General features: G+C 45.3%; 3 protein-coding genes and 1 long non-coding RNA gene across 5 annotated transcripts; 1 reads left to right on the forward strand and 3 right to left on the reverse strand.

Moving 5' to 3' along the window:
- EP300 (E1A binding protein p300) lies at nt 1,605-84,955 on the reverse strand. The gene is given in 32 exon segments (XM_001929213.5): nt 1,605-4,897; nt 5,035-5,316; nt 7,371-7,532; nt 9,093-9,257; nt 9,980-10,145; nt 10,912-11,025; nt 11,735-11,881; nt 12,008-12,158; nt 14,003-14,070; nt 16,773-16,850; nt 17,295-17,351; nt 19,253-19,333; nt 21,378-21,466; nt 22,077-22,316; nt 23,791-23,909; nt 26,086-26,230; nt 26,617-26,796; nt 28,060-28,497; nt 29,262-29,399; nt 31,546-31,655; nt 32,106-32,183; nt 35,339-35,513; nt 36,277-36,394; nt 37,639-37,776; nt 38,569-38,662; nt 44,790-44,843; nt 44,846-45,034; nt 46,189-46,302; nt 47,467-47,734; nt 50,424-50,600; nt 60,788-61,425; nt 83,582-84,955. Coding segments are annotated over 32 exon segments (7,263 nt in total). The 5' UTR covers nt 83,676-84,955; the 3' UTR covers nt 1,605-2,701.
- LOC110260836 lies at nt 87,279-147,058 on the reverse strand. Its single transcript, XM_021093101.1, has 4 exons — nt 146,983-147,058; nt 144,756-145,793; nt 92,623-92,744; nt 87,279-88,069 (listed from the first exon to the last, which is right to left on the reverse strand). The coding sequence occupies exons 1-3, from the start codon at nt 147,056-147,058 to the stop codon at nt 92,629-92,631; spliced, it is 1,230 nt and encodes a 409-aa protein (XP_020948760.1). The 3' UTR covers nt 87,279-88,069; nt 92,623-92,628.
- LOC110260637 lies at nt 148,683-155,652 on the forward strand. The gene is made up of 3 exons (XR_002343888.1): nt 148,683-149,006; nt 153,369-153,529; nt 155,309-155,652. It is a non-coding gene; the product is annotated as an uncharacterized LOC110260637 (long non-coding RNA).
- Nucleotides 190,932-205,828, reverse strand: RBX1 (ring-box 1). Of its 2 annotated transcripts, XM_021091463.1 has the most exons (6): nt 204,660-205,304; nt 204,175-204,218; nt 203,669-203,747; nt 198,383-198,453; nt 195,471-195,556; nt 191,687-191,910 (listed from the first exon to the last, which is right to left on the reverse strand). In XM_021091463.1, exons 1-6 carry the CDS (start codon nt 204,727-204,729, stop codon nt 191,898-191,900), a joined length of 363 nt encoding a protein of 120 aa, XP_020947122.1. In that variant the 5' UTR covers nt 204,730-205,304; the 3' UTR covers nt 191,687-191,897. The 2 variants fall into 2 exon arrangements, with proteins under 2 accessions (XP_020947123.1, XP_020947122.1); XM_021091464.1 differs by lacking the exons at nt 204,175-204,218; nt 204,660-205,304 and adding an exon at nt 205,669-205,828 and having other exon boundaries at nt 190,932-191,910.

The raw sequence follows: 220,569 nt of genomic DNA on the forward strand, positions 1-220,569 counted from the left end.
AGGAATTCCCCCATTTAATTATTTCTGCCCTCATTTTTCTCCTGGCAATATTGTAGTGAAAATACTAACACTATCTGATACTAACGCTATTAGCCAAAGAGGTTAGCGCTATGAAAGCCGGGAATTTACTGGAGATATATTAGCGTTCTGAATACTTCCCTTTAGGGGGCACAGGATTAATCCTAGGCCCCTGGTAGTGGGGGGGCACCCTGGAGGCTTTTCTGTAACAAGGACTCAGCATTCTCTCTCTGGTCTCAGGCGAGTGGCCCTGAAGCTGTTTTCCCAGTAGGATCTGATTCTTTACTCTTCTGGGCAGAGTCCCTCCTCACCCCTCTCCGCCTTTTCCTATCCATCTCCCCTCCAAGATCCAGTGGAAAAGCTATCTTTCCAGAAACTTTTCCCAACAGCCAGAAGCCTTCCCACCTGCTCCCTCTGTTCCCTGTGTGTACCCTGTAACACATCATTCTGTCTTCTCTTTCAGATCTCTGGCACACGACGCAGGCGCTGCGCGTTCATCTGCTGGACCCCCGACCTGAGGCAGGTGGATACTTGGTAGCATCTTCTGGAACAGGCCTTGGTTAATGCTGAATGTGTAAGTCTAGCTCATTAAGTTGGGGTCCTGGTTATTTTCGTTGAGACGATGTCAAGCAGTAGAAAGAACAGCGGTTTGAATCAAGGTACCTAGAGGGAGATCTTCCTTCCTTAGCCCCTAGGGGACTGTCTGGCCAGCGTAAAGCTCCACTGCAGTAAACAAGGAAAACCTGCCAAATGCCAGACAGCTTGCTAGCAGTGGCCCCCTAATTTTTCAAGCTCGTTTGCCAACGTGGTATTCAGCTGGAGGGTGGCCTGGCAGCCTCTCCATCCTGGCATGGTACCGGACTTCATGCTGTCACCTCTCAGCCTGCTGGGCCCTATTTCCACATCTTCATTCCCCCAAAGACGTCTTGGCCAGCTGTCAGCAAAAGCAAAGTGTAACAGAGACCAGGGACCTGCTGTCGCCCTGACTTCAAGTGCTGCTCTTTCAAGGAGTTACCTGTGACTTAGGCAGATAGGACACCTCTTGGGTGTTTTTTGTTTTTGTTTGTTTTTGCTTTTTAGGGCCGTACCCATGGCACAGGTTAAGTTGCCAAGCTGGGGGTAGAAATGCAGCTACAGCTGCCAGCCCACACCACAGCCATGCTGGATCCTTAACCCACTGAGTGAGGCCAGGCAGGGATCAAACCCACATACGTCCTCATCGGTAGTCGGGTTCGTTACCCGCTGAGCTGTGACAGGAGCTCTCTCAGCTGCTTCCGTATCCCTTCAAGACCGTGTCGTCCATAGGGGACCATGGAAGAAGGACCTATGCATAAACTTGTCAGAGGCCAATTAATATAAATTCATGTTGATAAAATAGACATTTAGCTGGTATTTGTGTTTTCCCCTAACTTTGGACAATTTTACCAAAATCTATTTTTAAAAATTTTTTCAAAAAAATCACTTGATTTAACAGGGAGGGCTATAAGCTAGTGCTCTCAGCCTTCCCCAGGAATCCCATGCATCAGGCATTTAAACTGATGCATATTCTAAGACGAAGATGTGATGGCAAGAAGTGCAAAGTCAGGTGTCTGTCTCACACAGTTTATTTAACAATAGGTAATAAGAAATCAAATTTAACAGTCTATACAGTGATCCAAAGTTCATATTTATAAGTAATCAACTTTAATTGCATGATTTACAAGTTGAGGGTTTTTGCTTTCTAGTTTCAAGTTTTACAGAAAGTGTGTGTGTGTGGGGGGGCAGGATAAGGAGGAAGAAAGCAAGCAAAGAAGAATCCCCAGGGACATTTTGCATGTTAAAATCATCCCACTGGAATCGTTTCTTACCCTCTTTTTAATTTTTCCTTTGTTAGATGTAAAAATAACGAAAAAAATTCTTTCAAGAAACAGAACCACAATATATAATACATCAATTTGGCAGCTGCCCCTGTATATTTTGAAAAAAGTCATTTTTCTCTCTACATGTACAAATTACTTTAATACTTGAAGTTTTTACGCTCAGACTTATGGAATAGAAAATTTTCTGGAGCACAAAAGTTGACTTGAGGGGAGAAAGGGGGAGGTTTTTTTTTTTTTTTTCTTTTCCATTTTTAAAAGAATGAACATCTTTGCACCCAGAGAAAAAAATTGGTATTTTAATATATATTTATATATATTTATATATATATAGAATGTAATTTTAAAGTAACATTAACCCCTTTTGTCCTCTGGTTTTAGAAATGTTCTTTTTTAACTCTTCCATAAAGTGAGGAAAATAGGGAAAAATGTCAACCATCTGCACCAGTAAATAATAACTATTAATATTACATATTTTCATTAATTTAAAAAAATAATAAAACCTATTGGAGGTGCAAGGCAGGAGCATGTGGTTGGCTTCACAGACCTCAGCCTCCTCCCAGTGCACACTTGAACCACACACACAAGGGAAAAAAACCAGGCTGGTGGTAACCAGCCATAACAAAAATATATTCTTTGTATTCTATCATCCCTCAGGTTCACCTTGCATGTTTGCTTTAAACCACAAACAGCTACTGCACAGTTCTTGTGTTTTCCAAGGAAAATTGTCTTTTAGGCTAAGAAAGATTCAAAAAAATTGTTTTCAGTACAAAAAGTCTTGTTAAGAGAAAATAATTTTTTTGCTCCCAAAATACTACAAGGTGTCTCTAGTGTATGTCTAGTGTACTCTGTGAGAGGTTTGAATTCAAGTCCGAGTTCTCGGTGCTGAGTCCCAGGTCCGTGGCGCTTGCACCATGGAGGTTTGCCATGCCCGGATTGCTAGCGAGCTGAGAAAGCATTGTATTCTGGTCTGGGCTGGCAAAATGCCCTTGTTCCATGGGGTTGCCCGGGGCGGCTACCAGTCCAGGATGTGGAGAACTGGTCTGTGGGGAGACATGGTGTGGCGAAGGCTGAGGCTGCATCCTTGGGGAAGGGCTGGAGTGGGGGGGCTGGGACTGCGGCCGTGGAGAGGGGACAGGCTGGGGAGAACGCACTTGATTGGAGAGAGAAGGGAGCTGCTGGCCTTGCAGGTGTGGGGACTGAGCCTGGCTCGGGAGCATGTGCTGTTGGGGGCTCATGGGGTTGGGCTGAGCAGGCGACCCCATCTGTTGCTGAAGGAGTCGCTGCTGATAGGCCTGCAGACTGGCTCCTGCCTCTGCTCCCAGGGCCTGGGGGAGCTGGCCCACCTGTCCCATGTTCCCCTGCTGTATCTGCTGCATGTGATGCTGCATCCGCTGCTGCGGCTGAGGCTGCGGCTGCGGGGCATAGCCAACCCCTTGGGGTTGCTGGAACTGGTTATGGTTGGCCATTCCGGGGCCAATTCCTGGCCCTGCTCCCTGCTGCTGCTGCTGCATCATCTGCTGTCGTCTCAGTATGTCGCGGAACTGTGAAGGCATGGTGCTGTGGTTCACGTTCATCTGCTGAGCCTGGGGGCTCACCCCTCCCATGGGCGGCTGGAGCTGCTGCTGTGGCTGCTGCGGGGGCAGGCCAGCCCTCTGGACGCCTGCTTGCAGGGGGTTCATGTTCTGCATGGCGGGGCCGGAGTGGACTCCCTGCTGACCGGGCATGGTAGGTGGCTGCAGCCCCGGCTGGCCCTGGGGCATGCCAGGCTGCCCAGGGAGGGGCTGCGGGTTGGAGTTGGCATACTTGGCAGCCCGCTGCTTGATGAACGCAGCCAACAGCTGGGGGTTGGCATGGAGGATACTGAGCACCTGCTGCTGCTGCAGGGGAGAGCTGGGAGACCTGAGAGTCCGCAGAAGGTTTTGTAAGGCTTGTTGAGATACAGTGCCTGGTTTGAGAGGGCTCACACCTACCTGGCCCAGTCCTGGCTGGGGAGCCATGTTCAAGGGCTGACCGTGCTGTGACACTGACATCATGGCCGGCCTCGGCATCCCAGACTGGAGTTGCTGGGGTTGAGGCAACCCTCCTTGGGCCCAGGGTGGTTGTTGCTGCATCCCTGCAGGCCCCATCCCTGGCTCCAAATGCCCGCTGGGACCTCTGGCCATGGGGGGCGGGTTCATACCCATGGGGGCCATTGGAGGCATCTGGGGCATCTGGTGCTGGATCGGCCGTTGAAAAATCTGCACGTGGGCCATCTGGCGCTGTGTCTCCGCTGCCCTCTGAATCTGCATTGCCATCTCCACCGCTGCAGGTGGGGGTCCTGGAAGGGGTGGCTGAGCAGTCTGCGGAGGGGTTGGAGGCGTCACCTGGCCTGCTGCCTTGCCCTGGGACACAGGGCCAGGGGCTTGAGTCCTGGGCAAATAGGGCGGCATGCTGTTGGGCGGGGTGGGCTGGGGCTGAGAGGGGGGCTGGGGCTGGGGCGTCTGGGGGGTGGCTGGCTGTTGGCCCGTTGGTGTGGTTGGAGTGGCAGGAGTTGGGGAGGGCAGGCCCTGCTGCTGCCCCACCACGCCCGTCCGCTGCATGCTGGCCATCCTCCTGCGAAGCATCTGGGCCTGCTGGAGCCGGTGCTGCAGCTGCTGCTGCCGGAGCTTTTGCTTGATGTTGAGGCAGAAGGGCACAGGGCACTTGTTCTCCTGGCAGTGCTTGGCATGGTAGCAGCAGAGGGCGATGAGCTGCTTGCAGATGGGGCACCCTCCGTTGGTTTTCCGCTTGCAGCCCTTGGTGTGCTGCACGACCCGCTTCATCTTCTGGCAGGAGGGCAGTGAGCAGTTGGCGTTGCGGCACTGGCAGGCGTGGACCAGAGACTGGATGCAGCGCTGGATGCTCAGGCGGCGGGAGTCTCCTGGGCTCTGGGTGGCCGCGGCCTGCTGGTTGTTGCTCTCATCATCTAACCCAAGACCCAGTTTCTCCATTTTGTGGTCGTGGTTTTTAGTGTTATAGCAGGTGATACACAAATCATAATCCTGGGGGGGAAACACAGGTGCAAGTCAACCTCCCAGGACTTAGGTCCTTCGGAAGCATCTGCATATCCTGCTAGGGTTAAAAAGCCCCTTTGCCGAGGGAGCCTCAAGCGCCCGCCCCTCCCGCTGCCGGGGCCTACCTCGCACACAGTGCAGTGCCAGCGTGTCTCCACGTGGTGCTTGCACTCGTTGCAGGTGTAGACAAAGCGGTCCTGGCTCTGGGTGTGCAGCTCCACCAGCATGCACATGGTGGACCACTGGGCTCTTCGGAGGGAGGAGAACTCCAGGTGTTTGTCCCTTGCGAGGGTGAGAAAGGCATCCCGCCCATCCATCAGGTCGCAGGGGATGAGGGGGTCGGGATCCACGATGGGCGGCAGGGAGTTGGCGGCAGGGCCAGCGATGAGACGGATCACAAAGAAGACCTGCAAAACAGACAAGTCTCAACTGGACCCTGGAACTAACTGGAGCACCTTGGGTGCTGGGAGCCGAGAAGCCTGACCGGATGTGCGACCGCACCACCCGGTCACCGGACCCAGGCCTCCCATTTCACATACCTCTGTTCTCTACGACTACAATGGGCCTAAAAATCTTCATCTTCTCTTTTCTACCTCATTCGGTAAGTCCTTCAAAATAAGACTGGTCGGGTGCAGCACAGGTACAGTGGACATTTTGCCCCTAAACGGTCTATTTTCAGAGGCAATCCAAGGTTTAACCTGACTCTAATCATAAGGAAACAGACAGGACAAATCCAGATTGAAGGACAGTCTACAAAGCGACGGGCCTGGAGTCAACAAATGCACAGGCCATGAAAGAAAGACCAGGAACTGAGACATGGCAACTCAGCCCAACACGTGGCCCTCGCAGGAGCCTGAGGAGCAGACGGGAGACAGTGGCCCTGGGTCCTGCAGAGGCTGTCCCTTCTGAGGAGGTACTTGCTGGGGTAAAGAAAATGTAGTGGAATGTTGACAACAGTGTGAACCTAAGTGAAGGGTGTGGGGGCATCTTCTATGTAACTTTCCTAAAAGTGTGGAGGATAACGCTGACTGGGATGGAAAATTAAAACAAATCAAAACCTCCTTCATCCTTGCTAGAGAAGCAGCAAAAGTTTTGTTCACTGAAGTTTGAAAACACCCAACAACCTTAACCACTGGTGTAAAGGCTGCAAGAGGAAGCTGGTGTCATACATCTAATATTAAATGTAAAATGGAACCTTCAAGAGATCAAGAACTTGTGAGCAACTGCTGTACGGCCCATTAAATTCTAGCAGTTTTGGGGAGCCTGAAAAATCGGCAAACTGGCAGTAACACTTGTAGTCACTCCTGGGCAGCACTGTTTACACAAAACAAGAGTCTAGCATGTGTTTCTAGAAAAAGAGCATAGGACAAGAACACAATGAGGAGACACACATAGCAAAACGGACGCCAAAAGTTAAGAGCATCCAGGGGCGACTGTGATGTGTGCTTGACCTTGTAATACCGGTTTGACACTGGCTCAAAGGCAGCACTCATAAAGCAAGAAAGAGCATTCGAAGATGGGCTCACACAGGAAAGGACTGAATCTAATGACCCATTCACAACAGGGGCAGAAAGACCACCTGGTGACTCCCGAGGAAATCCGCACGATGGCCAACCCTCCCTAACAGCCAGCAGGACGGACCCACTGAACATCACCCTGAGCCAAGACAACCTTAGATTCTAACTCCTGAGGGGTGACACCAATAGCTACTGTCTTTAGAAGATGTAGCCACAAATTATGCCATACCTGCTAGAATATACCCTATTAGAACATGATGTCTGAGCAGAGTCAAAAATATGTCAAAGTGGAAAAAAAAAAAAAAGACATCAATCACCCCTCAATACTCCTTATCAATGATTAGGTTGAGGGGAAAACAAAAAACCCGCAACACAACCCGTTGTGTGCTCAAACTACCTGTAACAATAAATCAGCAATCTAGACATACAATAATTAAAAATTCTAACTTTGCCAAGAAGGGGTTATAAGAGCATGTATGAAAGTTTAACCGTTCTTCAACTCCCTTTCAGGAAGGCAAGCAAGCAACATTTTAAATCATTTGTTTTGCCAAAGTCCTATTATGACAAACTAGAATGGCCAAATGGAGTTCTAAGGAGCTTGGTCTAAAATAAAACAAAGACATCCAACGAGCCAATCTCATTGAACAACCGACAGAAACACGTATAAGATTACAAACATGCTTATACTCTTCCCAATACCATGGAACTTTGAGCTACACACAAAGCCTTCTCACCGTCTCCTCTTCTGACCGTCTACGCCAGCAGCCTCTTTGTTCCTTCTTCCCCATCAAGTGATTTTTTTTTTCCTTCTGAATTTCAGATGGTTTGGTGCTCAAGTCATAAATACCAATCATGGCATGCAGTTTATTCATTTATTTTTCTAAAGAAATCCTGTCCTCTTTTTTTTTTTCCCCCCCTTCCCATTCTTGGTGGCTGTATCTTACCTCTTTGTGCTTCTCCATGGTGGCATAGAGTTTTTGCGAGAGATCATTAGACACATTGGGCATGCCTGGCTTCTTCTTATTGCCCCTACTCAGGCTGCTCTTGTTTTTGCTGGTTTTCTTATTATTCTTCTTTTTAGCATTTTTGCTGTCTCCCTTTGTCACCTGCAGGTTGACACAAGGGGACAAAACAATGTTCACTATTTGTTAACAGTGCGAGATTTGAGCAATACTAATGGCAAGGACTCCATTTTTGAAACTAGAGATTATAACCTTTCATCTTCCATTAGCTGCTCTCTTCACTCATCCTCTTTTTTAAAGCTGTTGTTTACAGTAAGCGAAGGTTTACTAACGTTTTCACCCTGCTTTTCTCCCAGTGAAGAATCTGCACTAATGTCTCCTTACTAAGGCAATGGCAGCCTTGTTGACCAGAAGAACCTGCAGAGCGGGAGACCCTCCGATGGATCCATGCGCTCCCAGATTTGAGGACAGGGAGCAGCAGTGAGTGGCAATGTGGGGTAGTGAAGAGATTGGAGTAGGGAGCCAAAAACCTTGGCTAAATTTCCTTCCACTCACATTCTAATTTAACGGGCCTATCATAAAAAAAAAAAAAAAAAAAATCCTTGAAAAACTTTCAATTAATGAGTTTAAATCTCAGGCTGTAAAGGGTGTTAGACTGTGTAGGGGTGTGACTTTAGTGGTTCAGACCCAGCAAGGGTGATCTAGATAAGTCACAGGAAAGTGACTGACAAGGAAAAGGTCCTTGGTGATCCTCCTACAGTGCAGGTTCTGTTTGGGGGACTGGCAGACTCTGGGGCTAAGACTGGTTTTTACATCTATAAAGCGTTAGGAAGAAAAAAAAAAAAAAAAAAAAGGCTGGAGATACATATGGCCTGCTAGGCCCAAGATATTCATAATCTAGACCTTTACAGAAAAAGTTTACCAACCCCATATTCTCTTTTTTTTTTTTGTCTTTTTGGCATTTTTTGGGCCGCTCCCACGGCATACGGAGATTCCCAGGCTAGGGGTTGAATCGGAGCTGTAGCCACCAGCCTACGCCAGAGCCACAGCAACGAGGGATCCGAGCTGCGTCTGCAATCTACACCACAGCTCACGGCAACGCCAGATCGTTAACCCACTGAGCAAGGGCAGGGATCGAACCCACAACCTCATGGTTCCTAGTCGGATTCGTTAACCACTGCGCCACGACGGGAACTCCCCAACCCCATATTCTAGATGGGTAATTTTCTATTAGTTTTTCAGGTTTTCCTGCTTTTGGTTTCCATTACTAGAAATTCAAGATTTCATTTAAAAACGGGACCTGGTGATAAAAGGTTTAAAACTATTGAACTAGATGGAGTTTCTGTTGTGACACAGCAGAAACAAATCCGACTATGAACCATGAGGTTTCAGGTTTGATTCCTGGCCTCGCTCACCGGGTTAAGGATCCGGTGCTGCCATGAGCTGTGGTGTACGTGGCAGATGCGGCTTGGATCCTGTGTTGCTGTGGCGTAGGCCAGCAGCCGCAGCTCTGATTGTACCCCTAACCTGGGAACCTCCCTATGCTGCGGGTGTGGCCTTAGAAAGACAAAACCCCCCAAAAAACTACTGTAACCACACTAATACTTCTCGCTCAACTGAACAGAGCTGAGAGCTTTAAGCCCACTTCTGGGCTGTAGGCGAGAGCTGAGGCAGAGGGTGGAAAGGAGAGTGCAAAGTCCTCACGTCTGTGCTTTCACTGCTGGTGTTCTCCTCGCGCTTTCTCTCTTCCTCCTCCTGTTCCAGTTCCTTAATGCTCTCTTCCAGAACATTGGGCCAGAAATCACCCTCAAAGTAAGGCAATTCCTTCGCACTTGTTAATCGATCTTCAGTAGCTTGTTTAAAAATATCCTGTGAAAATATCCATAAGAATTTGGTTTTTTTTAAAAAAAGCATTTACTATACAGAAACAGTCACAGCTGATGGACACAAGAAAACATGAAGAATTAGCTCTGTCTTCTGGAAGATGGCAGAGATTTTATAGCACAGCGCAATGCCCGGGGAGATGCTTAGTGTCACAGACAGCACGAGGTCTGGTATTTCTGGTTTCTTCTTTCCTCTACCTATGAGGACAGGGAGAGGATCTGCCCTTACATAACCAAGTGGCAAATGATCCTGCCAGAACAATGGCAGAGGCCGCATCACTGACAGCAAGGCCTTTAACCACTCTTCAGAGAGAATGTAGGGCAATGGGGGGGGGGGAGACACCTGCCTTGCACACCTCATTGAATGTGCTCAGAACAAACCAAATTACAGACACTGGAAATCACATGGCTACAGGATGATCTGCTATGCTGTTAGGGAAACATCTGAGTTCATGTTTTCCTTCTCAGGAGTAAGTACAGATAAATTCAGTGGTTCTAAGTTATCACAAGATACCCTATCATCATGAATGGTGATTAAATATTTTGCCAGTTACACTTCATCTTAGTAGTAATTTAAGAAAATAACCCCCTCCATTATCAAATTAGCTTAATTTCACAACATAAAGGAAGGAGAATAAACACAAGATTTTTAAGATGGTAAAAACGGCAGAACGCAGAGCAGCAGCAGTCCATCACCGCACTCCTGACCTTGTAGTCGTGGACAATTCGCTCGGACACGGCCTTGTCGAGCATCTTTTTGTACCACTCCTGCAGTCGCTTAGGCTTGGGTATCTTCTGGTCGGGGGGATGGCAATGGAATATATAGTCATCTCCCTCACTTGGGGGACATGCCCAAATATGCCCTGTTGTATATCTAATAATACAAAGAGGAGAAACATACAAAAGAAAAGGTTACCCCGACCAGAAAGAACGCTACACTTTAAATCAAAAGTGGAGTCCGTTCGGAAACCAATGATTTCCCCAAGATCACACAAAGTGTGCAATCCACATCATATAAAAAGTCTTGTGCCAGAACTAGGCAAAATCTATGATCATAAAACCGTAAATTTGTATTTAAAGACCAAAGAAAAGGTATAATGCAACACAACACTGTCGATCAAATACACTTCAATGAAACTTTAAAAAATGGGGGGGGGGGGGGATAACGCAAAGGAAAATGAATCCATGTCAACAAGAGAGCTAAGTGAAACGCAAACTGCAAGGTGAGATGCTGAATATTCTCAGGCACCCTGAAGGTAAGGAGCCAGTCTGACAAATTTTTCTATCTCCAGACCTTAGTTTGATTTTGATACTCAAGTGTAAAAGCATCAAGTACAGTTTAAGATTCTGGCCTTAAATGAGTATCAATGTTCAAATCAAACCGTTTAACTGAACAAAACACATTAACCTGGGATGGGTACAACTAGGGTTAAGATAGCCATTTCTTTCCCATTGGCAAAATTAACATCAAAGGATCTCTAAGTTGAGATTATAGTTCCACTAGATGAAAGCCAAAGTGCAAAAAGTCACACATTTCCATGTTTTAACCTTTCTCTCACCATACCACCACAGTGGTGACTAGTTTAAAACTAATTAAACAGATTGTTTTTAAAAACAGCACTTGTTTTTTTTATGCTTACCCTAGTTTCTTGACGTACTCCAAATATCCAATTAGAATTTCATGATACACTGCAGTCCTCAAGCATTTAGGACGGAAGAAATGAACGCTGTCGAGGTATGATATGTACACTCTCCTGTACCGAAGGGGAGAAAGAAACCAAGTCACAGGAGTTCTCCTCGCTTTTGCCATTTGTAATGCTCATCACACAATATTACAGTTCTTTAGGACAATGACTAGATTGGGAGCCCTTTAGGGACGTTTAGTGGGCCCGTGGCTCTATTATATCTCAGTACCTGGCAGGGCCTGAGACACCGTATCGCCCGTCAGTACTGACTGAGCTAGATATATTCTGGCAGCACTCATTTTGGAAATGGAAAACTCTAAACCATACTTTATCCCCTTTGTATGACATTCTTTCATATACACCTCAGCAAGGCAGCTGACACAACCTGGATTTTTAAGTACAGTTTCTGAAAAGTAGTCATTTTTTTCCCATTCTGAACTTTAGGCTGCTATTCATATTCCTTTCCTTATTGCCACGGCCACAGTATTTTGTTTTTGGCTTTGCTCGTGATGTGGGGATATTCCTGGGCCAAGGATCAAAACTAAGCTACAGCAGTCACAACGTTGGATCCTTAATCCACTGGGCCATGAGGGAACTCTCTGAGCAGCGTTTCCTGTTTTGCTTTTTGTTTTGGTTTCACTTTAGCACTGTGCATTTGAAACCTTGGATTTCCAAAACAGGCACATCAAACAATTTCTCATCCATCATGCTTGTTCATCTTACGGTAACTTCAATCTCGCAGGCAAACAAGAAGTAGCCGTAGCATAGCAAACCCTACCTCTGGTTGGGTGGAGGGCAGTCAGAGCCGTACTCCTGAACGTGCATGCCGAAGAAGCACAGGTCAACCCCATCGATCTCTTCGAAGGCAAAGAGGGCTTTGGTTCGATACGGAAAAGATTCTGCCATCTCTCCACTGTCTACAAACCTGTACAATTCATGTTGGAGGGAAAAACCACAACATCCCACTCAGATTAGAATCAACAGTAACCACGTTCGAGCATTCGAGCAACAGTGGAGCCGCATGAGAAGAAAAGGGGGAATCCTTTGATACCTTGCTTTCATTCCTGGTTTGACTTCCACAGTTTTGTCAGAAGCATGAACTACTCGAACAGTGACCTCTCCCGACTCAGGGTGATTTTGTCGCCTCAGAAAATCATTCACACGATTCTCCAGAAAGGTGCCAAGCCTGGTAGATGGCAACCCTAGGAATGCAAACGTTGAAAGTTCAGCAGTAACCAAGGTGCAAATTTATTACTGTCAGTCTTAAGGTTCAAACCAAGTCTCATTTCTGGTTCTCAATACTAATAGGATACCTTGCTGGATTTTGTTAAGTTAGCAATGTAGCCAATACCTAGAAAGATAAAATTTAATGTAGAAAACTTCACAAGTCTGTGTATCATCTTTGCAGAGGGCCATGCTAATCTTCTCGTATCATTCTAATTTCAGTTCAGCTCAAACAAAACAAGCAGGGTAGTGAATACTTCTTTTTTTTTTTTTGTCATTTCTTGGACCGCTCCCTTGGCATATGGAGGTGCCCAGGCTAGGGGTCTAATTGGAGCTGTAGCCACCGGCCTACGCCAGAGCCACAGCGTGGGATCTGACCTACACCACAGCTCACGGCAACGCCGGATTGTTAACCCACTGAGCAAGGCCAGGGGTGGAACCCGCAACTTCATGGTTCCTAGTCGGATTGGTTAACCACTGAGCCACAACGGGAACTCCGGGGTAGTGAATGCTTTTTAAATGTTATTTCTCACGTTTTACTTTGAAAATATTTTCTTTTTTTTTTTTTTTTTTTTTGTCTTTTTGTCTTTTTTTGTTGTTGTTGTTGCTATTTCTTGGGCCGCTCCCGCGGCATATGGAGGTTCCCAGGCTAGGGGTCAATCGGAGCTGTAGCCACCGGCCTACGCCAGAGCCACAGCAACTCGGGATCCGAGCCGCGTCTGCAACCTACACCACAGCTCACGGCAACGCCGGATCGTTAACCCACTGAGCAAGGGCAGGGACCGAACCCGCAACCTCATGGTTCCTAGTCGGATTCGTTAACCACTGCGCCACGACGGGAACTCCTGAAAATATTTTCTATTTCAAAAGAGACAAAAGTAAGTCTCCATATGCAATCTGTCCTGATTTCAATATTTAAAAAATAACAACTGTTGAGTGCTGTGCTTCACCTTGCACAGGAACAAAAGCAACCAGGAGAGGAGCAAAAAAAACCATGCAAAGGCATCTGTGAGACGAAAGCTGACTGCCACCCCACCCAACCAAAAAGACCATATAGGTTTTATTTGATTAATTAATTTATTTTGGTCTTTTTAGGGCCGAACCCGTGGCATACGGAGGTTCCCAGGCTAGGGGTTGAATCGGAGCTGTAGCTGCTGGCCACAGCCATAGCAATGCAGGATCCGAGCCGCATCTGGAACCTACACCACAGCTCACAGCAATGCCAGATCCTTAACCCACTGAGTGAGGCCAGGGATCGAACCTGTGTCCTCATGGATACTAGTTAGGTTCATTAACCACTGAGCCATGACGGGAACTCCACTTACCTTCCTTTATATAAATCATCAGGTCTCATGAATTTCACACCAGAAAGTACATCACATAGACCATGGAAAAATTTTTTGATTTTTAATTTGGTTTAATATTTTAAATAATGTTGAAACAAAATAATTCATTTTGGATGTTTATTTTGTTTTTTGGGTTTTTTTTGTCTTTTTGCTATTTCTTTGGGCCACTCCCGTGGCATATGGAGGTTCCCAGGCTAGGGGTCTAATTGGAGCTGTAGCCTCCGGCCTACGCCAGAGCCACAGCAACTCGGGATCCGAGCCGCGTCTGCAACCTACACCACAGCTCACGGCAACGCCGGATCATTAACCCACTGACAAGGGCAGGGACCGAACCCGCAACCTCATGGTTCCTAGTCGGATTCGTTAACCACTGCGCCACGACGGGAACTCCTGGATGTTTATTTTTAACTATGCTTCAGTAAAGTTTTGCCAAAACGTACCTAAGTAAATTTAAGTAAAGTAAGAATAAAACTTACTTTTAGCAGAAAACTTATTTTCTTTTCTAGTCCGTGCAGTTTTCTTCAAACAGCCATCACAGACAAATCTAAAACATAAACCAAGACTTTGCTTGAACAACTCAGAGAAACATTTAATGTCATACATACCATAAAAATCTCTCTTATGTGTATATACAGTTGAAATTTAAAAGACAATCTGGGAGAAATATTTCTAAATACATTATAGAGATTTAATATAACATACAAAGATTTTTCAGAAAATATTAAGAGAGAAAAAGGACAAAAAAAAAAAAATCTAACTGAAAAATAGGCCAAATACATGAGAAAACGTGAAGGGCATAAAAACTGGTTTACATGTGCAAAGATGTTGAAGAATTACAGATTAAAGCAGGAATTTAGTTTTATGGCCTGTCACACTGGCAAACCCTCTATGTGCTACTGGTGGCAATGTAATCAAGTACATTCTGCAAACAGCACTAATCGACTTTATTTCTTGGCTGCAGCACACACCTCACTTGCTGTGGGATCTTGGTTCCCAGACCAGGGATTGAACACAGGCTGTCATGGTGAAAGTGCCAAACCCTAACCACTAGACCACCAGGGAACTCTTAGCACTAACAGATTTTAAACATTACATTCTCTTTCTGCGATTACATAAGGATGTGTGCCTAAGTAGAATTCTTAGAAAAATGGACATTACAGAAGTCAGCAGCTGGCTGATCCTCACTTGCAAGGATCATTGCTCCAAGTCTTTTAATTATTCCTACCAACTCTGTAATTAAGGGGAGCACGATAAAGGCCTATCTAAAGCCATATATACATCAACCACTGCAAATTAGCTTAGTGTTGTTTCCCGGAAATTTGTTAGTTAGCCCCCTCTCCTGTGACCTTCAAACCAACATCAACAGTCAGTCCAAGAAGAGAGCAAAGCAGAGAGCAGAGGTTTTGTCCTAATAAGAATCCCGTAATGCACAGACACCTCCCCCTTCCCCCGGAACAGAGCTGGGACCAGCCCTACTCCTGGAGAGTGACAGACAGCCCACAGCAGTGAACAGGTAAGTGTCACAATGGACCTGTGGGCTATGGAAGCCACTGATGGTGTGCAGCCTGGGTAAATATGCAGATAGTACTCTGAAACAGAAAATAAGGCCCCAGAATACCTAGTTCATTCAAGTCTGCATCTAATTTTTTTTTTCATGCAACTCTGCTTTCACTGGACAGTAGTATACCATTCCGAACAATGTTCTCTCAGAGTCAGAGACAGAGGTGTCCCCACGGCGCCATCCATTGCCTGTATCTTCTAAATTTCTATTGCAATATAAGTAACATTCAGAATCTGCCAAATTTAACACCTCCTTGCTAGCTCCCAGGTGCTACCAATTTCCTATTACTACCTCGATTAATAAGTCTTTACTTACTAAGTATTTACCTCTGCCCCCACCCTCCTTTGGCTGCCCCACAGCATATGGAGTTCCCCGGCCAGGGATCAGATCTGAGCCACAGTTGTGACTTGCCCCAGCTGCGACAACGCTGGACTGCTTAACCCACTGGGTCAGGCTGGAGATCTAACCTGCATCCCGGCACTACAGAGATGCGACTGATTTCCCTGTGCCACAGAGGTAACTCCCATAGGACCACCAAAGGATTAAAAAACGAACCAGGAGTTCCCGTCATGGCACAGCAGAAATGAATCCAACTAGGAACCATGAGGTTTCAGGTTCGATCCCTGGCCTCGATCAGTGGGTTAAGGACCTGGCGTTGCCGTGAGCTGGGTTTAGGTCGCAGACGTGGCTCAGAACCGGTCTTGCTGTGGCTCTGATGTATAGGCTGGCAGCAAGAACTCTGATCAGATCCCTAGCCTGGGAACCTCCATATGCCGAGGGTGTGGCCCTAAAAAGACAAAAAAAGGAGTTCCCGTCGTGGTGCAGTGGTTAACGAATCCGACTAGGAACCATGAGGTTGCGGGTTCGATCCCTGGCCTTGCTCAGTGGGTGTTGTCATGAGCTGTGGTGTAGGTCACAGATGTGGCTCGGATCCTGCGTTGCTGTGGCTGTGGTGTAGGCTGGCAGCTACAGCTCTGATTCGACCCCTAGCCTGGGAACCTCCATACGCCGCAGGTGTGGCCCTGGAAAGACAAAACAAAACAAAATCCAAAACCCACCCCCCCAAAAAAACAAAAAAAAAAAAACAAAAAAAGACAAAAAAACAGAAAAAAGGCAAATAAAAAAAAAGAACCAGCAGGAGTTCTTGTTGTGGCACAGCGGAAACAAACCCAACTAGTATTCATGAGGATGCGGGTTTGATCTCTGGCCTCACTCAGTGGGTTAAGGATCCAGCCTTGCCATGAACCACAGATGCGGCTTGGATCTGGCATTGCCACTGGCTGTGGTGTAGCCTGGCAGCTGTGGCTCCAATTCAACCCCTTGCCTGAGAACTTCTATATGCCCTGGGTACAACCCTAAAAAGAAATAATAAAAATTAAAAAAGAACCAGCAAAATGTATATGGGTTGAAATAATGCAAATAAGAGAAAGATCTCTGTTTTTGGATTCTAGGTTAAATTTTTTTGTTTGCTGTGCCTGTGACTGCAGTAACACCAGAGCCTTAATCCCCTGCACCCCAAGGGAATGCTGATTTAATGTTTTAATACTGGATTTTAATTTTCTTTTTGCAATTCAAAGAAGAATTTTTAGAGATAGTAACTTTGAAGATAAAATCACTGCCAAAAGACAAAAACTTGCTAAAATCCATGACAAAGAAAATGTCTAGGGAAAATACTGATGTCTCACCCAGATGGCCAGATGATCTCATGATGAAGGACACAGATCTGATGCATCTTTCTTCCACACTCTGTACATTCAACAAACCTAGAAATGAAAGGTCAAAGTGCCAAGATTAAATCCAAATCTTTAACCAGATCAAAACATCCAATATTTCTCAATTTGTGACAATTCAAAAAATAGCCAAGATCATTTGGAAAGAACTGAAGTAACAGGTTTTTTTTTTTTAAGAGCTAAACCCGCAGCACATGGAAGTTCCCAGTCTAGGGGTCGAATCAGAGCTACAGCTGCCAGCCTATACCACAGCCACAGCAATGTGGGTTGAGCCGCATCTTCGACCTGCACCATAGCTCACGGCAATGACAGATCCTTAACCCACCCACCGAGCAAGGCCAGGGGTTGGTGAACCGGCATCTACATGAATACCAGTCGGATTTGTTTCCACTGTGCTACAGTGGGAACTCGCTGAAGCAATAGTTTTAAAAAGAAAGAAAATCAAAGTGTACTGACTACTCAAGGAGAATGACTTACAGTTCAGGATCCAGAGTGTCATTTTTTCTCTTTGAAAATTGTTCCTTGTTTATTGTACTAAGGAAAGAAGAGGGAGACAATGAGAAAAAGTGACATAAAAGATGATCAATCAGACTACTGTTCTAACCAAAGGGACAAAAACCCCACCCTGTAAGTGGATTATTTAAATCTTCCAAAAATATACCAAGGAAACAATAAAAAGGAACAGTCTTGGCTCCCACAAAATGTGCATTTATATAAAGGAATGCCCATGTTTTTGGAAAGGACTTTGTAGTAAATCTATTACCATTTACAGGAAAAGGAGAACCCAGTAAGGACTAAAAATATGAATTTGTTCTTCTCCTTTTAAAATCTTGCCTACTCCTTTCAGTGTTAGGTATCTATACCTTTTACTAGTTTAATGTTCCTAGACTGTGTATGAGACACAATATGTGTAGAGAGGTGTATATAGAGGGAGCTAAATCATTATTTAAAAAAAATTTTTTTTCCAGCACAGCTTAGTCAAACAACTTTTTGTATTAATAGAAAATTTCAGTATCAGGAGTACATATTTCAGGTTACTTATAGTTCGCCAAAAAACATTTCCACATGGTCTCCCATCCTGAAATCTAGCACAGATATAGCTTTATACTACCATAAATCTACCATACTGCTCAGACCCCCCCAGATACAGAAACCAACCATCTTACCCTCTACCTAGAACAGACTTCAGGTGGCTGAATTGTGGCTTCGGTGATTCCTCCTCACAAAAATGAGGACATTTCCACACTTAAACTATTTTCTACTAGTTACAGGCTAGAGATTCAAGGGTCAATGGTCTAAGATCTTGTTACTACTCCAAGTGTCCTGAAGACCAGCAGCACCGGAGGAGTGGGAACTTGTTAGTACTGCATGCTTTCAGGCCTACTGCTGGTCTGCAGAACTGGAAGAGGGATCTCTACACTCTTCAAAGCCAGGGATGTGCTTCCTAAGGTAAAGAGCATGTGGTGAGCCCTCGACAGCACCAATGCTCAGGCTGCCTCCCTTTCTTGCATCAGGGAAACCTGGCTAGAGGAGACTTCCCTGGTTTAGCCGAGGGTCAGAAAACCTCCCTAAAATTCAAGGGGACCCAGTACCTACTCCTCAGACCAGTACCAGACCCCACTATATTAATGTCAATGGTGACTGAAGGAAAAGTACAACTTCAAAACCCAATTTGGAAACATTCAATTTTTCTCAGAAGTTCTGTGTTTACTAGTAACATAGTAATTCCACACTTTTTTGGGAAATGTTCTGAATTGCTTCTGCTTATTACAGGTTAAATTGAAAAAGCAGCTGATATTAAAAAGGACACCAACTAGTTCTTTCTCCCTAAAAACAGTCCAAATTTGAGTGTCTAACTAAATCTTAGAGATGAGAAGACCTACGAAGCAGTTTAGGCCATGTCTGAAGATTTTCCCTGGCATTTACCAAACCACGAGCGCTTCCGAGACTGCAGAAGTCCAACCGTAAGAAGGCACTCTCACAGACTCCGAAACCTCTCATGCTGTTGAAGGATGTGCATGATTATGGTGACTTTCACACTGTTACCTTTACGAGAAGGTGTAACTCGTTCATTTCCCTCCAACTCCTAACGCTAGAATGAAGTTCCCTTATATGCGTTAGAAGTTGACTGTTTCCTCATAAAAGAAACATATCTTAAAATGATAAAACCTAACATGACATCCGGTACCGCTGTATCCCCGGACGGTGGAATGTCCTCCCTCGGCACTGACCAATACGGCAGCCACTAGCCACGCGATGTCAACCGAGCAACCGAAACTAGGAATTTAAGTTGTATTTACTTTAAATAACTACCTGTGGCAAATGGCTACCCTACTGGATAGCATAACCCAAGGCCACTTAGAAGCCTGAACATAATCACCTGATAACAAACTGAGAAATAGGACGGTACTTTCCAAAATAATGTAGTTACTTACGTTTGAGGCTGGGAAGGGTCATCCCCCAAAGAAACGCTCTCCCCTTGGATTTCATTGAAACACTTCTCACAGAAATGATACCTGTCGGCAAGAAGGCCATACTGGGGTGAACTGTTCCGTTCACACAACACAGCCCAAGCCAAGCAACGAAGCCACCAATCACAGCAGGCCAAGGAGGGGGACGGGAGCAGAGAGCAGGTCATCAACGGCGACAAGGACATTCAATGATGCAGATTTATGGACCCCACAGTTTGGGTTTTGTTTTTGGTTTTGTTTTTTGCAATCAAAGCCAAGTGCAGACAACGACAAGCATGAGGGAGAAAAAAAAAAACACAAAACAAACGAAGAAATGAGGGATTGCAGGACAACAAAAAACATAAAAGCAAGACAAGACAACACAAAGCAGAAAGCCAAGGCAAAGCACAGATTAGCATTAAATATCTCAATGGGATCACAAGTAGCAAATGATTACAGCAAATAAAACAAACAAGTCTCACACAGACCTACACCCTTTCATTTTAGTAATTAATGCTTCCTGATGCAAATGGTCAAAAGGAGAATAAATATATACTGGGGAGAGAAGAATTGCAATTCTATGTAACAAAGAAAAAAAAAAAAATCTCCCCACTTCCAAAGAAAAACTCACTATGGAATGGATACAGTACAAGGAAATAATCATCTAAAAACAACTGTGGTCTGAAATAAAACCATAAAATTTCTTTTAGATCCCATGGAAGCTACGTAAGTACAATAAAAAGTCTGCACAGCTAAATCCTGATTTTAGCCACCAATGACATAGTTTACAAGGGAAAAGAAAGTCAGTGGTGTGTGAAGGTAAATGATTACACAGTCCTTGATACGAAGCCTGTAAGCACACAGATCACTGTTAAAAATCCAGAAATGGTATATAAACGCCAAGATTACTGCGCGAGAAGTCTTATGCCCACTGTCACTTGCTTTTTTTGAATACATGGTGCTTATGACAATTTGTGACCCACTTTTCCTAGGTTTTAATGAGTGGAAAAAAAAAAAGGTAGATTCTAATGACTACAAAGCATTAGGAGAATGCACCTAACTTTTTGTAAATAAAACAAAAAGTTTAAGTTACTTTTTCAAAGCTAGAAATACAACTGTAGCACACAAGTTCAGCAAAAAACCTAAGATAAAACACCTTGCTATTACTGTCACAGAGCCTCAAGTAAATGCCGCATGTCAGCTATACTACTGGCTGATTACACAAAATAAAAGATAAATCATGATTAAGAGAGATTACTGAATATAATTGGTGTGATTATAGCCTTATTTGAGCAGGAGAAAATAAAGAAGTGTCTAATTTATTAGAAGGCTATTGTCACATGTAAGTCTTCTTAAGGAACAGTCTGGTACAGAGCTATTTTTGGAGGTACTCCTTTTTATTTGCTTAATATAGCAAAGCCAATACCTGGGAATCCTCTATTTTTAATTTTTCTCCTTTTGGTCATGTCTGTGGCATGTGGAAGTTCCCAGGCCAGGGACTGAACCCACGGCACAGCAGGGACCCAAGCCACAGCAGTGACAAACAGGATCCTTAGCCCACTGAGCCATAAGGGAACTCCAATCCTGTTTTTATGTACTCCAAGAAAAACTCAGGGATAGGCTGCACACAAAAAGGAAACATTTCCTAAAAGATACAGCTGGCAAACAAACTTTTGGTTAAAAGTTTTCTGGTAGTTTTTGTCAGCAATCAATAGCTGACAGCAATTTCATGGACAAGCAGAAAGACTAGTTTGAAAATTATCTGTTTTGCCCAAGGCTGTGGTGAGCTACAAACGGACAATGGAAAGAAATGTGAGGCCTGGGACTGAATCCTATGTATGACACCAACTCATAGAGTTGCTTAACTTCTTAATGCCTTCGGTTCCTGCCTTTTAAAAATAAGGGCCCCAACAACAAACACAAAGCTACTTTCTCCTAGGAAACTGTATGATTCTGCAAACAAAGGCAGAACGCAAAGACCAGAACTTGTGCTTTACAATTGTTTTCGAGCGAGTTACACACGCACCATGACTGTATGTGTGCTGGTCCATCCGCATGCACTCCCTAGACACGCGGACACTGTGACCGTGGTTCACACAGTGGAGCTTACCTGTTTTGGTAACTGTAATAAGTGGCATCACGGGGGATTGTGCATAACTGTTTGCCATAGCAACAGAGTGTCTGTGGAGAGAATTCCAACTGCAAAAGAAACCATTGGTTAAATATGGTTCGAAGGGTGAGCTAAAAAACATTTACACTGGCAAATTAAAAAAAAAAAAAAAAAAAAAAAAATTTTTTATGGCCACATCTGCAGCATATGGAAGTCCCCAGGCTGGGGGGAGAATAGAGCTGCCCCATCTGTGACCTACGCCGCAACTTGCACTAACTCAAGAGCCACTGAGCAAGGCAAGGGATTGAACCTGCACATCCTCATGGACACCATGTTGGGGTCTTAACCTGCTGCACCACAACAGGAACGCCAGAAACAAACTTTTCTGAGGTCTTAATTCTCATGTTGGCTCTCATCATGGGCAATGTCAGTTTCCAACACAGTTCACGGAACTAAACTACTCTACTTTACTACTGTATTATCTCACCACTGCGGTAAGCTTAATGGTCACATCCTTCCACCATTACCAAAGAACTCAGGAGGACAAGAGGATCTCCTTGTGAACTGGCAGGCACAGAAAAATTAGCTCATGCTGGGCACTGTGCACCACAGGCAACTATGACCAAGTTCCTAACATCTGATGATTCAGGATTTTATTTGGTCTAGTTTTTGGTGCAATTCTGTGCAAGAATTTCTTACCTTTCTACCACAACAGTATCCAAGACTCTGCATGACTGGGTCAATTTCTTGTTCAAAGACCTCTGATAGCTTGGAGCAGTATTTGTACACCCGTGACGTTTTCCGATTATATAACCAAGCATTGTTAAACATGAGCCAAATGTCGTCCACATACTGCCAGGGTTCCTGATACTGTCCAGTGTCTAACTTCCTCTTGATGGTAGAAAGATCCATGGGGCTCTTCACAATGTCAAAGTAATCCTAGAAAGGAAAGGGACACCAACATTGCCCAAAGCCTCACTCAGTATACTCAAGGTCTACAGCGTATCTTGCTGTAATCACTGGTTTTTTAGAAAACGTGAAGTATTCGATGTATGTGTATTTCCGAAGAAATGACTGATGCCCATCACTTGTTTAAATCATTAGTCTACAGAGAAACGAAGCATCCAGGGGCAGAGAAAATAAAAACTACTACAGACTAGCAAGCTGACATCTACAAAAGCAATTCCAGAGACTTTACCTTGGTATGCGTGTGATAAATTCAAAGAGTGAGAGGTCAAAGACCCTTAACATTTTACTACTAGAAGGGACCTAAAGATAAAACTAAGCCCAGAGAAGGTCAGTGACCCATCTAAGGCCATAGAAAAATATAGGGGAAAAAAAGGCTCTAATGGATTTTTGCTCCTCAAAGCACTCCAATTCCTTATCCAATACCACTTAAAATCCTCAAATGAAACCTGTCAGCAGCCTGGTGTGTAAAGGTAACTTTATAAAAAGCAGATAAAGCTAACTCGGGTCCATCTTTTCATGAACTGTTACTCAAGTGATAAAAATAAATAAGCTATATATGATCCAGCAATCCGCTATGAGCTATATATCCAAGAGAAATAAAGATGCACACACACATTCACACACAAATGTGTATGCAAATATTCATAGGCTCCGTATTCTCTTTTAATTTTATTTATTTATTTATTTGCCTTTTTGCCTTTTCTAGGGCCCCTCCCGCGGCATATGGAGTTCCCAGGCTAGGGGCTTGATCGGAGCTGTAGCCACCAGCCTACGTCACAGCGCAGTATCCGAGCCGCGTCTGCGACCTACACCACAGCTCACAGCAATGCCGGATCCTTAACCCACTGAGCAAGGCCAGGGATCAAACCCGCAACCTCATGGTTCCTAGCAGATTCGTTAACCACTGAGCCACGATGGGAACTCCCTAGGCTCCCTATTCTCAACAGCCAAAATGTATATAAACAACCCAAATGTCTATCAACTATAATGAATGAGTAAAGAAAATGCCTGTCTATCACACAATGGAGTATTGCTGGGCCCTAAAAAGGAATCAAGCCCTGACTTGAGTTACAATATGGACAAATCTTGAAAACTTATGCCAGGTGACAGATGCCAGTCACAAAGAACCATATACTGCAAGATTCCATATTTGATGAAATGTCTGGAACAGATATATCCAGAAACAGAAAGTAGACCAGCAGGTGGTTAGGAGTAAGGGGGGCTGCAGGAGGAAAGGGGACTGACTGCTTGTGGAGATGGGATTTCTTTTTTGGGTGATGAAAATGATCCAAAACTGTGGAGACAGTTGTACGAGTCTGTTAATACACAAAACCCACTGAATTGTACACTTTATAAATAGGTGACTTGTATGACACGTGAATTTCATCCAAATAAAGCTGTCAGCAAATTTTAATAGAAACGAGAAGTACTACCACATACTTACAGGGATTCCTAGAAGTTGAGGATCCACAGGCTGACGAAAGGGAAGGGACTCTGGATCCTGACGGTAAAGTGCCTCCAATGTCGGCATCAGTGCCTGTCGTAACTCGTCAGGTTTGAAAACTTAAGAAGAGTGTATTTGAAATTAGTTATTAATTAATAAACAGCGGAAGAAAAAAAGTTCAAGCTGAAGCTATAAAATCTATCTCAAGACTCAGAAAACACAAAATTCCCCCAATCGTCCCCATGAAATAATCCCCCCTGTTTCTAACTCCTGGTTGTCTTTGGATAGAGCCTTTAAAACACCTTGTCTAGTCACCTTTAAATACCCTTCATGACTCAGCTAATTTCTTAGCCAGAAACCCAGTTAAGACAGTCTTCACCAAGTAGAAACAGAATCCTAAGCCTTCCAAAAATTTGTGAAAAGACTTGTCAGAATATTCCCAAACATACTGACAATAGGTGAGGTATCAATACCGTCGAGCAGTAACAGATAAAAGCCTTCCTTCATAGTGATAGCATATAACAAGCCAGAAATTAGACTTATCACCAAAGGAATCGGAACCACTGAAGGGCAAGAGTCCTTTGCTAAAATGCTTGAGGTTTTAGAGCTTTAGAACAAGACTTATTTACTTTTGGGGGGGGGGGGCGCGGCAGCTGTGCCATGCAGCAGCTTGATGTGGGATCTCATTGAGCAGGGAGTGAACCTGGACCACAGCGGTCAAAGCACCAAGTCCCAACCACTAGACCACTGGGGAATTCCCTTATATTTTCTTACTATGTTAGTGGCAAATATTGGGTTTAAGTCTAAAGAAAGAGAACTGTTATTTCAAGAATGATGAACTAAGGCCATCAAATGATGTTCAAATTTATTCTCAGTAATAGTATTTCCCAAAAGTTAGGAAAGATTTGCTGGTGTGCCCCAAATGGTACTAAACTACTATTTAAGAGGCTGGCCATTAGGGTCTAGTTCGAGCTTTAAAATCCCTCTGAGGAGAGGCCTTGTTATTTCTTCTGTTTACAAATTAACTTTATCTTCAAGAGAGTACATTTGTCAGTACCTTGTGTATTTTTCACCACGTGGTTGGGGCTGCCATGAAAAAAATCAGACAAATAGATGGGAGGAGCTTTTTTGTTCCTAATTTTTTTTTTTTTTTGTCTTTTGTCTTTTTTTAGGGCCGCACCTGAGGCACATGGAGGTTTCCCAGGCTGGGGGTCTAATTAGAGCTGTAGCTGCCTGACTACGCCAGAGCCACAGCAACTTGGGATCTGAACTGCGTCTGCAACCTACACCACTGCTCACGGCAATGCCGGATCCTTAACCCACTGAGCGAGCCCAGGGATCGAACCCACAACTTCAAGGTTCCTAGTCAGATTTGTTTCTCCTGCACGATGATGGGAACTCCGCTGTTTCTCATACTTTACTGTGCTCAAAAAAACCAGAATTTGAGTAAATTTGTGAGATAAGCTGTTTTATAAACAGATTCCTAATAGTAAGACTGGGTTTGTTGCAGCCTACATTAAAATAGAACCTCAATACATAACTTTATTTTTAAATGAAAATAATTTAATCTGGCCATTTTAAAGCATACTGTATTCATGGAGCACTTTTACATATCATTTTTAGGAGCCAGTAGATTCCCCCTTGAGATAAGTCCTACTTGTACCCAAGAGGGGTTAGTAGAGCCACAGCAAATTCTAGTCCGAAACTAGTTAGTAAACTCATTTCTGTGGGAATTAACATTCTCTGCTAAGCACTGCTGCTTGCTCGGCCTGATTCATTAATATTCTGTAGTGTGGTTTGGAGCAGAGACTCTGAATTAGTCTGCCTGGGCTGAGTAAGCTGGGGCAAGTTACTTGACTTTGCTAAACCTCAGTTCTCCCACCTGTAAAAAATGAGGATCAGTAACCTCAGACATGCTGTGAAATTCTTGGATGAGACGGAGCAGGTGTGTGGCACAGTGCCAAGTGTATAGGATACATAAAATATTACGAATGGTATCACCTCCTGCATTTTAGTCGAGGATATTATTTAATAATTTGTCTCCTCTGACAAAGGTAATTTTGAGAAGTTAGCCGCCCAGTGACTATAGGAAGCGTTCGAATATACCTAAAAGAAAGCCAGTTTCTTCTACAACATTAGTGATAATGAAGCAGCCAGGCCAAGGGCTCCAAGTTTAATGAACTCACATTAAAGTTCAACTTCACGGCCCATGAAGCCCAAACTCATTCTACTAAGGTTTTAGGTTCTACTTGGTTTTCTGTCCGCCTCCACAAATACAGAGCCTAGGAGACTTACTCTTCTTCTTTGACTGTCCTGGGGCTGGAGACGACTGGGTAGCTGAAGTACTTGGCTGGTCTTCTTCCTCTTTTGTTTCAGCTTTTAATTCAGTGCCTCTCTCTTCTGTTTCTGTAGGTTCCACTTTGCAGTCTTCTGCTTTAGTCTAAGAGGCAGAGTAGGAATTTTTAGTATTTCAAAGACCTACAACTGAGAAGCAATAACATCATTTTATTTGCTCCTGTGGTCATATCTGAAGACCCTTTCTTGGTGTTTCCACGTCGCCAGCATGCAGGTTCGATCCCAGCCTGGTACAGTGGGCTAAAGGATCTGGTGTTGCTGCAGCTGTGGCTTGGATCTGATCCCTGGCTGGGGAACTTCATATACCATGGGGCAGTAGAAGAAGAAAAACCAACCAACCCAAAACCCTTTCTCTTAAGGAAATCAACAAAATGAGATCTAATTACCAGAATACTCTGCTGTTAACGTGTCTAACTAGGTTCCTAGACTGAGGTCCTAGGCAAAAAACAGTAGTGATTGCCCAACTCTCACCTCTGGAATATCCTCTGGCTGAGTATCTGCTGGTTCTGGTGGATCCACTTCCATTTTAGCCTCCATTTTCACTTCCTGTGAAGGCTGCTTCTCAGGAATGTTCTGAGAATTCACTTCTGTGCTACTAGTAGAAGGAGGGTTTGACACCTGCCCTTCGATGCTTACAGCTGGCTGGGAAAGCTGGGTAGAAAGAGGGAAAAACAAAAAGCTTGTCTATTTTAGAATCAGAATTTAGGCTGTACAACAAGATGGCACAATTAACCACCTACTTCTAGGCTAGTGTCAGGTTCTCCATTTATGGTGCTTGCACTTACTCTACCTGTTTCGCCCCCTGGAAGTAAATTATGTTTAAGAACAGGAGGATGAGGACTTGCAAATGCCTGTTGGCTGGTTGAGGATAAAAGAGCCAGCAACTGTTTCTTCAGTAACTCATTCTGTGGCACTTACGGAACCCACTCGGTAATGGGGTTCAGAAATGACTGCCTCGAGGAGCTCAAATTTATAGAGAAATGGAAAGCAAATAAGGATGACTGGCAATCTTTTTCAACTTCTCATTAGAAAAAGTTTCAAATGTACAGAAAAGTAAAGAGAATATCATGAACTTCCACAATGAGCAGCTGTTTTGAATCATCTCATTCTAGTGGGATAACTAGCCATCTTTTTCCCCAAGTCGTCTAATAACTTACCTCATAGTGAGAAGTTAGTACTTTCAGACTGTCCTACACAGAATGGTTTCCTTTCTGCATCCTGCCTTTCCTTACCTATCAGAGGCTAGATGAAAGTCACTGATGAACAGTTTTACGAAGCTGCTGGGACACATGGGGCTTCTCATTTCGCCAACATGAGAGAGAACTGAAATATTAGCCTCAGTGATCAAGGAGCAAGTTCTGTATCATGACACACAGAGTATGAGAAGCAAGCATGGGACTGCTGGGTGTGCATCTGGAGCTCTACTACACAGACAAGCCCTTCGCAAGGAAACTCCAGGCTAGTCCAGGCCCATACTTTTCTCATCTTACATCATGATTTTCTGACTTTGGCTAGGACCACAGACAACCATAAATCGATGATTTTTTTCATTCGCTCTTAAATATAGTAGTTCAGACTGTATGAAAAGATTCTTTGATTATGTGTAAAATTCACATGGTGTATGAAACACACCGCTGACTCTTTCCCTGTCACCTCCCTTTACGTGCTCTCAGGCCTTAGACTATAACGCGACCATGGTCAACATCAGACCTAAACAAGGCCTGTGCACTCCTTCTATGTTAGGTATTACCACAGGAAGAAAAAAAGAAAGGAAACAAAGTCTGAAACTACAAAGAGATTCTAGGCTAACTGAGGAGACAACATGGGAAAAAACAACAGAGAATAAAAACAGCACAGAAGCAATGGAACACTACAGCAGAGCTGAAATGACTGCTTAACCCCGTCTCTGCTTACTGGAGTTGCCGGCTGCGGAGGAAGCAGTGGCGCTGTTGGGGTGGGAACAGAGGCAGCTGTACTTTGCTGTGACAGAGGCTGCTGTTGCGGCTGGTCAGCTGTAGGAGCAGCAGGGAGTGAAGGCTGCACTTGGGGAGGAAGTTGCGTTGGTGGTGGTGTAGGCGTCTGTCTTGGAGGTGGATGTAGAGCCTGGGACTGTGGCCCTGGTGGCATGGCTGGAGGTGTAGGAACAGGGGCTGGAATTGCTGTTGCTGGTGGCTGCTGAGCCCCTATGCTTGGGGGAGTGTGGTGAGGGGTGGGGGTACGACTAGGTACAGGAGAAGGTGAATTCTGATGCAAAACTGGTTGAGGGAGAGGCGGACAGTGAATGTGGCTCCCTTGAGACCCAGGAGGCATTATAGGAGAGTTCACAGGGCAGGAAGAACTGGACATTTGTGCCTGTTAAAATAAAAAAACAGAACAAGGTGCAATTTAGAACAGAAGATATATTTACATAGGTAGGCTATATACATTTAAAAACACCAACTGATCAAACAGAAACCAGCAATGAAAGCCTCTAACTCAAAATATGCTGAAAACTCCATTTTTGCAGGCATATCTTTGGAAAATCCAACCAATATAGTAATTAAGAAGGCTTTAAGGAGTTCCCTTCTTGTGCAGTGGGTTAAGGATCTGGGGTTGTCACCACAATGGCTCAGGTCACTGTTGTGGCTCAGGTTCAATCCCTGGCCTTAGAACTTTCGAATGCTGAGGGAGTGGGGAAAAAAAAAAAAGAGAGAGGACCTTAAAAATTTCAGCAGAATGGCCTCAGCTGCTGCAGGGGCATGGGACAAGTGAGCGCACAGTGTTTTCTGGCTGTCCCATGCGCTCTTCAGCCAGAGTTCTTCTTTCTGCATTGTAGTTCTCAGTAAGATATCAGCATAAAAAACATTCACTATTTTTACTAATGGTTAAAAGTATTCTATTTAAAATTTAACCCTTTTCTTATCAATACGTTATTAATAGCACTGTTAAGTCACAGAGTAAACCCCTTCATGTTCAGAATACCAAATGTCCATAACTGTTCTTATTAAAAACTTAATCATCTATTTTCACTCATTATTTGCTGCCAACCTTCCCTGTAAAAAAAATCCAGATCAAGAGAAGTTTCAAAAATCACACAAGAAGAGAGAAAAGAAAAAAAATCCACTTGTGACACTTACTTGAGACACTGGTGCTTGACCGCCAGATGGCGCCAAAGGCATATTTGTTACATTCATTCCCTGTGCTGGGAACTGAGCCTGAGGAAGAAACTGGCTCTGGCTGGAAGGCTGCTGCATGCGAGGTCCATAGCCCATAGGCTGTACACACATAAAAAAACAAAAACAAAAACACAGAGCATCAAATTGCTTCTTTTCAGTTATTCTACAATAGCTGGAATCACCAGTTGCTCTGGCCCTGCTATCAGGAGGGTGGAATAGGAAAGAAGAAAGTGTACTCCAATCTGGCATGAGAGCAGCTGACTTTCATGCCATAATGGAAGAACAGCTTCACAGCTTACCTAAGCCCACTCTAAAGAAATTACTCAAATGCACCCAGAACAAGGTGCAGAGGTTTCTATTTCTTTGCACACTCTGTTTTTAAAGTGAAGACAACCAGTCACAATTTTACGAGGCGTTTGCTTAGAGGGGGTAGTGTAAAAGCACAAAATAAAAACCCACAGTGAGTAATGATGGAGCACAACATGACAAAACTTCATAATCTAAGAAAGGTATTTGTCTTACAGATTAAAAGGAAGACTAAAACCTCTCATTAAACACGGCTGAATGGTGCTAGACAACTCCAAAAAGGCTCAACGACAGAAAGCACTGGCTAACTCTAAGAGGTGAGGCCAATGTGGGAAGGCGGAGGACAGGTTTCAGATAAGAACCAGTGAGATGCTCACAGTCCTTCTTCCGCAGTCTCGAGAACCAGGCAACTGCCCCACCATCACCCTGCTGACAGTTTCCTAGCTGGGTAGGTTCTATGTTTGGGGAAGACAAGCATCATGGAAGAGAGATGACTTGTCCAAGTACGTAGACTACTCAACACTGAGACTCCAAGCAATGGTGACTGGGTGCTCTTATAAGCTTTCTAGGACTGTGACTATCAATAGCATTTGGAAGCAAATCTTTTTTTTTTTTTTGTCTTTTGTTGTTGTTGTTGCTATTTCTTGGGCCGCTCCCGCGGCATATGGAGGTTCCCAGGCCAGGGGTTGAATCGGAGCTGTAGCCACCGGCCTACGCCAGAGCCACAGCAACTCGGGATCCGAGCCGTGTCTGCAACCTACACCACAGCTCACGGCAACACCAGATCGTTAACCCACTGAGCAAGGGCAGGGATCGAACCCGCAACCTCATGGTTCCTAGTCGGATTCGTTAACCACTGCGCCACGACAGGAACTCCTGGAAGCAAATCTTTATATAAGCAGCTTTCATGACATCATATATGTTTTGAAATGATCACTTATAGAGCACTCAAATTTACAGCTAACTATAGTTTAATCATAATGAATCCTTTAAATGTATATTCAGGAGATGGCCTTTTTCCTTTTTTTTTAAGGCCGCACCTATGGCATGAGGAGGTTCCCAGGCTAGGAATCTAATCAGAGCTGTCGCCACCAGCCTATGCCAGATCCACAGTAACACCAGATCTGAGCCGCGCCTGCGACCTACACCACAGCTCACAGCAACGCCGGATCCTTAACCCACTGAGCGAGGCCAAGGATCGAACCTGCAACCTCATGATTCCTAGTCAGATTCGCCTCCATTGCATCACGACGGGAACTCCATGGATATGGCTTTTTTCTAAATTTTCTTTTTTCTTTTTTTATAGCTGCACTTGTGGCATATGGAAGTTCCTGGGCTAAAGTTTGAACTGAAGCTGCAGGTGAAGCCCATGCCACTACTGCAACACAGAAATGCAGGATCCTTAACCCACTAAGCGAGATCAGTGTTTGAACCCGAATCCTCACAGAGACAACGTCAGGTCCTCAACTGCTGAGCCACAACAGGAATGCTGAACTTTCAAGTTAAATTCTTTTAGCATCTCAGAGATTATTCCTGTAGGATAGATTTCTAAAAACAATGTACAGGCAAAAAAGGTAGGTGGAAATGAATGACTTTAGTATTTACTGCCTAACTGTGTTTTAATTATTTAATCCTGTCTATGTTAAGGGCCAAATGCAACAGAACTACAGAAAAAAATCAAGGTTAAGGATTAATTACATATAGTTAGCTGTTTAAGCAAGTGTGAGAATTTGTTTACAAAGTATAAACAAAGAAAAGAGATTTTTAAAATATCAAGGAGGAGTTCTATTGTGGTACAGTGGCTGTCATCACTGCAGCAGCCTGGATTGCTGCTGAGGTGTAGGTTTGATCCCTGGCCCAGGAACTTTCACAGGCCATGGGCACAGAAAAAAAAAAATTCAGGTAAAGGCCAAAAAGGTTACCCAGAGGTCAAACTTACCGGGTTGAGAGTTCCAGGTTGAGCTAACTGTCCATGGTGCTGAAGAGGAGAGGTTTGCCGAGGTCCAATAGGGGGCTGGGGCATACTCATCTGGCCAAACTGATTCAAACCTGTAAGTGAATCAATTCACTGAACTGATGAGATCTGAACACCTTCATGTAACTGGAGAATAAAAGAGTTCTATGTCATTTTATCAGGACAAAAAAAAAAAAAGGAACCTGCTTCCAACTGTGGAAGAATGTTTCATCCATAGCAGCCACAGAAAGGAACTGTTAATTAAGGGATGGTCTCTGAACCAAATTTTAAAATCTGGAATAAACTCTATCTCGGCCAGTTGTTTTTAAATGGATGCCTGATCATTTAATGTCTTTTGCCCCTTGACCTGCCAGCCAACCTGCGCTTTAACCCTTCCTTCCTCCTTGGGCTCCTGCTCTAAAAGGTTTTCTGGTTTCACCTGCTGCTGGCCCGAGGCAGGAAACAAGGTGGCGGGTGTAATCTTCTAATACACTAGGAACTAAAAAAGGCCGTGCTTAAGCATGTGGATTTCTTTCCTAACTTACCGGGCTGTGGAGTTATCCGAGGCATCATCTGGTTTGGCACACTGCCACGGATCACAGAGGGATCAGGCAAGGGACCGTCTAGGTGGAATACAGAAATGGTTACAAATGCATCTTTCAGGTAGCTAGTCCCTTTAAAAAGACAAAACAAAACAAAACAAAACAAACAAAAAAAAACCAACCAAAAAACCCTACGAAAGTGTAGTAATAACTTAGAGAATTCAGTTGGAATATCAAAAGAATGAAGCTAGACAGGAACCTGATGAAAATGCTAGTTTTGGAATGGAAAATGGCTCCAAATGGTTTTAAAAGATTATAGACGCGCGCGCGCGCACACACGCACACACACACTCTCACTCACTCACTCACACACACTTTTTCCATTTTTGGCCTTCCTGAAGGATATGGAGTTCCTGAGCCAGAGATCAGTTCCGAGCTGCAGGCAGATGCAACCTACGCCACAGCTGTACCAACACAGGATCCTTTAGTCGCGCTGTGTTGGGCCAGGGTTGAACCTGCATCCGGGCACTGCAGAGGTGCCAATCCCATTGTGCCACAGCAGGAACTCTTAGAACATATCTTTCTGAACCAGGTTGCTTTTACCACTGACAAGAAAATGATGTAAGACCTTATATTTGAAAAGACTAATATAGTATGTAATATGCTGTTGGTGATTCTTTCATTGATATAGAGAATATCTCTGCAGTCAAGAGTCACAGAGTTCATCCGACGGCCAAATTTGATTGTGTATAGCAATAATGCGTTTTTATGCATACAAGCCCACTGTGAACTCTGACTTTAAAATACACATATTATACTGTGCTATGTATCATATGCCTCTTAAATACAAAAACAGAAATAATTCAGAATGATTAAATATACACATGTAAATTGTTTTCTTAGATTATCTGCACATTCTCTAACAGTGGTTCCCAACCTTTTTCACACCATGAGGCACAAAAACAATGTTTCTTTTGTATCCCAGGATGCTTGTAGTGTAGTGACCCAGCTCTACCTTGCACCCCCACCCAAAGGGCTATGCACAGGCCCCAGTCCCAAGTGTGGCAGACTGTGCTCTAAAGAGAAGCCCACCACTTCAGACAACTCTCACAATTTCCTGTTACCAGTGATCCTTTACTAAAAAGTTTGCTGTACTAAACAGCAACAAATGAGTAGGACTCCTATTCTATATGTATATTAAGGAACTTAACATCTTTTTTTTTTGTCTTTTTGCCATTTCTTGGGCCGCTTCCGAGGCATATGGAAGTTCCCACCCAGGCTAGGGGTCGAATCAGAGCTGCAGCTGCCAGCCTACGCCAGAGCCATAGCAACGAGGGATCCGAGTCGCGTCTGCGACCGACACCACAGCTCACAGCAACACCGGATCTTAACCCACTGAGCAAGGGCAGGGATCGAACCCACAACCTCATGGTTCCTAGTTGGATTCATTAACCACTGCGCCACGACGGGAACTCCAGGAACTTAGCATCTTTAACATGAAAATATTTTCCTGGGTTTGCCATTAATCGTGCTTATGAATTTTTTTTCTTCTTCAAAGCTTCCAGGTACTGTTCAGTTTAGAGACTTTTCATTTCATATTTTCTTCAATATTCTGTGTAGTACTTTTGATTTTTTGTTTAAAGTTTAAATATCACTGCTTCTTTTTTTTTTTTGGTCATTTCTTAGGCCGCTCCCGTGGCATATGGAGTTTCCCAGGCTAGGGGTCCAATGGGAGCTGTAGCCACCAGCCTACACCAGAGCCACAGCAACGCGGGATCCGAGCCGCGTCTGCGACTGACACCATAGCTCACGGCAACGCTGGATCGTTAACCCACTGAGCAAGGGCAGGGATTGAACCCACTACCTCACGGTTCCTAGTTGGATTCGTTAACCACTGCTCCACGACGGGAACTCCTAAACATCATTGCTTCTGCCTGCACCAGTACCACTCTGTTTTTCTTTTAACCTAAGACTACAATTTAATAACTGAGATTTTTTTTGGGGGGGAGCTATACCCATGACATGTGCAAGTTCCCAGGCCAGGGATCGAATCTGCTGCGCACATGGGAATGTCCTGAGAGACCTTTAACTTGGCTCAAATTTCTAACGAATTCAAGTACATCCTATCACACTCAAATATCTCGAATTTGTCCACTTGTCTCTACACCTTAGTTACAGCCTTAGTTTCAAGTCATCAGCACTTTAAGTGTCCTCAACTCTAGTCATGACTTTCTTTCTGAACAACTGTTCTCTTACCTACTCAAAAAATACCTGCGTTTTCCCTTGCCCGTGGGGCCTCCATGTATGCTATTCCCTCTGCCAGAAATGCTACTGCTGTTCTCAATTCCTTTCACATCATGGACCAATAAGAAAATACATCTAGCACGCTATGGTTAACAAATGAGGCTGCTAAAGGCTAGTGGCAGTCAACAGTTCTCCACTTTATTACTTTAAGGCCTGGAGGGGGCGAATTTCTCAGCCCACTTATAATCCACTAAAAGCCTAAGAGTTGGTACCAGCTGGCTTAGTTGGTACTAACGCCTGGTAACCAGCTTTCCCTGACTCAAGAAATACAGGTTTTCTCTATCACAGCCTTTCACATATCACTTAAACAGCCTGTATTCCTCCTCACTATTGTGCACTTAACAGCATGTTTCGATGCCTGGAACTAGTAATGAGTCAAAAATGAATGAGAAAAATGTATAATCACCTTGGCTATCAAGTTAATTCATTAGGTCAAGAAGGCTGCTATAACCAGAACACTGAAACTAAACTGTCAAGATAAATTTTAAATGATGCTTCTAAAAAAATAAATAGCTCTTAGCCTTTGAACATACTGTGTTAAGAAGGTGTGACAATGCTAGTAACACCACATGGATTGCTTTGGCTGTATCAGAGCCAGTGAGGCCTGTGAACCTGCTCATCTACATCTACTGGGTGCCTCCTATCTGCAAGTCAGAGAAAAACCTGTGGGCTATCACTTCCTAGGTGCCATTATCAGAAATATCCTTTGGCACTAAAAATGAAGCCATATCGTCAAACACACATTAAGAAGCAAGTCCAGAAATCTTCAATATACTATTCATATACTGTAGAGAATTATTTTCTTTGGAAAGGCAAAAGAGTCATTGGAAGACTCTAGAATAGTTACATCAGCTAATGCAAATTAGAGAATTTGGTAAGGAACCATTTTATTACAATTTCTCCCCAAAATACCTATAATAAAAAACACTTACTAGAAGTCATCCCTGGTTGTGGCTGTCCCATATTAGGCCCTGGGTTCATGGAAACTGGCACCATGCTTGCAGCACTTGGTAGCATGTTCTGTTTTTGCAGTCTAGTCCTTCGCTTTTCTTCTAGTTCCTTCTGGATCTTATAGATCTTCTCAGCTAGCAGGTGGTAGTATTCCGCCTTTTTGTATTTTAGAAATAGAGATGAGGGGAAAGATGAACTACCATCAGGTAACAGAAAATATGAACTGAGAACAGGTATTAGTTTCATTTAAAGAGGCAGGCTGATACAGCAGAGATTATCATAACCTTGCAAATAACTATACTTCCACAAAGGATAAAATTTTCTTAAAAATTAAAAAAAAAAAAAAAGAGGTAGGCAGAAACAAAAACAGAGAACAATCAAGCTAATCTACTTTCTTAGATCATTCCAAATTTGAGCTCATGGTTGGAATGATCACGTGAAAAGATGCTTTATAAAGAACTGACAGAGCAAAACATGACCTCTCAAAGTCGGTTTACAATTTACAGCATGTGGAAAGAATACACTACATTTTGAAGAAGTGCCAATTCAGAGAAGAAAGTTCAGCTGATACGGAAATACTACTTGAGATGAAAATACTAATAAGCAGCTGATTCACCATATTCTAGTGAAAATAGCACAGAGCTGGTAACAGCTAAACCACTTTTGAGTTGACAGAAGGACAACCCAGATAAAGTGCCACACGAGTGCACTGCATTATTAAGAGGAAAAAATGTAGGATTCTTGACACACACTTTAAGAAAACTGCTTTGTTGTCGTGACTACACAGTGAGAATAAGACAGGATGGCTAAAGGGTGTCCCCTAAAGCACTGTATCCAATGTACAGACAACAAAGAGGAATACACTAAACAACCAAAAAAGGCCCATTTTTGACTTTATCTAGAAAAAACAGATGCTTACTCGATTGTTTGCAGATTCATACATGTCTCCTTCCACTTTCCGGGCATATGCAACAAGGTTTTCCATTCGTCTGTCTTTTAAAGCAGCAGGATCCGGAGTAGGAAATATGGCTTGAACACTAGAAAGAGAAAATCCTACCGCTATTATATCATGTCAGCTTTTTGTTCTCATCATAGAAATATCAGTATTTGGGAGTTCCCACTGTGGCTCAGCAGTAATGAACCCAACCAGGATCCATAAGGATGTAGGTTCAATCCCTGGACTCTTTCAGAGGGTTAAATATCTGCCATTGCCATGAGCTGCAGCATAGGATGCAGATGTGGCTCAGATCTGGCACTGCTGTGGCTGTGGCATGGACTGGCAGCTGTGGCACCAATTCAATCCCTTGCCTGGGAACTTCCATATGCCACGGGAACAGCCCTTAAAAAAAAGAAAGAAAAGAAATACACAGTATTTCATTTATTTTTTTAATGGCCACACTTGCAGAGACTGAATCCAAGCCACAGATGCAACCTATGCCGCAGGTGTGGCAACACTGGATCCTTTAACCCACTGCACTGGGTTAGAGATCAAACCTAGACCTCCAAAGCACCGAGCCAGTGCATTTGGATTCTTAACCACGGCAGGAACACCAATATAGAGTATTTTAAAGTCTTCCTAATCATTATTTTCTCTCTCTCCCTCCCCCTTTTTGGCCGCACTTGCAGCATGTGGAAGTTCCTGGGCCAGGAATTTAACCCACACCACAGCAGCAACCCAAGCCACAGCAGTGATGCAATATCCTTAAGCTGCCGAGCCACCAGGGAATTCCTAGTATTTTCTCATTTATATACCACAAAGACATTAGGTACAATTTAATTAATTAATTAATCAATCAGGGCGGCACCTGTAGCATATGGAGGTTCCCTGGGCTAGGGGCTGAATTGGAGCTGTAGCCACCGGCCTACACCACAGCCACAGCAACATCAGATCCAAGCCACATCTGCGACCTACACCATAGCTCACAGCAACGCCGGATCCTTAACCCACTGAGTGAGGCCAGGGATCGAACCCGCAACCTCATGGTTCCTGGTCGGATTCGTTTCCACTGCAACACGACAGGAACTCCAAAGTGCAGACTTTTTAACTAATATATTGATTACTGTCACTAGGCAGAATTGTTCACACACTGTTAAGGCTGAAAGACTCCTAACATTTCATGGTGAAGAAGAGAACAGGAAGCAAGAAAGCCACAAGAGAAGTGCTGGCAGAAAAGGCCAGGTTATAAAAATATCAATAGTATTTCTGTGTCTAAGTGCCTGGCAGACTGACTTGAAGCATGCTGACCTGGTAACTCTTTAAAAGACATGCCTACAATCTTACAGTTTGTGAACAAGATGATTTCGAAGATCCTGAGTAATATCTTCATGCCATTGTTTCCGAATTCCAGTACTAGATGGTTGAGCTGCTGTTGGCATAGGACCCAGGGAGGCCACGCTGGCATTTTCACTCATCATTGGGCTTTAAAAAGGAGTCATGAAATAGTTTTAGTGAAGAAGGTAGGAGAAAGAAGGGGATCTCATTTAAGTAGGGCTGACAGTAATGACTACAGCAGGGCCAAAACACTGTGACACGTCTATTTGTATAAGGAGGTCTAGGCGAAACGGTGTGTATGTGTTTATACTTGTGTGAGGGACAACAGTTAAACCCACAATATTTCAGTGTGTGGAAGGGTAGACAATTGTCTTTGTTTAAAAAGACTAAATCTTCTATTTTAAGACTAAGCTGTCACTTTGACAGAGCTTATCCTAGGGAATCCACTGGGCAATGGATTGTCTCTAGGATAGGGCAAACTCTTTCTTCCTCCTCCTTTTCGGCTGTACTCACAGCATATACATTCTGGGTCAGGGATCGAATCTGAGGCCGTAGCTGCAGCCAATGCCACAGCCATGGCAATACCAGATCCTTACCTACTACACCAGGCCGGGATCAAACCTGCACCTCAGCAGTGACCCAAGCCACTGCAGAGACAATGCCGGAGACTTAACCCACTGTGCCACAGTGCAAACTCCGAAACCTGTAATTTAATTAGCTGACTTTGCAATTTCTTCCTATGTTTGGGAAGGTGTCAGTTATCCCAAATAACTGATACAATTTCTAAACAGGTTCTAGAGAATGTTAAGAATAAACTCAAACATACTATTTGTCTTTATTCATCAAGGTATCTCCAAATTAAGGAAATTTAAAAACTCAGACAAGGAATGTCTAACAAGTGCTTGAAACCTGACAAAGGGCAACAAAGACAAAACTTACTTTTGAGAATTTATGGCTGAATGCAACATCGAGTCAGAAAGAAGATTCGATGTTTGAACTCCCACACCTCCATTTACTCCCATAGGACTAGCACCTAGGTCAAAACAAAAAATAAGATAAAGTACTTCAAAAATCAGTAACAACAACAAAAACAACAACAAGGAAGAGAAAGGAAGAAGGAAAAGCTACTTAAGTACTAGAAAACATCACAAGAAATTTTTATCCTTCCAAAGTAAGACTCAAAACAGAATTCTTGGAGTTCCCCGTGGTGGTGCAGCAGAAACGAATCTGACTGGGAACCATGAGGTTGCGGGTTCGATCCCTGGCCTTGCTCACTGGGTTAAGGATCCGGCATTGCCATTAGCTCTGGTGTAGGTCACAGATGTACCTCGGATCTGGCATTGCTTTGGTTCTAGCGTAGGCCAGTAGCTGTAGCTCTGATTAAACCCCTAGCCTGGGAACCTCCATATGCTGCTGGTGCAGCCCTAAAAGTACAAAAGACAAACAAACAAAAAACGAAAAAAAACCGACACAGAATTCTTAAGAACATTAAAAAATTTGAGTAACAAGTAAAATAATCACCATAAACAAAGAAAGAAATGACAAATGGGGGGGTGCTAGCAATATACACAATGAGTAACTACTTGCAATATAATTATAGGAGCACTTATGTATGGGCTAATACACAAAGTACCTTACAATCAACCAGTTAAAAAAAGAACAGGCAACTTACATAAAAATACAATAGCTTTAAAAATGCAAATATGCTCTGTTGCATTTAAAATAAAACTTCAACATATTTCTCCAGTATAAAATGGTGAAAACGTTTTTCAAAGTTTGAGAATACCAAATGTTTAGGAAGGTTTGGGGAAAGAAGCATTTTCAATGGACATACTCATTCTACATATTTTGTCTTACTATTTTTTTAAACAAACACAAATTACACACAGACAATAACAGTAATGATGTTAAAAGGAGTAAAAAATAAAACCAAAACTGCAAGGAATTAAGTTATACATGCATATGCTTTCATAAGCACAATCTATATAAGGACATAAGGAACCTAAGTATGAAGATCCCTAGGGAGGGGAATGAAACACAATGTTTGAGTTAAAATTAAACGTCTTTTTTTTTTTTAAACTGCCACCATGTGCAGCATATGGAAGTTCCTGGGCCAGGGGTGGAATCAGCTGCAGCTGCGATCTACACCAAAGCTTGCAGCAACTCTGGATCCTTAACCCACTGATTGAGGTCAGGGATCCTATCTGCATCCTCCTAGATACTATGTTGGGTTCTTAACCTGCTGGGCCACAAGAGGAACTCCAAAATTAGACATTTTTATTGAATACACCTTCAAACTGGCTTGAATAATTCTATATGCCAATAATACTTTTTCAGATAATAACAATTTTAATAAACACTCTATTTGTTTAAAAACAAAAAAACGCAACAGCCAAACTCATACCAAATTTTCATGTGGTTAAAAATTCTGATAGACAATTCTATTAATATACTCAAGATATTTTAGTTAAAATCAAGAAAAAAAACTTTCCACTAAAATGCAAATAATTGACTAGATTTCTAAATAATGTGTAATAAAAACCCTGTTGCCTTCTTTCCTATGCTTCTAAGTGCTCAGGCAAAACTTTGCTTCTGTCAGCACCAGGGTGGCTCTGAAATATAACTGCTGGTGGTCTGTTTACTCCATGTGTATACTCATTTGTAGAAAAATTATGTATCCTTAACACAAATTTATTGGTGGCAACAGGATGGAGGGAGGAGAAAAAGTAATTACACTGCATATTAATTTGCTTATCTTACTGCCTTCTGATGGCACATGAAAACACAGCCAAACATCCTCTCCAAAGTATTAAGTCCATTTAATACCTGGCATCAATTGTAAGTAATGGCTCAATCCTAACGTGAAAAGGAATGCCCTTACCCAGGTTAGTATTTAAGACCCCAAGAGTCAGCATTCATTTCAGAATACAACCTTATGGTCAGACACTACTGGCAGAGACAATTAAGTCAGAAAGAAAAAAAAAAAAAAAAAAAAAGAACAAAAAAGAATTCATAGCACATAAAAACCAGTGAGAATATCACACACGCAACCCCATGTATATATTTTAAGCTCTAGGAGGAATCCTTAAGCCCTAGGAGATGACCTATTTTCCCTAAGCTCTAACGAAATCTTTAGAGAATAAGTGAATTTAACAGTAACTAGAAAATTAAGAATGTGGTCAAATACGGTCTCAGAGGGCTTTAGTCAGCTCTGGTTTGGGCTTCCTGTTCCCTCCCTGCTACAGAATCTCTAAAGCCTGATATACACAGTAGAAATCCTATTCTTTTGTTTATTTACTCACTTACGTGTACATCCAGACCTGAGATGTTTCAAAGGAGGGATCATGTCCCTTTAGTATGTTTGTTTTTAGCACACAGCACACTGAAGTGAATGCTGTCTATTATTTATTCGAATGCCCTTGTCAATCACAGGTACCTAAAATTTATTACTCTGAGAATGTCCCAGCATTATAGCCAGTTCTGCCACAGTGAGACACATCTCTAGTCCCAAGTTGTTTCTGTGAATATTTTCCCCATGAGTTAGTAAAAATGTGTGTTTAGGTGCTTCATCCTACTCAGTATCACACACCTCAGGTAAAGGTTGTATGACATAGATTCTTAAACCATAAACATGAACATACTTCTAAAAAAAATCTGACAGCCCGTGGAAACAAACTAGGGACCATGTCTAACAAGTCAGATATAAAACCTCCAGAAGAGGGTACAAAACAAAACCCAGACGTTCTTGACAGTAATAGTTCCACAATTTCCATAAAATAGTTGAAAGTTAGGTAATCAATGATTTGAAGGTCAGCAATAAAACAAGAGAATAAGGATACTATGAAGGCTAGCTAAAAGCAAATGAAGAGTCCCAAGAAATTTTTATGCCAATGGGAGTTGCCATCATGGCGCAGGGGAAACGAATCCGATTAGAAAACATGAGGTTGCAGGTTTGATCCCTGGGCTTGCTCAGTGGGTTAAGGATCTGGCGTTGCTGTGAGCTGTGGTGTAGGTCAAAGACACAGCTTGGATCCCGAGTTGCTGTGGCTCTGGTGTAGGCTGGCAGCTGTAGCTCCAATTGGGACCCCTAGCCTGGGAATATCCATATGTCAGATGTGGTCCTAAAAAGACAAAAGACAAAAAAGAAAAGAAAGAAATTTTTATGCCAAAATTATTAAAACTTGACGGAATACACACCACCATCCACGACATATTCGTCCCCTAAATGTTTAACCAAGGCCTAGTGATAAGGAAACCATCAGACAGATACAAACTATGAGACAATCCACAGGGCTCATCAAGTCAAGTGATGAATAAAGAAAAGTGAGATGACTTCTAGATTGAGAGAGACAAAAAGACAACAAAATGAATACGAAATACTTCACAGATTTGGGGTGACAATTACAGAAATTAAAATACAGATTGTATATTTACTGAGCCAATGTTAAATTTTGCAGGTGTGGTAACAATACAGTGGTTATGGAAAAGACTGTCCTTTGTTACTAGGAAACACATGCTGAAACAGTTAGTAGTCAGGTGTGAGGATATCTCCAGTCCACACAGAAACAAAGCTAATGTGGCAAAAATGTTGAAAATTAGTAAATCTTGAAAAACAGTATATGCTATTATCTTTAGTGAACTACAACAACTTTTAGGTAGGTTTGAAAACTCCGAATTGAAATTTAAGAGAAAAAATGTAATCATACAGGGGGAAAATGTCACCAAAATACTATCTTTAAATCTGCAACAACTACGAAAGAAGAACCTGGAATTTTTTTTTTTTTTTTTTTTTTTTTTTGCTTTTTAGGGCCGCACCTGCGACATACAGAGGTTCCCAGGTTAGGGGTCTAATCGGAGCTACAGCTGCTGGCCTATACCACAGCCACAGCAATGCAGGATCCGAGCCTCATCTGTGATCTACACCACAGCTCAAGGCAACACCAGATCCCCGGCCCAGTGAGCAAGGCCAGGGATCAAACCCGCGACCTCATGCTTCCCAGTCAGATTCATTTCTGCTGCCCCACAACGGGAACTCTGAACCTGGAATATTTTAAATCACTTGTCAGGGAGAATACACTGATGCTTTTATGTAAGTTGCTTTTGTTTACAAATAGGATAAAAATATTACATTATTAAGGGGACACAATATAATCTTGTTTGTGAATTTGGCCTACCAGATCTAGTCCGAACCTGAAATATCCTAAAATAAGGATCATCAGTGGAAGGAAACCAAAGTGAAAAGAGCTTGGCTTAATATTTAAAAATCATAAAAGATGTCAAGAGTAAGAATACAGTCATAACACTTATTTGAAAATTTAACAACTTTGAATTTACTTGTTTTTTTCTGATAATAAGAGTACTAGGCTAGGGCCAAGCTGCAACTCCAGAGTCACATTTCTGATAATTACTCAAATTACTATATTCCTGGAGTTCCTGCTGTGGCTCAGTGGTTAATGAATCTGACTAGCATCCATGAGGACGCAGGTTAAATCCCTGGCCTTGCTCAGTGACTTACGGATCTGGCATTGCCATGAGCTGTGGTGTAGGTTTCAAGTGCATTTCGGATCCTGCGTTGCTGTGGCATAGGCCGGCAGCTACAACTCTGATTCCCCTATCCTGGGAATCTCCATATGTTGCAGGTGCAGCCCTAAAAAGCAAAAACAAAAAACCCACTATATTCCTAGTTAAATCCATTATAGAACAGTAATGGTGACAGAATCCTTAAAGGATCACTCCTGAAAAAACAACAACAACAAAAAACTCATATTCTAAAAACCCCGGTCCAAACATCATCCAAAAGTATAGTTTTTTTTGGCCATACCTGCGGCCCTGACCAGGGATTGAAATTGAGCTACAGCTGCAACCTATGCCACAGCAATAACAACATGGGATCCTTAACCCACTGAGCCCAGCTAAGGATCTAACCCACACCTCATCAGCAACCTAAGCTGCTACAGTAGGACTCTTAACCCACTGGCCACAGCAGAACTCCTCTAGTCCACTTCTTAAAACTTCTTTCTCAAGAATTATTTAACAAGTTGGCATTGCTTGTTACAGTTAAAAATAACAAAAATCCTACATTTTCACAAGAGTAGTGAGCCCAGGGAGTTCCCGTCATGGCTCAGTGGTTAGTGAATCCAACTAGGAACCATGAGGTTGCGGGTTCGGTCCCTGCCCTTGCTCAGCGGGTTAACAATCCAGCGTTGCCGTGAGCTATGGTGTAGGTTGCAGACGCGGCTTGGATCCCGCATTGCTGTGGCTCTGGCGTAGGCTGGTGGCTGTAGCTCCGATTCGACCCCTAGCCTGGGAAGCTCCATGTGCCGCAGGAGCGGCCCAAGAAATAGCAAAAAAAAAAAAAAAAAAAAAAAAAGAGTATTGAGCCCAATTTTGTGTTCTCATTTAGAATCAAACAGTAATGTGCAGGAACTAAAGTCTGCACTTATTAACAGAAGGATGGAAAGGTTTCATAGGAAAAAACATGGTGGATTATGGCAAATCAGACTGTTTTCTAGTTACAAAAGAACTTCATTTTAGAATATGAGGCAATCAACTATACTGATATAAAACTAAAAAAAGGCAAAGTATTAAAAGTCATGAGCTTACTTGTGCTGGGTTTTTAAACTATTTGTACAAAATTGCTTAGATGTTCAACTGCCTGACAGTAAAGATAATCATACAACAAATCTCCTTTATTTTACCATACAGTTAGAAAATAAAAACCACCCCAAATGAGGATATTAGAACACTGCTCACACTTCCGCTTCCCTCTCAGTTATATCATAGGAAGAGAGGTTAGTCAAACAAATGTATTTGATAAACTGAAAGTCACCCACATTGTGTAAAGAAATATTCTGTTGTAACACATGGGATCCCATTTCTAGAAATCTAAAATCATAAATGTATAATAGGATTAAGAAGCAAATAAACCAGTAGCAGTTGCTTCTGGTATATGGATTATAAGGGGATTTTTTACACTATAATCTTTAAAAGTTACTTCAAAAAAATTACTCAGTAACAAGAAAAGTAAAGGGGAGACAAGGGAGAGAGAGAGACAGACACAAAGAGAGATTAAAATAAACTGAGAAGTTGGTCTTGCATACTACATGGCATTTACACACACAACTGCTATCACATCTGTCACTAGCAGGACCCAAACTTACTCATGTTGCTCATGGGCCGCATCCCCTGGGGAGACTGCCCAGACTGCTGGTTTGCTGGCTCTTTGCTTGCACCTGGGGTGGTGTGGGCATCTGGTTTACTTGGTAGGGTAGTCCAAGGGCTGCATAGGCTCTTTCTATGGAGCTGGGGTCAATCTGACTAACAGTGCTTAGGCTGGGAGTAGACTGCTGACCCACTCCTAGAGAGCTAGTATTTCCAAGTCCAACTGGTGCGCCAGTCAGAATTGCTAGAGAAAACAAAAGAAACAGTATTACAACATTAAAGATAGTGAGAAAGAAAACAATACTGTGTCTTAAACATGAATTATTGTTACGGGGTTATGAAATATATGCATCTTATTTCCCGTTACTTCCTTGAAAAAATTTCTAGACGAAGAACTGACTGGTCAAGAGGAGATCACTGGCATGAAGGGCTTCTGATCCAAAATACAAAAAGCCTTCCCATATCGATGTTCCCATCAATACTGTATGAATGCCTCACAGCCACACAAATGCCAACATGAGGTAACGTCACTTTTCTTTTTTGTCTTTTTGACTTTTCTAGGGCCACACCCACGGCATATGGAGGTTCCCAGGCCAGGGGTCAAATCAGAGGTGTAGCCTCCAGCCAGAGCCACAGCAATGCGGGATCGAGTCTGCAACCTATACCATGGCTCACGGCAACGCCGGATCCTTAACCCACTGAGTGAGGCCAGGGATCGAACCTGCAACCTCATGGTTCCTAGTCGGATTCATTAACCACTGAGCCACGACGGGAACTCTGAGGTAATGTCACTTCTGTCAATGTGACAGGAAAGAAATGGTAGTTAACTTCACTTCTTAATTAATGGGGATTTTGGGGTTATTTCCACCCTCTAGTGAATTGTCTATTTTCGAGTCTAAATTCTCTACTGGGCTATTTATGATTTCTTCATTATTTATGGAATTTAATGCCTTTTTTTTTAACATGTTATACACACAATTCCAAATTTGTCTTTCCGTCCTAAATGCTAAGTGCTTTTTGTTTCTAAAGGTGTGGTGGCTGCATCTTCTACTTTTGATTTGTCTTTTCTCTAAGAAAAGCTCATCACCCCAGGCTTCTACAATAATAAACTATTTTTATCTTTACATAATTTCAAATTATCTAAATATTTAGATCGCTAGTATAAAGGAGTTAAGTAGCCTGCCCAGCGATCTTTCTGGGTCTTACTTTAGGTAGTAAGTGGTTTAAGTCTAATCTGATTAATATGAAGTTACTGGTAAGTGGAAATAATCTAGGAGACAGCATTACGCAGTCGCAGGAAGTCACACAACCAAGAGGCACTCTATATCTCACCAAATTGCTTTGGTGACAGTCTAAGAATATTTTTGACATAGAAACTTTAAAGATTTAATTGCTTACACTGCTGATTTCTCTTATCTCCAGCATTTTTAAGGGGCAGGCACACAGGACAATCATGCCTTGTACAATTCTTCCAGTGTGAAATGATTTGTCGAGAAGATGCACAGTGTGCCACTAAAAAGAAGAAAAATGATGCTTTACATTATTATTAGCAAAATTATTTATTTACTTACTTATCTGTCTTTTTAGGGACGCACCCATGGCATATGGAGGTTCCCAGGCTAGGGTTCTTATCAGAGCTGTAGCCTCTGGCCTTTGCCACAGCCACAGCAATGCCACATCAAGCCACATCTGTGACCTACACCACAGCTCACCCCAACATTGGATCCTTAACCCACTGAGTGAGGCCAGGGATTGAATGCGTGTCCTCATGGATACTAGTCAGATTGGTTTCTGCTGAGCCACTACGGGAACTCCCTATTAGCTAACTTATTGATCACACAAGTACTACAAATGTTATTAAACCTCCTGCCTCTTCATAGGGTGTTATTAATATTCAGAGAGGTTATTAACATTCATGGAATATTTATTGATATTTTATAGTTGAGAAAATAGGCAAAAACTAGTTAAGTAATTTGCACAAAGTCACAGAGCATACAAAGAGAGATTCAAACTCAAGCAGTCTGGCTTCAGGAGCCCCTATTTTTCACCACAAAGCTCAGTAATCGACTTGTATTATAAAAATCTATAAAAACAGATTTTTTTTGGGGGGGGGTCTTTTTAGGGCTTCACCCGTGGCACAAGGAAGTTCCCAGGCTAGGGGTTGAAGTGGAGCTGTAACTCCCGGCCTACACCACAGCCACAGCCACACCAAATCTGAGCTGTGTCTGACCTACACCACAGCTCATGGCAACCACTGAGCAAGGCCAGGGATCAAACCCGTGTCCCCATGGGTACTAGTTGGGTTTGTTACTGCTGAGCCACGATGGGAACTCCAAAAACAGATTTCTAATGACTCCAAAAATATGCAAATTATATTAAGTTGTGTAATACTATGTTAGCACTGCCCACATGACAGTTAGCAAACCCTTAATAATATTTAAAGTAGGGCAAATAAAAGTCAGAAGAATCATCACAAAAGGAAAGTCTCTAAAACCGCCTCTCCTACTACCTCTCTAGATACTCCTTCATAGACTGATAACTGAATTGTATCATAACTTAATATAGTGTAAGGCATTATCAGTAAGGAGTCTCAAAATAGAGTAAAGAGAATATGTGATCACTCAACTATATATAAGTATTAAGTGCTGAGCACAAAAACCCTCTGAGCCCACTCACCTTGGCAGGACTTGCCTGACTGGCAGTGTGTCATGTGGTTAAGGACGTTCTTCATTGTACGACAGTGGGGAAGGTTGCACTGCCTCACTTCCCCATTAGCCTGCTCCCGGCGCTGGCACTTGTGAGCATGCAAGAGGAGAACAAGCTGCTGCTGGATAAGCTTGCGCTTCTCTGGATCAGCCGTGTGCGCTCCAGAACCCATCCCTTGGGCTACTGGAGTCACCAGACCTGGCTGCTGGACCTGTGGGGGTGGGGCCTGCTGCTGGCCCTGAGGGATAAAATAATAAAGATACATTTGTTAGGTCTCATAGGGTGCTACCTCCTTAATAAATATGGACTTGCAGATTTTTCAATGAACATCTTTAAGAACTACTATACTGCAGACCCCATTTTTTCTTTTATTAAAAAAAAATTTTTTTTGTCTCTTGTCTTTATAGGGCTACTCCAGTGGCATATGGAGGTTCCTAGGCTAGGGGTCCAATCGGAGCTGTAGCCACCAGCCTATACCAGAGCCACAGCAACACCGGATCCGAGCCGCATCTGCGACCTCCATCACAGCTCACAGCAACGCCGGATCCCCAACCCACTGAGCAAGGCCAGGGATAGAACTTGAAACCTCATGGTTCCTAGTTAGATTCATTAACCACTGTGCCACGACTCGAACTCCATTTCCTTCTTTCTTTTAGGGCCACACCCACGGCATATGGAGGTTCCCGGACTAGGGGGTGAATCAGAGCTACAGCTGCTGGTCTACATCACAGCCACAGCAACGTGGGATCTGAGCTGCGTCTGTGATCTACACCATAGCTCACAGCAATGCTGGACATTCCCTAACCCACTGAGCAAGGCCAGGGATCAAATCCGCGTTCTCCTGAACCCTAGTCAGATTAATTTCTGCTGAGTCATGATGGGAACTCCACAGCAGACCCCATTTTTTGGTATAGGGTTCTAAGACATCTAAGATAAATGATGGCTTCTATGATCAAGAAGTTCAATTTAGGGAGTTCCCGTCGTGGCGCAGTGGTTAATGAATCCGACTAGAAACCATGAGGTTGCGGGTTCGGTCCCTGCCCTTGCTCAGTGGGTCAAGGTTCCGGCGTTGCCATGAGCTGTGGTGTAGGTTGCAGACGCAGCTCGGATCCCGCGTTGCTGTGGCTCTGGCATAGGCCGGTGGCTACAGCTCCAATTCAACCCCTAGCCTGGGAACCTCCATATGCCGCGGGAGCGGCCCAAGAAATAGCAACAAGAAATAGCAACAACAACAACAACAACAACAACAAAAAGACAAAAAAAAAAAAAAAAAAAAAAAAAGTTCAATTTAGTAAGAAAAAAAATCACTACATTACTAAGCAAAGCATGAATAACATACAGAGAGCAAAAGAAAGAGGAGGACATGGCAAACTCCAGTGCAAAGGAGAAAAGGATCTGTAGTGAAGAGAATGTCAAAATTAGGTTTTTAATAGTGAAGTGTTTCTTGAGAGACCTGGCAGGGGTCTTTCAAGTGGGTGAAAAATGAGTTTTTATAAAGTCTGGAAGAAATGTGTTTTCTCCAATAAAAAAGTAAACATTTCCGGTGACAGAGATGCTGTGTTTTATTCATCTTTCTATATCCAGTACTTAAGTGGAGTATCTGAAATATAGGCACCAATGAATATGGGACGGAATAAATATGTGAAATGGAGGAGCTCTCTCATGGTGCAGCAGGTTAAGGATTGGCTGTTGTCACCACTGTGGTACAGATTCAATTCCTGGTCCAGGAACTTCTGCATGGGTGTAGCCAAAAAAGAAAAAGCTAAAAAAAAAAAAAAAAAAAAAAAAAAAATCTGGCAAGAAAATAAAATTCCTTATAGGACAATTTTTCTAAAGATGAACATGGACTACCTGACATATTTACAACTAGAAACAGCTTTACTTTAGAAAAACAGCAACATTAGAAGCTTTGGAGATTTTCCCATAACAAAAATCATTGTTAAAAACAACATATATAGGAGTTCCCGTCATGGCGCAGTGGTTAATGAATCTGACCATGAGGTTGCAGGTTCGATCCCTGGCCTTGCTCAGTGGGTTGGAGATCCGGCATTGCCGTGAGCTGTGGTGGAGGTCGCAGACGCGGCTCGGATCCCGTGTTGCTGTGGCTCTGGTATAGGCTGGTGGCTACAGCTCCGACTGGACCCCTAGCCTGGGAACCTCCATATGCTGCGGGAGCGGCCCAAGAAATGGCAAAAAGACAAACAAACAAAACCATATATATAACTTTGAGAAGGAAATTACTTTTGTGTAATAGAAGATACAAATTAGTAAACATGGTCGTCAGGGTTAGAATCCTTTGCCAGAGTCCTTCCTAAGAGGAAGAAGGTTCTACTTTCTTGTCCTACAGGAAGAATTGCTCACAAAGAGAAGCTACATATAGCAGGACCCCAGAACTTTCACTGCAGCAGCCCCACTTGCTTCTACTTGGACCAGCACCCTTACCTGTCAGTATCTCAAGTGAAAAACCACCACCTGAGGTTGTCAAACCTCAAGTGAAATGGAAGGAAGGCACCGGCTTCCTGATCACAAGAGCCATCCATTACACCCTAATGTATACAGCAGAGACATAAAAGTGTAACATAATGCTTTTCTTTTTTTAATGGCCACACTTCATGGTGTATGAAGTTCCCGGGGTAAGGGACTAAATCCAGCCACAGCTGTGACTTAGGCTGCAGCTGCAGCAATGCTGGATCCTTTTTTTAACTCACTGTGCAGGGCTGGGGACTGAACCCTCACCTCTGCAGCAACCTGAGCTGCTATAGTCAGATTCTTAACCCTATGCACTACAGTGGGTTAAGGATCTAGATTCAATCCCTGCCCTGGGAACTTCTATCTGTCGTGGATGTAGCCATTGAAAAAGAAAATAAAGTAAATAAAAAAACTTTTCAAGTGTCAAAAGACAAATTTGTAGATTGATTACTACCCACCATGTTGGGCATTCCTCCACCAGGAACTGCCTTTTTATCCATTGCAAATGGAGATAAGCTATTTGGTAGTACAGACTTTGTCGGTATCTGGAGACCAAGGCCACTGGCTCCCATCTGCTGTCCAGAATTCTGAGTGTATGGTGAACCGTAAGGATTAGGGTTGTTCATCATTCCCATCTAAGAACAAGAAAAAGGAGAGAAATTAAATCTTATTCCCCCACTAAAAGAATATTACTATAGCTTTTCCTTTTCCTAATTTACAAAGACAAATTCTTTCTATAGATAAACAGACTGTAACCTAGGGGACTCAGGTACAATTTAGAGCTGTTTTCTATAAATATGAGATAAATGCTTTAGAAAAATGTGTGTCTTCATTTAGCTATATCTAAGTAGGGTTTGTCTTTCATCTCCACTTTTTTTTTTCTTTTTGCTTTTTCGGGCATATGGAGGTTCCCCGGCTAGGGGTCTAATCAGAGCTACATCTGCTGGCCTCTGCCACAGCCCCACAGCCATGCAGGATCTGAGCCTCATCTGTGACCTACACCACAGCTCACAGCAATGCCAGATCCTTAACCCAGTGAGCGAGGCCAGGGACTGAACCCACAACCTCATGGTTCCTAGTTGGATTTGTTTCTGCTGCACCACAACAGAACTCCTTTCATCTCCACTAAATAACTTTCATTTAATGCACAAACTATAACTCAATAAACCATCTAATTCCTAAATATATTCCAGAGCTTCATATATCGAAGCACTTGAATGCTTATTCCAGCATTTTGCTTATATAAAAGGTAGAAAACTGGTAGTCCTTTTTTATTTAGGGACATGATAGAATAGTGATTTTAAAACTTTTCTAATCTCAATCCTTTACATACGGCATGCAAATTCAGGATATGCATCAGTCCCTGCTGTCTTACACCTAGCTGCTTTATTAGTTAAACTAGCTTCATGGCCCTTAAAGTAATCTGAATATATGTGCAATCCCTATGTGCTTTTTTGTCTTTTCAGGGCATATGAAGTTCCCAGGCTAGGGTTGAATAGAGCTGTAGCTGCTGGCCTACACCACAGCCACACCAACACCAGACCCAAGCTGCGCCTGTGACCTACACCACAGTTCATGGCAATGCCAAATCCACTGAGCGGGGTCAGGGATCAAACCTGCGTCCTTACAGATACTAGTTGGGTTTGTTACCGCTGAGGCACAATAGGAACTCGCTATGTGCTTTATTTATTTTAATGATTTTTATTTTTTCCATTACAGTTGGGTTTACAGTGTTCTGTCAATTTCTACTGTACAGCAAAGTGACCCAGTCACATACATGTGCACATTATCCTCCATCATGCTCCGTCATAAGTGACTAGATATGATGCGCTGTGCTTCTCCTCTCCAAATGCAATATTAACCCCAGACTCCCAGTCCATCCCACTCCCTCCATGTACTTTAAAAATAAATTTTGTTCCTGTGTTTATGTAAGTCCATCTGGAACCATTATACTGTGTAATGATCAACCTAAAGAACAGAGTATTGATTATTCAAAAGCCAAGTATTTGACTGGTAACAATGATGCAACTTACAATTCCTGTTCCACATAAGACCCCACTGTAAGGCAATCATCACCTACTAGAAACATACAGCAAGCACTCAAAATAGAACCCAAGGATACTAAAGCCACTGCCCAATGAAAAGCAGTCATACTAGATTTCTATATCCTTCTCAGATCCGATTCTATCAAACGGTCCTTCGAATTCTACCTCTAACTACCCAATCCTCATCATTCCCATGGATCCATGCCCACTGTCGCAGTCTTAATTCAAGCCCCAGCATCACAGCTTCTGAAGACTGTATCTAACAGGTTTTCTTGCTTTTTTCTATTCATAAGGGGGAAAACCATGGCATATGAGACCCTTCACTGTCTCCATGAGAACTGACTACTTATTTCTTCATGGCCTCCTTATCTCCCACACCCATTAACTTGGAAACCTGAGACCGTCACGCTTCTTGAGTCTCCAGCACTTGTTTAAGCTTTTCCCTTTGCCTATAACCGGGCAATGACACATACTTTCCTATTTGACTTCTGAATGTTAACCTGTAAAGGAAATCAGTAAGAAGTTCTAAAAGAGGTAGGGATAATGACAGGGAATTGAGACAGAGGGAAGAGCAAAGTTTGGGTAAAAGCATAGAAAAATGGCACAGCCTGAATGGGAAGCATTTTGAGTAAAACATTTACTGTCTCTAATAATTGGAATTTCCTATGTGAATCTGGCAAGTAAGATTGTAGGGACAATTAAATAAAAAAACAGGCTTAAAGGCAAAGTTCAGGTTTCCGTGAGATTCAAATGTGGCTGGGAGTGCTATGGCTACATATGCCTTTTTTTTTTTTTTTTTTTTTTTTTTTTTGTCTTTTGCCATTTTGGCCGCTCCTGCGGCATATGGAGTTCCGGCTAGAGTCGAATCGAGCTGTAGCTGCAGCCTACGCCAGAGCACAGCAACGCAGGATCCGAGCCGCTCTGTGACCTACACCACAGCTCACGCAACGCCGAACCTTGACCACTGAGCAAGGCAGGATCGAACCCGCACCTCATGGTCCTAGTCGATTCGTAACCACTGCGCCACGACGGGAACTCCAATATGCTTTTAAGTAATAATATTTATACTAATATAGTTCCAATAACATGCTTGCTTATATCTGAGGGAGCTGTATTTCACTTGCCTTTCTTATTAGAATGAAAATTCAGATTGATATAAAACAAAAGCTATTCTATCATAGAACCCACATAACAGACCATAAAAGACCAAAAGATAATAAATTATGCTTTTCAGAGTCCATAATTTATATAAATAAAATGCTGGGATTTGTAAGATGCCTTGATGTCTCTTGCTAATAAGCATAATGTGTTTATCAAACATATCCTAGTAGACTCTGGTCCTTTTTATTTTTTGTCTTTTTAGGGCTGCACCCAGGACATGTGGAAGTTCCCAGACCAGGGGTCGAATAGGAGCTGTAGCTGCTGGCCTACGCCATGGCCACAGCAACGCCAGATCCGAGCTGAGTCTGTGACCTACACCACAGCTCACAGCAATGCCAGATCCTTAACCCACTGAGCAAGGGCAGGGATTGAACCTGCGTCCTCATCGATAATAGTCAGATTCATTTCTGCTGAGCCACGACGGGAACTCCAGACTGTGGTTCTTCAAAGGTCTGTTCACACAGACACTGCCTCGTCTGCCTACACCAGTTGAGTTTCGATTCCTGACACTGCTTGTTCCCTCAATCACTACGCATTACCTAGAAACTCCAAGTTCACTCTGTAGCAGACTATGGTCTCAAATACACAGACAGCACTAACTGCTGGTCAGCGGGCAGTAATCCATTCCTGACACTTCTGGTCACTCTGACAAAGACTCTCAGGCTTTTTGCTTCCCCATTTTCCTCAGAGTTCTGCTGCCAGGGTTAGAAAATAAAACACAGCCAATCCTCCCAAACCCTACCCTTTTTATCTAGCCACCCTCCACAATCGCACCAAAGAGACTAGGAAGGGAATACAGTGATCTTAATTTCTGCTATACTGTAGTTAGTTATTTGATCATGTTCTCTTCTCTGTAGCTACTGTGATCCAGATGACCAACTACCCACCACCTAGCTGGACCACAGCGATACAGATCTCCACCGAAACTGAAAAGGCAAAGGATCAGGAAGCCACAAACACTTCTAGGCAACTAAACCAAAGGACCTGCAGGGGACTGTTTATCTTTCTTTAAAAAGAAATCTGACTCTAAGTGTTCAATACATTAAAAGCAGAAACCTGGGGAACACAGGAACACATTAAAACACATGATGGTGACAATCACTGCCAAATAGAACGTAGTGCTCAAAACACAACAAATATTGCAGGTTACGGACATTTAACACTGGGGCAAAAAAATCCCTTAAATGTGACCTGCAGGCAGTAACAGTAACACACACCGATACTAAATGTGAAAATGTTACTCTAAGAGCCGCCAAATAATAAATCTGGAGTTCCCTGATAGCTCAGCAGGTTAAGATCTGATGTCCTCACTGCTGTGGTGTGGGTTTAATCCCTGCCCTGGGAATGGCTTCATGCTGTGGGCACAGCCATTAAATAAATAAATAAATAAATAAATAAATAAATAAATAAATAAATAAATAAATAAATAAATAAATTAGAGCTCCTGTTGTGGCTCAGTGGTAATGAACCTGACTAGTTTTCATGACGGCATGGGTTTGATCCATGGCCTCGCTTAGTGGGTTAAGGATCTGGTGTTGCTGAGTTGTGTAGGTTGCAGATGAGGCTCAGACCCCACACTGCTGTGGTGCAGGCTGGCATTTATAGCACCGATTTGGCCCCTAGCCTGGGAACTTTCATATGCCTCGGGTGAAGCCCTAAAAAGACAAAAACAAGCTACATTTTTTTTTTTTTAGGGCCACACCAGCAGCATATGGAGGTTCCAAGGATAGAGGGTGAATCAGAGCTGTAGCCACTGTCCCACGCCACAGCCACAGCCACCCAGGATCCGAGCCGTGTCTGAAACCCACATCACAGCTCATGGCAATGGTGGATCCTTAACCCACTGAGAGAGGCCAGGGGATCAAACCTGTGTCCCCATGGATGCTAGTCAGATTCATTAACTGCTGAGCCACGATGGAAACTCCACAAACTACATCTTGACAAGTCCTCCTACCTACTGGATTTGATAAACACATCTATACCCAAGTCAGGCACTATGTTAACCAAGGCAGGGAGGGAGGTATACACTGATAAACAAGGAAGACTGGGGCTCTCTCAGAACCTACACCCAAGCCTAAACATTCCTCAGACTCTTCTCCATTACTTTTATACCACTGCCTTAGCTTAGTGGACCTCACTACCCCACAGGGACTATTTTTCAAACTGATGTAGTGCACACACAAAATACATAAAATGTGGACATGGGAGTTCCCGTTGTGGCGCATTGGAAACAAATCTGACTAGGAAACATGAGATTGTGGGTTCAGTCCCTGACCTTGCTGAGTGGGTTAAGGATCCGGCGTTTCGGTGAGCTGTGGTGTAGGTGGAAGACACAGCTTGGATCTGCTGTTGCTGGGGCTGTGGTGTAGGCTGGCAGCTGTGGCTCTGATTCGACCCCTAGCCTGGGAATCTCCATATGCCATGGGTGCGGCCCCAAAAAGACCAAAAAAAAAAGTGGATATCAATCTATCTGGGTACCAGGTAACACACACTTCTTCACAGCACTTGAGATAACCAGAGCCAAAAGAAGGTTGAAGTTGTATTTCTTTTCCTTAGACCCAGGGCTACAGAGTAAGAACTGAAAGTAATACATTAAGAGGCTCCAAAGCTGTTGTCTGTGAAAGGTCCAGGGATCACTAAGGCAGAATGAGAAAAAACAGGCATGGTTCCTGCTCTTCTAGGTCTCAGTCTAGCAATGATCGTGCATATATAAGACTATAAACAAGCCAGGAGGTAAAATGCTGACACAGCAAACACAGAAACCTAGTATTTGTTTTTAGCTGTATGGGTTTTATCAATGTAAGAATCATAATAACAGAATGACACTGTACTATAGTGATGAACACACACTTTAATTCAGAAGGACAACGTCCTCTGTAGTATCTCCCCCTTGGTTTCCTGACTTGTACAGTATGAATAAAACTACCAATCGTAGGGCTCATGGCCCCATCACACAGCAGACACCTATTGATATTCAGACACTCATAGCATTTGGAGCCTAACACTACATAGGTACAATTATACTGTGTGATACTGTTATTTTAATAACATTCTGTAACTAGTTTCCTAATCATATACAATAAGCTCTTTCATAGAACAGATTTGTTTTTATTTTCTAAGGGGGAAAAAAACCCCAAATTCCAGAATATTAATAAACACTTGAATTAACAAGTTACAAAAAGCTGTGAAATGTGGACATAGAAGTCCCCAAAATGCTGAAATTTAAAATAAATAGTTTGGGGAGTTCCCTTCATGGCTCAGCGGGTTAACGATCCTGACTAGGATCCATGAGGATGCAGGTTCGATCCCCGGCCTCGCTCAGTGGGTTAAGGATCCCGTGTTGCTATGGCTCTGGTGTAGACTGGCGGCTACAGCTCTGATTAGACCCCTAGCCTGGGAACCTCTGTATGCTGCGGGAGTGGCCCTAGAAAAGGCAAAAAGATAAAAATAAAATAAAATAAATAAATAAAAGTTTGTATATATACCATTATATACGGTATGTGTATACATATGTGCGTGTGTATATATATCTGAATCAATTGCTATACGCCTGAAACATTATAAATCAATAATATTTCAATAAATTAAAATAAATTTTAAAAAAGCCCCAAGCTTCTGAGTTCCCTGGTTGCCTAGCAGTTAAGAATTTGGCACTGTCACTGCCGTGGCTCAGGTTCAATCCCTGTCCTGGGAACTTCCAAATGCTGTGGGTGTGGCCAAAAAAAAAAAAAAAAAAAAAAAAGTCCCACTTTCAAAGACAGTAAACCTTTCATCAAATTTATATAATATTAATCCACTGAAGTCTCTACTATTAGCATCCACATCCTCCAGTCAACTGCTATTCATGGGGTATACTGATTTGACCTTCCTATTACAGCTGACAGCTATGCTTCTAAGACACTCCAGCTTAACTACATGATGTGAGTTTGATTTTTTTCCTCTTCCCATAAAAATACTGCCGGAACGTCACAAAATGGAAACTCTAAAACTATGTGCTTGCTACTACTACGCTGCTGTAATAGCTTACTTATATTAACTCATTTAGTTCTCCAAAAATCCTACGAGGCAGGTGACACCTACTCGTATTATTTGCATCCTACAAATGGGAAAACTGAGGTATAGCAAGTAACTGGTGTGGTGTAACATAAGTACTATGTGAATGACTGAGTCCATTTTTAATGCAGGAAGCACAGCTCCAGAGTCCACACCATTAACTGTGATGCTTATTCATACATCAAGGGTAACTATTTTATTATTTATTTATTTGTTTATTTTTTGTCTTTTTGCCCCTCTGAGCAAGGGCAGGGACCGAACCCGCAACCTCACGGTTCCTAGTTGGATTCGTTAACCACTGTGCCACGAAGGGAACTCCAAGGGTAACTATTTTAGAAAGGGTTTTCAAAAATTTTTGTCACCTGCATTTTTTTTTTTTTTTTTTTTTGGTCTTTTTGCTATTTCTTGGGCCGCTCACGTGGCATATGGAGGTTCCCAGGCTAGGAGTCGAATAGGAGCTGTAGCTGACCTACACCACAGCTCACGGCAATGCCGGATCCTTAACCCACTGAGCAAGGGCAGGGACCGAACCCACAACCTCATGGTTCCTAGTCGGATTTGTTAACCACTGAGCCACGGTGGGAACTCCCATGTCACCTGCATTTTTGAGGAGGCAGATATAATGTCTTGTAAAGTTACTGGGGAGTGATATGATTTAACTGAAAAGCTTCACAATTATACAGCTAAAGAGGAAGATTATGGTATAGCCCAGATTTCAACTCCAATAGTACGGATCAGAATCAGTACACTCTTCTGCCTTTTACTTGTAACATCCTGAACTCATCAGTCAGAAAAACTTTAAGACAAAACTTCTTTTTTTTTTTTTTGTTTTTGGCTTCACCCATAGCATATGGAAGTTCCCAGGCTAGGGATGATTCTGAGCTGCCAGAGAGAAAACACTGGAGCATTAACCCACTGCACCACAGTGGGAACTCTAAGACGAAACATTTTGTCTTTGATTATTTTATGCTGACTCTACAGTTACAGATTAAAGTAAAAAGGGGTATGATCCAAGTTTCTTCCCTTAAGTCACCATTAGCGAGACTTTTTGAAGATTAGTCTCAACCTACCTGCGTGTTTCGAACCAGTCATTCATAATAAGAACTATATACAAAAGCCACTGCCATTTGCCAACAGGGTTCAAGTCATCAAGTCTCAGTTTTCCTTGCTTAATTCTTCATTCTTAAACATCACCAGAACTCTTTTTAAGAGTTTTTGAAAAAAAGTAATGAATATATAATCAAATCTCGGAAGCAGTTTTAGGATGTGCTACTGTGAAAGGGCAACTGCTAGCCAACAACTAGAACACCTGACTTGAATTTATTTATTTTTCTTTTTTGGCTGCCCAGTGGCATATGGAGTTCCCAGGCCAGGGATCAGATTCAAGCCACAGTTTTGACCTATGTCGCAGCTGCAGCAATGCCAGATCCTTTAACCCACGGTGCCAGGCCAGGGATTGAACCTGTGTCCTGATGCTGCTGATCCCGCTGCGCCACAGCAGAAGCTCCAATTTATTTTAATCTTTAACAGGAAAATACAGAAAATGCTTTTTTTCCTCTCAAAGAGAAAATTAGTTGTTTTACTTATGTAAGTTCTCACTTGCATAAAAATTATCTCATCCTAAACTTCCATAATACAAAAAAACTAATTTACTAGACATTTACCACACTTATGTGTCAGGCACTGATGTTACATGGTTTGTATCAACTTCTATTTTATAGGTGGGATTCATTTAAAATAAGAAAATATTTTAACAATAAAGTTAATGATAAAGTTAAATAAGTTAATAATAACTTTAATAATAAAGTTTTTATATTTGTATTTGAATGCCCCCTCCCATGAAAATATAAGCTCCACAGGACAGATTTTTTTGTCCGATTAATTTACTGCTATATATCCAATCCCATAACAATGTTGGTGCAAGAAATTTGTTTTTTAGATTATAAATAGGACAGTGTCCACTCTACCTAGGCGAATGCCAATGAGCCTTTCCTTACTTTTCTTACTTTTTCTTCATAGCACTTGCCAGGAATACTATAAATTTACATCTTATGTGTACACTAGAAAGTAAGTTCCACAAAGTGAGTTTATTTACTACCTTCAGCATCAGAGCTAAGACTCCGTAAAGATCTGCTCAATCAGTAAAGGTTTAATTTTTGGCATCCCTGCCCACGCCCCACCCCATATAAACATTGGGGGGCAGGCAGGGACTCTTCATAAGCATATTTCTATAATCTCTAAGAGGTAACTAATAAATATTTTACCTTTTTGTTTCTAGTTTTCATCCCAAATATTCTAAGTAAACCACATCAATACAACAACAGAAAACTGCCAGAGGGGGAGAACCTAGAGAGTAGGTAGGGATGCCAAACAAAATCCTTTCCTAATATGACTTCATTGTACAGCAAAATAAAAATATTTAAAGGTTTTCATATAAATACATGGGACCTCAGTCCTCCAACTCCCAATTCATCCATGTCTTAATTTCATCCTTGAACTATCACCATCATTATTCTCAGGAACACAGAAAATTCTAATGCCTGCTCAAATGATTCCTCTTACACAGCAGGCTTACTCCTGACTCCTTGTGAAAAGCTTAGCCATCTCTAATATCACCTTCCAAGCAAAGCCATCTCTTTCATTCAAAAAATATTTACTAACTACATGCCAAGCACTGGCAACTACAGTGTGATGCCATTTTAAGAAAGAGGCTTTTGGAGTTCCTGTCGTGGCTCAGCGGAAACAAATCTGACTAGGAACCATGAGGTTGTGGGTTCGATCCGTGGTCTCACTCAGTGGGTTAAGGATCTGGCATTGCCATGGCTCTAGCCTGGGAACCTCCATATGCCGTGGGTGCAGCTCTAAAAAGCAAAAAAAAAAAAAAAAAAAAGAAAGGCTCTGTGTGTAGGAAAACATGGAGAAATAAGCACCAAATATGTTTATAACATCATAATTATACATAGAGTGCACACATTTAAAAGGTTTTTAAATACGTATTTAGCATTCTCTACTTAATAAGGCTAAGAAAGTAGGCTTTTTAAAAACCCAGAGCCTTTCAAGAAATAGCTACAATCAGGTTAACTGGAACACCAGGGAGGTTGGGTAAGGTTTTCACAGTAAACTAATGAATCTTTATTTACATCAACTAATAAGAAAAAAAATTTTTTTCTTAAAGAGTCCAAGGACACTGTAAGCAATAGGAACAAACTAAGTCTATCTGAAAAGAGTAATAATGCTTTTTTTAAGGAAGACTATGAAGACGTACATGAGATGAAAATATTCTAACACAGGTGCCACAGGGAAAAGGAAGAGCTGGTAACATTACAATACCTTCGCAGGTATAAAATAAATGTATTACTTAAATTTAATATGAGAAAGAGCTTTATAAAATTTGTGACAACACAGTAGATCTGTGGCATATAACATGGGAAATGCTATACTATGTAAAAAGATTAAACATGCAGAGTAAAGAATAAATGAAAAACTGCCCTCAAGCCCTCCTCCTCCATCACCAGGACACTTAAAACATACTGATGGTGCACACAAACCCAAACTGCACTTACCTTAAGAGGCTGAGGGCCTCTCAATCCTGTCTGTCCTCCCATCTGGGGAGAGCCTTGCTGCAGTGGCTCAGTCATTAAGTTGCCAGCATTTGCCAGGCCTGGGTTTGGGTACTGCATATTAGGTCGCCCCCGGCCTGCTCCAATTGAACCGTTCATGACTTGATTAGGCATCATCCCCTGTCCATTGCCTGCAGCCAACATTCCAGGATTCATGCCAGCATTCATCCCTGTGTTCATTCCCATGGCAGGCTGATTTACTGGACTGTTCATCATACCTGTTGCAGATGGCGTAGGACCCTGATTTGGTCCACTAGTGCCCATCCCCATGTTGGGAGAAGTCAAGCCTGCCTGTGCCATTGGGCTTTTGACCATACTATTTATCAAACCTAATCCAGGACTGTTCTGTTGGGCCTGGCTGGCCATGCTTTGGCCTGGGCCACCAACCCCCATATTGAGGTTAGGGGAACTACCAGACCGTAGCAATTCTGACAGTTGTTTATGTTTAGAGGCTGCATCTTGTACTATGCCAAGACTTGTCTGAAGCTGACTAATATCACCACCATTGGTTAGTCCCAATTCTGTAGAGTTGATTAATTCATCTGGTAAGTCATGCTCCAAGTCAAATAGAGAGCCAAAATCTAGAAACAAAAAGGAAAGATAAAGGTGAAAGCATGTCAGAGTCAAAATTACAAATTTCTCTATATTTCGTTCTTGACAGGCATTAAATATCATTCTTGAACCTTACTCCATGGAATACTATTTGTATTACAGTTTTTTATGTTATACTGAAAAAAGGTTTTGCTACATTTATATATTTTATATATATATATATGTTATATTTTACACACACACACACACACACACACACAAAAATTAAAGAATATTTGGTCAGGCCAAGTTTAAACACTTCTAAACTGCACCTAAAGTAAGACCAAAGAAAAGGAATACATCTTAATACAACACTTACACAAGTTGTCAGAAGTTTGTATTGATAGCCATGAAAAAGCCATACAATTGTATATTATTCCAGAATTCTTTAGAAGAGGTTGAAATAACTTATCAATACACAAACTAAATTCAGGATGAAACAAAAGATTTTAAAATATAATAATAAAAGAAAGACACCTGATTAAAAAAAGACCTGCCATTTACAGACCATTCAGTTTCAGTTCCATGAAGACAGGGTCTACCTGCCACTCTTTATCAAATTCCTATCACAGTGCCTGCCACAAAGCTGAATGAAATTGCTTTCATCCAACCTCAGACTACAGATTAGTTTTCCTTAATCAAAATCTAGCCGAATAGCATATAAAACCATGCCTCTAGTACCTTCAACAACACACGAGCCAAAACCACTACCAAACCACCTCTGCCCCAACCCTGTCAAAAAGAAAATGCAAATTATAAATTAACCTAGAGTTTCTCATCTTTGGCACTATTAAACATGCTAAGCTGGATGGATAATTCTTTGTTTCGGGGAAAGGGAGATTATTCTGCGCATTCTAAGATACTCAGCCCTCCTAACGCCAGTAGTAGCCCTAAACCCATTTGTGACAATTAAAAATGTCTCCTAGTATCACCAAATGTCCCCTGGAAACACAAAACTGTCCATGGCTGATCTACTGACAGTAGTAACTTATTATATAGATCGAGGTAAACTTTAAGTTTTAATTCTCCAGGTAGTTTTCACACTAAAAGGGCACTTTTGGGTATTTAATAATTAAATTATACTTGAATCTGCAATGATAATCCTATTTAAAAAACCATCCAATGAAGACAAAATACCGCTTTATTAATGATCTTCTTGGTCCAACCACCCTTGGTTCATAAGCACAACTCTTCCTCTATGTTCCCTCCCATTCTTTGGCATCCTATCATGGCACAGAAACAGTACCTGTGTCTTTCTCTCTCCCCTCCTCTCCTGCCATCTTCTCCCCAGCACCACCCCTCACCCTACCCATGCACCCTGGTCTGTAGCTCTGGGAAGGACATGTCTTACACACCAACTCCTTGCCTGATGCCCAACAGAGTTAAGCAACTGGTCACGTTTTAGTTGAACTGAACTGTAGCCCATGATCTCAGGACATGATTTACAATTCAGACTTACAGAATTACTCTTTCCTTTTGAAAAATCGTATGTGTTCCTACATCATAAAAATCTCTTGTGAATAGTTTCGGAATATAAACAAGGTTTCAAATAAAATTTACCTGACATCACTTCTCAAAAGACAACCGCTTAATATAATGACACATTTCCTTCTTCATTCCCCTCTATTTACATAATTCACAAAACAGGAATCATATATGCTTTTAAATGATTTTGCATTCTACTTTCCCCCTGGAGTATATAAGGAAACATTCCACCATCAGCATATTTTTACTGTTAAACATTTAGGGAAAAAACAAAAATAATCTCTACCTATATTTAGAGATTTGAAAAGTACACATGTATGTAAGTGATTAATTAAAAGAGAAATCACAAGAAAAGGAGTAATAATAAAAATACATTTCAAAACTGAAACGTTTATGTTAGAAAATAAAGTTTGAGATTAATGAATTAAATATCCAATTTATTATGTTAGAAAAAGAATAGTAGAAATGAGCAAAGATAAAAGCATAAAATTACAACAAAAGAGAAAAAAACGGAGCTACAACCAAGAGGATATTAACAAAACCAGACGTTGGTTCTTTGAAGAGAGTAATAAAAGATAAACTTCTGGGAAAGCTAGGGAAAAAAGACAGTAAAAAGACAAAGTGAGGGCAGGCAGCTGCGGCTAAGAAAGAAAGACCCGTGGCAGCAGGCGGGAGTCGGGGACAGTGTCATCGGTTCGGGTCCCCCTACTTGGGAGATTTTCTCAAACTCCATATACAGAAAGCCACCTATCTTATTCTGGACTGAATGAAACCATTATGAAGAACACCCCCTAAACTCCCATAATCGATGGTGATTCCTATGGGGAAGGCCCATACTGTCGACATCTTCCAGGCCTTGGTTCTGGACCTTGAGAAGGAGGCTGAACTAGTGACAGCAATGCTTTTTAGGGTAAATGTATGCAGGTACTGCGGGAAGGGGAGGATCAACCGAGAAGGCATGGCACTGATTTAAAGTTCACATTTCAGTTTTTGCTGCTCATATAGAGTCCAATTTAGGAGTTACTCATTTATAGGCTGCAAAGCTTTTCCAGTCTAAAAATGTCTGAAAACCGAGCATGGATTAACTCCTGATACAAACAGTAAAGTGCAAATTCAGCTGGTGGAAATAAAAAAAAAAAAAAAAAGAAAAGAAAAGAAAGTGAGGAGTTCCCACTGTGGCAGAGTGGATTAAGAACCAGCTTGGGTCATAATGGTGGTGCAGGTTCAATCCCTGGACGCAGCTGTGGCTTGGATTCAATCTTTGGCCTGGGAACTTCCATATGCCATGGGTTCAGCCCTAAAGTGACAAAACAAACAAAAAAACAACCCTCCAGCAGAGGAGTTCCCTTGCGGGCAGTGGGTTAAGGATCTGGGACTGTCACTGCAGGGGCTTGGGTTGCTGCTGTGGCATGGGTTCAATCCCTGGCCTGGGAACTTCCACACGTGGCAGATAAGGCCAAAACAAACAAACAAAAAAACAATACCCCACAAAAAAAATCCAGCTGAAAAAGACTGCATACAGGGGTAGGGGTGTCAAAATTATAGTTCCACTGGCATGGCCAAAAACACACAAAAAAACCTGACAGAACTTCCTTAAATTGATTTTTTTTAAAAAAGTCTTTTCCAAAACATAAAAACTGATAGCAAATATGGATGATGGATCAACATTAAGAGAAGCATCCTGGAGTTCCTGGCATTGTGCAGCTGGGAAATGAATCTGACTAGGAAACATAAGGTTGCAGGTTTGATCCCTGGCCTCGCTCAGTGAATTTAGGAGCTGGCGTTGCCATGAACTGTGTAGGTTGCAGATGCGGCTCGGATCTGGTGTTGCTGTGGCTGTGGTGTAGGTCGGCAGCTACAGCTCCAATTGGACCCCTAGCCTGGGAACCTCCATATGCCACAGGTGTGGCCCTAAAAAGACAAAAGACAAAAAAAAAAAAAGGAGCATCCTGAGCATTAGAACAATAAAAGATATCCATAACAACCACTTCTATTCAATGCTGTACCAGAGTCTCTAGCCAAAGCAATGATACAAGAAACATTTGAGTCAAGACTGAAAAGGAAGAAACACAACTTACTGTATGCAAATGATATGACTGTCAACACAGAAAATCCAAGGCAAAAAACTGGAAATAGTGATAGGTTAGCAAGGTGACTGAATATACCACAAATATAAAGAAATTAAACAGCATTTCTGTACATCAGTAAAAAATGAGTAGAAATAATTTTTAAAATACGGGAAAATATCTGTCAATGTTATTCGAAAATATGGTAAAGTGAAACTAAAGACAACCTAAATAGAATAATATCACAGGAGTTCCCGTCGTGGCGCAGTGGTTAACGAATCCGACTAGGAACCATGAGGTTGCGGGTTCGGTCCCTGCCCTTGCTCAGTGGGTTAACGATCTGGCGTTGCCGTGAGCTGTGGTGTAGGTTGCAGACGCGGCTCGGATCCCGCGTTGCTGTGGTTCTGGCGTAGGCCGGTGGCTACAGCTCTGATTGGACCCCTAGCCTGGGAACCTCCATATGCCGAGGGAGCGGCCCAAGAAATAGCAACAACAACAACAACAACAAAACAACAACAAAAAAGACAAAAAAAAAAAAAAAAAAAATAATAATATCACAAATACCTAGGTACAAATCCTCAATATTATATAAAAACATTGACTCTTTCCCAATATTGATCTATAGATTCAATGCAATGCCAATCAAAATTCTAAGTTTTTTAAAGAACCAGATAATTCAAAAGTATACACAGGACCTCGTTTCCACCTCTGTGTAAATGGAAAGTATCCACTTCATAGGTTATCTGTGAGAATTCAATGAGTTAATTATTTAGAACAGTGCTTGGCATATATTAAGCACAATGAACATGTTACCTGCTAATTCTTATTTAGTGGAATCATTACTTTGTTAGGAGATAAGACTTGCTTATAATAATGAGAGCAAATTTTTATCAGGTACTTTCAATGTGTAAGGCACTGTGGCTCCTCAATTAATTGTATTATTCTTGTTAATTCTCATTCTCAGAAGTAGATAATAACCACATGTAGAGAGTTCACTGAGGAGAAATCAACTTAAGTAACACAGAGGTCTTATTCTAGGCCCCAGTCTTGAGGACTTTAACTTAACCTGTCCTATAGCCAAATCTGCTACACTGGCTTGTTGTGTTAGGTTTAAGTAAAGCATGTAACATCACATTACAAAGTTAGGCTCCAGACTGAAGCAGACAACACTGACACTAGCAGACCTTGAAAATAAAGGTTAGGGAGTGCTCAGTGGAAACAAATCTGAGTAGTATCCATGAGGATGCCGGTTCAATCCCTGGCCTTGTTCAGTGGTTAAGGATCCAGCGTTGCCGTGAGCTGCGGTGTAGCCACAGACGTGGCTCAGATCCCGCACTGCTGTGGTGTAGGCTGGCAGCTACAGCTTAGATTTGAGCCCTAGCCTGAGAACTTCCATATGCCGAAGGTGCGGGCTGAAAGAAAGAAAAGAAAGAAAAAATAAAAGGGTAGAGGGTTGTTGTTCTAATGGCAATCCTGTATTTTCAACTGTCATAATTGCAGTGAACACTACAAAAGACCCACTCAGGTTTCAATGCAAAGATTGATTCAAATACTATTTCCTGGAGCTCCTGTCGTGGCACAGCAGAAACAAATCCAACTAGGAACCATGAGCTTGCGGATTTGATCCCTGGCCTCGCTCAGTGCGTTAACGATCTGGTGTTGTCGTGAGCTGTGGTGTAGGTCACAGACGCGGCTCAGATCTGGTGTTGCTATGGCTGTGGTGTAGGCCGGCGGCTGTAGCTCCAATTAGACCCCTAGCCTGGGAACCTCCATATGCCTTGGGTGCGGCACTAAAAAGCAAAAAACAAAACAGACAAAAAACAAAAACAAATACTATTTCTAAGATGGCTCACTTTACTACCACCTCAACTATGTACTTTGTAATTTCTATCTTTTGTTACAGCTAAATATTTGTGTGCATCTTTTACTTCATCGAATTATAAGTATCTGAAGGATAAAGGTCTAATTTAACAGATATTTATTTCTATTTCCCATAGCACCTAGCACATACTTAAGGAATGAATTTGATGATAAACATTTCCAACATTCTGCAATTGCATACTATAACTATATCTGATTGGGTATTTATAACTTTATAAAAGTTTTATTTTATTTATATTTTATTTTTTGTCTTTTGTCTTTTCAGGGCTGCACCCGAGGCATATGGAGGTTCCCAGGATAGGGGTCCAATCGGAGCTGCAGCTGCCGGCCTACGCCACAGCCACAGCCATGCGAGATCCGAGCTGCGTCTTCGACATACACCACAGCTCACAGCAAAACCAGATCCTTAACCCACTGAGCGAGGCCAGGGATCAAACCCGCAACCTCTTGGTTCCTAGTCAGATTCGTTTCTGCTGTGCCACGATGGGAATTCCTATATAAAAGTTTTCTTTAAAATGTGTTATTTTCAATTATTATATTAATTAAAGTTGGAAGACTATGTAAAAAAAGTCATACATACTTTGATCCATGATTAAACATATACATTATTTCAGCTGGTATCACTGTCTTTATTACTCCTAAGCCATTCTGACTGTAGCTCAAAGTTCTGAACTTTTATGATTCCTGAATGCTATCAGCCACCACTGGTATCCAACATGGCACTGCTCAAGGAGTACAAATAGGATCTAAATGCAAATCCTACACGACCTCATTTACCAATTACTTTCCTATGAGCTCATGTTGCTTCTTCTATCAAAAGGCAGTAAAATTTGAAGTTCTGGAAATTCCCATTGTGGTGCAAAAGAAAGGAATCCTACTAGTACCCATTCATGAGGATGCAGGTTTGATCCCTGGCCTCATTCAGTAGGTTAAGGATCCAGTGTTGCTGTGAGCCGTGGTGTTGTTACAGATGCAGCTCAGATCCTGAGTTGCTGGCAGCTGTGATTTGATCCCTGGCCTGGGAACTTCTATATGCTGTGGGTTTGACTCAAAGAGTTCCCTGGGGACTCAGTGGGTTCAATACCTGGCTGGGAATTTTTTTTGCATGTTGCAGGTGAGGGGGAAAAAAAAAAGGCAGTAAAACTTACTCTACCTCCTTCATGGAGTTAAGAACCAATGAGATGGTCCTTAATTTTTTATTTTTTATTCTTTTTGCTTTTTAGGGCTGTACCCATGGCATATGGAGTTTCCCGGGCTAGGGGTCCAACTGGAGCTACAGCTGTCAGCCTACACCACAGCCACAGCAATAGCAAGGCCAGAACCAAGCCATGCCTGAGACCTACACCACAGCTCACGGCAATACCAGATCTCTAACACACTGAGCAAGGCCAGGGATCGAACCCACAACCTCATGTTTCAGATTCGTTTCTACTACACCACAACAGGAACGCCATTTCTTAATATTTTAAAAGATAGTTCTAAATCATATAAATGTGTGTGTCTATATATATATGTGTAAACTTATTAATCCTCTTTAAAAGTTACATTCCAGGTGGGACAGAGCAAAGGATCCTTCGGGATCTTCTAGTAGTGTTTACTTAGAAACACAGACAAAAAAAGCAGAACCATATTGGGTGCAAAGGAATTGGGAGAATGAAGATTCATTTTCCTCAGGCCTCTTAAAACACTGCCCCTCCCAAGGATGGCCCAAGTTTAGAAATTACCGATTCTCTCACTTTATAGATGCAGAAACTTGTGCATAACTGGGTTCCCTAAGATCGTACTACTGCCTATTGAATACAGACTGTTAAGTTTCCTAAATCCCAGGTGAATGTTCTATGTAAGCAATAAGCAAAGAGCTTCATTTTTAGCAGTTGTTTTAATTATTGAAATTATGAGAACTAAACCTTTCTACATACTTTTAAACTGAGAAAACAATTTTTTTTTTTTTTTTTTTTGGTCTTTTTAGCTATTTCTTGGGCTGCTCCCGCGGCATATGGAGGCTCCCAGGCTAGGGGTCGAATAGGAGCTGCAGCCATCAGCCTACGCCAGAGCCACAGCAACACGGGATCTGAGCCGCATCTGCAACCTACACCACAGCTCACGGCAACGCCGGATCCTTAACCCACTGAGCAAGGCCAGGGACCGAACCCGCAACCTCATGGTTCCTAGTCGGATTCGTTAACCACTGAGCCTCAACAGGAACTCCCTGAGAAAACAATTTTTAAACAAAATTTAAACATTTCCAGATTAAGAAAAATTACTCAAATTGTAAATAGTCAATTCTATACTAGTAAAGAGTACTAAAGCTCAAAATACGTGGATTTTATTTTAACCATCAAATTTCCAATGATGGAGTTCCTGTTACGGCTCAGCGGTAACAAACCCGCACGAGGGTGCAGTCTGATCATGGCCCCACTCAGTGGGTTAGGAATCCAGCAATGCCCCAAGCTGTGGTGTAGGTCGCAGACGAGGTTCAGAACCCAAGTTGCTGTGGCTGTGGCACAGGTTGGCAGCTCCAGCTCCAATTCAACCCCCTAGCCTGGGAACTTTGATAAGCTGCCATGTACAGCTCTTAAAAAAAAAAAAAAAAAAAAAAAAAAAAAAATCCCATCAGGTCCTTCTGCAAGGGACTTTTTAGAAATAACCTGGCTGCAAACTCATGAGCAGAATATTGGAAAAAGGCTACCAAAAATAAGAACTTATACCTTTAACCAGTTTGTCATCAATACCAAATAAAACTCAATGGTCTGGAGTCCCTGGCATGGCTCAGTGGTAACAAACCCAACTAGTGTCCAAGAAGATGTGGGTTTGATCCCTGGCCTCGCTCAGTCGGTTAAAGATCTGGTGTTGCCATGAGCTGTGGTGTAGATCGCAGACATAGCTCGAATCCCACGTTGCTGTGGCTGTGGTGTGGGCTGGCAGCTGCAGCTCCTGATTCAACTCCTAGACTGGGAACCTCCATATGCAGCGGGTGCAGCCCTAAAAAGCAAAAACAAAACCAAAACAAAATAAAAAAACCCCACTGATGGGCTAAAACTAGTGGAAAAGCAGTATGTATGAAGATGCAAGGGAAAAGTAATTGGAAATTTAAATGTCATAATTTATTAGAGTAGGTTTTTGTTTTTTTGGCCACACCCATGGCATACAGAAGTTTCTGGGTCAGGGATGATTCCTCCGAGCTACAACTGCAACTTTTACCACAGCTGTGGCAAGTCTGTACCCTTAATCCACAGCACCTCAGTGGGGACTCCTGACAGCGGGTTTTAGTACTGACCAGCTTCAATCGATGCCTAAGATCCTCAGGCTCTTCCTTTTCCTTCAATGAAAGGGAAAAAATTAAAGTTGAAATAAATCATCTCGGGCTTGCTCTTCATAGAGAATTCAGATCAGTGAATAAAATTTATATGGTCAACAAATATAAGAGGCAACCTAGAGGGTTCTATGACATACTAGCTTGGGATTTTTACTATAGAGAGAAAACTGATCTACTGAAGAATACTAAGCAGAAACTTATATAAACAAATCTGCATTTATTAGAGCCCACTGAGGCAAATAAGATGAAGAATCAATTGGACAGACAAGTCTAGAATCAGGGAGAGTGGTAAGGAGGCTGCCGCTAAAGAGCCAGAGGCACCAGAGAGGCCAATCAAAAGATCTGACTATATGTAGGGGATTAGGAAGAGAAAGAGAAGAATGACGCCTAAATTTCAGGCTTGCATAACCTAAGAGTATAGTTATCCAGATGGGCAATCAGCAGAACACCTGGCAACATGAGAGAGAAATGAGGAGCTTAAGTCGCCATTGGACATTAAGGGGACAACCAGACATGCCAGTATTTAAGGGACAATGATCTTAACCAGCAAAGAATGCTAAAACTCAACACTGCCCAGCACATCCACCAAGAATACTGTCCTGGAACACCAGGTTCCAAGAAAGAAAGGTCAGTGGGGTTCCATGCTCTAGAGAGAATTCAATGAATACAGATAATAGACGGTATTTAGTAATCTAGGTAGTTCAGCCAAGTTGTAAAAAGCAAAGCTAGACTACAGTGGATTGAGAAGTAGGGGGTAAGAAAGTAAATGACAGCAAGTACTTTTTCTAGATATTAAGGTGAGATCTTACATATCTAATTTGCTGCTAAACCCCACCCTTTCTTTGATTAGAAATTTACATATCTGAAATTTACCCCATTATCTTTAAATTACCCAATGACAAATACTGCAGTACAGTTACCACAAACAGCTTTCAATGAATGAACTCACACTAACTTCAGAAAGACATTTCCAGTGTACTTTCTAAAATATCAACCAATCAACATCATCAACAGACTACTTTTACCAGTTTACTGACAAGTTTCCAGATGCTCAAATGCAAAATGACTGAGCAAAATGTTTCTTCATCTGAGTGTATATTCGATCCAAAGACACAAAATGTGACTGACAGGGCAGATTTAAATCTGATTTGAAAAGTTTAGCATAATACACTTACCCAATAGACCATGTTTTAGAAATGCGACAATCTAAGCAAAAACAAATTTGGCTTAAACATGGGAAACTAGTGTTGAGTCAAAACATCCTTTCATTATTATTACATACTGATTCTGTAGGTCCCCCTTGATGTGTTCTACATTGCTGTGGTCCTTACAACAGATTCAGACATATAACCTCTTGTAAAATATTCTGCTCACTTAGGTTTCCAAAAATCAAAAGATAAATTCCATGATACGTGAGAAATTAGACACCTTTTTTTTTTTTTTTTGGTCTTTTTGCCATTTCTTGGGCCGCTCCGGCGGCATATGGAGGTTCCCAGGCTAGGGGTCTAATCGGAGCTGTAACTGCCAGCCTACGCCAGAGCCACAGCAACGTGGGATCCGAGCCATGTCTGCGACCTATACCACAGCTCTTGCCAACACCGGATCCTTAACCCACTGAGCAAGGCCAGGGATTGAACCCGCAACCTCATGGTTCCTAGTCGGATTCATTAACCACTGAGCCACAGTGGGAACTCCGAGAAATTAGACAAATATTTCCCACAAGAAACACATAAATGAAGTATAACCTTCAAATGAGGATTACTGGAGTTCCCAGCTGTTGCTCAGCAGTAATGAACCCAACTAGTATCTCTGAGGACACGGGTTTGATCCCTGCATCAGTCAGTGGGTTAAGGATCTGGTCATGCCATGAGCCACGGTATAGGCTGCAGAAGTGGCTCAGATCCTGAGCTGCTACAGCATAGGCCAGCACTACAGCTCTGATTCCACCCCTAGCCAGGGAACTTCCAAATGCAACAAGTGCGGCCCTTAAAAAAAAAAAAAAAAAAAAAAAAAAAAAGGCAAAATTAGGATTATTAACAATATAATCCCAAACACTGCATTGTCTCTGAGATTTTTTTTTGGAGTTCCTGCTGTGGTGCAGTGGATTAAGGATCCACTGTGTCCATAGTGTTGCTGCAGCTATGGCTCAGATTCGAGCCCTTGCCTGGGAACTTCCAGATGTCAGGGGCGTGTCAAAAAAAAAAAAAAAAAAAAAAGATTTTTTTTTTTGAAGTTATAAACTAGGGTGCAAAACTGCAACAATTTTGGCTCAAAATATAATTCTATGACATAACAATACCTCTTCCAGTTACAAATTTTTCCATTTAGAAGGCTCAAACATTATTATTTTGTCTTTTTGCCATTTCTAGGGCCGCACCCAAGGCATATGGAAGTTCCCAGGCTAGGGGTCGAATCAGAGCTGTAGCTGCCGGGCTACACCAGAGCCACAGCAACACCAGATCCGAGCCTTGTTTGTGACCTACACCACAGCTCACGGCAATGCCGGATCCTTAACCCACCGAGTGAGGCCAGGGATCAAACCTGTGTCCTCATGGATGCTGATCAGATTTGTTTCCGCTGCGCCAGGACGGGAACTCCTCAAACACTGTTTCTGAATAAAACAGGCTTAATTTTGTATTTCAGGTTAACTGAAGTCAAATAAAAACTCAGTTCTCAAACTGTATACATTAAGCAAAATACCTGGGCGTTCCCATAGTTGCTCATTGGTAATGAACCCGACTAGTATCCGTGAGGACACAGGTTCGATCCCTGGACCGGCTCAGTGGGTTAAGGATCTGGCATTGCTGTGAGCTATGGTGTAGGTCACAGATGTGGCTCGGATTTGGCGTGGCTGTGGCTGTGGCAGAGGCCAGCAGCTGCAGCTCCAATTTGACCCATAGCCTAGGAAAGTACATATGCCACACGGAAAAAAAAAAAAAAAAGCTGGAGAATTATTCTAAAGCTAGTCATTTCTCAAATATCCACTTAGAAAACAGAATCCACCCATCAATTCTGCTTTGTTAGTTTTTCCCCGTGGTATTAAAATGCTTTTTAAAAAATGAACATTCTAATCTTAAAACCTTTCTTTCATCCCAATGGTGAGGCCAGAGGATGAGCATGAGCTGGACAAGAAAAGAGTAAAGAGAAGGAGAACAGGATGTGAACAACTCAAGCTTAAGCCACAGCAACTGAGGGAATTCAAACTAGAAGGAACCAGGAGATTGATGAGGTGGGCAGGGATCTGGGATTTAAAGACAATGACTGGAGATGAAAGTCAAATCTATAGAACTTTCATAATTCTGAAAACAGTTTGACTAGACGTGAAACTGTGAATTTCACAAAGATCTCTCCTCCTTACTGATTTGGGGCATTTCTATTCTTACATTAACTCAGCTGTTTTGGGTGCTTAAAAAGCATTTAAAACTTTTTTTTTGTTTTTTTATTTTTTTAGGGCTGCACCTGTGGCATAAGGAGGTTCCCAAGCTAGGGGGGGAACTGGAGCTGTAGCTACTGGCCCATGCCACAGCCACAGCAATGCCAGATCCGAGCCATGTCTGTAACCTACACCAGAGCTCATGGCAACTCCAGATCCTTAACCCACTGAGCCAGGCCAGGGATCGAACCTGTGTCCTCATGGATCCTAGTCACATTTGTTTCTGCTATGCCACGAAGTGAACTCCTAAAACATTTTAAAACACCTGTAGCCTTTAACATGAGGTGATTTTGCAAACTTCATGAATTTATTAGGTTAAAATAACTATCCTTTTATTCAGTGTTTTACTTATTTATTTAGTCCTTTTAGGGCCACACTCACAGCATATGGAGGTTCCCAGGCTAGGAGGTGAATTGAAGCTGTAGCTGCCGGCCTACACTACAGCCAGCAAGAAACCTGCATCCTCATGGATGCTAGTTAGATTCATTTCTGCTGAGCCACGATGGGAACTCCACTCAGTACTTTATTTAAGAGAAACTATTTTAATACTCTGTAAACAAAGGTAAAGTAAGCTAATCATAAATAACACATTCATCAAGTAAAAGATGCATAAACACTACTTAATTTGAAGCAACACTAAGAAAATGTAATGAAATATCCATACTGGAAAGATAGGTAAGACTTCTAATACTTTCCAAAATAATTGGTAACAACCTTCGAGTTACACACAAATTTTACTGAAGATGATAATCACATAGTTATGCGTGTTGACAGCTACTGCCTTTTGAAATCCAAAAGGGCAAAAGTGGAAGTTAATTTTCAAAATATGCACTCTTAGGGGGTTCCCGTTGTGGCGCGGTGGAAATGAATCCGACTAGGAACCGTGAGGTTGCAGGTTCAATCCCTGGCCTCGCTCAGTGGGTTAAGGATCTGGCGTTTACGTGAGCTATGGTGTAGGTTGAAAACTTGGCTCGGATCTGGCATGGCTGTGGCTGTGGCGTAGGCTGTCAGCTACAGCTCTGATTAGACCCCTAGCCTGGGAACCTCCATATACAGCGAGTGCGGCCCTAAATAGCAAAAGAAAAAAAAAAAAAAAAAAAAGGCACTCTTAATATTGCCTTGCAACCATAATAATCAAAAAGTGTACCTATATTTTAGGAAGTGATTGAAGTCTTATTCTTAACCCCAACACATTTAAGTTAGGTCTCAAAAGTTTAAACAGAGATGGAGTGCCATGACTGGGCAAGAATGTGACCAGGGGCCCACTTTTAGAAGTTTTACACTATCTGTCTAGCTCTTCATCAATTTATTAATACAGTGATACTTCTTGATGTGAAATTAACTAAAAGATGACATGCTAAGTTAACTACCACTGATCATTTCTTGATTTTGAGTATAGTTAACATCTTGTGAAAAGCTTTGCAGTGAGGGCTGGATTTGTTTGCTTAAGAAGATAGATGATAAAGCTATCATACCATCTCTTAAAAAGCCTCTTAGAAATTGTATAACCAATAAATAAAAAGGGGAGGACGTCTGGGTCTTTTTTTTTTTTTTTTGAGTTATCTGATATATTTTCTACATGAATGTGTATATGTAAACAAAACTTGGATCTTAAAAAAAATAAACAATTCACTTTGGTAATTACAATTTACCAAAAACTTCAAAGACAAATGATAGGTACATTTCAAGAGATAAACAACAAACCTTCGGTCTTCCTGCCATTAGGTTCCCTTCCTGCTCCTCATTCTGTGCAGTGTCGCTAGAATCATTCTTTCCCTGATGACATCACTTTTTTTTTTTTTTTTTTGGCTTTTTTGCTTTTTAGGGTCACACTCACGGCAAATGGAAGATCCCAGGCCAGGGTATGAAATTGGAGCTACAGCTGCCAGTCTGAACACCACAGCCACAGCAACATGGGATCGGAGCCGGGTCTGCAACCTACACCACAGCTCACCGTGATCAATGACCCACTGAGCAAGGCCAGGGATCAAACCCACATCCTCATGGATACTAGTGGGATTCGTCTCCACTGAACCACAGCAGGAACTCCTGATCACGTCACTCTTCTAAAATTTTTACCCTGGTATTGAGATGAATGTCAAATTTCTTAACATACTTCTGTCTTTTCATAAAAGGACTTTAACTCCACCATATGGTCTATGTTTCAGTCACATAAAAACCACTTGTATTTGTTCTACTTGAAATACCTTTCCAACTTTCTCTCTTCCAAGAAAAAGGAGGTCATACTCTCCCATCCTCATTCAAATACATTTTCTCTATGAAGTTTTTTTTGCCCCTGATACTCCAAAAACCCACCCCATCAGAAATAATCCATATCCTCTAGCTTTATCTAGAATATTCGAAAAACCTTTCTGAGAAACTCACAGGAAAACTGTGTGGACATGTATACCAACTACACCAGATCCTAAAGGCTTTGAGAAAAGGCCCTGCACCTTGATTCATCTTTACATTCCAAATACCTAAAACTTGGTTGGCAGTCAATGTTTGTTGGCTAAAATGAAACAGTGACTACTCAATTCAGGAGAGTCATGTGACTTTAAAATGTCCAAAATTTAACTCATTACAACCCCTCACCCCATCCATATCCATACATGAATACTTGTCTTCCCATGTTTGCTGTCTTATAAATAATAACATCCTCGCCAATCCTGCTGCCCAAACGTGAAACCTGGGAATTACCCTTGACTCCTCTAATCATCTAATCATTCACCAAGTTCTGTGGAATACTCACACCCTCTCATATCTTTTCGCTTCTTTCCATCTACTAATCCAGGCTACCCTCATCACAGGCGGTATTCTGAAAAAACCACCTCACTTGTCACCCTGCCTATTTTCCCCTATTCCTTTTAAAACCATTCCTCACTTTAGCCAATCTTCTATGGTACAATTCTGTCCATTTAAAAGAGCTAAAATGGGGAGTGCCCGTCATGGCACAGTGGAAACGAATCCAATTAGGAACCATGAGGTTTTGGGTTCGATCCCTGGCCTTGCTCAGTGGATTAAGGATCCAGCGTTGCCGTGAGTCGTGGTGTAGGTCCCAGACATGGCTCAGATCTGGTGTTGCTGTGGCTATGGTGTAGGCAGGAGGCTACAGCTCCAATTCAACCCCTAGCCTGGCAACCTCCATATGCCGCAGGTGCGCCCCCCCTAAAAAAGAGCTAAAATGTTCTGCTGTATAGCACAATTATATCTAATCACTTGGGATGGAACATGAAGAAGGATAATGTGAAATGTATATAAATGCAAAACCGGGTCACTCTGCTGTACAACAGAAATTGACAGAACACTGTAAATCAACTATAATAAAAAAATTTAAAATAGCTAAAATGGAGGGAGTTCCCACTGTAGCACAGCAGAAATGCATCCGACTAGCATCCATGAAGATTTGGGTTCGATCCCTGGCCTAGCTCAATGGGTTAAGGACCTGGCACTGCCATGAGCTGTGGTGTAGGCCGGCAGCTGTAGCTTGGATTCAATCCTAAGCAAAAAAAAAAAAAAAAAAAGAGCTAAAATGGAAAGTCTAAACTACACCAAGCAGTAACTCCACTAAGTTATGTATGAATGGCCGGCCCATTGCTCACCTCTATGGTCTAGTTTTTGCTGTTTCCCACAGCCAGATGAAATTTACAGATTCCCTGAGAAACCATACTCTTGTTTTCAACCTGTGTTTACCCTTAGAAACCCTATCCTTCAAATCCCAAGATCAGAAAGCAGTTCCTCAAAGACCGCCATCAGGGTAACAGTAACAACAGGTCAAGTCCCCCCATTTCTCCTACTGTACCCTGTACTACCCCCAAATATAAAACTGGTGACATCAGACTTGAATGTTGTTCTCCCCTTATCATAAACTCAAGGAAGGAAGGGTCCATGTTTGTTTGGATTCCCTGTTTTGAAGATAAATGCCCCGCATACAGAAAATGCTGGTCCAACACAACTGGTAGCTTGTCAACTATTTTAAACTAGTATTTTTCAGATTGTAAGAAGCCATAATGGGTCATGAAATCAATATGGTAGGTCACAAGTGACACTTAAAAATGAAATGCAATAAAAAATAAGAGTCTATTACAAGTAGTAAGGCAAGTAGGGTAAGTATTGTTTGCTCACTTGCTGAGATAGGGTCTCTGGTTCTCCATATAAAATGCAGTTCTTATTTGGGAGCGGTCAAAAAATTTTGAAAAGCAATGCACTGCTCCTTCTACTTTTCCTCCTCCTTTAAATAAGTCTTTTAAGACCCAGATAAAAAAATAATGCTCAACAACACGATAATTTAGAAAAAAAGCCATTCTTACCTTGAGCATTTCCAATAAGAACTATTTGCTGATTTCTCATTATGCCTTAAATATCCATTTATTTTCATTTCAATTACTAACACATACAAGACTCACCATGTGACAGTACACAGCCTTTCATTCTTATTTATAACCTCTGCTGCCATATACTTACAGTCTCAAAAAACTTAAATCTTTGAGTAGATGAATGTATAGGCTAATTGCAACATAAGCCTTAGGTATAAAGACTACTCTTTGAACTTTATGCACTTGGCTTTCTTTTTACCCACTCTACCTGGACATCCATTAAAAAAATCCATTATGGAGTTCCCGTCGTGGTGCAGTGGTTAACGAATCCGACTAGGAATGATGAGGTTGCGGGTTCGATCCCTGCCCTTGCTCAGTGGGTTAACGATCCGGCGTTGCCGTGAGCTGTGGTTGTAAGGTCGCAGACGCGGCTCGGATCCTGCGATGCTGTGGCTCTGGCGTAGGCTGGCAGCTATAGCTCCGATTCGACCCTAGCCTGGGAACCTCCATATGCCGCAAAAGCGGCCCACGAAATAGCAAAAAGACCAAAAAAAAAAAAAAAAAAAAAAAATCCATTACCGCTTTTTGAGGGTATATTTAGCAGTAAGGTTAAAAACAGTTACACTTAATGAGCACATACAAAGCTGCCTAGAAGCACTATGCTAAGCATTTAACAAAGAGAATTCTCACTTAATTCTCCCAACAATCCTATAAGGTGGGTACTACAGGTGAGGAAGCTGAGACAGAGAGGTTAAGTAACAGGCCCAAGGTTCACAATTAATAAAGGCAGGTGTGGGATCTGAACCCTACTAGTCTGACTCCAAAACCCATTCTCTCAACCACTCATTTTTTGGGGTAGGTTAAATTTTACACTCAGGCTTAACTAAATTACTCCTAATTGCCATTTGGGCCATTTATTAAAAAAAGACCTACATCTAAAAAACAAATAATATCCTAATTGTTTGGAAGAGACCTAGGGCCTTAATATTTACTCTTAAACATTTTTTGAGCACTGAGTAATAAAAATCTTTCCCATTAAAATTTTAGAAGGACGGGAGTTCCCGTCGTGGCGCAGTGGTTAACGAATCCGACTAGGAACCATGAGGTTGCGGGTTCGGTCCCTGCCCTTGCTCAGTGGGTTAACGATCCGGCGTTGCCGTGAGCTGTGGTGTAGGTTGCAGACGCGGCTCGGATCCTGCGTTGCTGTGGCTCTGGCGTAGGCTGATGGCTACAGCTCCGATTCAACCCCTAGCCTGGGAACCTCCATATGCCGCGGGAGCGGCCCAAGAAATAGCAAAAAGACCAAAAAAAAAAAAAATTTTAGAAGGAAACTACCATCCATCTCAGGAAAAAAATCATCTGCAAAAGCCAATGTTTTAAATATTTTCACACTTGGCATAATTAAGTTTCAAACTGCCCATTAATTTCTCTAATGCTTGCCACACTAAAAAAAATTCAACTTCAGAAATTCTCAAGGCAGGAAACGCTAAAATCTCAAAAACACACAGAACAAGTTGTCTTATTTTCCCATTGATTGTTGGGTGTATGAATTGGCAGAATAACTCCTGAATTGTTTTTGTAAATATACCAGGAAGAAGCATTTTATACTCCCACTTGTATCTGCAACATTCTTCCTACTCTTTTTTCCTTTCCTATCTACAACTTAATGTCCTCACAAACACCCCTATGTATTAATTTTCAACTTCTTGTTTTACCCCCCCCCTTATAAAACAGACTCAGAAGAAGGTAGAAAAAGCAAAGTGAAACAGAGAAGGTAATGCTAAAAGGCAACCCAGGGCAGAAACCCTTTCCTCCCCACCATCAGTCATTCCCTGGACATGCCAACACATTTCTTACCTCTGCAACAGTATGTGAACTCCAGCTGGAAAAGGGCACCCTTATTGTAACACATACAAGATTTACAACTTAACAAAAGTCACCTTATCTCACTATCAACCACAGATAGCTTTCTTGAAGCCCTGTAAATGAACTTACAAAGCCTTGAGAATAAGCAATTACTGTAGTTCAAGGCACTTAGTAAAATGTTTGGCAATTTAATTTAAAACTGAGGTCAGGAATACCTCACTGGACCAAAGAGCCATAACTCAAAAAACTTCAGAAGTACGACTCTCCTGTAAACACCCACGACCAAAAAATAAAACTAAAACATAATATCACAGGTTTAAAAGCTGAGAAAAAAATGACCTCCACCAAAAATATTCTGGTCAGATGATAAACCATTAAGACACAATGGTGTCTCGAGAAAGTAAAGCTGACATTAAAAAAAAAAAATCCTTGGCACTTCTCTACTGTGTACACTAACCTAGTGGTCAGAATGTAGATACATCTGCCCAGGGTCTTCAAAATGAAAACAGGCATAAAATCCAAGCCAATGCGGACACATGAGTATACAACACAGTAGGGCCACAAAACTGTACCAAGACCAGATCTTTCACTCTTTTTAATACGCCAGATCCTAGTGCTGTCACCTCTCCTTCCAAAGGCTGTTCTTTCAGTGCATATAGAATTAAGTATTTACAAAGCAGTGACAGAACATGCCCAATGAGCAGCAAAGGCAACATATCATCCTCACCATTCCCAACACTCAGGCTATCATCAGAAATAGGGTCAAGAAGTATTTCCAGAATTTACCTATTAACTATTTCGGTCAATAACTTTACCAAAAAACTTACAAATGGCCTTTATGATTCTGGGAGTGGGATGAGGGAGTGGAGGAGATAGGAAGAAAGTCATTTGATTTCTCAAACAGTTTTGACCTAACAACACCAAGTTAAATAAAGTTTTTAATGGATCAAGTGCAAACACTGAAACCAGAACGTTAAGATACAAAAGCTCTAAGTCTCCCCATTTCAACATGTAAAACTTAAACTTAATTCCAATTATCACCAACCTGGAAACTTTTTAGAAGACTCTGAGAATTAAATACATCATTTTTATTCTGCATCAGTGGATAACCTTAGAAATTCCAAATTTGAGATGTAATTTGTTTTGTAACGCTTTAGCATGTCAACCCAAGTGGATTCCAATTTTCTTTCCTATAAAACTGGCACATGCAAACATTCTTGGCAGGTACACTTACACTACTAAAAAAACCTGCAAGCCTCAATCATTTAAAAAAAGTTTCTGGAGATCATTCCGAACAATTCTAGATAAAATGCATCATCAAGTACCAAGGAATGATTTACAATGACATTTATAAAAAAAAAAAAAAAATCTAGGTGGCAACTCAAAAGTAAAAATGTAGAAGTTAAAAAGTTTGAAACGTAAGGTTTAAAAGTATTTCTGTTAACAGTTGCCTATAAACTTACACTGACTACAAAGTGCTGGATGCAAAAACCAATCAAAATGTAATGGTGCCCAACATGAAGTTAAGTTCACAAGGGGACAGTATGTTCTTAATACCCATTCTCCTCTTTCCCCCTTCAAAAAATCCAGACTGGTTAGGATTAAAAACTGCAGGATACCAGATAATTCCTGGAGTAGACAGAATTTTAAAGGGACAGGAGGAACAAAACCAAAGTTCACTACAAAACTTAGAGAAAAGTAATCAAGACTAAGATAAACCCTTAGACTGAGTTAACCAAGACTGAGTTAATCTCAGTGTTGAGGTTCTTTTTTTTTTAATTATAAAAACCCACTTGATACATTTAGGACTCTTATAATTATTCAAAGATATTTCAAGTAGCAAAACAGTTTCTGTGTATTAGTCAGGTGAGACACCACCAAACTGAATTAGCTAAAGTTACCAAGTACACATATCAAATATGGAGAATGCAGTAGTGCACCTGAACAGTCCCAACCGAGCACAGCTTCCCTCTCAGGACTTGTACTACTTCAAGACAAAGCTGCTCAAATCAGGAGTCATCAAATAATGTATCTAACAAGAATTCTCTACAATACCCCAAGTCACCAGCTAACTCAAATGTAAAATCCAATACCACATTACCAAAAAAAAAAAAAAAAAAAAAGGCAACAACTACCACAGTACACAAAAACTAAAACCCACCAAAAACCTACAGGTGAAAAACACGTCTAAACATGATCTAAATATCCTTCTGCATTTAGTTAAGTGCATTTTACTAAGTGCAAAGTAATACCATACTCAATATGTGTAAGAATTCCGAGAAAAAACAGGTTAAAAAAAAGTTTCTCAAGACTACAGACACTGCAAGGAATGAAGACAGATCAAAGTTCATGTATTGCCAATGCTAGAAGCCTAATGTGGACGGACTCTGCAAAAGTCCCACTGCAGGTTACCTCAGGCTCATGATACAACTTTCTCCTAAAACCAAAGAATCCAGAGTATTTGCCATATCCTCACATTTTCACCCAAGCATAGTTCTAAGAAATGAAGCCTACTTAGAACTATGCTTTTACAAGTTCTCTACAAACTCGAAGGGTACATTTAACTCCATTATGCACCCTCCATAGCAGATGGAGGGATGACGTTGAGCCTGCTCTCAGGGAGTTAAAGAGATGCTCCGTAGTAAGGGGAACAGCGTGTAGACTGTCAGATGGTCAGCCATTCTTAGTCTTCATTATCCTGGCACCTCCAACAACTATGAGAGCAAAAGCGAAGGCCTGTGGCCATCAGGATAGCACCAAACTAATCGCAAGGGAATAGATGGAAGTCTTCCTTGACCAAAGGGCCAGTCCACAACCAAGTAAAAAATTTGAAGAGCTCTTTTAAACTGTTATCTGAATCTCCATATATGTTTAAAGTGTAAAAAGAATACACATACAGGAAACGTACTTAATGTACATTTTGAACTTTTGTGTGATCAATTCATGTTTGCAGTTCATGATTGGTGCTCTTTCACTGCTAATCTTGATTGCCAAGTACATAACTCCATAAAATCAGTTATGCCCCTCAATCTTCCCCAAAGAGAAAGTAACTACAAACTGCAAAGAAAATGCCTCTACTCTCTTCCAACCCAAAACCCCAGAATTTCAGACATTTCGATCTTACACCAAAGAAATAAGAGAAATAAAATGAACTGCGCTCCATATTGATTTTTAAAGCAAATAAGGAGTGGAAGCAAAAAAAGCTAGCAATGGCAGGCAAAGTAATTCACGCTAAATTTCAGGTTTGACGTTTAACTTCACGTCAAACTTAAAATCCTGGATCGCATACACACAAATAATTAAAACCAAGACTTTTTACACACCCATTCTCAACAGAAAATCTTATGCAAAGAGAAATTCTTGAAGAGTAGAAAGGAAACAGGACAAGTGAGATTAAGAAGAAAAGATTGACAATTTCTCATATACCAACAACAACAAAAGAAATTAAAAGTCAAACTGCATAAAAAACCCTTACATGTAAACGCACTGGCAATTCCAAAATTAAACTGTATGGGAGCAACAATAAAGGCCATTTCTACAGCACCACTCAGGAGCTCTAATTCCAGAACACACATCGATATGACATAGTGTTGCAATGAATGTTTTAGGAAGCAAAGAAAATGGTTGGGCTACTGGACGCCTTCGACCAGCTCATTCAAACACCTTTAAAATTAATCAAGAGGCAAAGAAGTAGGAAGAGAGGAAGAAAACATGGACGAATAAAGGTGCAGCGAGCAGAAAAGATCAAGGAGGAGGTGGGAGGCCTGGGCTCCCAAGACTAACCTGTGCCATCGCTGGCGGACGCCGAGAGGGCCGGAGATGAGAGTTTAGGCCGCTTGGCTGAAGGCGGCCCCGGTTCCACCACATTCTCGGCCATTTTTAATTCTTTCGGAGATACAGGCGAGGAAAACGAGAATCCTCGGGAAATCTCTTCTTCAGCCCGGGGTCCCCGCCCGGATCCCTGGGGTGGGCTTGGGGGACTCCGCCGGCCCCCGAAGGGGGTGGGGGAAGTTCCTTTTTCTCTTCGCCGGATCGCGGTGGCTGAAGAGGGATGCGGACTCGATAGAAAAGGTAGGGGCGAGCGCGAGGGGCCGGGCCTGGGCCCAGGCCCGGAGGAGGGCACAGGCACACAAATGCGCCGAGCGCGTCCGCTGCGGCGAATTCCCGAGAACTCGCGACTCTAGAGGCGCAGTCCCCGGCCCGCCACGGCCGGCCCCTGCCCAGCCGAGGTCTCTCGGAGCTCCGCCGCCGCCATCAGCTTCTTCCTCCTCGGCGCTGTCCTCCTCCTTCTCATCGCCACAAGGAGGCGGGGGCGAAAAGGGGGGAGAGGAGGAGGCGACGAGAGACACTCACCTCCTCCCGGTGCCCCCTCCCGGACCTGAGCCCCCACCCTCCGAACCCTCCTCCTGCCGCCGCGCTCCGCGCCGCCGCCGCACCGGCCCCTAATGGCCGCAGAGAGCTCGCCCGAACCGAGAGCCAGGCTGGCGCCGCCGCCTCACATCGCGCGGCGGGCGGCGGAGGCGCGGCGAGGACGCCGGGCCCGGAGCTCGCCGACCCAGAGGGCCAAGGGGGCCGGGCCGAGCCGCGCCGCCCGCGCCGACACCAAGCCCACCGAGGAGGCCCCGCTCTGGCGGGCGGCGCAGGCGGCTTCCCCTCGCGCCGCGCTCTCCTCTTTCGCTCTTCCCTCCCGCGGAAAATAAATAAATACGGCCGCCGCTACGGCCCCCACCCCCGGCGACCAGGTGCCGGGAGCGCCCGCCCCCGGGGCTCCGCTCGGGGCCGCCCTCGGCGGCGGGCGAAGGCGCCGCGGGGCGCGGGGTTATGTAATGGTCCCCCCTAGGCGTCGACGCCGGCCCGGCTCCCGGGCCGCGGTGGGGGTGTGTGCGGGCGGGAGGGGCTGGGGGTCGCCTCAGCCCGTGCGCCCCGGGCCCCCTGCCACTGTCTCGGCCCCTGCCGCCTCTCTCCGGCCCGGCTCCCCTCCGTACTCTCGCTCTCGCAGTTCGCACTCAGCCCGGCGTCCCGCTTGCCCACTCTCGCCCGCTCCCTCTCGCCCTCTCTCCCCCCCAGCCTAGCACACAAACAAGATGGCGGCTGTTGTTTCTTCCCTCTGCCGAATCCTCCTTACAGGCTAGCGGTAGCAGCGGCGGCCGGAAATGAGCCAAAGGGGGGGGTGAAAAAAAGGGGAGGGGTTGGGCCTCCGGAGGGAGGTGGCAGGGGGCGGGGCCTCGGGCCTAGCGGCTCACACAATGGGGGAAGAGGATCCGGGGGCGGGGCCGGCTCCAATCACGGGATCCGCCCAAGGCCCCAACGCGGTTGGCGCTTCCGCAAACTCCCCCGGCGTCACCCGGTGGCTCCCTTTAAAGGGGAGGTTTGAGGGGGGGGGGGTCAGGGGCAGACTTGGGATCTATTTTCAGTCGGTGGACACTTACCAGGGAAGGTGCCTGGGCTGGGTCTCTGCGTAGGAGCCCGGTGGGAACCGGGGGTGACGGAGCCCAGCAGTTACGCCGGGAAGGCGCCAAGTCACCGCACAGGTGGCGGAATAGGAGCGCCGTGGGGATGGCCCTGCGCCCCGGGCCCTTAGCTGACTGGTCTTCCGAACCCCGTTGAATTTAGCAGGCAGAGGATACCCTGCCGCTCGATATTCCGGGCCAGAGACAGTGCGTTCTTCTCCATCTCTTAACCAAATGGAAAAGCTCATATCCAAAAACCACGCCGATTACGAGTTGTTGTTTCCTTTTCCCCCTAACTTTCCAGTTTTTTTTGCCAGTGAACATACATTATTTTGATAATCAGGAAACAAAAATCACAGCAGCGAGAAGATGTTTTAAGACCAGATCCAAATTATTTCTTGCTCACCACGTGGACACACGCCCCTACCAGGTAGCACTCTAACCAAAGGAGCCTTGAATTATTTTCTGAACACGTCCTGGACCTGAAGACATTTTAGGGTGTTTCTTTTAACCCACTCTCAAAAACCAGCTTGAAACAACAACAAACACGTTTAGGCAGTGCCTTAAAGATAATGTATGGGGAAAGAAGCAGAAACATACTGTGCTTAAGGTAATGTAAGGAGGGAAAAAAGCAGAAAAAGAAGTAATGATGGAGGAAAATGCTTGAATATAAATAAAATGTATGTGTGACAACTGTTGTGCAAAGGAGGGCCTCACCAGCATTCTTTCGCATTCCTACACGTTACAGGATTCCTCCGTGTTTGGCCTTGGGTAAATTGGTACTCGAAGTGGCAAGGTCTCCCTAAAGAAACTTCTATCAGTAGTATCAATGGAGATAGTTAAAAACTTTTAAAGCGTATTTCAAGTCTCATGCTCCTTAGTTGATGTTTGCCTATTGTCGAGTTTACTTTGTTTTTTGTTGTTGTTTATTGCCTCCCCCTCTCCCCAGAATTGAACTACTTGTTTATTGAATTTTAAATGAATAGGAGAATAACTTTTAAGAGCCTAGGAGTGAAAATCTTAACGAAGCAACTCAGGTTCCCACCAAGGATGAATGCTGTTGTGTGATTTCAGGCCTCATTCACCTCAACTGCAGTAGAAAAGCAGGCAGATTGAAAAGGACAGTTCGACTTACCTTAAAGTTGTTTGGATTCACCAGGTAGGGCTAAGGTCGGAATGGGTCAGAATGATTCAATTATTTTTAGCTGTTTTACCCACACTCTCAGTAAAGAGAACAGAGGAAAGAAATGTGGACAATACCTGCAAATTTCGCCTGTATATTCCTCAGGGGAGGTTGCTCATCTGACTTTTTGAAGAGTTTCTGACTTTTGGGCAAAGATTTGCCTAGTTTTGCAGAGACTAAACAGTGTTCAAACACCTAGCCAAATATACTGCGGGACTAGGTATAGGAAAGGCTCAAAGAAGATCTGAGGGACATCTCGTGAGAAAATTCTGCTAAGAAAGAGGAGTCAGGGGACCATGGACCTGCCCCAAAGGAAAGGCTCTACTGTACACAGGGGATTCTGATGTATGGCACTTCTTCCTGGGATTGATTCCTCTGGGTTTTACCCTGAGTCCAACCCTGAAGTCAGCCATGTTGGAAGTGGCTGGAGAAATGTTATCGCACAAAATGCAATCAAGGTGAAACTGCAGGTATGTTCAAAACCAGAGAATTGAATCTTCAGCTTGGCTTATAGCTAGCCTAATCAAATCTTTTTTATTTTATTTTATTTTTTTTTAGCTATGGGGATATTTTATTAGATGCCATTATCTAATCAAATAAATTTAATTGATTGTGGAATGCTACTTGTAGATGAAGAGTGGGTTCATGAAGAAAGAATTGTCTGCCAGTAGCCGTGTGGTGGGGGCAGGGAAGGGAGGCACATGAGACAGTAGAGGCATATGAGAAGTAAGAGCTGGGACACTGGGTTTAAATTCTGGCTCTGTCACCTAGCAGCTCTGTGACTTGGGCCAGTTCCTCATAGGTAAAATGGATTTCTTTCTTTTTTCTTTTCTTTTCTTTCTTTTTCTTTTTTTTTTTTTTTTTTTTTGCTTATGCCTACAGCATGCAGATGTTCTTGGGCTGGGGATTGAACCTGTGCCACAGCAGTGACTCCTTAACCACTAGGCCACCAGGGAACTCCTGGATTTCTTGATTAGACTTTCTTTATTGTTGTGAAAAGTAAACATCATAATTTATGAACAATGCTTATTACAGTGCCTAGCATATGGAAAGTACTCAACATGCTTTAGTTGTTTGTAGTTATCCTTTTCAAAAGGGATGGAGAATGAAAATGCAATGTAAGGTGATTAGCAGTGCCCAGAGCCTGGCCATTGCTCCTTGGCTACCACACTGGCTTCTCCACAGTCAGAAGAAAATGCCTCACAGGGTCATCTAACTCCTTTGAGATGTTCTCTGTTTATCTTGCCACGTACTGATCACTAATCTAGCTTCCCAGGTACCCTGAAGGCCAAAAGGAGACCCCTAGAGAGTAGGCACAAAAATAGGAGGAGAAAGGTGTTACCCGAGGGTGAATCCATCAGCTGCATGTAGACGAGATGCTACCCACATGACCCGCAGGCGCAGTAGTCTTGGTTCACTCCAACCCCCGCTCCCCAGGATCTATACCTTTTGTTTTGTGTTTCTTCCACCTCTGCGTAATCCTGCTGTCTCTTTGTCCAGCTGGATATCTGGACACCATCTACAAGTCCACATAGTCCTCCCGATGCCTTCTTCCTTGCCCTCAACCATCAAGTCCTGTGGATTCTACTTCCTGAATTGTCTTCCAAAGCAAGATGCTGAACCATGTGCAGGAGCCGCCTAGGCACAAAAATTAAATTAATAAGGGCCTTTATAGGTGTGCCCTCCACAAATTTTTCCAAAGCCTTTGTCATCAAGGGAAAAAAGTTCACGAAATTGGTTTGTGCCTGCAAATGAGAATGTGGACGGGGTTGTAAGAGCGGCTGCACAGCCATCACAAGGAATCCCTGATTTATATATTATATATCCTTGTGAAATGTTGTCCATGTCTGCAAGAACACATTTTTTTCATATCACACATTCAATGAGGTCTGTTCTTAAAAAGAATTTTAATAGCCAGTATTGGCAAAGGTGTGGAGCTTTGATGCTTTGATGGGTGCTTTGATCCACTGTTAGTGGGACAGAGCATGGCACAGACATTAAGGTTCATAACAAATGTTTATAGGCTTAGAGAAACCCAGTATGTCTAAGATGTATTCTCTAAGTACACAGAGATAAGACTGTCCCTGCAGCATTGTGACAGTCCCTCCCCCACCCCAAAAAGGGGAAACAAACCAACAGCCCATCTCTACATGAATGGTTGAAAAAAACAAAAACAAAACAAAAACAGCCAACTGCGGATATGATTCACTTATATAAAGTACCTGGAGTCGTCAAATTCACAGACAAAGTAGAATGAGTTTGTTTTAGTTTGGTAAGACGAAACACCTCTGGGGGTGGATGCTGGTGCTGCTGCACAGCAGTGTGAATGTACTTTATGCCACTATGCACGTGAGCATAATTATGATGGTTAACTTGTATGTTATGTGTATTTTACCACCACTAACTTCAAAGTTTTAAAATGGTGAAAATGAAAATTATATATATATAAACCACCATTTAAAAAAAGCACGAAACAGTGTTAGATAATGGAGTATTAGCAGTCATTAAAAACGAGCAGGTAGAGGAGTTCCTGTTGTGGCTCAGCAGAACTGAATTTGACTAGTATCCATGAGGATGCAGGTTCGATCCCTGGACTTGCTCGGTGGGTTAAGGATCCGGCGTTGGGGTGAGCTGTGGTGTAGGTTGCAGATGCAGCTCAGATCTGGCAGTGCTGTGGCTGTGGTGCAGGCCAGTGGCTACGGCTCCGGTTTGACCCCTAGCCTGCAAGGCTCTATATGCCGTAAGTATGGCCCTAAAAAGCAAAAAAAAAAAAAAAAAAAAAAGCAAAAAAACCTAGCTGGTGGATATGTATTACCACAGAACGATGTCCATATATTCCTAAGGGGAAAAAGAAAATCATAGGACAGCACTGTAATTAATAATAATAATGACTTCGAAACAGAGTGAATATGCACCAAACTCTTACAGGGGTTGGGGTGAAAGCAGTGCTACCGGGCGCTTTTATTCTCAATTATAAATTTTCGTGGTATGTGAAATCAGAACCAAAAAGCATTTTTTCAAAAACTTTCAATAGTTCCTCTTTGCTGTTAGGGTAAAGTTTCATGTTCAAGAAATGGCCCTTGCCGACCTATCTCATTTCTCTCAACTTCCCTCCTTGCAGCCAAGTGGAATTATTTCTATTCTGTTTGTGCTATATGCTCTCTCTGTCCCAGGACACTCACACATACATTCTTTCTGTCTAAAACACTCACCACCCCCTTCCCGTCCACTCATCTAATTCCCAATCATCCTTCAGATCTCAGCTCACACATTCCCCCCTCCACCCTTTTTTTAACCAAAACAATTTTCCTTTGTGGTTCAACATCAATTGCTCATAAGTTGTCTTCCAGGCATGGGTCTAGGCTTTTGGAATACCAAGAAATAGATGGAAACCTCTGCGTACATCCTAGCTGGGGGAGAAACAGTAGCTACGAGACACGATAAATTAAGAAACTTTTATGCTATGTTAGAAGGTGACAAGTGCTGTCACACATCCCTTTTTCTGTCAAGTCCTCCCCACTCCCTGAGTCCAGGTTTCCAACTCCCGCCATGCCCTTCCAGGGCGACCATCCTACACTTTAAAAAATTTTTATTTTATTTATTTTGCCTTTTAGGGCCACAGGTGCAGTATATGGAAGTTCCCAGGTGAGGGGGTCGGATCAGGGCTGCAGCTGCCCCGGCCTACAGTATAGCTATGGCAACGCTGGATCCGAGCTGCATCTGTGACCCACACCACAGCTCACGGCAACGCTGGATCCTCGACCCCTAAGCGAGGCCAGGGATTGAACTTGCATCCTCGTGGATACTAGTCGGATTACTTACCGCGGGAACTCAACATCTTACACTTCTGAATGGCCCCACCTTTCACCTTGTCATCGTCCTTGTGCGCCTTCCCTGTGGCAGCAGGGAGGGCCACCGTGTTATCCATCTCCCTCTCCCCAGGTCCTAACTCAGGACCTGATGCAGAATGAGAACTCAACTCCAATTTCTTGAGCAAATTAACAGATACCATTGATTTGAGAATCTGGTCAGGGTAGGTGGGTCTCCCCGCCTGTCCTCATCGGTTTTACTGCAGCAACAAGGACTTTTGGGCCCTGAAAAGGACATGGCCTATTTTATCTGTCTATCACAGGGCCAGCCATTCTTCCCCTCTCTCTCTCTCTCTTTTTTTTTTTTTTTTTTTTTTTCCCGGCTGCACCTGCAGGATAGAGGGATCTGAGCCTCAGTTGAGACCTACTCTGCAGTTTGTGGCTACACCAGGTCCCTAATCCACTGAGCAAGGCCGGAGATCGAAGCTGAATCCTCACAGATGCTATGTCGGGTTCTTAACCTGCTGAGCCACGACAGGAACTCCTCTCTTGGAATCATAAGTACCTTGACCTGAACTGTTTCTTAATTATAGCAGAAAGAGAATGATGTCTGTATTCGTTAATGATCTGGGAAACCGGGGGCTCTAAAGCAAGTAAAATGTCCTTCATGAGACCCGAAACTGAGGCAAAGGAAAGGCTTGAACTCAGGTCTTTCAACATCACATACAGGCCTCTTACCACTGAAGCCTTCGGGCAGGAAGCAGCTTCCGTGTATCTCTAGCACCTGTTACAGAAACTGCCACAGAATTCATAGCCAAGGAGTAATTGCTGATTGACTGAATGAACGGATGAATGAACGATCAAGGGAGAAGAAACTTCTATACATAAACACACTCATAATACCTTTTCTATAAAATAAGAACACAGGAGTTCCCACTGTGGCACAATGGGGTTAAGAATCTGACCGCAGCAGCTTGGCTCACCCCAGGGGACTGGGGATTTAACCCCAGCCTGGTGTAGTGGGTGAAAGGATCCGGTGTTGCCATGGCTGTAGTATAGGTCGCAGCTTCAGCTCAGATTCAGTCCCTGGCCTGGGAATTTCCATATGCCGCAGGTGCAATCATAAAAAAGAAGAACACAGAGTGCCAAAGCCACAGAAGCAGCCACAGAACTTGAACTCGTAACTGTCCACAGTATTAGGCACGGTGTCCCACCATCAGGACTGAAGTGGACTAGCAGAGGTTAAGGTAACCCAAGAACATGCACTCTTTATATCCTGAACCATCCTTAATGCGCCTCTTCTTGGTACCCAGCACGTCGCTGGATACTGTGGATTCCAACACGGAAAAGATAGCGATCCTGTCTCCCAGGCACCCCATCTGGTTTGAAAGAAACTCAGAGAGGTAAATAGTTCCTGGACAGAGTGACAGAGGTGCACTCAAGGCAAACAAGAATGGATAATTCATGAGCAAAACCACTTGTCACTTTGGTGCCTGGATGCTGCTCACCAAGGCTGAGCATATGCTAATAAGAACGGCCAGGCAGGAGAGGATGCCGGAAAACTGGGCCCGGCCAGGCCACAAAGGACTGTGTGTGCCAGGCTGGGAAGTTGGGGCTGAGACCTAAGTCCTGCTTTTTTGTTTGGGTTTTGTGGTCCTTTGATCTACAAATTGGCACATCTGTAGAGTAATTCAGTGGAATATTAAAATAGCTTAGTAGTATAGCAAATAAAAATCTGATTGACTGCAAAATAAGAAAAACCGTGGCCTCAAATTTGGTACTTTATATTCTAAAAGGGTGCTCTAAAGGGTGGCAAAAGAGACAGATATGCAAATGAGATGTTTTCAATGTCTTGTACCCCTAAGCTGACGGTAACCATCGCCACAACGTGTGGGCCTATCAGACTGTGACTCTACCTAAAGGATCTCAAAATAGCTCTGCTCTGCTCTCTGCGGCAGGCACGCTTCTGCTCTATTCGGCGGTAGCTCATTCTTTACTATTGTTGCTATGTGACAAACTATTGGCTCTCAGTGTTAATCCAAGCCTGCTGGAGAGGGAGGGCAGGCAGAAGGCTCTGGGAAAAGCACGTTTCCTAGAATCGAGTGTAACCAACGTGTCCTGAGCATTTCCGAGGTAACCCCTCTGTACCTGGCCCTAAAGATACAGATGTCCACTTGTGTTTAGGGACCACTCGTTTATTGACTAGCTTCTATATGGGAGGCATCATGCTGGGCTCCAGATATACAAAGACCAATAAAATTCACATCGTTTCTGACCTCAGTTGCTCACTACCTAGTGGGAGAGATAGGCTCATACATAGGAAATTACAATCTCATATCCAAGATGCAATGAAAGGAGCTTGGGTGTTCTGTGGACACTCACGGTGCTTCAGGAGATTTCGGCTTTGGACATGGTGATGTGTTGTGAGACACCCACGTGGAGCTCTCCCTTGGACACACAGGTCTGTGGGAAATCAAAGTCAGTCCTTGCCCTGGAGGGTCTTGCTATGGAGTGAAAGAAACAAATGATCAGTGACAATGCCCTGTAATGAAGGCTACACAGAGGTTCACTCAAAGATGACGGTATGGGAGTTCCCGTTGTGGCCCAGCAGAAACAAATCTGACTAGGAACCATGAGGTTGAGAGTTCGATCCCTGGCCTGGCTCATTGGGTTAAAGATCCAGTGTTGCTGTGAGCTGTGGTGTAGGTTGCAGATGTGGTTCAGATCTGATGTTGCTGTAGTTGTGGTGTAGGCTGGCAGCTATAGCTCCGATGTGGATCCCTAGCTTGGGAACCTCCATATGCCACAGGTGCGGCCCTAAAAAAGAAGCAAAAAAAAAAAAAAAAAAAAAAAAGATGACGGTATGACTACTTTGGCCTGGAAGTTGTGGTGTCCCTGGAGGAGACAGCCTAGGAGCTGAGTCTTGAATGATTCAGAGTGGTTATCATTGTTAAAAATAAATACATAAATAAAGGAGAAGCCTACGTGAAATAACTGAGCACCTCTTCTTTGGCTCTGTAAGTCCAGGCACAGGTAAGGGGAGAGTGCCCAGAGCTGGCACAGCAAACATAAGCCTCTGAACCTGGACACTGGTCACTGGTAGAGTGGCTTCCTAGGGAGCTGAATGTATGCTTGGTGATGTAAGATGTTTTGGGTGGTTGAGGGCATTCGAGACAAGGCAGCAAACCCAGAGTTCTCCACTCTGCCAACCCAATAGACGTCTCCTTCCATAGGACTTCAGGTGCATGGCCATGAGACTCAGGTGGAATATCTGCCTGGTCGCCCTACCAGCAGTCTCATTGCAGGTTTAGTCTCAGCACTACTCCTTTGACTCATCTTGGCATAAATCAAAGTCAGAGCAATTTCAAGTCAAGCCCAAATCAGTCTTCTCACCCATCCTTGAACCTTAATTAAATTTGCTTTGACTCAGCTCAGCTTACTGGGCAAGGGAAACAGAGGCTACAAGGGCCTGAGGAAGTCACTGTTGCTGTAGCTAAAAGTGCCTAGAACAGGAGTTCCCTGGTGGCTCAGCAGGTTAAAGATCCAGTGTTGCCACTGCTGTGGCTCAGATCGCTGCTGTGGCACGTGTTCGATCCCCGACCTGGGAATTTCCACATTTCCACACAACTAAAGTTAAAAGGGGGAGTTCCCATGGTGGCTCAGTGGGAATGAATCCGACTAGTATAGAACAAATAGGAGATTCGTGAAGTCATTTATTAATTCATCAAAAATGATCTGTGGAGTTCCCGTTGTGGCTCAGTGGAAATAAACTAGACTAGTATTGATGAGGACCCAGGTTTGATCCCTGGCCCTGCTCTGTGGTTTAAGGATCCAGCATTGCTACAAGCTCTGGTGTAGGGTGCAGATGTGGCTCCGGATCCTGTGTTGCTGTGGCTATGGTGTAGGCCGGCATCTATAGCTCTGATTTGACCCCCTAGCCTTGGAACTTCCATATGCTGTGGGCAAGGCCCTAAAAAGGCAAAAAAAAAAAAAAAAATCTGAATTGGTACTTCATGTGACAACAAAGGGTTAAAGTTTAATCCACAGGGCTTTTGCAAATAAAGAAAAAAAAATAGAAAAAAATTTGGGAAAACCCCTCCGCAAACAATAAACATTGTGGCTGACAAACCCTAAGGTGACTTCCAGTAATTCTGACCTCCTGAGATCCATGCCTCTATGTAATCACTGCCCCCAAGTGTGGGCAGAATCTGTGACTCCCTTCTAACCCATAGGATACGGCCAAGGTAATGGGATCTTGCTGTGTTATGTGCCACTGCACCAAGACTTAGCAAATTGCACCAAGAGCAGCCACCTTGAAGCAGCCCACGTGGCAAGGAACCACAGGAGGCCACCAGCCAAGAGAAAGCTGGGGCCCCCAGTCATACAGCTACAAGGAAAGGAATTCTGCCAACCATCTGAATCAGCCTGGAATCAGATTCTTCCCCATTCGAGCCTCCACATGAAAATGCAGCCCAGTCAACACTTTGTACAGCCCTGGAAAACCCTGAGCCCAGGACCCAGCTAAGACATGTCTGGACTCCTGACCCACATAAACTATGACATAATAAATGTATGCATTGTTTTCAGCCACTAAATTTGTGGTAACTTGTTAGGTAGCAGTAGAGAACTAAAACAATAGGTCAGGAAAGGAAACACAAAAAGGACTTTTAAAAAAAGTAAATGTGGAGTTCCTGTCATGCCGCAGAGGAAACGAAGCCAACTAGGAACCATGAGGACGCGTGTTCGATACCTGGCCTCGCTCAGTGGGTTAAGGATACGGCATTGCCGAGAGCTGTGGTGTAGTTTGCAGATGTGGCTTGGATCCTGTGTTGCTGTGGCTGTGGTATAGGCCGGCAGCTGCAGTTCTGATTTGACCCCTAGCCTGGAAACCTCCATGTGCCACAAATGTGGCCCTAAAAAGCCAGAAAAAAAAAAAAAAGTAAATGTATTTTAGGTAGGTTATATATAATAATATTTTAATTATATATATGTGGGGTTTGTTTGTTTGTTTTGTTTTGCTTTGTAGGGCATATGGAAGTTCCCAGGCCAGGAGTTGAATCAGAGCTGTAGCCACCGGCCTACAGCACAGCCACAGCAACGCCAGATCCTTAACCCTCTGAGTGAGGCCAGGCATTGAACCTGCATCCTCTTGGATGCTAGTCAGATTTGTTTCTGCTGAGCCACAACGGGAACTCCCCAGTGACAATCTTTGTTACCAGTTTCTTGCGTGTGCCTCCAGAGCTAATCACTGCATATATGAGGAAACAAATTTATATTCCTTTATATATTTAAAACTTTCTCTCTCTCTCTCTCTTTTTTTTTTTGCCTTTTGTCTTTTTAGGGCCGCACCCATGGCACATGGAGGTTCCCAGGCTAGGGGTCCAAATTGGAGCTACAGCTGCCAGTCTACGCCAGAGCCACAGCAATGCCAGATCCAAGCTGTGTCTTCGACCTACACACAGCTCACAACAACGCTGGATCCTTAACCTACTGAGCGGGGCCAGGGATCGAACCCGCAACCTCATGCTTCCTAGTTGGATTCGCTTCCAGTGTGCCATGATGGGAACTCCAAAAACTTTTTTTCTCTTAAGTGGTATTTCCATACGCTCTTCTGAACCATTTTTATTTTTATTTCTGTATTATGAAGTACAAAATACAAAACCCATATGCTGATTTTAAAGACAAAGGCAACCCTTGGGGATGGTTCCAGATCATGAAATAAAATCAGGGCAGTACCTCCGCAGCCCTTCCTCTGGCTGAGTGGCTTCTCCTATTACATACTCCTTGCTTCTTTGAAGATGTAACCACTACACTGGCTTCAGCCATTATCATTCCCTTGCCTTTTAAATGCAGGTTTCCCCCCACGTATGCATCCTCAGACACTGTACAGTAGTTTAGTTTCGCCTGATTTTGACCTTTATATAAAGGGAATTGTGGAGTTCCCGTCGTGGTGCAGTGGTTAACGAATTTGACTAGGAACCATGAGGTTGTGGGTTCGATCCCTCGATCCCTGGCCTTGCTCAGTGGGTCGAGGATCTGGTGTTGCTGTGAGCTGTGGCATGGGCCGATGGCTATGGCTCCGATTAGACCCCTAGCCTGGGAACCTCCATATGCAGCGAGAGTGGCCCTAGAAAAGGCAAAAATACAAAAAAAAAAAAAAAAAAAAAAAGGAATTGTGCTCTTCATTTGTGACTTAGCTTGACATCTTTATGCAATCTAGCCATGTTGACACATGCCGTAGTGATGTGTTCATTCTACTTCTGTATAGTTTTCCACTGTATTAATAAACTACAATTTATTTTTCCAATCTACTATGGAGGGATACTTAAGATTTTACATTTTTGTTTTATTAGGCACAGTTCTGCTCTGAAATTTATTCACATACCTCTTGGTACACAGGGGCAAGGCTTTTGCAAGAAGTAGAGACACCAGGAATAGAATTTCTAAGATACATGGCATGTATCTTCAATTTTTCTGAGTTTACCAGTTTACACTCCTACCAGCAGTTTATGAGTGTTCCTATTGCTCCATGTCATGGAGGACATTTGGTGTTGCCAGATTTCTCAATTTTAGCTACTCTGGTGGGTATGTGGTGCAGTCTTGGTGTGATATTAATTTGTATTTCCTTAATGTCCATTTGGATTTTTTCTGTCTTTTTTTTCTTTTTCATTAAAGTGTAGTTGATGGGGAGTTTCCATGGTGGCTTAGTGGTAACGAACCTGACTAGTATCCATGGCCTCACTCAGTTGGTTAAGGATCCCGTGTTGCCATGGGCTGTGGTATAGGTTGCAGATGTGGCTTGGATCCTGTGTTGCTGTGGCTGTGGTGTAGGCTGGCAGCTGTAACTCTGATTCAACGCCTAGCCTGGGAACTTCCATATGTTGCAGGTGCGGCCCTAAAAAAAATGCAAAAAAAAAAAGTATAGTTGATATACAGTGTTGTGCCAATTTCTGCTATACAGCAAAGTGACTCAGTCATATGTGTGTATATATATATACACACACGCACACACATATATACATACCTTCTTTTTTAAAATATTATTTTCCATCATGGTCTATCCCAAAAGATTGGATATAGTTCCCTGTGCTGTACAGTAGAACCTTACTGTTTCTCCATTCTAAATATAATAGTGTGCATCTAGTAACCCCAAACTCCCAGTCCATCCCACTCCCTCCCCCACCCCTGGCAACCACAAGTCTGTTCTCCATGCCTGTGAGACTGTTTCTGTTTTGTAAATTGGTTCATCTGTGCCATATTTTAGTTTCCATATATAAGTGATATCATATGGTGTTTGTCCTCTTTCTGTCTTACTTCATATTATGATAATTTGTATTTGCATCCATGTTGCTGCGAATGACATTTCGTTCTTTTTTATGGCTGAGTAGTGTTCCATTGTATATATGTACCACATCTTCTTAATCCATTCATCTGCCAATGGGCACTTTGGATTTCCTCTTTTATGAAGTGAAAGAAGTTCACTTCATAACTTGAAGTTATTGTTCAAGTTATTGTTCAATTTTCTGTTGGTTTGTTCGTCTTTGTCTGATGGACGATTGATAATCTCCTACTTTGCCATTTGTCATTTGCAAATGGATCTTAAGTATGCAAGATGCTCCCGCTCAGTTATAAAAAGAGATGACAAAACTATGCTGGCATTCTTTTTGCTATTATCAGATTGGCCAAAGATCAAGGGTATTGGCAGGCATGTGAGGAAGGTAGAGAGGACATCAAAGATGGGCCTGCAAATTAGTGAACTTTGATGAGATCAGTTTGGCATGTCTAACACACTATGAACTGCATGTATGGTTGCATTCAGCCACTTCATTTCTAGGAATTTATCCCCAAGACGGTCCCCAACTTACGATGATTCAACTTTAGGATGGTGCAAAAACAATTCTCTTTCAGTAGAAACCATGCTTCAAATTCTGAAATTGGATCTTTTTTTCTTTCTTTGCACAGACCTACCTGTGGTATATGGAGTTCCTGGGGTAGGGGTTGAATTGGAGCTGCAGCTGCAGGCCTACACCTCAGCCCCGGCAATGCTGGATCCGAGCTGCCTCTGTGACCTATGCCACAGCTTGTGGCAGCACCGGATCCTTAACCCACTGGGCGAGACCAGAGATTGAACCTCCTCCTTACGGAGACTGTGTTGGGTTCTTAACCCCCTGAGCCACAGTGGGAATGCCCGAGACTTATTTTTTTACTCTACGCCCCTTTGCCCCGTTTGGATTTCTACCAGGTACGTGTATCACCTATTAAAAGTACGTTAAGTAATTTTAGAATGAGCTCTGATTATGGGCCAGTCCTGTGCTAATCCTAGAGATATGGTGGTGAACAAAACAGAGACTTTGCCTTATGGAGCTCCTGGTCTAGTGACAGGTGGCAGTCACTGAAACCATCATTGTGGTGATATGTGACTCGTGCTGTAGGAGAGGACACGGAGGCCCTTTGGAGGAAGGTGACCCAGAGCAGGCACATCTAACGGAGACTTGCAGGCAGCCTACTGTTGACATGGGGAGCAGAAAGAAGAGAGACAGCCTGTGGAGGTGGCTTACAGAGACCACAGGCCCCAGCAGAGGAAACAGCATTTGCGGAGGGGGAGCAGAGCTTGGTCCATTTGAGGAACTGAAAGAAGTTCAGCTCAGCCGGAAGTTGACATGAGCTGAGCTGGTTGTCAGAAAAAGCCAGAGTAGAAGTATGGAGAAAGGATTGAAAAGGGACAAGAGTGGAGTTGGAAGGCTGGTTAGGAAGCTTCTGCCATCATCACGTGAGAGAGGTCAGGGAGCTGGATCAAGAAGTTGGCAGTGGGGATAGAAAGTATGGGACAAATTCCAGAGCTCTTGACAATATAGACTCTATAGACTTAGTGGTTGGATGATGGTGAAGGAGAGAGAGGATCATTCTAATAATAAAAGCTAATATTTGGTAAGGATTTGCCATGTGGCGGTCACCGCCCAGCACACGGCATGACTCTACCATTCCGTGGTCAGTGATCTGGGAGGTAGGTCTTGCCACCATGAGAGTCTACAGATTTAAAGGAGGTTAAAGAACTTGGTTGAAGCCACACAGGGACTATGTAGCAGAACCCGCACTGGAAGCCATTTATCTGGCTGCCAAGTTCATGCTCTTAACCCATCTCTTAAGGGTGACTCTCAGATGTCAAGTTTGGGCAAATGAGAGGTTAATGATGCCATTTACTGAGAGAAAACACAAGAGAGGAAGAAGGTTAGCGAAAGAAAACCTCAGAACCATCTGATTCTGCCAATTTAAGGTGCCTTCTTTCTTTATTTATTTATTGCTTTTTAGGGCCACACCCTGCAACATATGGAGGTTCCCAGGTTGGGGGTCAAAGCAGAGCTACAGCTGCCGGCTTTTGCCACAGCCACAGCAACACAGGATCTGAGCTGTGTCTGTGACCTACACCACAGCTCACGGTAATGACGGATCCTTAACTCACTGAGCAAGGCCAGGGATCAAACCCGCATCCTCATGGATACTAGTTGGGTTCGTTTCCGCTGTGCCACAACTGGAACTCCCAAACCATAGCCAGTTTTATACATAAAACTGGAGAAAGATCTTGGCTGGAAATTTGGGTATCCTCAGGGTACATATAGTGCCTGAGTCAAAGGAGTTGATGAAACTAGACTGAGACGGACTAAGTAAGAGCAAAGAGGAGCCAGGACAGTTTTTTCCAGCAGGGAGGTCACATGATCAAAGCTTGTTTATAAGAAGATAGCTCTGGCAGCAATGTGGAAGCTTGGCTGATTTGGAGAAACAGGTAGCACAAAATCCAACACATGTATTTATGTTATCATTTAGTCACCATCCAAGCATCACCAAACACTTTGTGCCGGGGATTACCAAGTCCAGGGAACGCTGAGACAAACCAGACCCTGTCCTTGGCCTTGTGGAACTTCAGGGCCAGGAAGTCTCTTTAGAGAGACTTGTGTTATGAGAGGGGCAGGTGGGCATGGGCTGCCGGGGAGCTCAGGAGAAGGGAAAGGAGATCTAAATCCACCTTGGACAGGAGGTTCTGTCATAGAAGACATGGCTGGAGGTAAATCTTGGTGATCAAGTAAGTGACACCCAGACAAGAAATAGGCAGAACTGGAGTTCCTGTAATGGCTCAGTGGTTAACGAATCCGACTAGGAACCATGAGGTTGCGGGTTCGATCCCTGGCCTTGCTCAGTGGGTTAAGGATCTGGCATTGCTGTGAACTGTGGTGTAGGTCGCAGACATGGCTCGGATCTGATGTGGCTGTGGTTGTGGTGTAGGCTGGTGGCTACAGCTCCGATTCCACCCCTAGCCTGGAAACCTTCACTTGCTGCGGGCACAGCCCTAGAAAAGACAGAAAGACAAAAAAAAAACCAAAAACAAACAAAAGCAAAAGAGAAAGAAAGAAATAGGCAGAACATGGCAGGCAGAGCCAGCAGTGTGGGTGGAGGTACTGTTAACTAAAAATGCTGCATTCCGTACCTTTGTGGGATTCAGTGAGATTGGGGCAATGTGTGCGTGTGTGGGGAAGGGAAAGAGACAAGGTTGGAGTTCTAGACAAGCTCCGAAAAAGCCGGGGTGCACTTAAAGAAGGAGATTGAATTTTACCCTGAAAATAGTGGTGAGACTTTGGAGGTAAGCAGGGAGGTCATGTGAACAGATTTTCCCTTTAGAAAGATCCCTGTGGGAGTTCCCTTCGTGGCTTAGTGGTTAACAAACGTGACTAGGCTCCATGAGGATGCAGCTTTGATCCCTGGCCTCACTCAGTGGCTTGAGGAGCCGTGTGGCCGTGAGCTGTGGTGTAGGTCGAAGACGCAGCTCGGATCCCCAATTGCTGTGGCTGTGACATAGGCTGGCAGCTGTAGCTCCGGTTCCATCCCTAGCCTGGGAACCTCCATATGCTGCAGATGCGGCCCTAAAAAGAAAAAAAAAAAAAGAAAAAAGAAATAAAAAGATCCCTGTGGATGCAGCGTGGACAATGGGCAGGAGGAGGCCAGACGACCAACAAGGAGGCCAGCTGGGAGGATGCTGCGGTGGGAGTGGGGAGTGGTGGCAGTGGTCCAGGTAGAAAGAATAAGGACTTGGACTCAGGTGTGTGCACTCCTTTAGCTTCCTCTACACTATGCTGTGTAACAAACAACTTTAAAATTTCCAGGCACACGGCAACATGCATTTATTTTTTTGCTCATATAACATGAAGGTTGCAGGTTGACTACCCCTCTGCCTGATGCAGCTGCACGAATGTTTTCCTTCTGGAAGCCAAGTTGAAAGAAGAGCCACCTTCTGAGACATGCTGTTCTCCTAGTGGAAGGTTAGAGCAAGAGTCCCTCAGCCAAGCCACACAACTGAATTTATTTTGTTTATTTATTTATTTATTTATTTATTTATTTGCTTTTTGTGTTTGCACTTGTGGCATGTGGAAGTTCCCAGGTGAGGGGCTGAATCGGAGCTACAGCTGCTGGCCACAGCCCCAGCCACAGCAACGAGGGATCCGAGCCACATCTGCAACCTACACCACAGCTCAGGACAACACCAGATCCTTAACCCACTGAGCGAGGCCAGGGATCAAACCCTCAACCTCATGGATACTAGTTGGGCTTGTTATGGCTGAAGCCCCATGGGAACCTCCCACAACTGCATTTAAAGCTGCTCAGTTGTGACGAAGGTCACACACACTCACATCCCACTGGCCAAAGCATATCAAGTAGCAAAATCCAAGTTTAACAGACCAGGGAAACATGTCAAGGGTTGGAGGGAGTTAATGCTTGTGAACATGTAAGATAGGCAATAGCGACATGTCACTGAGGACAGAAAGGAAAAATTGATTCGAATCCTGGTATTTGGTGGGATTTGACTGGATATGTAGGATGTGCCAAGGATTACCTCAGGTGGTTAAGTTAAAGGTGGTACGACTCAATAAGAAAAGGGATACAGGAAGAGGAAGCTTATCCTAGAAGATGCTCAGCATCCGAGGTCCCGTTGTGGTGCATTGGAAACGAATCCGACTAGGAACCATGAGGTTGCAGGTTTGATCCCTGGCCTCACTCAGTGGGTTAAGGATCCGGTGTTGCCGTGAGCTGTGGTGTAGGTCGCAGACGCGGCTCGGATCCCACACTGCTGTGGCTCTGGCGTAGGCCGGCGGCTACAGCTCCGATTAGACCCCTAGCCTGGGAACCTCCATATGCCGCAGGTGCGGCCCCTGAAAAGACAAGAGATGAAAACAATGCTCAGGACCAAATCTGCTTCTTGTGACAATGATACTCTGGTTTTGCTTTATTAAGGGACCATCCTTCCCCCACTATCAACCATTATGTTTTGGGTGAAACTTTTACCCATATACCAGGGTGGAGCATGTGACCTAGTCTTAAGCCAATAAGAACATTCTGTGTTCTTAGCACAATGATCTATCTGTTCAAGACAGGACTCACGACATAAATCTGGCTAATCAGAGCCAGGGAGGCTCCACCGTAGGTCTTTAATTGCCGATATGAATGAGAAAGGGCAGGGATATGGTGGCACACGGGGAACAGAACAAGGAATCTTGGAACAGCGTCAGCACAGAGGAAGCAGAGCAGGGAGGAGATAAGACAGTGGTTCCTGGTGACATCACCTGGGCTTTGCCTGAGACATATGTGGAGCAATCCCAGGGAAATGTTAATTCTAAGCATCAGAAACCCAGAGGAAAAAGCTAGAGAACGCATGGTTCATGAATGTAAGAAGAGTCTGAGCAAGAGATAATGAAGAATTGAAATAAATCACTGGCTTTGGAAATGGATAGAAACACTGAGTGAGAAACATGGTGGAAGACTTAGTTGGCTCATGGCACGTGGGGGTAAATGGACAGAGGCGAAGATGATGAAGTGCTAATCCACAGACGGGAATATATGCAGAAATGGTGAAAGCATTGAGAGCAAGAGTAGAGGAAGCGGGGCACCCTCAAGGGTCAAAGAATAGGTTCTATTTTGGACTTTTTTTTTTTTTTTTGGTCTTTTTAGGGCCGCACCTGCGGCATATGGAAGTTCCCAGGCTAGGGGTCAAAAACAGATGTAGCCGCTGGCCTAAACCACAGCCAAGCAACACCAGATCCATGATGCATCTGCCACCTACACCTCAGCTCATGGCAATGCCGAATCCTTTAATCCACTGAGCGAGGCCAGGGATCGAACCCGTGTCCTCATGGATACTAGTTGGGTTCGTGACTGCTGAACCACAATGAGAACTTCTATTTTGGACATGTTCAGTGTGAGGTGCCTGCTGTGGACAGAAAGGCTGATATGGGACATGATATATAACAGGTCAAGAATGGACACGTAGGGAGTTCCCATCGTGGCTCAGTGGTTAATGAATCCGACTAGGAACCATGAGGTTGCAAAAGCAGGAAAAAAAAAAAAAAAAAAAAGAAAGGAAAGAAAAGAAAAAAGAAAAAGAGCTGGAGAACTGGTTGTTGGTGTGGAAAAAAAAACACATGTGGTGGTACAAAACAGTTTATAGTGGCCATTCCCAAACCAAGGAGAGAGGTCTCAGCAGGAACCAGACCTGCTGACACCTTGATCTTGGACTTCTAGACTCTAGAAGTGAGAAAGTATGTTTCTGTTGTGTAAGCCATCAAGCCTGGGGTACTTTGTTGTGCAACCCTAGTGAAATGGGGTTTTTTTTTGCTTTTCAGGGCTGAACCCGAGGCATATGGATGTTCCCAGGTTAGGGGTCGAATCGGCGCTACAGCTGCCAGCCAACACCACAGCCACAGCAATGCAGGATTCAAATCTTGACTGCAACCTACACTGCAGCTCACGGCAACGCCGGATCCTTAACCCACTGAGCAAGGACAGGAATTGAACCTGCATCCTCATGGATGCTAGTCAGATTCGTTTATGCTGAGCCATGATGGGAACTCCAAGATGAATGCTTTAATGATTTACTGTTACACTAAAAATGACCCATGGAGTTCCTGCTGTGATTCACTGGAAATGAATCTGACTTGTATCCATGAGGACGTGGTTCTTTCTCAGAGGCTACAAGGAATATATCAGCTGAGGCTGCAGTCATGGAAAGACTCTACTGGGGGCGTGGGGGGCATTTGTATCTAAGCTCACTTATCTGGCTATCAACGGACCTCAAAAGACCCACTTCCAAATTCACTCGAATGAGATTCTGCACAGGACAGCCTCCATGGCAACTGGATTTCCCCACAGTGAGCCATCCAAGAGAAAGAGAAAGAAAGCACCCCAGACAGAACCACCATCTTTTCATGAACTAATCTTGAAAGTACTATTCCACCACTTCTCCTGTATTATCTTCCCTAGAAGTGAATAAATAAGTCCAGCTCACGCTCAGGGAGAAGGGGTTACACAAAGACATGAATCCTGAGAGGCACGGATAACTGGGAGCCATGCCAGTGGCTGCCCACCACAGGGGGAGTATGCTCACCTCTTTACCTGCTGGCTGGAAGGCAGAGATGGTGGCTGGAACTCGAGCAACCACCTTGTACCATGAGGTGCTCTTGGAAGTGGAAAGTGTAAATGGCACAACAAAAGGATGGAAGGAGCCAGGGTCCCTGTCATTGTGGAGAACCATTCCTCCGTGGGCTTTATGTCTCTCAATTTTTATTTAGAGAAAGAAAAACACTTTTCTTGTTTAAGCCATTGTTATTTTGGATTTTCCAATTTCTGTCAGCCAAATCTAATCCTAAGTGATCCAAATTCCCTTTGGTGTAGCCCTGGAAACTATTCCAATTAGTAAAGGGGCTGATTTCTTGTTATTTTTTATTCAGTTTTTTGCCTTTATTTTATTTATTTTTTTTAGGGTCCAACCCACGGCATATGGAGGTTCCCAGGCTAGAGGTCTAATCAGAGGTTTGGCTGCTGGCCACAGCCACAGCCACAGCCATACGGGATCCAAGCTGTGTCTGCGACCTACACCACAGCTCACAGCAACGCCAGATCCTTAACCCACCGAGCAAGGTCAGGGATCAAACCCACGACCCCATGGTTCCTAGTCAGATTCGTTTCCACTTCGCCACAACGGGAACTCCTCTTTTAATGCTTTAGATGTTATCATTACAAGGATTTGCTCTTGACTTACGTTCACTGAAATCACTTTCAGTCTATTTCCCTCTCCTTCAAGTTCCGCCCCAAACTGTTCTGTGTTCCCTTCCCTCACCCTTGACACAGCCTCTGTCCTGTTCCAGCTATTTTCCCATTAAGAGGCAGATACTCAAATATATCTGTAGAACGTGGAGAAGAAATTGGCATAGAGGAAGAAATAAAAAATCCAGAAGGGACTCAGGAAAGCCTGGCGGAACAATGCCCTAGAGCAGGGGTCAGCAAACCACAGCTGCTGTTTTTGTAAATAAAATTTTATTGGAACAGAGCCCCTCCCCATTCATTTACCTATTGTCTATGGCTGCTTTCTTGCTACAAGGGAAGAAAAGCCAGCAAGGCCTAAAATATTTGCTATCTTGCCCTTTACAGAAAGTTTGCTGACTCCTGCCTTAGAGGTGGGGGTGGGGGGTGGGAGCACAGAAGGAGTCAAAGATGCTGGTGAAGCTGGAGAGATAATAAAAAGTTCAAGAGAGTGACGGTGCACCCTAGCCCAGTAGGAAAGGCAGCATGATTAAGGCAGGGCTGAGGAATTCCCACTGTGGCACAGTGGGTTAAGACTCTGCCTGTAGGGAGTTCTCGTCATGGTACAGTGGAAACGAATCCAACTAGGAACCATGAAGTTGAGGGTTTGATTCCTGGCCTCACTCAGAGGGTTAAGGATCCGGCCTGGGAACCTCCATATGCTGTGGGTTTGGCCCTAAAAAGCGAGGGAAAAGAAAAAAAAAAAAAAAAAAAAGATCTAAAAATTAAAAAAAAAAAAAAAAAGAATCTAACTGCAGTGGCTCGGGTTGCTGCGAGTTGAGGGTTAGATCCCTGGCCTGGTGCAGTGGGTTAAACATCTGGTGTTGCCACAGCTGTGGCCTAGGTCACATAGGATTTCCACAGACTTACTGAAAGATCAGTAACATGTGTCTATTTAATACTATTTCGAGTATTAAAATAATAGGAGTTTAGTGTGATTAGTATCCATGAGGCTGTGGGTTCAATCCCTGGCCTCACTCAGTGGGTTAAGGAGTCAGCACTGCCGTGGGCTGTGGTATAGGTTGCAAACATGGTTTGGATCCTGTGTTGCTGTGGCTGTGGTGGAGGCCAGCAGCTGCAGCTCTGATTTGACCCCTAGCCTGGGAACTTCCATATGCTGCAGGTGCAGCCCTAAAAATAATAATAATAATAATCAATCACTAGCTACTGAGAGTACCTGTAAGAATTAGAATCAGAAAACCTGAAAACACATGAGTTTATTTTTTTCTCTGGTAAAAGTCCAGATGGTAGGTGGTCCGGGGCTGGTGTCAGGGAATCAGCCAGAATCAGAGACCCAACCTCCTTCTGCCCCATTGCTCTGCCCTGTGCATCTTCCCCAGTTATCTCTGTTCTGAGTTCTAGCAGTGATAACATTTCTGTTCCAGGTGGGAGGGAGAGGAAGTGGGAGAAGGTGGCTCCTGCAAGGACCCGCCCAGAAGCTGCAGCTGCCTTTACATTTCCCATTGGCCAGAACTTAGTTACACAGCCGCACCTGCCCGCAAGGCAGCCTTGGAAATACAGATTTCATGCTAAGTGACCACACACACACTGGAATTTTATAGATGGAGTAAAGAACATACACTACGAAACAATTTTCTCTGCCACATTCCTCCCATATATCTATGTACGCTAAAGACCGCCACGCATCTCGGGGTGTGTGGGATAGTCACGGTTTATAAGGTTATCCCACGAAACGATTAAAAGAATTGCTTTTCACCCAAAAGTGAAAAAAAGAGGTCCCAATGTGGGGCAGAGGAAACAAATCCGACTAGTATTCGTGAGGATGCAGGTTCGATCCCTGGCCTTGCTCAGTGAGTTGGGGATCCGGCATTGCTGTGACCTGTGGGGTAGGCCGCAGCCGTGGTGCAGATTCCGCTGTTGTGTTGCTCTGGCTGTGATGTAGGCTGGGCAGTTGTAGCTCGGACGCAACACCTATCCTGGGAATTTCCATATGCTGAGTGTGCAGTCTTTAAAAAAAAAAAAAAAAAAAAAGTTTGATGGGTCCTCAAGTTAAACATAAAATTACCAGATGATCCAGCAATTCTATTTCTAGGAATATACCCCCAAGAATTGAAAGGAGGGACCCAAACAGATATTTGCACACCAATATTCATGGTAGCATTATCCATAATAACCAAAAGGTGGAAATAACCAAGTGTCTATCAACAGACTGATGGAGAAACAAAATGTAGAATATACATGCAATGAGATATTATTCAACCATTAAAGGAATGAAATACTGATACTTTTTACGACATGGATAAACCCTGAAAACATTACACTAAGTGAAAGAAGCCAGACAAATAACAAATACTGTATGGTTCCATTTATATGCGTTACCTAGAATGGGTAAATTCATAAAGACAAAGTGGTTACAAGGGCTTGGGGGGTGGAAGAAATAAGAGGTACTATTTAATAGGTATAAGAGTTTCTCTTCGGGATGATGAAAACGCTCTAGAAACGAACAGGGTGATGGTAGCACAACCATGTGATTGTATTTGATGCCCCTAAACACTTAAAAGCTGTTAAAAACATATGTCAAAGCTTTTCAATTTGTACGCTTTAAGTATGGAGTTGGGGGGGGCAAGGATTGAACCCGTGCCATGGCTGTAACCAGAGTGGTAGCAGTAACTACACCAAATCTTTAACCCCCTGAGCCACAAGGCAACTTCTGTGCAGGTTTTTATTTTATTTTATTGCTTTTTTTTTTTTTTAAGGGCTGCATGTACGGCATATGGAAGCTCTGAGGCTAGGGGTCAAATCGGAGCTGCAGCTGTCAGCCTACACCACAGCCATAGCAACGCAGGATCCCAGCCGCTTCTGTGACCTACATCACATCTCAGGGCAGCGTCAGACCCTTAACCCACTGAGCAAGGCCAAGGATTGAACCGGAGTCCTCGTGGATCCTAGTCGGGTTTGTTAACCACTAAGCCATGACGGGAACTCCCTGTGCAGGTTTTTATATGTCAGTTACCCCTTTAGAACACTATTAAACATGCATACATAATTGCATTAACACAGGAATAAACAATATTAAAAATAAATGTTTTTTTAAATGTCTTACTTTGGATGCTAAATTAAATGGTCACTCTCTATATATTCTTATCTCCATTTATAAATCGTGCTCATCTGTTCCCTAATAGAGAGATCCCTAGGAGTTCTCCCGCGGTGCAGTGTGTTAAGGACCTGGCATTGCCACTGCAGCATCTTGGGTCACTGCTGTGGTGTGGGTTCGATCCCCCTGGCCCAAGAACTTCCACATGCCAAGGGTGCAGCCAAAAAACCACAAAAAGAAACAACGCCTCAAATCCCACTGTGTCCAGTTCAAAGTCCATAACCAAATCCTTTAACTATCCACAGGGTCCAGATATAGGTGCAATCTATAAAGTAAAAGACAAACTATCTTTAAATAGGTGCTAGTAGAGTAGGAACAAGAGAATCACAATAAAAAGGACTGTTCTGGAGTTCCCATCATAGCGCAGCAGAAACGAATCCAAATAGGAACCATGATGTTTCGGGTTCCATCCCTGGCCTTGCTCAGTGGGTTAAGGATCTGGTGTTGCCGTGAGCTATGGTGTAGGTTGCAGACGAGGCTCGGATCTGGTACGGTTGGGGCATAGACTGGCAGCTATAGCTTCAATTGGACCCCTAACCTGGGAACCTCCATATGCCATGAGTGTGGCCCTAAAAAGCAAAAAATAAAATAAAATAAAATAAAGTGTTGGTCCACTGTCCCCAGTAACGTCCTCTGACCCGGAGCAGTGAAGATCCCCTTCTCTTCAGCAGATCAGTTCCTAAGTGCACCTGTCTGACAACCCCCAGCTCTGCCGTCAGGGAGAGTCTTCCTTTTCCGTTACCCCCTATGGACCCAGGAGAGGTGGGTGTGGGGGAGATGGGCCACTGGGACCCACGCAGTTTGCAGGGCCTGCTTCCTCCTGGTGTATTTTTGGCGCCTGGAAATGGCTTCGGGGTTGTGTAGTCACACATTATTTTTCAGGCCAAGTTGGTGGTTTCTTTGGCAATACAGTAGTCCCCTCTAGCCCATAGTTTCAGTTTCGCTTTCACTTTACCCTGTTTCTATTACCCAAGGTCACACACAGTCCGAAAATATTAAAATAGAAAATTCCAGAAATAAACAATTGATAAGTTTGAACTTGCACACCGTTCTGCATCTGCAAGGAAATCTTGCCCGGTCTCCCTTGTCCCTCCAGGGACATGAATCATCTGTCTGTCCAGTGTCTCCTCACTGGACATACTTCCTGCCCCTCAGACATTTAGTAGCCTTGGGTGATCAGATCGACACTGGCCATATCTTAGGGCTCGTGTTCAGGTAACTCTTTTTTTCTTCTTTAAAAAGGCCGCGCCTGCAGCATAGGTAAGTTCCCTGGCCAGGGATCAACCTCACACCCCAGCAGCGACGCCAGCAGCTGCAGTGATGATGCTGCCAGAGCCTTAACCCACTGTGGGACAAGAGAACTCCCAGGTAACTCTTTTTTTTTTTACTTAACAATGGCCCCAAAGCGCAAGAGCAGTGATGCTGGAAAATGACAGTATATATAGGTTTCATTACTTGTCAGACGATGGGGGGAGGACTGTTTAATTCTTTCGAACTCGTAGCAGCCCTTCCAGATGATGTGCTTCACGTGCAAATGACCTCAGCCAGAGATGTCACCTAGAAGTAACTTCAGCCTGGACACTTGGTCGTCTGCAAAGGTGCCTCTGTGCTGCACCTAAGGACAGCCACCTTCAGTCTCTCTCTCTCTAAAACAGGGTGGGAAGGCAAATACCTTAATCCCTTTTCTGCCTTCAGGCTCATGGCCTCTGGGGGAAAGTTAGTCTTATCGCTCAAGATGGCTCCGAAGCCACTCCTAATTGCTTAGGTCTGAAATACCGAAGCAGATGGCTTCTTTCAGTCCCCACAGTCCTTGTGTTAGGGAACTCTTGGGCAATTTGGTTGCAGGCCGCCAGCGAGGACATTCCTTTCTATTTCTGCTGAAGACGAGCGCTCCAGTCTGTGCCTGGCTCTCTGAAGACTCCTGAAAGCAGCCAACAGCACCCAACACACTCGACGGCGAAATGTTCCCTGCTGGTTCTCCAGCATGCCTGCCCTGTGTGGAGCTTGCCCTTCGAGGGCAGCTGGCACGTGTGACCCATTCGTGTGCTGTGAAGACCAGTGGATCGCAGCTTTTTTTTTTTCTTTTTAGGCCCGCAACCGAGGCATTTGCAAGTTCTTAGGCTGGGGGTCAAATCGGAGCTGTAGCTGCCAGCCTACACCACTGCCACAGCAAGGCCAGATCTTAGCCGCATCTGTGAGCTGTGGCAATGCCAGATCCTTCACCCACTGAGCGAGGCCAGGGATTGAAACCTCATCCTCATGGATCCTATTAGGGTTCTTAGCCTGCTGAGCCACAACAGGCATTTTATCTCTCTCTCTCTTTTTTTTTTTTTTAATGAGGTAGACTAGAATCGAAAATATTTGATGCATAAAAAAAAAAAAAAAAAAAGAAAAGAAAAGAAAAAAAGAAAATATCCAATGCAGCCCAGGGCAGGAATAGAAGTTTTACTCCACGAAATTCCTTGCTCAGCTGCTTCCAGCTCCCTAGATCACCCTCCATTGCTAATGCGTGGCCTTCAGCCTCAGGCACCAAGTCAGTATCTGCAAGCCAGGCAGACGCTGGGGAGAGATGAAGAAGCAAGCGAAGAATATACCAAGAGCCTTTTTTTCTGTCCCCAGAAACTGCCATGTAAATACTTCTACTTATGTACCATCAGCAAGTGTTTAGACACATGGCCACATCTAGTGCAAGGAGGGTGAGAGATTTTAATTTTATTTTGGGTGACTGTGTGCCCACTTAGTTATATTGCAATAGCAAAAATGGAGGGAGGATGCTAATTATAAGCCAACTAATAGCTACACATAGGATACCTGCGTGTAAAGTCAAGACATCATGAGTGGTAAGCAATTTTTTCTTTTCTTTTTAAAATATGTTATTTATTTATTGCTTTTTTAGGGCTGCACCCGAAGCATGTGGAAGTTCCCGGGCTAGGGGTTGAATCAGAGCTACAGCCACAGCAACTCAGGATTCAAGCCATATCTGCGACCTACAATACAGCTCATGACGATGCCGGATCCCTGACCCACTGAGCGAGACCAGGGATCGAACCCAAATCCTCATGGATACTAGTTGGATTCATTTCCGCTGCGCCACAACGTGGACTCCTCTATTTCTTTTTTAACCAATGATTTCTTTGAAAACTCTCAGGCTGTTCCCACATGGGAAGAAGACACTGCGTTCTTGGTCTGCCTTTAACCCGTTTCCACTTCTTCAATCACCAGATATAGTCCTTAAACTTGAAAGTGGAGTCAAGCTTCCTAGGTTCAAATCCAGACTACCCCACTTATGAGCCATGTGACTGTTGCTGGCAAGTTATTTTAATTTAGTTTCTTTGGCTGTACAATGATGGATACCAATAGTGCTATAGCAGAGTATTTGTATGAGGATGAAATATGAATTTGCATGTAAGGATGTAGAGGGCTAGGCACATAATAAACTCTTAATAAATGACAGTTCTAACTGACTCTTCAGTAGCTCCTGAAGGCTTAACTTCTCAGCACGAGCATCTTTTAGAATGTGCCTGCGGTGCCTCTAGTCAGTCCCATCCCCCACTTTATGATTCCTTATTTATTTATTTATCCTTTTATGGCCGCACCTGTGGCCTACGGAAGTTCCCAGATCTGAGTTGCATCTGCAATCTACGCCGCAGCTTGTGGCAACGCTGGATCCTTAACCTACTGAAGAAGGCCAGAGACCCTTCATCCTCAGAGAGACAATTTGGGTCCTTAACCCACGGAGCCACAACAGGAATGCCGTCCTTTATTTTTTAGCAACGTTGTTTCCAATTAAAAGGGAGGAGTTCCCTGGTGGCCTCGTGGGTTAAGGATCTGGTGTTGCTGTGAGCTGTGTGGGTTGCAGACATGGCTCAGATTGTGTGTTGCTGTGGCTATGGTGTCGGCTGGCGGCTACAACTCTGATTCGACCCCTAGCCTGGGAACCTCCATATGCCATATGTGTGGCTCTAAAAAAAAAAAAGAGCATATTTAAAAATTATGGAATAGCCCAACTCTGGAATCCCATAAAACCATTTAAAAGTCCCAGACTGACTTCCTCTGACACCACTCTCCTGTGGGGTCTGGAACATTCCATTCTGTACCTACTGCAGGACTTCTACGTGAGCCCTCCCTCGGCTTGGCAGGTTCTGGCCCTGACAGACTTCCCCAGGATCCGGCTTTCCCTAACCCACCTCTCGATCTGAAGGAATCCCTCAGCCCGTCCCTAGCACATCACCCTGTTTCATTCCTCAAAAGAGCACTTTCCACTAACAAATTAATTTATTGTCCGCCTCTCCCAACTGGAACATAAATGCCAGGACAGCAGTGCTCTACCTACTCTTGTTAATCCTGATGAGGGAGTTCCTGTCGTGGTGCAGCGGAAACGAATCCGACTAGGAACCATGAGGTTGTGGGTTCGATCCCTGGCCTCGCTCAGTGGGTTAAGGATCTGGCGTTGCTGTGGCTGCAGATTGCAGACATGGTTTGGATCCTGAGTTGCTTTGGCTGTGGTGTAGGCCGGCAGCTGTAGCACCGATTAGACCCCTAGCCTGGGAGCCTCCACATGCCTCAAGTACAGCCCTAAAAAGCAAAAAAAAAAAAAAAAATCCTGATGAAAACCGAGCCTGTTGTGTAGTGAGGATTCACTATATATTCACTGAATAAATAATAGTAGCTATACTTACTGTTTTCTATTTTCTGGACATTGTCCTACATCCAATATGTATTTTAATATATATACATATATTATCCTCACAACAATTTTATGAGGTCTTTATAATTATTATCATATCATTTTACAGAGGAAGCATTTGACTAAGGCCAAGTAGCTAATAAACAGCAGAGGTGAATTTCAACCCAGGGTGTGTGAATTCCCCGTCCTGTGGCCTTAACCCCTATGCAACACTGCCTCTTAAATCTCAAAGATCACAATGTATAGAATGTAGTTAAAGTAGGACTCAGGGAGAAATTTATTACTGTAAATACCTATTATTATTATCACTATTATTTTTTGTCTTTTTAGGGCCCCACCTGCAGCATATGGATGTTCCCAGGCTAGGGGTTGAATCTGAGCTGTAGCTTCCGGCCTATGCCACAGCCACAGCAATGCCAGATCATTTAACCCACTGAGCAAGGCCAGGGATTTGAACCTGCCTTCTCAAGGATACTAGTTGGTTTTGTTACCACTGAACCATAACGGGAATTCCTTAAATGCCTATTTTTAAAAAGAAGAACATTCTCAAATCAATCACCCAAACTTCCACCTTAAGAAACTAGGGGGGAAAAAAAAAAAAGAGCAACAAAAACCCCAAGCAAGGAGAAGGAAGGAAATAATAAAGACTAGAGCAGAAACAAATGAACTAAAGAGTAGAAAAACAATAGCAAACATCAACAAAACCCAAAGTTGGTTCTTTGCAAAGATCAACACAAGTGATAAACTTTCAGTCAGTCTGACCAAAGAAAAAGGAGAGAAGATTCAAAGGACTAAAATCAGAAATAAAAAAGAGGACATAACTATTAAACCTACGCACCTAAGAAAGATTTTAAGGGGACACCACATGAGGAGATGCTGGTCAAAGGGGACAAGAGTTACAAGATGAATAAGCCCTAAGGATCTAATGTACAGAACGGTAACTAGAATTAATAATACTGTGCTGTGTGCTTGAAATTTGCTAAGAGAGTAGAACTTAAGTATCTTGAACACACACACACAAAGGTAACTACCTGTGATGGATGTCTTCATTAATCTGATTGTGTCATTATTTCACAAAGTATACATATGTAAAATCATTGCATTGTACACTTTTTTTTTTTTTTGCGTCATTTCTTGGGCCACTCCTGCAGCATATGGAGGTTCCCAGGCTAGGGGTCTAATCGGAGCTGTAGCTGCCAGCCTACACCACAGCCACAGCAACTCAGGATCCGAGCCGTGTCTGCAACCGACACCACAGCTCACGGCAATGCCGGATCCTTAACCCACTGGGCAAGGCCAGCGATGGAACCTGCAACCTCATGGTTCCTAGACGAATACATTAACCACTGCGGCACGACAGGAATTCCACTTTTTTTTTTTTTTTTTTTTCAATGGGAGTTGCAACATTTATTTCAGGTTCTCTCTTGTTTGTTTGTTTGTATTTTTTTTTCTTTTTTGCCACACAGGCAGTATGTGGGAATTCCTGGACCAGGGATTGAACCTACGCTGCACAGCAACAACCAGAGCCACAGCAGTGAGAACGCAGGAGCTTCAACCCACTAGGCCATCAGAGAACTCCCTGTTTTGTACACTTTTAAGGTATACAATTTCATTTCTCAATTATACCTCCATAAAGCCGAAGAAAATAGAAAAGGAGAATACTATGAAAACTGTATGCCAGCAAATTAGATAATTTGATAAAATGGGCAAATTCTAGAAAAGTGCAGATACCAAAACTGACTCAAGAAGAAAATTGAACATAAGAATAGGCTTGTTACAAGTAAAGACATCAAATCCATAATCAAAAACTTCCCACAAAGAAAAGTCCAGTCTCAAATAGCTTCACTGGTGAATTCTACTAAACATCCAAAGAAGTGATACCACTTATGGTAGGCTGAATAATGGCTCCCCAAAGCTATCCATGTCTGTCCCAATCCAAAGAACCCATGAATGTTAATTTATATGAAAAAATGAGATTTTGGAGTTCCTGTTGTGGTACAGCCGAAATGAATCCGACTAGTATCCGTGAGGATTCAGGTTCGATCCCTGGCTTTGCTCAGTGGGTCGGGGATCTGGCATTGCTGTGAGCTGTGGCATAGGTCTCAGATGTGGCTCAGATCCTGTGTTGCTGTGGCCGTGGTGTAGGCTGGCAGCTGTAGCTCGGATTTGACCCCTAGCCTGGAACCTTCCATATGCCAAGGGCGAGGCCCTAAAAAAAAAAAGAGAGAGAGAGATTTTGCAGATACGATTAAAGTTAAGAATCTTGAGGAGTTCTCCTGTGGTACAGTGAGTTAAGAACCCAGCATTGTCCCTGCAGTGGCTGGGGTCACTGCTGGGGTGTGGGTTCAGTCCCTGGCCTGGGCCTGGGAACTTCCACATGCTTTGGACAGGGCCAAAAAAATTAAAAAAAAAAAAAAAAGAATTTTGAGATGGGTAGACTATCTGAGCAGGTGTGATGTAGTCATAAAGGTCCTTACAAGAGGGCTAATGGAAGAGTCAGGGTCAGAAAACCACGTGAAAGAGGGAAGCAGAGCCTGAAAGAGAAGCTTCTACTCGGCTGACTTTGACGGTGGAGGAAAGAGGAGCCACGAGCAGCTCTAGAAGCTGGAAGAGGCAAGGAGCAAACAGATTCTCTCCTGGAGCCTCCAGAAGGAATCTACCCTGTTACATCTTGATTTTTGCACTTTAAGCTGATTTTTGGATGCTCATGCTCCAGAACTGTAAAAAAATAAATTTGTTTGTTTGGCCATGTCACAGCATGTGGAAGTCCTCCTGGGCCAGGGATGGAACCCGAGCCAAAGCAGCAACCCCAGCTATTGCAGTGACAACACCAGATCCTTAACCTGCTCGGCCACAAGGGAAATTGTAAATTAGTAATTTTAAGCCACTAACTTTGTGGTAATTTGTTACAGCAGCAAAAGGAAAGGAATACACCAACCTTCCATAAACCCTTCTAAAAACAGAAGAAGCGGGAACACTTCCCAACCATTGCATGAGACCAGAATTGCTGATACCAAAACCAAAGACATCGCAAGAAAAGAAAACCACAGACTTGGAGTTCCCGTCGTGGCTCAGTGGTTAACAAATCTGACTAGGAACCATGAGGTTGCGGGTTCGATCCCTGGCCTTGCTCAGTGGGTTAAGGATCCTGCGTTGATGTGAACTGTGGTATAGATTGCAGATTAGGCTCGGATCCCACGTTGCTGTAGCTCTGGCATAGGCCGGCGGCTACAGCTCTGATTCGACCCCTAGCCTGGGAACCTCCATATGCCGCAGGAATGGCCCAAGAAATGGCAAAAACCAAAAAAAAAAAAAAAAAAAACCACAGACCAAGATCCCTCATGAATTTAGATCAAAAAAGTTCTGAATAAAATATCAGCAAACTGAATCCAAAAATATATTAAAGACTATACACCATGATCAAGTGGGATTTTTCCAGGAATACAAGGTTGGTTTAACATCTTGTTCGAGTTCACACATGCAGCTTGAGGCTGCTATCCTTGCCAGCTTGAAAGGCTGGCCCTGGCTGGCATCTGGGAATGTGGATTTCAGGACTGGTAAGAGTAGCTCACCGTGCTTATACTGTTTGCAGAAATGATGTGGTTGACAGAGTTCCCATTGTGGCTCAGTGGGCTACGATCCTGACTAGTATCCAGGAGGATATGGGTTTGATCCCTGGCCTTGCTCAGTGGTTAGGGATCTGGTGTTGTTACAAGTTGTGGTGTAGGTTGCAGACTTGGTTCATATCCTGTGTTGCTGTAGCTGTGGTGTAGGCTGGCAGCTGCAGCTCCAATTCGACCCCTAGCCTGGGAACTTTCATAGGCCGCAAATGCGGCCCTAAAAAGCAAAAAAAAAAAAAAAAAAAAAAAAAAAAGCAAAAAAAAAAAAAAGAAAGAAAGACAGAAAAAGAAAAAAGAAATAATGTGGTTTAGGCTAAATACCTACTTTACCTCTAGCAGTCGGGAATTCTGGTACACCCTAGGTAAAGGATGCTTACATGACCAGCCTCTCTTAAAAACACTGCGCACTGAATTTCAGATGCGCTTTCACGGCTGTCAACACTTCATGTGTTGTCAGGATTTGTTGTCGGAGGACCTGGGCGTGTCCTATGTTGACTCCAGTGGGAGATCTCTGCATGCCTGTGCTGCTTTCCTCTGGACTTTGCCCATGTGCTGTTTCCTTTTGCTGATTTTTCCCTGTCCTTTCTCTATAACCGAACTTAGCTATAAGTATGACTACCTACTGAATCCTGCCAGTTCTCCCTGTGAATCACTGAGCCTGAAGGTGGTCTTGGGGATATGAAAATCAATTAATGTATTATATTACATTAACAGAATAAAGGACAAACACCATATGATCATCTCAATAAATGCAGAAAAAAACATGACAAAATCCAAAAACGTTTCATGATAAATATACTCAACAAACTAAGAATAGAAGGGGACTTCCACAACCTAATAAAGGGAATCTATGAAAAACCCATAATTAACATCAGATTTAATGGTGAAAGACTGAATGATCTCCTCCTAAGATTAAGACAAGGGGAGGAGTTCCCGTCATGGTGCAGCGGAAACGAATCTGACTAGGAACCATGAGGTTGCGGGTTCGATCCCTGACCTTACTCAGTGGGTTAAGGATCCGGGGTTGCCGTGAGCTGTGGTGTAGGTTCCAGAAGCAGCTCCGATCTGGCGTTGCTGTGGCTTTGGCGTAGGCCGGCAGCAACAGCTCCGATTGGATGCCTAGCCTGGGAACTTCCTTGTGCCACGGGTGTGGCCTTAAAAAGACAAAAAGACAAAAAAAAAAGAAGAAAAAAAAAAGAATAAGACAAGGATATCCACTATCATTACCTCTATCTGTCTTTGGGAGGTGCTAGCTAGGGTAATCAGGCAAAAAAGAAAAAAAAAAAAGAAATAAAAGAAATGAAAGTTATCCAGACTAGAATGGAAAAAGCAAAATGATCTCTGTTTACAAATGACATAATCTTATACACAAAAAATCCTAGGGAACCCACTAAAAATATATTAGAACTAACAAATGAGTTCAACGAGGTTGCAAGATACAAGATCGATATATGAAAATCAACTGTATTTCTTTTCTTTTCTTTTTTTTTTTTTTTTTGTCTTTTTGCTATTTCTTGGGCTGCTCCTGCGGCATATGGAAGTTTCCAGGCTAGGGGTTGAATCGGAGCTGTAGCCACCGGCCTACGCCAGAGTCACAGCAACGCAGGATCCGAGCCGCATCTGCAACCTACACTGCAGCTCACGGCAACGCCGGATCATTAACCCACTGAGCAAGGGCAGGGACCGAACCCGCAACCTCATGGTTCCTAGTCGGATTCGTTAACTACTGAGTCATGAGGGGAACTCCTCAATTGTATTTCTACATGTTAGCAATGAACATTCCAAAAATGAAATGAAGAAAACTAAGTTACAGTAGCAACAGAAAGAATAAAATACTTAGCTGTATGTAGCTTTAACAAAAGATGTGTAAGATTTGTACAATGGAAAGAGCAGAACAATGTTGAAATAATTACATCAGATGTAAAAAAAAATGTAAGGACATCATATGTTCATGGATCAGAACACCTAATATTGGAGTTCCCGTCGTGGCTCAGTGGTTAACAAATCTGACTAGGAACCATGAGGTTGTGGGTTCGATCCCTGGCCTTGATCAGTGGGTTAAGGATCCTGTGTTGCCGTGAGCTGTGGTGTAGGTTACAGACGCGGCTCGGATCCTGCGTTGCTGTGGCTCTGGCATAGGCTGGTGGCTACAGCTCCGATTCGACCCCTAGCCTGGGAACCTCCATATGCCGTGTGAGTGGCCCAAGAAATGGCAAAAGGACAAAAAAAAAAAAAAAAAAAAAAAAAGACCTAGTATTTTAAGATTGATTGATTCACAGATCCAATACAATCTCCCCCCAAATCCCAGCTGCCTTTTTAAAAAGAAACTGGTACAGCACAGGGAACTCTACCCAGTATTCTATGATAATTCATGTGGGAAAATAATCTGAGAAAGAAGGGATATGTGATATGTATGACTGGGTCACTTTGTTGTACAGCAGAAATTATCACAACCTTGTACATCAACTATACTTCAATAAAACTTAACAAAAAAGAGGAGTTCCCATCATGGCGCAGCAGAAACAAATCCGACCAGGAATGGTGAGGTTGTGGGTTCAATCCTTGGCCTTGCTTAATGGGCTAAAAATCTGGCATTGCCATGAGCTGTGGTGTAGGCCAGCAGCTGTAGCTCCGATTCAACCCCTGGCCTGGGAACCTCCATACGCCACAGTGCAGCCCTAAAAAGACAAAGAACAAAAACAAAAACCCAACTTAACAAAAAAGAAATACCAAAATTAAAACTGGCAAACTGAGCTTAATATTTAAATTAAAATGTAAGGGCCCCGGAAACAGTTGGAAGACTCAAACTTTCTGATTTTAAATCTTGAGGAGACACTGGCATAAGCAAAGGCATATAGATCACTGGGAAAGAATAAACAGTTCAGAAATAAACTGTACATTTATGGTTAATTGATTTTCAGCAGGGGTGTCAAGACAATTTATGAGGGAAAAGATAATCTTTTTAAGAAATCCTGCTGGGATAACTGACATGCATAAGCAAAATAATGAAGTTGGACCTCTATCCCATACACAAAAACTCAAAATGGATCACAGACCATTTGATCTTACTAAATTTACAGTTAGTAAGAGTTAAAGCTATGAAGACTCTCAGAAGAAAGCACTGGACTAACTTCCATAACCTTCAATTAGGAAATAGTTTCTTAGATATAACACCTAAAGCACAAATAACCAAAGGAAAATAAATAAATTGGCCCTCATCAAAAATAAAAAATTCTGGAGTTCCTGTCGAGGCTCGGTGGTTAACGAACCTGACTGGCATCCGTGAGGACTCAGGTTTGATCCTTGGCCTCGCTCAGTGGGTTAAGGATCCGGCGTTGCCATGAGCTGTAGTGTAGGTCACAGATCTACAGCTTGGATCCTGAGTTGCTGTGACTGTGGCTGGCAGCTGTAGCTCTGATTGGACCCCTAGCCTGGGATCCTCCATATGCTGCAGGTGCTGCCCTAAAAAGCAAAAAAAAAAAAAAAAAAAAAAAAGCAAAAAAAAGAAAGAAAGTGAAAAGATATCCCAAAAGATGGAAGATAATGTTTGCAAATCATGCAGCCACAACATATAAAGAATATTTACAACCCAAATAAAAGGACAAATAACAACAACAACCAAATAAATAAATAAAGGACAGATAACTTTAAAATGAGCAAAGATTTGAACAGATAATAGAAGATATACAGGAAATTCCCACTGTGGCACAGTGGGTTAAGGAGCCAGTGTTGTCCCTGTGGTGGTAGGGGTTTGCTCCTGCGCCGGCCACAGTGAGTAAAGATTCGGCATTGCTGCAGCTGCGATGTAGGTCATAGCTGCAGTTCCGATTTGATTGCCTGGCCCTGGAATTTCCATATGCCACGGGTGCGGTCAAAAAAAAAAAAAAAAAAAAAAAAGATGTACAAATCAAGAATAAACACATGAAAACATTTTTAACATCATTAGCCACCAGGGAAATGCAAATCGAACCCCCAATTAGATATTACTTCACATCCACATAAGGATAGACAATAACAAGTGTTTGTGACGATATGAAGAAGCAGGAATCCTCAGACACTGATGGTAGGGATTTAAAATAGTGTAGCTCTGTGGAAACAGTTTAGGGATTCCTCAAAAAATCAAACATAGGAGTTCCTATCGTGGCTCAGTGGCAACGAATATGACTAGCATCCATGAGGACACAGGTGTGATCCCTGGCCTCGCTCAGTGGGTTAAGGATCTGGCATTGTTGCAAGCTCCCAGACGCTGCTCAGATCCTGTGTTGCCATGGCTGTGGCATAGGCTTTGTTGCAGCTCTGATTCGATCCCTAGCTTGGGACTCCCATATGCTGCAGGTGCGGCTGTAAAAAGAAAAAAAAAAAAAAAATCCAGAATAGGTAAATTTATAGAGACAGAAATCTAATCAGTGGTTTCCAGAGCCTGTGGAAGCTGGGGGGAAATGGGAAGTCACTGCTCATGGGTATGGGGTTTCCTTTTTGGGTAATGAAGATATTCTAAAATTGACTGTAGTGGTGATGGTTGCACAACTCTGTGGATATACTGAAAGCCATAGAATTTGTACACTCTGAGTGCACGAACTGTATGGAATGTGAGCTACATCTCAATGCAGTTGTTAAAAATTGTCAAGGAGGCACTCCAGTGTGCCCCCTGATAGGAGAGGCTGGAGCAGGAGCATTAAACTGGAAGTTACTGGGCCACAGAAATAAACTGGAAGTTACCGGGCTGGGAGGGCTCTTACTGGAACGGTGAGTAGAGGGGTAAGAGGATTCATGATCAAGTCCTGGGACCTCTCCCCACTGGAAAGAGGAAAGGAGGGAGGTTCAGGAAAGGAGGCTAAATAGGAGCAGACAATGGGGTGCGAGAAACACACCTAGCAGAGGCCAAGAGAGGAGAGAGTTTCAAGCAGGAGGAGGGATCGAGTGTGTCAAAGGCAGCAGAGTGAGCAGGAAGCTGCGAGCAGGAAGCAGGGCCAACCCCAGACTGTCTAGCACCTTTGGCAAAAAGTCGACCATGGGCCGGGCTGCAGCCTCCCTGATGTAGCAGGGGGTGTGCTCCAGGGAAAGAGTAGGAAAAAGAGGGCAGAGTTCAGCACACCAAGGGCAATCTCAACTCGGCTGCTAAGTGACCCTAGGAAAGATCCACGCCAGCTCCCTCCGCTCGGGAATGGGGCTGGTGCTACTGTGCCCTCTGCAAGCTGCCTGACACATAGTGGGCAGTTTAGTGGTTAAACGGCTCTGGCTCCAGAGACAGGCAGCTGGCTGTGAGATCTTCGTTAGTTTCCCTAACTTCTTGGAACCTCAGTTTTCAGGAGGTTCAGGGACACATTAGTGAAATCAACCTCACTGGCTCGTTCCAAGCGTTAGATGAGGAAATGGAAGTGAAGCACTTGGCAGGGGCCTGGACGCGGCAGGGCTTCAGGAAGAGCTGGATGTTCCCTCCACTCTCAGCCCGTGCTTGGATGCCTGCCCTCCGGGGACAATCAGGGGCAGGGGCGAGCAGCTCCCACTAGCTAGTGTCCCCGCAGGGCTGACCCAGGCAGGGCTCCTCAGCGACCGCTCAGCTCAGCCTGAGAGCCCGGCGCTGGGCTTTCGGGCTTTCGCTGGGGTGGGGTGAGCGCCTGTACGCTGGCGGGGTGGGGGGCCCTGGCCTCTCCTTCCCTGGTATTGGCTCCGGGACGGGCAACATGATCACCGCCTTGACCCCGAGAGGGAACAACTGCACCGAGGCTATCCCATGACTCGAGGCCCTCACATAAGGCCCCTTAACCTTGAGCAGCTGCCGCATCCACGCCAGCAGCTGGGCCCCGCCGGCCATAAATCACTGCCGACGCGCGGCCGCCGAGGGCGGCTGCTGCTGCCGCCGCTGGCGGTGGGGGAGGGGGAGCAGGCAGGGGCCCCGGAGCCCTCCCCCGCCCCACACCCCCGAACCCCACTCGTTCCTTTCAAGCCAAGGGTGGCCGGCTTTTTGCAGGGCGAACTTTCCTTACATCAGCAGACGTCTTTCGACACAACAGGCACTACCCAACAGAAGCAACGAGGGCGTCCAGGGGAAGCTGGCTACACGGATAAGCCAAGTGGGACGTGAAACTCCCTCGAGCACACGCTGTGGGGCCAGCAGGGACCTGCAAGCCCGCGTCTCCAACCCCAGGCCGGGCACGCATCTTGCCCCTGCGCGGCGCGAACACCCGGGCGCACAGGAAGCCGGCTAATCCCACGGCCTCTGCTAATACGCAAAACACATGCTCCCCGGCAGCCCGCGGCCACCCGGCAAAGGCAGGGGGAGCACAGCCGGGATGGGGTGGGAGTGGGGGTGGGAGTGGGGGTGGGGGCGGGGGGAGCCCGGACACACGCCCCAGGGTACGTTAGTGCAGGACACCAGAAGACAGCCTGGATTTTTCCATTATCTGATGAGAGTGCATTCCAGGCAGTTCTTCCACGTGTTTACTTTGCTCCTGTGTGATTTGTCTAGAAATGTCTGTAATGGCATTTTCCCTTTAACATCGCAATAGGCAGCGGAACGGAGAACAGTAGTCGGGTTCTTTGCCACTGGATTCCTCACAGCAAAGAACTGGCCGGTGGTAGAAACAAAGGTGGGGGGCAACTGCCTTTTGGCAATGGTCACCCTGTGTTTACATCTTGAAAAGAATGGAAGGAAAAGGACCCTTAAAGTTTGTGTGCTTTCCTGTGTGTCTTACTTCAATAAAATGTTGGCTTTAACAAATGTGTGTGAATGCTATCTTCTTATTTGTAAACCATAAGGTGTTTACAAAGGTACTCACAGAGCGAAAGGAATTTTAGGGGTTCCCTAAACCAATTCCACTGCTGTACGGATGAGAAAGGGAGACTCAGAATAAAACCAGCCACCGAGATCCACTGAGTCAGAGGCTGAACCAGACCTGAGACCCCCAAAGCCCCCTCCCCCATTCTATCCCACCCAACCAGGTGACCAGGGAGTGCAAGCTCACTGACTTTTTTTTTTTTTTTTTTTGTCTTTTTAGGGCCGCACCCAAGGCATATGAAGGTTCCCAGCCTAGGGGGTCTAATCAGAGCTACAGCTGCCGGCCTACGCCAGAGCCACAGCAATGCCAGATCCGAGCCGCATCTGCAACCTACACCACAGCTCATGACAATGCCAGATCCTTAACCCACTGAGCGAGGCCAGGGATCGAACCTGCAACTTCATGGTTCCTAGTCAGATTCGTTTCTGCTGTGCCACGATGGGAACTCCTGACTTTTAAAAGAATAGCAATAACATTTGCACACTTAAAAAATTAATACGGTGTTATTTAGTTAGTTTTTGAATTGGTTATATGTCCAACCAAGAGCTACACAATTGGTATGCAATGCAAAGCCTTATTCCCATTCTCAGCGACTCTGTCCCACCCTGGCCCTCGTACCACTGCAAACACTTCTGTGTATCTTTCTGGAGATGGACTGTGCGTGATTAACACATTCCTTTTTTCTTTTTTGGCCACACCTGTAGCATGTGGAAGTGCCCAGGTGAGGGATCAGAACCCATGCCACAGCAGTAACCAGAGCCCCAGCGGTGACAAAGCCAGATCCTTGACCCACTGTGCCACAAGGGAAATCCAACACGTTCCTTTTTTTTTTTTTCTGCTTTTTTTTTTTTTTTTTTTTTTTTGCTTTTTAAAGGGCCGCATTTGCGGCATAGGGGTTGAATTGGAGCTGCAGCTGCTGACCTATGCCACAACCACAACAACTCGGGATCCGTAATCCACCGAATAGGGCTAGGAATCGAACCCACATCTTCATGGATACTAGTGGAATTCGTTTCCGCTGAGCCACAAAGGAACTCCGCAACGCGTTCCTTTCTTTTTTTTTTTTTTTTTTTTTTTTTTTTTGTCTTTTGTTGTTGTTGTTGTTGCTATTTCTTGGGCCGCTCCCGCGGCATATGGAGGTTCCCAGGCTAGGGGTTGAATCGGAGCTGTAGCCACCGGCCTACGCCAGAGCCACAGCAATGCGGGATCAGAGCCGAGTCTGCAACCTACACCACAGCTCACGGCAACGCCGGATCCTTAACCCACTGAGCAAGGGCAGGGACCGAACCCGCAACCTCATGGTTCCTAGTCGGATTCGTTAACCACTGCGCCCCGACGGGAACTCCTGCGTTCCTTTCTTATTCACACTTCACACTAAGCGAACACGGTGGACACACGGCTCCACACCTCACTCCCGTCACTTCACAACGCTCACTGAGCCCTGTTCATTTTAATACTCTTAATACTCCCAGCCTCTTACTCCTTACCCCTTTAAAAAGCTATAGAGCGCTTCTTTGTATGGACTATTCAAACAAATACCCTATTTGTGGACATTTAGATGGGTTCTAATCATTTGGTACTAGATCAATGTGGCAATATAGACTTTTTCATGCTATTTAGCATAAGTGTAAGTAGACTGTAGGATAAATTCCTAGAAGAGCGGTATTAGTGGATCAAGGGTGCATCCGTTTAAAATTTTAGTAAATACAGCCAAATTGCCAGCCTCAAACTGTGCCATCTTACAGTCTCACAAGCGAGGTCCGAGAGCACCTGTTTCCCTATACTCTTGCGACACAGTCTTTCAAACTCTTTGGACTGTACCGATCTGATAGACTCAAAAGAGTATGTCAGGCTAATTATGATGTATGTTTCCCTTGTTATGAGGGAGAAAACATTTTTTTCATTTGTTTGACTCATTTGCTTTTTCACTATGAGAACCATCTGTCCCATATTCTCTATTCATTTTTCTATCCCATTTTTAATCGGGCTGTGGGTTTTGCACTATCAAATTTTTATTTGGAGAATATAATTTATAGAGTGAAAAATCACACCCCTTCAGCACAAAAATCACAGTTATTTTTGGTGTGCTTTCATGGTCTCTTCAAGGGACATACACATTTTTACATTGTTCCAACTAATAATAATATCTACCATTTATTAAATACTTCCTGGGTGCTAGGCATTGTGCTAAACAATAGCAAGGATACAAGAAATTTCTAGGTTTTTTTTTTTTTTTTTTGCTATTTCTTGGGCCGCTCCCGCGGCATATGGAGGTTCCCAGGCCAGGGGTTGAATCGGAGCTGTAGCCACCGGCCTACGCCAGAGCCACAGCAACGCGGGATCCGAGCCGCGTCTGCAACCTACACTACAGCTCACAGCAACGCCGGATCGTTAACCCACTGAGCAAGGGCAGGGACCGAACCCGCAACCTCATGGTTCCTAGTCGGATTCATTAACCACTGCGCCACGACGGGAACTCCCTAGGTTTTCTCTTTTTTTTTTTTTTTTTTTTTTTTAGGACTAAACCCATGGCATATGGAAATCCCCAGGCTAGGGGTCTAATCGGAGCTGCAGCTGGAAGCCTATGTCAAAGCCACAGCAACACTGGATCCTTAACCCACTGCCACTACGCCAGAGCCACAGCAACACTGGATCCTTAACCTCTGCCACTATGCCATAGCCACAGCAATGCGGGATCCGAGTTGTGTCTGTGACCGACACCACAGCTCACGGCAACGCCGGATCCTTAACCCACTGAGCAAGGGCGGGACTCGAACCCACAACCTCATGGTTCCTAGTCGGATTCATTAACCACTGTACCACGATGGGAACTCCAGAAATAATTTTTTTTTAATTGGAGTTCCCTTGTGGTGCAGCAGGTTAAGGATCTGGCATTGTCCCTGCAGTGGCTCGGGTTGCTGCTGTGGCATGGGTTTGATCCTTGGCCTGGGAACTTCCACATGCCAAGGGTGCAGTCAAAAAAAAAAATTTTTTTTTAAATATACCTAATAAAGAGGGAAAAAAGACTATAAGGAAATACACAAAAAAGTTTAAAAAGTTTACAGGTGAGTTCCCAAATTTTCCTCTGTCAGATAATATTACAATGAAAACCAAGAAATAAAAAAAAAATAATTTTAAGGAAAGAAATCATAACAGTTATTGGATAATAATCTGATTTAGGGGCCAGAACATTTAGGGAAGAATTTCTGGTGTCCTCAACCCAAAATACACAGTGGGAGCTCAACTGATTACTTTCGCCCATGCACAGCCAAGTGAGAATTCAGTTTAGGTAGGACTTTTTTGGGGGGGGTTGTCCCTGAGGCAGGGTGGAAGTTCCCGGGCCAGGGATTGAACCTGTGCCATAGCAGCAACCCAAGCCGTTGCAGTGACAATGCCAGGTTCTTAACCCACTGTGCCACCAGGGAACTCCTAGGTAGGATCCATTTACCTTGGAATAAAACAGAGCAGAACTGATGTCAGATGTGAGCAGGGCCAGATCTGAAAGGGGTTTCCAGAACTGGAGGTTAAGGTTCCTCCAGGGCTGTAGGAGGAGATGAGGAGCTCCCCGAGGGAGACAGAGAGGAGTGGAATTCTGAGGAAGACTTGGGGCAGGGGGAGGGTGAACACAACCAAAAGAGTGAATACTGCTCTGGTTACGTGGCACAGCAAGCCCACAAGGGCATGTGACTTGATTTTAGTCGACGAAGGCCCCACCTCCTGCCTACACACCTGGGTGGGTTCAGCCAAGCCAGACGAAAGACTGTTGGTCCCCAAGACCCCAGCGTGAGGTCTCTGCCCCTCTGAGCAGGGGTCCAGGCTGTCACGTGGGTTTACTTATTTGCTGTACCGGTGCAGGGTTGCTCAGCACCCCCTGGCTCTTGCATCAGACGACATCATCCTGTCTCGCTCCCAGAGATTCCCTCCACGAACACCCAGGACTTGGCTGTTTCAGCCTGCAAACAGGTGGTAGGGTGCAGCTTTCCCTGCATTGCCGCTCTGAGGTTTTATCACTAACAAAACTGGTTACCATGGCAACTATGCAGCAGTTTAGTCTCCTGATACTCATCCACCTAGGCTGGCTTAAGGGGCAGGCGTTTGGGGGCTGTATTTGGAGTTCTGTAAACTCTATCATTAAGTCCCCTTTACCTTGAAAAAAAAACTATATATATATATATGGGAGTTCCCATCATGGCACAGCAGAAACGAATCTGCCTAGGAACCATGAGGTTGTGGGTTCAATCCCTGGCCTCGCTCAGTGGGTTAAGGATCCAGCGTTGCTGTGAGTGGTGGTGTAGGTGGCAGAGGCGGCTTGGATCTGATGTTGCTGTGGCTGTGGTGTAGGCTGGCAGCTGTAGCTCTGATTAGACCCCTAGCTTGGGAACCTCCATATGCTGTGGGCACAGCCCTAAAAAGCAAGCAAACAAACTAACATACAAAAAAACACATAGAATTGGCCACCCAGTAGCTGCCCAGGTTCACACTCTCCCGTTTGAGACCCAGTTCTTTCTCTCTTGTCTTCCTCCTTGCCACCAGACAAATGCAGAGATCACCAGAGGGAAAGGCTGGCATAGGAGGAGGAGGCTGAGGTGGGTCCAGAGAGGTTCAGTGATGAGCCAAGTGGTGGTCCTTCACTCCTCTTTGCTCTTCACAGCTTGCTGTCCAAAGCCCTCCCTTATTGATGCCACCCACCCAAGGTCACCTAGCTAGGGTGGCAGAGCTACACACAAGTTCTAGCATTCTGTGTTCTCATCTCTGGCTCTTTTTCCTGTACCAGGATGGGGAAGGCATGATATCACAGAGGCAGTGGGCCCCCAGGGAGAATGGGAATAGCAGAGGACAACTGGACTTCTCAGCTTATACCACCCTGGGTGCCAGGCCATGCCAGCCAGCGGGCTTCCTTCAACCCTAGTGAGAAGCAACTCACAGAATCCAGTACCTACCACAGTGTGTTGAAATAATCCATGATTTGCCAGCCTCCTTGCAGTGAAAGCCTGTTTTTGTTTTTGTTGCACCCCTCTTTCCACTGGGAGACTGGCCCTACCTTGTCCCATGGAGGGACGGTCACTCACAGGGCCTTGGTCACCTGACGGCAGACTGGGACCAGTAGTCAAGAGTTGGACAAGAATAGTGCCCAATTTCCTGTCCAAAGTGAGTGGTCAAAGGGGCAGGTAGCCCAGTGTGGGCCAATCAGTTCTTTCCAGTCCGTCTTGCTTAGGGACCCTGGGAGGAACAGGTTCTCCTTTGAGGCTGTGACGTTTAAGGGTGGAGACTGGGGTGGCCAGCAGCTGCCCTTCCCACCAGTCGGAGAGGGTCTGGCTATGGCCAGAAAGAATGAGACAAACATGCCCAGAGAAAGAGAGGCAAGCAGAGTCAGGAAAAGGAGAGCCTCGCCCTCTCTGTGCCACCTAGCCGTGCTCACAACAGTACCTCCCCGGGGCTTCACAGTCACCTGCTCAGTAAACTGTCAGCCAGTTTCTACACCAGTGCAAGAGGAAGGCCAGGCATATTTCCTCCCGATAGTCTGCAGAGATGCCAATGACTGGAATTATCAGAGTTACTGATGATTCTTTACACAAGTGAAATGCAGATAAGCAGTAAGGAGAACGACGCTTATGAGCCTGGTCCTAAAGCCCGGTGACATGGCTTTGTCACGAGCAGTGCAATTTGGTTACATTATGTGACTTCCCCTAAGCTTCATTCTTCTTCTTCTTTTTTTTTTGTCTTTTTGCCATTTCTTGGGCTGCTGCCATGGCATATGGAGGTTCCCAGGCTAGGGGTCGAATCGGAGCTATAGCCGCCGGTCTACACCACAGCCACAGCAACGTGGGATCCGAGCCGTGTCTGTGACTTACACCACAGCTCTTGGCAACTCCGGATCGTTAACCCACTGAGCAAGGCCAGGGATCAAACCCGCAACCTCATGGTTCCTAGTCGGATTCGTTAACCACTGAGCCACGACAGGAACTCCCTAAGCTTCATTCTTCTTATCTATCAAATGGGGATGATAAAGTTCCTCGGTGGCTCAGCAGGTTAAAGACCTGGCATTGTCACTGCTTCCGCTTGGATTGCTGCTGTGGCAAGGGTTCAAGCCCTGGCCGGGGAACCTCCACATGCGGTAGGCACTGCCGAAAAAAAACAAACAAAAAAATCTTTGAATAAAATGGGGATGACAAAGACACACACATCATAAGTACTCACTATATGTGGTGGTTGTTATTACATGATTGTTATTGTTTTGGCAGGCTGTAATAGTACCTGACATGTAGTGAAGTTTGATGTTACCTTACTCTTTTATTATTCTTGTTATTGTTGATATTTTCATTTAAATATTGATTATACTTTTTTTTTTTTTTGGTCTTTTTATGGCTGCACCCATGGCATATTGGAAATTTCCAGGCTAGGGGTTGAATCGGAGCTACATCTGCCGGCCTACACCACAGCTACAGCAATACGGGATCCAAGCCATGTCTGTGACCTACACCACAGCTCATGGCAGTGCCAGATCCTTAACCCACTGAGCAAAGCCAGGGATTGAACACGTGTCCTCAAGTTTCCTAGTCAGGTTTGTTACCACTGAGCCATGATGGGAACTCCTGTATTTTTATTATGGTAATTGTTGGCTACTATTATTTGCTATAATGAACATTTTTATTTTTATATTTTATTTTTTTTTGCTTTTTAGGGCCGCATGTGCAGCACATGGAAGTTCCCAGGCTAGGGGTCGAATGGGAGCTGCAGCTGCCAGCCTCCACCACAGCCACAGCAATGCAGGATCCACGCCGTGTCTGTGACCTACACCACAGCTCACGGCAGTGCCGGATCCTTAACCCACTGAGCAAGGCCAGGGATCAAACCAGGGTCCTCATGGATACTAGTCGGGTTATTTCACCACTGAGCCACGACGGGGACTTCTGCAGTGAACACTTTTTAAAGGCTCGCCCTGTGCCAGGCAGTGTGCTAATTCCCCTACGTGGATGGTCTCACAGCAAGTGTGTGAGGATGAGAAGGAACGTTTACAAGTCCCTCCTCACGTGGCTGCCCCAACGGGAAGGGAGGGCCCTTCATCCTAATGCCCATAAAGAAGACTTCTAAGCCTTTCTTTCTCCCCTTTCCTTGCTCCTTAGGGGAAGAGGAGCTAACCCCACAGGCAAAGCTTGATGATCATTTTCAAGCTGGGTGGCGTCACTTTAAAATGATTGGCAGGAGGTCCCGTCGTGGCGCAGAGGGTAACGAATCTGACTAGGAACCATGAGGTTGCGGGTTTGGTCCCTGCCCTTGCTCAGTGGGTAAAGGAGCCGGTGTTGCCGTGAGCTGTGGTGTAGGTTGCAGATTAGGCTCGGATCCTGCGTTGCTGTGGCTCTGGTGCAGGCTGGCGGCTATAGCTCCAATTAGACCCCTAGCCAGGGAACCTCCATATGCCGCGGGAGCGGCCCAAAGAAATAGCAAAAAGCAAAAAAAAAAAAAAAAAAAAAAAAAAAAAAAAGATTGGCAGGTACCATTCTGTTCTGTGTGTGCTGAGCTGTGTGGGACAGGTGGCTGGTCTCAAGGGCCTGCAGCTTTTCTACCTCCACCTGGTAGAATGTCGAGTCAGGCTGCACCAAGGACCCAGCTGTCTATTTCTGGGGGAGAGAGCAGGCAGGTGGGACATAGGCCCATGGCCGAAGTTCTCAGCGCAGGTAACCCAAAGCCCTGGATCGTAGTTACAGGTTGCCCAGTCCACAGAGTACTTTTATCTGAATTAATCTATGTAGGAGTTTCTGCTGTGGCATAACGGCCTCCGCAGTGTCTCTGGAGCGCTAGGAACCAGGTTTGACCCTGGCCTGGCACAGTGGGGAAAGGATCGGGCGTTGCAGCAGCTTTGGCGTAAGTTGCAACTACAGATCTGATCCCTGGCCAGGGAACTCCACGTGCCACAGGGAAGCCGGGGGGTGGGGGGCGTGGAGGGGGGAAGGATGCAACTAGAGATTTTCATACTAAGTGAAATAAGTCAGAAGGAGAAAAAAAATACCGTGTATGATTTATATGTGGAATCTAAAATGTGGCCCAAATGAGCCTATCTACAAAACAGAAACAGACACACAGACACAAAGAACAGACCTCTTGTTGCCAAGGAGGTGGGAGGAGGAAGTGGGATGGACGGGGAGCTTGGGGTTAGTAGATGCAAACTATTACATTTAGAATGGATGGGCAATGAGGTCCTGCCGTACAGCACAGGGAACTATATCCAGTCTCCTGGGATAGACCGTGATGGGAAATAAAATGAGAAAAAGAATGAGTGTGTGTATATATACACACACACACATATACACACACATACATATATGTGTGTGTGTGTGTATATATGTATGACTGTGTCACTTTGCTGTATCGCAGAAATTGGCACAACATTGTTAATCAACTATACTTCAATTTAAAAAAACTTTAAAAAAAGGAAAAAGAAGGTAAGCTATGCAGGTTCTGATCTATGGGCCTGGCAAATACAGAAAAGAGAGACTGAGAAAAACTAAGTACTGAAATAACATAGGCTCCATCCACCACTCACCTCTAAATCTCTGGCCCACAGCAGCGAAAGAGCCTAGTTTGCCGTTTCTCCAATCTACTCAATTCTAACATCAGGCCCCGCAGTGTGTGGCCCTCCTGCTTTACTAAAAGTGATTCTGATGCCCAAGGACGGGAATTTTTCATAGGACATTAGCCTTGAGATGCAGGCTAGCCACCTGCTCTGTGCTTACCTGCGATCTGCTTCCTAGAGCAGGAGGGAAACTTGTGTTGAACTTACTGTGGATCAGGACAGTCTCCCATAGGCCACCTTCCTAAGGATTGTGAAGAGCAATTTTGCGGGGTTTGTTTTGTTTCGTTTTGTTTGTTTTGTTTTTTTTTAGGGCCACACTTCCCAGGCTAGGGGTCAAATCCGAGATACAGCTACCGGCCTACACCACAGCCACAGCAACTCGGGCTCTGAGCTGCATTTGCAACCTACATTGCAGCTCACGGAAACTCCAGATCCTTTAAGCCACTGATCGAGGCCGGGGATTGAACCCGTATCCTCAAGGATACCAGTTGGATTCTTTTCTGCTGCGCCACAACGGGAACGCCCGGGAAGAGGAGCTTTAACCCTGAGCAACAATCACCTCAATGGCTGGCTTTTGTGTCTGCTCTCCTTTCCTTCTGAGCTAGTTCTGTGTCAGAGCCCTGCAGAGAAGAGGCGAGAAGCACCCGACCCCCTAAGCAGGAAGCTACTTATGCTCAGAGAGGGTGAGGCATCCTGCCCACGGCTGCACAGCAAAATGGCACAGCCTGGATTCAAACCCAGGTCTGCCTGGAAGCACAGCCCATGCTTCTAACCACTTGACTGCTTCTGTGGCTAGTTTAGTAGTTGACTCAAAGCTTTTGTTTTCCTTCACAGCAGTGACAACACTAGATCCTAACATTAAGCCACAGGGACCTCCCAGTTGACTCAATCTTGCTCTACAGAAACAGCAAAGTTCAGACCAAGGAAGCTGGAAGGAACAGGTAACCATCTAGCAGAGCCTCTTCCCCACTATGGCTCCCCTTTTTTCCAGCATCTTTCGTGGATGGTCAGCTCACCTCTGTTCAGATATCTCTAGGGATGCTGAGCTTCTCACTTCCCTCCAGGCCACCCATCTCATTGTTAGAAATGCTTTCTTCTGGGAGTTCCCATCGTGGCTCAGTGGTTAACGAATCTGACTAGGAACCATGAGGTTGCAGGTTCGATCCCTGGCCTCACTCAGTGGGTTAAGGATCCGGCATTGCCGTGAGCTGTGGTGTAGGTTGCAGACGCGGCTTGGATCCAGCGTTGCTGTGGCTGTGGTGTAGGCTGGCAGCTACAGCTCGGATTTGACCCCTAGCCTGGGAACCTCCATATGCCATGGGAGCGGCCCAAGAAATGGCAAAAAAAAAAAAAAAAAAAAAAGCTTTCTTCTAATTTCTCTGACTGTAAGGTCCCTGCTCTGCCCCTGGGCCCTACCTAACCTGGGAGGCCCGTGTCCCCTGGAGGTGTCACTTCTTGTTCTTGTGAGCACCTCCTGTTCTTTTTTGTGCCAAACACAGAGGTTATTGCCCTCAGGATGCTCACAGAACAGAGGGGGAGCCAGTTGAGGACACAGAAACCAACAAATCAGAGTTAAGAGAGACCCAGCCAGGGCAGAGACTCCTCCAGGGATGCCTTCCCAGCAGAAAACAGCTCCCGCACGCAGCTGGGGTTGAATTAACAGAAGAGCCTGCCAGGCCCATGCGATGATGGGGAAGGGTGTCCTGGGAACGCGCGCTCCAGGCTGACGCGTGGAGGGAAGAGTCAGGTTGGGCTGGAGGAGACGGAGCCTGAAAAGCCCTGACTTGGCAAAACCCAGATTTACTTTCGACATTGAAACCCCGGAAGATTTCACATTAAAACCTGGACTTGGGGGCCTCTCCTGGAAAGTCGGAAGATCTGGGGCCCACAGTTCCCAGAAGCGTCTCTCTGCGCTGAGGAGCAGCGGCTCCCTCCAGACATGAGCCACACTCTCCTCCGATAAGTGGCTCCCACTTAGACTTTCCTGCCTGGTTCTCGCAGGCGTCTGTGTAGACTCTTGTGTTGAACCCAGCCCACTCGGTTTCCTTATTACTCTTATTTAGAAAGCTTTTAATTCAGTGATTCTCAACATGAAAGATGCGGGCAAGACATCCTCTAATACACTGGAAAGACTCTAACTCCCCCCTCCTGTCCTTCCTCTCCCCACGCACAAGGAGGATCACCGTCGGAAGCCCAGCCTCACCCCTGCCACGCTGGCAGTGCTCAAGTGTGGAAATTCCACCCACGGAGTTTCCCTGATCCTGCAGGAAGATGTGTAGACTCTTCTCACACAACAGCAGTCACCCCCTCCTCTCTCATCATCACTAGAGTTGGTCACCTAGCAACACAGCATCCATCAGGGTAGCAACTGCACACCAATTCATTCATCCCTTCGGCAGACATTGACTGAGCTGCTCCCACGCCTGGGATAGGCAGGGACTCAAAAAAGATCTGTTGCGTAAATGAATAAAGATATAAGGATGAATGAGGCCGGAAAGGAGGTCATACTCTGGAGGAAAAGAGATTAAAAGAAAAAAAAAAATAAAAAAGCGGTGTGGTGTAATACAGGCCATGATAGATGTGTACATGCATGTGTGAATTCCAAAGAGGAAGCTACAGTCCCATATGGGGAAGTCAGAGAAAGAAGAGGGAATAGTTCAGTTAGGTCCTGAGAGAGAAGCAGGCGTCTCAAGGACGGAGGAACAGGGGTGGGGGGATGCGCTGGGGGTGTGGGATGGAAATCCTATAAAATTGGATTGTGATGATCATTGTTCAACTATAAATGTAATAAATTCATTGAGTAATAAAAAAAGAAAAAAAAAAAAAGGCGGAACAGGAGAAATCATGCTCCTGGGCAAAAGAGCATCACAGGCAAAGGCCTGGGGTCTGGACCCGCATGGCAGGTCTGAGGCCACAGGGAAGGTCAGTATCAGTAGAGCAGAGGGTGTAGCAAGAGTCCTAAAATCTACATCCACAAAGGTTCGAGGCAATCCCCACGTTCGGACAACAACTTCAGAGTTCTTTTGAGACAGAACTCAGCCCCACATCCCTGCACAGCTCACTTGAGGCATAGGGCCTGGGCTGCCCTGGGCAGGAGAATGTTTGTAAAATAAAGCTGAAGACCACATACAGACAGGAAAGGAAAATGGGAACCACCCACATGCCAGGCACAGCCAAACGCTGCCTTGGTGGTTTCCAATTTTTTTTTTTTTTTTTAGGGCTGCACCGCAATATATGAAAGTTCTCAGGCTAGGGGTTGAATCGGAGCTATAGCTGCCAGCCTATGCCACAGGCACAGCAATGCCAGACCTGAGCCGCGTCTGTGACCTACACCATAGCTCGTGGCAATGCCAGAGCCTCAACCCACTGAGCGGGAGGCCAGGGATCGAACCTACATCCTCATGGGTACTAGTCATTCGTTTCCGCTGAGCCAAGACAGGAACTCCTGAGGGAGCTTTTGTGAGGGCACGCATCGCCTCTCTCCTTGCCTTGAAGCACGCATCCATCAAAGCACCCCAAGGCTTCCTGGTACAAAAGCACCCAGGCTCTCTGCCTAAAGGACTTTCTCTGGCCACAGGAACACGCTCAGCCTGGAGGTGGGCCGTGTGTGAGCGCCAGGAAGTGAACACCGCCGGGGAGCAGCCTCACTGACGGGAGGTGGAAGTCAGTGGACAGTTACCAAGCTTCCCTGATCCCCAGGCCTGCTCTGAGAGGGGGGTCTGCCACGGTGTCCTAGGTACCCGAGGTGGGCACCGCTCGTTAATGTACCCTGTGCATCAACCACACCCTGTACTCGCTTCCTTACCTTTCCTGTACTTTGGCTTCCTTACTTCCCCACTGCTCGACCTGTGGCTGCCTGGGGTCATTTTCCAAATAAGCTGCTTGCTCTCAAATTCCTGCCTGAGGATCTGTATTGGACGGAATTGAAAACAAGATGTTACTAGAAGTGCTTCCAGGAAAGAGGCTCTCAGAATGGGATTTTCAACGTTTTTCTTTGCCTATTTTTAGGGCCACACCCTCGGCATATGGAAGTTCCCGGGCTAGGGGTGGAATCTGAGCTGCAGCGGCCGGCCTACACCACAGCTACGGCAACAACAGATCCGCGCCGCGTCTGCAACCTGCACCACAGCTCGTGGCAGTACCGGATCCTTAACCCGCTGAGCAAGGCCAGGGATAGAACCTGCATCCTCATGGATGCCAGTCAGATTGGTTAACTGCTGAGCCAAGACGAGAACTCCTCTCAGAATGGGATTTTGGAAGTGGATCACTTGGCAACAAGGAGCGGGATGGAGACGACCACAAACACGCTGGCCCTGGCACAATGACTACGCCTCCCACCTTTGGCAGGTGGGGAGTGGAAGAGTGGTACTGGCATGTGCAACATTGCTATCCCTTGAAAATGCAAGGGTAATGGATTAGTGCAAGGGTTGTGGGGCTGGCTGGCTGCTTTAATTGCCACAAAAACCCAGAAGGAAGAAAACAATAGACACAAATCAGTCAACTGGCAATGCAGAGCATAATGTGAAAGCCAGCAAGTCTCCATGGCAGCATCTAAAGAGACCCTCTTCTCCTGTAAGCAGAGGACAGACAGTGCTGAAAATCAGGCTCAAGATTTTATTTAGGGGAGTTCCCATCGTGGCTCAGAGGAAATGAATCTGACTAGCATCCACGGGGACAAAGGTTTGATCCCCGGCTTTGCTCAGTGGGTTGAGGATCCAGCATTGCTGTGAGCTGCGGTGTGGGTCGCAGATGAGACTCAGGTCCGGCGCTGCTGTGGCTGTGGCACAGGCCAGTGGCAACAATGCCGATTGGACCCATAGCCTGGGAACCTCCATTCGCTGTGGGTGCAGGCCTAAAAAAAGCAAAAAATAAAAGATTTTCTTTAGGAGTTACAAAGGAGGCTGAGCGTGCAGCCCCAGCAAGTCTCCTCTGCTGGGGCCTGGAGAGGCGAGGAGCTGGGCTGTGGGGCCTGGGGGTGACATTTGTGTAGATGATGCCGAGAACCTTGAACACCCAAATTCACCTTAACCATCCGCTTCCCTTCACTGGGGAAACAGCTTCCCATTACCTGGAGACCACACATAGCCCTCATCAGAGGCAGGTGTCTTAATGACACCCGTCCTCCTTGAGAGCTGCCCTTTTCTGCCCTCCAGGATTCTAGAACAAAAACTAGGGGCAAGTCTCCCTAAAAGTGTTTTAGAACTTTTGGCTAGTATGTTCCAACAGGAACAAGGAGAACATTCCTAGGAATGGATTCTGGCTGCTGATGGACCAAGGAGGGTGGTCCTTGGAAGCATAAGGCTGGAATGGGAAGAGTTTACTGATGTGAGGGGACTCCTCTCATAAGTCAGGATTTAATATTCCAGCAAGGACTTTGGGAGCCAGTTCTGACACCCTCTGGAATAGCTCCTTACTGCTGGGAAACAATGATATCCTACAGAAAATTAGATGGAGGAGTTCCCATTGCGGCTCAGGGGTTAGTGAACCCAACTAGTATCCGTGAGGGCGCCAGTTCACTCTCTGGCCTCGCTCTGTGGGTTAAGGATCTGACGTTGCTGTGAGAGCTGTGGTGTGGGTTGCAGAAGCAGCTTGGATCTGGCATGGATGTGGCTGTGGCTGTGGCGTAGGCTGGCAGCTGTAGCTCCAATTGGACCCCTAGCCTGGGAACGTCCGTGAGCCGCAGGCACAGTCCTAAAAAGACAAAAACATAAAAAAAGTTTAAAATGAAAAAAAAAAATTAGATGGAAGTGCTGGCCTTGCTTTGGCAGTGTGTGGAAAGAGTCATAAAGCTGAGAGATAAGCATATTAGGATGAATTTATTATGGAAAACCAGCAAACCTGACCTTCATCTCTAGGAGACACTGTCTTCACTAGAGCAGTACAGAATATACTGATGAGGGGTCAGCATGGTTGAGAAACTCAATGGTAGTCGTCCTCCGTGGACCAGGGTTTCCATAAAAGATGCGGCTGTGTACCTTGGCTCCCTAGTGCTAATTTGCATGTTGGCATTCTGAAAAAGCAGAGGCTAAGCGGTAGCACGTAATCAACAGGGGCAAGGTAGACACGCTTTGTAATGGGGAACAAAATGGCAATGGCAGTCAGGTGGCCTTTAATGCCAAGATCTCATGGTGATTGACAGCTTTTGCAGATAACTGATGTCAGGCATTAAATTGGAAAAGTCTAAATCTCTCCCCTATGTAGCAGACATGAGCTGGTTCTTAGGCCAAGAACCCATCAAATGAAGGGAGGCCAAGTCCCCTCAAGAGAGGACCTTGCAATGCCACGACGAAGAGGACATACTTCTGTGGCTTCTCCAAAAGGACTTTTAGTCATTTACCAGAGTAACTGTATATCACAGAACAGCAGAACGGTAAGATCTTTGGAGGGCTCTCGGATATAGGTCTTAGCTGCCATTGAGACAAGGAGACCCAAATACCATGATGGCCCCCTTGCTAGAATGAAGGTACACGGAAGCTGGTGATAACTGGACTCCTGGTCTTCTGGTCATTTCCTACATCTTTGAGTGAATAATCAGAATGGATCTACTTATCAGCCAGCAGGACCCCACACGTTTATTTCTTGATTTAGAGAGTAAGAACTTTTATGTTTGGAAAAGTCACGGAGAAGTCCCTGAAACTATTGGGTTCTTTCCTCGATAGTAAATCAGAGCACTCTTGCATTCTAGATGAGCTAGGAGAAATCAGCATCCTATTTCATTCACTGGTCTAACCTTTGCAAAAGCCGAACGGATGATGGTGGATGACTGTAGGCTCTCATAACTAAACGGCAGCCCTCATCACAGTTGCTGTGTCAGATGTAGCATCTTTAGTGTAACAGAGCAACACAGCCTCTAACACTTGGTTTGCAGCTATTGACCTGGCAAATACACTCCTTTCAATGGCTACCAAGGAGTTTCCATTGTGGCTCAGCAGGTTAAGAATTCAACTAGTGGAGTTCCCATCGTGGCGTAGTGGTTAACGAATCCGACTAGGAACCATGAGGTTGCAGGTTCGGTCCCTGCCCTTGCTCAGTAGGTTAACGATCCGGCGTTGCCGTGAGCTGTGGTGTAGGTTGCAGACGTGGCTCGGATCCAGCGTTGCTGTGGCCCTGGTGTAGGCCAGCGGCTTCAGCTCCGATGAGACCCCTAGCCTGGGAACCTCCATATGCCGCGGCAGCGGTCCAAGAAATGGCAAATAGACCAAAAAAAAAAAAAAAAAAAAAAAAAAGAATTCAACTAGTGGAGTTCCCGTTGTGGTGCGGAGGAAACGAATCCAACATCCAACTAGGAACCATGAGGTTTTGGGTTCGATCCCTGGCCTTGCTCAGTGGGTTAAGGATCTGGCGTTGCCATGAGCTGTGGTGTAGGTCGCAGACGAAGCTCGTATCCCGAGTTGCTGTGGGTCTGGCATAGGCCAGCAGCAACAGCTTCAGTTGGACCCCTAGCCTGGGAACCTCCATGCGCTGTGGGTGTGGCCCTATAAAGACTAAAGACAAAAAAAAAAAAAAAAAAAAAGAATTCAACTAGTATCCATGAGGACTCCGGTTCCACCCCAGGCCTCACTCAGTGGTTAAGGATCTGGCATTGCCACAGGCTGTGATGTAGGTCGAAGATTCAGCTTCAGATCTGGTGCTGCTGTGGCTGTGGTGTAGGCTGGCAGCTGCAGCTCTGATTCGACCCCTAGTCTGGGAACTTCCATATGCTGTAGGTGCAGGCCTAATAAGAAAGCAAGCAAAAAACCAACCAACCAACCAACCAAAAAACAATAGCTACCAAGAAGGAGGCTCAAAGCAGATTGCTTTCACCTGTGATGAAGAGCAGGCCCCATTCATCGTCTCACCCCAGGCCTACATTAACTCTTCTGCTTTCTATCACCATCGAGTCCTAAAGAATCTCGACCAACTTGACACTGATCCTACCTTATACCACATCACCTTGAAGCTGCTGGTCTGAGACAATGTTAGAATGACCTTCTAAGAGGCACAGCTGCAGTGTCTCAATCCCACAGTCCTTTGCATGGGGTCTGGAACTGCTCACAAGGCTGCTTTTTCGTTTGTTTTTGTTTTTGTCTTTTTTAGGGCCGCCCTCACTGCATGTGGAGGTTCCCAGGCTAGGGGTCTAATCAGAGCTACAGCCACCGGCCTATACCACAGCCACAGCAACGCCGGATCCTTAACCCACTGAGCGAGGCCAGGGATTGAACCCGTAACCTCATGGTTCCTAGTCGGATTTGTTTCTGCTGCGCCACGAAGGGAACTCCTTTTTCTTTTCCTTTTTTGGGCTGCACCCGCAGCATATGGAGGTTCCCAGGCTAGCAGTTGAATTGGAGCTGCAGCCACTGGCCTATACCACAGACACAGCAAGGCGGGATCCAAGCCGCATCTGCATCAACCTATAGCATCTGCAACCTATAGCATCTGCAACTATAGCTCACAGCAACGCCAGATCCTTAACCCACTGAGTAAGGCCAGGGATCAAATCCGAATCCTCATGGATACTAGTTGGGTTCGTTAACTGCTGAGCCATGACAGGAACTCCAAGGCTATTATTTATTAACTCCTTCCTCCACTACGCACTCTATTTCTTCTGCTTTCAGCCCGGACTTCAGCAAGTGAGGGTTCTTTACCAGGTGGAGTGCTTTTCTCTTTTATTTTATTTTATTATTTTTTTTTTGCCATTTCTTGGGCCGCTCCTGTAGCATATGGAGGTTCCCAGGCTAGGGGTTGAATCGGAGCTGTAGCCGCCGGCCTACACCACAACCACAGCAACGCCAGATCCTTAATCCACTGAGCAAGGCCAGGGATCGAACCCTCAACCTCATGGTTCCTAGTCGGATTCGTTAACCACTGAGCCACGACGGGAACTCCCCAGGTAGAGTGCTTTAAAACCTCACACCTAAAGGGTTTGGATTCTCTGTGGCTCTGCTTTGTTGGGCTGCTTTCCTATTACCTTTTACTTTTGGACATAATAAGAGGTGCTACACAGAATGCTCTGGGTTCCAGGTATAGTTTTGCAGCCCACCTTTGCAAGCAGTAATTTGATTTGATAATTGGGGTGAATCATCCCAGCCAGTAATTTCTTTCTTTACCAGCCGGGACGTGCCAAAGGTCCATATTCCAACTGAATGGAATCACAGTTGAATGTATCCCCTAATATTAGGAAATACTCCTCCTATGAGAACTAGGACCTCCCATCAAGCTTAAAAGGTGTGGTCGCAGGAATTGCAAGTAAGTGTAACGGTGAGAGGAGCTGCTCCTATTCTTGACCTTCCAACAGCACCACATACTGACCACTGGTTGAAATTATGTGTAAGACCCCCATCCCTTTGGGGTACTTTTCTCAACGGGCGCCAGAACGGAAGCTTCAGTAGGCCATTCCACCATCCTTTCAGGCTGGCTGCTTCTAAGTGATGGAGTACATAGTAATATTACTGAATTCTATGCACACATGCTTACAGCTCTAATTCTTTTTCTAGGAAAATACTCCTTGGATCGATGTACTGTTCTGCGGAATACCATGAAAGTGCAAAAGGCATTCCAAAAGACTATGGATGGTGATGCTGGCAGGAGCTTTGCTTCAGGGTGAGGCAAATCCTGTGCAGAAGGCATATTTAGTGAGAAAAACTGCTGCCCCCTCCATGATGAGAGGGGTGCAGCAAAATCAACCTACAAGCAGGTGGCTGGCTGGTTCCCCTGGGGGTGGGGGATGTTGGCATACGCGATGGAGGGAGGGAGGTCCTGGCCTCTGCTGCTGGAAGGTTAAGCTGTCAGGAATGGCAGTAACCAGATCAGCGTGTCGAGGGGATGGCCTTATTAGCCAGGCCTGTTCTCCATCCCTGCCACGTGGACACACTTGAACCAGGGCTGCTGGGGAGAAGTTGACTGACAGCCACAGAATGTGTCGTTTCGTCCACTTGATTTTGAGAGCCTCCTCTACAACAGACCTCCTTTGAAGAGCATGCACGTAAGACACAAATATGTCCACACTGTGCCGGTTCTGAGGGTCCCCTCCACAAGCCTCTTCTCCAGATTCCCTGTTACTTATTCTGCTCTCTGTCAGCATCGCCCAGAAGTCTAATCGCAGGTCATGTCTGAGTCTAGACCAAGTGGACAATGAAACAGTCTGCTCCAAGCTTTGCCCCTGGGAAGGATTTCTCGTCACCATTATTTTTTTAAGAATGCTCGTGATTGGGCTTGTAATGCTGATGGGGTGACAGGTGAAAGGCTGATGAGGAACTTTATAACAGAAGGATCAGGCTGAAAACACCTGATCAGCTACAGAGTGAGACAACTAGACTTTCTTCGACGTAACAGGAAGTTCATAGCGTTAGAAGGATGCCATCAGCAAAATCCAGAATGTGGGAAAGTCTAAAAGACAAATGATCTGGTTTCTTAAAATTTTTTTTCAATGGCTGCACCCGTGGCACATGGAAATTCCTGGGCCAAGGACTGAATCCTAGCCACAGCTACAACCTACACCAAAGCTACACCAATACTGGATCCTTTAACACCCCCCCCCCCACCAGGCCAGGGATTAAACCCACACCTCCACAGGGACCCAAGCTGCTACAGTAAGATTCTTTTTTTTAAATTTATTTATTTTTTTTATTTTCCCACTGTAAAGATTCTTAACCCATAGCAGCATAGCTGGAACTCCTTTAAATTTTTTTTTTTAAAAGAGGAAGAGGAAATGTTATAGATTAAAACATAATCTAATCTTAAGAGACATATCAACCAAATACAATATACGGGCCTATTTGGATCCTGATTGTAACAAACTAATTATTAGAAAATCACTTATAGGACAGTCAGAAAAATGTGAACACTGGAGACTGGACATTAGATGCTCTTAAGGAATTATTGCTAATTGTTTTTAGGTAGGATAATTATGTTGTGGTTATATTAAAGAATGAAGTCCTTGGAGTTCCCGTAATGGCTCAGTGGTTAACGAATCTGACTAGGAACCATGAGGTTGAGGGTTCGACCCCTGGCCTTGCTCAGTGGGTTGGGGATCTGGCGTTCCCGTGAGCTGTGGTGTAGGTTGCAGATGTGGCTCAGGTCCCTCGTTGCTGTGGCTCTGGCATAGGCCGGTGGCTACAGCTCTGATCCAACTCCTAGCCTGGGAACCTTCATATGCCGTGGGAGCGGCCCTAGAAAAGGCAAAAACAAAACAAAACAAAAACAAATAAATACATAAAAATAAAAATAAAATAAAGAATGAAGTCCTTAACTATTAAAGATTGAATCCTATCTGTTCGAGCTGCATACTGAAGTCTGTCTATGATTGAAACAGAATGGATTCTAAGATTTGCTTTAAAATAACCAGGCGGGTATAGATGAAATAAAATTGCCTGTATGTTGATAATCATTGATGCTGGAGGCTGAGTATGGGTTCATTATATTAATCTACTTTTGTGTAAGCCTGATGTTTTTCTGTATTAGAAGGTTTTTTTGTTGTTTTAATGTAGCTTGACTTCATGCTCTCTTTAGTTCCATTTCTCTAGTTGCTCTTCACATCAAAATTCCTTCAAAGATTCATCACTCTCTCATTCCTGTTTTCTCAGTTCTCTCTGGTTTCGCTTTCACCTCTGTGGCTCCTTTGAAGTCACACCTGCCAAGGTCACCAAGTGCGTCCCTGTTACTAAATCCATGGTCACTTTTTTTTTTTTTTTTTTTTTGGTCCTCCTCTTCCTTGACCTCTCAGTGACATTTCACACTGTTGATCCCTCCGCTTTCCCGGAACACTTTCTTCCTCTGACTCTGGGAAACCACACTCTCCTGATTTCCCTCCAACTTCACTGGCCACCATCTATACCAATTCCATTCCCATGATTCTGAGTCCACTAGAAGCTCTCAAGGTCTGGATTTAAATCTCGAGCCCTGCTCTCACCTTTGAGAATTTTCTTTAAACACCTATCTCTGTGATGTCTCCACTTAGACATCTAAATGGCAGCTCAGGTGTAAGGGACAAACCCTATTTTGATTTTCCCCATAGCTGCTCCTTCTCCTGTCTTCCCCATGCCAGTTGAAAGCACTGCCATTCATCCACTGTCCCATCCTGGAAGCCTCTCTCCTTCAAGATCCCTGTCTTGTCCATCAGCCAATCTGGTCACTTCTACCTTCAATTAGTGCCCGGAACACACTTCTTCTCACCAGCTCCCTGGCTCCTTTCTGCTCAAGCTCTCACCTGGGCAACCTGATGTCCCAGGAGGCATTGCCAGGGCTTTCCCCATCCTTTCAGTCTTTCCACTCCTTTCACTGTTTAATTTCCTTATCTTCATGTTTATCTCCACTCCTTAACATTTTAATCTACTCAGTTTTTAAAGTTTTCTCAACAAACAATGGGCTTTTTCAACAAACGCCAGTGATTGTTTCAGGGGGCACGCCTGAAACCCAACCGGGTGCCATGGATTTGCTTCCCAGGGATGGGAAGGGGCAGTTGGGGGGGGTGGGGGGCGCAGACAAAACCGGACGCTCATGAGTTGGTACTTGTATTTGAGTGATGTGCAACCGGGGCTCATTTTATCAACAGGACTTTCGTTTGTGATACGAATCCTCCACAACGAAACTGAACGGAAACTCCGAGATCACCAACTCCTCTAACTTTGTGGATAGAAACTCTTACCGGGCTTTTCAGGTCGGACGTCTGTGCTGTCCTCGCGACAAGGCGGTGCGCGCTTACTGCCATGAACTGCCATTAGCGCGGCACTGACCCTCCCCGAGCTCCACCCGGGCAGGGGCCGCCGGCTCTCCGGCGGCCTCACAACCGCAGCCCCAGCCCCCTTGGCTGCAGCAGGGAGAGAACGCAGCGCCCCCGCCCCGCTGAGCTCCGCCCGGGCAGAGGCCCGGCACGTACAGCCGTGGGGTCCCAGGAGCCGGCGTCCCCGACCCCACCGCGGCCACGTGACGCGCGGGAGCGGGGCCCGGATGGGGGCTGTGATCGCGGAACAGTGAAAGGGGCAGCGAAGGTTAGGGGTCGACGCCCGGGCAGAGCCCTGGGGTGTGGGTGGATGGGCCCAGGGGATCTCGAGTTGAGGCCAGAACAAAGATGCGACAGAGCAGAGCCCTAGGGCGCAGCGGCCCAGCCCGCGCCAGGGCCGGAGGGCGGGCGCGGCCCCTCCTGCGCCGGGGTGCAGGTGTTGGGGTGTGGCCGGAGCGAGCCGCCCCCAGCCGCCCGGGTTTCTCTCCTCCACGGAAGGGCCGGGGGCGCCGGAGCCGCCGGGTCCAAGGCCGCCGCCCCGCGCCGCTACGCCCGCAGTTGCCTTTGTGTCCGGGTCTGGGCGCACGAAACCGCCTAGGGTTCGCTTTCCCGTCCGAGTTCCCTTTTCCGACCCGCCCCCACCTCCCTCCGCCTGGGCCCTCGGAGGCCGGAGGAAAGACTCGATCGCTTGTTTAAAAGCAGACGCGGCCCCTTCCCGCTCAGCCTCCGGAAGTGGCGCGAGTCCCCGACCCCGGCCGGTCCCCACCCGGGGCAGGTGTGCCCGGGCCGCACAGCGAAGCAGCTGGACCGTGCGGTGAACGGCCAGGCCCGCGGCGCCGCACTGGAGGGAGGCAAGGGGCCACGGCGGCTGTGGCCAGGAAACCCTGAAAGGCAGGGGGAGGCCGGGCGCTGGACAGTGGAGTCGGGGCTTCCGACCGCAGGACTGACGAGCTCCGCCCCCACCTATTCAGGGCTCGGGGATCCCAGGCGCGGAGACCGAGTAGACGAGACGCTGCCCAAGGGGCAGGCAGCGCTTGCACACGGGATCTGTGTGACCTCAGCAAATCGCCTCTCTGGGCCTCGGCTTCCTGGTCTATATAATGGGAATGGCACTTGGGCACCGCACCTCAGTGCTCAGCAGACCGCCCCTCGGCCTCCTTGCTCTGGAGGGAAATGTGCGCAGAAATCTAGCAACGGTGCCGTAATACGCTTCCATGTGGGACAAACCCAGTTACACAGGTTTTCGCTCCTTCCTCCCATTAAATATTCTGAGGCTTCTGGCACAGGGCCTGTGCAGGGCGGAAGCTGCAGTGATGAAGGCAGCAGGCTGGGCCTGGAGAAGCCAATAAAAGAGCCTTTCCCTCTGGCAGGGAAGTGGGCCCCGGGAAGCTGCCGGAAGCCCGGCTGCCCTGGGCCCTTCTGTTTATCAGGGCCCAGGCTCTCCAGGTAGGGCCATCCCCTTGGAGTATTTGCTCCCTGGCCTGTTTTTAGAAAAGCTATGTGACTTCAACACTGTTGGTGCTTCTAAATGATGATGAGATACTTGGTGATACTCCAAGAAGCCAGACCCTGATCCTGCAGTTGGCTGAAAGATCCTTTTCTCTTGCCGCCAGTGTGAAGCGTTCCAAAGGGACCCCCTTTCCCCCACAACTTTCCTAAGTCCTGCACTAAGTCCAGTAGTGCCCGATGCCATTGTCCCTCCCTGGGTCAGTATCAGCACCGTGGCTTAGTTGGTCTTGTCCAGGGCTGGTCCCCAGGGTGAGTACTGAGTGACTGGAAGAGGTCTTCTTTTGTCCCTTCCAAGTGCTCCCCACAGAGGTGTAGCAAGTTAATAACCCCTCTTACCATTTACTGAGTATCTGTGCTGTGCCAGGGTCTATGCCAAGTGCTAAGTTCATGCTCTTACATAAGAGGGACAGAGACAGAGCACCCTTTCCCTCTGACTGCCAGTTCTCCCTTTGTAACCCACTCCTACCTGCATCTTATGGGAAAAGCAAGTTCAATTCTCAAAACCCCAGGGAGCGGGCCCTTTGCCCTCTGAATAAATCCACACCCCTTTGGTCAGCTTACAAGGCTCTAGGCCATATTTTTAGCCTGTTCCTCAGCCCCCCGCTGCAGGTTTTAAAATGCAGCAAAACGGAACAGTTCTCACTTCCTTGCCTTGCCTCAGCTGGGCCTTCCACCTGGGGTCCCACTGTCCACACCTGCCTCTCCAGGCAGGGCCACATGGTCCCACTGCTGCCAGACTGATGTTGTCTGTTTGTTCTTCTGCTTCCTCTGTAAGGACTGTGAGCTCCTAGAGAGCAGGGCTGTCATTAGGCACTGGCTCCCTAACATCCAGCGAGAGTCCAGCGAAGGAGAGAATGAGTGAGTGAAGGAGCTGCAAATGGACTAGCTTGTCCCTGTGGGCTCCAGTGAGTTTCCAAGACACACCTCGAGCAAATAACCTGACATGGTTACACTCTCACCCAATACAGCTGAGGAGGCGAAGGGCAGGTCTAGGGTGGGAGCTGAGCCAGCTCCTGAATCCAGGGAGCCCCGGGCCTTGCCATGTGGCTGAAGCCCCCCCTTCATCTCAGGCCACGCTTTGATTGTCCCAGAAAACTGTCCTGCACCTCACGGTGGCTTCCCTGTGTGAGGACGCCTCTGCGCCTCCGGTCAGACTTCTCTGCAGAGGATGGAAGGGATGGGATTTAATATTAGCTGATATTTACCACCTTCCAGGGATGCGCAAAAGGCTTTCTGGGTATAATCTCATTTCATCCCCACCTTCCCATGTTACAGTTGGGGAAAATGAAGCTCAGAGAAGATCAGTACCTTGTGAGGACACAAAGCGTCAGAAAGAGTCAGAGTTTGGATTGGATGGTAGCTTGTCCTCCTCCACTATGATTTGAATTTAGGATAAACAAGTGGGCCTTTCTCGGCTCACTGGCTTGCTGGTGCCATGGGCCTCTTGGTGATAAGCTGGCCTTCCTTCCCTCTCAGTGCGGTTGAGAAGCAGAATTTGAGGAAATCTGCAAAAGCGACCCTGTTACCATGGCAACAGTTCTGTCACCGCAACTGCGATTTTACAGGCAGAATATCAGCCATACCAGCACAGGCATTGCCGGAGAAGTTCAGGCAGCACCAAAGTGGCCGCACCTGCTGGGGTTCCAGGGCGGTGAGTGGGGCCAGCCACAGAGGTGGGCCCCAGGGGTGAGGGGCCCTATTACTGTCAGACTGTGGCAACTTCCAAAATACAAAATGTGCAGAAGAGTGCCCTTCATGAACAACTGCTTTTCTACTCAAAAATCTTCAGTGGCTGCAAATAGTCTGCCATGCTGGAGATTTACCCCTTTAGCATGTATAGGATGTGAACTGGCCGTAAGGTGTTTTCTCACCATTAAAAACAAACATCTAGATTCTACCTCTGCAAATCCTTCCCCGTCTGGGCTTGTTTCTCTCGCCCACCTACCACCCATCCTCCACTACTGACCTCCGAGGACCCAGCACAGACCTAGTTTTTTGTTTTGGGTGTCTTTGGTTTATTTTGTTTTGTTTTGCTGCCTCCTCAGCATATGGAAGTTCCTGGGCCAGAGATCGAATCGAGCCACAGCTGTGACCTGTACCACAGCTGTGGCAACCCGGATCCTCAGCCCCCTGTGCCACAGTGGGAACTCCCAGACCTACTTTATTTTTTTGCTTTTTAGGGCCATACCTACAGCAAATGGAAGTTCCCAGGCTAGGAGTTGAACAGGAGCTGCAGCTGCCAGCCTACACCACAGCCACAGCAACTCGGGATCCCAGCCACATCTGTGACCTACACTGCAGCTCTCTGCAACGCCAGATCCTTAACCCACTAAGCAAGGCCAGGGATAAAACATGCATCCTCATGAATACTAGTCAGATTTGTAACCCGCTGAGCCACACTGGGAACTCCCATCCCAGACTTACTTTCGTTTTCACCTTGGCTGGTATAATAATTTCTTTCTTATTCTCCCAGGGCAAGCATCCATTGGCTCAACAAGTGTTTCTTAGCTGGAGGCTGTGCTTGGAGCTGGGGACGCCACAAAGTAGACTGGCTGCTGCTGACTGGAGCTGATGGTTAACAAAGGCAAGCCATTGTTAAAACCCAGTCATGCTGAGGGTGAAGGTGTGGGGAGTTCAACAGTCTCAGAAATGCCCAGAAGGACAAAGGTGAGCTACAGGAGGGATGGGGTTAAGGGCAGAGCGATAAGAGGCTTGGGCGGGGGCAGGGCTGGAGCCCAGGGGGCATCGTGCACATTACGCTGCAGGCAATGAATGCAGGGCCCACGGAAAGCCACAGGGAGAGGCAACAAGTTTGTCCAAGTTCGAACCCGGTTACCCTGCCACAGGCTGACCAGAGCGGCCTTGGGACCTGAGAGCACTTTCCAGCCTTGGTCTCCCTTGTAAAGAGGAAGGGCTGGGTGAAACAGGCTTTCAAACCTTTGGACAATGTCAAACTCTAGAGAAAGGTGAGATTTTTCCACACAGAAAGTTTTCTCAAGCTGGAGAAAGGCCTCCCCAGGCCTCTCTTGCTGCTTCTCCGTAATGCATCCCAGGGCACCCAAGGTTGCAATAAAGCCCCCCTCCCACTTCATTCACTTGGAATGTTGGACTTTTTTTTTTTGGTGTTTTCTAGGGCTGCACTCAGGGCATATGGAGGTTCCCAGGCTAGGGTTCTAATCTGAGTTGTAGCTGCCAGCCTCCACCACAGCCACAGCAACATGGGATCCAAGCCGCGTCTGCAACCTACACCACAGCTCACGGCAATGCCGGATCCTTAATGCACTGAGCAAGGCCAGGGATCAAACCCGCAACCTCATGGTTCCTAGTCAGATTCAATTCCTCTGTGCCATGACAGGAACGGGAACTCCAGAATGTTGGACTTTCTGTTTTTCAAAATAAATTGGAAGATTAATATATACTGGAGGACAGCTTTAAAATGTAAATCACTAAAACACTAGGGATACTTTTTTTTTGGCTGCACCCAAGGCATTCAGAAGTTCCCAGGAGTTCCTGTCGTGGTGCAGCAGTAAACGAATCTGACTAGGAACCATGAGGTTTCGGGTTCAATCCCTGCCCTCGCTCAGTGGGTTAAGGATCCAGCGCTGCCATGAGCTGTGGTGTAGGTTGCAGACTCAGCTCGGATCTGGCATTGCTGTGGCTGTGGTGCAGGCCAGCAGCTGAAGCTCCGATTGGACTCCTAACCTGGGAACCTCCTCCATAGGCCACCGGTGCAGTCCTAAATAAAAGACAAAAAAAAGAAAAGAAAAGAAGTTCCCAGGCCAGGGATCGGACCCACACCACAACAGTGACTGGAGCCATAGCAGGGACAAAGCTGGATCCTTAACCCCCTAGGCCACGACACAACTTCAACACTAGAGATGCTTTATTTTTGTTTGTTGTTGTTGTTGTTTAGGGCTGCACCTGTGGCGTATGGAAGTTCCCTAGACCAGAGATTGAACTCACACCACAGCTGCAACCCCACGCCATAGCAGCGACCAGGCTGGATCCTTAACCTGCTGAGCCACAAGGGAATTCCCATAAAGGTCTTTTTTTCACCTGTGAAGTGAGAATACAAAATAGTGCGACCTCACAAGTTAGTTGTGGGAATTGAGTTTATGCTCCTATAACACAGTAATCACTCAGAGGTGTTGGGCGTTATTACTGTTCTTAAATGATTTGGGAAACCTTTGGCCGCGTAGACTCCGCAATCTTAGCAGTGGTTGGTGGCCCCGACATTATAAACAAGGCAATACTCACATGGGCTTGTAATTATAAGTTATGATAAATGCAAAGCAGAAAAGTGGACCTGAGGACAAGTGTGGGAGTCAAGGGGCGGGTGCAAGCTTTGGGGCCCCCGGTATTCAATTCTCGGGAATTAAGGAAAATGAGACTTCACGCTGGAGGGAGAAAGGTTAATAAAAAGAGGCTGAGAAACAAAATTATTGGGTGGAGTCTTTGCTTCTTCAGAAACGAGCAAATGGAATATTCCCCCAAACACAAGCTGCATCGTGTACTTTCTTTTCTCTTTTTCTTTTTAGGGCCGCACCTGTGGCATATGGAGGTTCCCAGGCTAGGGGTCGAATCAGAGCTACAGCTGCTGGCCTACACCACAGCCACAGCAATGAAGGATCAGCAATGCGACCGACGTCACAGCTTATGGCAACGCCGGATTCTTAACCCACTGAGCATACCAGGGATCGAACCTGAATCCTCATGGATGCTAGTCGGATTCGTTTCCACTGAGCCACGATAGGAACTCCCCGCATAGTGTCCTTTCTAAGCTTAAAACGCCTTGGCGGCTCTCTGTCCTGGGGATAAAGATGAAATTCTACAACAAAATCAGACCTCACATCTGTCCTCTACGTCTCTGATGTCTGGCCTTGGCTGCCTTGCCTTTCCCACCCAAGAGTGGTCCAGGAATATTCCTTTGGCCCAGAAAGCTTATCCTCAGTTGTTTTATTTTGTTTGCCACTCCCCCCTGCGTCCCCCCCACCAGCCCCAGTGTCTCCAGGGCCTGGCACGTAAGAGACCCCGGACAGACACCTGCTAGGGCTCCACGTCCCAGCCACCTGGACCATCCGGAGTGCCCCTTGAGTGACCTGCTCCCTCTCACCTGTTTCCTAAAAGCCTTTCTCCCTGACACACCTCCATTCACCTCTCTACCACCTGAATAACCTTTGGCTCCAGATCTAGAGGCTGCCTCTTCCGAGAAGCCCTCCCTGACCAGCCCTGTGGGCTTTCACAAGGTGTTATTACTGGTCCCCTCCTGTTGTCACACTGCAGTACCTCTGCTTCCCCTGGAGCTTAGGTTCCGGTGGAAGAAGACAGAAAATTAAAAAAAAACAAATAGGGAGTTCCCGTCGTGGCGCAGTGGTTAACGAATCCGACTAGGAACCATGAGGTTGCGGGTTCGGTCCCTGCCCTTGCTCAGTGGGTTAACAATCCGGCGTTGCCGTGAGCTGTGGTGTAGGTTGCAGACGCGGCTCGGATCCCGCGTTGCTGTGGCTCTGGCGTAGGCCGGTGGCTACAGCTCCGATTCAACCCCTAGCCTGGGAACCTCCATATGCCGCGGGAGCGGCCCCAAAAATAGCAACAATAACAACAACAACAACAACAAAAAGACAAAAGACAAAAACAAACAAACAAACAAACAAAAAAAACAAACAAATAGGAAAAAATATGTAGTGCTGTGGGGAGAAGGAAGCAGGCAGTGTGGGAGGAGAGGAGGCAGTTTGCGTTAGGGTGGTGGCAGAAGTTCTGCTAAGACCTGCAGGAGGAGAGGGACTGGGGAGCCCAGGGGACATCTGGGGAAGAAGAGTCCAGGCAAGTGCAGAGTGAGAGGAAAAGAAGGCAGGGAGGGACTGGGGGACCCAGAAAAGGCAGGCTCAGAATTTTTTTTTTTTTGCTTTTTAGGGCCACACTCATGGTATATGGAGGTTCCCAGGCTAGGGGTCAAATTGGAGCTACAGCTTCTGGCCTACAGCACAGCCACAGCAACGCAGGATATGAGCCGAGTCTGTGACCTATACCACAGCTCATGACAACTCCAGATCCTTAACTGACTGAGCGAGGCCAGGGATTGAACCCACAACCTCATGGTTCCTAGTTGGATTCGTTTCCACTGCGCCACGTCGGGAACTCCGCAGACTCAGACATTTTTTAAGCCTTGGGCTTTTACTCTGAGTGAGATGGAGAACGTTGCAGGGCTCGTAGGCTGAGGAGGGGCAGGATCTGACATAAAGGAGCCCACATTCCCTGCACCTGCCCTGGCCAGTCTGAGTCCTGAAGACAGAGATAAATAGCCCCCCAGGGGCTCCCAGGGCAGTGGGGTACCCCCCCAAATCATGTCTACAGTGTAGAAAAGCCCCTGCCACCAGCACATGGGTAGATTGGACCACTTTGCCTGACTGTGTGGTGTGTTCTGAGAAAGATTGATTAAATATAAATGAATAAGACAAGTTCTCCATCAATTTCCTCTCCCTTTCTTTCTCCTTCTCTGCTTGCCTTGCTTTCTTCCAGAAACATTTAGTCAAAGCCTATTATACTAGCAGCAGTATGGGTTATACCCCATAGAATAAAAAATCCACAAATCCGTAGTGATATAAAGGAATGAATGAATAAATAAATAAGTAAATGCGGAGGAGGAAAAGACAGCTTGCTTGCTTTCCTTTTCTTTTTAGGGCCACACCTGTGGCATATGGAGGTTCCCAGGCTCAGGGCTGAATCGGAGCTGAAGCTGCCAGCCTACACCACAGCCACAGCAATGCGAGATCCGAGCCCCATCTGCGACCTACACCACAACTCACGGCGACGCCAGGTCCTTAACCCACTGAGTGAGGCCAGGGATCGAACCTGCAACCTCGTGGATACTTAGTCGGATTTGTTACCGCTGAGCCACAACAGGAACTCCTGGGAGACACCATCTTAACCCAGTGGTTAAAGCTTCATGTGTCAGGAATTAGTCCTGTCAACATCACAGACCCCCTGATGTATTAGAAAGAGGGTGACTTCTGTGTCATGCTTCCCCAGAAGGTATAACATTCCTCAGATGATGAGAAAATGTGGGACAAATCCAAGGGAAGGACATTCTACCAGACACCTGACTAGTGCCCTTCAAAATGTCAAGGTCATGAGAGATGCGGAGGAAAGACCGAAGGAGTGCTGGGGACAAGGGGAGACCAAGGTTATAGGTGAGTAGGTTCAGTGTGGGCTCCTGCATGGGATCCTGGAGACGGTGGGGTGGGGGAACATTGGTAGGAACTGTGGTGAATTCTGGGTTGCGTCTGTCCTTTAATTCATAGCATTGTGCCATGGTTATTTGCTTGGTTTGCGTCGTGGTACTGTGGTTATGTAAGATGTTAACCTGAGAGGAAGCTGGGTAAGAGGATATACGGCAACTCTCTGTGCTATTTTTGCAACTTTTCTGTAAGTCTAAAATTCTTTCTTTTTTTCCTTTGGCCGTGTCCACAGCATCCAGAAGTTCCTGGGCCAGGGATTAAACCTGGCCACTGTCCAGGCAGGAACCCAAGCCACAGCAGTGATAACACCGGATCCTTAACCTGCTGTGCCGCAAGGGAACTTCTCAAATTATTTCAAAATAAAAAGTAGAAAGAGAGGAAAAATTAAGAAGCCAGTCATAACCCTAGCACCCAGATTATGATCTCTAAATACCATTGTGGGAGTTCCCTGGTGGCCTAGGGGTTAAGGATTTGGCATTGTCACTGCTGTGGCTCAGGTCACTGCTGTGGCGTGGGTTCGATCCCTGGCCAGGGAACTTCTGCATGCCGTGGGTGCAAACAAACAAACAAACACCACCACTGCCCTCTAAAGGAACCAGGGCTCCTTAGAGAATGGCTGATTCTAGTCTGAGGCCAAACATAAGAGGAGTCTGGAAGGTTTGAAAAGTCAGCCGGCAAGGGGGCTACCGAGACTTACAGGGTGTGTCCAAAGGAGCTGAGTTGAAGAGATTTCCACAGACCTTTGGGGGGTGCTGGAGAACAAACTCATTATTTTGAAAACAGATTAATAAAGGGTGAGAAAGAAGCATTTTTCTTCCCCTTCCTTTAAAATCCGTACCTCAGATGAATCTAATGGATGACGAGGCAAAGATTCTCTTCACAGAGGGATGCTGGCTGGTGGTAGATGAGAGAATGATCCGATTAGATGGTTTCTCATCTTGCAACCTCATCAATTTGGGGATCTAAACACTGAGCACCAAGAGCACTTATCTCACATGAAAAAAAAAGAACCAGACGTTATTTTGCCTCCTAATGAAATCAAACAACACCTCCCCTGAATTAGTCCTGTCAAAAACTCTCATCTGAATCGAATCAGGCTCTCGGTGAAACTGTCCATTCACGATAAATACAAGAGACAGAGAAACTGGTTAAATTATCCCACAGGGATGCAATCAGCGAAGTGTGGGCTATGGTAGGATAAATGATGTGTCTGCAAACAAGATAAAAAAAGAGGGAGGTCGGAGGGACTGGGAATTTGGGGTTAATAGATACAAACTATTGCCTTTGGAATGGATAAGCAATGAGATCCTGCTGTGTAGCACTGGGAACTATATCTAGTCACTTATAATGGAACATGATAATGTGAGAAAAAAGAATGCATACATGTATGTGTGACTGGGTCACCTTGCTGTACAGGAGAAAATTGACAGTATACTGCAAACCAGCTATAATAGAAAAAATAAAAATCATTATAAAATTAAAAAAAAGAGGGAGGGGGAAACTATGGATATAAGATGCCAAAGGGAATATCAACTAATTACAAAAACATGGTCCTTATTTTTATCCTGATTTTGTTTTAAAGCAACTGTGAAATGGAAACACCTATACCTATGTGAGACTGCTGGAAATTTGAACACAGACTAGCCATTTGATAATATTAAGATATAATTGTATGTTTTCTTAGGTGTAATAGCATCGTAGTTACCTAGTCTATGCATTTTTTTTTTCAAGACTTTATTTGGAGAGACACACACTGAAATATTTGGAGAAATCATCTGATTTGGAGGAGCTACTGCCACGGAAAACATTACAGAAGGGCAGGGGGGCCATGATCAGGCAGGGATGCTCAGTTCCTGTACTGACCGAGGGTCACCAGCGAACTCTGCTTTTCAGTATATGTCCAATATTCTACATAATGAAAAGAATTTTTTTTTCTTTTTAGGGCTGCACCCACAGCCTATGGAGGTTCCCAGGCTAGGGGTCGAATTGGAGCTACAGCTGCTGGCCTACACCACAGTCACAGCCATTCGGGAATCCCACCCGTGTCTTCAACCCTACACCACAGCTCACAGCAACACTGGATCTTTTTTTTTTTTTTTTTTTTTTGTCTTTTTGCTATTTCTTGGGCAGCTCCCGCGGCACATGGAGGTTCCCAGGCTAGGGGTCGAATCGAAGCTGTAGCCACCTGCCTATGCCACAGACACAGCAACGTGGGATCCGAGCCGTGTCTGCAACCTACACCGCAAGCAGCTCACAGCAACGCCGGATCGTTAACCCACTGAGCAAGGGCAGGGACCGAACCCGAAACCTCATGGCTCCTAGTCGGATTCGTTAACCACTGCGCCACGAAGGGAACTCCAACACCAGATCTTTAACCCACTGAGTGAGGTCAGGGATCAAACCTGCAACCTCATGGTTCCTAGCTGGATTCATTTCTGCTGCACCCTGGCGGGAACTTGAACAAAAAGAATTTTAACAACGCCTGCAAGAGTTCCTGGCGTGACTCAGCGGTAACGAACCCCAATAGTATCATTAAGGATGCGGGTTCAATATCTGGCCTCACTCAGCGGGTTAAGGATCTGGCGTTGCCATGAGCTGAGGTGTAGGTGGAAGACGCAGCTCAGATCCCTTGTTGCTCTGGGTGTGGTGTAGGCCGGCAGCTGTAGCTCCAGTTCGAGCCCTAGCCTGGGAACCTCCATATGATACAGGTGCTGCCCTAAAAAAATCAGTAAATAAATAAAAAATAAAAAATAAAAACACCCGCAATCAGAGTTCCCTTGTGGCACAAGGGGTTAAGGATCTGGCATCGTCACTTCCACATGCTGCAGGTATGGCCAAAAAAGGAAAACAACAATACTACCTGAAAACTGCAACTTAGAGACAACAACTATTAGCATTTCTACCAGTGTCAAATTAAAAAATGTGTACATGCCTGTGTGTTATTTTTTTTAGGGCCACACCCATGCCATATGGAAGTTCCCAGGCTAGGGGTCAAATCGGAGCTGCAGCTGCCGGCCTACACCACAGCCACAGCAACACAGGATCTGAGCTGCATTTGTGACCTGCACCACAGCTCATGGCAACACTGGATCCCTGACCCACTGAGAAAGGCCAGGGATCGAACCCACATCCTCATGGATACTAGTCGGGTTCGTTTCAACTGTGCCACTACAGGAACTCCCTATTTTATAAAATGCGGATCATACCACAAATATCCTTTGGGCAACCTGTTTCCATACTGTATTGCCCTAACAGAAAATATCCTCCCAGCGGATAATTTTTAAGTTGTGTTATGCCCTGGGTGCTGTAGATGCAGAGTTAAGCCTGATTTCCTACCTCCAAGGCAGCCTGTGATCTAAGGGAGTGAGCAAACTCACCACAGTGACTCAGTGTGCCCCTCTCTATAATGGCAGTGCCCTGGCTACCTCTTAGCTATGCAGTTTCAAGGACTGAATATTTCCCTGTGCTGCCCAGGCTGCCCTTCCACGGGAGACCTGGACTTGACTCTGGGCAGGAACAACTACCTGGCTCCACGCCAGGGGCCTCCAGGCCTCTGAAGGACAGTGTCCTGTGCATTAGGCACTTGAGTGACACTCAGAGCTCACTTCACAGCCTGGGGCCTTATCTGGTTCTTCCTGTATTCCTCTGGGCAGGGTCCTGCCTTCCAGGCTGCGTTGGGGACTTCCCGGGGGCCCCAAAGCCACCCCCTCCTGCTTACGGGGTTTGCCATGTGGTTTGCAGTTGCCTTTCTAGTTTCTCAGGCAGGCCCTGAGCTCCTCAGGCCCCTGGTGCCAGGCCAAGGGTCTAGCACAGAGCAATTGCACATGAATGGGCAGCAAATAAATTAAACATGAAAGAAAATCCATCAGCGGGCATGACCAAGTGTGTGTGTGTTTTCGTGTTTACTCAAAGCCCCATACCAACTCCTTAGTGACTCTTTACAAAATAAAGTGCCAAGGAAGTTGAGGATTAGTTGGCTGAATTGCTTTCCCCTTTCCTGGGGAGGCCTGGGAGGAAGGCTAAGGGGCTGAGCTGCAGCAGGGCAGCCGCAGCCAGGAGCAGGGAGGGGTGCAGGTGGTGGGCCAGGAGCAGGAGCAAGAAGAAGCGCTCCTTGGTCCCCCACCACTGTGCTCAATGAGCCCCAGGGGTTGAGAAAAGGGGGAGGAAGCCCCGGGAGGGTGTCTGGGGCTGGCGTCTTCCCCGTGTGGCAATCGTGATTGCTCCAGACCCAGCACTCCGCCTCGCCCACACTTCCTCCCAATCTTCCCGCCTCTCAGCCTGCGGAGAGGTTGCCCTGAGCCGCACTCCCGCCCCTTGGGACTTGTTTACCTGGGGAGGTGCAGGGAGCTGTGGGCTGTGCTCCGAGGGCCTCCCTCAATCGGGGGACCAGGGATATACCAGGCGGGGCTGTTTGTTTCTGTTGTAAATGAGGGACATGGGTTCGGACAGACTGTTTAGTGGAGCTAAGGAGATGCTGGGGAGAGGGAGCCCCTTCGTTCAGTTTCCAAAGCCCTGAGGACCTGAGATCCTCCCTGCTGCCAGCAGGACCCAGACCCATGGATGGGATGGTCCCCAGACTGCAGTCAGGGCCTGGCCTGTCAGTGGGGGAGAAGTGGAGGAGACTTGGGAAATATTTACTGAATGAATGAGTGAGTAAACCAGGTTAAATATAGCTGCAGGGACCTCAGGGCCAAGCAGAAAAGAGCAAGAATTCCAGTGTAACTTGGGGCAGGTTGCTTAAAAAGTTCTGAGCCCCGGGTTCCTCAACTGTAAAATGGAAGCAAAAAGTTCTACCTTGTTTATGAGATTTATGTGGGTTCTTTGTAGAGTTTGTGGCACATAATAGGCGAATAAATGGTCACTGTTGTTGTTAGTGCTGTTTACTGATTCAGCAAATACGCATCAAGCACCTACTATGTGCTAGGTACTTTCTAGGTATTTGGACGAGACAACTGAACAAAACACACCAAGCTCCCTCTCCTCACAGGGTTTACATTCTCAGGCAGAGGAGAGAGAGAGAGAAACAATAAGCCAGTAAATGAAATCACATGTTGGAAAGTGATGAAATCCAAGCGGAAAAAAAAAGCAGAAAAGTTTGGGGGATGAGGAGTGCAGGCAGTGGGGCTGGATTGTCATTTTACTTAATTATTTACTATTATTATTATTTTGCTTTTAGGGCGACACCCAGGGCATATGGAGGTTCCCAGGCTAGGGGTCTAATCCGAGCTGTAGCTGCCGGCCTACACCAGAACCACAGCAACAGAGGATCTGAGCCATGTCTGCAAACTACATCACAGCTCAGGGCAATGCCAGATCCTTAACCCATTGAGCGAGGCCAGGGATTGAACCCGAAACCTTGTTGTTCTTAGATTCGTTTCTGCTGCACCAGAACAGGAACTCCTATTTTTTTTTTCTTTTTTTTTGTCTTTTTGCCATTTCTTGGGCCGATCCCACGGCATATGGAGGCTCCCAGGCTAGGGGTTGAATCGGAGCTGTAGCCGCCGGCCTACGCCACAGCCGCAGCAACGCGGGATCTGAGCCGCATCTGCAACCTACACCACAGCTCACGGCAACGCCAGATCCTTAACCCACTGAGCAAGGCCAAGGATCGAACCTGCAACCTCATTGTTCCTAGTCGGAATCGTTAACCACTGAGCCACGACGGGAACTCTGAGGAATTCCTATTATTTTTAATGGCTGCACTTACGGCATGTGGAAGTTCTCAGGTTAGGGGTCGAATCGGATCCAGAACCACCAGCCATAGCAACTCGGGATCCAAGTCATATCTGTGACCTACACCACAGCTCATGGCAATGCTGGATCCTAAACTCACTAGGCAAGGCCAGGGATCAAACCCACATCCTCCTGGTTATTAGTTGGGTTTGTTACCACTGAACCACCATAGAAACTCCAAGGATTGTCATTTTAAATAGGGTGACAGAGTAGTTCTCTTTGAGAAGGTGGCATTTGAGCAAAGACTGGAGGTGAGGGAGACAGACGTGCCAGTATCTTGAGGGAGAGTATTTGCACAGAAGGCACAGGCTGGGGGCTGTGTAGTGAGCGGGGGAGATGATATCAGAGGTTAGGTGGACGGACTGCATGGGGCAGTGCCGGCCATGGTGAGCTTGGCTTTTCCAGCAGGTGGAGAGGAGCCACTGCAGGGTTTTGAGCAGAAGAATTGCATGATCTAACTTACATTTAAAAGGATAACCTGGGAGTTCCCATTGTGGCTCAGGGGTTAACGAATCTGACTAGGAGCCATGAGGTTGAGGGTTCAATCCCCGGCCTTGCTCAGTGGGTTAAGATCCGGCGTTGCTGTGAGCTGTGGTGTAGATTGCAGATGTGGCTTGGATCCCACGTTGCTGTGGCTCTGGCGTAGGCCGGTGGCTACAGCTCTGATTGGACCCCTAGCCTGGGAACCTCCATATGCCACGGGAACGGCCCAAGAAATGGCAAAAAGACAGAAAAAAAAAAAAAAGGATAACCTTGGCAGCCAGGTTGCGCACAGACTGTATAGGGTGTATTTTCCAGATGGAGTCAGCTTGGTTTCCTAAAGGTTTAGATCTGGAGTGTGAAAAAAGTGGATTCCAGGATGAGAGCAGGGCACTGACCCTGAACAAGCGGAAGGAACAGATTGTCACCACCTGAACTGGTTGAGGCTGCAGGTGAACCAAGTTTTGGGAAATCAAGACTTTGATTTGGGTGTATTAAGATCTATGTGTCAGTCAGACACATGCGCAAAGCTATCTAATGGGAGGCGGATGCAAAATTGGCAGTTTCCTCCATTTTCACAGTTGACCCTCGAACCAGCCAGTGAGAAAAGCAGGCCAGGGATTACTCCCCCAGCTCGACAGAATGGAAGTTCTACAGACTCTACACCCAAAAGAATTGAGAAGAGGTATTTAAACAAATACTGGGGCATGGTTGTTCATGCAGCACTATTCACAACAGTCAAAAGGTAGTGATAACTCCCATGTCCATCGATGGTTGAATCAGTGTCTAAAATGTGGGCTACCCACACAATGGAATATTACTCAGTCATAAAAAGGAATAGATTGGAGTTCCTGTCGTGGTGCAGCGGAAACGAATCTGACTAGCATCCATGAGGACGCAGGTTCGATCCCTGGCCTCGCTCAGTTGGTTAAGGATCTGGCGTTGCCATGACCTGCAGTGTGGGTCACAGACACGGCTGGGATCCTGCATGGCCATGTCTGTGGCGTAGGCCGGCAGCTGTAGCTCCAATTGGACCCCTAGCCTGGGAACCTCCCTATGCCACAAGTGTGACCCTCAAAAGCAATAAAATAAAATAAAATGATTACCTTTATGTTATGTTAATTTTATCTCAAGGAAAAGGACAAAGCAAAACCCTCTCTCTATAAGGGACCTCAATGCCAGGCTTGTGGCATTTTGCACCACGTGGTGACTCCCACGGCAACCTTCCCCAAAGCCTGTGAAGGACGAGCACGGGTTTTCCATTCCTCTCTGAGCAGAGCAGCCCAGAGAGGCAAAGGGTTATGTCCCCTGAACGGTTAGATGAAGGCAACTGGATTTCCCCAGCCCCAAACCAGGAAATCTGGTCTGACAAGCATGGGATTCACATCTGATGTCAGCCCTGCCCTCAGAACCTGTGGCTGGGGGTTGCTGGTGTCCCAGGAACCGGTGCTTCCGGGTGTGCTCTGCTTGGGAAGGAAGGAGAAGGAGCAGTCAACCTAGCTTCTCAGAGCTGCCATCCTTAACCTCAGGGTCCAAGGCTCCTGGGCTGGAAGGGACTTTGCAGATCATCTATGAGGAAGTGGAAGCTCCAAAGAGATAAATATCTTCTCCCAATCCCACAGCTGGGCTGGGACGAGGAGGAAGGGAGCCCACACGGATACACACCTACTCTTTGTCCAGGAGCCTCCCAGATATTATCTCTTTTTTTTCTTTTTTTTTTTATGTTTTTGTTGGTTTGTTTGTTTTTACTTTTTAAGGCCACAGGTGCGGCATGTGGACGTTCCCAAGCTAGGGCTGAAATGGGAGCTACAGCTGCTGGCCTACGCCACAGCCACAGCAACTCGGGCTCTGAGCTGCCTCTGCGACCCACACCACAGCTCACGGCAACGCTGGATCGTTAACACACTGAGCCAGGCCAGAGATCAAACCAGCATCCTCTTTGTTTTTGTGTGTGTGCTTTTTTTTTTTTTTGCTTTTTAGAGCTGTACTTGAGCCCCTGAAGTTCCCAGGCTAGGGATCAAATCGGAGCTACAGCTGCAGACCTACGCCACAGCCACAGCAATTCAGGATCTGAGCAGCATCTGTGACCTACACCGCAGCTCATGGCAACACTGGATTCCCCCACCCACTGAGCAAGGCCAGGGATCAAACCCGCATCCTCAAGGATGCTAGTTTCTGCTACACAGCAACAGGAACTCCCCCGAATCCTCTTGGATACTAGTCGGGTTCGTTTCCACTGAGCCACTCCTTTCTTTTTAGGGCTGCACCTGAGGCATATGGAAGTTCCCAGGCTAGGGGCTGAATTTGACCTGCAGTTGCTGGCCTAGGGCACAGCCACGGCAATGCCAGATCCAAGCTGCATCTGTGATCTATGCTGCAGCTCTCAGCCACTCCAGATCCTTAACCCATCGAGTGAGGCCAGGGATTGAACCCGAATCCTCATGGATACTAGTCAGATTCTCAACCCCCTGAGCCACATCGGGAACTCCTCGGATATTATTTCAACCACACTGTAAAGCAGGTGCTCGTGGCTCCACCTGCAGATGAGACTCAGGGAGGTTTAGGGACCAGGCTGACATCACGTAGCTATTAAGAGGCTGGGCTGGCATTTGAAGGTGGGTCTACCTGACTCCTCAACAGTCTCTAGTTCTTGCTAGGCTCTTATCTGTCGTGTTGATGTGTGTATCCCCTACACCGAGGGAATGAATGAATGAACCAAGCTCTTTTCCTTGTACCACGCCTCTATCCAGATTCACCCTGTTCAAAGTCAACAGAGCTCTGGGGCTTTCACATGGTTGCTATGGTAACAGAACTTTTTGAACTTTCAGAAATAATAGCTGCAGGCAATCCAGGACAAAACCAGTGAACCCTTCTCTTGCTAAACTAGTTAAGGCTTTTCTGTCCAAACGGACAAGGATTTATCCAAAGCTGCAAACGGGAGAGATTTCCTCACATGCCTCCATTGTTCTTGATCATCCTCGTTGATCAAGGACCCTTTGTTTATTTGCCCCGCCACTGCCACCTTCACCACAGAGCCGTGGTGTGTGGTAACTAAATTGTAATCCCACTCTTTTTGCATCGACAACCACAGAGATACCCCCAGAGCTTCAGGTCAGTGGGAGATAACTACCATCCGCCCAAGGGGTTGATAGCATTTTAGCCCAAAGTCAGAAACTTGACGGTTTTGCCAAGTAGTACATGCCTGTAGGGTCTGGACTTTTTGAAATACAGAAAATAGCTTCTTGGGGCTATTCCAAGAAAAATAAGAAATGGGAATGAGGCTATAACCACGGCTACACAGAAGCTTAAAGGAATTGAGATTATTATGCAGGTAAATGAGAAAGCCTGAACTAAGTGGATGGTTTACCGGAGTTCCCTTGTGGCACAGTGGAAATACATCCAACTAGGAACCATGAGGTTGTGGGTTTGATCCCTGGCCTCGCTCAGTGGTTTAAGGATCCAGTGTTGCTGTGAGCTGTGGTGTAGGTTGCAGACGCAGCTAGGATTCCGAGTTGCTGTGGCTGTGGCTGTGGCTGGCAGCAACAGCTCTGATTGACCCCTAGCTTGGGAACCTCCATATGCTGCAGGTGCCGCCCTAAAAAGACAAAAGACAGAAAAAAAAAAAAAGGTGCGTGGTTTTCTAGGAAACCATAAATTATCAAAATCAATCCTTAAAGACCATTAAATTCTAAACAGACCAAATATCACTTAGGAAAATGAAAATATTATTATTATTTTTGCTTTTTAGGGCCAAACCCACAGCATATGGAGGTTCCCAGGCTAGGGGTCCAATTGGAGCTGTAGCCGATGGCCTACTCCACAGCCATAGCACGCCAGATCCGAGCTGAGTCTGCGATCTACACCACAGCTCACGGCAACGGCAGATCCTCAACCCACTGAGCCAGGCCAGGGATCGAACCCACAACCTCATCGTTCCTAGTCAGATTCGTTAACCACTGAGCCATTACGGGAACTCCAAGAAAATGAAAATATTATTAAAGAGTTATTCTTCCAGACACAAAAGGAGAAAAAAGTACCAAGTCCAAACAAGTCTTCAGGTGAGTTCAACCAAAACTTTAAAAAGTGTTGGAAGTTCCTGTTGTGGCTCAGTGGTTAACAAATCAGGCTAGCATCCATGAGGACTTGGGTTTGATCCCTGGTCTTGCTCAGTGGCTTAAGGATCCGGCATTGCTGTGGCTATGGTGTAGGCTGGAAGCTACAGCTCTGATTGGACCCCTAGCCTGGGAACCTCCATATGCCATGCGTATGGCCCTAAAAAACAAACAAACAAACAAAAAACCTTTAAAGAGTGTTGAATAAAAAGCCATTCAGGGAGTTCTCTTGTGGTTCAGTGGGTTAAGGATCTGGTGTTGTCACTGCAGCTGTTCCAGTTGCTGCTACTGTGTGGGTTTGATCCCTGGCTGGGGAACTTCCACATTCCCTGGGTATGAAAAAAAAGAAAACAAAACAGGAGTTCCTGCTGTGCCTGTAGGTTGCAGACAAGCTTGGATCTGGCATTGCTGCTGCGTAGGCTGGTAGCTGCAGCTCCAATTTGACCCCTAACCTGGGAACTTCCATATATTGTGGGTATGGCCCTAAAAAGAAAATGAAACAAAACCAAATGCCATTGAAATAGTTCAAGATCTGGAGTTCCTGTCTTGGCTCAGTGGTTGACGAATTCGACTAGGAACCATGAGGTTACAGGTTCGATCCCTGGCCCTGCTCAGTGGGTTAACGATCTGGCGTTGCCGTGAGCTGTGGTGTAGGTTGCAGATGCGGCTCAGATCCCGAGTTGCTGTGGCTCTGGTGAAGGCGGGCGGCTACAGCTCCTATCGACCCCTAGCTTGAGAACCACCATATGCCGTGGGAGCAGCCCAAGAAATGGCAAAAAGACAAAAACAAACAAACAAAAATACAAATGGTTCAAGATCCTAGAAATAATAAGAAGAAAGCTGCTCTAGGAGTTCCCGTCGCGGCACAGTGGTTAACAAATCCGACTAGGAACCATGAGGTTGAGGGTTCGGTCCCTGGGCCTTGCTCAGTGGATTGAGGATCCGGCGTTGCCGTGAGCTGTGGTGTAGGTTGCAGACGCGTAGGCCGGCGTCTACAGCTCCGATTAGACCCCTAGCCTGGGAACCTCCATATGCCTTGAGAGAGGCCCTAGAAAATGCAAAGAGACAATGAAATAAAATAGACTAAAATAAAATAAATTAAATTAAAAAAAAAAAAGAAAGAAAGCTGCTCTATTTGTTGAGTCCGCCCATGGCAGATGCAGTTCTGGGTGTTGTAGTCATTTAATTCTCACAATCATCCTGTCAAGAAGGTAAATTACTGGTTTGTTTTTTGTTTTTTGTTTTGCTTTTTAGGGCTGAACCCTTGACATATGGAAGTTCCCAGGCTAGGAGTCAGGTCAGAGCTTCAGCTGCTTGCCTACACCATGGCCACAGCAATGTCAGATCTGAGCCGAGCCTGTGACCTACACCACAGTTCATGGCAATGCCGGATCCTTAACCCACTGAGTGAGGCCAGGGATGGAACATGCATCCTCATGGATACTAGTCAGGTTTGTTACTGCTGAGCCACAAAGGGAACTCCTGTTCTCATTTTATTTTATTTTTTATTTTTATTTTTTGGCTACACCTGCAACATGAGGAAGTTCCTGGGCCAGAGAAGCTCCTGGTGAACCTGAGCTACACCAGTGACAAGGCCAGATCCTTCACCATTAGGCCACCAGGGAACTCCTCGTGCTTCTTTTAGAGATGAAAAAACTCAGGCAAAAGGAATAAATATGTAATTTGGGGCAACACCACTAGAAAGTGGCAGATCCAAATTTGAATCTGGTGAGTTTCGCACCAGTATTCACTCTCTTAACCACTATGCTAGGTCGAGTCTTCCAAATTCCTTTTATGGATATTACGTATCAACACCCAAATCTGCCAAAGATAGCACAAGAGAAGGACACTACAGGCTAGTCTTATGTGTGAATATTAGAGCAAAACTGTCAACCCAATACTAGCAAATAAAATCCAGCAGCACGTAAAAATAGTTATATACTACAAATGAGTAGGGACATAGCGGGAATACAGGATGGTTCAATATTAGTAATATTATTAATACCAGTCACCATATTGACAGATCGTTAGAGAAAAATTACATCGATGCTGAAAAAGTATTTGAAAATGTCCAAAAAATCAATGCCCGATTTCAAAAGAAAATCCTTTAACAATCAGAAGGGAAGAATGTATCCTAAAATACAGTTACGTCCCCCGCCATATATATACTTCAAGCCAAAAAAGCCAATTTGTAAGAATAAAATACTAAAAGATTTCTCATTAAAGTCAGGACAAAACAAGGTTATCCACCACCATCACTTTTATTTATAATTGTTCTAGAGCACTTACCAATGCAATTAAATAATTTATAATTGTTCTAGAGGCGCTTACCAATGTAATAAACAGGAGTTCCCATTGTGGTTCAGTGGTAATGAACCCAGCTAGTATCCATGAGGACGTGAGTATGATCCTTGGCCCTGCTCAGTGGGTTAAAGACAGGGCTATACCTGCACCTGCGGTGTAGGTCACAGACACAGCTCGGAGCTGGTGTTGCTGTGGCTGTGGCGTAGGCCAGCAGCTGCAGCTGCAATTTGACCCTTAGCCTGGGAACTTCCATATGCTGCAAGCATGGCCCTAAAAAGATACATACATACATACATACAGAGGCATAAAGATTGAAAAAGCAATGTATACATCTAAGGATAACCTGACCCCCTTGCTGTACAGTGGGAAAATAAAAAAAAAAAAAGAAAGAAAAAGCAATATAATTATTTATGGGGGATATGATACAATGATATTTCAGAAAGCCTTCAAAATTCAACTCAAAAAACTAGCTCAAGGAGAATTCTTCTAGGCTTCTAGGTACAAGCATCATCCATGAAAAACTAATAGCCTTATTAGATGTAAAAAAGATTGGTTTAAAAATATAATGGAAGGTTTACATTTTGAACCAGTAGTCCAGGTTCTGGGAATGTATCTCACCAACATACTTGTGCATTCATTCATTCATCCATTTGTTCATTTAGCAATTATTACTGAATGCTTACTTATTCAGTATCAGATAACTTTCTGAGTGCCAAGAACGAAAATAAACAAATTGACAAGAAAAAATAACAAACAACAACCAAAAAAAAAAAAAAACCCTTTATAATCTGGAGGTAGGAAATAGATAATAAGCATAATTTTATTTATTTATTTTTTGTCTTTTTGCCTTTTCTAGGGCCACTCCTGCAGCATATGGAGGTTCCCAGGCTAGGGGTCTAATCGGAATGGTAGCCGACAGCCTACGCCAGAGCCACAGCAACGCGGGATCCGAGCCACATCTGCAATCTACACCACAGCTCACAGCAACGCCAGATCCTTAACCCACCGAGCAAGGCCAGTGACCGAACCCACAAACTTATGGTTCCTAGTTGGATTCGTTAACCACTGAGCCACGACAGGAACTCCAGCATAATTTTAAAAGTACATGTTCCACTGTTATAAGATGATGGTTGCTACCCAGATAGGGAGGATGGGAATGCTGGGTGGTCAGGATGGGCTTCCTGGAGGAAGGTGAGGGGGTGAGCCATGTGAATATGGGTTGGGGGTCAGGTGCAAAGTCCCTGGGGCAGGATTGAGTCTGGTGTGTGCACATAAAATGAGTCATGTGTGTAACAGCAAAAGAATCAAAGAATAAGTATTCATCTATAAGAAACCAGTTAAACAAAAGTATACCTAACAGTGGAATACTATGCAGCTATACAGAAGACTAAGGAAACCATGACATGAGAGGAGAAGATCTCCACGATACATTGTTTGGTGGAAAAAAGCAGGGAGCAGAATAGTTTGTGTGATATGCTAGCTTTTGTACACAAAGGCGGTAAGTCAGTATTAGAAAGATATCAATTCTTTCTCAACTAATTTATAAATTTAATACGAGCTCCCCCAAAGTACCAGAAAAGCTAGGTTTTTAAGAGCTAAGAGAATTCTTAAAAAGGAGAGTAAGGAGAGTAAGGCTAGCCCAACCAGATATTAAAACATACTGTAAAAATATGGTAATTAAAACACTTTTGTATAGGACATGAGTAGACATCAATAGAATAGAATGGAATATCCGGAAACAGACCCAAATATACACAGGAAATAATAGATTATGTAGTAAATCATCCTGGGAATATTGAGTAGTCATTTGAAAACAAATACATTTGTATCCTTCCTGCATTACTTAAAATAAACTGCAATTGGCTGAAAGATATAAATCTAAAATATGAAGTCATAAAAGTACCGGTTTTAAAAAAAATTATAATCTTGCAGTGGGATGGGCTTACTTAAGCATGACTCAAAACTCAGAAGTCATCCACTTTGACCACAATAAAAGTTTTAAAATTTTCCATGGAAAAAAATAACAAAAGCAAAAGAGAACAATTTATGCAACTCATGCAATGTAAAATCAACTCCTATTTATGAAAATGCAAAAGGCTAAGATCTTACAGAAAAACAGTCCCAGGATATGAACAAAGAGTTCACAGGAAGGGAAATAAACTTTTTTTTTTTTTTTTGCTTTTTGCTTTTTAGGGCCACACCTGTGGCATGTGGAGGTTCACAGGCCAGGGGTCAAATTGAAGCTACAGCTGCCAGCCTATGCCACAGCCACAGCCAAGCAGGACCCAAGCCGCATGTGCGACCTATACCACAGCTTACGGCAAGGCCAGATCCCCAACCCACTGAGCGAGGCCAGGGATTGAACACACAACCTCGTGGTTCACAGTCGCAATCGTTTCCACTGTGCCAGGATGGGAACCCCAACATCTCTTAAATATATTAAAAGATGCTGGAGTTCCCACTGTGGCGCAACAGGATAAGGATCTGGCATTGTCCCTATGACAGCAAGGGTTTGATCTCCAGCCTGGCACAGTGGGTTAAGGATCTGGCATTGCCACAGTTGTGGCGTAGATTGTAAGTGTGCCTCAGATTAGATATTACATTCCTGATTGGGAACGTCCATATGCCACAGGTGTGGCAGATAAAAGAAAATTAAAAAAAAAAAAAAAAAAAGATGCTTCAGTCAGAGTTCCTGTATTAATTCAGAGGGTTAAGAATCTGACTAGTATCCATGAGGATGTGGGTTCAATCCCTGGCCTTGCTCAGTGGGTTAAAGGATCCGGCATTGCCAAGAGCTACAGTGTAGGTCACAGATGCAGCTCAGATCTAGCATTGCTGTGGCTGTGCTGTAGGCTGGCAGCTGCAGTTCCTATTCAACCCCTAGCCTGGGAACTTCCATGTGCCATGTGTGTAGCCCTAAAAAGACAAATAAAATAAAATCACAGTGAGCTTGCTTTCGACGGTCACACAGACCTGTCTCTCGCTTCAACAGTTTGGACAGAACAAACCCAGGGACACCCAAGGACCTTCTAACCTTTTTTCCAGTCGAAACCTTCAGAATCAGCCACTCAGCTATTCTCTGTCTTCGGGACCAGTCAACACCGTTTTTTGAGCTTAACTCCTTATTACCGATCACCCGTGAGCTCCCAGACTCGTCAGAATTATTCCACCAAGGTCAAGACCATCCTCCACTGCCTGATCAACAAGCATCTGCGGGCTTTTTACACCTACCTCTCTCTGGGCTTCGATTTCGACCTTGACAGTGTGACTCTGGAGGCTGTGAGCAAATTGGCCGAGGAGAACCCCACGGGCACGCAGCCGCTCTTAAAAGTGCAAAACCAGGGAGTTCCCGTCGTGGCACAGTGGTTAACGAATCCGACTAGGAACCATGAGGTTGCGGGTTCGGTCCCTGCCCTTTCTCAGTGGGTTGACGATCCAGCGTTGCCGTGAGCTGTAGTGTAGGTTGCAGACTCGGCTCGGATCCCGGGTTGCTGTGACTCTAGCGTAGGCTGGTGGCTACAGCTCTGATTCGACCCCTAGCCTGGGAACCTCCATATGCCACGGGAGTGGCCCTAGAAAAGGCAAAAAGACAAAAAAAAAAAAAAAAAAAAAAAAAAGGCTCATCCTCAAGCATAACCAGGAGTCTCTGGAGCTCAGTGCCCTTTGAGGAGCTCTCCAGGTATCTAGGCTTCTGCTGGAAGACCCTCTCTGCAGCCACAAGGCACCTTTGAAACCACCCTGGAACTCTCTTGGACCAAATGAAAACAATACAGCTTTGAGTAGCAGGAAAAAAAAAAAAATCACAGTGAGATACCATTTAGCCTCAATGATGGGCAAAGATAAAAATACAGTCCTTTCATAACATACATGGCTCATAAATCCATGTTTATTGGACATGCTGATCTAGACTGAGACAAAGTCGCTCTTCAGTTGCTACGTCCCTGAGCCACAGGGCCCGGTAAACTGGTCCTTCTGTATCCATCAGGACCCCTGCGGGAGCTGCCTGGCCTCAGCCTCTGAGGCCCAGGCCAGGATCCCCATCCCCCCCACACCTCTTTTCCTCTCAGAGCCCAAAATATCAGCTCCTCTGCCCATCCCTTTTCTCTACCCTGCTCTGTGAATTCCCCTCTTGTTGAATGACCCTCTGCTCTCTGTCTTCTGAAACCTCTTACTCACCCCTTTGGAAAGCTGACTCTTGGTCAAGAAAATTACCTCTACCCTCCCTCTTGCCCCGCACAGCCTCGGGTTTCCTCTGGTGCCCAGCAGGTAAGGGAAATGCATGAAATGTGAAGACCTTTGGGAAATGCCCACGTCCGCACTGAGCGGACTGGGTGGTGAGAACTGAGCCAGCGGGACTTCCTCTGCCCTAATCCAGCTGTTGGCACATGGGGGATGTGAACCCAGCAGGGCCAGACCTTCAGATATTTCAAGAGAGACCAGAAACCCTCAAATACCACTGGTGGGAATGGAAAATGGTGCACCTCTGCGCCAACAGTTTGGAGGTTTCTTAGAAAGTTAAACATAGACTTACCCAGCGATTCGACTCCTGGGTTTACACCCAAGAGAACTGAAAACGGTTCACAGAAGAACTTGAACATGAATGTTCATTGCAGCAACATTCATCGTGTCCAAAAAGTGGAAACAACCAGAAAGTCCACCAATGGAGGTATGTGTGAACCGCCCAGGGTCTGTGCCTATGATGGCATATTATTCAGCTATAAAAACGAATGAAGTGGAGTTCTTGTCGTGGCTCAGCGGTTAGCAAAGCCGACTAGCACCCTTGAGGACGTGGGTTGGATCCCTGGCCTTGCTCAATGGGTTGGGGATCCGGCGTTGCCGTGAGCTGTGGTGTAGGTTGCAGATGCGGCTCAGATTCCGCGTGGCTATGGCTCTGGCGTAGACTGGCGGCTACAGCTTCAATTGGACCCTGGCCCGGGAACTTCCATATGCCGAAGGTGCGGCCCTAAAAAAATGCAAAAAAACAAAAAAAAAGGTGAATGAAGTACTGACATGTGCTACAACCTGGATGAACCCAGGAAACACGCTAAGTGAAAGCCAGATACAAAAGACCTTTAACTGTATGATTCCATTCATATGAAATGTTCAGAATAGATAAGTCCCTAGAGACAGAAAAGAGATGAGGGGTGGCCAGGGGCTGGGGGAGGAGGGAAGGTGGGGAGTGATTTCTAACGGGTGCAGGCTTTCTTTTGGAGACGATGAAACTGTGATAGAATTAAATAAAGGTGTTGATTGTACAAACTTACAAATATACTAAAGACCACTTAACTGCTCAGATTAAGATGGCGACTCTTCTGCTGAATAGCATTGAGAACTTTGTCTAGATACTCATGTTGCAACAGAAGAAAGGATGGGGGAAAAATATAATTGTAATGTATACATGTAAGGATAACCTGACCCCCTTGCTGTACAGTGGGAAAATAAACAAACAAACAAAAAAAGATGGCGACTATTATGGTATGGTGATGGTGTCTCAGAAATAAACAGAAAGAGGCCAGCAATCTGGATCTTCGTGAGACACTTAATTTTTTTTTTTTTCATACTGACCTAACTTGTGTGTGTGTGTCTTTTGTCTTTTTTTTAGGGTCACACCCCCAGCATACGGAAGTTCCCAGGCCAGGGGTCCAATCAGAGCTTCAGCTGCCGGCCTACACCGCAGCCACAGCAACGCGAGATCCGAGGCGTGTCTGCCACCTGCACCACAGCTCAAGGGAGCTTACCCCACTGACTGAGGCCAGGGATCAAACCCACGTCCTCATGGATACAAGTTGGGTTCATTAACCACTGAGCCACGACAGGAACCCTGTGTACGGACCTAACTTTTGAGCAAGCAAAGCAAACTAGCGTTTGGCCCATAGGCTGCCTTTGGAACTCTGAGCAGAAATCACGCTCTCCTCTGAGGCCACCCCTTCCCGGCACCCCTCCCTGGCTCGGCTGTCCCTCTCCCCTTGTTTCTGGCTCCTCCCGCACCCACCACAAGGCTGTGTCTAGACCATCATCCTCTCCTGTCTCCAGGGAAGTCCTTCACTCTCAGCTGGGCTCCTTCACTGACGACTCACTCCCTGTCCTCCTCTCCCCACCCCGCCCCAGTCCCTCCTCTGACAGACAACCTGTCTGCATGGCCCCTGCTTCCTTCCCACCCTGTCCTTTCACCATCTCAGCCACCCATTCGCGGAGCCAAACCTTGGACCCACTCCTGTCTTCGCCTCCTTCCCCTCCACCGTGGATTCCACAGCGGCCCACCTTGACCCCCTCTTGGCAACATCCCGACTTCTCTCCCCCTGTGTCTCTGCTGCACCTGTTCCTGGAACCCCCAACTCAGGGTCAGTCTGATTGTCCTTCCTCTCCTGGGAAACACCTGGGCCCTGAGCGCCACTGGAGAAAATCATGTCACCACAGAGTCTGGCACCATTACTCCACGGACAACGACTGCTCCCGGGCTGCCAAAGCCATGCACCAACGACTCTGCCTTCCCTATCAGCACACCCTGCCATCCTCCACAATGACTTCTTATTTTATTTGTATTTATTTATTTTTGCTTTTTAGGGCTGCACCCACAGCATATGGAAGTTCCCAAGCTAGGGGAGAGCTATGGTCAGAGCTACAGCTGCTGGCCTGCACCACAGCCACAGCAACATCAGATCTGAGCCACATCTTCGACCCACGACACAGCTCACAGCAACGCCGAATCCTTAACCCACCGAGTGAGGCCAGGGATTGAACCCGAGTCCTCATCGACCCTCATCAGATTCATTAACTGCTGAGCCACGAAGCGAACTCCAAGGGCTTTTTGAAAAGTGGGAGGAACCCCCCAGTTTGTGAAACTGCTAGGAGGTCCATGTTCCTGAAGTTGCACTGGGAGACGGGTTATGAAGGAATCTGAGGGCCAGGTCAAAGAGTTTGCTGTTTGGATTTTATCCTAGAAGCAGTGGGGAGCCATTGAATGACCTGAAGGACAGGTCACTGAACTTTTTATGTAAAGGGCCACACGTAGGTGTAGTAGGCTTTCGCAACTTCTCACCTCTGCGGTATAGCACAGAGGAAAGCCATAGATAACACATCTATGTATGTATGTATATAAAGATTAAAACTTTATCAACCCTGAAATTCGAATTTCATTTGATTTTCATATGTCGTGAAAGACTATTCTTTTTTTGGCCATGCCCACAGCACGCAGAAGTTTCCAGGCCAGGGACTGAACCCACGCGCCACAGCAGCAACTCGAGCCACAGCAGTGACAACACCAGAGAACTCCACCAGAGAACTCCACCAGAGAACTCCACGAGAGACGATTCTTTTGAATGTTTTCCAACCACTTAAAAATGTAAAAAACTGTTCTTAGCTCATGGGCTATGCAAAAACAAGGGGCGGGCTGGGTTTGGCCCACCGGCTGAAGTTAGCCAATGCTGGGGTGACGTAATTAGAGCTGGGGTTTTAGAATGAGGGAGCAGAGTGGAAGTGATTAAGCCAAAGAGGCTGATGAGCAATCTGGGAGAGAGAATAAACAGCTAGGCAAGAGACAAAGAGGCTGGAGTTAAGCAGGTGGATTAGGCAGACACCATGCTCCGCGAGGGCGTCGAAAGCTCCCCACCACACCCCACTCAGGGAGAGATTAAACAGGCTCGGCGCCTTTCCTCCTTACCTCACTCCCGGGAACAAAGCTGGGGTCGTGGGAGTCACATCACCACTGCCTGCGCGAAGCGGGAATAACCCCAAGCGAGTTCTGGATAGATCCTCCCAGAACACGCGCTGGGGGCGTTCCACTCCCACGAACCTCCCCGGGGCGGGGGCCCTCGCTGTCTGGGGAGGGCTTGCATGGGTCGTGGGCTGTTGCCGAGGCCTTCGTGCACTTGGCTGGACCGAGGGAGGCTTCGAGGCAGAAGGACTTCGCCAGCCAGGCCGCCTGTGGGCTGTGTGGTCACAAGAGGCTCACCTCTGAGGGCCAGATGCACGGCTCCCAGTCTTCCTGGACACGGGCGAGAGGGGGCACGCTGTGCCCACTCAAGCAGGGGTGTTTCCGATGGCCCCAGGAGTTGTTTGGGTTCCTGTGGAATTGGGGCACCCAGAGAGGATCCCCACTTCTGCTCTTCTCCTGGGTCAGCAAGTCCGCCCCGAACTCCACCCCTCGCCCCAGACACAATCGTCTCCTCCCACCCCAGGTGAAGCCTCTTTTGTTTTTTTTGGCTATACCGTCTCATGTGGAAGTTCCCCGGCCGGGAATCAAACCTACGCCACAGTAGCGACCTGGGCTGCTGCAGTGACTCTACCGGATCCTTACCCCACTGCACTGCAAGAGGACGGCAAGCTTAATTCTTTATGTCTTCTCTTTCCCAGCTACTGTTGATGGAGAAAGACACTGTCCTTCCCCATTAAGGGGCTACCGCGCTGGTCTCCAAACCCAGCTGGTGCCACTCGAACTCCGGCTCTGCCTCGGCTCTTCCCGGGCAGGACAGGAGGGAGAAGGAGGCGGTGTGTCGTGCTGATGACTTCTCGACTCTGAGACTCTGAGACGCGAGAGAGAAGAGACCAGCCTCTGGGGTGGGGTGGTTGCCGGGCAGCATGGAGGCCCTCCTTGAGGTTTTCGTGATAACGTCCAAGTAAGGCTGGCTGCCTTTCCCGGCGGTTCTGCAAGGCGTGGACTACAGCGACGGGCCGTGGCGATGATGTGGGTAACGAGGGACGTGCGGATGGGAAAGGCGGTGGAGACCCGTTAAAAGACGGAGGGCCAGTGGCTTAGGGGCACCACACAGGGGGGCAGTTGTCTTATCAGGAGACTAGAACGGAGGAGGCATAGCTGGAGGTGGAAGTCCAAGACCGGTTTGTTTTTTGTTTTTTTTTTCTGTTGTATCAATTTTTTTTATTAAACATAGTTGATTGACAGCTTCTGCCAATTTCTGCTGTCCAGCAAAGACATACACATACATTCTTTTTCTCATATTATCTTCCATCATGTCCTATCACAGTGGTGGGATATAGTTCCCTGTGCGGCACAGCGGCACCTCATTACTTATCCATTCTTTTCTTTCTGTCTGTCTGTCTGTCTGTCTTCCTGTCTTTTTAGGGCCGCACCTGTAGCATACGGAGGTTCCCAGGCTAGGGGTCAAATTGGAGCTACACCACAGCCACAGCCACGCCAGATCCAAGCTGCATCTGCAACCTATGCCACAGCTCACAGCAATGATGGATCCTTAACCCACTGAGGGAGGCCAGGGATCAAACCAGCATCTTCAAGAATACTAGTCAGGTTTGTTACCACTGAGCCACAACAGGAACTCCTACTTATCCATTCTAAATGTAATAGTTTTTTGGGGGTGCACATTGTGGCTCAGGGGAAATACATCTGACAAGTATCCATGAGGATTTGTGTTTGATCCTTGGCCTCGCTCAGTGGGTTAAGGATCTGGCATTACGGTGAGCTGTGGTGTAGGTCGCAGATGTGGCTTGGATCCCATGTTGCTGTGGCTGTAGCTTAGGCCAGCAACTGTAGATCCGATTTGACCCCCAGTCTGGGAACTTCTGTATGTCGTGGGTGTGGCTCTAAATAGCAAAAAATAAGTAAATAAATAAATAAAATAAAACATAAAAAAATAAATGTAGTAGTTTGCATCTACCAACCCCAAACTCCCAGTCCATCCCCTTGGCAACCACAAGTCTGTTCTCCAATAAGACAGAGTGTTTAATGTAGAAGGTCCAGAGGTGCTGTTGTTCTCGCAAGGGACAAGGTCCAGGGCATAACAAGGGCAGCAAGTAGCCCAAGAACACATCCTTGGCAGCATGGGAGTCAGGGAACTGAGTGCCCAGGGGTTGGACGGATTGTCTACATGGATGTAGGATTCATAAAATGGAAGGCAGGAAGGAGGAGAGGAGGAGAGAGAGTGAGCCCTGGGGACAAGGTGCAGCCCCTGGGAGGAAGGCAGGTGACCTGCAAGCAGGGACATCACCCAAGGGCCTGTGCAAAAGGGTCTGAGGAAGGAGAGAGGGACGGTGGCTAGGAGAGGCAGTGAGTAGCGTGGAGAAGCCCCATCCCGCCTCCAGCCCTTTGGTACAGGGAGTTTGGAAGAAAACACTGTCTCCATTTCAGGGCTGAGAGGAAGCAGTGTCCTCAGGGGAGAGTCAGGTTAGCAGAGAAGAGGCGGCAGATAGAGACGATCTCGAGGACGGCAGGCTGCAGGTCCCACAGCACGGTGGGAGCACTTGGCAGATTAGCAAGTGTGTGAGGCTGGGGATCCAGGTAACGTGGGTGGCCTGGGAGACGTGGACTTGGGGCCGCGTGGAGCCTGACGGCTCCTGTCCTCTGTGTGCTCCTGGGGCCCCTTCTCTTCTCTATTGACGCTCACTCCATAGGTGATCTGACCTAACCCCGTGCTGGGAACTCTGCCAATGAACCCCCAATTATATCTTCACCTCCAGCCTCTTTGGGTTTTTTTGTTTGTTTGTTTTTGGCTTTTATAGGGCCACACTCACGGCATATGGATGTTCCCAGGCTAGGAGTCTAATTGGAGCCGTACCCACCAGCCTATGCCACAGCCACAGCAACACAGGATCTGAGCTGCATCTGCAACCCACACCACAGCTCACGGCAACGCCAGATCCTTAACCCGCTGAGCGAGGCCAGGGATCAAACCCACAACCTCATAGTTCTTAGTCGGATTTGTTAACCACTGAGCCATGACGGGAACTCCACCTCCAGCCTTTTTGCAGAGCTCCTGGCGTGCACACATAATTGTCTGCTGGACGCCTCCACTCAGGTGTTTAAAAGACCTTTCAACACGGAAGGGTGAATCCACAGAGCCTCTCTTCCTTAGTAAACGGCACTACTGTTCACCCGGTGCCTTAGGACACAAGCCTGGAAGTCACCCTAGGACCCTCTATTTGCTTTACGTCCCTCTCTCCAACCCTTCACCAAGTGTCAAAAGCACTCGTTTCAAAATCCACCCAGCACCCAGCACCGCTCTCGGCATTCCCCACTGTTGTCCTGGTTCCCCGACAGCTGCCACATCTGCCCCCCTACAGTGTATTTTCATGGATCAGAGAGAGGCCGTCTTCCAAAACATATATCAGAGCAGGTGACTCCCCTCTTTTGGCTTCCCAGAACCCTTGGAATAGACTCCCCAGTCCACGACTGTAGTCCTGCCAGATCTGGCTGCTCTCGGCCTTTACTTCCCACGGGGCTCACCCTTGCTGGCGCCGCCCCAGCCACGCTGGCCTCCTTGCTCAGACACCCAGGTCTGTCCCCGGCTCCAGCCTGTGCCTGGAAAGCTCGCTCCTCACCTTCAGCGCTCGGCTCCAAAGGCCCTTCTCTGCGAGGCCCTCCCTGAGGGTCCTGCCCCAAATAGTCCCCCCTCCACCTGCCCTCACTCCGCTTTGGTTTCCTTTTCTTCTTTCCTTCCTTCCTTTTGACGGCTGAACCTGTGGTGTATAGACGTTCTCAGGCTAGCCGTAGAATAGGATCTACGCCTGCGGCCTATGCCACAGTTTAGGGATCCTTAATCCACTGAGTGAGGCCAGGGATCGAACCCACATCCTCATGGAGACTATGTTGGGTTCTTAACCTACCGAGCCACCATAGGAAATCTGCTTTGGTTTTCTTCATCTACATCTTTGCATCAATATACTTAATGTCAATCAATACCATGCTTATTTGTCCTTTTTTTTTTGGCTGTGCCCTTGGCATGTGTAAATTCCTGGACTAGGGATCGAACCCTCGCTGTGGCAGTGACCATGCTGAATCCTTAACCTACTGAGCCACCAGGGAACTCTGCTTATTTGTCCATTTGATGACTCTCCCCTGGAACAGGTTCTTGGAGGCGATGGCAAAACTTCACCTTTTCCACAGCTGCATCTTCAGCTTCAAACTGTTCCCAGATCAAAGCAGAGTCTCAGTAAGTATTTGTGGAATAAACAAAGAAACTAAAGAAGGCCATTTTATCTGATATGGGCTTCAATAGCTCATTTTGAAAACCAGAAGCCCGGAGTTCCCTTCATGGCCAACAAACCCAACCAGGATCCATGAGGATGTGGGTTCCATCCCTGGCCTTGATCAGTGGGTTAAGGATCTGGTATTGCTGTGAGCTGTGGTGTAGGTCACAGATGCGGCTCAGATCCCAGGTTGCTGTGACTGTGGCGTTGGCTGGCAGCTGCAGCTCCGATTTGACCCCTAGCCAGGGAACCTCCATATGCCATGGGTGCGGCCCTAAAAAGCAATAAAATAAAACAAAAAGATAAAAGTTATGGGCTGAATTGTGTCTACCCTCCCCCCTCACCTGCCCCAAGTATGTTGATGTCCTAACCCCCAGGCTTCAAAATGTGAACTTACTTGGAAATAAGCTTGTTGCAGACATACTTAATTAAGATGAGGTTATACTAGAGGGGGGGTAGGCCCCTAATCCAACATGACTAGTGTCCTCCTTGTAAGAAGAAGGCCTTGTGACAACAGAGACACATGGAGAATGCCAAGTGAGGAAAGAGAACCAGAGTGATACACCAAACATTGACAACCCCCACCAGGAGTTAGGAAGAAGCCAGAAAGCATTGTCCCCTACGGGTTTCAGAGGCTGTATGGCCTGCAGACCCCTTGATTTCAGATTTCTAGCCTTCATAACTATGAAACAATAAATTTCTGGGTTTTTTTTTTTTAAAGCTACAGCATTTCTGGTACTTGGTTACAATAGCCCTATAAATTAATAGGTACATTAAAATAACATTTGGAATTTTGAGGTTAGTAGATAAGCAATGAGGTCCCACTGTACAGCACAGGGAACTATATTCAATCACTTGTGATAGAACATGATGGAAGATAATATGAGAAAAAATGCATATATATATATTTTTAGATATGTGTGTGTATATATATATATGACTGGGTCACTTCGCTATACAATGGAAATTGACAGAACACTGTAAATCAACTATACTTTAATTAAAAATTAAAATAAAAAATAACATTGAAGTGCTTTCTTATTTTTCCCATCAGTTTGGGAAAAACACCCAAAAAAGATCCAGTCCTGGGAAGGATGTGAGACAATCCCACACAACTGCCAGTTGGAGCGGATTTAGCAACACTTATTTGGAGGGCGTTTGGCAGGACATCATCAAATAGAAATGACAAGACCCCATGACCTAGAACTTGGAGATTCTTGTTCTTTCTTTCTGTCCTGGAGAAATACATGGGTTCATGAGAGGGTTGCATGGATGTTCTTTTGCAGTCCTGGTGAAGTGGCGAATCCATCCTGACCACTGGTAGAGGATGCTTGCATAAACTCCCTTGTCTCTTCTCACAGAGGATTAGCTGTGAGGTTAAGGAAGCTTAAGCTTTGGGGCCTCTCACTTGCACAGCTCCTTCAAATGTGCAGGAGGGGAGCTACTAATTTCTCAATGTAACTTGTATCATTTTTTTGGCCATGCCCATGGCATGTGGAAGTTCCTGGGACAGGAGTGGAACCCAGGCCACAGCAGTGACCCAAATCACGGCAGTGACAATGCTAGATCCTTAACCACTAGGCCACCAGGGAATTCCTGTACCATTTTTCATAGAGAGTTTCCTCCCAAATATGTAGGCTTTAGGACCCATGAAACTTGAATCTGCCCCATCATACTATAAAATGCATGGTGACCACTGAAAAGAGATGAGGCCGACAACTTGAGTGGAGAGTTTCACCAAGTGCAGGTCTGGATTCCTACAGAGAAGGACTGAGAATGACAAGTTGGTTTGTTATTTGGGAGTTCCTGGTGACCTGGGTGGGCAGTTGCAGTGGAGAGGTGGGTAAGAAACGGCAGACTGCTGGGAGGGATGGTGGCAAAGTGGGACCATGAATGCAGACAGTCCTTTCAAGAAACCTGGCTGTGTGGAGAGATGAGCTGCAGGAAGAAGTCTCATGAGGGAGGAAGAGGCTCAAGCCATCACACCAAGGAAGAAGAACCAGGTATTGCTGAGCATTGAGGCTGAGTAACAGCAATTCTGAAAACATTGGTCACTTGGTTGCCCAGCCTCCAGACACTCTTCTAATTGGGGCATTATCTCAAGATGGCAGAAGCAGAAATGTATCAGAAATTACCCTCTTCATCCTCTTCCACCCACCTAGAGCAGCCAGCGAAATTTTTCTGTACCTTTGATGTCTATTACCACTCACTGCAACTAGAACTTCATTAAAAGTAGTGTTTGGGAGTTTCCTTGTGGTGCAATGGGTTAAGGATCTGACATTGTCACTGCAGCGGTTTGGGTTGCTGCTGTGGTGCAATTTCGATCCCTGGCCCAGGAATTTCACATGCTGTAGGTGCAGCCAGGAAAAAAAAAAGTAGCATTTGATCCGACACAGTTTTGTTTGGCATGCTTGTACGGCCTTATTTATTGAGGGTTTAGTACTAATCCCCAACTTGTGCTCTGCCATCCAGGAACCAAGTTTTGAAAGTCTGAGGATTCCTGGGCAGATCCCTCTCCATTGTGAGATAATCCACCAAATAAGAAGATTCTCATAACACTCAACACTTTGAGATTTTGTTCCCTCTGTAAGAGGTGAACAGATTGAGAGTGCGTGCAAGTCCAAGCTCGCCTTTGACACGCTGTGTGCCCTTAGGCAACCCCCTTATTACTCTGAGCCCCAATTTCCTCATTCGTAAAGGGGGACAATTGTCCTCCTATTGACAAGCAATCTGGGGGGACCTGGGACTGAAGAAAGATTCAGACAAGGTTCTTGTGAGCAAGTTGTTCTGTTTTATTCCTTGGAGCTCCCAAATGGGGACCAAGAGAAGATCCGGGCCTGTGGCAAAGGCGGTCAGCTTTGAAGGCCAGCACCTGATGAGCTGGTCTTGTGTGAAGGCCCCGACTCAGTCAAGGTGGTGACTTGACCCACCAGCCAAGCTTCTCTGGAGGATACCTTAAATGCAAGACCACTGCAGAGACTTGGTCAGTAGAGCGACACAGAAACCTGGGGATACACAGAGACCAAAGCCAAATGTAGAAGTCAGGCAGAACCAGCTGTGAGCCCAGAGGAGTCACGAAGTAGCCAAAGGACAGAGACACTGCTGGTGCCCTGCTCCCCAGCGCCCTCATCCTTCTTGGTTTACCTGAAGGTGCAGGAGATTGCTGTTCGTGTGCACTTTCACCTCTGGTGCCCCTGGCGCCCTGCTTCTCCGCCTAAGGGGTTTTTCTGGAGCTGTGGCGACTTGCCCGGCCCTTTGTACCAGGCCGCCCAGAAAGGCCAGAGATTTAAAGCCTCCAGGGCGGTTGGGAGCCAGTAGACGCATCCCCCGGGGGCACGGTGCTGCCCTGTGCTTGCTCGGTTCCTCCTCCCGGCCACCCGCAGAGGTTTCCCCTCTTCCTTCTCCCTTTCACCTTCTGTCTCACTTTCCCTTTCCGGTGCTGTGCTTCCGGGAATCACCTCAAAATCAGCTATCAGGTCCTCATCTCTGGGTCAGCTTCGGGGGAATCTGAATTTAGACAGTCGCACTAGAGGACAGGACCAGAAACGGAAGGTCTACTTCAGATGCTGCGAAGCTTTGGACACTTGCTCAGGGGCAGCCAGATGAGGGCCAGTGGAGACAGTCCCGTCTCCCCAGGCCGATCGTGCCGATGGGGATGTTTTCACATTAGACCAAACTGCCCGTGGCTCTGAGGGAACCTGAGTGGGTCTCTGGTCCTTCCAGCCTGCAGGCACCTAACCAGCCTTCCCCTGAAAATAGCTGCCATTCGTAAGCACCTGCTATGTGCCAAGCCCTGTGCCAGGCACTTCACTTACCTTATGCTCATTCTCATGACAACTTGCAGGGAAGATAATATGCTCTTTTAACAAACAAAGCAGTATGGGAGTGCTATAAAGACAGATGTGTAGACCAACAGATCAGAATAGAGAGCCCAGAAAGAAATCTTCACACGTAAGATCAAAAGTTTTTTTTGGAGTTCCTGTTGTGACTCAGTGGGTTAAGAACCCGACTAGTATCCATGGGATGAGGGATCCAGCAGTGCCACAAGCTGTGGTGTAGGTTGCCAATGCAGCTCAGATCTGGCGAGGCTGTGGCTGTGGCTGTGGCACGGGCCAGCAGCTGCAGCTCCGATTTGACCCCTAGCCTGGGAACTTCCATATGGTGCAGGTCGGTGTGGCCCTAAAAAGACACACACACAAAATTGTTTGACAAGGGTGCCAAGACTATTCAATGGGGAAAGGACAGGCTCTTTAACAAATGGTGTTAGGAAAACCCGATATCCACAAAAATGCAGTTGTGCCTCCTTATACCATATACAGTTATTAACTCAACATTGCTCAAAGAATTAGATTGAAGCGCTTAAACTATAGGAGCAAACATTTGTGACCTTAGATTTGAGAATGATTTCTTAAATATGACACCAAAAGTATAGGCAACAATATTTTTTAAAACAGTAAATTAGACTTTATCAAAATTTAAAAAAATTTTGCACATTAAGGGACATTACCAAAAGAGAGCAAAAATCCACAGAATGGGAACAAGATTTTGCAAATCGTATAACTCATAAGCATCTAATATCTAGTTTATATAAAGAACTCCTAGAACCGATCACCAAACAACGCAATTTTATAAACCTGTAAAGAATTGTACAACTTGGAGTTCCCATCATGGCTCAGTGGTTAATGAATCTGACGAGGAAACATAAGGTTGCAGGTTCGATCCCCGGCTTCACTCAGTGGGTTGAGGACCTGACGATGCCGTGAGCTGAGGTGTAGGTCGCAGACATGGCTCGGATCCAGCATTGCTGTGGCTCTGGCTCAGATCCAGAGCTGCTGTGGCTGTGGCATAGGCCAGTGGCTACAGCTCTGGTTAGACCCCTAGCCTGGGAACCTCCATATGCCATGGGTGTGGCCCTAGAAAAGACAAAAAAAAAAAAAAAAAAACAGAATTGTACAACTATACATAAAAAAAGAAAAAGCAAAAAAAAAAAAAAAAGAATTGTACAACTATGAATGCAATAAATTCATTAAGTAATTAAAAAAAAAAAACCTGTAAAGATCTTGAATAGAAGTCCCCATTGTGGCCCAGTGTAAACAAATCTGACCAGTACCCATGAGGATGCAGGTTTGATCCCTGGCCTCACTCAGTGGGTTAAGGATCCGGTGTTGCCTCGCCTGTGGTGTAGGCCAGCAGCTGCAACTCCGATTTGACCCCCAGCCTGGGAATGTCCATATGCCGCAGGTGCGGCCTCAAAAAAGAAAACAAAAAACAAAACCAAAAAGACAAAACAAAGCAAAAAAAGTTAGTTAGATGATGCAAATATTTAAAGTTATCAGACTAAGATCTCCAAACTGAGGTTAGCTTTGCAGTAATGGGCTGTTATTGGTCTAAGTCTATTGGCTGAGGCTGCTCCCTCTGCAGAGAGCAGGGGCGGGCACTGCCTACTTTTGCCCCAGGGAGTCTCCAGTTTTAGGTGTCCAAGATTAATCCCATTTAGAGGTCAACTGTACACTTTATTTGGGTATATTAATGCTCTCAATCTCATTATAGCCCAATCTTGACTGCCTGGGATTCACTGTTTCTGTCTGCCCCTCTGTAATCCTAGCTCTGATCTCTTTGCCGTTAATTTCAGCAGGTAATCTAATTTACTCTACTTCTCACTTTTCATAGTATCCCTAGGTATACCATTTTTATCCTTATGCCTATTTTAAAGATAAGGACCCCAGGCTCAGAATCGTTGTCAGAGTCACCTCATGTATTGGGAGCAAAGCCAGGATTTTAACCTAACCTCATTTGAGCCCCTCGCCATGGGAAGATCCTGGGGATCAAGAAGACCGGAGGGAGAGATCTGAGGAGGATGGAAATACGCAGACAAAGCTGTGTACTCAGGAGGATGAGGATATAACGAAGTAAGATGTAATGGCAGCAGCAGCGGTGCTGGGAACTCGGGCGAAGCTGGGAGAGAAGGCTCCAGAGCCTTACAGCATCTGCCACCTTTACAGTATCTTTACACTGGAGATAAGGAACAGTGAGGTGGACAGTGTGACACAAGGAGGTAAATACAGCCTCAGATGTCTCCAAGGTAATCCGGGATGGGAGTGGAGCCCAGGAGCCCAGCCACTGACTTTGTTTAAAAGCAAAGATCTGGGAGTTCCCGTCGTGGCACAGTGGTTAATGAATCCAACTAGGAACCATAAGGTTGCAGGTTCGGTCCCTGCCCTTGCTCAGTGGGTTAACGATCCGGCGTTGCCGTGAGCTGTGGTGTAGGTTGCAGACGCAGCTCGGATCCCGCGTTGCTGTGGCTCTGGCGTAGGCCGGTGGCTACAGCTCCGATTCAACCCCTAGCCTGGGAACCTCCATATGCCGCGGGAGCGGCCCAAGAAATAGCAACAACAACAACAACAACAAAAAGACAAAAGACAAAAAAAAAAAAAAAAAAGCAAAGATCTGATGGAAGAAGCAGCTAGGAAGAGCAGATGAGACTGAGTCTATGAGAGCACTGGGGAAGCAGTAAATTGTGAGGATAATCCTTCAACAGGCTGAGTCACTGATCTCGGGGGGAGCCTTACCAGAGTCTGAAGACAATTTAGCATCTTAAGGAGGGGATTCCTGTCTTCCTTATTTTATTTTATTATTACATTTTTTTTGGCAGGGTCCATGGGATACAGAAATTCCCAGGCCAAGGACTGAATCTGCACACAGCAGTGACCCGAACCATAGCAGTGACAATGCCAGATCCTTCAACCACTAGGCCACCAGGGAACTCCCTTTTTTCCTTATTTTATTTTATTTTATCTCATTTTATTTTATTTTTGCTTTTTAGGGCCACACCTGCCGCATACGGAATCCCCAGGTTAGGGGTAGAATTGGAGCTGTAATCTCCGGCCTACACCACAACCACAGCAACACAGGATCTGAGCCACCATCTACGAACTACACTACAGCTCACGGCAATGCCAGATCCTTAATCCACTGAGCGAGGCCAGGGATCAAACCCACATCCTCGCGATCCTAATTGGTTCCTTATGGCTGAGCCAGAAGGGAACTCCCATCCTTATTTTAAATGCAAGCGAAAACAAAGCAAGAATAAATGAAACATGGTTACAAATGACCCACCATTTAATCTGATAATTGCAATCTCATTTTCACACAAATCTCATTTGTGTATGGCTGTACCTGTAGCATGTGGAAGTTTTTGGGCCTGGAATTGAACCTATGCCACAGTAGTAACCTGGGCCATAGCAGGAACAATGCCAGATCCCTAACACACTGAGCCACCAGGGAGTTCCTATTTTTAAAATTTTTAATGAAGTATATTGCATATTTCTCCTATGTTGCAATCACAATGTCCATGATAATCCTATTTCCTTTTGGCATCATATAATAAATGCTTCTCCTGTGTGTCTTACATTGTCACAATTAAAGAATCTATTCCTCCCTATTGAAATACTATCATATAATCATAATTCCATGTGATTGGTGTTCGAGCATTTCTCTAAGTTTGTACCTTTGAGGCAATTGTACTTTTTTTTTTTTCTTTTCTTTTTTGGCTGCTTGGGCCAGAGATAGATCCAAGTGGCACCCTGGATTCTTAACCCACTGTGCTGGGCCAGGGATCGAACCTGCATCCCAGCGCTTTGGAGAAGCTGCCGATTCCATTGCACAACATTGGGAAACCCACCCTTCTGCAGAGTCTTGAGAATATAGCTCAAAAGAGTTGGGGAATGTGAGTTGTTGTTGAGGGGGCAGAACCTTTAGACACTACAGAACTGAGTCTTCTGGATTATTCTTTTATGATCCTTTTCTATTGTTAGGGCTCCTAAATCTTGCTGGTGAGGGGAGTGCTGAACCCATCTCAACAATTCAGATGATGACAGAGGCCTAAATCGGGGAGGTAGAGTAGGGGGAGGGTGGATTTGAGTGATGGAAAATTGAAGTATAACAGCTAAAACATGGTAACCCCATGGATATCGGGGCTGAGCGTCAAGGGGCATTAAAGGTGATGCTAAGGTTTTTAGTCTGACTGGATGTTAGTGTCTTTAAATAAGAGAGAGGCTATCAGTTACAGGAAGAAGAGTTTGTTTGGCAGGAAATAGAATATTTAATTATCAAGGCATCTGAAAATAGTTTAATTCACCGATAAGTATAGGCTGATGGGGTCTGCTTTCGTGTAATGGATAGTTTCACGTCTCTGAAGGCAAAGTGCAGACACCATTGGTTTGAAAAATTGCTACTCTGAGGTTGCTCTGACTAGAGCCAAAGAAAGGGGACTCTTTGGTGAAAGAGACCACGCTGTGTCAGCCCTCATCAGATCCTGGGTTTAGCTAGAAATGTGGCCTTGCTTTGGGGGTGATTGCAGAAGTTTCAGAGACAAGAGGACGCTCTGACATCAGGGGCTGTAATGGGAGGCAGATGCCAGCCTCTGCTTAGAGGTGGCTGGGAGAGAACCAGCCTCACAGGTAGCTCACCACTGAGGCAAGGGAGCCGCGAGCTTGGCTGGATTGGGCAGGAGATGGTCTTGGAGGGACAGAGGTTTCAGCAAATTCAGCCCTGGGCTGGCTCAGAGGAGCTCGTGCCAGGCTGGAACGAGATAAGAATGTGTTGCAAAGTTGCAGGCCTGTGAGGCTCTGTACGCCGTGGGGTGAAGGCCCAGTTAAGAGGGCGGGGCAGCGGGCTCCGCTGGGGCAAGAGGTCCCCCAGAGGTGTCCCAACAGCAGGTTGAAACTCGGTCCAGATAGGAAGGAAATAAAGGGCATCTAAAGAACAGACTGTCACTACACAGGGAATCGGCTCTGCCGTGAGCTCTTTGAAAAGAACCGGATCAAATACGGAACAAAAACAAAGGAGAGAAAAGCCAGGCCAAGGACGCAGAAGAGTGTTCTCCAGGCTGAGGAAATGAGTGGAAAATGTTAGCCGAGGTTATCGTAAAATGATGGGCTTTCTAGGAATGTCGAGAATAAATGAGGAAAAGGTGTGGCCCACCTGGCTGGGACTCAAAGGGACAATGGCAAGAACTGAGAACCAAGGAGCTGGCCGACTGTTGTAGCACAGTGGCTGTTAGCAGAGCGGATACATAGCCGCACACATGTAACAGCAGAGCCGATATGTAGCAGCACATATGTAACAAGAGAGTGGATATGTAGCAGACCTCATAGCAGCAGCACTGGCAGTGCTGGTGAGTCCGGCCCAGAAAATGGGCAGCAACTGGGACCGCAGCCAAAAGGATGCCACAAAACTAGTCTGGGAAGGTGTTGGCCATTGAGGCTATTAAGCACCGGATGTTGTCACCCATTTTGCCATTTGCACTGGGCCTTGGGTGCTGCAGTGCTGCTGCCCGCAGCTGTAAGAGATGGCAGCTTGAGTGTGTCTGATGGAGATTATGTAACCTACCTGGTCCCTCTGCGAGTCAGGGAGCGAGGATTCCGTATGCTCAGAGTCTACGATGGGAAATGAACTCTGCGTCCACCAAAGTGGGGATTTCTCTGCTAGTGGAGGGGGCATCAGACCAAACTGAAGACTCTTTCAGGGAGTTCCCTTGTGGCTCAGTGGGTTAAGGAGACAGCATTGTCACTGCTGTGGCTCTGGTTACAGCTGTGATGCAGGTTCGATTCCTGTCATGGGTATGAAAAAAAAAAAAAAAGACCCACTTCAGGTTGTAGCAAGGAGACTAATGACAACATGGCCAGTCAAAGAGGGCCTGGGCTTGGTCAGTGGCAGTGGGAGTGGAGAAGAGCAGATAGTTTGTACTGAGAGCACAACAGTAGAATGAATAGAATTTAATGACCGCTTAGATATAGAGGCGAAGGAGAGGAGAATATGTAAAATGACTTTTGGGGAGTTCCTTCCCGAGCACAGTAGGTTAAGAATCTGATTGCAGCAGCTCCTGTTGCTGAAGAGGCATAGGTTCAATCCCTGGCTTGGTTGCAGTGGGTCAAAGATCTGGTGTTGGAGTTCCCATTGTGGCACAGTGTGTTAATGATCTGGCTTGTCTCTGTGGTGTTGCTGGTTTGATTCCCGACCCAGCACAGTGGGTTAAGGGTCCTGCATTGCTGTAGCTGTGGCACAGATCACAGATGTGGATCTGGTTCAATCCCTGGCTCAGGAACTTCCACATGCTTTGTATGCAGCCGAAATAAATAATAGATAAAATGACTTTTGAATGCTGTGGCTTCAGGAATTGGATGAGTTTCAGTGCCATTAATCAGGCTCGGTCATCCGGGGGGGAGGTATATTTTGAGAAAATGACAGGTCAGTCTTTTTTTGAGGGGGGTGGGGCCGTACCCGAGGCATATGAAGTTCCCAGGCTAGGGGTGGAAGCGGAGCTACACCTTCCGGCCTACACCACAGCCACAGCAACACCAGATCTGAGCCTCATCTGTGACCTACACCACAGCTCATGGCAATGCTGGATCCTTAACCCACTGAGCGAGGCCTGGGATCGAGCCTGTGTCCTCATGGATACTAGTCAGATTCGCTTCCACTGAGCCATATTGGGAACTCCCCCTTTTTCTTTTCTCTTTTTTTAAGGGCACAGTCTAGAGGTGGAATCGGACTTCATCACAGCCACAGCAATGTGGGATCCTTAACCCACTGAGCAAGGCCAGGGATTGAACCCGCAACCTCACGGTTCCTAGTCGGATTCGCTAACCACTGAGCCAAGACGGGAACTCCAGGTGGGTCATTTTTGACAGGCTGAGACCGACGTGTCTGAGAGACACAGCCAGGGAGAGAGAGAGGACACATCTGGATGCCGTTTGCCTAACGATAGTCACTGTGCAAGGGTGTGCGGGCAAGTGACTGATAACAGGCTCTCCAGAGAAAAGAAATGCTGAACTGTGGGCTTTCTCAACTTCTGTGATGTACATATAACCACTCCAGCCAAGTTCAAGGCACCCGCATGAGGGAACGAAAGGGGGGACGATTTGGGAAGAGACGAACACAGTCAGCCCGCCTCGGGGTCCCGCACACTGTAGCGACTATGAGGCTGAGGTCTACCAGACAGAGCAGAACCCTGAGAAGACTCTTCAGGGGTGGACTTAAGAGTAGGAGCTGTGAGAGGACTCTAAGGGAGAGCGGGCACCTTCCAGACGAAGTTCAAGTCTGGGCCCTGCCAAGCTCTCCAGGATTAGCTTCCACCAGTCGTTCATTTTAAGGAAGCCTCAGGGATTTCCTATTGTGGCTCAACCCATTAAGCATCCAAGAGGATGTGGGTTCCGGCAGCTGCAGCTCCGATTCAGTCCCCAGCCTGGGAACCTCCACATGCCGCAGGTGTGGCTGAAAAGAGAAAAAAAGAAAGTCTTGGGTTCTCTTGTGGCACAGTGGGTGTTGTCACTGCAGCAGCCTAGGTCGCTGCTGTGGCGCAGGTTCCATTCCCGGCCCATGAACTTCCATGTGCCATGGGTATGGCCAAAAAAGTCTCTGACTAGACTGTGAGGTGTTTGAGGGGAAAAGCTTCATCTAACTCAGCTGTGTCCCCGGATAGCACACAGCAGGCATTCATTCAGCCAGGAATTCCACCAAGATCTCAGGGAAGGTTCACCAGTTTCACGAGACAACAGAATAACAGGATCTGTTACAAGGGGACAGTTTGGGCTCAACCTAAGAAAGACTTCCTAGACACCTCCCGTTTAGTCTGCCCACCACTTCCTCTGCTCTGGGAACTGTACCCCTCCAGCCCAAGGCTGAGCTTCTCAAGGCCATCACTATTTTCCATGGGAATCTACCAGTCAGTCCAGGGATGGGCCCCTGACACAGTTGGGAATTTTGGGGTCAGGACTAGGAGATAGCCCCTCTCACGCACCCGAAGAGGCATCGGCAACCAGGGTTTTCCGGCCACAGATGAAGCTGCTCTCTGTGAACAAGCGGCAGGGAGAACCCCCAGAAGCGAGGCCTGGTTCTCTTCACTCATTATTACATTCAGCTATTTCTCTCTTTTTTTTGGCCACATCCACGGCATGTGCAAGTTGCCAGGCTGGGGATCAAACCCGTGTGGTCTGGCCCTCTCTTCCATGACAGGATATAGCCCCATTGCTCTCTCAGAATCTGCCTGTCTGGGTCTCGGGACTCTACGAACAAGTGCAGATGAAGGGCCAAGCAGAAGGCCCGGATACGCCACCTGTGCAGAGAGCTGAGCTCTCCACCGCTCCAGTGTCCCCGAGGTCCGCACGACCACTGGAAAGGGGTTTAACAGTGGGGATTTCTGCCAGGGCGGGTAGCCCCGAAGTACCACCCACGACAGCAGCCACCTCCCGGTGGCAAGTGTTTGCTCCATGTGGTGGCCGAGTGCGGAATGGGTTTGACTGGGCTGTGGCCTCAAAGTTCTTCACCACGAAGCTAAAGGGGCTCAGACGTTTTGGTCTCAGGATCCCTTTGCGATCTTAAAAATTGAAGACCCCACGGAGTTCCTGTCGTGGCGCAGTGGTTAACGAACCCGACTAGGAACCATGAGGTTAAGGATTCGATTCCTGGCCTCGCTCAGTGGGTTAAAGATCTGGCCTTGCTGTGAGCTATGGTGTGGGTCGCAGACGCGGCTCAGATCTGGCGTGGATGTGGCTCTGGCATAGGCCAGCGGCTACAGCTCCGATTCGACCCCTAGCCTGGGAACCTCCGTATGCCACGGGAGCAGCCCCAGAAAAGGCAAAAAGACAAAAAGACAAAAAAAAACAAAAACAAAATGAAGACCCCAAAGGGTTTTTGTGTCGGTTCTACAGATAGATGTTTACCATAACGGAAATTGAACCAAGAAATTAAAAAGATTTTAAAAGAACCAAACCCCATCACATGTTAACATAAATATTTTTATTAAAAGTAACTTTCTCAAACAAAAAATTAGAGGAGTGGCACCGTTTTACATTTTTAAAATCTCTTTTATATCTGACTTAATAGGACACAGCTGGATTCCCACCGCTGCTGCTTCTTTCAGTACGTTGCTTTGGTTGAAGGACAAAAAGAAGAGCTGGCCTTGCTGGTCATGCAACTGGAAAAGGGATTTTATAAACCTCCTCAAAGGGCTTCTGGCATCCCCGGAAGTCCTTAGACCATACTTTGAGAACCAATGCAGTAAAAGACCCTGCCTCTCAGTTAAAGACTATACAGCCACCGAATTAACATTAGAACTGGCAGTTCCCTCTACAGCCAAGGCATTTTAAACAAATCAAAAAGGGAAGGAAACGCGAATTCTCCTGTTAACTCAATTTTAAATGACATCAATTTCCAACTTTAGTTCACAGATCACTCTTTTGCCAGCTAAGATTATTTCAAGATGAGTTTTCTAAACTAAGAAGAAACACATTATACACAAAGTTAACATTTATATAGTGTTATAAAGCCTCTTTAGGTACCCAAATGATAGCATTTAATCCTCAGCAGCCACTTTACAGAGGAAAGCCTAGAGCAGAGCGGTGACTTGCCCAGAACTGCCACCGGGAACCAGGCTGTGGACCAGGCTTCCTTGTGACCAAGCGACGTGCTTGCACGACAGTTCTGCTCCGGCTTTAGTGAACAAACACCTTGCTTTCCAAAGCTGGAAGAGAGGACCCCTTTGTTTTTTTTTTTACATACACAAGAGACAGCATCTGCTCTAGCATCCAACTGGATTTTATTTGACACAGAATACAATATGGCTAAGGGAACAGCAAACTGAAAAGACAAAGCAGAAAAGACATGGTTCTATCTAATTTATAATTAAGTAACACGAGGGCAAGTCATTACATGAATAACAAAACAGTTGAGCTTGCTGGAAGAATTCTCTTTTTCTAATGCCCATATCTGAAAAACAAAGTAAATTATTTAATTAATTCCTTAGTAGTTTCCTGTTTGAGGCTATAAAAGTTGCTTAAATAATCAGCAAACCTGGTTAAAACTTGGAAGAGAAGTGTGTGACTGCAAGTGTCCTCCAAGACTGGGAGACCTGACCTCTGCCTCTTTCATCTTAGCAACCTTGGTGACATCTTACCCCCTTCTGAGTGACGGTCACCCTCTGAGACTCAACCCCACCCACCTGAGCCTCCTTCCAGTTACCAGACAGACACTGGGCACTAACAGGGAGGCGAGGGGGAGACGTCAGAGCTGGTGGTGGTGAGAGGGAGCCCCACGGTTGGCCCAGTCAGCAGCTCCGGAAGCTTGTTGAACTCTCAGCCTCTCCTACTGGTAGCAGCCTGGTGTCACCTCAAAGCCCGTACTCAGGCAAATACAGAGAACAGTAACTGAACAGCCTTCCATTTCAAAATCTATCACCAGTTCCAATTACAGCTCTGAACATTCAGCACTGTTGTGAGAGAACTACGGAGACTGGCTTGGATCTCAGGTCCTTTCTGATTTCCCCAGAAGCCAAAATTCCTTTCTGACTTCCCCAGAAGCCGAAATTTGGCTCTAACAAGATTACAAGCAAGGCCAGGAAATTTTTTCCATATAAATGGATTTCTTTCTTTCCTTCCTTTTTTTTTTTTTGCTGCTCCCATGATATACAGAAGTTCCCAGGCCAGGGATCAGATCTGCAACACAGAAGCAACCAAGCTATAGTGACAACCCTGGATCCTTAACATGCTATGCCATCAGGGAACTCCCTAAATGGATTTCTTGAACACAAAACCCTTCATTATTATCCTAATCTTTTGCCATGGTTCTTTTTGGGGCAGTTAGCCTCTGATTAAAATACTCTGTGGAGTTCTTGTTGTGGCTCAGTAGTAATGAACCTGACTAGTATCCATGAGGATTCAAGTTTGATCTCTGGCCCTGCTCAGTGGGTTAAGAATCTGGCATTGCTGTGAGCTGTGGTACAGGTCGCAGACATGGCTCAGATCCGGTGTGGCTGTGGCTGTGGCGTAGGCCAGCAGCTGCAGGTCTGAATTGGACCCCTAGCCTGGGAACTTCCATATGCTGCCGCTGTGGCTCTAAAAAAGGAAAATAATAAATAAAATAAAATAAAACACTTTGTTATATGGATGGGAACCAGGGCACTAGAACTCTGGTTCACTGCTTCCGTCATCCTGAAGGGCTGTTAGGTCTTTAAGCCGTTGTCATAAAAAATCCACTTAAATACTGTCTAAAAAAGTTCTCACAGGGTAGAGCTCCAGCATTATGTTAGTGGGCTGAAGAATAATCCAGAAGTGGTCTATCAAATATTATAATTTGTTTCTTATGAATTTGTTTTCCCAATGCACTGGTAACCATGGCTGGGAAAAGTCACCAGGTGGATAAAGGGACAGTGTCAAAGCTGGAATTCTTCACACCATCTTCTTCTTAGGCACAGCCCTGGGCATGTGTAACAAGCTATGTGAGACAGTTTTGGTCCAAAATGGAGCCTTGAGTCGGCTCTAGGGCAGAGCCAATTATAAAGGCATCTTGAGAACTAAGAAAAGTTCTGCTTCTGCCTTGACATGCATTACATATCACGGTTCCACACAGAACGCAAGCTCCTCAAGGACACGGAATGGCTGTCTCCCAAAGTTTGTATCTTACAGATTACTTAGCATACACGTTGCTGAATGGAGTGTGATGGTGGAAGATACTGAGTGTTTGGCAGATTTCCTAAAGGATGAACATGCATTTGACAAGATTTCCAAAATTCTTTACCAAAATAAATAATCAAGTCTAAAAACAACAACAAAAAAAAACTGTAGCAATAAGGGATTTCTAAACATTTCACAAACTAAAAAATCCCTATATATATTTTACTCTTTTTCTTTTCTTTTTTTTTCTTGCCACACTTGTAGTACATGGACGTTCTCAGGCCAGGGATCAAATCCAAGCCAAAGCTGCAACCTACACCAATAGATGAAGCAATGCCGGATCCTTAACCCACTGCACCAGCCCAAGGATCCAACTGGCGCCTCCACAGAGACAAGCAGGATTATTAACCCATTGCACCACAGAGGGAACCCCTATTTCATTCTTTTTAAACATAAGAATATCCTACTAGTCCAAACTCATATTTAAATAAAAATTTCTCTTTCCACTGAAAATCTGATAAAGAAAATGACCAAAAATTCAAGATTGGCATTCCCTGGTGTCCTAGCAGGTTAAGGATCCAGTGTTGTCACTGCTACGGCACGCATTCAATCCCTGACCAAGAACTTGTGCATGCTGTGGGCATAGCCAAAAAAAATTCAACAGATAAAACAGCATTTCACAGAGAAATATGAGAGGCGTAAAAATTAATGAAAAGTAATACAAAATCACTCAAAATTTTTAAAAAATGCAATTGAATAAAATTTTCACCTATAATATTAGGTGAGATGGAAAAGTTTTTTTTTTTTCTGCTTTTGAAGGGCCACACCTGTAGCACATGGAAGTTCCCAGGCTAGGGGTCGAGCTGGAGCTGCCGCCTATGCCACAGCCACAGCAATGCCAGATTTGACGTGAGTGTGCAACCTACACCACAGCTCACAGCAATGCTGGATCCTTAACCCATTGAGTGAGGCCAGGGATCAAACCCAAAACCTTGTGGTTCCTAGTCAGATTCATTTTCACTGTGCCATGGTGGGAACTCCTTTTTTTTTTGCTTTTTAGGGCTGCACCTGCAGCATATGGGTGTTCCCAGGCTAGGGGTTGAATCAGGAAGCCAGGGGATCAAACCCACATGCTAACGGATACTGGTCGGATCCGTTTCTGCTGCGCCACAAGGGAAACTCCCCAACACATACATACTCTTTAACCAGCAATTCCTCTTCTAGGAATTACTATTACAGATACATATAAAAAAAGTCTCTATGTATGTCCACCCGTATACATGGAAGCACACATGTGCGGACACTCAGGAAAGCTGCTGAAAAGCTCCTGCTGACAGTCACCTCTGGGAGAGAGATGGGAATAAGGTACACCCTGCGACTATTTGATTTTTTGAAAATTTACATGTCATGCTTTATTTACATAATAGAAAAAGCACCAACAATAATAATTTAGTTGAGATAGCCATAAACGCCACATCAGAATTAATCAGCGGAGATAATGCAATGAAACCTGATAGGTGGATATACTTCTAGCCCAAAGCAAAGATACCTGACACTGGTTAGCTCCTGGAGCCTTACTGCAGATGTGATTTTGGAAATAGTTAACAGTTTGTGAATTATCGTATTTTCTACTTTCACGGACCCTAGACGGTTAGGAAACTCTAGGCTGCAGGCTTCTAACTCTGGTCTCACCTTCTATGTCTATCTTCCACATAGATGAGTCCTTGTCTAACTAACCAAGAGCTAGTTTATGAAACAAGGCAAGTTTCACGTGTCCATCTTTTAAGACCACGCGCCCGCCAAGCTTGAAGTGAGTCAAAGAATGGCACCAACCACAACACCCACCCTTACAATGTCAAAACAGCCAGAGACACCTACTTTTGGAATTCCCACTCTCTGTTGTCCAACGGACACACCTGCCGTGTTTTGAGCCAGCGGGAGATGCAGTGGAAGTGAAAAGCATGCTGGAAAAAAAGACAAATTTTATTAAAAATAATCCTGTGCAGCCTCAGCTATCTACTGACGATCCATCTCATCTCCAGGGCAGTAGGGTGGTTACACACGGGGCTGGAGAACAACGGGCGGTGACAAACAACAGGAGACAAAAGAGCCCCAACTGGCTATACCTTGGTTAGGTACAAGGCCATGTCCAATGAAACATCTGTTAGAAATGTCATTACTAGAAAGCATGGCGGATGTTCCAGCAGGGAGCTCTCTTCTCTTCTTTGTGTTTTTTTTTTTTTTTTGCTTTTTAGGGCAGCACTTGCAGCCATATGGAAGTTCCCAGGCTAGGGGTCCAACCAGAGCTGTAGCTGCTGGCCTACGCCACAGCCACAGCAAAGCGGTGTCCAAGCCACGTCTGTGACCTACACCACAGCTCACAGCAACGCCAGATCCGTAACCCACTGAATGAGGCCAGAGATCAAACTGGAGTCCTCATGGATGCTAGTCAGACTTGTTACTTGAGCCACAATAGGGACTCCTAGTAACAGTCTTGAGATCTGGTCAGTGTGTCTCTTAAAACATGCCTGGAACTTAAAGAATCATAATGTGGATTATCACCTATGAACTGTCCTTTGACAAAACAGAAGCAGAGCTCAGTAGGGAAGCATGGAGTCCACAGCCAGTACCCGGGCCACCAACAGGACAAATACTCCCCCAGAGCTGACAGCCTTTTGAAAGATCCCTCTCCTCCTGATGACCATACAGTACAAAAAAAGAGGAAAAAAACAAAACTTCCCAAAGGCAGAAAGCAGAGGCATTCTTCTCAGTCCCCAGGTGGCAGGGACAGGCGCACTCAGGCCACCCAGCCCCGGCTCCCCGCCGTGCACCCCGCAGCCGCACTCTCCCAGCCACCTCGGGAGATGGAGGCAGAGAGGGGCTGCAGGCCAGTGACAGCATCCCTCAGCGTCCCGGATCCCAGCCTCCTGCCCGTTAACAATCGAAGACCTAGTGATGGGTGCATGGAGCAGTCTCAAAATACACTGCCTAGCGCTTCACGGGAGACCTGTAAACATCTATGACCTCATTTGAGCCTCTGGCAACCCTGGCGAACAAGCACAACAGGTATTATTATCTTCATTTTACAGACAGAAAACTGAACCCCAGACAAGTTAAGTAACTTGCCTCATTCACAGGGTGGTCAGTAAAAGACCCAGAACTAGAACCTGGGACTAGTCCAGATGTTTCAAGCACACCTGGCAGCTCTTATTGGCAGGCTCTTTCCTTCCGGCACAAAGTGCCACGCTTCTTAGTAAACGCCTGGATGCCATGGAGAACACAGACCCGAGAGACTTTATTTCTTGGTCCCCATAAATGACAGACATTGTCCCTTGGCCAACAGGGGCTAATGTGAAACTGCCAAGGGGCCCTGCCGGCATTAGGAAGGTGCCCACGGGGTGTGGGCAGGGCTTCCACCTGAGGGAGAAAAGGACTGACAGGGACTCTCTCCTCAGGATCACCACCCCAACTTTAAGCTTATTAACAAGTACGCTCGCGACATGCACGAGGTGTTCTACGCACCTCTTCTTTTTTTTTCCTTTTTATGGCACCTGCAGCATATGGAAGTTCCCAGGCTAAGGGCTCCAATCGGAGCTGCAGCTGTAGGACTACGCCAGAGCCACAGCAACACGGGATCCGAGCCATGTCTGCGACCTGCACCACAGCTCACAGCTCACAGCAGTGCCGGATTCTTTAACCCAGTGAACGAGGCCCGGGATCAAACCCGCAACCTCATGGACAGTAGTCGGGTTCTTAACCCACTGAGCCACAAGGGGAACTCCCTCCAAGCACTTCTTAAGAATCAGTTCATCCTGATGCCGACCCTCAGCTCCATTTCACACGAGGCTTAATGAGGCCAATACCTCGCCTGAAGCAGCAGAGACAGGAAGTGGGGGTCTGTCTTCTTAGCCCTATGACAGGCGGGGAGCCCTCTGTCCCCTGGGCACAGGATGCCCGGACAGGACAAATTTAGCTCCTATGACTGGGACTACGTGGCTATAAGAATGAATTTTTTCACACTTGCTGGAAATAACATACTTGGTGTTTGCTGTCATTCACAGCTGTCACACCCTGGAAGGCTGGGCCTTCAGTCCAACGATGTTGCACAAACATTTCTGGCATGAGCCACATTGAAAATAACCCCAATCCCAACTTAGTACATTTGCCAAACTTAAAATACACACATAAACATGAACAATTTATTCACCTTAGTTCCACAAGACATCTAGCCTTTTAAAAATCTCAAGAAATTAAAGATCTCAGAGTTCCCTTCGTGGCTCAGCAATTAAGCAATTAACAAACCCGACTAGGATCCATCGGGATGCAGGTTCGATCCCTGGCCTCGCTTAGTGGGTTAAGAATACGGTGTTGCCGTGAGCTGTGGTGTAGGTCACAGACATGGCTCGGATCCCGAGTTGCTGTGGCTGTGGTGGAGGCCGGCGGCTGCATCTCCAAGTCAACCCTTAGCCTGGGAACCTCCATATGCCTCAGGTGCTGTCCTAAAAAGCAAAAAAAAAAAGGAAATTAAAGACCTCCACTAACAGGAGAACGTTGCTGACAAAAGTGGGTGCCCTTTAGAATGAATACTGACTCTGCAATAACTAGTAATTTTTACCTCGTAACAAGTGAAAGTACAGTGATTTAAAGTCTTTTTTATTATTTAACCATTTGTGTACCTTTTGGGAGAGAGGTGGACGAATCATTTTATTTTTCTTATTTTAAAGACTGGCAAAGCAGGGAAAGCGGTACTATGTTTACAAGCCATGCTGATAGGAAAGAGGTTTCCTTACGTTACAGACTCCCCACGCAACGGTGCACTCTTCAGAAGTAGCCGACGCCTGGTTGGCTTGACACTCTATGCCTGTGGGAACAAGAGCAACGAGATCACTGGACCCAGGCGCAACCACCTTGTCATCTACAGCTGCCCTCTCTGCACAATTGCACAACAACACGACTGGGGTGGCGGCGGTGGTGATGGCGGAAACATGAACAAAATCTCAAGTGGCTAATTAGTCATAATTGTTTTTTAATGAATGTGGAAAGGAGCAAAGACTAGAAAAGGCAGAGATCCGACTTAGCAGTGTGCTTTGCAACAACTTCCTACCCTCGTTTGCAAGTGGAGTAACAAAGGAAAAGGCACTTTTTAATTGTGAACATAACCTGACTTGTCCAAATGCAAGTGATTCCTCCTAATTTGGCAAATTTAGTAATTCTTAAAGCCACCTCATCAGTTTTACTTTCTGAGAACTGACATCTTCTCCCTGCTCTTGGTGAATGCTTCCTCTCAGGCCCTTCCAACACCCAGGTTTGCCCACAGGAAAGCCTAGCTGGTGACAAACTCCAGTCCCTAAAGGAATCAGGCAGACACATGTGAGCTGGGACAGAGCAAGTAAAACGGGGTGAAGAGGCCGGCGGCAAACGGCAGCATGTGCTCTGCATGAGGACATCAAAACTCGAGCCCTTAAAACACCGTCAGCACAGGAGTTCCCCTCGTGGCTCAGTGGTTAACGAATCCGACTAGGAACCATGAGTTTGCGGTTTGATCCCTGGCCGCGCTCAGTGGGTTAAGGATCCAGCGTTGCTGTGAGCTGTGGTATAGGTTGCAGACGCGGCTTGGATCCCATGTTGCTGTGGCTCTGGCGTAGGCCAGCGGCTACAGCTCCAATTCGACCCCTAGCCTGGGAACCTCCATATGCCGCAGGCGTGGCCCTAGAAATGACAAAAACAAAAACAAAAACAAAACCACCACCAGCACAGCAAATCTGTGAGGTCACTGGTTGAGAGACTTGGGGCCCCCATTTAGTGATGCTTACTGCCCCTGAGGCGACTCTGCCTGGTGAATGGAGCAAGTTTCTGCAAATGTATCCAAATATCAATTTCACAGAGGGGGAGAGAAGGGAATTTAAATGAAGTAAAAATCTGACTGAGATCAAGAAAGGCTGAGTAAAGCTCTACTGGGGATAAATACGCAAAGAACAAGAATTACTAATGTGTAATTTGCTTTCTCTGAAGGTGGTAACTAAATGGAGTCTCCCTTCTGAGGAATAAAAAGCTTCAGGAAAGACTATTTAATAGAAGCCAATTACTTCAAACTTCCATAGGTGGCAAATAGTGAAACTGTAAGAAAGTAATGCTGAGATGTTAATGGGTAATTGGTCTTCGGGGAAGAGATAGACCATAACAGTCTTTCCCCACCCTTCGAAAATACGAAAGGCAAAGGTTCTGAAATCACAGAACTTGCTTTTGCTCCCCAGGTTCACACTACAAAAAGAATAACTGGTTTTCCTTCTGATAAAAGTGCAGAATCTAGGCTCTCTGCAGTATATTCAAGAATGTACCAGGATTCCGAATGCATCATATTCAAAGAGATGGCAGAGGTTCCTGTTGTGGCGCAGAAACGAATCCGACTAGGAACCATAAGGTTCCGGGTTCAATCCCTGGTCTTGCTCAGTGGGTTAAGGATCTGGTGTTGCCGTGAGCTGTGGTGGAGGTCGAAGACGTGGCTGGATCCTGCATGGCTGTGGCTATGGCGTAGGCCAGCAGCTATAGCTCTGATTAGACCCCTATCCTGGGAACCTCCATATGCCGCAGGTGCAGCCCTAAAAAGCAAAAAATAAAAAAAATAAAAAAAAAAAGAAAGAAAGAAAAAAGAAAACACTGATGGATCTGTGGTTTTAGGAAAAGACTAACTTTTTTAGGGGCAAAGTCTGGGTCTAAGCACTTCTGGATGCCCCTTTCACCTGAGGAACAAGATTACCTGAGGCAGTGGAGGAAATTACACCCAAAAGACCATGTATTTCAGCAACTCGAAAACAGCCGAGAAACGGGGTGATGCACAGTAAGTACAAAGCGAGAGCAGGACATGCAGTATCAATCTGGATTCCAAAGAGGAAGTCTTCAGACCAAGAATGCTTTGTAGGTGAGTTCAACCAGAACAGAGCCAGAACCACTCTTAAGTATTTATGTAACTATTCATTTAATGGCAGACAAGAACTTACTAGAAAATGGTCATTGTTAAATCAAGATTCTTATTTTCATCTTTAACAAAAAGTCTTTTTACAAGAATCATAATTCATCTATTTTCTTTTTTTTTTTTTTTTTTGCCATTTCTTGGGCCGCTCCCGCGGCACATGGAGATTCCCAGGCTAGGGGTCTAATCGGAGCTGTAGCCATCGGCCTATGCCAGAGCCACAGCAACGCAGGATCTGAGCCACGTCTGCAACCTACACCACAGCTCACGGGAACGCCAGATCCTTAACCCACTGAGCAAGACCAGGGATCAAACCCACAACCTCATGGTTCCTAGTCGGATTCGTTAACCACTGAACCACGATGGGAACTCCCAATTCATCTATTTTTGAAAGGAAGACAAGCCCAGTAATGGCAACCAGATTCCTCTTTAGTGCGTATATGTTTCTTATGGGTAAAGCCCTGATTCAGTCCTTGCTTTATCCTAGAGCCCTGCAAAAGGCCCAGAATATAAATATCCATCAAATGAATAAAAGATATGACTTGAAAATACTTTCATAATTGTTACAGGAGTTCAATCTTCTACTTCTTCGCCTGACATTTAAAATATATAGCAAAAAGACAGAAAAAAAAATTAAAATATATAGTAAAGCAGGTGCCTAACTAAAAGCCCACATCAACCCCTCAATCATTCAACACTAAGACAGAATACCAATGGCCTTTGTCTGCTACCATCTTCCCAAGAAGTGCATTCTCTTGCATGCAGAAAGAAACACAGTGACTTAAATACAGATGTTAAAAAAAAGTCTGGATTATATAAAATTATTAACTAGTTACAAAAGAGAGCCCTGAGAAAGTAAAATTTTCTCTGGGTGAAACCCCTTGTGAAAAAGCACAGCAAAAAAAAAATTGGCAAGCATGTAATCAAAACCCCCACCCAAGCACATTTAAAACTGGGCGTGTGTTTTTCTGTGATAGGTGCCTTCTCTTTATACTAAACATCATGGTAGCTGCTGATCTGCTTGGACTGTCCTATGAAAAGGTAAACAGGGTCAAAACTCAGAGAAACCAAGGGCCACAAACTACCAACACAAAATGGCTGATTTGTGCTTTCCAAATTGCAATGGTCACAGACGAGTCCCCTATTTTGTTTTTATTATTAACTGAGCAAATATCGAGGGAGAACCTATTATGTACTGGACACTAGGCTAGATGCTGGAAACACAGGAGTAAATAACATGGACTTATAAATAACCAACCAAATCAAATAACTGCTATAAAGGACACTACAGGATGTCTTAGAAATATTTAACAGAACTGTCATAGCTTGTGTTTGTGTGTATGGACATAGGGTCACGGAAAACACCTTTGAGTGAGTTCAAGGTAGGATCCCAAGACCAATCATGGGTTAGTTTTACACTGCCTAATAAAGCAGACACTGGCCAAGTGTGGTTACTGAGCATGTGAAATGTGGCTAGTCTGAACTGAGATGTGCTGAAGAGTAAAATACACTGTGACGACCTAGTACCAAAAAAAAAAAAAAATTCACTTTAAAATACTGATTACAGAAAGTTCCTATATGTGGACCTATAATAAATAAATAAATAAAAAGAAAATACTGATTACAAAAAGGGGGAGGGGGAGTTTCCTTGTGGCCTAGCAGTTAGGGATATGGCATTGTCACTGATGTGGCCTGGGTTCAATCCCTGCCCTGGAAATTTCTGCATGACACATGGATAGCCCCCCCAATTAATTAATTCACTAATTAAATACGGATTACATTCTGAAATAAAAATATTTTGGAAATAATAGGATAAATACAATACAAATCACTTGTTCTTTTAACTTCATTAATGTGAGTACTGGAAAACTTTAAATTACATATGTGCTCATATTTATGGCTTACACTTAGACTGAATAGTGCTGGGTTTGAAAAAGATAAGGGGGAGAAGAGGCGGTGAATATTCCAGTAGGGGGAACAAGATATGTAAGAGCTCTATACAAGACCACGGATAGTTCCAGAATAGAAGGAAAGCCAGGGTACTACCAGAGTAAGGAGAGTGGCTCGAGATAAAGCTGAAGAGGCACGTATGTGGTTTTCAAAATAAGTTAAAATTTCAATTCTAGAACGTTGAAATTTCTTTGCCCTATTTCTTTCGTGTGTGTGTGTGTGTGTGTGTGTGTGTGTGTGTGTGTGTTTAGAGTCATACCTGTGGCATATGTAAGTTCCCAGGCTAGGGGTCGAACCAGAGCTGTAGCTGCCAGCGCACGCCATAGCCACAGCCACACCAGATCTGAGACACTTCTGTGACCTACACCACAGCTCACGGCAGTGCCAAATCTTTAACCCATTGATCAAGGGCAGAGATCAAACCCCCGTCCTCATGGATACTAGTCGGGTTTGTTGACCACTAAGCCACGACGGGAACTCTTCTTTGTCCTCTTTCTGATCTCAGTAACAAACCATTTTAGTAACTGAATAAAAAGTAACCTCAACTGCTCCTGGTGTGATCAATAATTCTTGCCCCTAGTACTACAGAAATACTAAGTCCATTAACAGCTATAATTAAACCTACTGTGTGCTGACCACTATGTGTAATGGACTATATGGAAATTTAAATGAAATTTTCTTAGAGCAATTAACTACCTATTTAGATGTTGGCAGTGATGTTAACTACATTTGGGGCTAACACTGAAAATGCATACTCCTTAGACCTCTTCATAAATCTTCCCCAGCAAACATTTGCTCTGCTAGGATATTTTAGCTCAAAGTTAATTTTCTTTCTTTCACTATTTTTGCCTTTAAGTCTGGGTGCAAGATGGGAAATGGAGAAGAAATAATCAACAGTACCTCTGTGCCCGCAATTCATTCTAAATGTGGCCTTATCTTTAGATTGAATAGCCTTATTCTGAGAGATGGATATGCCTTCAGGACACCCTAAAAAAATTACTTTATTTCAAACATACCAACACACCAAATGCAGAAGTCCCCAAGTGCTAAGAATATACTTTATCTTTCCTCGTGAAGAAGAAAATTGGTCACATCAGGATAGCTGCAATCTCTGTAACCTTCTCAAACTTCCTCCCATCCTCCTCCAATTACTTACAAAGATCCATAATGTGGTTCCTGCAGATGGCACAGTTATCAACCACAATATCCCAGGCCCAGAGGGCTACTGCATTCCACTGCAAAGAGAAAAAGGGGGAACAATGCATGCTACTCTTTTAACACAAGCGCACACGCGTGCACACACACACACATACACATACACACACACACTCCAGGATTTCATCCTGTAGTTATCACCTTTTTGGCCACAAAGACCACCAAACAAGAGTTTCTGGATGTTACATGACTCTTTTTTTTAAAATTATATCAGAGAGCATCAGTAGGCTACACGTATGCTTACCCATTCTCTAAACTGTCAACTATATAAACACAAATGAATATCATCTTTTATTTTTTCCTACAGTTTAATTTAGTCAGCCATATCAATATAAATAAATCAGGAATAATTTATAAGTGTCGGTTTTAGGTCTAATAATCACAAACTTGAATTACTGTGCAGGTTCTCCTGGCAGTTGCAAAAGAGCTCAATTTCTGCATAAATACCTGCTCTTCAAGGCAGCTTTTACGCAGGAATGGACAGGTGAAGGCTAGGAAGAGAATGAACTAAGATGTTGATTGGATCATAAAACGGGTAATCGTAGGATAAGCTGGATAACTACCCAGTGTGAGTCCATAGAACAAGGTCATCGCTTAAATCTTATAAGATTATTTCACAACAAACTCTAAAATTCACTGGAATTTCGTATAGTTCCTATCATCAAATAAGCTGATGTTCTCAACTTTTATATGCTCAGACTGTTATATTTAGCTAGGATAATTTCCTTAAGAGTTTATCTAAAAGTGGTATTTCAATAATTCAACCTCTGGCTTCTGCAATAAATATTCCCAAACTCCCTTTCACCCCCTAATTTGGTGACACGTCCCAAACCTTCATCTCCTTCAAACCTAATTTTCAATGTCTAGCAACTTCTTCAACACTTTTCACCGACAGCTTCAACTTGGAGGAAAGAAGAAAAAAAAAATCTTACTTCTATTCTTCAATATGGCTGCTGGCTGTAACTGAGCATGCAGTGCCCACAATGAAACGCCAAAACGCATTAGACGGGGGAATACCGTCAGGGTTTAGCTAGATGTTCCAGGGATAAAATCTTCCCTATTTGGAATCTTCATTTTGGACAGATTTGTTTTATCTAATGTGGGATGGGCACTTTTCTCCCAAACTGCTGGCAAATCACTGTAAGGCATTTCATGCAAAAAGACACGTTCCACATTTCTTCTTTCCCACTTTACCAGGTTGTTCGCAACTTGTATTCAACCCTCCCTACTTGAAACAATACTTGGGCTCCGTTTTCTTTTTAACAAATTCCACCATGCCTTTTTTTTTTTTTTTCGGATGGGGATTCTGGATATGACCGCAGGACTGGGGCGGCTGTGTAACAAATCAACAGACCTTTCAGAAGAGCCAAGAGTTACACTCGAGAAACTAACTCGGCAGGGGCGAGGGCCAGAGAGGGCTAATGGAGGCCTCGATTAGGCGAGGACCAGGTCGAGGTTCCTCAGAGGGACCCCAAGCTTTGGATAGGGGCGGGGCACGGAGATCACTAGCCCGGTCCTCAGAAGCCTCCAATGCGGTAGGACCTCAGGTTCCCGGCTTGGGCCGTACTGTCCCATCCTCCACCCACCGCAGCCCTCGACTCCCCCTTCCACCCGCCCCACCCTCGCCTTCCCCACCCCTCCACCACTCCAGTGACAGCTCAGGCGCTTGGCTCCTGCATCCAAGTCGCAACCCCGCGCATCTCAATAAGCACCTCCGTGATTGGCCCCTCAGCCTCCGAGCGAAACCAACACTGGCACTGACAGTGGGCCGCAGTCACGCCGATCAACCCTAAGACCCGCCTCCCGGCTTCCTTTGGTGGTACCCGGTCCCCGGAACGCCCTGAAATGAAGCCCTTTCCTCCGCGCCTTGGTCATCCTGGGCCTGCCAGCCAGATCCGCGCCTCTCTAGTTTCCCTGAGGAAGGCGCTGGCGAGACCCAACCTTTTTCACTTCAAAGCGCTTCTTGCCCGCGCCGCTGTTGGTGCCGCTCGGGGTATCCACATCCATCGCTGCCGCCATTTTGGAAACACACGATCTGTCGTCTCGTTACTGCGCCTGCGCGCCAGCGCACGTCTCACTCCCCCTCCCGTCCGGACACCTCCTCCCGCACCCCACCCCTCACTGGCGCGCGAGGGGCAAGTGGGGGCGGAGCGTGTGGCCACGCCTCTTAAAGGCGCTGGTGCTGGTTCCCCCCGCCCCCCACTCTACCCCGCGTCGGCTGGGAGGAGGCGGTTGCCGGAGCTGCTGGGGCGGGGCCGGGCGGGGCCGGGCCGACGCGAGAGAGCCGGGTGGAAATGTTCGAAAGGACTCGCTCTCATCGCCCTTCCTCGGGAAGCCCCCGGCCTCACTCCCTCCGCAGGGGCGGCGGCTGTTTCCTCCGCCTCGGCCGCGACCTGCAGCCCGCGCACAGCCTATCCTTCCCCGCCGCCGCGCAGCTCCAGTGCCCGCGGGTCCTCGTCGCGTTCTTCCGGGGAAAGGGCGAGGGTGGGCGTCCCGCCTCCTGCTGCGGAAACCCAAGACCTCACTCTTAGTGGTCTTTCTCAGATCCTGACCCACTTCTGAGCCCGGCCTGAGGTCCTAGCCTCCTTGGGCCATAGCACCTTTCCAGCCAAAGCACCTGTGCTTTCTATCACCTTCCCATTTGTAGACCACCTCTCCACTTTTTTTTCATCTCTAATCTTGCAGAGGTATGACTGCTAGATCACTCTTAAATCTTGTATTGGCTTATTTGAAATCTCGTATCTTCTCTTAAAAGAAAGCTGAAGAGTAATGGATGGTCTTGACTCCACTGTTAAACCAGAAGTAGGGTTTGTTTCCTTGTCTTAATTTTAAACAGGAAAACAAATCTGTGAAAACGCCGCAGCTTTAACCGGAGTAGAGAGAGAAGACTTGTGAGAGACCTTAAAGTTTTAGTAGGAACACTACCAAGTTTTTCTAAGACCAAGTTTTGTTAAATGAATGATTCCATATCAAGAGTTCTGTCATCTAATTTATTGTGTTCCCGCAGGAATACTAGAAACCCATAGTAAATTAAGGTATCGAGGGCATATTTATCCTTCATTCAACACTTTCACTGAATGTAACTATATATATAATATGTATTCATTAACTATGTATTATATATATATAAATATATATGAAATAGGACCTGGGGTCCTATGTATGTATATAGGTCTCATAATGTATATATACCCCAGGTACTATTATAGATGGGAGAGACTGATGAAGGAGTGAAACTTCTGGTAGGGAAGTAACACACAAGTCAACAAATAAATGCTTCAAAAAATCTCAGTAAAGGAATTCCCATTGTGGTTCAGTGGAAGCAAATCTGACCAGCATCCATTAGGACACAGGTTCAATCCCTGGCCTCGCTCAGTGGGTTAAGGATCCGGTGTTGCGGTGTTGCCATGAGCTGTGGTGTAGGTTGCAGACGCAGCTCAGATCCCGCGTTGCTGTGGCTGTGGTGTAGGCCGGTGGCTACAGCTCCGATTCGACCCCTAGCCTGGGCGCCTCCATATGCTTCGAGAGCGGCCCAAGAAATGGCAAACACACACACACACACACACACACACACACACACACACACACACACACACACACACAAAGAGTCCCAGAATGGAAGGACAAAGAGGGCCAGGCATGGGCCAGGCTGAAAAGGTAATTGGTAAAGTAAGTGCTGAAATACTTCTCAAATTTGGCAAGAAACATAAACCTATAGATTTAAGAAACTGAGTAAAAATTGATATGCCGAGACACATCACCATTAAACTTCTAAAAACTAAAGACAAAAAAAAACCTTGAAAGCAGCCAGAGAAAATAACACTACTGAGGAAAATTGATTTGAATGAGTGATTTCTCATCACAAATAATGGAGGCCCAGAAAGAAGTGGCAAAATATTTTTTCAGGATGGAAAAAACAAAATAAACTGTCAACCCAGCTCCTATACCCAATTAAAATATTCTTCAGGAGTTCCCGTTGTGGCTCAGCAGTAATGAACCTGACTAGTATCCATGAATCGCTGGCTTTACTCAGTGGGTTAAGTATCCCACGTTGCCATGAGCTGTGGTGTAGGCCAGTAGCTACAGCTCCAATTTGACCCTTAGCCTGGGAACTTCCATATGCTATGGATGAGGCCCTTTAAAGACAAATGCAATAAAATAAAATATTCTTCAGCAATGAAGGGACAATCAAAAAAGTTTCAAAGCAACTGAAATGGAACAAATAAAAATTGTTACCAAAAAAACCCCACAAGTTTCAGATGGGCGTTCCCTTGTGTTGCAGCAGGTTAAGGAACTGGCATTGCCACTGATGCAGCTTGGGTAACTGCTGTGGTGCAGGTTTGATCCTTGGCTTGGGAACTTCTGTTTGCCAAGGGCACAACCAAAAAGGAAAAAAAAAGTCTCAGGTGAAGGAAAATGAAGAGAGTCTTTGTTACTAGCAGAACCATACAAAATATGGCTAAAGGAAGTTCTCTAAAACAGGAAGGATGGAGTTCCCGTTATGGTGCAGCAGAAACAAATCTGACTAGTGTCCATGAGGATATAGTTTTGATCCCTGGCCTCGCTCAGTGGGTTGGGGATCCGGCATTGCCATGAGCTGTGGTGTAGGTCGCAGGATGCAGCTCGGATCCTGCTTTGCTGTGGCGGTAGCGTAGGCTGGCAACTGTAGCTCTGATTGGATCCCTAGCCTGGGACCTTCCATATGCCGAGGGTGCAGCCCTAAAATAAATAAATAAATTAATTAAATTAAATAAAACAGGAAGGAAACAATAAAACAAGGAAGCTTGGAACAACAGGAAGAAGAAAGAAAACAGTAAAAAAAAAAAAACAACAGGTAAATTTGACAGGCTTCCCTTCTCCACTTGAGTTTTCAAAATCATGTTTAACAGTTGAAGTAAATCTTATAGCACTGTCTTATGTGGTTTTAAATATATATGGAGGAAATATTTAAGAAAATTATAAACTGTGGAGGGTAAAGGAACATAGAGGAAAGTAAGTTATCTATTCTTCCCTGGTAAAATTATGACACCAGAGTTCCAGTTTTTGCTCAGCAGTAATGACCTGACTAGTATCCATGAGGAAATCTGTTAAATCCCTGGCTTCACTCAGTGGGTTAAGGATCCAGTGTTGCTGTGGCTGTGGCATAGGCCAGCAGCTGCAACTCCGATTGACCCCTAGTTTGGGAACTTCCATATGCTGTGGGTTTGGGCCTTACAAAAAAAAAAAAAAGACACTAGTATACTGTCATGAGTTATTATGTATATATAATGTAATAACTAGAACAACCATTTTAAAAATATAAAAGAGATACACTCAAAAATATAGACCAATCAAGATGGAATTCTAAAACAGGTTTATGTAACTCACAGGAAAGCAAGAAAACAAAAAGCAAGATGTGAAAAACAAAGAGAACAAAACAAAAAATGAAGCAATAGACTTAATTCTTATATCAATAATTACATTAAATGTAAATGGTCTAAATATACCAATTAAGAGACAGAGATTGGCAGAGGAGATTAAAAAAGCCTGACCCAATATATGCTGTCTCACTTCAAAAATTATGATATAGGGGAGTTCCTGTCATGGTGCAGTGGTTAACGAATCCGACTAGGAACCATGAGGTTGCGGGTTCGGTCCCTGCCCTTGCTCAGTGGGTTAACGATCTGGTGTTGCTGTGAGCTGTGGTGTAGGCCGGCGGCTACAGCTCTGATTAGACCCCTAGCCTGGGAATCTCCATATGCCGCAGGAGCAGCCCAAGAAATAGCAAAAAGACAAAAAAAAAAAAAAAAAAAAAAAAAAAAAAAGATATAGGAAAGGTGCAAGTTAAAAGACGGAAAAAGATATATCTTGCAAACATTACTCAAAGGAAAGCTGGAATTACTATATTAATATTGGATAAAGTAGACTTTAGAGCAAAGAATATTACCAGAGAAAGGAGAGGACTTTATAAATGCTCAAACAAAAAAAGTCAGCCCACCAAGAAGACACAGCAGTCCAAAATGTATACACATTAAAACTGTGCTGCAAAACATGTAAGGCAAAACCCGATAGACCTGAAAGTAGAAACAGACAAATCCACCATTAGAGTGGTGACTTCAGCACCTCCCTTTCAACAATGGATAGAACTAGACAATCAGCAAGAATATAGAAGAACTCAACACCACCAATAACCAATGGGATCGAATCAAATTTGCCCAATAACAGCAGCATAACGTATTCTTTTTCAAGGGCCATAGGGTAGGGAGTTCCCTGGTGGCTCAGCAGGTTAAATATTCTGTATTGTCACTGCTGTGGCTGAGGTACTGCTGTGGTGAGAGTTCAATACCTAGCCCCAGAACTTCTGCATGCCTCAGGCAAAGCCAAAAAAAAAAAAAAAAAAACAGAAAAAACAAAACCACAAAACAGTTCCATGGAGCATATACCAAGACAGACTATATACTGGGCATAAAACAAATCTTTAAAAATTCTAAAGGATTGATGGAGTTCCCGTCGTGGCGCAGTGGTTAACGAATCCGACTAGGAACCATGAGGTTGCGGGTTCGGTCCCTGCCCTTGCTCAGTGGGTTAACGATCCGGCGTTGCCGTGAGCTGTGGTGTAGGTTGCAGACGCGGCTCGGATCCCGCGTTGCTGTGGCTCTGGTGTAGGCCGGTGGCTACAGCTCCGATTCAACCCCTAGCCTGGGAATCTCCATATGCCGAGGGAGCGGCCCAAGAAATAACAACAACAACAACAACAACAAAAAGACAAAAGACAAAAGACAAAAAAAAAAAAAAAAAAAAAAAAAAGATGTTTAAAAAAAAATTCTAAAGGATTAATTATACAGTATATTCTTCAACCACAATGAAATCAGATTATAAGTCAAAAAGAGAAGATAACAGAAAATTCTCTAAACACCTAGAAATTAAATAACACATTTCTGGAGTTCCTGTCGTGGCTCAGTGGTTAACGGATCTGACTAGGAACCATGAGGTTGCAGGTTCCATCCCTGGCCTTGCTCAGTGGGTTAAGGATCCGGCATTGCCATGAGCTGTGGTGTAGGTTGCAGATGCGGCTTGGATCCCACATTGCTGTGGCTGTGGTGTAGGCCGGCAGGTGTAATAGCTCCAATTCGACCCCTAGCCTGGGAACCTCCATATGCCTCGGGAGTGGCTCTAGAAATGGCGAAAAGACAAATAAATAAATAAATAACACATTTCTAAATAACCTATGGATAAAAAATGAAGTCTTAAGGGAAATTTAAAAACTTATATTGAACTGAATGAAAATAAAAACAGGACATCCAAATTTATGGCACACTGCTAAAGTAGTGCTGAGGAAAATTTTTAGCACTAAATGTAGACATGAGAAGAGAGGAAGCAGAGAGTTCCCGTCGTGGCTCAGTGGTAACAAACCCAACTAGTATCCATGAGGACTCGTTTTGATCCCTGGCCTTGCTCAGTGAGTTAAGGATCCAGCACTGCCATGAGCTGAGGTGTAGGCTGCAGATGGCTTGGATTCCTTGTTGCTGTGGCTGTGGTATAGGCTGGTAGCCGTAGTTCTGATTTGACCCCCTAGCCTGGGAATTTCTATATGCCCCACATGCAGCCCTAAAAAGCAAAAAAAAAAAAAAAAAAAAAAAGAGAGAGAGAGAGAGAGGGAACAATCTAATTTTCCATTTCAAGAACATAGAAAAAGAAGAGCAAAACAAACTCCAAGCAGATTGAAAGAAATAATAAAGAGCAGAAATCATTGAAGTTGAAAACAGAAAAACGATAAAGAAAATTAAGGAAAAAAATAGGTTATTTGAGTAGTTTGATAAAATTGACATACTTTTAGAAAGACTGACGAAGGAAAAAGGGAGAAGGTGCAAATTACCAATACCAGGATTGAAACGGGAGATGGTTACCTACTCTGCTGACGTAAGGAAAAACCACAAGCTCTACACACATACATTTATCAACTTAGACAAAACGGACTACGTCCTCAAAAAACACAAACACCACAACTCATCCAATATGAAATAAACAATCTGAATACCCCTGTAACTATTAAGGAAATTGAATTTGTAATTTTATAACTTCCCCAAAAGAAATCTCCAGGCCCAGATGGTTTCACTAGAGAATTCCACCAAATGGTTAAAGAAGAATTAAACCAATTCGACACGATCTCTTCCAGAAAATAGAAGCGCACTTTCCAATTCATTGTATGAAGCTAGTTTGAACCTGATAACCAAACTGAACAAAAAAGAGAGTACCAAAAAAGAAAACCACAGGCGTTCCCTGGTGGCCTAATGGTTAAAGGATTCAGTGTTGTCACTGCTGTGGCCCGGGCTTTAGCCTGGAATTTTCCACATGCCATGGATATGGCAAAAAAAAAAAAAAAAAAAAAAAAAATCAATGGGTTCCACCATATTAACAGGTTCAAGAAGAAAAATCATAAGATCATATCAGTAGATACAGAAATAAAATTGTCAAAATTCAACATGCACTTATGATTAAAAAAAAAAAAACTCTCAGAGAGGTAGGAATACAGAGCTTCCTGAACTTGATAAAGGGCACCTACAAAACCCTGCAGCTAACATTATACTTAATGATGAAACACTGAATGCTTTCCCCTACAACTTGGAACAAGGTAGGGATGGCTTCTCTTATCACTTTTATTCAGTATAGCACTAGAACTTCTAGCCACTCCAATGAAGGGGAAAAAAGATGTAAAAGGCATACGGATCAGAAATCAAACCGTCCTGTTTTTAGATGACACATAGTTTGTGTAAAAAATTTCAAGGAATTAAAAAAAATTCTTAGGAGATGTAAGATTGGCAAGGTCACAGAATACAAGACACACATGTAAAGATTAATTGTGTTTGTAAGTAGAAACTATGGACATGACATAGAAATTTAAAACTATGCCACTTTATAATTATCAAAAAATTAAAGCTATAAATTTAATGAAGCATGTATAGGTCTTATATGCTTAAAAATAACACTGATGAGAGAAATTTTAAAAGCTTTTATAATATACGGAGAGACAGACTGTGTTCAGGAAGTGAAAGAATGAACACAGTAAAGATGTCACCTGTCACCAAATTGATGCACAGTATCATGCAACTCCTATCAAGATCCCTGCCATTTTTAATAGTAAAATTTTGTTTTATTTTATTTTTTTGTCTTTTTGTCTTTTTTAGGGCCACACCCACGGCATAGGGAGGTTCCCAGGCTAGGGGTCGAATTGGAGCTACAGCTGCTGGCCTCCATGACAGCCACAGCAACGAGGGATCCAAGTCGCATCTGCAACCTACAGCACAGCTCATGGCAACTCCAGATCCTTAGCCCACTGAGTGAGGCCGGGAATCGAACCTGTACCTTCATGGATACTAGTCGGGTTGTTAACCACTGACGAGCCATGATGGGAACGCCAATAGGAACTTTTTAAATTAAAGTACAGTTGATTTATGATGTTGTGCCAGCCAGCCTTTTTTTTTTTTTTTTTTTTTTTTTTTAGTTACAGAAAAAATTATTCTAAAATTTATATGGAAAGGCAAAGAAACTAGAATAGCTCAAACAATTTGGACAAGGGAAGAATGGGAGGAGGGTGGGAATAACATATACACACTACAGTATAAAGTAGATGATTAAAGAGAACCTACTTTATAGCACAGGAAAGTCTATTCCACAGTTTGTAATAACCAATATGGGAAAAAAGAGTGGATTATATACATATGAGATTCACTTTGCTGTACACCTGAAACGAATACAACATTGAAAGTCACCTATACTCCAATAAAATGTTAAAAAAGAAAAACAGGAGTTCCCGTCGTGGCACAGTGGTTAATGAATCCGACTAGGAACCATGAAATTGTGAGTTCAATTCCCGGCCTCCATCAGTAGGTTAAGGATCCGGCGTTGCCATGAGCTGTGGTGTAGGTCGCAGGTGTGGCTTGGATTTGCCATTGCTGGGGCTCTGGTGTACACTGGCAACTACAACTCCAATTAGACCCCTAGCCTGGGAACCTCCATATGCCACAGGTGCAGCCCTAGAAAAGACAAAAATAAATAAATAAATAATTTAAAAAAAAAAGAGAAAAGAAAAGGAAGAATAAAGTGAGAGAAACAAGCTGCTTTTAAGACTCGGAGTTCTCTTATGGCGCAGCATGTTAAGGATCTGGAGTCGCTGAAGTGGCTTAGGCCGTTCCTGTGGCACGGGTTCTATCCCTGGCCAGGGAATTTCTGCATGCCCTGGGCACAGCCAAAACCAAATAACCAACCAAAAAGCTAAAGTAAGCAAAACTGGGTGGTACTGGTTAAGAAATAGACTTACAGATCAATGGACTAGAGCAGAAAACCTAGAAAAAGACATCAAATGCCCAACTAAATTTTGACCGATGTGCAAAAGCAATTCAGTGGAAAAAAGAGCAGTTTTTAAACAAATGGTGGTGGAGCTACTGGACATCCATAGACAACAAAACCAACCCAAATCCTTGACCTTATACAAAAATTAACATGTATGGTGAACTTAAATATAAAACATAAAACTCAAAAACTTTTGGAATAAAACATGGAGGAAACATGCAGGATCTAGGGCCAGAGTTCTTAGGCTTGACATCAAAAACATGAGCCATAAAAGCAACAACTGGTAAACTGAACTTCATTGGAATTAAAAACTTTTGCTGTGCAAGACTGTTGAGAGCATGAAAAGGTACAGAGTGGGAGAAAGTATTTGCAAAGCAAGTATAGGACAAAGCACCAGTGTAGGGAATATGGAAGGAAATCTTAAAACTCAGCAGCCAAAAGCCAAACCCATTAGAAAATGAGCAAAAGACAGAGATATTTCATTGATGAGTGTATACAAATGGCAGATAAGCACATGAAGAGAAGCTCAGCATCATTAGTCATGAGAGAAATGCAAATTAGACCACAGTGAGATATCACTACACACTTGTCAGAGGGGCCAAAGGAAAAAGCTGTGACAACAACAAATGCTGCTGAGAATGTGGAGAAACTGGATCACTCTAACACTGCAGGTGCGGAGTTCCCTTATGGCACAGCAGGTTGGGGTTCTGGCATTGTCACTACAGCAGCCGGGTCACTGCTGTGGTGCAGGTTCTATCCCTGGCCTGGGAACTTCTACATGCTGCGGGCACAGTCAAAAAACAATACAAAACAAACAGAGAAAAAAAAAAAACGAACAACAACAAAAGAAAACAAACAAAAACATTGTAGGTGGGAACACGAAGTGGTTTGGCAGAATCTTGAAAAGGCAAACACACAACTCCTATACCACACAGCAGTGCACTCCGGAGATTTAACTCAGAGAATTGAAGGTGTCTGTTAACTCTAAAGTCATAAACAGGTTTCAGCAGCTTTACTGACCAGAGCCCCAAGCTGGAAGCATCCAGATGTCCTCCACTGGGTGAATGGACTGTGGTGCATCTAGGAAGTTCCTCTGTGGCACAGCAGGTTAAGGGTCTGGCACTGCCACAGCTGCGGTGCAGGCTGCAATTGTGGCATGGGTTCCATCCCCGGCTCAGGAATTTTCTTTCACATGCCACGTGTGCGGCAAAAACAAAACAACCCCCCCCCCCGCAAACTGTGGGGCATCTATACCACTGAAGAAGAAAAAGGAAAGAATGATACATGTGACCGCTGAATGACTCTCCAGAGAGCTATGCTGAGTGAAAAAAGCCAGTCCCACAAGGTTATATACTGAATGATTCTATTTATTGAACATTCTTGAAATGACAAAATTATGAAAACAGAGAAGAGATTGCTGCTTGCTAGGGGTTAAGGTGGGAGGGAAGGGGTTGTGGCCATAAAGGGCAACATGAGAAATCCTTGTGGTGATGGAAGTGTCGGGTACCTGGACCATATGCTCTCCATCAATATCCCGGTTACGATGCCGTGCTAGAGTTTTGCAAGATGTTCACATGGGAGAAAACTGAGTAAAGGCTACTAGATCTCCTCGTATTATTTCTTACCACCTGCAAGTAGAATCTACAATTATCTCAAAATCATCAGCTTAATTAAAAGAAAATGCTAGGCACCATTTTAAGCAACAGGCCAGACTGAATGAGGTATTGTCCCTGCCTTCAAGGAGCTCATAGTCTGTCTCGTGAGGAACTGCGTACAGAGCTCCACGGCTCAGGACAGATGCACACGATGTCCACAGATCTGGACTTTGAGAATCCCCCACCCTCATTTTGGTAGCAACATGGCCTCCTGTTCCCCTTTCTCTGCCCTCACCCCCCATTTATAGAATTTCTGTCAGAACCAACTGCAAAGTTTGCAGTGCCCTGGGCAAAATGAAAATGCAAAGAGGTTCCCATTGTGGCTCAGTGGGTTAAGAAATGTCCTTGAGGATGTGGGTTCAATCCCTGGCCTCACTCAGTGGGTTACGGATCCACAAGCTGTGGTATGGTTTGCGGATGTGGCTCAGATCTGGCATAGGCTGGCAGCTGCAGCTCTCATTCAACCCCTAGTATGTATACCCCTAGTATTCAACCCCATACTTCCTTATGCCGCAGGTAGAGCACGAAAAAGAAAGGAAGGAAGGGAAAAAGAGAGAGAAAGAAGAAAATGCAAGGGAGTTCCCTGCTTGCCTTGTGGGTTATGGATCTGGCATTGTCACTGCTGTGGCTCAGGTCGCTGCTGTGGTGTAGGTTCGATCCTTGGCTCAGGAACCTCTGCATGCTGTGGGTGTGGATTTATACTCTGATGTTGCACATTAAATAAAAAATCTGGATTTTGTTGGAAGAGGGTTTATACACTGTGTGTCTTATTTGTACACTCCTAAAATCACAAACTCTCTTTGCTTTCAGGTCTGTTCCTTGCCCTTTCTCTGTGCTGCTTCATGTCATGAGGTGGGGGCAGTGCTTGCCTAGGGGTCAGTGTCAGCTTGGCTTGGCCACTGGGCTGCTCTGGCTGGAGAGGAGAGGCTGGCGTAAAGGGACAGCGGGGGTTTCACTCCTTGTCTTTGCCTCATGCAGCATCCTTGGAAGCAGCTGAATCTGAGCTCTCAGCTCCTGCCAGTAGGCAGGCCGCCCCTCTGTGGCCCAGCTTCTGCAGTTGACCTGGCTCCTATTCTTTTTTCTTGTTTTCCTTTTTAGGGCTGCACTGCAGCATATGGAAGTTCCTGGGTAGAGTTAAATCCGAGCTGCAGCTTGCAGCAACGTCGGATCCTTAATCCACTGAGCAAGGAGAACCCACATCCTCATGGATACTGGTCAGGTTCTTAACCCACTGTGCTACAACTGCAACTCCTTGGCTCCTGTTCGTGAGAAGCTCCACTTCCTTCTTTCATCCTCCAGCCTGGAGGGAGAGTCTGCCTGCAGTTGCTAATCTTTAGGATGACTTACCAGCCCATTCTGCTGCTCCTTCAGTTCCTGTGAAACCAATTCCTGATACTATATTTTCTGTTTAAATATTTAAAGTAGGAGTTCCCATTATGGGTCAGTGGTAACGAGCCTGACTACTATCCATGAGGCTGCAGGGTCATCCCTGGCCTCACTCAGTGGGTTAAGGATCTGGCGTTGCCTTAAGATGTTGTGTAGGTCGCAGAGGTGGCTCAGATTCCAAGTTGCTGTGGCTGTGGTGTAGACCCGCCGATAGAGCTCGGGTTCGACCCGTAGCCCGGGAACCACCATATGGTGTGGGTACAAACCTAAAAAGACAAAAAAAGGAGTTCCCGTTGTGGTGCAGTGGTTAACAAATCCGACTAGGAACCATGAGGTTGGGGGTTCGATCCCTGCCCTTGCTCAGTGGGTTAATGATCCGGCGTTGCCGTGAGCTGTGGTGTAGGTTGCAGACGCGGCTCGGATCCCGTGTTGCTGTGGCTCTGGCGTAGGCTGGTGGCTACGGCTCCGATTCAACCCCTAGCCTGGGAACCTCCATGTGCGGCGGGAGCGGCCCAAGAAATAGCAAAAAAAAAGACAAAGAAAGAAAGGCAAAAAAAAAAAAAAGAAAGAAAGAAAAGAAAGGTGACTACAAAAGGGAGCGACAAGATGACACGGAGTCTAGAGGTTGAGTGAAACCGCAGAATAATCCATGTGTGGGGTTCGGTGGGCTGAGGAAGCGGTCTTTGGGGAAGGAAGACGGGGTGTCATTAGAGGGGGTGGAGTCACAGAGACAGAGAGTGAGGGGACCAAGGGACAGGCAGAAGAGGGACAACCGAAACAGGAGGAAACGGCCGCCGGAAGGGGGGGGGTCCACCAAGAGCTGATGTTTGCCTTGGAAATGGAAGGGAACACAGTGAGCCAAGTGCGAGGAGGTAACACCCTGAAATCTCGGAGAGAGTGGGCGTGGCTTGGAGTGGGCCCTGGGCATCCGCGAGCTGCTGGGAGAGGCACCGTGATCCTGGAGCTGGGAACCCCCTCTAAACCCGACAGTGTGGTTTCAGGCAAGTCACTGCCCCTGTAAGGAGGCTGGGCAAAGTCGCCGACATCCGTTTTACCTCTAAAATTCTGAATCTGTGGAGTTCCTGTGTGGCTCAGCTGTTAGCAGACCGGACTAGCATCCATGAGGATGCGGGTTCGATCCCTTGGCCTCGCTCGGTGGGTTAAGGATCCGGCATTGCTGTGAGCTGTGGTGTAGGTCGCAGACGCAGCTTGGATCCTGTGTGGCTGTGGCTGTGGCTGTGGTGTAGGCCGGCAGCTACAGCTCCGATTTGAGCGCTAGCCTGGGAACTTCCAAATACCACGGGTGCCCTGAAAAAAAAAAAAAAAAAGGCTAAAATAAAATAAAAATCTGAATCTGTGAGAGTGCTAGTACTGGTCCTGCCTGAGGGAACAAAGTAAGATAAGATGTTCTACATGACAGCTTTTCAAATATTAGGAGCCAGACAAAAGCTTCCCCTTACTTCCTCATCACCCAAAATAGCCTCCACTCTTTCAACCAGCTTATGACACTGTTTGTTGGTAACTCTCACCTGGGCCTATTGTTTTAAAAATAGGCACCCACAAATACACATGATTCTTCTGACAGAGTCTGATGTCTGCAGGGATCTTGAGATTAGGAGGTCTTATTTACCGATTTAGCATTTTGTTCTTATTTTAATTACTTAAATAATGTCAACCTCAGTCTGCCTTTAGCCCTCCTCATCCCCTTGCCCACAAGATAATATAGTTTCAAGCTTTTTATTGTGGTAAAATATACATAAAGTTTGCCATTTTAACCATTTCGAGGGGCTTGATATCCTCTTTTTTTTGGCCACCTCCACGGTATATGGAAGTTCCCAGGCCAGGGAACGCCACAAATCCGTGGCAACACCAGATCCTTAACCCACTGTGCCATAGTGGGAACTCCAACCAGGGATCGAACCTGCGCCACAGCAGCCACCCAAGCTGCTGCAGTGACAATGCTGGATCCTTAACCTGCTGCCCCACAAGAGAACTCTCTCCAGCCTCATTTTTATTTACTGTATTTTAAAAAATATCTTGTTTCAGGGAGTTCCTGTCGTGGCTCAGTGGTTAAGGAATCCGACTAGGATCCATGAGGATGCAGGTTCGATCCCTGGCCTTGCTCAGTGGGTTATGGATCCAGCGTTGCTGTGAGCTGTGGTGTAGGTTGCAGATGGAGCTTGGATCCTGTGTTGCTGTGGCTCTGGCGTAGGCTGGTTGTTACAGCTCCGATTAGACCCCTAGCCTGGGAACCTCCATATGCCGCAGGAGCGGCCCAAGAAATGGCAAAAAGACCAAAAAAAAAAAAAAAAAAATTATCTTTTGAGGAATTCCCTGATTAAGGATCTGCTGTTGTGGCACAGGTTCAATCCTTGGCCAGGGAGCTTCTGTATGCCGCTGGTGCCACCAAAAAAAAGAATATTTTCAAAAAAAAAACCAAAAAGCAAAAAAAAAAAAAACCTAAATAAGGAGTTCCCATCGTGGTTCAGTGGTTAACGAATCCGACTAGGAACCATGAGGTTGCAAGTTCTATCCCTGGCCTTGCTCAGTGGGTTAGGGATCCTGGGTGTTGCCATGAGCTGTAGTGTAGGTCGCAGACAGAGCTCGAATCCTGTGTTGCTGTGGCTCTGGTGTAGGCCAGTGGCTACAGCTCTGATCCAACTCCTAGCCTGGGAACCTCCATATGCTGAGGGAGCGGCCCTAGAAATGGCAAAAGGACAAAAAAAAAAAAAAAAAAGCAAAAAAGAATATTTTCTAAATGCTACACGAATTAAAAAAATTCCTATAAAATTTTGCATAATATTTTTGTTTATAATTATATAAAGGGCATGTAATTAATTTTTTTCCTCGAAGTTACATATACACATTCTTTTTGTCTGTTTTAGGGCCGTAACCACTGTATATGGAGATTCCCAGGCTAGGGGTCTAATCAGAGCTGCAGCTGCTGGCCTATACCACAGCCACAGCCACACCAGATCCAAGCATGTCTGCGACCTACACCACAGCTCACGGCAATGCGGGATCCTTAACCCAAGGAGAGAGGCCAAGGATTGAACCTGTAACATCATGATTCCTAGTTGGATTCATTTCCGCTGCGCCACGATGGGAACTCCGCATGTACACATTCTTAAGTCCTCTTTATTCCACTGTGCTAAACAAAAAGTATCTTATGTGTGCCAGAATGTGAAAAACGCTGGAGGGCACTTTTTTTTTCCCCATCTTTTTAGTACCTCACACTCGGCATATGGTGTTCCCAGGCTAGGGGTCAAATCGGAGCTGTAGCTGCCGGCCTACACCACAGCTCACAGCAATACCAGATGCTTAACCCATTGAATGAGGCCAGGGATCGAACCCGGGTCCTCATGGATCCTAGTTAGGTTTGTTACCGCTGAGCGGTGATGGGATCTCCTGGAGAGCACACCGTGGAGAGCACATGGTGGAGATCCTCAAATTTTAAAGAGGGTACCCAAGA

This window comes from Sus scrofa, chromosome 5 (genome assembly GCF_000003025.6).
Source record: "Sus scrofa isolate TJ Tabasco breed Duroc chromosome 5, Sscrofa11.1, whole genome shotgun sequence".
In the NCBI taxonomy this organism is placed as follows: Eukaryota; Metazoa; Chordata; class Mammalia; order Artiodactyla; family Suidae; genus Sus; species Sus scrofa.

Coding starts and splice junctions, on each gene's coding strand:
- LOC110260836 (XM_021093101.1), bottom strand. CDS start 147,058: ATGTGGCCCTGCCTGGAGAGGCAGGTGTGGACAGTGGGACCCCAGGTG. Junction 145,794..146,982: donor AGCTGAGGCAAGGCAAGGAA/GTGAGAACTGTT, acceptor AGCCCTGAATAG/GTGGGGGCGGAGCTCGTCAG. Junction 92,745..144,755: donor CGTCCGACCTGAAAAGCCCG/GTAAGAGTTTCT, acceptor TTCACTCCATAG/CAAGACCCTCCAGGGCAAGG.
- RBX1 (XM_021091463.1), bottom strand. CDS start 204,729: ATGCGTTTTGGCGTTTCATTGTGGGCACTGCATGCTCAGTTACAGCCA. Junction 198,454..203,668: donor GAACCACATTATGGATCTTT/GTAAGTAATTGG, acceptor TTGTTCCCACAG/GCATAGAGTGTCAAGCCAAC. Junction 195,557..198,382: donor TTGCGTGGGGAGTCTGTAAC/GTAAGGAAACCT, acceptor CTTTTTTTCCAG/CATGCTTTTCACTTCCACTG.